The sequence below is a fragment of the Trachurus japonicus genome, chromosome 16, assembly GCF_045865225.1.
Source record: "Trachurus japonicus isolate A0001 chromosome 16, Traja_1.0".
Taxonomy (NCBI): domain Eukaryota; kingdom Metazoa; phylum Chordata; class Actinopteri; order Carangiformes; family Carangidae; genus Trachurus; species Trachurus japonicus.
In genome coordinates this window covers 23,599,438-23,887,795 of record NC_140922.1, presented here as the reverse complement: position 1 = coordinate 23,887,795, position 288,358 = coordinate 23,599,438, and the positions used below count along the sequence as shown (strand labels likewise).

Genomic DNA, 288,358 nt, shown 5'->3' with positions numbered 1-288,358 from the left:
GACACAGGCAAGCTAGTGTAAACAGGAATCACATTTTCTACTCTGTTTCCAAATTTCCAGGAAATCCAGTAAAAGTATCTGTAGCATTAAAATGCAGATTTATTGCAAAACAGACACTAGCAAATAAAACATGGCCAGAAACAATTATAATTCGTTATCCATGCAACTTTCACCTTTTTCGAAGTTTAAGATTTAGCGGAACATCTTCAGCATAAGTTTGAGCGTCAAGATGAGAGGTCAAACCTACGACCTCAGACCTTGGACCAAATCAGAGGGCATGCAGAAACATTGGGGTGGCCAACTGGACACCACACTTTATTTTAATGTCATCATGTAAAATGTGGGACTCTCCTGTTATATGGGACGATCCTGTACTATACAGCACAGGTGACAACCCAAATAAAAAAAAATAAAAAAAACACCTTCTAGGCTTATTCAGTCACTTCCAGCAGGTATTGTAGTGAGCTGTATCACAGGTTAAACAAGGACGAGGTCTTCTGAGGAAATAAAACTGCAGTAATTGCTCTGTAATAGTTTGTTATCATCTGATTACTTTATTCTCCTTTTTATATACTACTGTGACAATGTGCCTCACGTCCTAGTGGCTGTGAAAAGGAGAGATAGCAAACAAAAAGGTATTATGTGAAGGGTTTTTTTTGGAACTACACCACATATCTCTTTGACTGACAGCCAGCAGTATTTTCAAGGCTTTCCTTCCTAGTGAGGCCCGGGCGACAAACTGCACATCACATGCTGGCCAAGATGGCATCCATCGCACAGCCCTGCCACTGATCTCACCGCCATCGGCCGCCAATCAGACTCATCACATAGCTGCCTTCTGCTTGCTGACAGCAGCCAGGGCCAAAAAGTTAACTCTTCCTCCACCAGTGTGGACAAAAAGAAAAAAAAAGAAGAGAATAACTGGCTCTTTCTTTCGTCTCTGTTTCTCTTTGTGTCTGGTCAGATATTATCTGCAGAAAACAGGACTGAACCACAGCAAGCGATCACTCTCTCCAGGATCCACCTCAGCCTTCTCACTGTCACGAGGACAGCGAGGCAGCTGTGTTTTTTCTTTCTCCTTTTTTTTTTTTTTTTCTTTTTTTACAGCTAGACCAGCCTTATCATCTCAGTTTGCATACACAACACTGTGGTAAATTATTGTGTGAATGTGCGTAGTGAACATCTCTAACTTAATTGGGAATATTGAATAGCAGATAATTAGATATTTGATGTGACACGTGGCGTCTAATGGGCTTGATGCAGTGGTCTCATGTTGTTCCCATAGCGAGAAGGATTTTTGATGTGTTGTCAGGCCCCAGTGTAAAAATAACTGAAGTGACAGCAGTGACTTGGTTGTCAGTGTTGTCGAGGCTGGTGCGGATTTTCACAGCCGTGGGTCCTGTGTATGTGTGTGCGTGTATGCCTGTGTGTATGTGTGTTTGTGTTGCATGTGTGTATCTCTGCGCACACTTGTATACGTGTGTATGTGTGTGTCTGTGCACGGCAATGTTGTGGGTGACAGTGCTGATCGCTGTGTGATGACAGCCTATCATTGTCGCTGTGCAAGAGTGAGAGTGGCAGGGGGGCCTTTTTGGCATGTGTTTTCTCCACGCCTTCATCTGTGTCTATGGCACTGCGAGCTTGGCTTAACAAAGGAGAAGCAGGGTGGGGAGGTGGGAGTGGGGTTGGGGAGGTGGGAGGGTGGGTGGGTGGGTATACTGGGTGCCGAATGTCGGAGGCTGGGTGGGGCTAGCTGTGGAGAAAATGTGCTGGTGGCACAGTCACATGGTGTCACCTCCATCTACGGATCAGGAACAGGAAGCAGAATTCACAGACTCCATGGGGCAAAAAGTCACCATGGCAACCGGCTTCAATTTAAACTCTTCTTCTGGTATGTTTGCATATTGCTTCAGTAATAGCACAGCTTACTGATGTTTAACTATCCATCATACTTAAGGTGTTTGAAGGAATAAGTTGCATTACTGCAGGTTAGCCGGGTTCATTTTAGCACAGAGAATCCAGAAAGCAAATCAATCGTATTGAGACCTTCACTGCATATGTTTTGCGCTGGTTAAACCATGTTTCTTGTGGCTAAAATGCCAAGCGCCTGGCATTTTCAACAAGTGCCATGGGGGACCTTCATGTCCTCCTCTAGTCAGAAACTTAATACAGGGAAGGACATTCTTTCTTTTTTCTTTTTTTTTTTTACTTGCCTTTAGTCATTGTTCACTGTGTGTTTTAAGCACCCGGATCACATGAATCTCTGTCTAAACAAAACTCTGGAAGGCAGGTTTGGAAAAGCCTCTTTCTTCTTGGTTTTATTACTGTGCTCCCTTTTTTTGACAAACAAACCAAAAAGGCATAATTTTTCCACTGCAAAAAAAAAAAAAGCCCAGAGAGGATGGCCTTGGCATACTTCTGAACTTCATTTGAAATCATCCATAATAGGCAGACAGTGCACACACATAGTACAGTGCACACACACACACACAATGGGCAGAGTAAAATTATCTTGGTGGCGTGACAAGGAAGTGACAGGCTGTCCATTAAGTCAACACCCAGGGACTGTAGATCCCTACCTTCCCACCACCACCACAGTGATGCATGGCCATTAACAAGGCTGTCTGCCCATCTGTACTCTCTACAGTCACCAAAGCATGTATGCATCTGCAGGCTCTGACCAGTAAATCATTTTCATACTAATAATGAATATAATGTGTTGTAAAAGGATTTTTATGTCTTTACATTTGCTTCTCTCTTACCCCTCATTCTTCTGCTTTCGCTTGTTTTGCTTGTTTTGACTTTTCATTTTTCTGCTCAGTTATTTATACCAGACATACTGTGACAAAACCTGTCATTTACTCTCTTATCAGAGCAGAAGACAAACTTTTTCAGATGCGTCAGAGACAAGCCATGCACTGCATGTTGTAAACTCTGAGGATCGTGAGAAACGTACGCTTCATAAGTGTGGAGGCAGTTAACCTTTAATAAACAGATGGACAACTCCAACTGGCGCTGTGAAATTAACAAGCTCGAAATAACAACGGGACGATTACATGCAAGCTGCCTACAATGGCAGTCTGCTTCATTTTCCATCAATTTAACTTTTTTTTCCTTAAAACTGGGGTTAGAGAATATACAAAATGTATACTCTCTATACAAATACAAATGTCTTCTATTGGGTTAGACTTGATTATCCCACACTAACAGTGTTGAATGTAAAAAGAAAAGGAGCAAAAACTCCAGTCTTAGTTGTTCCGTGTGAATTTAGTAATTCTATCCATAAACTAACGCTCATTTATGGTGAACACACAGCACTGATGCCAAACTGTTATTTATCACTGCAACAAAAAGGCCTCTATTGTTACTCTCCTGTTATCATTGCAGTCCAAGGAACCCTGTCAGCAACCTCTGACTAGAAAAACGTGAACCAGTAATGTTAATGGTGGGTCACAAGGGAGCAGTGATAGAGCTGGGTAAAGCAGGCATACTGCCTCCAAAAAAAGACATTTGCACTTCTTTAAAGAAAGCGAATGAATGTACGATACATGCCCCTTAGGTCTGAATCCTCTGGGAGATGATCAATTTATACAAGTCTTGGAAACAGCATTTAGACTTTAACAGGACACTAAAACTCTCCATTAAAATCTATTAAAAAAGAGCTGTCATTGCAGGTTTTCCAGACTGTTGAAAAAAATCCCTCACACAGTAGTGGAATGATTTCTGCGGCCATACATCTAATTTTAAAATAATATTAATCAGAAAGCGTATTGACCAGTTGTAGTCAAGGGAGAAACCACCATCATCTTGTCTGTCTTCCCCTAAGTTAATGTCTTGTTTTTTGTAATATGGGTCTTTGCACTAAATGGATATTGTAACGGCTTTTGTATTCAGCACAAACAAACTTCTATCTTGCTTGCACTACTTTTACACACACACACACACACACACACACACACACCCACACACACACACACACACACACACACACACACACAAAACCAACAACTGTAGCTTTGTAGTAGATGTCCGGTTTTAGCCTAAACCCGAGAGCTAATTTTCAAAATTCCTTAAACTCTGATGGAACAATGTACCAATTGACAATTTGAATGTCACTACTTTTGAATCATCATTAATCATATATTACTCATAAATATTTCACTGTGAACAGCTGCTTTTCCCAGAGGATGGATACACTTCAAATTAAAAAACTCTTTTGAACTTTGTTGTGTTGTTCTGTCTGACCTAATAAGATTATGATTATTTTGTATGTTTTTAAGTTTTTAAGATTAAACATTCACCGCAGAGCATTCCCCATCATGAATGTTAGACATGCTACATGTTCACTACTTTCTGCATTGGCTGTAAGTAATGTGCTGCAGATCATAATCCCAGAGCCTTGGGGCTGTAGTGCTCAATATACAAAAATGTGTCAATATATGATACTGTAATACTCATGTATGTATTTATAAAGCACATTTATAAACAACAGCGTTGACCAAAGTGCTGTACAACAATAAGCATTAAAAATATAAATGATGATCGATCACTGATCAAGACAGGGAAAAAAACAGTCCTGATTATCTAAATTTGACGATGTTGGATGATATTACATTCACCTATATTGTAGAGTGCTGTGTGTCACATAGATGCTAGATTCTCACTGTGCTCCAGATAAATGTTGATCAGGCTTGTCAGACCATGGCTGTGTGGTTGAGACATAGTTGCGACCTCGTTTGAAGGTCGTGCAGGGAGTGGCGGATCACATCTTTAACAGGGAGACAAGGAGAAACGGGTCCACCCATGAAATGTGTAAAACACAAGTGTTACTGTAATCACACACAACCTGCAACTGACCTATAAGATGTTTGTCCTTTACATTTCTTGATTAACATCATCAAAACCTAACCTAAAGTAATCTAACGATCTAAACTTGGCAACATTTTAAATTAGTTAACCTCAACGGTGATCACGGTTGTTTACATACCTTGTGTTGTCATACTTTGATGGCCAAAAAAAAGAAATTCAGCCATTAGACTCTGGAAAGTGACAGGACATGATGTAAAGATGTAGAACAAGACACAATAACCTCACAGTGGTTCAAGGCCTTCAGAACATAACAACACATTACAATTCTTACAGCACCTCTCATTGTTTCAGTTTTTACCCTTGCCGTTACTCCTAGATCCCCAGATAGCCCTTAGGGTTCATGGCAACACACTGAGCTGAACTGAAATTAATATTTCCCATCAAGCACCAGCATCAGTACAGTAATATCAGTGGACAGGTGACCTACAGGCCTATAGGACCTCTGGATCCTCAGTTCATGCCTGCCCTGGATTGGGCCTGTCCAGAAAAAGGCCCCGAGGGCCCATACTGTACCTCGCAGTCATGTCTAATCTGGTTACCACGGCAACGGCAGGGATTAGGAGTGTGATGAGGGAGGGGCTCCTCTAACGAGACTGGTCATATGCATAATTCATGTAAACGAGCCAGGGAAAAGGGGGGGGCAGGAGTAGTTGATGGTTGATGAGTGCGCCTGGAAGACATCAGAAAATTCACAATTCACAAATAACACTAAAAACGAACCATAACTGAACTGATATAAAAATGTTAATGGATATCTTCTGATTTGTAAAACACAACCACACACACACTTCCCAGATTCTCAGTAGACCTGGACTGAAGACCTTACAACCCAACCAACTGAATAATGTGTTTGTGTCTTCAAAGGACACACACATATTCAATCCCATGTACATGTTCATCCTCAAATGCGTAATTATGCTTCAAAACGGTCATATGTGGTGTCACTGCAGCTGAAGCCTGGAAAACAAGCACATGCAGGGGAATGACAGAGGGTCAGTCCAACACTGTTAGTCATTTTTACTCATGAGCAGATGTCTTAAGGGACAAGATTGTGGCTGTGATGTCACTGTGACTCAACATGCATATCACCAAAGCCTGAATGAGCATGTGTGTGTGTGATTGTGTGTGTGTGTGTGAGAGAGAGAGAGAGTCTGGGTGTCTGCATTAGTGAATCTGAATGCACTTGTTTATGTATATGTTGCTTCTCAGTGGACATGACAAATGTGTCGCCCCTCCAGTGTGCGCTACACCAACATGCCGCCTTCCACCGCCCTTCGAAAGCACACACACACACACACCCTGCCACCTCTTCGCCCTCACCCCCCCACACACACACCCCCACCTGCATAATAACCCCCCTCCCTCTGTCTTCCCTGCCAGAGCGCCCATGTCCAAACCAAACACAACAGATCAACAACTCGGCATGCAGATCGTGTCACGGGATAAATTATGCGCAGCGTGTCAGCTTCATACGTGGGCTCTCGGCTGGCTGTCCGTGACATGTGTCAGGGTGCCCCAGCATTTCCGACGCACGACGCTAATGACGTGACGCCGGGTTAGCCTCCCATACACCCCACCCCACCTTCTCCCCCCCTCCTGCCCTCAACCACCCCAACCCTTTCTACCCCTTCACCCACTCCTCTACAACCCCCACCCATGAGGCGACGATGAGACAGTGTGTCACCTCCAGAAGGGCGGAAGCATAAAAAAGAAAAAGAAAAAGAAATCAGGTTGTATGGGGATAGAGATGGACAACAGTGTCTGGTCCAGTATGAGAATGGTTTGGGGCTTTAAGGAGGTTGAGGGGTGGAATTTTCTAAAATGATAAATTATCACTCGATAGATTTTACATCTGCCCATTTGTATGCTGAAAAACAGTTGGAAAATGAAAAAAAAATCTTTTGATTTGAATACCAATCAGGAATTATCAGATGATAATAATTAATAGCGTAAATAATGGAAGTTCTACCATGACATTTTTTATCAATACATGTTTTTTAGAGGTTTACAGCACTGAAGCAAATGCAAAAGGCCAGTATCAGCACTGTATCAGTCTATATCGGTCCAAACCAGCTACATACGCAATATGACATGGAAGACCTTTTTAGAGAAATTTACCGGTCTCCCCTTCCCCCTCCCCTCAAAGCTCTACCTTCTCTTCCAGCTCAAGATGGTGCATTTTTTATTTAAGCCCCCTTCTTTTTTTTTGTTTTTAGTCTTTGTATGCAAATCCTGTCTGACTTGTCTGAATTATGTGTGTCTGTCCGCGAGCCTCTGTGATTCGGAGTGACTGAGGACTGCACACACGGTGATTGCATCCACTGGGCCTACTCTGAGCCTTGCATAAGTAATTGAGATGTCAGTATGTGTTCTCATATTCCCACAACAAAACTGTAGGAAAACATGCACTGTTGAAGGTCATTTGAATAATTCCTTAATGGAAGGGAGGCCTTGTTTTTCGGGATGCATGAAAAAGCAAATGTCAATGATCAAAATCAAGCAGCATCATATCTCATGGAGGCAGCACTGATTCCTGGAGCACTTCACCCTCTATCTCCCTCTCTTTCTCTCTGAAAAGATAGATAAGGGATAAGTGTCTTTGTGCATATCAAACACAACACAAGCCACTATTTCTCAAGGGTCTTTTTGAAACACAAATTGGTTTTGAGATATTCTCTAAGTTGACCTCTTTGATTTGAAATAGGAAATGACAGGGACATGGTAGTTCTCATATTCAAAAAAAACCCCTGAGAGGTCAATGCCTAAATCATACATATACACACTGGATAATGGGAAATACGTCATTAATCTTTCATATATGAATTATTATTGTGGCTATCGACATGTCCCCAGGTGATCAGGCAAATAGAGATAGATTAGCTGCTACACAGAGAAGGGGTTCAGAGGAAAACATGGAGCAGATACAACGCGTTTGCGTATTTGCGATTAAGAATTCAAATACATATCACATGGAAAGGTGCATAGTTTGTATTGTATGTCTTAATGAAAGTCAAAGACACTAAGAAAAAGATACACAATATAAAAGAAAAAGGGGTGAAAAAAGTGTAAGAAGAGAATGAATAGGTATTGTATCTTGTTTTGTAAAACCACATCCCTCATCCTCCAAGATGGAGGAAACATTTCATCCCCTGTATGCTTTTGTGTTTTGTCCGGGCATGTGATGGATGAAGGGCCTGGCGACACACACCTGCACTTCTCATCCACCGCCACCACATCGTAAGTAAAGGCTTGGCAGACTCAGATGATCTCCTGCATCCGTTAGCCTGCTGCTGTCAAACACCGTCATTCTCCACAGACAACTCTGTCACATCAACACTCCCACCGCAAAATAAACCCACCTTGATGAAAGACTGCTGCGTGTCCATCACAAAAACACAAATACACTGGGGCTGACACTGACGGGAGCGCTGCACTCTGTCACAGTGACATGAGTGTCACACTGCAGCGCCTGGAATAACGTGCTGTAAGTCTAATAAGTATTAAAAGAAAATTAATCTTGTGCAGCGTTTTAGCTTTGTCATTCTTCCTGCTTTAGCTCCTGGCTACCTGTACATCTGATCCTGTGTATTGCAGCAGGGCAGCTGAATAACTGTACTCCTTGATCTCTTATGGTATTTGAAAAAAAAGTTGAGTGAGGGTGGGGGGGGTCAAGTTGTTGATTATTTTATCAGTCGTTCTTTAACGTTCTCACTCCACCACAGAATTGTCATACATGTAAATTCACAAGTTTTGCTCGAGGCACTTTCTAGTAGAAGCCTATGGATAAACTGTGTACAAAATAACATTTAAGCATTTGACAAAATTAACATGATTAGAAATGAAGCATTAAAACTAGTAATTTTTTCAATCTTGTTGATTGATTTAGATACCAAACATGTTTTGCTTTGATAACAACATAAATAATACATTAAAAAGCCTACTTGTTTTGATAACACTGTCTCAAAAAGAAATAGCATAATTTGACGTGTTGCAGTTGGTGTAAGAAGAGTGAACTTAAATTAATGTTTGTAGAGATCTGAGGGCACAAACAGAACCTGCTCTGGTATCATATTGAACCCTGTTTGGTTCATGTGTGGTATGGAAGGAATCATCACAGATGCACAGTTTTACAGTATGAAGCTGAGCAATATAATTGAATCAAGTCCCCAAAGTGACTTAAAGCAACATAAAAATAGACTTAGGCAGGTATCTCCTACAAAACATGAGCACTGATAACTTCTTCCTGAGTGCAATTTCTACAATGAAGCGTTTTATCAGGATCCAAACAGATTTCTGCGACTTTGGTTTCTGATCCAGCACAAAGGCTCTCAGTCGTCGTGGCTTTGTTTGTTGATTCTCTGTCAGACATTGTTTGTTTGTTTTGAGGTATTTCGGAGGGGTATTAAACCATACGTTGGAGTTGTGCGCAAAGTTGTAGGGTTTATAGGCGGCAGATGCTACGCCGGGATCCTCAGCAGGAGCTTTGTCTTTGTTTCGTGGCTGACAATGATCTTTGTGCCGTTATCATATACAAACCAGGAAAAAAAAATTAACACATGAAGAAAAGAGAAGGAAACCACACGTGTGAGTGCGTGTGTTTCCACTGAGCATACATACAATTGAGATAAAAACACACCTTGGATCAGAAGAGGTGAACCTCTGATAAGAGATCAAACATTACGAGCACACTGGGATCAACATGCACTTTCTTAATTTAACTTCACTTGTCTGTGGCTCCTTAGCACAGTGAGAGGCCTTCCTATCATTGTTTCTAGCAGGCAACACAAATATATGTACAGTGCTTGATGTAATGTACAGAATCAGAGTGTAGTGTAGAGTACAAGCTGCCGTGCAAACACCTCTATATCCCTGCTCTATCTAGGCAGAGGCAGACGCAAGTTATGGAGGTTAATACTCCCTCCCCGTGTTCCCACCAGCCCAGGTAATTTTGTTATTCCATTTGTGCCCTCTGTCTACACCCACCCCTGTCTGCTGTACATAATGGTCCCAGCCCTGAGAGGAAGCAGGCATTTACTTATACAAAACCTTGAGGAAATCCCTACCAATCCTCAGGGCTCACGTTCAGCAGCGCCCAAAACACAAAGGCTATGCAAATCTGCCCAGCCTGCGTTTATCTATCCTCGGTTTCCGTTTGCACCACGGGAACCAGTATTGTGCCGTGCGTGGCGATTATCGCATGTAATTTACATAGAATACGCACAGGAAACAGTGCACTGATCTCTAACAAAGCAGGAAAGAGTCTCTATCGGCTCAGCAGCTATCTGACGGCACAGCAAAATTACAGGTTTAGCTGTGGGGTATTAAACCTACAAGGTGTTTTTTATTTCCGGTGTGCAGGGAACACTATCTCCTCCAAATGTTGCTTGTTTATCTGCCTTGTTTGTTTTATAACCCAACTCTAGCAGCCCCTTTTCCGAGGAAGCTGCATCTTCAGCTGGGCTAATCTGCCCTCTGCCTGTGTTTCCTTTGTCACTGAATCCATGTATCAACACAGCGAGGTGCAGCCAGATCGAGGAGGTGTGTAATTGCACAAAGACACTCATGATAATGTAGCTGGGGAGAGTGAGTGTGTGTGACTGACTCAGCCAACACGAGACATGTTGTGAGTGTGAGGAATGGAAGTCATAACACTGCAGCATGGCTTCATCCATACAAAGGCTGGGTCTGTAAGTACTCAATCAGAAACTTGAGACATCAGGGCGAGATGAGAGATCAAATTCCTGATGCAGACGCTCTACCTGCGGGGGCTGCCCGAGGAATAAAATCCCACAAACTTGTTGCTTACCTTTGACTAGGAGGAGGGAGGGTAAGGGGTCATCTTGAGGTCACTTTAGATAATGAATAACATTCAGCTCTTGCTCTGGCTGAGTGCTAAGACAGTGGTACATGAAACGAAACCAGACCGAATATAAGAAAATACACACAAAACAGGAAAAAGCTGCCACCACGGTGCAAGAGAAGCGGCCGGACTCTGATGAGTAAGACGGTGTTTGATTTGTCAAAAAAGGTGCAGAAATTCTCTGTCATGCACTGCAAGCAACTATGCAAACATTTATTTAGAGGAGATGGAAACAAAGTCAATGGAGTGGAAAGGGAAATGGTTTTCTACAGCAGACTGCATCAATTTTGACTGAGCTTATACAATAATGTGCTGGCTATGGAAATCAAAGCCAACAAACTTGTGACACATAGACGAAGTGAAGTGACACTTCTTCCTGCCAGGATTTTCTTTTTCTTTCTTTTTTTTTTTTTTTTTTAAATCTGAACAAACCTGCTCAAATAAGTAGGAATGTTACAGATATGACACTTAATGCACACTTAAAGCCACCAATTAACAAACAGACTCTGAAAAATCAAACATAAGTTATAATTCAGTTTTGATTATAGCCTCCGTGTTAGCAAGTTCTGCCCTTTAATTACAGTAAAGAAATCAATGTCATGTTTAAATACATAGCGCAAAGATGTGCAGTGTATTTTCTTGTTAGCAGTATTAACAGCTGATCAGAGAAAAAGACAGCTTGCTGCATCATGTATCATCTGAATAGCTGTGTTAATTATTGGGTGGTTGAGTGTGGCCGGTCAGGAGGCTATATCAAGCTGAACAGACACCCATCTGATTTTGTTCCAACAGGCAAAAGTACACTGCCATCATTAATATAACACTGATTCTTTCAGAACAGGCCCTCCGAAGGCCAGTCACAAGCCTAGCATGGGTTTCTCACAGTACAATAGGCACCCTTACAGGCTTATCATCTCCGTCATCTTCATCATTATAATAATCATCGGTGGTATGATGTGGCTCAGTCATCAGTTATGAGTATGACACCAGTGACTTTTCTTTTTCTGCAAACATTTTTGCAAACATAAAAGCAGGCCTGTTAGCAAAATATGTTCAAATAGTGAGATTAATGAATTTTAAATCTGACCTCCGCAACGATAAGTGTGACTAAAGAAATAAAGAAAACCTAGGATTTGATATGAATGTGACCGGCTTTAAGTTTTATACACACTGAGTTTGGCGAACCGCCATGACAAATGAACACACAACCACAAATATATGACTGTTAACAACTGCTTTGGGGTTTATTTTACAATTGATAAAGAAATGAAACAAACTAATCGGTGCTAAAAAGTTTTTTTTTTGTTTTTTTTTACAATATTGTCGATAAAACATTGAAATGTATAGTCATTGTGCATCGCTTATTTATTTTCCACACCATTTCATGCATCAAATTGGATGCAAGTATAATTAAAATCATTTCTGTAAACCAAGCCAAAGAAGCTAAATTTGTATTTTCTTTAAAAAAGGACATTTTGTAGCTCTACAGCATATATCTATATACACCATCTGTTTTTATTTCTTTTTTTAATCATTTTTGTATATAAAATGACAATATAAAAGTTAGAGAATGCACACACCTTAAGATACAAAGAATGTTGAGCCGTTTCAAATGGTAAGATATGTCTTATGGAGTACTGACATTTCACTGGTAATCATTTACATGTAACAGACTTTTCTCTTTACAGTTGAATAAAGCGACACAATTTAGAAAGAGAAAGTTGTAACAAACCATACAACTGGAAAATTGCTATAAGGTGATACTTCACAACAAGGAAAAGTTTTTTGAGCAAACTTGCATACTGACGGCCATTCATTTTCACTGATTGACTCGTACCCAAAAGCAGCATTTCAGTTTTTCCAAATGTTCACATGATCTTTTTTCTAGTACACTGACAGATTTATGAGCAGGCCATTCATCATCAAAAACATTGCAGTGACAGGAACCCAAAAAACAAGAGGAGGGAGGGGGGGAAGAAATGATAATTCTTGATCTTTTTAAAAATCAATCTGATTTTGACAAATGCAAGATATTTCAAAACATGTTCTCTTTACAAATTCAAAAAAAATCAGCTGTCTAAGGTGCTACTTCAGTCTTTCAGGGTATTCTTTCATTCTTTTGGTGTATACATTTAATTTTCACCTTCTTCATATCAAGTATTATACAGTTTTCTCTTCCACCAATTCTCTCCACTCACCACTTTTACCATTGAAGCAGTAGTTGTATTTTTGCCATGAAAAGATTAAAATCTTGTGTTTAACCTTGATTCACTAAAATACATGCACAGATCAGACAAATAGCATATAAATATATTACAAAATAAGTGTAAAAAAGCTTGGCAAAACAAAAACAAAATCAACATGAAAAGACATGGTCCAGTCAGGCAGTTATCACAACAAAAAACTATAAGACTGATTTTTTTTCTGGCGGCTCAGTTCGGCCCAGTGCAGTAACTGTGAACAATGTCATTTTAGTGCAATGAAATTCTAGTCAGTTCCACAGCTGTCAGTCTTTACCCTCAGCTCGAGACCCTACTTACACCTTCTCCATCTTGTCTAGCTTCTCCAGTTTCTCCAGAGCAGTGACAAAGACCAGGTGGTCCTCTGGAGACTTGCCGTGGGTCTTGCTGAGGTGCAGTTTGACTGCGTGTTTGCTGACGAATGTCCGATTGCAAAGTCTGCACTGGTACACAGAGCCTGTGTCGTCCTCTTGCGTGGTCAAGGCTGACAGGGGGCTGCCGAATGTCATTTTGTCTGTGATCACCTTTGAGGCAGCCTGCTGCTCCCGTAGGTGCTCAGCTGACAGTTTGGACAGGTCCTTCAAGCTGAAGCCCAGGTGAGACTCCAGGTGGCCGATGTAGGCGGAGGCAGTCCTGAACTGGGAGGCACAGTCACCACAGAGGAACACAGGCTGGCATGAGTCCATGTTCTTGAGAAACTTGGTGCCCCCAGTCCGTCTTAGCTGGTACTTGACATTTGCCAGCCAGTGGGATATGGTGGTCATGGAGAGGCCTGTGAACTTACAGATGTGGACCCTTTCCTGAGGGCCCAGGTCAGTCATGGCGTAGCGGCCCTCTGGAGTCTCCCTCAGGCTGGAGGCAAACTGTGCCTGGAGGATGAGGAGGTGCTGGGGATTCCAGTTGGACTGCCTCCCTTTCCTCTTCTGCACCGGGGAGAGGTCCTCGAGGGCGTCCTCAAACGCGCTGCCGTCGGCATCCGACTTCTCTGAAATGGAGGAGGGAGTTGAGGATTTGGGCGTCAGTCTGCCAGTGAGGTTCTTTACCATATCCGAAATGTCCATCAGAGCGTTCTCTCTCAGCGGAGAGGAGACTGAGTCTGTGAGGGAAATGAGGGGTTTGTTACCATTTACACTGCTGTTGGTCAGGAGGGCACTGCTGCCGTTGTTATTGTTATTGTTGCTGTTAGTGGAGGCTTTATTTTTACTCAGGTCTATGGGCTGGTCGTTGCTTTCGTACAACTGATAGTGGTTGACGGGCTCAGCTGGCTTGCCCTGAGGAGTTGGGTTGAAAGCTGGCTTATCCATCATGCTGTTGCTGATTTTGTAAAGCATAGACAGGGGGTCTGCAGCTGGGCTTACTGGTTTTGAGGCCTTACCCAGGTGTGTGTTCATGATTGACTGAAGTGCGCTCAGAGGGTTGATGAAAGGAATTTCTGGTGAGTGATCAGTGATGATGCCAAGGCTGTTGCCGTTAGTTACAGGGGACTGACAGGCCTCAGAGCCGTTCTTTGAATGGTTGTTGTGGCCATCTACTAGGCTCTCTTTGGGCTCCTTCTTGCAGATGAGCTCTGAATCTACACTGCCTGGGCTGCTACTTCTCACACCCGACAGCTTCGAGAGGTCATTCGGAGATGCTAATTGCTCTCTCTGCTCTCTCAGTGCAGGGGAGGGAGATTTTACTAACGACGGGGGCCGGCATCGTTCCAGGCTCACCATCTTCTCCTCCTTTTCTTTCTTCACAGTGGCAGCTTTCCCTGTCACCTTCTCCACGAGCTCCTCCATGGCAGTGACATTGCTCCTGAGGGGGGTAGGGGAGGACGGACTCCGAGGCGAGTGGATGATCGAGTTGGGGTCGCCCATCAGGCCTCGTAGCCCACTGTTAAAGAGGGGCTGCATCTGGACACTCTGGACAGTTGGGGGCAGAACAGTAGTGGAGCTTTTCATGGCACCCTGCAGCTGGTAGGCAGCATGAATGCTAGGGTAGCCGCCCCACGTGGGTGTGCCTGTCTGGGCCTTGCTGATGGCACTGGATACCGTGTTCTCAAGAGATTTAAGAATATCTAAACCCCCTTTGGGTGCCTCCTCAAGATCTTCCTCTCTAAGATATTTATATGATGTGGCATCAGTCTCAGATTTTTCACCTGAGTCGTCTTTCTCCTCTTTAATTTTTTTCTCCACTAACTCACCACCATCAACCTTTTCATCCTCACATCCCTCCCTCTTGTCCTCTGAGCCCGAGGAGAGCGCAGGAGAGACAGGCTGGGACTTAACAATACTGGGGACGGGGAGTCTGGTGGTGGTCGGTGGCAGTGGGATTGACTGGATCTTCTCCTCCACCACTGGATCAAAGACCAGCTGTTTGCCCTTCTTGGAGGCAGAATTTGTGACCTTCAAAAAGTGACCTGTAACCATCATGTGGGCGGTCAGCTGTTGCAGTGTATCATGAGAGCTCCCACACTCCATGCATTTGAGGATCTGGGCTTTACGAGCCTCAAACTGCCATGTGTAGCTGGCACCGTTCTGGTAGCCATAGCGGTTGTTTGGTGTAACATAGGGGTTAGGTATGGATTTTGGGTCTTTGCCAACATCCCCGAGAGATACACCGCCACTACCAGCATGGACAGAGTCTGGGGAGCAAGGGGAGACTATAGCATCTTGGATCGCTCGTTTTTTAGCTGAAGAGGGCAGCAGTTTAGTGGCCAAGGCTGGCACCGGTTCTTTGAGAGGCACTTTCTGGTAATGCTTGGTCTTGATCATGTGAACGCTGAGATCTTGCAGAGACTCGAACGAGTGGCCACAGTACATGCACTTCAGCACCTTCTGGGCGTCCTCTTTCCCCTCCATCTCCATCAGGGAGCGCTTGCGTGGTTTGGACCAGCGCTTCCCCTGATCCTCCTCTTTGTCCTTGTTGTCATCTCGATAATGGCCCGTCTCGTTCATGTGGACCGTCAGACCCACCAGTGTGTCGTAGGCGGCGCTGCAGTCTTTGCAGCGAAACTTGCTTGCACCAGTGAAAACAGAGCCGTACAGCTTGTTGTTCTGCCGGTAGAGCTGCACTGTGCTGAAGAGGCTGGGCTCTGGTAAGAGGTGGTATGGGGTCTGCTGAAGAGTCTTGGCAAGTGCTGCCTGGTGCCAGTCATAGGCTACACCACCACCATTGCTAGCCACAGCACTGCTGCTCCCACCACTGCTGGTAGCGCTATGGTTGCCAGCAGAGCTCACTGCTGTGCCATTAGTATTGCCACTCGCGCTGCCTGTGTGGTTGACAGTGGTGCTGGAGCTCCTGCTATTATGGTGACTGCTAGCCATGTTGACCCCACTGCTCTTGTTTATGGTTGGAGTTGTGGAGGCAGCGGCAGTAGAGGCGGGCTCCGGAGTAGTGAGGGCACTGTTGACACTGCCTGCCGCAGCAGGCTTCGATTTCATGATGTCCATTGTGATGCTGGACCAAGAGGCATCTGAGATGAGGTTTGCATAGACGGCTTTCATCTGCGCCAGGCTATCCTGGAAAGAGAGGCCGTTGTTGGGACGGAAGGGCAAAGCTGCGCCGTCCCTCTCCTGACCATCCGTGGAGGAAGTGCTCTTGAAGTCCGTAAGTCGGTCGCTAGCATCACTGAGTGGAGACCCATATCCGGCATCGGGGTTGGTGCCGTTGCTGAGTGGTGAGTCTCTGTAGCTCGGTGGCTGGCCTCCATCCACATCTTCCTCTTCCTCGTTGCACAGGAACTCATTGTCCTGGCCGTCTAATGAGAGGCCATCATCCTGCAGGTGCTCTTCCTCATCGTGAGGGGCTGCCTTAAGCTCATCCTCGGGCATGTACGCTGGAGCAAAGAGAGAAAGAGGAAGAGAAAGAAGATGAGAAAAATGGGGGAGACAAGAAGAGAGAAAAAGAGGTCAGCTCAGTGAAATTAAAGATTTACAGCACACTAACAGGACCACTGTCAAAATAACATGGAATGAATACTCAATGATAGGAGATGTAAGCTTTTATTCTCATCCAGTGAGTGTGTGTGTGTGTGTGTGTGTGTGTGTGTGTGTGTGTGTGTGTGTGTGTGTGTCTGGATGCATGCATGCATGAGTTTGTGTGTATTTTACACACATGTGGCTCTGAAAGCCAGTGGTGAAAAAAGCCTCCAAGGGAAAAATAAATCACTGAGCTTCTGACAGTTGTCCTTTTCCTTCCCAACTCCCTATTCCTCCACACATGCCTCATGTTCCCCAGGAAATGACTGGCTGTTTGGCCTTGTTAGCCAGCTGCATGCTTACATGTTAGACTCCCCCTTTATCTTTCTTTCTTTCTTTTTTCATTCTTCCCCAAGCTTTATTGCCTCTCACTCATCCAGTCCATGAAGTTCAACTCCTCACATGCTCAGGTTATGTAACTGATCAGGGAAGGAAAGAAACAAAACGCTAATCTGGAGATATCACAGCTTTTCCTAACCCACTCTGATGAGCGGAAGGTAATTTTCATTTGAGTTAATACGCAGGAACTGGTAAAAAACAATGATACTTGGATTGAGAATACCACAGTGATTGTTGAGGGAGGGAGTCTTGGGCAGACAGTTATGCATTTGCAAACCTGCTACCGCTCTGTGATCCAAAATGGCATACACAATGCTTAACCAGAAGACAGAAGAAAGCGAACACATGATCAAAGATCGAGGTGTGGGGAGAGGCAACCAGAGAAGGCTGAGATGTAACAGGTTTACTAGTAAAATATATAAAAGGTATATAAGATAGAAGGCTAGATCATGTGTGTATGTGTGTGTGTGTGTGTGTGTGTGTGTGTGTGTGTGTGGGGATGCTAGGGAGGACACAGCAAGCATCAGTAAATGGGAGAGACAAGAGGTTGTTAGGGGGAGAACAAGTGAATGAAAAGAAAATGTGAGGGAGAGAGAAAAAGTGAGCAGGAGGTGGTGGGTTTGGTGGGCGGGGGAGAGGGGCTGTAAGAGAAAAGGGAGAAAGGCGAGGGAGAGGGAGTGAGAGAGAGAGGGAGACAGGGAGACAGGAAAGACGGCCCCCTAGCTTCTTCCTTTATCTCCTTCCTGCATGGTGAGATGTGTGTCCTAGATGCCAGTATCAGTCTCTCCTGATGAAACAGATGTGCTGTCAGCTTCAAACGGCACGCTAACCTGTCATATCATAATCTAAGTGGACATAATACCTGATATATATACACTGGCACCATTTACTGCTGCCTGAGAGGAGATGGGTGGAGGAGGTGGGGGAGGTGAGCAGCTGCACCACGGACTGTGACTGTGTGATGATGTGCATGCGTGTGCCTCAGTAAGTGCCTGCTTGCGAATGCGTGTTTGCTCGCGTGCCCACCTTACCCTGAGCCTATGTGTGTACTTTACGCACTCTGCTCAGCTCATACATGTTTGCTCTTACAGTGCAAAGCTGAACCCACCGACCATAATATTGCCTATAAGTCTGAGTTCGCTGTGTGCTACTGATACACCCTTCTCCAAATGAGCAACATACTCCCCTAACGCCTGACAGGATTTCAGTGAAATGAGAGCACTACAGGAGAACCTGGCTGCGCTTCAATCCCACTGACAGACTGAGACCGAGACAGTTTCTAAAACTCCTGAAAATCCCTAACACAGCAGATTAGCATTATGTGCTGTACTCTCTACAACACATCTGCAGAGTGTCTTCTGTTACAGTGCCTTCCCCTTCGCTAACCCGCTTCCAGAACAGGAGGCTATCAATACATATCAGCCATTTAATATACAAAGCATCCTGTAGACCGGCTATCCATTTTTCACAAGCCCACACGAACAGTGCAAACATACAGTAGGAATTACCTATGTGAGTCACTCATACAGGCTGCAGCCAAAAAATAGCTAAACCCCAATAGTTGGCAGTGCTTAATACACACACACACACATACACACACACACACACACACACACACACACACACACACACACAGACAGCAGGAATGAGAAGCACCAGATCAGAAATATCCCTGGGTGAGTGACAAAACACAGACTGCAGCAGGGAGGGGCTTCCAACGATGAGCAGGTCGCCAGGGAACCCTTTGACGATCCCTGTCAATCAATGCCTGTCCTGCCATGTTGTCATGGAAACAACAAAGAGGGAGATATCAAAAGCACACAGACAAAAGACTGGCAGAGACAGACATCTGTAAAAATCACAGGCAGCAAGTGGACGGTTTCGCAAGCCATAACTGTACAGTATTAATAATGAAATGTGGCTAACATTAGTCGGAAATAAATGAGCTCTCCATCTGTTTTGAGAGGCTGCATCTATTCTGACAGGATGCTAAAATCTGGAGCACCAGAAAGGGAAAATATTAAGAGCTGCATATCAACACTATCTGTTTAATCACTGCAAACTTGAAGATGTGTGATTCTGACTGGCGACCAGATTAAGCTCCCTCTCTCGCCCCGGACGCACATATGCAGAGCAACACCAGCAGCAAGGGGAAGGCTCAGGAAGGGGTAGGGCTGGCGTGCCGTCCCTGGCGGTTTGGTTTGCCGAGTGGGTGATGGCTGTGAGCAGGGCCATCTGCACGGGCGCCAAAGCGCCTGTCACTTTTGCTCGGGGACGTGCCGCCATCAAGGAGACAGGCGGCAGCGGCCAGGATAGCACTGCAGACTCACTGTCAGAAGCAGCAGCGATCAAGCCCCGCACCAGCCACGCCAGATCACCGACTACACACAGCAAGGACGCAAGGAGTTGCATCCCAGTCAGTGTACGGCTGATCTCCCAATACCTGCACATATGGCTGATACTCCATTAATATAAAACAGGAAATATAAAACACGTGGAGTACTAAAAAGGGGTTTGTAGCAGCCCTTTGAATGTTATCAAGGGCCTTTTCAAAAATTCACAACGCAAATTGAATTACCACACACCTATGGTGCTATAAAGCAGGTGCTATCAAAGGTTTACGTGACTTTAAGAAAAGCCAAACCTGTGTATGTGTTTTGTTGTTATCTATTTCATGTATTATCAACGTCAAATATTCCTGATTAAATGAGTTCCTGGACGATGACTAAAATAAAGTACCAACGAAGAAGCACCCTTGCCTCATATATGTACCTAATGTATAAAGATGAAAGAACGGCAGGTTTTGCATTTGCACTCTGTGATCAGGCTTGCACATTTTAACTCGGGTTCTCTGAGACCACACCAGAGCAGAGTGTGTGCAGTCCTGTTGTGCCGAACAGACAGGCAGTTTGATATGATATTTTTCTGATGAAAAGACTGTGGTGAACGCCCAGTATCCTGCCTCAGCACAACACTGGGCCTCACGACGGGACAACATGATTGACCTAAGTACAGATCATCTCTAAAACATTCTCACTCACACTCGGCTTGACGCTGTGTGTGAGTTGATTTTTGTAAATGAGACCAAATGAAATACAACCAGTGGACACGTCAGTGTTTTGGCATGGAGTGAAGCAGAAACATATCACTCCTTTTCAAAACTTTGCTATCTTTCTTTGCCCTACCCATTTTTTTTTGCCTTCTCCCTTTTCTTTGCTGAGAGTCTGCTGGTTGTTAAATCAATAAAACTCTCTGTCAGGCTCACGGAGCCTCACCATTTGGCCGCTGTCAAAGCCAAACAAACCAGATAAGAAAGGCAGAAAGGCGATGAAATGAGAGAGAGAGGAAAAAGAAGGGGATGAAACCAGTCAGCCTCCCCTCACCAACACCTCCACCACCAGCCCCGTTTCTCCAACACCCCTCCCTCTATTTATTTACACACATTTCTTTATTTATTTGATGTGAGTTTGGGAAGAGGGGGCAATCACGGCAGTCATTTGCGGCACTAATGTCCAATCACAGGCCCCTTCACTCATGTGATTTAGGCAGTGCAGGAGTGGGTTCACGGCAGAGAATGGTGGTGGGGGGGGCAGAGGCCGTTTAGGCCGGCCCCTAATAGGAAACTGGCAGTCTTATTCCTTCCCCAGATTCTGTTTGTCACCCTGCTCTCCATTACGTGCCTCTCAACCCTGATGGCTTTGGACAGGAGCTGATCAAAAAGCCATCGCTTGACCTACACGCTGTGGCAGAACGAGACTCGCGCCCTACACAGGGAGAGGGGGAGAGAGGGAGATGAGATAGAAGAGGAGGGGGAGGAGGGTTGGAGGGGGGTATGTCAGTGAACGTGTAGAGAGGAGACAGAGTGCGGCGGTGAAGAGGGAGGATGGAGGAGGGGGGAGGAGGAGGTGGGGGTGATAGCTCTCGGACCGGGACAAGAGGGCTGTAAATAAAATGACATTATTATTTCCTCTGTCCCGTCATGTAGAAAAGCCAATTATGGTAATGCTGCTGCCGGCGTGTCAGAGGGAATGCTGGGATGTGCTTCCCGTGAAGCGGCTAACATGAGAGCAATGCCCTGATCAGGAACACAGGCCTCAGTTTGACAAGAGACTGTACAGATAGGGAGAAGAAGAGGGAGGGGAGGAGAAACAAGAGGGAGAAAGAGATATGAAGCTAACAACAAAGCTGTATATGGGCCTTTTTTTCTTAACGGATAAATATTAAGCTATCTGCAGGGGAAGAGATTTTTCAAAAACTCAACCCATTACAGCTGACAAAACAAGGTTTTGGGTTCCAGGGTCTGACAGGGAGGAAGTTTGTTTTCACCAGTTACTTGATATTATCCTGATCGTATTTCATTCTCACTGCTATATAGTCGTGTATTTAAAACATTTAAGTATTAGAAATCACTTTTCTTTTTGCTATTTAATGAAAAATCTACAAAAATCCATAAGTAGGTGTGTTGCGCATGAATCTAATGAAGTGCACCTCCCTGATATGAAAATGATTGAGAAGCCAAAGAGAAGCTATCAACCTGAAAAGTTCAGGAGTTCATGAATTATACTCTGTCACACCTCAAAATTTGACGAGATGAATTATGCAAAGACGGCGGTGAAAGAGCCGGATATTGAGGGTGAAGGCGATCATTTACTTTAGAAGCTAATTCGTTCTCATCTCATCTCAGGCTTCTCCCGGTATTCCGTTCTTAAAATTCCTCCTGCGCTTGATAGGGGGGCTCTCCTTAAAATAATTCCTCAGCTACCTTTCTCCTTTCACTCCCCTCCATCACCCCCTCTTTCTTTTTTTCTCTCACTCCTCCTCCACCTCCTCCTCTCTCCAGCCCTGCTCACATGCCCACATGGGCCCCTCCCAAGCGGAATAATGGGAGCATATGGCCTAGGCAGCACCTACAGGGCCTTAAATAACTGCTGCAGCATTCCAGCTCGCTGTACCAATTTATCTCTCACCCCCCTCTCCTCCCCATTTCAAAACACTTCTAGCCTGAGTTGAGCTCAGCAGACAGCGGCGGATGGGACATGTTGTTCTTCAGACACATAGCTACATAATGGACTGACGTAGAAACTGGTGTGAATGTGAATAAGTGCTGTGCAAACAGGATTAGTGTTGAAATTCTGTATTATTGGCAGATATTCAGTGAGTCAACCAGCAGCCTTCCTGGTGATCGTTGGCGCTGGTGGCTCCGTGCAAACACTTTAAGTCAAGCTGAATTATAGTAGGCCAGTAGCATTATGTAAAGTCACCGTGCAGATCTTCTAGCAGAGCACTTTGTTAGTGTGTTTTGTTTTGCTAGCAGCAGGGCATGAGAACAGCAATGCTGGATTATCTGTCAGTCTGTCCCTCTAACTCCTCGTCTTCCCTTACCAAACCGGTTCAGGTTCAGTGTGTATGTCAGTTTATGCTGTTTTAGCATCATTTTGGAGAAAAAAAAACAAACTTATCACCTTCTTGCACTTACTACAAGTTACTAGCATCAGCTAAAAGTCTAAATGTGCACACTATAGATTGATGTGGGAGATTCGTCTGACTAGATTATTGTTCTGTAAAGCAAAGTGGGGTCAGAGGTCAGACAGGTAGGCATTGCTAAGCTGGAACAGGTCATGCTCTCGTGTAAATATGTCAATATGTCCCACAGACATCCTTCTGTCTGACCTCTAGAGACTGATACATGGATTGATGGGATGTGTATACGTGTATATGATCGTGCATGGGCAAGTGTAAGATCCAAGGGGCAGTTGGCCAGGTTTGAATTTGTGTGTGTGCGTGTGTGTGTGTTGTACGTGCATGTATAAGTGAGAGTGAGTGCGAAAGGTGCTGCTGTTTTATTTATAGAGCAAGCGCTTTTTATACCCAACTCAAAGATCAGTTCAGAGAAGCAGCTTGTGGGCCACAGCCAAGATCACTCTCCATTACTGTGCATGCACAAAACCTAAACACACGCACACACACACACTTACAAACACACACACGCCCCCTCTCTCTCTCTCTCTCTCTCTCTCTCTCTCCCACTTATATGCAAGCTAGAGCTGTAAGCACTATCGTCTCTGCTTTTTACACATGCATGCAGTAACAACACAGGGAGACATTTACAGTAAAACCAGCCGTGTGTTAGTTGATGAAGGGGTGGAAGGTGTAGGGGATGGGAAGGGGTGGGTGGGGAGGGGGGTGAACCCACACTGACTGACTGAGTGTTCTTCATGGAGTACAGCAGGCTTTAACATGCTGGGGGATCAATACGGTGAACCAGCGCCAATCGATTGCAATTCATCTGGCTTTTTTTTTTTTTTTTTAAATTTCATTCTCACCCACTCACACTGCGCACTGAGCTGCTGCTGCTGTCCTGCGAGGCAATACATAAATAAACATACACACATATGCATACACATGAACACATAAACACAATAACATGCACAAGCACACACACACACCTGAATGGCTGAAACGATTGCACCCTCCATGCAAACGCGGGTTCAATAAACCCGTATGGAATTTATTTATTTTTATTGAGCATATCAGCCCATCCTGGTCTTCTCTGCATAACAAGGCCTGTATAATTAAACCATAAATTTCAGTGCGCTCCTTTAATTACCACAGACAATGTCAGGAGGCAGCAGAGTAAACAAATGGCTTTGAAGTGAGCAAGAAAAAAAAAAGTACTTCAACACAGCAATGGAGAAGCTGTTCATTTTGGTGGGGATGTTGTTGCACTTGAAAAGGATGAAATGTTCAAAAGAGTGTACGTGCATGGGGAGTACAGTATGTTTTTTCTTCCCCCTACCGCCTTTTTCTGCGAATGCTTTTTAGGGATGCAGCTTTGCTGTAGAGTCAAGAGAGGAATAATCAGTCTAAGTGTATCACTGCGAGCATGACGGTGTGCAAATATGTATATTTGGATGAGCATGGCACGCCTGCGACAACTAGACAACTAATAAAGTGTGTTGGGAAGTGTGTGTGTGTGTGTGTGTGTGTGTGTGTGTATGTTTGTGTGTCTAAGCATTTGTTTTTTCTAGAACACACACACACACACACCCACAGTGCAGAAGATGTGCTTGCCTATAATTTATTGGGGTCCTTGTCCCTCTTGACCATGACTGCAGATGTCTACTAAACACTGTCTTACAGTGTATATGTATATGTGAGCTCGAGTCTGTGTGTATTGTGTGTACGCAAATGTGTGTGTGTGTGCTTTAGGTCAATGTCAATACACAGACCTGCTTCCCAGCAGCTTAGCTAATTACACAAGAGCCCTGAAGGCCACTTAGAACAGGTTAGCTAATTAACAAACAGGCTGATTGCAGATTAATTGAGAGGTGTTCCTAATCTTCACCCCTAAATGCAATGACAAATGCTAACGGGTGCTAATTAGGCCGGTATGAAGAGCTGAGAGTGGAGGTTGTATTTACAGTTACCGCGGCTCCTATTGACGTGTGGCTTATATCCAGCTGCCTTTTACAGATCTGCCAACAGGTTAAGTAAATAAAACTTCAGTGAAACTACTGCGATGGAAAAATAGGAGGAGGACAGCTTCATCAGCAGCCTGTTTACACTGTTCACAGTCTTAACAGTCTGGGTATGCATTTTTTCTCCCATATTTCTGGTTTGTCTGTGAATTGTGAATTTCATATATTTTACAATCATTAGCAGTTACTACTAGTGTTATTTAAGTTGTCATAATTCTTTACACAACTTTTCATGTTGCAGATGATTGCATGTATACCATAATTACGATCGTAGTGTCCTCTCATTTTGCCATTAGATCACAGTGGCAGTTAGAAATATTCAGTAATGATAATCACCAGCTCTTTCTTTGAAAACTCCCTCTCATATGTTCACTGAACGAAGTGTTAAGGCTATAATGGTTGCAGTTGACCTTTCAATCCGTGTGCATGTGTTTGTGTGTGTGTGTGTGTGCCTGTGGGGGGTGGGCGCATTCACGTCTGCTAGAACATGAATGCCGTGCTTAGATCATGAAACCTGAAACGGCGTCAACACAATGGGGCTACGGTGGATTACAACGACAAAATGAAGAGAAATAGGCCCCTCAGCAGGGATCTGAACCAGCACCCATCTGTGGAACCATCACCTGCCAATAGAAAGTAGCCCCCCCCCCACCCCCCCTCCCTGCACAGTACACACACCCCTTCACCGCCCCTCACATACACACATACTCAATCTTGCAATTTTCACAGCCACTAAAACTACTCCCCAAGGCCCAACTTCTTCCAACTTCCATCTGCCAGGATAAATTTATCATACAGCTCCCCTGTCTATCACACACACACACACACACACACACACACACACCTGTGCCTTTTAAGCTGTCCGCCCCTTCCAAACACACACCAACTCAAAGTCCGCCTGGCCTCTTTCAACCTCTGACCCCACCCTCACCTAAGCTCCCCCACGCCCCCCCTTCCCCTTAATCCTTTCCTCCATCTATCGACTCTTTTGCTTCATTCTTTCTTCTACAACACCTGCGCTTTTAAATCCCCACATCAGGATGGACCACTTCACCTGAACACACACACACTTTGCCAATAAATACATGCAAGCACCCTCACCCAAATCCCAGGAAACACACACACACACATACACAAGTATGTACAAACACACACAAACAGACACACACTCACATGCACTGTCTCTGACAAGACAACAACCAGCACCAGCTGCTTCCATCTCCTAGCAACGGCCAGCCTGATAGATGACCCAACTATGGATAATTACCGTAAATCACCACAGCTCACACACTCAAGGAGAGAGAGGGGCGAGAGAGTTTGAGAAACACTGAGAAAGACAGAGAGAGAGAGAGACTAGGGACTGAAAGGGATCAGAAATAGAGGGCTGGGACTGGTCATGTGTGCACTAATGCACCTTGATGAGCTCAAATTCATCTGGCTTTTAAAGCACACACACACATACACACACGCACATTGAGTGTGAGCGTACAAATGAATGCTGTCATACATCAATAAAAATACACACACTTATAGCCTACATTTATATACTCGAAATTCATACACTGAAAACGTAAAATAAGTCTGAGTATCCATGAAAACATAAAAATACACATCTGCATATACACATATAAATGTGCTTGCATCTTAGTCGTGCATAAAACACACCCGACTCGCACATACACATTGGCAGTATTGTCGCTGTAACCTGAAACCACAGGCCCCGCCTCCCTACAGAGGCGCTTGTCTGTCACAGATTCACCTCTTTTACACAGAGGCGCCAATCAAAGGCCAGGCGGTGCTGCAGGGTGGGTCTAAATACTACTTTGTCGAGTATGGGAAATGTTGTTCTACTGACAAAAATGTGTGTATTTTTGTAGCTGCTGTTTATGCTGTCTCACAAAATACTATTGATTTTTGGTCCATGTAATAAATCATGAATGTTTAATAATAACCTGCACCTGAAAGTTCCCCGAGGTTATCTTCTGTTTATTTTACTCATATCTAATGACTTTTCCATGATCTTTTAGCTTTCCATTGACTATGATAAAACACATTTACATAAAGCCAACCCGACTGGCATGCCATGTACTCTAAATTTAGCAACATGACAAACTACCTCCAGAAGTTTTAATAATTGCTCTCTGAACAAAGTTTACTCCAAATTATCAACAGATCTTCGATATGCACACGCAGCTGCTCCATTTACTTCCCCTTCATTTTCTGCTCTCCCAGACATGCAATCTGTCCCCCTCTTTCCCTTCTTTCTTCCCTTGCTCTACCTCCCTCTTCCCTCACTCCCCTCCCTGTGCGAGTCCTGGCTGCTGCAGACATTTGATCTGGCTGCCTTGTGATAGATTGACAGGTAATGAGGAGGTTGAAGGGGCGTTGGAGACAGGAGCAGGTGTTCACCACAGTCTTTTTGGCCAGCGCTAAGCTGCCATGTCCTTCACTGCTGCAAAAGCACCACTCCGCTTCCTCCCTCTCCCTCACTCATTCTTTCCCTACTTCTTTCCTCCCTTCTTTCCACCATCCCCCCTTTCTCTTCCTAAGAGTAGAGGACTATGCAATCCATCACGCGGTGACACAGTCGGACATGGACTGTCTTTATATGGGGAAAAACGCATGGGCCGTGGAAATAAATAGAGAAACGAACATCAAGTCCCATGCTGGCAGCAGTAAACTAGGCCTCGGACTGATCAGTCAAACTGTGTCGAGGAGAGGATGAGACTGATTTGGAGCATCCTGTGCAGAGCAGGCCGATAAGGGCTTTTACGATGCTGATACTGGCACCGATATGACTTTTACCACGCTAAAAAAGATTTCACTATTATGTTTTCCCCCTCAAGAAGTAATCTTGTGAGGTTAGAAAAAAGCCTGTGCTGCAGCATTTCAGCTATCATGCAATTCTGAATGTCTCTTGAAAGCCAATCTAATAATATTATTTTAGATTTAGTAGCTCTACAAGCCAGAGAGTGCAGGTTTCACTGCAGGATTTACACACTTGAGGTGGCGAGTAAATCCTCCCACACCTCACTGAGGTGCATTTTCTGGTCAGCCACCTGAAATAAAAAAAAACATTACTAACGCACTCATTTTCACCTGCTGTAGTAAGGCAGAAATTCTGCCTACATCATATCAGAGGTGGACAGCCTTGTTTGGCTCAAATCCAGCAAGAAGCCGATCTCAGGAAACACACAGTGTACAGTGTACTGGTCTGACATTACACCTATCTGAGTCACTCTACACTTTGACCTGTTACAATCCTGCTGACAAAGCGAAGCATCACTGTGCATCATACCTCACAAAGTAAGGAGGAGGAAAGAGCAGAGAGGTGGAGGATGAGTGGGAAGACAGAGCAGGAATCTGAGGGAAAGGAAGAGTATAAGGACAAGCTGAATCAAAGATGGCTGCCACTGAATAGGAGTGTTTTTAAATGTGCAGTAAAAGATTGTCTGCTTTTGCTCAAATAGTTGCTTCGCTAGTTAGTGGGCCTCGTTCTTGCTACAATCCACAAATAAACTGTCGAGCAAACCACAAAACACATCAATCAACAAAAAGCCACAAGGGAAGTTCATTTGCTTCTTTGGGGGGAGAATTTGGTGCAGGAAAGGTCTTTGTTCTGTGACTGAACTTGTCCTTGACCTGTAAATCATGGCAGGTTTAAGCCGAAATGAGCACAGCTTGCTGCAGTTAGGTTGGATCATGTTTCAATCCAAACTAATTTTCAGTGTACTGTGAAACTTCCTCTGTCCAGCTTCTGTGCGACTTGACGAAGCCACGTCTGACGCTTCGAAGCCACCTGAAATTCGGTAAGGGTGGAGTGTGTATTGTTGTCATAGGAGCCAACGGACAGGGACCGTGGGGGGAAAACACAAGGCCTGGGCCTATAAATCCAGCTCTCCAGTTTACTACCCAACATTAAAGGACATGTCACCCTCCTAAATCACAGGGCTGAGAGGAGACAGCAGGGCTAAAACTGGGAGCATTTGCATGTTCCCTCAAACATTCCTGAGAGGTGAACAAACCACTCGACCACCTTCCTCTAGTTATATCAACATCACAGTTCAAACAATTTGAGATTACGCACAACATGACGGATGCCGTCAGCTTGCTGTCATGACCGACCTCTGCAAAGCGAGGGATACATAGGGAAACTTGCAAGTTGCGTTATCTGGGATTTGTTTTTTTTTCTATTTTTTTTTATCAGGATTCTTACAAATTGGACTTAAACACATAAATCCAGCACCTGGTCAGACATCTGACCGACTGTCTTACTTATTCATAGCTACAAAAACAGCTTCACCTGGACAAGTTGTACAGACAGTTTAATTATTCAAAATAACACCAGATAAGAGTGTGTAGAATTAAAGAGGAAGCTACCAAGCTTAAAATTAGCCTTTCCCAATTGTCACCCTACTCAAAGAGAACCTGTTTTCTGAAAAAAAGAGGAGAAAAAAAAACGTCACTGACGCGCAATCACATTCAAACACACTCGCCTGTCAGTTTATAACTCTCCTACTCTCACACACACACACACACACACACACACACAGAATGACACACACGCACAGACCAAACGTCGTCCAATACACAAATAGACACCCACACATACACACTTTTTAAGCCCTCGCCTGGCATCAGCTGTCACACAACCTGTCTCGGAGAACTAAGCAGAGACAGACGCTGTCAACTTAGAGTGCCTCAAATGCCCACATCCAGCCAGGCAGAGGAGAAATCAAGCCTGTCTCCCAGTATAATTTGCACTAATCCTTCATGGGAGATAGTAAAGTCTATGGCATATCTGCCTAATAGCATCAGTCACCGGCAGGTTCTAATCTCATATTTAGACCCATTTCCATCACGGACTGACGACAAAAGCACCAGCACAAAGTGTGATTACCTTCTTATTTTTTACATTTCTGCATGACTTGACTCCTGATAATGATGGTGGTGGTGGTGGAGGTGGGTGCGGGAGATGTGGGGAGCTTTAAAAACACGGGAAGCAAAAACTTTTAGGATCTTTCCTCGGTGGAGGAAGAAGAAAGTCATTTCAGACGGCGACAGAAGACAGGTGGACAGAGAAAAAGTAAAGGAGTGAAGTACGTGGTGAACTGTATCAGGAGAGAAAGAGTGGAGGTAAAGAGAGTGAAAACCTTTCAGTCAAGAGCCGGCACACACTCTCGCACATTTACATTTACATATCCTCATGCACACCTTACACACTCACACACACACACACACACACACACACACTGACACACACACACACACACACACTCCTTTTCAAACCGTTTACAACCTGTGGTGTTTGTCCTGCTCTGCTGGCTGCTTTACCACGTGCATTTGAATGCCGACTGGAGTGCATCCCTCTCTTTCAGACAGCGCCATAAAAGACGACACACACAATGAGGGCTCTTTTCAGCCGAGTGGGGCTGCCTGGGGGTAGGGAAGCACCTCCAAAACCGCCACAGCACTTCAACTCTCGGGGCACAATGAGGTGCTAAGCCTTGATGAATAATAAGAGATTATTCATAAAGATGACAAACAGAACAGAAACAAACTATACAGAGTGTTGGGGATGAAAACTCCTTCAGATGCAGCCTTCCTTCTACGGACTGTGTCTTGTCTGTGTGTGAGTGTGTGTCTCCAAGAGTGACCTGGCGAAAGGAGGGAGACAAAAAGAAGGGGAGGTAGCACAAGGATCCTAATGAAGCCGTAAATCAGAGTCCGATGAGAACAGACTCTGAAGGAGGATCACATCACTGGAGATCAATGTAGACAGCTACACACACACACACACACACACACACACACACACATACACGCACACACTGATGAGAATAAAGATGAGAAACAGCCAGGCGCCAACACAAGCCAGAATTCCCAAGTGAAGCGGACTTATGACGGGTACATGCAAGAACATGAGCATAAACACACACGTTCATTCGCACGCACACAAAGTGCCACACACTCTCATCTACAATCTATTAAACTTGCTCCACGCTGCCCCCCCCAGAACCCACCCATGGGCTCAGGAGTCCCACCTCCTTGTTCAATCCCGCTCGTCTGAATAATATCAGCCGTGATGAATGGCGCCATAACTCTGATATCCACAATCAATCTCTGCTTTAAAGACACATCCATCTTCTGTAATGCTGAGAGTGGGAGGGGGAGGGGGAGGAGGGGGAGGTGGGGTGCTTGCCTGACCTCCTATAGTTGGATGGGTAAGGTGGAGGGGCGGGGTGGAGTGGGGCCCAACACTGGTTCTAAGGTGGCGTTAGATGAAAGAAAGGGAGTGGAGGTGGTCGGGGGCGAGCGGGGGTGGGGTGGGGGGTTGCACTGAGTGATGTCTGTCAGCTCACATCTGGCTGCAAAAATAAATGAGGCTTATGAAGACAAATGAAATGGGCCTGTCGTCCTACTCCTTCTTCCCCCGATAGACACACACATACACACACATATAAAACAGACAGGCAAAATGCACAGAGAGGAAAGTGAGGAGGCGAAAAGACAAAGAAGAGAAAGGAAGATAGAAAAATGACTGAAGAGATAAAGGGCAGTTATAAAGGTGTAATCATGTTAAAATGAGTTTTTCTGCACCACACAGGTCTGTTTCTCAGTCTTGACATCCATGTAAACACAAGCGTTGACTACACACGTCAACATGTGTGTCAGTATGAGTAGAGTCATCCATAGGTGCCAAAATATACTTCAGAAATGTTTAAACATAGCTGTTTTACAAAGCTATAGTTGAACTTGCAATCAATCAGTTTAAAGGGAAAATGAATGTATTTTAAAAAAGGCCACTATAACAACAGCCCTGAACTCATACCTATGTCTTTGCGCACAGACGAGGTGGGGGGGGCAAGAAAGTGTTTGGCGGAGGACTTGGAGAGGGGGGGTTTAGAGAGTGAACTATCCATGACCTGTTAGAAAGGTCACCCCTCAGTGACACCGCCACTGAATATTCTTCTTAATGATGTACCACGTCTTTTAACCCCCGCAGACAAAGCAAGGAAACATTACACTGTCAGAAGGACTCCCCCACTTCTTCTTCTTTTCTTCCTTTCTTCTTTCTTTTTTTTATACCTCACTCACTCTCCCTCTCCCTTTCTGTCTGCTCACCACCTCGTGCTGCCCCGACTTGGATTTTTAATTATTAACCAGAGAATTTCACCCAGAGTTTTTTTTTTTTTTCTCAGCTGCTCTTCAGGCTGTCTGATCTGCAAGGGCCAGGTTGGAATCTGCAGCGGCCGCTAGGTGTTAAAACGTACTCTCTTTAGTCAGGTCTTAGAAAGCAAGTGGGTAGAGTTTTTACAGAAGACACATGCTTGCAAGATGCATCGGAATTGTTTTATACAATTTGTACAAAAAAATCACTTTAGAATTGTGACATTGCCATTAATTTGATGTTAGTTTTATTTGATCGTTGCTCATGAATTGGAAACAAAACCATGACAAGTCCCACAAAATAAGACGTTGTACAAACATGGGCCCACACAGGTAAAGAGGCAGATCACAAGGTTAAAACTCCACCTCTCTAGACGTCTAATCTGGCGGCGGTGGAGGGAGGGAGAAGGGCACCCAGGTGAGATAGTTTATTGATTCTGGAAGTGGCTGGGATGGAGTTAACCCTAGCAGGGGCTGATGATGGGGGTGGATGAGGGGTTGGGGATGAAAGGTGAGCCGATGATGGATGAGAGGAAGCTGGAAATGGAGTGCACGCGGTGAGCTAAGACGTGAACACAAAAAGTTGTAGATAGGCATGCCATGACTGGACTGACACAGCTTGCTATTGTAACTGACACGTCGGTTACAACAGGCGTTCCTATGTACAAGCTGTTCTGCAATGTAATGCTTTCTTAAACGGGCCCCGAGCGTTCGGTGCCGTGACCCCACAGACCTCCGACTGGGGCCCGACCAGCCGCGAAAGCTGTAATCTCTCCGTCAAACAACTCTTCAGTAGCAGGTATAGGGGGAGAGAGAGAGAGAGAGAGTGTGTGTGTGTGTGTGTGTGTGTGTGCATGCATATAAATGTTTCCAGACCACTAGGAAATAAAAATGACAGCAAAGTAAGTAAAGCACAATATGGGAGGAGTGCTAACAGCTATGCTCTCATGAGGCTGCAATAACAATCAGAAAAAATAAAGGCCGTCGTTAACCAGATCAGGAACAGACGCCCCGGAGGCGCATGACACACACGCACCGAAATGTCGATCCCCTAATCCAAGTGGAAAGGTAAAGTTGCTGCATCAAACAAAGTATTATTAATATCAGCGTCGGGTGATAATTTCGTGAATGACTGTGTAATAATGCTCTGTGTAGGTTGCTGAACTGTTAGCTTGCAGGGAACTCTTGGTTTTGATGTGATTTATTCTTTCAGATTTTCTTCAAAGTTGGACTGACTTTGGCTTTAAGGTACAGCAACTGCCTGTACTCACTGGCGTAACCTTGCATACACAAACACACACTTGTACACACACACAGACACACACACACACGGCAGCTGTGTGTGAGTACAGGGAAGACAGAAAACATTACAGGGCCCTTTTTTTGGCACCAGGCAAAGTGAGTGGGGAGGGTGGAGGTGGTCGGGGAGGGAGCGGAGGGGGAGAGAGGAGAGAAAACGAGGAGGAGAGTGAACGGCGGGGGCGGGCTGGAGGAGTAGAGATGAGTGAGGGAGGGAGGGAGGGAGGGAGGGAGGGAGGGAGGGAGGGAAGGAGGGAAGGAAGGAGGGAGGGTTGAGCGTTGGAATGAACTCTCTCAGGCTTTGTGGTGCACGTTTCCCAAGGCCCCCGCCTGGCCCCTTTGATAAATGACACATGTCATTCTGTCAGCTTGTGACACTGCAGCTGGGAGGCCCTGTGATGTATGGCTCTGCTGAAAAAGGAAATCAACTTTTTTCCCCTTCTCTCTCTCTCCCTCCTGTTTCTGTCTCCCTCTCTCTTCCCTTCTTTCTCCCTCCCTCCTTCCCTCGACCCAGGCTGAGTGCATGGCCTTTTTATATGAGGATTTAGGTTTCCTCTGGTCCAGTAAGCGCCCCCCCACCACCACCACCACTCCACCACCCCTCCCTTACAGCGATAGACAGGCATGCATCCAGCCAGGTTGCGGCTGGTTTGTTCTCCCACACACACACACTCATGGTGACGTAGCTATTATGATCGTGTACAAAGCCGTAACCCGAGGAAAAGGGGGCAACGCCACATCGGAGGTGGATCCAGGATTTATGGCTTTGAGCCGAGGAAGTAAACAAAGTATGCACTTTTTAGTAGGCAAGGGGGGGCAGGTGGAGAAAAGGGGGGGGACAAGATTCCGGTTGGGCAGGATGGCTGGTGTCTCCCACTGGGTCATCTGTCATCCATGTGTCTGACTGGAGGACGAGCACACACAGCTCTGGAAACATTGCGCATACGCACACACTCCCACAGGAACTGGGATGAACTAAGAAAAGTATGCCACACACACACACACACACACACATACACGCAGTTACGCGGGCACATACAGTACAGTACAGATGTAGGCAGATAAATATTCACACTCGAAAAGAGATTTCAGAGCAAATATCCACACTATCAATCTTCAAACGGTGAAAAAAAAAGGAAAACAAAGACGCGATGAGATTTTATTTCACAGGGCAAATGAGTCTAGCCAATGAGCTGCTCCCATGAGGCCTGCCCTAGCCCTCCCTTCCTGGCAGATTAGCCTATCACGGCATCCCATTGACCCCTCCACTCCATGCGCCGCCCACGCAATGGGTGAGCCAGCATAAAGAAGACCAATCTCTTTCTTTCCCTTTTTTTCCCTCTTGCATACACACTTTCTTAGTGTCTCTCTCTCTAATCATATCCTGGTTCCTTCTCTTTCTCACCCAACCCCCCCCCCCCTCCCTCCCTCCCTCCCTGTCCCTCGCTCTTCTCTCTCTCTCTCTCTTTCTTTTTACACCCCTCCTCCCTCTCGTTTCTCTCTCTCAACGGCTGACCTGTTATCAGCGCTCTGGAGATTTAACGGCCAAAAAAAAAAAAAAAAACAGCCGAGCGTGAGTCAGGCATGACGGAGGGACGTTTCCCAGTGTCGCCTCTCAATCTTCATGAGATCTCACACACACACAGAATTCAACCACAGTCGACAGGACAAACACAAGCCATCTGAAATAAAGCAAATGTCCAAATATCATCACTCAGTCCGGTCAGGTAAAAATCCTGAGTTGATGGATGTGTTGGTATGACATTACAGGAATGAGGAACAGGATTCAGGCCATTCAGCAGGACTGCATACACACTAATGAGTAAGAGTTCACTATGTGTTGCTATGGGGACCAGGGCTACTTTGACTAAAGGAGAGCAAAAGAGCAAGAGACACAGAAAGAAGAGAAAAAAAGAAAACAGCATGAAAAGGGAGGAAGAAACTGATGAGAATCCAAGAGACACAGGAGAAAAGAAAGAGGAAGGTTAGACATATTAATAAATCAGTTTGCCAATATTTGCTATTTATTAAAGGCTGACCCGTACCATAGGTCTAATGCGAGGGATATATTTCAACATCGTGTTTATTGTGAAATCTAACACTACACTGTTGTCTAAGGGAAGCTCTTTTAACCACATTTAATAGTAACGCCACATTTCGATTGGATTAAACAACAAGGCGAATATTTTTAGCGTTATTATTATTGTCAGAGCTATTATTATTGGCTTATTGGCTTAGAGCATTTTAGTATCATGTAATTCTGGTTGAAACACAAAATGTTTGGAATTTTTGGTGGCATGAAAATTGTCAAATTAACACCATGCAGCATTATAAATATCAGCTATCTGCACCTTCCAGCACCAGAAACATTGACATTCACTGTAAAAGGCTCATATCTGTTTGAACTGAAGCGAGAAAGAGAGAGAAACTGAGGCGGAGAGAGAGAAAGAGAAGAAACAAAAACATGTAGAGGAGCGCAGCTATCGGCCGGACTGCGGCCACCTGGGGGTCACGAACTGCCGACGACCCCGTCAGATGTGCACTCTGGCTGGCGTGGGGTGTGTGTGTGTATGAGTGTGCATGAGTGGGGGGAGACATCATTAGGGCTGAGTGATGAGTAGTGGCCATGTCTGACGACTGCAGGGTAAAGCTCCACTGCAGGACCGACACTGCATTTATAAATGCCAGGAGGCCTTCACAATGCCGTCAACAGCACCAGTGCAACAACTGTGTGCATCTGTGTATGTGTGTGTGTGTGGTTAGAGGAAGAGGGGGGCTAAACCACCACTGGTATGAGCCCCCCTGTTAACAAGCTGTCTCTGTGACCCATGGGTTATTGCTATACACATGTAGACAACAAACACATTGAAAACACACAGAGCGGTGGCCGCTGCAAGAAGAAAATTCCTGCGAGTAATGTCCATCTCCATGAATAGAGTAGTCACTGTAGCCATTTTGTTTTTGTTTAGTCTCCTTTTTGCCCAAAGTTTGGTTTGAGTGGTTTGATTTTTTTTTTTCTTTTAATCACAGTTGGAGGAGAGGAAGAAAGAGGCACGAGGAAATGAAGGAGGTGATATGACAAGAGGGCCAGTGTGTAGAGGCAGGATCCTGGGAGTGTGTTGTTAGTGTGTGTATGTGTGTGTGTGTGTGTGTGTGTGTAAGAAGGCAGCAGTGTTGGACTCCAAGGTCAGCCGATAAACACCACATTCACAAGTCAGGAGGGGAGGTAGGTGGAGAACCTGCAACCTCCCCAGTTTCCCCCCAGACTCCTCCGATTCTAGCAGAGGCCCTCGCTTCAATTAATCACCGGGATTGTTACACCATGGTAATACCAAAAACAATCTCCATGATCACACGCACAAACAAAATTTCAAATTGCTATCATCCATCTCACCTGCCCCTGTTAAGAGGGGGATGTGGGGTGAAAAGTGGGGGTGGGGGTGGTAGTGGGGACGGGTGAGCCACTCGCCGGCCTCGTTCTCTCTCTTCCTTCTAAAGGCCTGGCCAGTGAGATGATGGTGAAAAATTAACGGCAGGCAGCCAAACAAGCGAAGGCACCGGGGCTAGGGGATCAATGCGCGGCATCCGCGGCAGGAGCAGCTATGTAAAACACTTGCCTTAAGTCAGCCGCATCCGGTTAATATTTAATCCCCCCATCCATCTCCACAAAGAGCGTTTCCCTTTTAGCTTTAGCTGCCGTTTACTTTGATTACACACAACCGTTTGGGATGGAGGGGCAAAGCAGGAATGATAAGAGAGCATGGTGGGTGATTTGCATGGGGATGGAAAATATTCTCAGGTTTGATAATCGCTCAGAGCAGTATAGTGCCAGTGTGAGACAGAAGAGATGGGGTAGGCCTGAAGAAAGAATGAAATAAAAAAAAATGAGAAAGAGGGGGAGAGAGAGAGAGAGAGAGAGAGAGGTTTGGTTTGTGATGAGGAGAAAAAAAAAGAAAAAGAGGAGATGATGCAGGATGAAGCTCCGAAAAACAAACCGAATTTCACTGCAAGGGGTTGCCTTATTTAAAACAAGAGATATGCAAATAAAGCAGGAGTAGCGAAATAACACTGATATTATCTTCCCCGGTTATTTTCTGTGGCAAATGATTTCTAGGGAGGAAATCCAAAACTGTAACTCCCAAGTGAACATGCAAATCCATCTGTGTATTCCTGGGGAGCCTTCTGCGCTCACTCTCATGTTGCTTTTTCTCGTTGCTGTTTTTGCTTCCTCCTTCTTACCGACTGAAGCTTCTCATGTTTATTCTGCGCTGCCACCGAAAACTGCATTTATTACAGAAGCCAAGTAATAACTACACAGTGTCAACAGTGTGGCACATGAGCATATAATAACTTTAAAATTCATACGACACACGTGCATGTGAGGCTAAACTATAAGGTGTATAATTAGAAATAGAGGTATGCAAGGCGGCAAGCACGTCTTTATTGCTCACACGCACGCGCGCACACACGCTGTCAACACTTTGGCCAAACAGTCTCATATACATAATGTTTTCTATTACAGTGTAACAATTAAAGGGAAATTAAAGTGCATGCCACTGCAGTGATTTAAACCCCTAAAAATTGGGAAAATATGGCAAATGGAGAACACACACACCGCATAAATTCCCCACTTTTGTAAAGCCAGAAGCCCGACGACGGTCGACCCAAAAAGCCAGCGGGTTTACTGGAAGAGAGACTTTGAGAGATGCAATGGCAACTGTTCATTTTCTCACTCATTGACCTCCTCACTTTACAATGTGGAATAAAATGGGCCCTGTATTAAGCCAACGGGGCGAGTGAGGGAGGATGAAGGGAACCAACATCTAGATTAGTCTGCAGCTACTGCTTTGGAGAAAGCAAACACACCACGACCACGCACTGTGTATGGATGCATCCAACAACACACACACAGATCGTAGTTGTAATTAAGGGGCTTTTTCCACCTGTAGCACACAACACAACACAACACACTGCAGCCTGATGTAAGTCTGTGCACCAGAGTCATGGCGGGGTCTCGTAAATCAACAGTTTTAGATGCTGATGTCACTGCATCTTTCGGGTGATGTTCGGTAACCTGAGAGCAGAGTTGGCCCCTGGTAGTTTGTACTGCAATAAAATGGACAAAACTGGACATGCCGCCCCTCCACACCACCCACGAAACGTCCACCTACAGACACATCCCCATGATCACTAATACGCTGAGCTATTGATCAGCAGGTGTCTGCCGCTGGCTGCAGTTTCAAAGGGGGGAAGAGAAGCAGGACTGCAGGGCCTGTGACAACACTGACAAGGGTAAAGTGTTATTTCTCTCACACGCCGACAGCTGGACAAGGGGGTGTGGGAGGTGGGATTGGGGCGAGGTGGGGAGGGGGGGGTTGTAGAGACGCAGGGGACGTGTGTGTGAGTCGGGAGGGGCATTCGGCCGGCCGGGCAGTAATTCTTAATTGACACCTGTCAGGATAATGGCGGCAGTCACAGCTGTTGCGGGAGAATTTGTCCATCGTCCCGTTCATCTGTCAGCTCTAATACCCGTCCTAAAAGCTGCCCCCCTCCCACACTGATTCCAGCCCACCAACCCCTCCCCTTTCTATCCATCCGCCCCCATAGACACGCACCCACTATAGCAACCTCCTTCTTTGATGCTGGTGTTGGGGCTAAACACTGGCGCCCACTGCCATCATCTTCCCATCTCTCTCGATTCTATTCAGTTATTGGAATGACAGTACAAATAACGCCAAAACAGACCTATTTCATTACATCGCTGAACACATTCAAACCGTGTTGAAATGACTCGGTATTTCTTGAAAAAATAGCTTCAAAAAAATATCAAGAATGCACAGTTAAACTCTTTCATTGCTTCCCTCATTTGTTTCCCTTTCAGCTTTTCATTTCTCCGACGATCTCTACCTAACTTTGTCTGATGAGGTACAACCAACAGGCGACAAAAAAAGGGAGCGCAGTTTAAAAAACATTTTTTGTCATCCCCGTTTTTCATTCACTCCACCCCATCCCCCTCCCCTCCCCTATCACCAGCACTTCTGTCTTTTTTCTCTTTGCTTTTGAGTGGCAAAAAAATGAGTATTTATCCAGAAGAGAGGGGGATGTGAGATGAGAAACATGCTGGTGAGGGGAAAAAAGCAAGAAATAAAAGGAGAGGGAGTGCCGAGAAACGAGAGAGAAGAGATGAGAGGTATGTGGAAGAGACGAAGAGAGAGAGAGAGAGAGAGGTGGAGAGGCATAGAAGAAGAAGAAGTGATGGAGGAGAGGGAGGAGTGTGCAGGGGTTGGGTGTCCCTGGATAGGGCTTTTGCTCTTCTGTAGTGGGCCCATCTCGTTTGTCTTGTTTGTTTGTTGGCATCAAAGAGCTGCCTCTCACTCCCCCTGCTAACTGATGTAATGAGTGGGTAAGCTACATGTTTTTTTTTTTCTTTCTCCAGCGCCAAGGAATTCAAATACTTATTAGACAAAATATTCTGTAATTGCTCATCTTTTATTGATAGAAGTAACATGTTAAATTTGGCTCTAGCAGACTTTCCCATACCCTCTCGAGGAGGCACGGCGCTGATCAAGAGAGCAAATTTACCCTCGGCAAATGTAATACTTTACTTAAGAAAATTTGAGATGTCAATTTTTGGCCTTAAATTTTGCACGACTACTTCTCTTGAACGCTTCCCCTCTTATCTTCCTCATGTCTCAAATTACGTGCCAGGGAAAAAAAAAAAACTGAAAACACAACATATCAACAAATTTTCATTAATGAGCTCTTAAGCCTTACATCCCCACTGTGGAGCCTTAACAAAATGTAATTACTCAGCACAACACAAATATTACATAGTAATTAAGCACACTTAACACAGGGCCGATAACAGCAAAAGCACGCTGTTTATCAAAGCTTTGAGTCCAATCTGAATTTCACGAAAGTTAAAAAAAAAACGAGTTTGTTATGCTGCTGCAACATTGAAAAATGAGAACAAAAATTCTTTATTTGGGGGGAAATTGTTTTTCTATGGCAGTCAGGAGTAAGACTGCTTGTCAGCCCAGTCCCAGAGGGCTGCTTTCTATCTGTTTCAGACTTGATTTTCTCAGACTTAGATTTTTTTCTTTTTTGGATCCCATGACTTGCTGCTGTTTTTATGTGCTGCAAGGCAGGCAACAAAGCACATCTGGCTGCTTTAATGATATGATTTCCCATCATACTAAGCCACCTCCATTATGACCTCCCACAGAGACATGCTGGCTGCACTTAAGCATTAGGTGTAGGTGTGTGTGTGTGTGTATGTGTGTGTCTGTCTGTCTGTCAGTCTGACTGTCTGTGTTTATGGTTGACAATGTGTGTGTGTGTGTTTAAAGTGCAGTGAGGGCAACACACAGCTAGTGATGGTAGCAGTGTGCCCTCAGGGCAGCTTTTGTTGAGAATGCCCCGGAAAGAATCAGAGAGAAAGAACGAGAAAGAGACAAGGACGGGCATTAATGCTGTGGTGTGAAATATATCCTTATCTGCTGGAACAGGGAAAGCTTCACACATGCTGCTTAAACCTTACTAATACCTTCCATTTGATTATAGTTATTCACCGATAATCAATACTAGAATGCAAACGTTTCATGCTGATCTTCGAGAGCGTTTTGTTGATGAGAATGTAACGAATGTTTTTGTGCACTATGCTTATGCAAATGAATGACATTTTGCAAGGGTAATAAACGTAACTAATGCATGTACTGTAACTAGGGAAACTAATACCACACACACACACAGATGCATACACACACACAGGAGCACTTGTGGTGACTCGGAGCATTAGAAGAGCAAGCTGAGCATGACTGACCTTTGACTGGCTCAAATCCCGGATGTAAATTTAACTATTACTTTCAGAGGGTGGCGCAGGAGCAAAAGTGCCGATCGACAGGGTTGATCGATGCCACCTGCTAACGACACCGCCGCTCCAATTAGCGTAACCTCTGGCTAAGTCCAAACACATATACACACACTTGCCAAAGAGAATGGCAAGGAAGCATACAACACAACTGAAGGGAGGAGGGGTGCAGAGGGGGTAAAACAGGCTGCTGTGGATCAATATGTGTTCCTGCTCTGTCTGATATCCCCCCTTTTGATTGGGAATAGTGACCAGATATGACAGTCAAGAGAGTAAGAAATATGTGGCACCGGAGCTGCTGTTGGAGGTTGTTTTCATGCTCCTGCCGGGGGACGGAGAAGGGATCTGAAAGCAGGCCCTGCTAAAGAGGATGACTAACATGGCGTGGTTACCGGTACACTCGTTCAAGTTATTCATTCCAGGAAAACTAACACCGGTCAGCGTTAAGCTACAAGCACACACACACACACACACACACACACACACACACACACATACATACGCTCACACTCTTCACCTCTGTCTTTCTCCCCCTCTTTCTTTCTAACACACACACACAGAGACAGACAAACAGACACGCACACTTTTTTCATCAAATTCTAACATAAACTTCTCATTTCTCAGAAGCTGTGGAGCCTTTAAGCCATCGGAAGTTATAATCCGCTCCAACTTTCAGGCCAAAGACACTAGTTCCTTTGCTTGAAAATCAACTTTTTCATCAAAACAAGACTAGCTCTAATTCTCAGGAAGCAGGGTGTTATTCAAATCCGTGTACAAAAACAAATAAAAACATGAACTAAAACACACACCTAGTGGCCGCACACTGCTGTGTTCGTCAGGACGTTGGTGCAGACAGAGGAGTGGAGGGGGGGGGACATAAATCTCAGCATGCTGATTATTTCGAGGGGAGAATATCACATAACAGTATCGCCAAGTAAGAGCACAAAGGTCGCTGTGTAATCTTAGCTACCCCGGGCATGCAAAATCATTAATCCCTGGGCACTGTGATTCTCCTGCTCGGAATAAACTGGAGGCCTTCAGCGAGGCGGCTAACAGCTCTGAGTTGGGAGGACGTTCAGCCAAAGTGCATGGAGACCGTGTTATGATGTGGCTGTGATTTAGGAGCAGAACGGTAACACATGCAAAAGTGTAAAAACTTCAACAGAACGTCTAGGTTTTAAAAATGGTTCCTGGGATTACTTTGGAGTGCTGATATATCAAGCGGTTAGAGCGAGGCCTGAGCAGTGTCATTAATATAAAAATAAATAAATCTCTTCAAACAGTTCAAAAAAAAAAAAAAAAAATCTCCACCCTCACATTCCAGCTGAAAACATGAGGGGGGAAACTTACTTGCACTCGCTACTTTGACTCGAAAATTGAGCAGTAAAGGAAAAAAAACAAAGGAAGGACATGATGGCAAATAAGAAGAGAGCAGAGGTAAAGGTTACGATGTGCTGTAGCTGGTCCGGCTTGCTTATTACAAGGTTATAAGAGTGGTGGTGGTGATGGTGGGGTGGAGGGGAGGGGGGGGGGGGGGCTTACCGAGGTCATTAACTGGCATTGTCTCCTGACGTGATTAGTCAGGTAGCAAAGTCCATTTGTCACCTGCACAGGCAAATTGAGTTGGTGCTGCACTAGGGGCTATGGGGACTGTATAATATCAACTTGATTACATCAAGGCAGCTGCGGACTTGACACCTTACTGAATTTGTCAGCATTAATCGTTAGGGCCTGTCACAAATCCATCAGCTCCACAGATAATTAGGGCTCTCTCTAATGAAGCCAACGGGAAGCAACCTTACCCCCACCCTAGACGCACACACAGACACACAGACACACAGACACACACACACACACACACACACACACACACACACAGTCTTTCTTTATAATTAACTATCGTGCTCCACAAAAATAACAGTGAGTATCTTATCTGCCCTTCTTCCTCGTCTTCCTCCTGTAAGACTATCTAAGCCCTTCCTCGGATGAAAGACGGCGTCACTCCATTCTGCCTGTTAATGGTAGCTGCCTTCCCTCCTGTCCTCATCACCTTTAAATGGAGTCGTTTTATGATGAGCTGAGGCTACAAGTGTAATAACACACACAGGAGCATAAATCTGTGCACAAAGAAAAATATACTGTAGATACATATTCACACACACACATGCCGATGCAGGGTGTGTTTTTTCAAAGTTTCGTTTCATCTTGGCTTTTGAATTCCTACATGTGAATTTCCATTAAGTGTAATTAGCGCTGCATTTGTTGGGGAAACTATGGGAAATAGTATCTCAAATGTTGGCTATTTTACACACACAAACACACACACACACACACACCTTCAAAATAAATAATACTGAGGAAATGTATGCAAAGTTTTGTTTGAAAAATGAAACAATATTTTGAAATGAATTTTGTCGGCGTAGGAAGTGTAATGTACTTTTTAAAAAAACTCAAATGAATGAAAAAAAAACTATGTAATTTTAAATTTTTTACCCTAGACTAAAATTCAGTGCATATCCTTAAAAAGTATAAATGAAGAACATAAGGAAAAGAAACTGTAAAATTTCCACAACTGACTGTTTAACTCAAAGAATTAGGACAATTAGGTCTTTCACTATTTCTGGTGTTGTGGGATAATTGTATGCAGGATTTGGCCTTAAAAGACAAAAATAAAACATAGCATAACTAATAATATTCTCCTAAAAGAGATACAAGGTGAGAAATGAAAGGAAGCCATGCAGTCCAGACAGATCTGCTGCTGTTTTAATTGTCTGACTTCTGATTTCTCTTCTGATTTCCCTGCTCCGTCCCACCATGAGCAATTTCCTCTCTGAGCAGCAACACAGAGAGGAAGCTACAGGTCAGTACCAGCTCCCAGTGGAGCATCAGGCTACCCTCAGTGTGTGTGATTGTATACGAGTATGTGTTCGCGTGTGTTCTTGTGTGTTATTTGTTGCTGTTGGGAATGTAGAGTGGAGGGCGTTATCTCTTCATGTTCATGGAAGAATGGAAAACATCCCATCTGCCAAGCTGCGATTGACCATTACAACCCATGATGCGCATGGCACTCAGCGGACAGTGTGATGGATCAATTGTATATTATGTGTGTGTGTGTGAGAGAGAGAGAGAGAGACAGAGAGAAAGAGAGAGAGAGAGAGAGAGAGAGAGAGAGAAAGTGTGTGTGGTGAGAGAGGGGAGGGGAGGGGTCACAGCGATGTCATGTTTTCATGGCTCCATCTACATGCAGAAACCTAACAGGAGTCACTCTGCTGACCTCTTCCAGAGGGACATTTCATCAAAGCTTTAGCCGTAACACACACACACACACACACACTCAGAAGTACTGTGAAGCTCGATATCTAAAATCTGAATCCTTGTGGGCCAGGAAATCATGTGAGAACTGCTTTTCTAGAAAGCCAAGTGAGAGGGAGCGAAGAAGTCAACGATGAGCACCGGTTGAATGTTCCCCATCCTACACTCCTTCTCATCCTCCTCCTCATCCTCATCACCACCACCACCACCACCATCATCACCAGCTCCCTGCTTAAAATGATAAAACCTGCTGAGTTCAAAGTCTTCGTCGGCTGGCCCTCCTGTTCGACCCGCTTTGCACCTCATATTTCAAAATCTCTTTAAAATTCTGTAACTGTCTTTTGTTCACTCCAGTTGTTAATGCCTAACTTCAAAGGCTCGGCCTCATTAGCACAGAGGTAGAAACCCCTGTCACTCATTTACATTTGTTTAAAGGCTGCAGGGAGACGAGAGGAAAAAGGGGGAGTCCAAATCCAAACCACTAGAAGTCAACCTTGTCGGTCCTCTGCCAACACCTGGTTTTATCAGTTGGTCACATTGCAAATATTATACTCCCCTCCAGCAGTGGATATTGATTTCTTTACTGGACTGATTCTTACAGTGAATGTGGGTTGAATTTGGATGGGAACGCGTAAAAAAAAAAATCAACATTTATCACAGAGGAGAAAAAAGGCAGGAAGGGACTCAAACATCTGATTAAAAAAAGAGTTTTTTTTTATATGTGGTCTCTTCAACACACACACACACACACTCCTTTCATGTGCTGTTAGTAGATTCGCAGAAAATAAAATGAGATGATTCTACACCATAATACACAACTTTATTTGCTCTCCAGTGCCTGGCTGAGACAACAGGAGGGTTGTGTGTTTGAGTGGTTAAACCTACCAGAGGCATGCCTGTCTTCATGGAGGGATTTATTGATGTTTATCAGGGATGAATAGATCAAAGACTGCCACATGACAGGCGATCAATCACGCATCAAATCAAGGATGGCAATCCTCTAATAAAATAGAAAGAAGGGAAAAAACCGGCTCTCACCAGTTTTCTCCCCCTTCTTTCCCAGTCAATTATTCATCATTACTCACTCTTGAACCTCAAAAGCTCCCTTTTATCCCCCATAACATACCATTTAGTTTATCTCACCATTCTTAAGAGAACTTTCCTGGCAAAGGAGGATTTAAAAGAAATTATTTAAAAAAGTGGCATTGCGCAGATTTGTGCGTCATATGCGCAATTAGAGACGTTTTAAAACACAAAGTGTGGGTCTGGAGGTGAGTTACGCGCTGTGTTAATATAGTAACACAACAAATTTAAGCAGAGAAGTAAAATAAATGTCAGCATGCAGCACAACTAAAGAATGTGGTGTGGAGGAAGATATTATTTCATATGGCACATGTGAATAAAAACTAGTTGGCTACTGGGATGTGAAATGGTCGTAATGAAGGGGCGGGTTATACCTGCTGATCGCCGCGGCTCTTGCTGCTTTCTCCTCGGCATAGTGACCGTCACGTTCCACGGTGCTTCTCATGCAGGAATTACAAACAAATCAAGTCTATCAGTTTTGAAAAATCATCCCGTTTTTCGGGGCAGGGGTAGGTGGGGAGGTGGTTGATCTCGGGCAGAAAATGTCAAGTCTTCTTTTCAAACTGGCTGCTCTTTTGGGGGCTTAATAGCTGGATCGGCTTCAGAGAGAACACGCTGAAAAATTACGAAGGGATTCGGCCAGCTCCTGACACCGTCATGTCCATCAAAGATCATCTTCCTTCATCTCGCTTATGGCAGGGTTAAAAAAAATAAAAAATAAAAAAAATAAGCAGCGAGCGAACACCTTGAAACCCAAGTTTTCAGTTCACTCCCCCTGGAAAAACCCCCCTAATCTCCGGTGCTGTTTGGAGGGGGACGATAGTTTGCTGCGTCTTTTACGCACACCAAAACTAAAAAATAAATAAACTCTGCCAGTAACCAAACAAATAAGTCCCGTGTGATCGCAGCGCACAGCTCTGAGAAGTAATGTATCCTTGTGTTTCCTCCTCTGCTGCCTCAGACCTGAAAGAGAGAAAGGGGAGAGGGGAAAATAGATAGACAGGCATTAGATGGGTTAATGTCAGTCCCGTCACCACCACGCCACCTCAGCCCGGATCCAGCCTCACCAGTCCGGCGGAGACTTTTTCCTCCCTCCCCTCCTTCCCTCCTTCTCTCCCATTGAAAAAAAAACATAAATGGGACGAGCAGGCGTTCTCTCGTACTTACGTTTTAAGACTCGTGGAAATGATTTCCACCGCTCATCTCATCGCATCTTGGACAGAGTCGGGTTTTTTTTTTTTTTTTTTTTTTGGAGGGGTGGTTGATGCGGTGGAGAGGATATCACTTGAGAGGGAACACAAACAAGACGCAGGCGCATCCAAGCTTCGCCAACAACAGATCAGATCGACATGGACTAAAATATTTGTCTCTTGAAAACAGCAAAGAGGGAGGAAAACTCCAGGGACTGATCCGAGGTCTCCCAAAAAAGAAAAAATGGAAACGCGGTGGATCCAGAAGCTGTTTCAGACAGTCTCAACTGATAGACAGACGCATCGAGTGGCTTTTCCTGCTACATTTTTACTCCTCCCCTCTCCACAAGCGTCACCCCTGACAGAGGAGCCTACCTGTCAATCTTTTTAATTGTCTTGTTTTTCCCCCCTCTCTCTCTCCCTCTCTCTCTCTCCTTCTCCCTTTGCTTGAAAAAAAAAACCAAACCTCCGACAAAGGGAAAGATTGTTTCGGAACTTATCGGGGCATGAACTAAAACCAAACTTAGACGAACATGTATTGCAAACCACAACAAGTATCTCTCACGAGGTTTTACACAACTTGCATGTCATCTTCGGCACACAATAGCGAGGCAGTGACAGAGCAGAGAGCACGAGTTCGGGCTCTGACTCCCACTGGGGGTGGGACGAGGGTTCAGCAGCGAGGGTCCGGTGTGTTGTACCGATAGCGGAACATTTTCAACAAACCAGATGCTTCCAGAAAACGACAGTCAAGATGACAGCGGAGGAGAGAGAGACACACACATACACACACTGCCACACGAAAACGTGCAAAGGCGGACTGCGATGCAAACAACACACTTTCACAGATAGCTAAGACTCTCTCACTCACACACACGCGCACGCACGCACGCACGCACACATTGTGGTTACAGGTGTACAAGCAGAGCATGGAGCTCACGCGGCTATGGAGCGCTCTGCTCTGCAAATAAACCACGCGAATTAAACGGAAGCGCATTTACGCAACCCGCGACATGATTGTGTTTTGTGTTTGTAGACGCTTGAAAGGTTCAGCGGGGGCTGATGTTGTTTTCGTGGGAGGAAGAGAGGGAAAAGAAGGGCTGAGGATGTGTTAGGAGATGGGGATTGATTTGTTTCACCTTACTAGGAAGTGAGTGTTGTGTCCGGGAAGGGGAGGGACTCCGACGACAAGTCTGGGGCGCTGCTGTGCTACTTACAAGGCTGCAGCGGTGCAAACGTTTTTAATCCCAAATACTCGATTCCGTGCGTGCGGATTTTTTTTTTGCGTAAGTATCCGAGAGCCACGCAGCAGAGAACAGCGGGCTTTATTTTTGTTTACAAGCTCGTCTGGCCCCGGTTCTACCCGGCCCGGCCTGGCCTGCTGCACGCTGTGCATGTGTTGCCTGTGCAGAGGGAGAGCCTATAGCGCAGGCTAACGGCAGCGGGGCTTTACTACTACTGCCACTGCCGCTGACGCACGTCAAGTTGTCCGTGAACTTTGTCACATTTCGTGGCCATGTCCAGCCTCCTGCTAGCGAGGAGCGGCAGCAGAGCGGTGTCGGTGGTCGGTCGGGGGCGCAGGGGCACCGACGCACTTTCAGGAGTTCATCCGGTCGCGCGGCGCTTCATCATAGACATGTCCTACTCGGCGCACTTCATGGATTTTAAAGGATCCTCCATACCGAGCACTATGAAAAAGCTGGTCGTAACCCAGCTTAGTCCTAATTTCAGAGAGGCGGTTTCTGTGCAAACCGCTGCGGTTCCGACACCCGGGGACGCGGACTTGCTCGTCAGGAATCGGTAAGTTGTTGTTTTTGAAACGTGGACACAGAAAGAGAGAGAGAGAGATAGAGAGAGCGAGAGAGTGTGTGTCAAGGTTTTGTGTGTGTGTGTGTGTGAGCGCGCGGTCAGAATAGCAATAGATGACCCACAGCGTGATCTGGGTCTATTTGTGGCTCGTTATTTCATGTCGATCTATCACTATATTGTTGAGAAGTTGTAAAAAGGGCTGCGCTTACCTCGATCTACCCTTGTCCAGCACCTGCGATCATCATCATCATCATCACAAGATGGCAAAATACGTGAGGAATAAGCGCTGTACTGTAATTCCAAGTTCCGCCCTCTCTGCATTTGTCTATCAATCCATCTCGGAATCTCTCTCTCTCTCTCTCCCTCTCCCTCACCCTCTCTCTCTCCCTCTCTCTCTCTCTGTCCTCCTGTCTCTCTCTCTACGTCACAAACCTGCAAACAGAAAGTCATGGGGGGGCTCAGACTGGCATCAAGAGATGGAGAAGGAGATGCAGTGTTACATGGCGCGGGAATTGCAGCATCATTTCTCTCATTTACAGCAGCAGAGCACAGCAGTGTATTCACGCGTGGAGTAAACCCACCTGAAGTCAACACACACACATTTTTGACGCTTCACACAGTCTAAAAGACCATGATGGAAATTCATAAAAAGCACAGAATTCAATATTTTGTAATTCATAGTGGAAAAGGTGTATTATTATTTCTTATAACTGACTGTATGCCTGATCTAATATTGCATGAGAGGCTAAATTATCCTCACTCAAATGCACCTCAGGGTTTATAGTGTTATCCAATAAACTGTAGTTTTCCATCAGGGGGAGTGTAAAACATAGAAGGCTGTGGCAGTGACTTATTGCCTTGTAAGATAGTAATCAGTTGCTTGTGAACTAAGACCTTTGACCGTTGTGTGAGCTTGTGTTGTTACATGTGTGTGCGTGTGTGAGGTATCACAGTCATCTGAGATCTGAGTGGATGTTTTAACTAACAGGGACAATAAATATGTGTGTTGGTTGAATTGTGGTGCAAACTGAGAAGCACTCTTCAATCTTGATGGATAAATATGAAAGTGTTAAATGAGAAAACCAAGAGTGAGAAATTGATAATTGAAAAAAAGGATGTTAAATGCAATGGGAGCAGCAGATTAACTCACAACAAAGAAAGGAGACTGTTGTCTTTATTATTTTTTTGTTTTGTTTTGTTTTAGGAAAGAGTTGATGTTTTTAATGTACAGGGAAATGTTAAAGAACAAGATCCCTGAGTGGACGTTTGATCCATGTGTCCACTTTTGACTCCAGCATACATTCATGTAGACAGATACGTGACTTGGTGCATTAAAGACAGGTGGTGTCAGATCGTATGATGTATATTCTCTTTTTATTATTTTTCATATTAGACAAAACAATAAATTGGTATATATGTGACTCTCACTTTTTTAAACTGTAGTACTTATCATCACATTCTTATCGATAACATATATTATGTCACTGTAACAAGTAGTGGGTTTTAAAGTTTGCCATTATTCACATTGAAAAACATTCTGGTGAGTGTATCAGTTTCAAAGTTTTTTACAATATTATGTTTGAGCAGATTGTGACTTTGCTGGTGCAGATATCTTATTTTAATATGTTTAAACATAAAGAGTTGAGTATTCTTGGGTATGTACTGTGAAACAGTTGTACCTTTGATGATAACTTAGTCTTTCTCTGTGAGGGAGCTGATTCCATAGATGTAAAGTGCTCAAATCAAGGTATTTTGTTGTATCATCGGGACCCATCTATAAACCACAGAAGCATTATCTACGAGCTCAGCGTACATGTGTGACATGCACAGTAATGAGGCACAGCGTGCGTGCTGCTCTAAAAGACAGTAAATGATTTATTTATACATTCCTTTCTCACATATTTGTTTCCAACATGTTACCGAAGTAAGATGAAAACAGCCGTCTTCATGTTGAGGCAAGAAGCAACTATCTAAGATTTTTTTAAAAGTGCATTTTGTTGTGGGTGTCTCTGAAGACAATGAATCATGACATCATGCAATGTGTTTTGTGATACAAGCCTTTCCCTGTCAGAGCAGGACTGTTCTCTTCAAGAGAAAAGGGAATCATTGCCAAAACAAACCAGGGTGTTTATGCCCTGTGCAGACGTGTCTCGAGAAGGAAGCTGAAGTCTTGACCTTCAGACAGGAACTCAAGAAAGATGTGCTTACACTAATGACCGAACTAAAGCTCTTGTATGCCATTGTGAATGTTTTCTATACATTTTCATCATAGCTTCATCATGCAACAGTTTCATTTTTGTTCTTTTAATCTACAACTATTGTTCTTTTCTGTTTGTTTCCAGTTTTGTGGGAATCAACGCCTCTGATATTAATTACTCTGCGGGCCGTTACGACCCCTCGCTGAAGCCTCCCTTCGATGTTGGTTTTGAGGGCATTGGTGAGGTTGTCGGCCTCGGCCTTAGCGCCAGCTCCCGTTTCACCGTCGGGGACACCGTGGCCTATTTCAGCAGTGGTGCGTTTGCCGAGTACACGGTGGTGCCGGCCAAAGAGAGTGTTCCCGTCCCCGTGGTGAAGCCAGAGTTCCTCACCCTGCTGGTCAGCGGTGCCACGGCCTACATCGCCTTGAAACGTCTGGGCGACCTGGCCAAAGGTGAGACGGTCCTTGTCACGGCGGCCGCTGGAGGGACTGGACAGTTTGCAGTGCAGTTTGCCAAACAGGCCGGTTGCCACGTCATCGGGACCTGTTCGTCCAACGAGAAGGCCGGCTTCCTTAAATCCCTCGGCTGTGACAGGCCCATCAACTACACCACAGAAGACCTGGCCAAGACTCTCAGGAAAGAGTACCCGCAAGGCATAGACGTGGTGTATGAGTCAGTTGGAGGCAACGTTTTAGAGCTGGCAGTGAACAGTTTGGCCAATAAGGGCCGGCTGATAGTGATTGGCTTCATCTCCGGGTACCAGTCTGCATCAGGGATCCCACCCTTTAGAGGAGGAACTCTACCGGTCAAGCTGCTTCAGAAGTCGGCCAGCATGCGTGGTTTCTTCCTGCCCCACTTCTTCAGTGACTACAAAGAGGCCCTGGGTAGCATGATGCAGATGTTTGCCAAAGGGAAGCTAGTGTGTGAGGTGGATTGTGGGGATGTGGCAGAGGGGGGGAGGTTTGTAGGTTTGGATTCAGTCTTCCGGGCGGTGGACTACATGTATGCCGGGAAAAACCTGGGGAAAGTGGTGGTGGAGGTGGCACCACCCTCTGTTGGTACTAATAGTAAGCTGTGATGTCACAGATTGTTGATGCACTAATGAAAAACGGAAAATGATTGTTAAGTTTAAAATGAAAAACTGTGCCATTATAGCTTTAATAATTTTCAAGAGAGATAAGCTTCTTTATTTTTGTAAGATGATTGATGTGACATTAAAGAGAAAGCTACATAATGCTTTCATGAATAAATAGAATTAGCAGCCTTATTATCTTACTTTGGAGACTGTGCAATAACATATGTCAGGATTCAGTCATTCCTATTTTGCAAGAGTGAATTTGATGTAAATCAGAATGTGAAAAACCTAATATCTATGCATTGATTGCACTAATATTCAGATAAAAGCTCAGAAACATTGACCTTTATCATTTTATCTAGAGAAACTCTTTGCAGCATTGCCGAGTCTTGTGTGCCCACCCTCATGTACAAGTCCACCTCTGAAATAATTTTAGACCTGCTGCCATAATGTGCTTGCTTTTAGCACTCTCCGGCACTTTATCTACCATAAATGTTTTATGATAGACCTCATTGTTTTTCTAATAGGGGCTTACACTGGTATGTGCCTGTCAAAAGTGAATGCTGCTCCAGGTGTGCTTGGTATTTCATTGCCTGTTTGTGGCTGACAAAAACTGCATTCACACAATCAATCTTTTCATTCACATACCCTGAAGCTGCACATAATAAAAAAAAATTAGTCCAGCTAACCAGCAGTTGGACTAGAAAATGCCATTACTTTCCCTCGCTGTGTGTAAAAAAAAAAATCACTCATAGTGAATGCATTGTGGAATGCCCTTTGACATTTTTTTTCGATTTCCATTTCTTGTATTTAATTTAGTTTTCGAACTGTGGAACAAATCCGTGCAACATACCTTTAGGAAGTTTAGTCACATGGGAGAGGATTTGTACATTTACCACAAAGACTATTGTTATCAGACAGAAGATGGGACCTTGAAGATAAGTGATTGAAATAGGTGAAAAGTTTAAGTAAGCCCATTCCCTAAAAAAGTAAGAACAGACATGATATATTGAAGCAGTCCATGGTGTATTAATGTAGTGAATGTTGGCTAAAACAAACACCTGTTCCTACCTGGCAGGGAGGGATGTAGTCTTCATGCACTGTGAACATGTTATTTCCTCATCCAGGTGGCCACTCAAAATATAACCCAGTGTGAAATACGTTACAGGTGTGACCCCAGCATGCAAAGCTGCTACCTTCACCAGACGGTGCAGGAAATCAGAAACACACCGGGCCAAGGCCATTTTGAATAATCCACAGTGGAGGAAGTCAGAGCAGCACTCAAAGTCTTCAACATAGACAGTGGCCATTTTTCATCTTTTTTTCAGAGTTTTAATATCTTTTAATAACACAATTTCCTTTGTTAATCATCCAAGATAAGATAAGATAAAACTTTATTGTCCATTAAATTTGCATAAAGTGGAAATTTATCTTTGCCAAGTAGAAGTTGTGATTATTGGCCACAAAATATGGAAATTTAAACAGCTTTTTTCAGTTAATACTGACAGAAATATCTCTGGATGTTCAGTTTGTTCCCGGCTGCCCATCTATTTTAGTTACTTTTCCCTCTAATTTATTAAATATGTACATTATGCAATAATTATTTTAATCAATTTTACTAACATTTGTCCATGCAATTGAACGTTCCTGGCTGTAGATGCCAATTTGCAGTTGAAGCAGGTTTGTTTGAAAGCTAAAATTGAAGCATAGATTCAGTAGTTGAAGAAGTATTCACATCATAAACTTGGGTACAGCAATGTGAAAGTACTACATTACAAGTAAAAGCATTCCACAAAAAATCCTAAGGATTGAAGTATCAGCAACAGAAAGTAGTGCAAGTTAAACTAGCTGTTTGGTCCCAGTGGCTGATGTATTCATACTAATTAGATCCTTAAATGATTAATACTGATGCATCAATGTGTACGCAGCATGTCACAGTTGTAGCTGCTGGACGTGGAGGTAGTTGTAACTTACTTTTTATACAGTTTTATCTGAGGAGTCATCAGATGATTTATGGGACAGGAAGGAAGAAAAGACAGTTCTGATTCACAGATATATTTTAAGTTTTGGGACTTTTCACTAATTGTTAGCTTTTGGTGAGACATTGGATGACTACACACTGATTTATGTAAGATGTCAGAAGTTTAAAATGTAAGAAACCACTGGTTTAATTTAGTATTGTGTTGTTGTCAATGATAGTTGTACTAGCCTATCTGTTGAGCACAAACATAATCTTAATTCAAACATGGGAAATAAATGTAGTGCAGTAGAAAGCACAATATCTCTCTCTGTTATACTGTGGAGTGGAAGTATAAAGTAGCCTGAAGTGCCACGAAATAGTCCTTAACAGTGGCGTCATTAGGCCTATTTTAGGGGGGCTGAAGCCCCCCTAAAATATTCTTAAGCCCCCCCAAATAATTTGGTGTTCTTTTATTATGTGACTTTTTTTATATATGTGACATATATTCTCCTTTTAAGAACCCCAGCTGTCACCGCATTTGTCTCGTTATTTCTGATTTGTTTAATTTAATTAGTTTGTTGAGTGTGTGACCACCCCCTTCCCAGCTGTCAGTTGGTTGCGCCCATGTAGCGGCGGCTTGTTTGAAGCTCCGCTCCGAGCTCCGAGCCTCCGACGACGGGCTGCAGGAGCTCTGAGGTCAACAGAGGGAGAGAGTCAGTCCACCAATAGCTAAAAGAGGACCAGCAGGCATCAGACAGTAAGCTATACATCTCTAAATAGCAGTGTTGTCAAAATGACCGCGATAAAATTTGAATTCATGTGAAATATTAATCGCGTTGTAAACGGATCAGTTTTGAAGCTAGAGTGAAGATACAGATATTATATGAAACCAGGAGACGCTAGGCTTCTGTTGGTACCAACCATGGCATGATAGCTTGTCAGAAAACGGGCTAAATAATGCTCCAAAGTTCGGCTAGATTCTGGAGGGGAAAACTTTTAAACGGGGATCCTGAACACTCCTGTCATCATGTGTGTGTTCCTCTCTCTCTCTCTCTCTCTCTCTCTCTCTCTCTGTCTGTCTCATGCGCCGTGTGTGTGTGTGTGTGTGTGTGTGTGTGTGTGTGTGTGTGTGTGTGTGTGTGTGTGTGTGTGTGTGTGTGTGTGTGCTGTGTATGTGTGTAATGTGTTACTGTAACATTCATCTGGTACTTTATAGCTTGGCTGTGTTAAGGAAAATAACATTTAGCAGTAAAAACAGATTATTTAATGGATCAATTTAAAATACTAATGATATCTGGTGACACTGCAGGCAGCTCAGACAGACAGGGAGAGAAATGCTGTAGGGAGAGGCCAGACTGAGACATGCCCTGAAGATGCAGAAGATCAGGTAAGACACAGGAATATATAAAAACAGCATGATAACAATATAGGCTAGGTAATATATATATTTTTAAACCTAGTCCAAATAAAACTACTAATAAAAGCAGAATATTCAAATTAAAATGATTCTCAGGGTCAGTCATTTAAACCACCCCCCAATGTCTATTTCAGCTCAGAAAAAAAAAAAATCTGAAATTTCTTGTGGAGGTCCTGGTTGTGTAGAAGATGAAGGGGTTTCTAGGGTGAAATGTGCACTCTTTACCATAAATATCTGCTCCAGTTGGAGTCGCACTTCATTTCTGTTGTCTGGTCTTATTTGAAAATGTGAGGAGGTCTGGGTGAAATCAAAATGAGCCAAAAACAGCTGTATTTGGATGGAGTGTATAACCATTATGACACAGGCTACTAGTGAAATATAATTAGTTTTCCAGTCCACCTGGACATATCCATGATAGTCAAACACCTGAAAAATTACTCAGGTTCACTTTTTTTAGCATCTACTTTTACACAGTAAAATTCAAAAGTAGTTGAATTCTTAGATTCAACTAGCCCATGATTCAATACTCTAAATGTACTCTAAATTCTAAATATTGTGTTTTTTCTGGGCCATTGTAAAAGTTCGTGCTTGCGCACTACATTTGCTCACATCCTGTGCATCTACTGGGGGCTAAGCCCCCCCTGTCTTTAAAACCTAGTGACGCCCCTGGTCCTTAAGTACAGTACTTGAGTAAACATTCTTGGGTACTTTGCTCCACTGCAGAGATATGACCAATTTGCAACGTACTGAGTTTATAACAAAACAAACATGGATCGTAAAATTATTGCATTAACCTCTGTTAACACAATTGTTTGCTCAGGTGTTAAAGATGCAAAAGCAAGCTCTTACATGCCAGCCAAAAGGTGAGAGAGGTGGCGATGCACCTTGATGTTTAGATGAATTTAGCATGCTTGAGTGCTGTGTGCATCCATGTTTCACGGCGAGGACGAGGCCAGGTTTAGCATCTCTTCAATTAACAGGAGAGGCCTCGTCTTGGTGTCCTCCAGGGCCTACCTGTACTTCCACTGATTAGTGAGCAGTCACAGCCCCAATTAGAGAACACAGGAACCTGGAGAGACAACACTCTTTATTTAATTGGATTGTGTTGCAGACGGAAGCTGCTAACTGGCAACGAATTGAAGCAACCTGGAACTGTGGAGCATAAACAAGACATTAAAGGTAGAGAAGGACTTCTCGAGAAACCTGCACAGATTTTTTGTGTAACGGTAAAACTGACGAATTATTCCTTAATTTTGGGAAGCGTCACTCTAATTTTAGTCAATAATTACTGTAGTACTGCTCCTGAGAGAGGGTAATTAACACCACTTAAATTTAAGTAGTTATGTCTATGTGGAAGTGATGGAGGGTAAGCTAAGTTTATCCTGTTTAACCTGATGTAAACATGGATGATTCGAACACTACGGATAGATTATAACAGGCGCTATCAAAGCAGTTGCATTAAAAAGGGAATTTCACGTGGAAAAAAGGTGAATGTGCTGATTTTTGTCTTCAGAGAAGCCACAGATTTTTTTGTAAATGAAAAGTTGAACAAAGAAAAATTTAAACATACTTTTGTTCAATTCAACACAATCAGGAGTTGTGCTCCTGCAGCCTTGGTCTAGTATTCTGGTGGCTAAAGTTAGCTAATGTTAGCAAGCCAAAGATAAGTACTACTGTCTAACTTTGCATAGACGTTGCATGGTCTGTTTGCTTACCTTATGACTGATGCAGTTTTCCTACTGTTTTATTCATTTAGCTTAATTTACCTTCATACTGTAATTGTCACTCATGGCCACAGTGGCCTCTTCTCAGCAAATGCTCCATTCATTTTGTTTAAAACAAGATTCTATAAAATTCTGAATTCTTCTTTTCACCCTTACATGGCTGATAAAAGAAATCACAACTTTTTTTGTGGTAATCCATCTCAAATTTCAATTCAAGACAACAGCACAGTGCTGGTTTCCATTGTTGCACCTCGACATTCAGGTTAGTGAAATTCTCAAAGGTGTCTCTCTCTTTTTCTTTCACTAAACCCTCTTTTTTTCCACAGTTTCCCAGTGCTGGAACATGTGGCACATAACAAAGACATCACCCTCATAGTGTGGGATGGTAGTCTACCTCCAGGCGCCTGAGGGACACTGGCTGGCTGCTTGGTGCTGCCAGAATCCAGACAGTCCAGTTTCTTTCTCTGCAAGTCAGTCAGACCCCCTCAACTCCCCAACTCCCCGAGCCCCCGTCACTCCTACCTCCGCCTAATTACCAAACCTAAAACCCCACTCAACTAATTAGCCACAGCAGACCCAGGAACTGTGAGTAAAGGTAAAGAGATGGCTTCATTCAGGAGTGTGTGTGTGTGTGTGTGTGTATGTGTGTGTGTTAAATAGAGAGAGAGTGAAAGAAAGAGACAAGAAGAAAGGGGAATGGAATATTCAAGCCTCCTTTAGCAAGAACATTTCTACAGCCAATTAAAGTCATTTATTAAACTCTTTGCGAAACTTGAGTTGTGCATGACAGAATGATAGGGGAATGTGTTTGTTTGTGGCTGTGCATGTGTTTCTCAATACGTCGATGTGCTTGGGGGGTTGTCTGCGCGCACATACCCACCCTTGCGCACACACACATGCACGCACGCACAAACGTCGACATCTGTCTCAGTATGGCTGGCAATCTGTCGGTTTTTCTGTCTATCAGCGGCGCAAGAGCTCAGTGGGACATAAATTACAATATGCAGCAGCACCACTTGTGTAAGTCTCAATGAAGGGGTGGAATAACTTTCTTAATCAAGTTCCCCTGATTAATTGTAATAAAAGTGTCATCTGTAAATGTGTCCTCCTGATTGAGTAATTCGGGGCCGGAGACAGTAAGCACATCCCTGGTGATTGGGGGGTTGGACAGAGTGGGGGTGGTGGTGGGTGGGTTGAGGGGAGGAGGAAGGTGTGTGGAGGACATACTGAGACACAAATAGCTCCTGGGCACACTGGCAGCCTTCGCACAACTGACAGTTATGAAATACAATTATCAGTTGATCTGCTTAAGAATTCATCAGCGGCTTCACCGGCCAGTAAAGATGTTCATAGAGAGAGAGAGAGGAGGAGGGAGGGAGAGAGAAAGAGAGGGAGGGAGGGTTACACAAAAGGAGAGAGGGCCTCAGTGAATAAATGAGATTTTTATTTTGTCCAGCAGATTGTTCACATTATGTTCTCACTATTGTGAGAGGATTATCTTTTCTGTTTTCCTTTGTTCCAATCACCTGTTTTGTTTCACATTATCCAACCAGTCTCTGTCCCAAATGGTTGACCTTTATAATCCGGTAACTGTGCTGAAGGTTTAGTAAGATCCATGTCCAACAAAGTCACTAACAAACCAACAAAGGTTTAGGTTAAAACTGGGGAAAATCTGTCTGAAAATTGAAATGTTTTTAGACGTTGAGGACCTTTGTAGCTCATGGGCTTTGAATATAAAGCAGTGTCTTCTTGTGGCCACTTCTCTGAGCTAGTTCCACCAAAGAGGGATGTGTCATATCTCAAATGAAATGCCTGGAAAGGTGAAATAATCTTCTATTTAAAATGATTCAAACAAGTCCATCAAAAAAATTCAGAATAATTGAAAGTAAATTGAGCAAGAACACAGAAAACCATGATACTGTATATGATCGGATGAATCCTCTGGGGAAAATGTAGCTCCATGTAAATAAGTTTTTTGTTTTGTCCCAAGAGTTTTGGCAGCAGAGTGTCAGCCCTTGTGTTGAAACCACTTGTCCAGGTTACATACTGTACAACAACATGTTTCAACAGTATTTGCATCTTGTTTACTTCAGTTTGAGACAGGCCGTTGCTACAAATGTGAAGTATCACTGAAATTCTGTTGCAACATTGGTAACATGTACCCCAGACTGTGACAAACCTCCACTGTTGAGTCGAATGTATCCTGACTTTAAACTGTAGGTATCTTTAAATCTGTAAATCAACATATTTATACATCCAGGCATTTAGATCCAACTGTGTCCATCTACAGTATCTTTACAATATTTGACCAACTCTAACTACTTCAGCTCAATATCTGCTTCAAATATCATATTATCAGCTTTTATTTACCATAATACATAATAATAAAACTTTATTCTAGCTTGATGTTCTATCTGAAAAACGTCCTGAATAAAAGATCAAAACAAGCAGTAAAATGTCTATTTGACAGATAAAATCACATTCAGCTGCATTCATCATCTCTTTCTACCTACATTAACCCTTTAGGGCACCTTCTGTGGCCCTGGAGGGGAGTGAGGGTCCCTCACTGTGTCTGTTCAGATGTAGATATATATTCAGGTGAAAGGCAAGGGCACTATTCACCACCTCAGGATTAATGACAACATCATTGCCATCGCCATGCTGACCAGCCCCATATTTCCATTGACTGGATAAAAAGGAGAGGGAAGACGAAGGTGGGAGTAGGTGGGGGGCAGGGGGGTGTGGGGGGGGGTATGAGTATCCTGTCGGGGGGATGACGGACAGGTCCTCAGTCCAGCTCCCCTAGGTCCCCCGCCCGTCCTCATCCTTTACTGGCCTGAGCTGGCTAGCGAGGCATCGTCTCTGCGGCCAAGGACACAGGGGTGTCAGCAATGCGTCTGGGTAACATCGTTCATCAGGCCGCATCGGTAATGGGTAGCTCTCTGTGACAGTGGTCATCAGGACACAAAAGCAAAAGGGCCCATAAACATCACATGACAGATGGCTGGGAGGACAGCTTCAGACAGGGAGGGAGGGATGGAGAGCAAGAGATAAAGTGAGATAGAGAGAGAGGGAGAAGGACAGAGGTAGAAAAGAGATCTCAGGCTGGATTGTTAAGTCTAAGGAAAAGTCTCCAGAGCAGGATGGTTTATGAATGAATGTTCAATATAAGCCGCAAAGCAAAAAAAAAAAAAAAAAAAAAACTGAAATCACTGGTTAAATAACTGAAGTCCAACATAAAGGTCTAATATGAGCGGAGTCAGTGCAGAATAGTCTGAGTGAATCAGATGTTCAAGCTGAATATTTTCCTTTCACAGTACAAAACACATCAGTTTAGGCCTCCTCCTTTATACGTCCTGATGAAAATATGTAGAAAATTTATGTGAACACTCAATTTTCAAAACTCATATTTTCCCACTTCCCCTGGTTTGTTTACCTTCATGACTTTGGCCCTTTCGCATAGTTAAAAAACCTTAAAAGCTCCTGCACGGTGTATGCAGTGTAAGAAAAGGGTTAAACGGAAGGTCCAAAATGAAAGAGGTGTTTGCTTAAAAGCCTAACATAAAGAGAGAAAAAAAAGTTGTGCTTGAAAAGAAAGGATAGAGACATCTTCAGAGATACAAGCCTGAAGCACTGATATGTCAGAAGATTTCATCAAAAGGATGTTTGGCACAACTCCGACTTTGAAGAGTTTGACAGTTAAGCACGCCGCGTCAGAAGAGTTGGCCTGAGGAGGATGATGTTTTTAAATAAATTATGGTCTAAGCAGTCTGAGGGTGGGTGAAAGTTACGGAATAATTACGGAGGTGATAGCAATGACAGAATGCGAGAAACAGGTTGTGTGAAAATGAGGTGAGGTGAGGGTGTCGAGGGCTGTCACAGAAGTGACTGCAGAACCTGTTGTAGGTCCCTGTAGAGTGGAAGACAATTGTTGTGTTAGCAACACCTTTGTCACCTCGGGATGTATATTTTGTCTTCGCGTGTTTACAGGGGAACAGGTCCCAAATGTGAGCTATCGTCTTCAAAACACAGGGAAAATGTGGCTCCCTGCCCTCCATCGTGACGCCGCAGGCAGCGCTGCGTCTTTCTTTGTTTTGTGGAAACAGCCTTGCCCGTCCATTAATCGTCATCCATCCATCCTGTGCACCTGTATATAAAAGGGAAATTAGAATATCCATCACTCGAGCGCAACGTCAGCATGATTGATGGGTCAGTCACAGGATCCCCTCCGTTTCCTACCCAAGTCTGTGTTTCAGGAGTGAGAAGTGAACATTATCTAGCGCCATGATCAGATTTAGTCTGCACATTTCCATCTAGGGGAGCATTTTGAGTGGATGATACACAATCCCTGCGAGAAGGCAGCCAGCAGAAGGTTTATGGAAATCTAATATCACAAGGCTTTTTGGTTTGTTAGACTTGTTATTCGTGGAGTGGGCTGGTGACACTTTTGATGTAACAGTATAAGACAATGTAACGAGGCAGAATCTCATTTTGTTGAAGTGTTTCTGTCAAACTATGGTCTGAAGGATGATGGGGGAAATCTGTGCAAACAGGTTTTGAGTGGGGTGTGCTAAGACTCAAATACCAACTGTTCTCAGAGAAAAGCCTTTGGTAAATAACAGGAATCGTCCTCTGAGAAAGCAATATATGAATGCCAGGGAGCACGTGGATGCACATTTGCCTTTTATGTTAAGCAGACGGTATTTACTAAATAAAACGAATAGAGTCAGTGGAAGCAGGAAATGAGAATTACATTGAGACTCATATACTAAACAACAGTCTAAACACTGTCAGCGCTGTCATTCTGAAAATATCGGTGTTTAAAAACCCATATCGGTCAAGTTTACATCTCTCCTTCTCTGTCTATCTCTCTCCCTGTATGTGTGTGTGTGTTTGTCTGTGTGTGTGTATGTGTGTGTGCTTTGACGACGTGGAGACAGGAGCCCTAACGCTGCAGGATGGAGAAAGGTGAACAGGAAACAGAAGGTGCCCATGGAGGAGGTATATGACATCTGTCAGGATCCAGGGTGGGTGGGGGATTCAATGCCCCCCCTCTGCCGGCCGAGGGTCACCCATCGCACCACAGTCGCTGAAGTTGTCACGACACCATGACACTTCCTTGGCAATGGTGGCCGAGAGCCGGACAGCTCGGACGTTCAAGACACACATATTTTTGAGTAAATTTGTCTGAGGGGAGTGGGGGGCATTTTGTATGTGCTGTTTGTTCCTTCTCTGTACAGAGATGTCAGCGTCCTGCACATTGTTTTTTTTGTTTTTTTTCTCCCTTCCCCTCTCTCTTCAGGGTCCTGAATGGAGGAAGGTCAGCTGACATGGCAAGGTCGACAAACAAACAAACAAACAGAAGGAATTAAAATAGAGAAAAACAGGACAGATGAAAACGTGGCGGCGTGTTTTTTTATCTCTGCGAGGTTGACGGCGTGTAGCAGCCATTACTCTCCATTGTGTCCTCTGCCCCCCATTGGCTGCGACAACACCGCCTGGCAGGGCTGCCAGTGTCACGTCATCTCATACTTCTGCTTAACTACATGGACGACAAGGGCCACTTCACACCAGGATCCCCAGTGTCTCACCGCTCAGGTAACTGTGTTTGCTCAGGGCGGCAAAGGTCGTTCACACTTGATTTGATAAAAACCCTTTTTCCTCAGCCAGCATGAATTAGATCTTGCAGTTTATAAAAAAAATCATCTCATCATATTTAGAGTGAGAAAGAGTCAAAGTAAAAATCCCCCCCAGAAAAACTATTTTGATTTCACAACAGCCTTGGTCAAGACCTCTGATTTAATGCCACATCACTCTTTCATGAAGTGGCAATCCAGTCAGATTGTGAGGCTAATTGGAGCATCCCATGTTCTTTATAAACTAATGACATCTAAAGACCTTTACCCTTAATTTATGACACACTTTAAACAGAATAAAAACCACACTCAGCAGTGTTTCATTACCTCAGAAGGAAATAACTCATACAAATTGAGAAATTACACAACTAATGTCCAGTTCAGATTTTCCATGGTAAAAATACTTCTTTATTTACCACAGTATTATTATTAGGGAAAACTTTTTCTCTCCAGTATGCCTATACTGTTGCACTGGGCCTGGTAATAATAAAAGTAATAAGATGATACCTCTCTGTATTTGCTACTAATAATAACTACGTTTTATTAAAAAATGCAACATTCAGACTCAGAAATGTTTGTGGTCAGACTCAGACATGAAAATAAAACTCAGTATTAATCAATATTTTGTTGATTGAATTGATTCCCCCCACTTAAAAATAAACAATAATAATAGCACTGATTTATGATTGTACTTCATCCTTAATAGCCAGCAGAGCCCTGTGTGTCATGACTTTGAATACATTTGGCTCATGCTGCTGCAGGTGAAGCCCGGGCCTCACCCACAGATCTGTATGCAGAGTGTGCCTTTAAAAAAGCATGTTTCTTTTGTTTATTCTTTGCATTGTCTTTTCCTTTCTGTGCAGAGTTTTGACATTGGAGATGACAGGTGTCTGTGGGGTGGAGGAGAAGGAGGAGGAGGAGAAGGAGGGTGAGGAGGAGGAGGAGGAGATGCTGGTAAGAAAACAATCTTTTACTGCCTGTGGGTGAAGGCAGATTCCTCTAGGCAAGGCGGCCTTCAGCGTTTAGCTGGGGGCGCAGTATCAAAATCACAGCCACTGCTGTACCCCTAAGGCGCTAATCTCAACCAGTTACCATCAAGTGCTGCTTCTTCTTTATATAATCCTTCATTCCCCCCCTTCCCTCAGTTCTCTCCATCTCCGCCATTCCTCTGCTGTTCCAGACCCAATCCACAGAGGTGAGAGGATAAATGACAGTTTGAGAAGGTGCAAGGGAAGCCAGGCATCTTGAATCCAGCATTGTGTCTTTGCTTACCAGGCTTAATATCAATTCTAACTGCACAGCTTTCGCAAAATGCTTTGCTGGAATTGTAATATCATAATTAGCCGAGCTTCTGTGCTTATCTGTACCAAACTAGGCATCTCACCAGATGCTGAGGAGACCTCTGCCGTCACTCAGTCAGCTCAACGGAAAAGGGTTGTTGTTTGATCATTGCATGACTGCTAATTTAATAAGTGTTAACTATGGAGCAGCCGAGCGAAGGAAAGAGGAGAAAATGAGAGAAAATGTAGGAGTAAAAAGCATTAAGATTAACTGATGACATGTTCAACTGTGCGCATAATATGAGGCTTAGTTAAGTACGCACATGCTGTTTGTCAATTATTTAAAACCCCAGGAAATTAAGTCCAGGTAATCTCATAAGGTGTAAATAACATTCTTTTTCATGGCAGCTTAATTGAATTCATTTGACACTATTTAGAAATAACAGAATTAGATTTGCTCTCACATGCAACCAAAGACTGTTGAGAGGCGCTCTTTGTGAAGGTGAGTAGAAAGAGGAATTAAACTTTGTTAATTCAAACAGATCTGAAGGGATCAGATGTGAGAACGTGAAAACAGACAGATTTCTTGCACCTTCTTCCTGAACTATTCTCAGGTCTGTAGCCTGATGCTCATGTGATTCGAAGTTACACAGAGCTCATTCTCCTGTTGCACTCATTTGAATAAAGCCACATGCAAAAATGTCAGAGTAACACGACAAAGATTTTTACATAAATTGATGTTGTCAGCTATATCAGGATATAAGCTGAAATAAGGGCTTTAAATATTTCTTATTTCAAAGCTTTAGAATGGTGTGAATATTTCTGTACATTATTTATAATAATATAAATTCACTATTGCTGGTTATTAAGCATCAATGTATCAGCTAAGTATCAGCAAATGTGCAGCCATTGTAGACCGGAGCAAAGACGTTTGACAGCGGGTTGCAAAGACCAGGCCAGCCACGCAGACACAGAGACAGTGGCCTCAGGCATTTCTGATTTGGCCTTACTAGTGGGATGGTTTGATACTATTTACACACATACACCCACACACACACATCCACACACACAACGCCGGTATATGTCTGTCTTGTCTTGTGAGTGAGCGGGGCCAGAGATGGAGGTGGGGGAGACAGATTGGAGGGACGGAGGAGAAGAGGGGAAATGGAGGGATTAGATGAAACCTTTCAGTGCGTGTCATCATCCCTGACATTCTGTAGGGCTTGACCTTAACAGAGCAGCATCGTGTCAGAGACAGGGTCTCATCACCACCAGGGAGCTCACACGCAAACACAGACAACCCTTCTGAGATCGCTTCAGCTCGGACATCAACACCCAACATACATCCTGATAGAAATACACACTTGCAGACACACACACACACACACACACACACACACACACACACACACACACACACACACACACACACACACACACAGTGGAGAGATTTACAGATAACTGGGCTGATAGTTAAACTGAGGTATCAAGAGGCCAACTGTCATCTTCCTCTGTCATGGGCATGATGTAGTTTGGATGAGACGACATAGTAATTATGCAGTAATAATATTTATTAACAGATTGTAAGCAATGAGGTTTACACTGTTGTTGTTTAGTTTTGGTCCACTTGGTTTTGAGATAAGCTGAGTAAACATGAAGATAGAGGGGAATCGTATTCTGCTGACTGACAAGTTATGCATCTTTGTACGATTATAGGAACTATTCATCTAGACAGCAAATAGCCTCATATTGTAAATTATTATATTTTATAAATTATAATATTTATTATTGAGGCAGATGGTCGCCCACCCTGAACCCAGTTCTGCCAGAGGTTTCTTCCTGTTACATAAACTAAGATCTTGACCTTTCCTTTCAGATATTTTATGTTATGATTTGGTGCTATACAAATATTGAATTGATATTAAAAAGTTTGATGTAGATATGTTTCTTCTGACAGATAGGTTGAGGGCCCGTGTGATTTGAAATTGTAGGCTATAGATAGAACATCAGGCCTTCTTTACTCCTTCAATATTCCCACCTTTCTCAATGTCATGTAGTCGTTCACCTGAAGTGTAAAGTGTTATAGGAAAAATCAGTGAAGTACCTCTTTTAAGAGGAAATTGTTCAGGTTTCATTAATGGACTGATTACAGGTCAGACAAATTCTTGGTTGTATAAATATATACTGTGTTATACAAAGACCTGAGCACTGCAGCAGTAACTTTTAGCTAAGTTTAAAGGTCCACCCGACCTGAAGGCTTCTACTGGACAACATCAAAACTATTTTGACATTTTAAAGAAAGATTAAGTAAGTAAAGTTTCTTCCTCTTACAAAACTGAATTAATTAATATCCAAATACATCACTACTCAATTAAATAAATATAGGGGTTTTGCTGTTACAGTCTTACTTGGTCTGGTATAAAGGCCAGACAGTCACTAAACCTTCATAGTCAAGTTCAAAAACGCAAAAAAGAAGAAGAAAGAAGTGTAGCAGTTGTAGTAAAGTATTTAGCATTTTCCCATTATTGTCCTTTGTGGGAGCAGTGGCCACTGTTCCATAACCTCACTTTAATGCAAGGTGTTAATAATGGCCTATAAAACAGGCATTGGTCATATATATACAGTGTTTTTACACATGCAAAGACTGAAACGAACAAATGCTACAATTCCACACGTCCTCACTTGACAGAAATTTACTTAATGCCGGCCTATAAAACATAAAGCATATCACAAGCCCCATCTTTCTATCCTGCCCACCTATAAAGAGTGTGTCGTAACCATGCCTTGTGCAGGTACTAGACTTTATCTCCCTACACCTCCTCATTGGTCGCCCTCCATACTGAGGACAGATTTAGAGTTGGCCATAGGGCTGCTATTATAAAAATATGGTTGACCTTTGAGGACTAGGGATGGGTTAGAGCAGGAGTCTTCCTCCCCAATGCTGTTTGAACAGCCTGTTCCTCTCAGTCTTATTAACATATGCCAGTCTCCCTAAATGTTCTCAGTCACTTTATTAAAAAATTTAAGTACAACAGTATAATTTTTTATTATGCCTATAAAGGACACGCTAGCTCACATTAATTCTTTCATGAACAGTGAACTTTTGGAGTCATCCACAATAGGTTACATAATTAATTTCAGCTTTCTGTTAACCCACTGCTATATATCCTAAAGTCCTGCTCTATCTATCTATCTATCTATCTATCTATCTATCTATCTATCTATCTATCTATCTATCTATCTATCTATCTATCTATCTATCTATCTATCTATCTATCTATCTATCTATCTATCTATCTATCTATAGTTTATTTTATCATCTATTGTCTATTCTATTGTATTGTTTTCGGAGGTGTTTCTGTGGTCGCACATGTTTCCTTTATTTGTGCCTTAAGCAAGTTCACAAATATTTTGGTGATATTTCTCCCTAATTCAATACATCACGAGTCACACAAATAGCTGGATGTCAGTGAGAGCGCTGCTAGGAGTTTGCAGAAGCGGTGCAGTGGTAGTAGTGTGTTTCTGACCCCATCATGCTATGTGTTCTAATGATGCTCAGGCCTCCATCAAAGTATGGACCCCCCGTGGCTCCTGGGGGCCCCTGGGCTCAGGCACAGTTGCTCTGGTTTGGTTTTTTCCCCTCACTGCTTGAGGCTGGGCACAGTAATGAGAAACAGAATTTAAAGAAAAGCAAAACAAAACAAGAAAAAACCCCTCCATCGTAGACTGACATCCAGTCTGTGTTCAGTCAGCTTGCTCCTTTTCTCCTCCTCTGTATCAAAAACAAAGATTGTGTTAATGGAGCAGTTCAAACACACTGGGCTTTTGTTCAATGCAACATTTTTCTCTTCCCTCCCCTGCACACACACACACACACAAGCACACACACACAGGCAGGATTAGTGTACAGTGTGCGCACATATGGATTGATATGTTACAGCTTGCTGGACCAATGCAAGACAGAGGGAAAAAGTATTGATTTTTTGCCAATATGGCTGCGTGTTGATCCTGGGGCCACATTCATTTTCATCACTCAGATACAGGGGGGGGGGAAGCAAAGAAGTGTCACACTTGTTTTGCCAGTCTCCATGGCAACAGGGATCATCCTAGTCAGAGGAGGTCAGGCCGCTGGTGAGGGGCGAATCTAGGTTCACTGAAATCAACATTACATGAAATGCCCTTCACCCTTCATTCTCTGTCTCTCCCTGTGTCTGCCCATCACCTCTGCTGTCTCTCTCATGCTGCCCTTTCTCCTCTTCCACATCCGCATCATCACTTCTTTTACCTTTACAACTATTTTCTACCGCGGTCCAGTTCACATTCCCACGTCGGCAAAGGAAAAAAAACGTATACTCTTGAATGAGGCACTGAACCCCCAGGTGCCCCAGTGGCACCAGCCAGCAGCCATCAGGAAAGCACTGCTGACTTTCCCTGCATGACTGAAGTCGAAACACATCACTCATTTCTCTCATGTCGCTCCACTCTCCTCTCAGTGTGCAGCAGCTCTCTGACCAGGCTGCATCCTTCATCCCTCATTCTTCCTGATAGATTAGAGTTTATTACTGCGATCCCAGATTTGTTGTCACTGTGTATTTAGGTGGTAATATGTTTTCTGGCTCCTCATCCAATTTGCTGGGGGCTGATGGGTGGCTGATTTCGGGGATGAAAGAAGCGTAGTTGCCAGCTGACTGAGGCCAACCGGCTCTTCTCAGGTGATAATTGGCTGCTGATGCAACATCCAACCCCCCATAATTAATCTCCACTGTTGTGTGTGTTCATGTGCATCGCAAACAACTTGAATATACCCCCTTATGCGTGATGATGTAATGCATAGCATTTAAAGTACAAAGTACAGAGGGATACTAATGGGGTTAAGACTTAGAAAAGTTAAAAGAAAGTAATAATACTGCACTTTGATGATGCGTGATTCTGGAAAATAATGAGCTCAGTGAAATGTCACAAGCAAAGTGGATGTTACATCCTCATAATGGTCTTAACTTGAAGTTCATTATTCCTTAAAAATCAGTAATACGTCAGTCAGTCTATGGCTTACAGAAATGTCACTTGTTTGATTAGATGCTGTAAAGATTATCAATACTTCCCTTGTATTCCTTGTTATCTGTGGCAGCAGTTCACAACCTTTTTTGTCTTAAAACAACAAGTGAAACAAGTCTCCTTGATTCCCCTCGCTATACTGTATGTTGAATACAGCTATACGTTCTGAGTTAAAAGTCAAGAGTAGAATCCATTCTTTTAAAAAAAGTATTTAATTTTTCTAGAGAAATATTTTTCAACTTCTCCAAAGCCCCAGGTCAGAAGCCATTGGTCTATGGGTGTACCCTCAGCTGAAATAATTGTATTACACTGATTTATTTAGTCTCCATGTAATTGTAGTTTTAATGAATAGTCTTTGTCTACTGTAATTGGTCATGTCTAACCAACCAGCTGACTGAAAAAAAAGAGAATTGTGTTTCTTACTGTAACTGGCATAAAAAGTACATCTGTCAAATATTGTCCACATGTCGAGGGATGATATTTTGGTGACATACCTGTATACAAATCCCTCCATACTGAGGCATCAGCCTATGGGATCCTTATGAAGAACTTAAAACCATATAATTAGTTCCTGTAAGGAAATGAATAGAAAAGCCTGTATTATCCAACAAAGTTCATTAGAATTTTTTTTTTTTTTTGGAAAACAATATAACAGTATAACTTTTCACACAATACACATGAGGTAGTTAGTTAGACTGCAGCGGATGATAAGCTGTGAAAATAGCCTGACAGAGTACAAGGCAGAGATAAGGGCCAGATAGAATGAGTATCTATCTTACTGTGTTAATTAAAGACAATCAGTCCCTAAAGACATCCAAGTCTTTAAATGAACACAGGATAGTGAGTCTTGCACCTCAGAGGACAAGAATGAAGAACAGAGAAACGTAAACATAGAGGCAGAAGCAGTTTTCACTCAACTGTCAAGCACACTTCCTACTTTTAATATGTCACCAAAAATAAGTTAACTATGTGTATTTTCCACAGAGCCAAACTTAATGTATATGACACTCATTAAATGCAGAATAGCATATACAAAAATACATCCAGGAGTGAGAGTCTTCAGAACTGATGAGCATTTGCCAATTTATCATCATTCTGAGCTGATGCTGATCATATTTCAAGTTGTTTGAGGAAGAGCTACAAAGAAATATGTGTGGCGAATCTACAGTATAAAAACATTAAATGGTCTGAAACTGCTTCTCAAGATGGAAAAATACTCAGGGACCATTTTAAAGAAATTGCTAGGACTTTTTATATAATATTACAAAGAGAAACCTATTTGAAAAGTGCCTTGAAAAATAACAAAATTAGAAATTTTTGAAAAAAAATTGATTGATTTGACCTTCTGACCTCTTCAGTGGAGTCATGTGTTGAAGTGTAGCATTAGTTACTTAAAACAGTATCACAGTTGAATTAATAGACATTGCAGATTCCCCAAGCCATGTCAGTATCAATAATGAGGTTTTGTATTGAATACTCAGCCAACCCCAGAACAGGACTGTACATGAGCAAACCAGGACATTTGCTAAAATTAATGGCATTAACTAGTTTGGTTACATATTCAGCATTGTTAGCATGTATCATATTGGTATTATAATCATAAATTTCATTCTTGGTGAAGGTTGTCAGTTCATCATCATTGTCTTTGATGAATCACATAACCAAAGCCCTGTCCGGGTGTTGTTGCACCCCCCCACCACCACCACCAATGATCCCGGTGGCGGGCAACAGCAGGAAGCTGGGTTTCCTCGCCAGGCTTTGTTCTCTGTGACTCCCCTACGGTAGCTTTCATTTGACTCCCAGTGTGAGTTCCGTGTTAATTAGGTAAATGAATACGTGTGTACAGACGGGGCTGCCCCGCGCTAATAGCGACACCAGCACAATCGCAACAAAAGGGCCCCACCAGCTAAGGCTAAGTTTGTGATTAAAGGAAAGGCCTCTATGGCGAGGTGTAACAAAACGGCATACAGCGAGCTTTGAAGCTTATTTATGGCGCTTTATCTAATCCCTACCACCCGTGGCTATGGAGGAGATATGGATGTATTATTCATGATAATGTATGGTGGTGACTTATGCAGATTCACAACAAAGGCAAACTTTCTTTTTGTGCCTCTAAACGGCCAATTATTTTTTTTTCTCTTAGACTGATGCGAAACAGATCAAATGATGAAAAAAAAGAACCTGTGTTTCTGACGTTTGGTGGACCCGTTTACTCTATATTCCTGTCTGTCTTTTGCGAGTCTGAGCCCTCAAGCTACAGGCTTCCTTGGCAGAACTTCTGACTACCAATCACAGTTTTATTCTTCCCACCTAGGGGATGCCAGAGATCCTGCCTAGACCTAGTGGTAAAATTTGAACTCACTCCAAATCCACATCATGACCACACAGGTCAGAAAATAAAAAAGGGCTCTCTAAAGGAATAAATCTTCCCTGAAAACATCTGAAAATAATTGACAGTGTACCTTGTTCTTGTATTGTTTGTTGTTTTTGTCCCTTTGGTTTGTTACACACTGGTTTTACAGTGTGACACTGAAAATATGCTGTGGATAGGTGAATGTGTGGTTCACAAAGCCATGGGTCACTAACTCTAGACAACTTTGACCAAAACATGATCCCTGCAGATGTGATGTAAAAACTCTAGTTTTGTGGTGCAGCGCAAGATGGCGCAGGGTGGCGCAGCCTGCACAGTGCAAGTTTCGTGCAGCGCAACACAGTGCACGGTCAGTTTGGCGGTTCGGTAGACCAAGGTGTGCCGAGATGGGTGTGGCGGCGCACAGCATCTCTTATCTCAGAAAATTCAAAAGAAAAGAGAAAAAGAGAGAGACGCTCACCGACAAGGTCCGGCCACAGAGCTTGGCGACGTGTCCTTTACGCACAGCTGCTTCTGATTTCATGAAGGAGAGGTGCCCATTTGATTGGTGAAAATCTGGGTCGGCTGTGTTAAACCCTTCTCCCCTCCCTCTTTCCCACTTGCACCGGTAGGAGGGATGGGAGGAGTACCTGCGCCGGGGTGCGCCATGCACGAAACTTGCAAAGTGCGCCTGGACACACCCTGTTGCACCTGCGCTGCACCTAAACTGCGTCTGGTCTGCGAAACTAGAGCCCATGTTGGTGTGAGGAGTGTCTGTTGAATGGCCATTCATGTGAAACTTGACCCATTCATATGAGACTTGATCCCATGTGAATAGGTGCTTGATCAAGTTTGATCAGATGACACAGCTCTAGTCAACCATCTCCAGGGTGATGAGCAGGAACATGGTCCATTTTTATAAGGATTTATTGCATGTCAGAAATGCCATTGTCTTCTTTGATGCATTGCCACTGAGGGTATTCTAATCAGGTACAGACTGTAAATACCTTATCTGGGTGTTTTGTTCTGGATCATAACATCAAATAAAAACACCTTGCTGAACATATCTCTAAGAAACAACATCAGAGTGTTTATTTTATGGAATTTCTGCTGACATTTCAAGGTTTAGCCGATACGATTTTTTCCGATTCACCTGCTTTGTTTAATATGACATTAGTCAGCTGAGTGCACCAAGCCTTTCAAACCAAGGATAAAAGACCCAACCGGAGAATCCTGCATCTTTTCCTTAAATGTTCATTTTCAACTCCTAATCACAGGGTAGGGGTGGGATTTCCTCTCAATGGATAAGTCAATGCCAAACAACCACACCAGAGTTACGTGTGCAAAATAAAAGACTGTCATTAATTCAAAAGCAGTTAATAATGGATGAGGGAAGACATCACTGAAAGCTATTTACGGTTTGAGGAGGCAGACATATGAATAGATGACCCTTCCCTCTCTCGCACTGACAGTCGAGGGTTACTTTACAAAACTGTTGGCAGCAGAAGATCTTCCTGTAACAGACAGACAGAGCTGCTGTCACTCAACACTGAGCTGTCACCCTCTGCTGAGATACCAGGCCGTGTGTGTATGTGTATGTGTGTGTGCGTGTGTGTGTCAGTGTGACAGGTCTGAATTAATAAGAAGTATGTGTCAAGGGGGGAGAGAGACGTTGAGGAGTAAGGAGGGCAAAGATGGCGGCTGAGTGTTGGCGACTACAGCATGTGTGTGTGTGGAAATGGCACTTAAAAGGATAATTTCATTGTTTCCTGCCTGGTTATTTCAGGTGAAGTCAGAATCAGATGAATCTTTAAAGTCACAATCCTTGACAGTTTCTTATTAAAACATCTCCTGTGACTCTCCTGTTCCTGGTACCTACTAGTAAAGCGCTTTATAAAAGCTTTTTATATTTGCTCTCATAAAAAGTTAGTGTCGGTGAGAGTTTCTGTTGGACAAAACGTGCAGTGTACAGGAAGTCATGCCATTTATGTTTCTGTTTAGCGTGGACTATAAAGAAAAACACCAGCCATAACACACAAGTGAGACCAGAAGGAGTCGCCACTCATTCTGGCAGATCTTTGGTGGTGTTCGCAGCTGAATGCTAACATAATTGTGCAAACATGCTCAGAATAGGTGCGTTCCCATTTACCTGCTTAATGTGCAATTCGAAACTGCAAACTAGTAATGGAAATGTGTATTTAAAAAAATGTATACACTCAGATGAGGTATCGGAGGTACAGTACCACCTTAATTTAAAGTGTTAAAGCAGGAGTAAGCGATCCGATCGTTTTGGCTAACTTCTTGTCAGCCGATGGATTTAGCAGTCCCCGCCCTCGTCCCTACGTCACCACATGCACACGCATCCCTTGGCTGCACACACAGAGAGGACCGCCCCTTTATGCCGTTCTCTCTCCTCATTGGATAAAGGTTGTAGGATACAAGGAAAGTTTTCTCGTTGGCTTACAGCAGAGCAGAGTGACTGACAGACCCATGTTTCAGACCAAACACTCTATAAGTGATTGCTGTCGGAAGATATAACTATTTAAGACTTATATTAAAACAAATATTCCGCTTACTTCTGCTTTAACTGTGAGTGAATTGTAAGAACTCACACACTAAAATCATTAAATGAATTTACCATGTACTGAAGTGAACTACTGTACATCTATACATAATGGCTGTATTATCCAATCAAATTCCCTTTTCACCCTTCGCTTGTCTGAGTTTTTGAATACATGCCAGGAAAGTTTAATTAAACATATAAAACAATGAATAAATGTTAAAAACAAATTGTCTTTTGACTTGTCTACTCGTTATCCTTGCTTCCAGAAACCAGAGTATGACAACATGTTGCTAAAATCTCTTACATATGATCACTGGGGACTGTACTCTGTCATGATTTGTCAGTGTGTTATTTATTAGCGGTGCCTTTCTGGATAATGTACAATAGGCTTGGCATGGACGGATTAGAAGACAATGGGCCCCTGGGCAAGAACCACAGACTGACAAAAGACACGAAAAACTATTACAAATGATGCAGCTGCATCGCTTGTAGTCATTTAGTATCCCTTTGTAGTCCATTTGTTTCTCTTTATGAGTCTTTCAATCATTTTTTATTAAAGCTTGTATGTTTTTATAGACAGTATATATATTCATATCACCATTTTGGTGGTACCACAATATTTGGGGATTATATTTTCTAAGCCTGCTGCAAATGACTGTCAAAGATTTTTTTTTTGTCACCATAATTTTTAAAATTGGCAGAATATTTATTTAATTAAACTACATTTGAAAATGAGCCCAGTCACAGCTCATCTGATTCACAAGATTTGTTGCTAAATAAGTGATGCTGGCTGTTAAAGACATGTTTTGCGTGTATGTAGAATGTAATGGGGAACAAAAGGAAGTGGTTTGTGTTACCCAATCTGGAATAATGGTTGAAAAGAAGATACTTAGGTGTGATGGACAGTGAGATTATTAATGGGCTAGAGGAAAACTGGTTTGTATTCGTTAAAGGCCTTTATCCAATCTGTGCTCTGTTGTGAAATATTGGACAAGTTCACCTTTTTGGGCCTCACACAATCACTTAAAGCAGATATCAGTGGAATGTTTTTGTTAATATAAGTCCTAAATAGTCCTATTTTCCGTCAGCAATCACTTACATGAAGTATTTCAGCCTAAACACGAGTCTCTCCGTCACTCTGCTCTGCTGTAACCCGAGGAGAAAATTTTCCTTGTGGGATACAAGTGTTATCCAATGAGGGGAGAGAACGGCATGAAGGGCTGTGTGTGCAGCCAAGGGATGCGCGTGAATGTGGTGACGTAGCACGAGGACCAATTGATGCCTGACAAGGGCGGGGGCTGCTAACTCATGGTGCGTTCAAGGAAACTCGTACTTTGTGTTTTTCCTTCCTGTGAAGTCATACCAGTTCGATCTGGTACGAGTTCACGGGTCGGAAGTTACGAGTGGCCGTTATAGGGAACTTTCACAGACAACAGGACGGTAAAAACACGAGCTACGGGTTACCTGGAACGCTACCAAGTCGTAGTTGTGACTTGAAGCTGTAACTTACGGTTTCAAAAGCCTGCCTTGAACACAGCATTAGCCGAAACGGCCGTGCCGCTGTTATCTGCTTTAATAAAACAATGTGAAAGTTTTTCGGGGGAAAATCTCTCCCTCATGAAACTGATAAGATTCACAGACATACGAAATGTGATGAGAGCCAGCTAGACATTGGTTCATTGTAAACAGTCACGCCAAAAAGTTTGGGAACAATTTCTAGCAGCGACTTGTATATCATAAGATTATCATTCTACAGCTTTTGGCTGGACCACAGCAACAAGGGCAAATTTCTGTGACTGGATGAGTGATACAGTTGAGTGATCATATTTTCACCACTGGACAGCCACACATGACTGAGTTGAAGTTTTCCCATTGGCTGTTGCTCAATCAAAATTAAGTCGCACAACAAAGTCAGTGATGCCTTTCCCAGTGTCTACTCCTTAGTTAGTATATTGAGACAGATAGGACAGACTATTCTAATGTTGTCATTTTGTCATGCTTATAAAATCAGGATATTAACTCTTAGGAGCAGCAGCTCAGACATGACTGGTAGTTAACAGTCTTACTGGACCATGTTTCAGTCAACCATGTGTCCTCTTCTAAGTTGTCGGAAAACTTGTGTGGTTGTTCCTTTTTTAATCTTGTATATGGTTTTTGCACCATGGGAGATCGGCTCAATAAATCATGATAAAAAGGACTTTTCCAACTACACCACTGACCTTGCTTTCTCACACTTTAAAACTTAAACATCATTAAAGAACACCATGACAGTGCAATTGAGTGAAAAATAGTGGAACGAAAACATGAACAAGCGCAGACTACAAATAGAACTATTAGAACATCTAACTAAAATTGAGGAGTCAGTCTGTATTTTGTTTTTCTTAAAGGGATACTTCACCCAAAATCGATAATTCACAAATTTTCTACTCACCGTCATGCCAAGGAAGGGTTTGGAGAACTTTCTGAGTTATCAAAGCACGTTGGGAGTTCCAGGGGGTTCCGGCTGGCAACGGATTTTCATATAATGGTGGCGGATAGAGTTCACTTTTGAATCGTCCAAAACATACACTATGAAACATCCAAATACCTCCATACTGCTCGTCTGTACTGACCCAAGTGTCCTGAAGCCGCAACATAAAAAAGTTGTTCAGAAAAAAATAATTTCATCCCTGTTTTTAGCCTCATTGTAGTAGTAGCTTCCAGTGGCTGCACAAGATTTACTGCAAGATGTTCTTCCGTGTTTACATCATACATCCAGTGGTTTACAGTGACGAACGAACATCTCGCAGCGAATCTTGCGCATGGGCACAAACATCAACAGAGCCACTGGGAGCTACTACTACAACAAGGCTAAAAACAGAGATCAAATTAATTTTTCCGAACAACTTTTTCATGTCGTGGCTTCAGGACACTTGGGTCAGTACGGACGAGCAGTATGGAGGTATTTGGATGTTTCATAGTGTGTGTTTTGGATGATTCAAAAGTGAGCACAATCTGGCCGGACCCCTGGAACTCCAAAAGCGTTTTGTTAACTCTGAAGGTTCTTCAACCCCTTCTTTGGCATGACTGTGAGTAGAAAATTGGCGAGTTATCGATTTTGGGTGAAGTATCCCTTTAACAACACTTTGATGAAGAGGAACTGTCTCTAACCCTGATGAGTTGGATTTATACAGCAATTATGATGAAGATGAAGCTGTGTATGAGTTGTTGACACTGACAGTGAAGTCAGACACGATGATGCAGATGTCAGCGATGACCTTTTGCAGTACGATGCAGCAGGAGAGCACGTTAAAGATGACGACAGAGATAAGGATAACAAGAGGTTTGAATGGGGATTGGTATGAGTTCCCAGAGAGTGAAGTTGAAAGTGATGTGGATTGTGATTACAATGAGTGACGTGTATATAATAGCAAATTAGAAGTCAATGGGCCCCTGGGCAAGGACCACAGACTGACAGTCGCAGCTTATCTGATTTGTTGCTAAATGTGATTAGAGGCAGGCGTGGACAGAATCAAGGTACAGCAGAACAGAGTGCGCTTTGCGTTTTGCAATTTGTGTCTTTGACCCTAGTGGGGTTGTAAGTCCTCTTGCCCTTTTTATTGCATTTACTGCCACTTTCCCTGATTTCCCTTGAATGTCTCATCTTACCTATTATCACTACTTTGTGCAGAGGGCACAGGTGGAAGCAGTATTTGTTGCAAATTTCGAAAGAATGTGGTAAAAGCTGCATGGCAGATTTCAGAAAGCACATGCATACACACACAACTATCATAAGATGGTGTGAAATAACAATAATGTCTCTTTTAAGGTATGATGAAAATTGTTGTAGTGAACCCAAAGCCACGTCACAGTGTTACCGTATATCATGCATGCAAATGTGAAAAAAGGAGCTGAAAGATCAAACCAGATTAATTAAATATTGTTTGATTTGAAAGGCTTCATTAAGATATATATTCCTTCAAAGTGTTGTGCCCAGCAGTCACATAAACAGACACAAAAACACAAACCACTCTCAAATGATACTGGTTGTATATCTGTCACCACCTCCAGTAGGATGGATTTGATTGTAATTTGTAGTGTTTGCAGTATTAAAGGGAAACTCCAGTAGTAGTAGAATTGCACTTCCATAACTCATAAGAGACACGCTGGGCATGCTAACAAAAATGCTGAATCCTGCAACTCCCATAATGCACCTCGGGAGCATTTTTAATGTGTCTTTATTTCTTTTTTTTTTTACATCCATAAAGATAACCCAAAAATAAACCGAAAACATAAATTATACAAACAAAAACTCACTTTGAAGCAGAGCATTTACCATGAACACTAAAAAATCTGCACCACTATCAGCACAAACAGCACAAAACTTTGCTGTTGATAAATGATTGGCAGTATCGCTTTGGTGTCACTGTATTCTTTCTTAAATGGCGTCAAATATGGTGCCTTTCATTTGAAAGGATGTGTTGCTCCACATAAAGAAAAAGATGCATGCGGGTGACTCAGATGGGTAAACCTCAGTTATGTGTGTGCCTGTGCATCACTCCTTGTGTGTGTGTGTGTGTGTGTGTGTGTGCGTGCCAGTTTCCCCTCCTGACTGAAGGAGAAAAACAGCCAGGGAGAGTCTATCAGCGTGGCACCCTGCTCCAGAACATTCTTGATGAAGCAAAGGTTGTCTTCATTAGGTGCATTAATATTCATGACGAATGGTAATTTTGACACAGAAAAGGTCTCAGTAACCTTTTCTCGTGCATTTTTTCACTTCTCAAGGAAATTACAGTCCGGCAATGACTTAATTAATGCTTGGTTTCCTCGCCCAGTCGTTTGAGAGCCTGTCACTTTGAGGTTGGGGTATCTGTCTCACACCGACAGCGATTGAGAAAGAGAGATAGAAATAGAGAGTGAGAGAGAGGAAAGTAGGATTCCAGAAAGATAGGGAGGGACAGGATCAGTTGTTTCTACACAGGCTTATTTACCATTAAATCCTCCGCTCTGTTTTCCTCTATATGCTCCACCCCTCTCTCCTCTCTCTCTTTCTCTCTCCTTTCCTTCCCCTCTCTCTCTCTTTCCTCTATACCATCATCCACCCCCTCTGTTTCTCCTCCTCCCTCATTCGCTGTGTTGTGGTGTGTTGGTATATGGAAGATGTCACCCTCAAGGCCCTGCAGGCCTCACATTTCAGGAGGGAGATCATGAGATGTGACAGGATGTGACTTTTCACTTTCCTCTCTTTATCATCTCAGGGATCGTTCTGCAACATGGGTTCAATGCTGCTGAACAGCCAGACACTGCAGTCCTCCATGCATTCGCAGTCCGGGGGCTATAGCAGGAATAAAAACAATCACTGTCACATAGTAATGTCCATGAAGAGTGCATCTGTTTTATGTGTCTTCCTCCAGAATAACACAGCTTTTGAGTTACTGCTGTATATGTATTGATGCTTTTTTTTCTCTGTCATATGGAATCAAGTGCTTTCTAAGAAGAAATAATCAGGTTCATAAAATTCAGATTCAGTATTTCAGAATGTTTTCATCTTTTTTATGTCATATTTTTCCAGTTGTGAGTTTGAACATTAGTTGGCAGTCTCTTACATCAATAAACTTTATTACATTTTAACCCTTTAGAAGCACATTTTTATGTGACTGTGATCAATCACTGCATTATCCATGGGTGGTAACAGCACTGGCCGCCACCAACAAGATCAAAACACACAACACCCTGCAATCTTAAACTCTCAATCCTTCCCATTTCCTCCAAGACAGTAAAATATTTGAACATAAGGCAGCATTTCCTTTATCATGTCCCATAAAAATAGTAATTTGCCGGAGCCCCTTGTAGCACAATATGGTAGGCAGTGTGTTTTCCTGATAATGTAGAGATGACAGATAGGTTCATACTGGGAGGTTTCACTTCACTCTGGATACCAGTGTAATAAATTGCAGAAGGGAAGAAGGAGGAGAGGGAAAGATGGAGCGCAAGGAGAGAGAGATAGGGCAACAGATAGAGACTCCGTCGACATCTCTCTTCTCCGGCCAGTAGAAGGCTGCACTGTGGGCAGTGATTATACGCTATGAAAATGTAGGATTAATTAGGCCGGCAAGGGAAGGCAACCCTGTCTCATTACTGGCACACTATCCCCCCTCAAAGATATCACCACTAACATGGCCATCGCACTAATGCCAGCAGACAAAGTCCTCTCTTCTCTGCCCATCGCCCTTATTATCTTATTTAAGGCCACTTAAGGAGGGCCCCAAAGGTGGGCGACACCGTAGATTCTCTTCACCATACGCTGCCTTAATCAGAGCCTCTCCTTTGCTCTCACCTAGAGTTGTATAGAAAAAAAAACCCATGTGTGTGTGAGAAGAGAGTTTCTTTTTCAGTTTAGCTCTACGTGTGTGATTGGGTGGAGCAGGGACTATGGTGGCACAGTTTCCACTTTGTCACAGGAATAATTAGTCTATGGAGACTTTGCCCTCACTGTGTTGATCCTCTGTTCTTCTCGCTTTATCCATTTTCATAGATAGCGTGTCACACGGCCGGAACCTTCCCCTCCCCATAACATCTATGATTCTCCATCACACACTGTTCATCTTCCAGGTCTTTATCTTTCTTATTCGTCAAATATATCACATCACTGAAGGGCAATTTTCAACACAGTCATGCAGACAATGTGAAACTTTACTGGGATCATTTCTTCTTTTCTTTTCATTTTTTTTTTACTGCAATTTCAAACGATCATTAAGGTGATAATCTGTAAAATCTTTTTTCCCTCTTTTTCTTCTTCTTCTGTGGTGGCCAGCCGTCGCAGCTTTGTGTTTTTTATTTTTTTTTATTTTGCTTTTGCACTAACCCTTGCAGAGATCAGTCATTGTGGTGATTTTTTTTCAAGCAAGAATAGCAAAAATGCATCATATTCATGTCTTCTTCTTCCTCTTACTTTTAATATTATTATCGCTGTCATTATTAATATTTTCTTGTTATCACCAAGCAGTTTTTAGAAAGACCCACTGTGTGAAACTTGCTCGTCAAGTAGAAAGATAGTGATATATAACGGTAACGATTGTTCTATAAAAACAAATGTTCCTTTGTTCTGCTCTGTGTAAATGAGAGCAATTCATTCTGAGAGTAAATTATCATCAGCTGAACGCGAGCCAACCTAAATATGTGTATTTTTGTTTCAGAAAGATGTTGAGGGTTCAAGGTTAGAGAACAAGATGATTTGGATTGACGCCACTTGTGTGTGATGCTTAAAAACGATGACCTTGTTGCCCTCTGTACCATACGGGCCTCGCTGCCTATTGCAGCATGTTGTGGAGCCTACATCACGAAACCTAATTAGATTGTTGAGTCAATCAGCATCCCACAGGTACATAACATGGCTGTAGAGAACAACAAACCTGTCTAATTGCCCTGAACATGATTACACCTCTCACCAGGACTGAGTGCTTCAAATACGCTTGTTTTGGTTTTTGATTGCAAAGTCGTTACATGTGCTAATTGTGGCATGCAAACCTGTTGGAGCGAGCATCAACCTTGAGATGGATGTCTAAGTTCATAAGCATTTGGAGCAATAAATGACATTCTTCCCACTCCACACACACTGAGCTCTATGCCTTGGAAATAAAACAGCTTCTGTGCATGCGTGTTCTGCTGTTTATATCCACTGTGAGAGTCTCACCTCCTCCGAGCCAGACTTAGCCGAACATAATTACCCAGGGCGCTCTGCGATAACGCCTACTGTCACTCCTCATTTACAAGGCCTGCTGGAACTCCACTCAATTAAGTAATAAAACATGTTCTCTACTATTACCCTCTATCACATGAACATTTCAATAGTGCACATCCATAATTGACGCGAGCTGCTCTGCCTTTAAATTGGCAAGAGAGTTGTGTGAGGAGGAGAGGAACATCATTTAGTCAAAGTGTTGATGTGTTGGTTCAGGACTGTTAAACTGAATTTCTGAAGTTTACATCTTTGCCTCAGTTAAAGCTGGCCTGTGGAGTTTATACATATAAAACAATGTCCGTTACATTGCAGCCACTGCCAAACGACTTATTAGGATGATCATTGAACGCATCTCCACCACACAACAGTCCCTGGTTTACCCAGGAGCGCAATTGCCTCTGAGGAGCGACTTTCCCGCGCTGTCGCACAGGGAATTACGCATGCAACGCAACACGTTCGGATTTGACGTAGGGTTTAGAGCGCTGGTAAACAGAAGAGAAGAAGAACATGTTATCTTATTTTTGTCTAGTCTGATATGCAGCCGGTGGAAGCACTGACACTGCAGCCACCGGAGCGGAGGAGACCCGACGGCGGATTCGTCCCGCCCCCCGACACGCACCGCACCGTAACTGGAGAGATCCGCCCGGTGAGCGTTCAGAGTCGACCACCGTACCCCCCCTCTCGCTGACCTCCGCGGTCCTGGACCGCACAGGTACCAGGAGACCCAGACCCCCTGTCATGTCGGTCCTCCACCCTCTCTGATCCGCCGCAAGTTGCCAGAGCCCCGCGGAGCCGAGTCTCTCCCTCCTCTCCCACACTGCAGCACCTGTCCTGGGCTACAGCTTGGCTCGCTCCAACGTCCTTTACTTTTGAAGTAGCTATAACTAATAATAATGCAACGTATTGCCTAACTATACACGCGTATGAGTGATCAGAACAGTAAATTGTTTACGCTACTTTTAAAAGGAGTAAAGTCATTTAAAACGAGGAGCGAGCCGAGCCGAGCCGACACGGTGCAGCCCAGGACAGGTGCTGAAGTGCGGATGAGAGGAGGACAGAGCGGGCAGGAGCAACCAGCCCAGAGGCGTCTCGTCAGTCCTCGGCCGTCTTTAATGTCCCGAGACACCCCTTTCAATCCGTTTAAGGTTATTTGTTTGTGTTTAGGGAGGCTATATTTGCTTAGAATATTTTTTGGCAACCAGAAAAGCAATGTTTGACCCGGCGTGGCGGCGCCATCACACTCGCTCGCAAAAAAAAAAGACAAGAAAAAAGGAAAGAAAAAACGCACTTACACACATTTTGGAGGAGGGAAACGCGTCACAGCATCATTTTTATTAAATCATAGTTTTCTCTAAATTAAGACAGTGTGCGGGACTATTTTTCACCCAGCCCCCCCCCAAAATGTAGGCCTATGTATAAAAATATGAAAATAAATTGCGTGTAGGCCTAGATATCGTTTAGGGATTTTTTTTTTTTTTTTTACTAAACGTTTACAGTTTCATTCCGTGTAAACGTTTACACATGTATAAGGTCACACCCCTAAATAAATGCCAAAGCTGAATGACCACAACTTTTTTTTCTCTTCCTACTTCGCCAGTCACCTGGTTGCCTGGTTACCTGCACTTACCGTTCGGGGAGGGAAGGGGGGGTTCAACGTCATCGAACGGCGCAGGCTGACTGTTGCAGTAGCCTACTCGAAAAAAAACACGGCTGATGGCTCGTAATGAGCAAAGCTCCACAGGGCAGCTTTAAAGAGAGAGAGAGATAATCAGATTCACCTCCGTTACACGACTATAGGTCCATTATCAGTTTCATTTAATAAGTGATAAATGTTCATTTTATCTCCCTAACTTCAAAACAAATTGATCCATAAAATCACACACATGTGTTATTCTGAACACCTTGTACCAGGTCTTTATCTTTTGATGAAGAGGAGATCAGTGCCAAGGGAAACACACATCTTAAAAATTAAAGAGATGAAGATGGGAAACTGATTTAAATATCTATAAAACTCTTTTAAATTTGTATTTTGTTCACAGTATTTAGACACATGTGCAGCACATACGTGTTTTTTTTATGTTAAAAGGCCACCCATGAGTTTTCTGAGCTACACAGCGGTATATATGATAAACAAAAGCATGGAAACTGAGTAACATTACAGGGATGAAAATGTCCTCGCAGTATTTCTCACCATGTTGTTGTGGTAATGTGCCTCCTCTGGAGTGTCAGCTAAGTGTGATGTCTGTTTTTACTGTACCAAGAAAGATGAAAAGAAAAAAAAAAGGTGCGTTGGAAGCAGGGATTTGTGGTCTGATGCAAATATTGCTGGGTCCCCAAATGGCGACAAGGACCCCTGGCCTGTTGTGACCTGACTACGGGAAGAGAAATGTAGTCTGATGCAAATGTTGGGCTGGCCTGCAGTCAGAGCCCTGCAGTCGACCCTGAGGCAGTTAGCTAACTCCCAAACTGCCCCACGTACAGCACTGTAGATGTATTGTAGTTGCACTGTAGCTGTACTGTAGCTGCTGCGCTCACTGTTTTTCCACTAGGTGCTCTCAAGGGCCCCCCCCTCCTCCACACACCCGCCTTCAGTGATGTCGGAGGCCACCTCTACAGGCAGCTGCCACACCTATGCTGAGGCAAGAGGCTTCTCTATGAACTGGGGTAACATTTCACATGTGTTGCCATTAAACACCCAAAGGACCCTAGCTGTGTATGTTCAGTGTGGAGGAAGGAAGTCAGCACAGGGCTTGTAAAGAAATGCATATCAGTATTTCATTTCTATCATGTGAGGGAAAATATATTATGCTGGTCACTATTATTAAAGTTTATCAGCCTCATATGATTAAAATGATGTCATCAATTCAGTCTCATGGTTTCAAAGTCACATGGCTGCAACCAGGTATCCAATACAGAAAGTTACACATCCCATAGTTGCTATCTGGTCCACTTGCTTTTATAGGACAAACTCCTGTGATCAGGCCACACAATATGGTATTAAGTGTCACAGATGAGCTGTAGCCTTTTTTTCTGTTCTAACTCGGGGCACAGTATTGAATCCACAATATACAATAACTGCTTTTGTGCACACAGGGTGGGTGTTCCTGTTTTACTCACTCTTCAAGGATCAACCTACAGTTTAGCCATATTGCAGCTCTACAAATGTCCGCATACATGTGTTGCTAATAGAGCACATATGAAAGGAGACGGGAGATGGGTATGCTCATTTTCATAAAGACCACAAAAGCTGTTGAAGGTCTAGTCCCTGAGACTAATAAGATCAGGATCAAAACAGCAGCTTCACAGGCTCATACATAGTCCCCACTTGACCTTTAAGCCAACTATGTAGGATGCATGTAGGAGGTGAGTTACAGTATGAAAATGAGCATGTGTGCAGGTGTGTCTGCATCTGTGTTTGTATCTGTCTCTGTGTAGTTGGAATATATTTGGCTCCACAGACTCTAAAACCTTAACGTCTTTTTCTGTTAAAAAAAACACACACACAAAAAACAACAAAGGAGAATATGTGGTGCAGCAAAGTTTATTTGTGCATCCTCTCAAAAAGGAAAATACTAGCAACGATTGAGTTTAGAGTTGTTAGCATGTCAAAGTTCACCAGAGTTCTTCACCTCTGCAAATCCCGTTTCCATTAAAATGAATAAATGATAAACGAACTGCTTTGACTGAGCCTGTGCATATGCATGAAAATGTGTAATACATGCATCCCTGTTTCATCCATGTCTCTTGTCACTGCCTGTCTCTATTGTCTTGTATCAACCCAATGAATGAGTGCCAGTAGATTTTTTGTGTACGTGTGTGTGTGTGTGTGTGTGTGTGTGTTATGGGATCTACCCACTGATTACTGAGGGCGAGTCTCAGCCTTTGGGAGAGTGGTGAAGGACTGGATAAGCTCTCAGTGATGTCAGTGGCGTTTAACGTGGAGGGAAAAGCCTCTGCAGTGTCGCTCACTGAGCCGGACTCTGACTGCTGCGTGTTTGTGTTGGACATCAGAGCGTGACACTTGATGCTGAACAGACCCGCGACGTAGGCCAACACAGCGCAACGAGAACTGGCGGAAGAACCTGGGGCATGGTGGGTAACGAGATCCAGTGAGACCAGGGGGCTGGATCATGGCAACCTGCCATGCTTCGTGCATGTGAAGTCAGAGTTCGAGGTCATTATTCCACTTTCTCCACCCCACAATATTTACTTTTTTAACAATATTTTAATACCAGTTTTGTTTTGTCCAGCGTTAGTAAGTAACATGAGAGATGAGAGAAACACAAGGCTGTATCTCAGCTTCCTCTTTGGTGTTAAATTCAGGACAATGTCCATTTCCACAGTGTTAATCCCATCAGAACAACAATATAACCACATCACACTCAGCACTCTGCAACCTAAGTTTCTCTTGAGTCTTTGAGTCAGTGTTAAGTTATTGTCAATAATCAGTTTCTCCAAAGACGTTTTCACATTAAAAGCCTCCTAGAAGGGTTAGGGGTTTGGAGGTGTGAAACAACATAGCGGCAATACAGCAATTGAATTTAATCAGAGTTTTTACAGTATTGCTGTGCCCTTTATTTGTTAATGCTAATGTGGTTCAGTATAATTTGATATTGACTTTTACATGAGAATTTAAGCTAAATCAAACCACGGGAGATTTTAGAAATCCAATAATTGTATGACTTAGATTATTCTTAAGGAAAGAATTCTAGTGTGCCATAAAATACAGCTTTCAAACAAAATGGAAATAAGTTCAACATGTTTATTTATAGCCACTAAACGACATAAAGACAATGAAATTGCTTGTGGCTCTGACGATGACAAGCCACTAATGACAGTACGTATTAACAAAACCCCACAGGTTCTTGACACGTTAAAGCTGGGTTACAGAACACACACACACAGAAACTCATACTATACACAACACAAAGACACTCACACACTCATCAGCTCAGGAGAGGCGAGGGGAGATGCTAAGGTGGTGGCACAGGGAACAAGGCGGGAGAGAAAGTGAAGATCTGGGGTCTTGGCAGGAATCAGCATGGCATGACAAGGCTCTCATTAAATCTCATGTCAGCTCATAAACTAATGGAGGCATTAGCATAGCTTATAGTAGGAATATGAGTCATTGGAGATGATATATAATTTAGAGAATCTGCGACTCAGCCCTAAAAACGGTGATTCCAGTTTACACAGCCCCTGTTGATGAGAGCCCTCAGCAGATGTAGGAATATACTGGCATTCATTTGTGTGCTGTGCATTAACACAGCATCTCTCTCTCTCACACACACACACACACACACATGCAAACACGTACACATACTTGCATCAGGAGGCTAATTACTGTAGCTCATGCGTTACTGATACCATCTCTTATTTTTCTCCCCTTCCATGTCTAATGGTTGTGACAGTAAATGAAGAATGCCTGGGGGGGCATTTTCATTGTGACACATTTAAGAGAAACGAAAACACGTGACTGGAGTGTGTTCATGTGTGCGTGCAGCTTCGCGTGCCTCTTTACAATTCTTCAAAGTGCTGTCACTAAACACAAACACTCAACACGCACACACACCAGCTTGATAAGATCTGTTCAGAAATCTCCATCAAAGAATCACCATTAATTGTCATCTGTCACAGCTGAAGCGGCACAAGGGCAGCTCGGTTGCATTTCGATCAAGACGGGGTATAGAAAAGCGGCTGATAGGCTGTGACGGCTCCAGGGTGCGCCTGGCGTCTCGGGGGCATCTCTCTGCCCAGAATCAAGCCTTCATTGTGGGGGAAGGAGCTCTCAGGGCCCCCTTCTAATCTGACGCCCATTCTCCTCTCTGTCTCACCTGCAGGTGGGAGCTCACACTGCTAAAGGCCTCCTCACAATCAGCGCCCTCTCTCTTTCTACCCCCCCCACCCCTCTTCTGTTCCGTCTCCCCCCTGCCTCTTCCTTCTAATCCCCCATCCATCCATCTATCGCTCTCTTCTCGCAGGTGCTTTCCTCCATGTTTTACAGACTTGTTCCCAATTAGCAGCTTTCATTTTTTTGGGGGGGGGTGGGGGAGAAATTTGCTCTGATGTTCTTTTGGCAAAATTCTCTTTCATACCTTTCATTTTGTCTTCTTTGGATTTGTTTCACATCGCTTCTCTTCACTCCACTTCTTCTTTTTTCTATCCTTTCTTCTCTCCTCGCCCTCCTTCCGCTCCCTCTCCTCCCTCCCTTTCTGCTATACCTATCTATCTATAGTCCGGCAGATGCTGTCCCATTTGTACTCTCCCCCATGACATTCCTACGGGGGATTGCTTAAGGATTCAGGAGCCTCAGTGCTCATGGATCACACTGACACTTGGTCAGCATCAGCAGATTATGAACTATAGGCGCCTGACACCCCGCCATTGTTCCTCCATCTAAATATGAACAATAAGGCCCATCCGACGCCCACGCTGACAGCTTATTCGCTCTTATCACTCCTGTGGAGTCGCCCGGCATGATCTGGGCGCCTCCCCCTTCCTCCTCCCCACATGTACACGCTGCACCACCATCCCACCCCCCCTCCCGACACTCCTCCTCCTCCTCCTCTCCAGCCCCCCACACTTCAGCCCCTTCTTAGCGTAGCCACAAGGGCAGGGGTGGAAGGACTGGAGGGAGATAGAGAGGGGAAGGAAGGAAGGGGCAGAGGGCAGATAGGAAAGCTTGCTGAAAGACTCAGATGATTGTTAAATGATCATGGGAGGCTTTTGGTGCCTCAGTTTGAGTAGGCCTTTATCTGGTAAAACTAGGGTTGTAGTGTTTTGTTCAGGGACACTTTGGATCCAAGTCCAGTCAGACCAAACAGTCCCAAAATTTGACTGCTTTGGATCAGCAGCGCAGTTCTATTCAATCACGCTATTCACATTAAAGCAGCTTGGACAAGCTGTCGAGGCATCCCGGTGATTCAGTCTAGTAATGCAGTTATAATTGCGATGCCCTCGTTTTTTTTCTAATTACATGTCACTGTCAACTGTCAGATAGTCAAACACTGGTTGAACTGATACAGAAAAGGTATTTTTATACTGACGCCGGTTGCTTCTGTGGACAGCTCCGAACAATAGCTCAACTTTCATTTGGAGCTACATGACACACAACACAACTGTATCACTGACATCAAAATCAATGATGGAAGACGAAAATGTTCAAATGCAGCTTCTTCTTTTTTTCAACTTCTTTTCAACATCCATTGCTGACAACTGTACATGGAACCTGGGGAACTGGGCTCGTGGGAATGAAATATGGATGACGTTAAAGGTTAGTCAGCTGAAACACCTGGTTAAGGCTGAGGGAAGATTGTAGTTACAGGTAGTAAAAATGTGAGCTCCATCTCCTGAGAAGTGAAACACTGTACTTCCTCATCCGCCAATGCAACATCCACACTTCTACCTGCCACCTTGTTTTAGGGCATGAAACTGGAGGTAAATGGAGATGTGCAGAATTGTTCAATATGGGGAAAAGTTACAATGATACTTGGAAGATTTACTGATGTCAACTGAATACCCTCTCCCTAACCACAACCTATTAGCCTTTAGATAACATAAAACGTGATACAGTAGGCCTTCTTAGGACCCAGTGTTGGGAAACATAAGTGTGGATATTATATTCCATCTCTGCCAGTAGATCCCTTTAAATCCTACACATTTGTCCTTTAACTAAGCATCCTGTTCCTCTAACTGTGACACTACCCTGCCACTGATCTGCACATCTCTGTCACTGTCACAACTTCACAACCTCGACCAGCTTTTTAATGAGACTGGCCGAGTTTCCTGTTGACAGCACACCTTCTACATAAAGAACAGAAAGAAAGAGAGAGAGAGAGAGGAAGATGGGTGGGTGAAGAAGAGGAAAAGAGCAGTATGAAGAGGAGGTGGTGGAGAGCAGTGGAGAGTGGCGAGGCTTTCTGAGCGGAGCAGGAATTAACAGGGCCCCAGGGACGGCCAGATCAGAGCCAAGGTCCCCAGAGAGCACTTACCACAGGGGCCCCTTACGCTTGTTACAGCAAGGCAGGGGCCACTAGGGGACTCCCAGGGCTACACTTCACAAATGCGAGGCTCAATTCACCATGCAAGATGGTTAAAAGGCAGACGGTCAGGGTGGCTGGAAAGGAAGCACACCGCAATTATGTCCTGCTTTGAAATACCCCGCTATGAGAGAACCAGAGAAATTATAACAAGCTCAGATATGTTTAAGATCAATTTGGGAATAAATCCTTGTAAATGACGTATTCCTCTTCTCTGAGAACATTACACTTAAAGGCTAACTCCCATGTAGGGTTTTTCAGAAGGCTGAAATGCCAACCAGATCACTGGGGATGAGGGAATTAACCAATAATATGAGTCCTGTTGAATGACACAGACACCACCCATTGGCAGCACCATAAATTTGTGACTGCACTTCTCCAGTGGCACAGTCAGGACTAGTATCACATCTAATCCAATATCAGTGACACTAAAACTCAGTTCAGCAAATGAGATCACCAAGAGTTGAGGCCTCACTTCCTTGTTATACATTATGAGACTGAAGTAGGAAAAAAAAGAAAAAAGTGTACATGACAGGGGGAAGGACTAAGAGGAAAGGCTGCTGTGAAATAACACTTTTCTCGCGCTCACAGATATTTGACATTCTCATTTTAGTCACGTCACTTTTTACTTAAGATGCAAACACACATGGGTCCATTTATAAACACTTCATACAGTGACAATAGTCCAACTGGAATGGAATGTAAGTAATAAATGAAAACAGAGTGAGTTGTGTTGCAACAGCAACAGTCTGTGGGATCTCTCCTCATCGAAAAGGAAAAAAAAAATCTGACACATCTGCCCTAAGAATGTTTATACGTCTTTCCTCAGTCAGATGATGTCGGACAGTTAGTAAAAAGTAAGAAAATGTGCAGCTCAGAGTTTCCAGTAGTGTCAATATGTTGTTAGTTGAAACGACAAGATGGGGCCTCATTGTGTTGAATTAGTAAAGGATAGCAACAGATTTGTTTCCATCCAACTGACAAACTCGTTTTCAACTGTGTTTTTTGAAATGCTGCAAATGGGACCACATTTATATTGGGTTTCCACTAGTCGTGTTGTGGTCAATCAGTCAGCTCTGTGAATGTCAAAAAAGGCACATCCACAAGGAGAATATCTGTCAGGGATGGATTTACACTCACCAGGCTGCTGTCAGCAAATGTAAGCCATTTTTGGTATCACAATTAGCTACAATAAGTAGTCTATCTATCTATCTGTTGGTTTTAGTCATGCTAATGTCTAGGGATAACAAAGTCAGTCAATCTCTCCAACACACTGGTTTGAACTGAAAGGTGTTGATGGACAAAAGATTGTAAAAGCACATACCATCACATTGAAATTTGTGGTAATTTATTAATGATTTATGATAGCATTAATCATCCCTTAATATTTAACCAGTAAAAAATTCAGTTGAGCTTTGATTATAATCAAAGACTTGCTAAACCTTTGTTTACCCCTCGGCTAATGTTAGGACGTTAGTTTAAGATGCTAAACTTTATACCTGCTAAATGTAATGTTACAGTTTTAGCACTAACTTATTTTCTTTGCTTCATTCTGCTGCATTCTCTCCAGGTAGCCTATCTTTCCTGCTGGCGTTAGTCGTTGTTGTTGGCTTTGTTTCTCTTGACTGTATCCTGTAAGTGTTTACTGCTGGAGTGACCCAATTTTTTGTCAAGTGGAACATTAAAGTTTCACCTTATCATGAAATATTTTCAAAATCAAGAAAACCTATCATACCTTTTTTTTTCTCCCTCTCTTCATCTGTCATGCTGTTTGTTTTGCTAAAATGAATATACCAACAGAATTAACCCCTATATGGCAGTGCTGACATGAAGCAGATGGCTGCAGCAGCTATGTAGAAAGGTGTTATCGCAGGCTGACAGTGAAGATCTGCTATTTAAACAGAGTGGCGTGTTGGCGCATGGTAGCGTGCCGACTTCTCTCAGTCTATACACGTGAATCAGACTCTGCGAAGGCCACTGGTACAAAATTGAGGCTGTCAAATTGTTTAATTCAAAAGGGTAGATTTAAGGCTTAACATTTTCTTACCCTCAAGAGGTGTATATAATTTTAAATATTGTAAATCTAAATGGAGGAGAAGCTAAACTGGAACTGTTTTGAGAGCATTTCAGCTCAATCCTACTTCAGATTTCTCTTCCATGATGCGCATGGTGTTGAAAAAGTGATGCTCTGGTAAGGGCAGAGGGAATAGGCCTCCCACTGATCCAATCTTTGCCTCATCATTTACTTTTCCTTTCTGCAGGAGATACTTGTCTACATGTCTTTCATTTCCACTTTTCTATGTTTTGAAGTGCTACTCCTCGGTGTTGTGTACCTAGTTAAAAAGCACTTACAGTTGTTTCTGGTTCAAGGTTGAAACATTGCCATCTCATAGTCGTGAGCTAATCAGATCCCCTTTCAATCACTGCTTCTCCTTAATGAAGTGCAGCAGACTGTCAGTGGGACTGCCTGCCTGGTGCTTTTATTCTATTCTTTTTTTTTTTAGGGAAGGGGTAAGCTGTTCTATGGAGGCATGGAGAAGGCTTGCCATTTTGGAGGGGGTGTGTGTATATGTGGGATAGAGTGGGCTGTCAATTTCTGTCAGGCGCTGAGGTGTGTGTGGCAGTGAGTCTATGGCAGGGAGACTGGGGGGTGGGCGCTAGGCAGGGATTAACATGATCAAAGACACAAATGCAGAGCCACATAGGAAAAGTAAGAGAAGGGGAGCGGAGCCATGCAGGGCTCCCTTCATACCCCCTTTCCCTCCCTCGTCTCCTCACCCTTTTTTTTCCCATAATAACTCCCATGGAAGAGATGAACCGTAACTGAACCACGGCTTCCCCTGCTCTCCAACCTCTGCCTCAAACAACTATCGATTTACAGCAAAAAAAAAAAAGAGACAAAAACAAACATTGGATTCTGACAGTACATGCAACTGTACGCGGACTATCGATGTAAGCATGGATGTATGTACACACCAGCATTCGAGGTTCCAGCGAGCAGGGAGCATGCACAGGGAGACAGACAGGAAATAAACAAACAAGTCGGGTTTAATAGAATTGTACCTGGAGCCCTGAGGACACGCACACACACACAAGCAGAGCGTATCAGGCAGCATGCTAATACTGCCAAAGGGAAGCCAAAACTAATAGCGGAGACATTAAGAAAATGATCCCCAGGCTGATATGTTTTCTATAGATGGCGACTAAACAGAATTGCCATATTTATCATACTCAGGGAAACAGAGAGAGAGAGAAAGAGACCCCCATCTACACTCCTGTCCCTCTCTGTTGTCCCCGGGAGAGTGATGAGAGTTGCCCCCGGGAGAAGGTGCAAGTTACTGTTTCTACGTGCAAGGGTGTGCATGTGAGTGTGCATTTATTTGTGTATTTCTTCCATCATACCGAGGAGTCCCTGCGCCTCGCTGCTACACAGCCGTGTGCGAGGGTTAGAAATATTCAGATCTGTACAGTAGCATTTCAATGATGTCAAAAAATACAAATTAATACAAAATAATTCCCTGCCTTCAAAGTAAAACCATTTACCACCGACTGTTCCACCTGCAGGATGATAACAGATTCACTATGAGGAACTTTCACAGAGGTTAATATGACCATGCAGTTTGCTATGCGATAAAAACCAAGTCCAATTGATGGCAAATGAAAATATACTGTCTCAATTGACTGGGTGTTAGCAAAATTGTACTTTAACCTGAAATCACTACCAACCGTGAGCCAGTGGAAATAAATTACAACACAAGACGTAACATTTTAAGCTGATATTGCAGATTATTTCTGTAGATACAAAGCTATATCAACAATCTTTGTCAGTCTTGGGCAGGTCACGTGAGGTAAAACCAACACAGCAAAGTTGCCAGAACAACAAAAACAATGAGCTAAAAAGATGCCTCCACAAAGCCAAGAGAAACCGCAGAGCTCATTGTGAATTTATCCCTTGGATATATACTGTTATACTGATGCTATGCTACAGTATAAGGCTGCTAATGAGGATCTAAGTAAAACTAAATACAGAATATAATATATGTTTTGTTTAAGTAAAGTGTGATAAGTATGATTATATCAAACATACTTAGTGGAGTGTTTTTTAGTTGTTTAAAATATTCCTGGGTAGTTTGTTTTATAAATCACATTTTATAAGATAGTCAGAATTTGTATGTAAACTCTGCATCTTCGAGGTAAACAGCAGTACATTAAAGAACCTCAAAATCATATGCACTACTACATGAGTAGTCGCCTCCCTCCACTGCACCCAGCTGTCAGGAGCATGACAGTACCAAGAAACTGTTCCAGTGTAAAGAAGAAACACGTTTCTCCCAGTAGCTACATTTTAAACAGTTTCTAAGTGCTTTTATGTGTTACTTCCACCTTCACTCCCACTTCTTTACCCTCATGTCTCCATCCATGTCTTCCCCCTCCCTCCCCCCTCTGCCCTTTTCTGGCTCTCCAATTAAGCTTCAGCGGCAGGTTTCCATCAGCCGTCTGGTCGTCTGCAGCAGGACTCCTCGGAGCAGAGGCCTGTCAGGAAATGAACTCATCACTGGGTGACAGCTGCTAATTTCTCCCTCTTCCATGTCACACGAGTGGCCTGCTGCAGTTAATAATGAGCCATCCAGCCCTGATTAGGGAGATACACAAGGAGGGTGGGGATGCACACAGTAGAGTACACAATCACTCAGACAGACATGTAGAATAATGTACAAGCAGGGGCGCAGACACACATTCCCACTCAGCACTGAAAAAAAAAAGAAATAAGAAGACACAAACACTGTGAGCTAACACCATGCAGACACAGGTCAGGAATCAAAGTTAATGCTGACATCACACTTGTTGACATGATTGTTCGTGGCAGATGGACTGGTTTTAGTATTTCTGAAAAGTTTGATCTGCTGGGATTTTCATAGTCTCTTTACTCTTTGGTGCAAAAGACACAAAGCATCAAATCTGTGGATGAAAACATTTGGTGGATGAGAGAGGTCAAAGTGGGTAGACTGGTTGGAGTTGAGGCGATGGTAACTCAGATAACCGCTCTTCACAGCTATGGCACAGTCTCGAGATCCAAAACCTGTAAAACACCTTAGAATTTAGTACAACAGGAGATTGGCAGAAAAACTCTAATATGTGATGAAGCATATTCACTTGCACATTAAAATTTTTACTGTAAATGATATCATCAATTGATATTTCAAATATATCTGGGGTAAAAATGTGCAGGAACATACAACTAGTAGAACACGAAAATTGAATAAATATCACATTACATTTGGCATTTGTTCCTCCAATCTTCCCTTATATTTTCATACATTTTCAGGCTCAAATAATAAATACTCAAATAAAAGTCACTCTTAATATTTCCAAATAACAAAACAAAACAACAACCTATTGATCACAAGTTGCCTGTAAAGGGGTCTCATGCCAAAAAGGCTGGAAAACACTTACACTTACTCTTTTGTTGTTCATCATAAAATGCAAATAAATTCAGATTACATGGAGTGTTTTAAATATTTAACCCATCCCACCACCAACACACACGCTGTCTGTATTTTGATATGCATTATGCATTTATTTGCATTTTTTCTACCACTCAGTGGGTGTTAACAAACTTTGGTTCCTGCTCAAAGGCACATATGGATGCTCACACAGAGAACGTGACCTCTGTTAAATGTGCCTATCTTTTGCTGAATGGGAAAAAAAAACCCTGTATGAAAAGATTGTGTGAGTTTATAAATGCAACATGAGGCTGGGAGCAGGAGACAAAGACAGGCTGAAAGGCAGACAGGTGTTATGTGAAATTACAGGCTCCCTTCTCTCTGTGTGGTTGTGGATTTCACTGCTCTTTCACTTCTCTCTGGCCTCACCTCTCTCAACATCCATCTGTAATCCTCTCATTTTTCCTGCCCACTCCTCCACTACTTTCTCTCTCAGCCCACCTTCTCGCTCTGCGTGCGCAGCGCTGTGTGTGTGTGTGTGTGTGTTAAAGGGATGATCTTTTGATGCCCTCGGTGTGTACGAGTGCTTTCTCTCTCTACTTTCAGCGGTTGGCCATTGTGTTTGCAGCCGTCATACTGCTCTCCCACTCACTCCATCAGAAACCAGGCCCGTGTAGGGGCCTAAATGAATATTGATTCTCCCTCCAGTGCTGAATACTGCTGGGGAAAAAAGGATGAGCGTGTAGTACACAATGAACGGAATGGGACTGATGGTGGGGAGAAGAGAGGATGACGATTAGGATGATGGTGATCATGATGACGATAATGATAATGGTGATGATAATGACTCTGTTAGTGATCAGAAAGCATGATGGGAGCCATCAGCTGATGCATGTATGTGCATGTTGCTTGTATGACGGCGCTGTTCAGTACATGTAACCGCTGTATTGATGCTGAAATGTGTGTTCGACATGACAATTAACAGCAAATACATGTATATATAAAAAAAACTAAAACAGTTGTTAAAAAATTAGGCTCAACCTTTATTGACACAAATGAAACAGAATTAATGTTTTACAGGTTTTTTGAAAAGATAAGGGTTTGCCAAAAACACATAAAACATCTAGAAGATCTGTTTTCGAACTATGGGTTTGTAACTGATAGTACACTAATCACTACAAAGGGTGGAGGAAAAACACCTAGGAAAATGGAAAAGAATTAATAAACCAAACTGTCATAGGACACATGAGCAAAGTTCAACAAAAAAACAGACAAAACAAAAACAAAACCTAAACCTGTTGTTGTCTCTAGTGAGCAAAATACACATTTTACAGTGAGCCATTTCATTCTCAGAATATTAGATGCATATTTTAAAAAATATTTAAAGAAGAAATATATTCATTTTCTTGCATGGCATTAATGACGTTGTTAATATAATCTTGGTGGTTGTGATGATTGCAAGTTACCTCACTTAGCACCAAAACCTCTTTCCTTCACTGTCTGTCTAAATAAATGATGTTTAACCTGAGTTTGGCATAGCCCAAGAGAAGACAAGAGAAGCAAAACCAGAGTCAAACAATGCAAAACAAGCTGGGAATAAGAGGAGAGGAAGACTCTAAGAAACTGATTTCCTGGCAAACATTTGGCCTAATGCAGCTTTAACAGAATTAAACAGGGAAATCTGAAATGAAAGGACAGATCTCTACTTCTCTCTTCTACCCTTCCAGGACTATATTATGAGGGGATCCGTCCAGATAAACCACCATTTCTTCTGCCTGCTGCTCTGCCTGCTGCACCTCTCCGTCACCTGCCCCCGCCTCTCCATACACGCCTTCCTCCACCTGCAAGGTGCAGTTGTCCAGTTCTGTCACGATGTAGTGAGTGCCTTCATCGTTGACGATGACCTGGGTCAGACCTTCCTTCATCATCTGTGACGCCGCGAGCTGCAGCACCTCCTGCATCCCCTCCTGCATCCCCTCCTGCCCGCTCTCCTGGATGACCTGCACCTCCTCCTCCTGCTCCTGTTTCACCTCTGCCTGCACTTCACTCTGCACGGCTTCAGCCATCTCGGGGCTCAGGACCTCGTGAATGACGGCTGCCTCTCCTTGCATTTCCTCCTGGTGGCCCATTTCGCTGACGGCACTGAGCAGAGCGTCCAGAGCCGTGGACGACTCTGAAACAATGCGATTTTTTCCTGCGGTTGTGACTGTCACCCCTCCTCTAGCCACGGCCTGCAGGTTCTCCCTGGCCTCCCCTGACTCAAGAACCACAAACTGGGTGCTGCCTCCGGCCAGGTGGGCCCCCGCGGATGCCACTTCCCTGCCTGAGGCTATGACTTGTCCGTCCTCGGTGATGTGCAGCACCTCGGCCACCTGGCCGGCCATGGCCAATGTTTGCAGGGTGGCAGCAGCCGACTCCTCCAGGGCCTGGTCGATGGCTACCTCCCCGCCGCCATAGCCCTGGATGATGATGACCTGCTGGACTTGCTCATCGTGTCCATCCGATGAGCCCTTCCTGTGCAGATCTGGAGATCCCAAAATCTCTGCCTCCACAAATGCAGCCCCTTGGCCCTTCAGGCGACACTCAAAAGACTTGGACACAATACCTGAGGAAGAGTGAGAGAGACATATTCCACATTAGATGTCAGAGTTTTGATATTTTTCAGGTACTGGAATTAAATTCTTAGACTGCTGAAACAGAGTTAAAATAAGAGACGGAAAGGAGTCAAAACACAGAGTTTAAAAGGAAAATAATTTGGTAGGAAGATGATGAAGATCTAAGATCTTTACAGACAACCCCCACTGTTCGACACCCTTTGGACTGCAGATGAATTACGAAAAATTAAACCATGGTGGTGTGAAATAAAGAAAAAATGTGAGAAAGTAAAAATCATTCATTTTCTTATCTTGAAAAAATGAAGTTTTGTGAGTGGGAATGTTAAAAATGTTAAAAGCAGCTGACAGTGATAGGTATTTTTTGTATGGGAGCTTTTTAAAACATAGTGATGATGGAAGAACAGTGGTTGACAAATCTGACAGTCTAAATTAATCACAATCTTATTCAAAGTTTGGGCATCTTGAATATTGTTTTCATTTAAGACTCTCTGCAAACATTCCCCTCTGTACATATTCTTTTGTGTTCGTCTCAGGTTTTTAATTTTGTTTGCTTTTTATTGATTCCTTTTCCCAAAAAATACTGTGATTCACAATCTATGATATAGTCCAGTTCAGTTCAGACCCGTTGTGTCACTACCTAGTAATAGTAGACAATAGGCATAGTATACTGACAAGCCAATTAAGACACATACAAAGACACACATAGCTGTCCATTTCTCTTATTGTTCTCAGTAAACACACAACTATTAAAACTTACTATGTTTAGGCATCAAACACCGTAAGAAAAAAAAAAGCTATATGGAGGACTAAGCTGACATAAATGGCGATGAAACACTGCACATATTTGTGTCACTTAATGCATGAAAGGAGACAGAATATGGAGATATTAGGCTGGCGGAAGAGTGTGGTGAGATACGCCTGGTGCTAATTGAGCCACACTGTGCCCTCTCAGATCACAGGTTGCCATGGCGTTTCCAAGGTGATAGGAACAGTGTTAGAAATGCCATTGTTTAAACAGCGCCTGGCTTAGACACTCGTAGGCTAATCTATGCAGAAAAATGAGATTTTTACACAGGGAAGAAGAGACTGTTCACGCCTGAGCTGCCAGGCACAGAGGAACTTATTGAACAAAAAAACTGAAAACACACATGTATTGTTGTCACTGAAGGAGGATATTGATCCTAATTTGCAATGTTTTAGTCTCACTTGACGATGTGTACTTGAAGGTTTGCATGTTATAAAATCCATTTGGCTCATTAAACTCATTAAAATTCCTACAAAACCACAACCCAACCACAACTTCAGGAAATATAACACATTTTTTTTTGCTTGGTTCCTGAAAAGTTGACATTTTGGAAGCACAAGGTTTAGTCCCAAGGGTGTAATGCCAAGAGCACACAGATCCCACAGTACATACAGGAACAAACTCATCAATCACTGATATTCCCGTCTCCTTCTGACATTTAATGTCCCGCGTTCACAAAGTTGACAATGTGATCAGAAAGTCATAGTTGTGCAGCAAGCAAACAAACTGTGACCCAGCTGTGCCCCGTCCTCAAACCGACACGGAGATGTGTTAGCTTCAAGTTCCACTCTCACTGGACAGGTAGGCAGTGAGCAATAGTCCTCTGGTGACAGCGAGCCTCTTAATCCTGCACCGATACAATCTCAGAATGGACTATTGGTACATTTTACAAGTCTGTACATCAGCCGCTGAAGGAAAACAGTGTGAAGACTTTATTTAGGACCGAGTCGAAAAAAAAGAGCAAACTGTTAAATCCTGGACAGATAGAAATAGCTGATGCCAGTGTCACCAGTAACAGCCTCTAAAGCAACGCATGCATCCACTTACACATCTTGTTTGTGTAGACGAATGCATGTCCTGAGTATTTTACACAGACAGAGAGAAAATAGGAAAAGTTAGCTGTTTCTGTTGTTCAGTCGAAAATGTACATAACAAATTATAATCACAGAACAAAAACTGTGAGGCAGGCTGAGGACAAAGCTGCTCTTGTTGTTCCTTTCAGCTGAGTTTTTAGTTACTCCAAACTCTTGGTGTAAATGAGAACAGAGCGTTGTAAAGGTTTTTTTCTTTTTGACAATACATTGTGAACAATTATGCTCCACTATTTGGCATATGAAGTGCACAACACCCTGATTCTGACCATGGATATAATATAATACATCTGTGACTCTGACCCACGGAGAAAGACTTCCTCCACTGCCTCCACTATGTCTACCTGTCTCTTCTCCACAGTATGAGTCTCTGTTCACCTGTATACTTCAACTGCATCCCCCTCTCGTGTGCGATAACAACACGCATTTGTGTAAAGGCAAACGAACAAGAAAATCACAGTGATGCTGCAGTACGCAGGCAACAAGTAGCTCTAGTAAATATCAGTACAGAGTCTTCTATCTGTATCCAAAGTGACAAGTGCAGTAGTTAGTGTGTGGAGGGAGTCAGCACTGCTGAAGACAGCCAGAGGAAGTTGGCATTTTTAGCAGCAGAGGTTACCCATTTACACAGAGCTACAGGGCCCGTGCTAACTGCCTACGCCGAAATGCTGTGAGCTGAGAGCTTTTCTGCAGAAGACAATAACTCATTGGCTGTGCACTTTCTGCTGCATTACAACGAAGCCTGTTTATGTGTGCGTGCATGTGTGTTTTTTTTAATAGTGAAATGTCATATCAGAGTGTGAACTCCTGACCATGTGTGTACATCCAGTTTGGTAAAACTCAGTTTTGCCGGGGCAAATTTAATACATTTATATTTGTATGTATGAGAGTCTCTGAATTCGCATGTTGTACGTATCTATTATTATGTGGGAGGAATGTTACAATCAGGCTTAGCTGGTGTGTGTCTCAACATTTCGTGCTACTATATGTATTTGTATGTATATTCTAGTCCCTGCTTAGGTGTGTGTACAGTGCTGTGGGGGTGGTAAGGCTATGCGTTGCTTGTGTGTGTCACATTAGCCATGGGGTGCTGTCGGCGGGGCCCAGCGGCGGCCCGCTGAGGTTTATGGAGTGTCACTCAGTCGCCGCAGCCGTGAATCAAGTTAATGTTGCAGATCCCATCTCTTCAGTTGTCCTGCGCTCCCGGTGGAAGAACAACATTTGAACAGCGTGATTTGGCCCCGGCAAGAGGCTGATGCCTGTTTAATATGTGTTTTGAGTGTTCTGACTGACTGATTCCTTTAACAGGAAGTAGAGAGAGAGGATGAGGGAGAGGCAGAGAGGGAGGGAGAGATGAAGGCTGCTTTATTGGCTGTGATCTGAAACAAGATGGAGGCTCCCTGAGAGGAATAAAACAACAGGAGGAGGAAAAGGATGCAGAAATGAACGGTGATGTCATTTTGACTCCCATCTGACAGGAAGGGCTTGGGGAAAAGTCTTGCTATAGAAACTGAATCAGTGACTTAAACAAACTTCCACAGAGCTCTTAGTCTGTGAGGGGAGAATTTTACTTTTTACAGGGACTAATGTTAGAATATGTAGAGAAAAAAACGGTCATCACTGTGTGGGGAGGTAACAGTGATGGAGTGAATCTATTTAACAAATTGAAAAAAAAAAAAAACTCCTCCTGAATGAAAGACCAGTGAAATTAAACTAAGCCTCGTTTTGCTGGTGGCTGCTCTGAAACCTCTTTGTGAACCCTTAGGTGGTCCCTGGACTGCAGTTTGATAGCCGCTCTTGTGGGGCGACTCTGTGCCTCACACCGGTGGGTGTGTTAGTGTTCAGGTCAGCGCGGAAGCCTCCCTGCTCAGTGTACGGTACAGATGCAATTATCGATCAGCGGATCAATGGGCTGCCCAGTGGCGGGGGCCCGGGGCCTCTAAGTGGCATTACTTCAGCTCGGAGAGGCCGCCAGGGGAGCGGTCAGACAGCACTTACCAGCAGTTAGAGAAATTAACCTTAACACCGAGACACCGGCACACACACAATCAATTACATTCGCTGTAACACAGGTCAGCTCGCTATGAATGTAAGCTCACTTGCACACGCACATGTAATCAGGCCCGCACACACACCGAGATGTGAGCTCTGTTATACTTGCGGGGACTCAGCGCTGGTTTTATTCATTCTTTAATCCCTGAACCTAAATGTAGCCCTTGTGTTAATCTAAATGTACAGCACAATAAAGCCTAATTGGTCCTCATAAGGTTAGCACTAGAAAAAAGACACACATACACACACACTCGGAAAGACAAAAGAAATCAACTTGAACCGATACGACAGCAAGCAAAGTCAATTATACTGTATCAAACCATAACACAAGAAAGGAGAAAAAACATGCTCACCAAATCAATTACAAGGTCAATGGCAGGACCATGAAAAAGCCAGAGCCCCTGATCAATTCTTAACTACAGCACAAAACCCTTTACAATCCTTTTACCAGCCGATTACCTTCAATTATAGATATGAAGCCGCTGCCTTAAAAAGAGCATGATGGAGACCCCTAAACCTGACACACATATGGCTGTTATTTGTGGGGGGATTTTTACAGACAAGGTGGTGTGTGTGTGTGTGTGTGTCAGTGGTGCAGTCTTCTGAAGGTGACACTGTTAAGTAGATAAAGTGTCAGTTCTGGGTGTATCGAGGTCACCGGGGAAGGCCTGCATAAAGAGAGTGTTGTGCTTGTGTGTGTGTACTGTATATTTGTAGGTATTTATTTGTGTCCACATTTTAATGTACTATATGAACCTATGTGCGATGTATTTCATTAAAAAGATGCTATAAATAAAGTTTTATTGTTATATTAATTGTGCATAATACCTCTGTCTTTGCATTTGTGCATTTTGCTCTTGAAATGGTGTGTGTGACTTTTTGTATATGTGTATAGCAGTAATTATCAGGTCTGTGTGTATCGGTTTATGGGCAGATGTTCATTTTCTTTACATATATCATAAAGACCCTGAAGGGCATTCATGTACATGTGACTGTGAGGACAGTGCCTGGATTTATACAGTTACATGTGTTGAATTTCGAATTGAATACATTATTTAAAAAAAACAAGACAATCAGCCATATGTGTATGTGTTTATTCACTTTTATGTGTGTGTGTGTGTGTGTGTTTTTGAGGATCTTCTGTGGTCGGGCTGTGTACATGATGACCTTACCTGCCTCCCTCTCCTCCCCTGTGAGGCCTCAGGCAAAGCTGCATGTGTTTCCTATGCGTGTATGTGTGTGTCCGCGTCCGCGCGAGAGTGTGCACACAAACTAGCAGGTCAGCTGGGGTCTGGCTGGTGATGGCTCTACTTTGTCTGGTAGGGACAGCCGCTACTGTCACCTTTACAAACGCCATGAATCAACGCCAGGGAGGACAGGCTGGCCGACCAAAAAACAACCAATTATACAGCAGCCAGATTGACACCGGGTGGACAGGGCAGCCAGAGAGATGGAGACACACTGAACACACCCCAAGGACGAATAAACAGAAGAGAATGAGGGCACAGACTGACAGAGGGCCTTCTGGGCTGTTACACCGATACGGCGCCTCTGAAGGCCAATATTAATTCATCAGGAACTTTAACTAAAACTTCAAGTGAATATCTTTAACATAACAATGCTATTACATAAATGAAGGTCTCTGATTTTATTCCCCGGTATCAGTTTATATAACACAATGGAGAGTTTTGCATAAATCTTCTGGTACACAGGAAGTTATGCATGTTGTGTTTTTGGCAGTAAATTGTCTATAGTTGCTTTACATTCATTGTTTGGATCTCCTTCTGACTGGGTGAAGAGTTTAGACATGTTTTTCTGGACCAGGCTGCACTAAAAACACAGTAAAAAGTAGAAATCCACCATAAAATACATTAAAATGTATCAATCATTTTGTAGACAGTGCTGCAATCTACTTGTTCCATAAATAACTGAACTCATAGTTATTTTAGTCATGTATTCAGTAGTAAAATGTCAGTCCAGCTGCACAAACGCAAAGAGTGCTCTCAGTAATGGAAGATTCAACGCAGGGAACAGACATACGGTATGTGGATTTTCCTCTGAAATACAGGCATATACACTGGGACAATATTACATTTGAGGATGAGCAGGGAACCGAAAAATAATAACATAAAATGATATAATTTTTTAAAACAGGAAAGGAATAAGAAAGTGATGATCACTCAGGGTGAATATTATAACAACCAAAGCCCTGGACAATGAAATATAGTGTTCCATGGGCCCATGGGCTGAAGTGCAAGCGGGGCGCACACACACACACACACACACACACACACACACACACACTGGTCAGGAGGAGCACAGGTCAGTGTCCTGCTCTCAGCTCTTTTTCTGCTGACAGAGGATGACCAAGTGCAACAATAATCTGGTCCACACTAACTCTTTCTACCTCATGTCCCCCAGGTCTGTGCCCCCAGAGAGTGAGAGAGAGATGAGGGAGGGAGGGAAGGAAGGAACAGGGGGGCAGAGATGAAAGGTGAAGAAAAAGAAACAATATCATTGGGGAACCATCTCAGCTACACCTTTATGTTTCATCCTTCTCTTTCTCCTGGCCATCATTGTTTTTACAGTCTGGTAAAAAAAAAAAAAAATCATTCCAGTGTCAGTTGGACCGTGTGAAATAAGCGAACAATGAAAACACAAACATCTTCTGATGCTGCCCAGATTTGAAAATGTTGGATGCATTCACACTACTTCACAAGGAAATAGTCAAAATAAACTCAATATTTTCTTTTAAAATGCCGTATGCATGTTATTTTAATTTCATGACACTATAAACATACATCTGGTTTTCTGACTTTTTTCATGAGAGAAGAAAGGGATGGGGCAGAAAACACAGAATTTAGACATCAAATGAAAAGTTAGATTATAAGGGAGTGATAAGTAAAGTAACACTGGTAGAAATGTGCAGGGAACTCAACATATTCCAGTAAGTCACAACTATATTTAGACCGGCGACATGTGCCAGACTTGACAAAGCCCATTGCCGTGCTGAGGCTGGCTACTTCTTGAGAGGACCAGATGGAGGGGACTCTGGAATGAAGAAGGCCAAGTTCAGACGGCCCGGTTAGCCAGTACAGTGAGTACAAGATGTTAGGGGCTTTTGTAAGGAAGTCCCTCTGCAAGATCAATGCGTCATCCACCACAACACACAGGTTGCTGGGAATGTATCTGGTTTTGCTGTAAAAAAGAGCAAACGTGTGGGAGGCTGCTACAGCTGCACAAAGTGAGGCCCGATCAACCTCAGCAGGGCTGCCAGCGAGAGGGCGTCTGATGCTGAAAGGCCTGAAACACCTGATGCCTGCAGGTTACATCACTGTTTTTGTGCCCTAGAAAGGCATGAGGAGATCCATCATTTCAACTTAGAAAAAAAAAGAAAAAAACCTGACTAACCAGATATGACTAATGTGCTACTTTTTTTTTGTTTGAGTGCGGCTTATTTCCCTGATGCCGTGGTAAATCACAGCAGCTATTTGCACTCCTCAGATGAAGGTCAGAAATGATGGCAGTGTGATGGCCAGATCCAAGAAAAAAAAAAAGAGTGAATAGAGAGAAGAGGCATGCGAGAGCCTCATCCAAGAATCCAAGGGGGGGAGGTTGACATATGAAACAATAACAAAGATCACAACACTCATCCTCTCTTCTCTCCCATATTCCCACTCCTTACGTTCCCTTCCCTCACTCTCCCCATTAGGACTTCTTTCTATCTCTCTGGCCTTTTTTTCTCTCCATCCTCTTCCTTCTCTCTCCTCTTTCTCTCAAAATCTCTGGAGGTGGACCTTTGATTGCTTCTTTAATTAGCCACGTCAGACGGCTCCGTGGATTTACAGGGGATGTCGAACTTCTGCAGATAATTACATGCCTTTTCCCTTTCTCTCTATTGCTACATCCCTCCCTCCATCCATCCCTCCATCCTCCTTTCACTGCGTCCTACCCATCTATCCCTCTCACTCACTCTCCCATGATTTAATGATTAATTATGGATGTGAGTTTGAGAATAAAAGCTTTTTTTCGCTAATCAAAATGAAATTTCCCCCATTTCTCATAATTACAGTGTGAAGATGATGTTGCTGATGTCTTTTTGTTGCCAAGGCCTGCCAAGGCCAGTGATCTGAGGTCCGTCAAGGCGGATGAAATGAATACTTGCAACATAATAGCTTGCTTCAGAATTTCTAAAAACTGGGTGGAGAAATGAAGAGAGTGGACTGGATTGGGTTGAGGGAGAAAGAGAATAAACAAAGAATGCAGACAAAGACACAGAAGCAGAACGCTATGAAAGATGTCAGTTCAGAGGCCTGAAAGGGAAACAAAGAGAGGCCTAAAATGTCGAGCTTGACTACTCTCATCATGAATGGGAATGTTTTCTTCTTCCAAAGCTGGCGTTTAACTTCAAAACTATTTTTGAACTCTTGATAGCATTCAGAGATGCAACTAATAAATATTTTCCTTATTGATTAATCTGCCGGGCTCTCTCTCAATTACTTCACCAGCTGTTTGGTTTGTTGATACAGATCGTCAGTGAAATCAAAACGTCTGTCCTGTCCTGATGGTGTCACTAGTTAGAGCACACTTCTGTCTTTACAGTTATTAATGGATCATCTAAAGATGAAATGATAATGAAAATAATCGTCTGAGCTTAATGTAGGCCACCCCGTGCAATATTAACATAACAGACTCAAAACTGTGTCCCCTTAAAATAGTTGTATTATTTTCAAGTGGAACTTTAAGTATTTGACATATGTATAATTCAAAACAAACAGGGGAAATACTATATTGAAAACACAGGCCTCAAAGTGCAGCCTCAGTGAAACCACAGTGAGTACAACTGAGACAGTGCAACAAAAGTAAAGCTTACACTTTACAATTTAACACTTGAGGCCGATCGTATGAACAGGGTTGGAGAAAAACAGTTGAACGTCACAGCTTCTACAGTTTTGGCCCGGGTTGTGTTTAATGCAACATGGCCACACATGGTGAAAACAGCGAGAGAGAGGTTACAAGAGCATCAGTAGGAAAGCGAACATAAGCTGCAACACAGCTGCAGTAGCGGTGTGGGAGAACCACAGTACTAAAAACACAGGCACACAGTGTCCATCCTCAGAAAATAATAACAAACACAATTCAGTATTAATGACAGATGACGAAGCAGATGTGTGAATGCTTTTGACTTGGCTCGAGGATTATGTGTTGACACTGACGTCTCAGTGACTGATCAGAACGCTGCATAGAAAGTAAACCTCTACAGACGGCGCACGAGAGGAAAAGCATCGCTCGCAAAATGGCACAAAACAGCAAGATTAAACTTTGCCAAAGAACATGAAAAGAGGCCTGATGAATATTGGCAGCACAATTTCTTGGTCAGATGAAACCAAAATAAATTTGTCTGGATCAGATGGGGTCCAGCATGTTTGGTGTGGGCCTGGCCAGGACCACCACAGTGACTGGACAGCTCCAACTGTTAAACATGGAGGTGGGAGCGTGCTGATAGAGGGGGTGGGGGGTAGCAGTGCGTGTACAGAGTGTACGGGAGATGACATTTATAGATGGAACTATGAATGTAGATTTAAGTGAATGAAAATGGGACTCCTAGTCTCTGAAAGCTTTAGAGGAGACACGACAATAATCCTGAACACACTGTAAAAATCACACTGGAGTTTGTAAAGAGGAAAAAAAAGTGTTATAACCTTGATACGTGCATCACCTGACTACAATCCACTACAAGTTTTAGTGTATTTCAAAGCAGACAATACAGCAACAAAACCCCTCCAGCAAAGAGCAGCTGAAAGGAATCATCTGTGATGAATGGCAGAACGTTGAAATAAAACTTGAGATACAAAATGTTAATAAAATAGAAGAACCACACTCACTATTGTTGCACTGGGTTCTTTGATACGGCCTTTTCATTGTCAGTTTTCTAACAGAGCTGGCTTCATCCTTCTTTGACTTCGGCTAAACATTTGTGAAGATTTGTTATTATTATTTCAGTGATACTGAACACAGGTCCTTGGTTTTGTTGCATACTGTGTATATGCATAGATAAACAGAGCTATCCCTCTACCTATTAAGCTATTTGGCTCCAATTCCTCTTCTGCTCCAAAGTTGATGGCAACAAAACATTGCTGGCAATATGACAAGCAAATCAGTGTTTCACTTCCATAAAGTGGTGAGAGCAGAGCAGAGCAGAGCAGAGCAGAGCAGAGCAGAGCGAAGGTCAAGGTGCGTCTAGCTCCACAAACACTGCCTTATGTGAAACACAAACTTATGCCATCGGCCTCAGAGCACATATTAAAGTGAGTAGTGCTAAGAGGAGCAATTTCTTACAGCACAGGAATGCTTTGCTGAAAACTAGAAGCGATCTCAGGTTTGTGTTTGTTTGTTTGGTTTGTGATCACCAGCAGGAATAACAGTTTACCCAACTTTATATTTACTACAACACCACTGATGCCAACCAAATCAAAGGCTGGCCATCTATAGTGTAGCCATATAGATATGTAGGTATGACAAGTCTCTATTGTTCCCTGTTGAGTGACTCACACGTACATAACGCACACTCACAGGCACACAGGTCTGTTTAGCTTAGTCTCCGATCCTCTCTGCCATATTTACTGGGTATTTACCTAACAGAGGCATGCAGGAGATATTTATCGTCCTGATGGCTCTATATATAGGGCTGAGGAGCTCAGCGAGAGGAGAGCCAGGCGCGGTGGGAGGTTGCTTCTCTAATCTCCATCTCCAGGCTGACAGGCCTGAGAAGGCCCTAATGAATGGCTCTTTTCATCTGCACGCCTGTGTGTATGTGACAGTATAAATATTTAGCAATATTGGAGTCAGCTCGTGATTTTACACAGATGGAGTGATTGATGGCTCAGCCCCCTGACGCATGCCAAAGACCATCCTGGAGATGTTATATAAACCACCACAGCCTCTCTCTCCTTCCATCATCATCTCCATCTCACTCTCTCTCTATCGTTCACACTGCCTCCTCTGCTCTCCGCCTCCTTCCCAGCTTGTCTTCTCACTGTCGATCCGCCCTCTGTGGCTCTGCCAATTTGCTTCACTGTTGAATTTCTATTATACAGTGTGGTGTCTCTGCGGCTGTAAGACAGGCTAAATCAGAGAAAAACAACCTGACAGGGAGGAAACTCTGAGGAGATTGGCATCGACATGTTACAGTCCAAACCCAGTATAGTGTTTTAGACCATTAACTGCAACAAATTTTCATAAAATTACATTCTGAGAGTAATCTTATATCCTTATTACTTTGATCTCATTCATTTCCTCTTTGATTTGTCTCGTTTGAATTCATGTTTGCCTGTTTTGTAATTGATTTGTTTTCTTGATCACTGAGTGTTTCTTTTGCAAGTTCTTTTCTAAACTCTGTAAAGTGCTTCGTAAACTTCCTAACTTTTTTTTTACTTTCCTAACTTTTTACCCCAGTGATTATTATTCATGTTCATGAGCACTGTTCCCATGTTGCTGATTATTAAGGACAATAAATCAAATGTCAAAGTGAACCTGCGAGTGAAGCCCCCCAACTCAGACAGGAGCGCATACATACACTATATATGCATACGCACACAGACACATTCAGAAACACATACGCTCAATGCTGTCATCTGTGTCAGAGACAAACCAGACCAGAGCCACTCACTGTCTGTGCAACACATACACAGATACACACACACACACACACACACACACACACACACACACACACACACACACACACACACACACACACACACACACACACACACACACACTATGCTGCCAATATGCTGCTGGAGCTCTCTATGAAGAAATGCTGTGTGTGTGTGAGTGAAAGAGAACGTGTGTATGTGGAGTTTGCTTTAGCTACACTTGTTAGGACTGACTCATGACAGATTTTGACTAGTTTTGCAAAAACATTTCGGGTGTTTGTGGACATTCTGGTTGGTCATCAGTGACTTTAGGATTAACTGTTAAAATATAGGCTCTGACTAGATTAGTGGTCATGGTGGGGTTACCGCCGGTTACACATGTAGTGATTTCTTTTGATTAAGTGTAAACCTCAAGGAAATGAATGTATAAGCATTGCATCTGAGTGTGTGTGTGTGTGTATGTGTGTACAATGCATAGCCGCTGCATAGCCAATTAAACTAAAATACAATAACAGAATCCCTGAACAAATATATGAGGACTTTAAGGGGGGATGTTGAAGATGTATTAACCTTGTAATTGCCTGTGTAAAATATGCTCCCCTGGTAATGAAATTTCCTGCTTTAATTTGAAAAAATTGGGGAAATATCTCCCCTTTTTTGCCATGTGTTTTCTCATTTAATTGCATTTAAGACTTCAATCTCAAACACCCCCACCGCTTTTATGGGGGGAAGGACCAGCGCTGGACCGCCACATCTATTAATCTAACTGTCCTTTATCGGAATTAGCATTCAAATGTGATCGGTTCCATTGCGCCTTTGCCACCACTTGTAATTCCAACAAAATCCACTCCTATGCAATAACTACAGTGCCCTTCAAGACCACTACCACCTCCCCCTCGCTTTGAGAGGTATTGATTTTTATTTGTTCTGTAATGAGAACAATTAGTCTTTTTCCTGGCCTCCTTCATCTATCACCTCCAAGTTCCCGTGGCTCTGCCACCCAGTCGGCCTCTGTCTTTAAACCCAGCTGGGGGTCTGTTCGCTGGGCAGAGGACTCTGCTGTACCCCTCTGCATGAAAAATACAACTCAAAGGAGATAACAGGGGACATTTAACTCTTTCTACCTCGCAGAGGCTAAAAAAGTATTTAATCTGATCTACTGTACTCTGTGTGTCTCAGCTTCTGATTGGTATGGGCTTCTAGAGGATGATCCTGATATATATATATTTTTTTTTTTTAAAAGCTGACAACATGAGTGTTTTCCTTTTTTTCTTTTCAAAATGACCTTGTTCTCACCAGATTTGAAATGTAGTTTTCCCCTAATTTTATTTTCTTGACACTTAGACGCAGTTTGGATTAAAGCATTAGCATGAAATCTAAAATAACAACAATAATAAAAATATCTTATTAGAATAAATCAATTATTAATCAGTGTCACAGTAATGCATAAATAAACTGTATCCTATCTATCATACTGGGTGCCTCATTTGCATCTTTAGCCCATCTACCAGCCTGACTCTAATTGATATGGTTGGAAGAAATTACCACAGTCTTAATCCAGTGTGGCTGGTGTTAACATGTATCATAAAATGTGAAAACACAATAAAACACTCACATCCCTCCATTACGGACGCTTTAATTTCCGTGGTGTCAGGCGAGTGGCAGCCAGGACTGACTGACTGGCGGCGATCAGGAAGCTTTAGCATCTATAAACCAGCTGATTGACAGGGTGATTTGTGACTGACCGACTGGATAAGTGGCTAGCTGCTTTCTCCGTGTAGCAGCTTGTGCCTGTACACGGGCATGTGCATATACATATGTGTGTATATGTATGTGTGTGTGTGTGTGTGTGACGTCAGGTTCTATTTCAGCCATGGCCGGTGAGGAATGAAGCATCTGAAAGAGTCCATTTCTCTTGCTGCGCTGCCTGAGCCTTACTTACCCTAATGATGTATAATAGCCTGCAACTACACTTAACCTGAGCATTACTGTGGCAAAGACTGAGTGGAAGTGGTTCACGCACACACACACACACACACACACACACACACATAAAGGTCTAGTTTTTCTGAGGACGCTGTTTACCAAAGGCTGTGAGGGCAGGAAACGACCTGGCACGTTGCAAAATGAAAGACTCACAAATCGCACTCCATCAAATCAAATCAAACCCTGAGATGTGTATTAACATCGACAGCTGTATCCTCGTTTTCTCTCTGATCCCTCACTCACACTTTGCTCTGCTGCTGACTCATTCTGTTGCTATAAGCTAAATGATACAAGCAGTTAGCATGCTGCATCTGTTGTCTCTTAATTAAACTCATTTTCCTGGATGCCTCTGTATGTTCATACACGCAATATGGAATCTGGCACTTTAACCCCTTTCACATTCATTAGCGCAGATGAGAACAAGCTCATCACTTACACGTGTACTTCATAAGTGACTGAATGAATGTATTGTGCGTGTGTGTGTGTGTGTGCGTGCGTGCAAGACAGGTCGGAGACAGTGGAGAGACAGTAAATGACAGAGTCACGTGAGGCGGCTACTGTATGAAACCTCAGATCTAATCAATAGGAGTGAGGAGGACGCCAGGCGCCAGCCAGAGGGTCACCACTCATCACTCAGGTCAGTGGCGAACACACACACGCGTGCACGCACACACACACGCATACACGGGAAGGGCATTGCGCGGGGCACATTACTAGACAGGACTATGAGGCAGTAGAGGATGGGTCAGAGAGAGGTTGAAGCACATAGCAACAGAGGGGGGAGCTGGATCGATGAGAGAGATTGAAGGAGCTCCGTAATACCGGAGGAGTCACGGATGTCCAGGATACAGCTAAGCAGGGCTAGAAGACGGGTCAGGAGGGTTAAAACAGCCTCGCACCACAGGGAGGAGGCATCGACAGGCCATAAAAGAGGCGAGGGAGCGGCAGAACTGACTGATTTTGATGCTCATCGCGGTTGAGTACGATTGCGGTCACCACGTCGTATCATTAGCGTTTCGAAGAGAAACAGAGGAGACGAATCTGATCAAAAATGACCAGGTTGTAGCTGGAGATTAACAGGTTCACTAATATGACAAACATAGCAGGCTTTTAGCAATGTTTGCAGCAGGAGACAGCCTGCTAAGCTGCGGGAGCTCCGCTGAAAGTGGGGCAGCAGAGGAGCGCACCACTGTGTGGATTTTTGGATGTGTGGGCACGTTGCGTGTGCTGTGTGGCTCTGCAGTGGAGAGACACAGACGAGAGAGATGGACTCGGCCTAGTGGCATTTAGCCCTGTTCTATAATGACACTGAGAGCTGGGAAGGAGACGCAAGCACTGTTATTGAATTATTGAAGGTGCATGGCGAGGTATAAATCTGCCATGGAGATGCCATACTGTTGTAACACGCGCGCGCACAGTCGCGCGGTCGCACACATACACGGAGGCCACCGACACACAGTGAGGCTGGCGTGACAACTGCAGGCTTTGACTTGCTGACCTTGAGGTTGTTAAAACAAGCTCTCCGTCAGCTTTTCTGCAAAATATGTTTACCTCGTGAGAGGGGAAGAGAGAGAGAGAGAGAGACAGAGGATGGGCAAGAGAGTGAGAGAGTTAAAGTGTTTGTGTGCCGTGCTGACATCGCTGGAATAAACACAGAGACTCCATCAATTCTTTCGAATTGTGAGACAAAATAAAAAAAAGGAAGACGCTGTGGAGGGAGGCATAAAGTAACTACCAACCTGTACTAGCTGGGCTCCGGCCAGCTTTTACTACACAGCAGCATCATGACTGAGAGAAGAGATTAAGTTCTCGAGACCGCAAACACACATTGGGATCCTGTGAAACCACAGCGCACGTACAGATTAAAAGAGAACGGTTGTATATACAGTATGTACCTGTAGTGAATGCAGCCCGGAGACCGTACATCAACCACCAATTACTGATGTTTATCTCTTAAATAAAAAGAGACAGAGTATTGCTACATGCATGAAGACATCACTATATGTGATAATTCCCTTTTCTTCCTTCCAGCGGAAAGATTTTCACCACACGCACCAACACATTTTTATTTCCATTATTATTTCTGTATCTCTGTACAGATAGCGAGGTAGTGTTTCTTAGCTCAGCCTGCCTCCCACCTCGAGGAGAAGAAACACAAGCTTGTGGTTGTAATATACTGTATGTGCGCAAGAAGGGACTGTGTGATTACAGAATATGGGGAAAATGCTTTAATGTACTTTTGTTTGTTTTCATTTAACTCTGCTCATGTACGCATATTTGCGCATGTATGTCCATGTATGTGCGCGGATAAGTGGGCACGTGTGTCCTGCCTGTGTTCTGTAGCCGAGGGGGGCACCTCTTCTTATTAACATCATCAGTCTGCATCATTACTAGGCTGCCTGGGTTGGGCAGCAGGTGCTATGAGAGTGCCAGGGTTACAAACGACCACAGGATCACTCGTAGAACACACACAAACACACACACATACGCATACACGCAGACACAACACACACAGACACAGACGCTGAACCCCCGTTTCAAATCCCCAAAAGGGATGTGGGGTGTCTGTGTCTATCTGTTATCCAGTGGGTTAGCGCTCGGTGTCTGGCCAGGTTTTCACTGGGGGGGACGGACTCCATCCATTCTCCTGACAACAGGCCGGCGATACACAGCAGAGGCTGAGAGAAACTCAGCTCAGAGCAGGGGAGGGTCCACAAGTCAAAAAAAAAAATGCAGTACACAGCCTGTGTGTAAGACAGTGTGCAACTAACTGGAACATGCACAAAACACAGTACTAAAGAAAGAAAACATGTGATGCTCAGGTGCAGGTGCAAGTAAACACAGGGGTTAGATGGATATGCAGGGCTTCTATTGGCCTTTTAACAAAAATGGGACACTCAGGTTGTCGAGGAGCTTTTGAAAGGGGCTGATCCTCACTCTAGTTTTGTTATGGAGATGGTTTTGATTGAATTTGTCCAGGTTCTGAAGCATCCATCTCTGACACTTCTGGTTCAACCCCAGAGGAATGTGTTTTTGTTGCACTGCTCAGTGTGTTAAAAATTCAAGAGCAACACATCTTTCTGGAGCCAGTGTCCTTGTTACATTTGTCTGTTTACATTTGCATATCTCTGTCTGCAAAGTATGCTCCTTTCTTGGACCTTGATGATATACTAGTGACTACTTGTGAAGCTACATGGTTAACTACTGTAACTACTGTAACAGTAAGAGACATGATGCTAATCACTCCCCTGTGGCAGGGTTGTACATTCTTTATCTGAATAAAGAGCTTTATTGATGAGAGGGGAGAAAAGAAAGAAAGAAAAACTACAAAAACAAACATTATCAGTTAGAGAGCTCATGAGTTTGCTTGCTAGTTCACATGGTTCATAAGTTCACATGGTTTATTCAAAAGAGACGTTTGTGCTGCCAACTCCTGTCTGCACACCACCCTCCTTTTCAGATCAAGTGGATAATGCAACAATATTCTGTCTGTTAAGATTTATATTGTATTTTTAAAAATGATTTTTGCAATGCTGTGAGGGTCACAGATAAAGTTCTGTTCACCTCCGTCATATTGGAGTGGAAGTAAAATCTAAGAGATACAGTATCTCAAAAGCTGGACAGAGAAAAACAAAAGTATCTGTGTTGCTGGATCCCACTAACAGATAGTGAAATTATATGATTTTGTTTTGGTGATTTGCTTGGAACAACCCTTTAACCTGAAGTGACTGTAATGCATTTTAATCAATAACACATGGGTATGAATAACTCTTAGTTCTTTCAGTGCATTTTAACAGATAGAAATGAATCTACTGCCAGGTTTGTTTCAATAGACAAACATAATACACACACAGGAGGCTGAGCGCACACAAAGGTATGCAGGTATAAACACACACAACACAACTATGGACATCCCATAAATGTGAGCATGGTCAATAGGTGGAGTTTGCATATTGACAGATGGATATCTCCACCAGTGAAGTTAATGCTGATAGAATACCCTGTGTTATTATGGCGTGTAACCAGAGAATGGTAATAAAAGCTATATGAATGGCGACCGGCCTGTTTCCCAGGCGCCTCTATGGCACCACCCATGACACCAAAGATGTGTCAAAGGCAACAGACACTCAATACAGTGCTACGTTGCTCTACCGTACCTACTGCTATGGATTATGTAGCCAGCCTGTGTTCATTTAAGATGTACACATTGATCTGGCATTGACAAACCATTTCATATTAGCCAGGGTTTGCTCTTTACGGCATCAAGGGCAATCAGATGCACTGTAGTGCATCGGGCTAAATTTAACTTCCTATCAATCCACATGTGATACACTCAAAGTCATCCAGCCCCAGTCACTCACCAGAGGGTCACTTTCAAATACTGTAAACCTCAACATCTAAATTTATGAGAAAAAATGTTTTTATTCATTTTTAATGGAATTAAAGTTAGTCTAGCTCAGATTAACCCACTCAAGTGGCAAGATCCGTTTTGTTGATTGCACAATATGCATCCCTGAACCAACCAGTTAAAACTGAATCACAGAGACAGGTATGCCCCTGTATAAATCAGCATTACAACAATATTGATTTGACTGCAATTCAATGAAAAAAAAAACTGAGTGGGGTGGGGGGACTGGGGTGCAAAACAAAATGATAAATAAATAAGAGATTCACAACAGGACAAAAAATTGTATTTGGTTTTCTAATATCGAAGCTGCGGCAGAAATTAATGTCGCTGGTTAGTTAGTGCTGTTAATTGGGCGTGCAAAATTAAAATGTTAACGTCACTGCTAGCTGGGAAGGCAGAGAAGGCCCCTCCGGCTGTATTTGACCTAATAGAGCGTGTTTCTTCCCCTTCCTTCTCTCTCTGCTTCAAGTGTCTCCAAAACTAATAAAAAAAACCCTCACAAATCCCCCCATGAAGCCCTCCATATGAACTGTCACATTAATAACACTGCACTCGTATTCAAATTTTCTGTCGAAAAGCTAAAGAAAGATTGAATGCCCTGCCGTCGCGCGGCCAAAGATTGAAGACGTGTCTCATTGACATTGTTAAAAGTTTATGAAAATATATGAATTCTCAAACGTGGCGGGCCGCCGTGCAGCTCCACTCCCAACACTTCTGTTAGAGACCGCGGCTTTTAATCAAAATGATTGAATACCACAAGTTTGGATTCAGGGATTCTAATAGAGGACGGATAAAGTGTCACGGTCCAGAACTAGAAAAACCACACGGGATCACACATGCATGCATAAAAACCTTTCTACATTTTTTTTTCTCTTTTCTTTCCTTTTTTCTGAACCACATTCCTCTTTGGTAGGTATCTTGTTTTCCTCCGTTTCTGAGTGCTTGTGTAAATGGCACATGTGTCCACTGGAGTGTACAGTTTGTGACTGTTTGTCTTTTGGCTCCTTCCCTTTGCTGATATGAACTCGCATGCACACATATAGTCACACTTACAAAGTGTGCTGAACACACATGCAAAGTGATGCACATTGACAGCTGTTGGCAGTGTCACATGCAAAGACTTACTCAGTGACAGAAGGCCATGGCTTTATGTGTGAGTGTGTGTGTGTGTGTGTGTGTGTGTGTGTGTGTGTGTGTGTGTGTGTGTGTGTGTGAGAGTGTGTGAGTGTGTGTGTGGTGTTGGCAGAAGAGGGCTGAGGTAGGAATACTCTCCAAAGGCCAGGAGCACTGCAGAACAGAAAAGGCAACTCCACTAGGGATAACAAATGCCATCTCACTGGACCACACACTACATATCATCGCTAACAATGTCGGAGTTAAAGCAAGAAGAGCCTTGTCTGAACTTAACCACCATACTTTCCTGAATTTATATCGGCTGACCTTATTCTCACAGTGGTAATTTGGACTTTCCCTGAGGTAGGTATACTTAGAAGAGTAGCATAACAGCAAATACACACTCACATATACACATACATACATGCACACGGTTCAAGTGTTGCCAGGAGAACATTGTGGGAGGTGACTCGTGTACATGTTTATGTGAACATGTTTGGTATGAGGAGATGCAGACGACAGCAGAGGCAAAGTGGTTCTATTGGGACAGAAGTGAGTGAGGAGTGAGTTGAAAAAGTGCAGAAGTGGACGGACAGTGAGTTTGGAGAGAAGACAGAGTACAACCTGGTTGATTTGCTTAAGAAAAATGACAGAGACAAGATAGCATGTTTGTTCTTTTAAAGAAGCTCGGTGAGCGGAGCAGTCAGGGCAAGGAGAGTTTCAGAAAGACAGCACGTCAATGACAAAGAATGAAGACAGTTTTCTCAGGGGGAAGAGTAATACAATATGAGGGAAAAACTTAGACTCATCAAAACAGTAAGAACCTGGGTCGGATGACGGGTACAAAAGCTTTTAGCATTTATTTTAATGTCCTTTAGTGACTGATGGATGGGCTTCGCAACATAGTGAATCCCCTAGGGCTTAGATGAGAGATTAGAAATCAAATTTTGTATTCTTTCCAGTAACTGACACCTGACTAAAGAGTAAAACCAGTCGTAATAAAAGCTATTCAAGTCAGGTTTGTTATCATTCTGATCAAGTCCACTTTCCTGTAATACAAAAAGCACTGGTGAAAAAGCTTAATCCCCTCCAAATAAATGTATCAGTTTACAGATCTGCTGTGATTTTACATTGAAAAGCGACTCTTACAGGCAAATATTTGTGTTGGTGTTCTGTTTAATCCAAATAAGTTTGAAAATATTCAAACAGAAAGCCGCTGTTTTCATATTCAGTGTCATGTCTGGAAATAAATATTTCCATGTTATTCAGCCTACATGCATATGTGCTCGACTTCGCGTTGCAGAGTGAGTGCACGGTGCACCAGGGGCAGAAACATGGAAACAGAGTTTAGCAGCTCCTCTCACTCCCTAAATCGAGCTCTCTCACTATGACAGTCCAGGGAAACTCATAATGAGGCCGACTCATCTTGGACATAAGCTGAGTTGAGGTGAGCGCTCACATTCCCAAACATGCTGCCAAGAGCAAATGATGTTGCCTTCCAGTTTCCTGTGCACGAGGATACATCTTTTCATCTGGACTCACAATAATCCGGTCATTAGCGCTGACAGAACGTGCTTACATAAACTGCTGTAGTTTACTATGTACATCTACAATTGCTTGTTTTTCCAACATCATGAACTGCAACAAACTCGTTTTACAAACCAGTGATAATGCTGTTCACACCATGTATGTAGAGTACTGTACATATGGCTGCAAGAAGGAGAGGGAAGTTTACATTTTGTTTCTCAAAGATAAACCATCAGTTATGGAGAACTGGAGTTACAAGAGTGATGTGCACAAGAGTATATAACTCTGTTTGCTCAATAGCGTCATGCTGGTTGCACAACTCTAAACAACATAACCACTCAGTGGAGTAAAGATTCACAGAAAACTTCTGCTCATTTAGATTTGGCTTAAAGTTTTCTTTCATATGAAACAGAGAAAGAAAACTTTCAACATCAACAGATGAGATTATGAGGAGGTCTGTGTAAACTGGCTCCATAAGATTCAGAGACAAAAGATCACAGTTGCACAGCTGCTACTTCAGTCCAGGTCAACAGCACAGTGAGTAAGATGCTCGTTCCTGATATTGTGCATTGCTGGTTGGCTTGCCAGTGACTCTCCCTTGCTGGACCTTTCCTCCAAATGCAGAGCATGGCAAGTCACCAAAATACAGAAGAGATGCAAGAAAATGAACCAGATAAAAAGATGAAAAAAGAAAAGAAAAAGAACACCGCACCTCAGGAAAAATGCAGCTTTGTGTCATGTGTTTGTATAAAAATAGAGCCCCTTATTCATAGGATGTGAATACTCTGCCAACCCACCGGTGGCGAAGAGGGGAGAAAAAAAAAAAGAGTAAACCCACCAATAACTGTCATGGTGTAGTTTAAGTCCATCTATGATGAGTGAGGTACAGCTGTAAATCCCACCAGTGACAGGTGGAGTAGAGACTGAGGCCCACCCAGTGAATGATGGGGCGGGTTACAGTCAAATCCATCTACATCAAAGCTCCAGGCCTCGTCTTCCTCCCTCCTTGGCTCACTAAAGAGGCTCAGGAGTCACAGCTATCACTCTCTTTCTCAACCCCCCCACCACCACCACCACTCCCCCTTTGCCTTGATTCGGTCTTTCATTATCTCCACCGCAAGAAGGGAAAGAAATGGGTGGGGAGAAAAAAAAACAGAGAGAAGAAGAGGAGAGTGGAGAGGTCTGAAGAGGTTTTCAAATCCAGTGAAGCCTGTCACATTACAAAAACATGTCGCTTTAAACTAAATGTGAAATATCAGTAATTGAAGCCATAAATCCACTGTTGTGTTTCCCCTCACCTCCTCCTCCCTCCCTCTTTTCCTCTCTCACTCTCTAGCCATCCCTCCCCTTGCTCTCCTCCTTTTTTTTTTTTTCTGAGGGTGCTTTTGATGAGCGGTAAATTGGAAATTATTTTGTGTTGTAATGCCGCTGTGAAACGTCTTCCCATTACCATGCGTCACTCAGCACTGACAGTGAAATTACTCAACTGTCAATCTGGCTATCAAAAGAGGTTGGTGGGGGTTGTTCACGGAGGTGGATGGTTGCAGGAGAAAAGAAGAAGGGGGGTGTGGTGGTGGTGTGTGTGTGTGTGTATGGAGGTGGGGAGGAGGTGTGGGGGCATTATACAAGGAGTTGGAGAATGATCAATAAAGATAGGATGATAGAAGGAGGAGGGAGGGAGGGAGGGAGGGGGCAGAAAGAATGAGGAGCGGGGGTGAGGTGAGTGTTCGGTCCGTCATAATACTGATTGAACAAATCAAAACTATTGTGGAATTTAGCTGTCACTATTACCCTCCTTCTGAGTGTTCCTATTACCATATGTGTGTGTGCTTGCCGTGGGTGCCATTACTGGTACAAGCACCATCTTGTGAGGGCAGCGGCAAATTAACCATAATTGCAGATAAGGGACAATAAGAGGGAGAAATGTATAGAATCAAGAAAATGGAATAATTCCTTTGTATGGCAATAATTTACAGTCTGAGCAAGGCTCCAGAAACTAGCTCAGACTCTCTCCTGCTGAGTCCCAACGAATATGTGTGTGTCTCCTAGAGGGCACAGCTGTGTTTTTGTTCGAGTGTGTAACCACATTTCTCGTGATACAGCCGGGAAATAACAAGCTAGATAAAGCATTACCTCTAGCTGGTGATCATTATAAAGAAAATATCCACCAATATACACAAAACATGTTTTTTTTTTTTTTCCAGTTGTCTGCCTTTTGATTCTTGTTAGAAAAACTCTTTATTCAGTTAGATTACTCACTTACAATTATCTTGTGAAGATTCATAACAATCTAATGACAGATAAACTGTTGCTGGAAATAAAAAAAAAGAGGGGCAAATTGCCACTGGAAGCTCCGGCCTCACCCACACCCGTTCATGTTATACAATAGTTCCTGAATGTACCACTATTATTATTGCTGCAGTGTGTGTGTTGCTGTGATGTGTGTCTGTAATGACTGGTGTTTTCAGAGGTTCTGCAGTATATAGGGAGAAAGAGAGAGAGAGAGAGAGAGCGGGCGATAGAGGGAGAGAGGAGAGTGAGAACTCCTTTATTGCTCAATGCTAAATTAATTGCACCAATTATTCACGGAGAGAGTTGTCTAGTGGCGGCCTTCGGGGGGCGAGGCCCTGACCGCTCTCCCTCATTTTTAATTGGCTGTCCTGTTGAATAATTGATTGGAGCAAATGTGAAATGGATGGGAAGGTCCAAGTGTCTTTCATCACAACGGGCCGGCCGCACTGACAGCCGGCCACAAACAAACTCTGCTGCTGTACGCAATAAACAAACCTGCACGCAGCTGAATTCAGCCCGGCTACTGCGGCGGGGTTAGAATAGCAGATATGACTCCTGTACAGGACACTGGCCCCTGAAACCCCCCAACAAGATGCACAGCACCGGTAAAACTGACACGGGCAGGACAGAACTCAAGCAGGGAGGTTATGGGAGTGAGCGGAGAAGCTATTTGTATCACAGAGTAATCGGTGAGCTGAGGTAACCTGTGCTGAAATAATCTGAATTGGCAACTGAACGGTGAACTATATTTAATGTGAGTGACTCAGGCTCCTGTGGAAAGGGGATTTCAGGGCAACTACTCACTACTACAACTAATGCCCCAGTCATGAAACACATAGTATATCAATAAACATATAAAATGATTCTCTAATATAGTATATATTATTATATTCTTTGATTTATATTAACTTTAAACATATAGTATCACTTTAACTGACATACTACTGTATAACAAACGCAAGCCAAAAGCTTTATCAGCCTGTGTTTAATTAGAACATACTGATGATGCTCTTCCCTCAGCTAAATGTACAGAAATTAAGAAACAATAGGGTTCATGGGAAATGCAGTCCTTACGCCAGCAGTGAATTGGGTTAGAACAACAAATCCATACATGATTTTCTTTTACATCATGAATCAACATGAATGCCTACGGTAATATATTTAATAAATGATAAATACATATATAGCATTTACCCAAATTTTTATTGTGCACCCATGTAACATACGCATTTTTAGATGTGTGTCTCCCACACCCACACGGACATGCACACACACACCTACACAAAAAAACACATACACACAAACCCCTCGGTAATCAAAGGCTATTAACTCCTGGTGCTTTCGCAACAAAACAGATGTAAGATTCATGAGTCCCTGCCTGTGACTGTTGTCTTTGCCACAGGCTAGTAAAGAAACAATTAGTGCAGAGCTGGCCTCACTGTCCGCCACAATCAATAGTCCCTGATGGTCTTCTAAGCCTATTGACCGAGGCCTGTTCCTCTCCCTGACCCTCCCATCTGTAGCAGCCGACAGCAGCTTCAATCCACCTATCTGGACCTTGGGAGAGGGTTACCAGGTTAAACAAGGCCCGCTCCATGCAAACAAGCATTTATTAATACTGTCTGCCTCTGTCTGCATTTGTATTCAGTGTGTGCAGTGGAGGGTTAACCTCTGTAACAGGTTATCAGCTATTTAGCTTGACACTAGAATTACTGTCTGACGGTTGTATACCTCCACCAGCCAGTCAAATTGCAGTCTGCATCCATGTCTGTCCAGGCTCAAATACTGTGCTATAATACAGTATGTAGACAAGAAGAAGAATAATTCAATAAGATGTAATAAGTGTATTTGGGATTTGTAACATAGGGATACTCTGTACATAAAATTGATTTGACTTTATTAAGCTGTGTTGTTCTTGTTCTGCTAGATGTTCAATGTATTAGTGTGTTCCTCGCAAGGAATAAAGGATAATCAATTTCCTTGTATGTCTTCACGATAGACTGACAGAACACAAAGCTGTGGCCATGACAGTAGATGACCTTTCTAGTATAAATGTTTCTCAATCTCCTACAATTTCCAAACCACAGCTACCTCATGCACTTCTTCAACCTGGCAGCACAGAAGTACTTTACAATAACCACAGTGTAACGGTGGGCACCAGCGATTATTGCTTCTTATTCAGGAAATAAAATATTGTTATGATTAGTAAAAAGGATTCTTGAGTTATGGCCAAAATGTGTTTTGTGAGGTCACACTGACCTTGACCTTTGTCTCTTGATGGAGAGATGGTTCATCCACCTCAAAAACATAATTTCTATGTCCACAGCTGCTGCAGGCACGGAGGCGAGCTGAAATTTAACACTGAACATCATCACGTTAAGTAAATTAAGTAAGGGCTAGATTTTTGAAGGCCTCCTAAAAGTTCTTAAATACTTTTGTTCATCAGAGTGTTTGCATTGCAGTTTTTCTCTTGTTACAGGCAGCAGCAGCAGCTGGGATGCATTGTATGATTGTCAGTGTAGTAGGTGTACAGAGACACTACCACTTACTAACTTACTGCAAACTAATCTGCTCTTCACTATGCAAACTTTTTGTTGAACTTTTCAAATAATTATAAAATTTAGTTCGAAAAACTGTTGTGAAAAGAAGAAAAGAAAAAAAAACATTTCGGGCCTATGTTAACCTTTGAAGACGGTGTGTGTATGTGTGTGGCTTATGCCAGTTGACTTACACACACCATCTTGTACCAATCACCTCACTTAACAGCTCCCTCAGTGGCACCGAAGCAATCTGCTGATGTTACAGTAATTGTCTGAGTTTGTGTTTGTGTCCTGACAAAAACCCTCCCCCTTCCTTTGCATGTAACAACATCTGGACCGGTCCTCCTCACCGCTCCCCGGCCTGCTGTGACGAGCCTCTCCTCCACGCTGCCTACTGAGGAGGAGGAGTGGGCACGGGGAGAAAAGCAGTGAAGGGGAGGGAAAGGGTCGAGGCAGGGGAAGCGGAGCAGCTGTATGGATGAAGGAGGGTGGGCAACGGTGAACAGGTGTCACTCCCACTGACGAGCTGGCTCCGTGCCTTCCACCCTGACCGCCTGCCCCACCCACACACCCACGCAGGGTAGTAAGGGGGTAGCGGCGGTTATAGGAGAGCATCCATCCCTCACCCATCCCTCACCCCACGCCTACCTTCCTCCTCCTCCTCAGATGGCACCTAAGCCTCAGCTCAATCTGGCTGCTGGGCCTCACAGATTGACGTACAAATGTGCACACAGTCGCTCATTAGCACACACAAATGCCTGTACATATTCATAAGTGCGTGAACAAAGCTTGTGAATGTATGCAAACTAACACACAAACACCTATGCTCTGCTAAAGTACACTCATTCTTACACTGTGCTCTTTTGGGATAAAGCTGTGTAACCTTTTGTGTGAGACAAAATTGAAGAATTGCTTTTGGATAGATTTGATGTATTACTTTGCTAGTAAACTAACTAAGTGCTGATTTGCATCATGGCAAAATGCAAAAATATTTATCATCTTAAGTAAACAAGCAATGTCTGAAATGAATAATTATTTTGATTACATCCTAACCAACTAATTATTTTGTCTATTAATGTCAGTAACCAGTAAAAAAAAAAAAAATCCATTACAAGCTTACGAGTCCAAGGTGACATCTTGAAATTGTTTGTTCAGTCAACTGTCCAGAAATAAAAAGGCATTCCTTTACTAAAGCAGCAAATTCTCATTTAATCTATGACCATCTTAAACCACTTTCAGTCTCAATCACTTTGTAGTTACTGTTTTATGTGTTTATTTTACAGCTTTAATTTGTGTTATTCAGGGTTGCAGTTTTAATAGAACAGATGATCATATTGTAATTTCTCTAAGCTTTTCTATACTGCACATCAGTTCTTGTACTTGTAAAGTTTGTCTTATTAAAACTGTTGTCAAACTCTTTTAAACGACTTATCACTTCAATATCAAGGAATAAGACGAGCCCGTGATCAAAATGGGTACTAACGATTAACGCAGTTTTATATGAGGAGGCACTGACACAAACATTTCCCCCAGACTAAGATCAAGACAAGCAGCAAGGCCACTCCCAGAAGCCCATGTGTTCTTCATGAGGAGTGACTGCAAATCAATCGACCACTCAATCAATCAATCAGTCAATCAACTGCTCAATATACAAATGTCTGAAGCCATATTTATCTATTTGCTGTATCTGTCCACCTCAGTATCTGTCCATCCATCCATCTGTGTCCAATCATCACAGGCCTTACAGACTTCATAACCCTCATCCCTTTACGCTGGTGGTGTTACAGGACAGTGTGGTGGGAGGGAGGTGCAGGTGTGTGTATAAAACACCCTCCCCACCTCTCTGCCCTCATCCCTCCTCCACTTCCCTCCCTCCGTTGCCGTGGTGAGGAGGGCAGTAATTACTCTGGTGTCAGCGTTGCTGGGTGCGACTCCTCCCCCGGCAAGGGGCGGCGGGCATCCATAACCCATCGTCCTGCCACGGGGTAAACGCCGGGCCATCCATCACGCACCCACTTGACAAATACCTTCCATAATAGAAGTTTATTTTTATGGGAGGCTGAATCAAGGACTTTCCCATGCATACAAAAACGTGTCAGAATTATTTATGGCTTGTGCTGAGACGCACAATATGTCATATCAAAGTCCCATCCTGCTTGCCGGCGCTGCTGGAAGCTGCCGGCGCTTGGCCTGTCGATATCTCCGCTCGCTATCAATAATGTGGAACACCGCCACGATAAGCCTCAGGATTCGGAGGTCATACTCGACACACACAAACGCACACGCATGCACGTCGCTGACACACACAAGTGCTCAGGCATCACATGCATACATAGACAGGGACGCACAAAAAAAAACTCACATGGTGACACACGTAGACGTGTATTCAAAATGCATTTCAGCATACACGCTCCTTCATACACACACACAGGTGGGAAGAAAAGGCAAAACACACAGTTGAGAGGAGAACGTCAATTCATACATGTGCCTGTAATCCCACATGAAATGTTCTTAGCAATGAAAACAAACATGTTTTTACACTCACACATGGTAAAACATAAAACAAGAGAAATACCGATCCCTGCATGAATCCTGTGAGTTTTTCCTATAACGGTTTATTTTCTTTACCTTCAGTTCCTCCCCCAAGAATAAAACAATTACCCAAACAAAGATGTTCACAAGGCTGAACTTGACCCGCTGTGTGGCGAGCGGGACCGCAGATCGCTGTCCGTCAGTCAAAATCACAACCAAGGGTCAGAGGAAAACAAAACGGTTAGGAGACGAGGGAGCGCGGCTGCCACAATGTCTTTGTGTGAGGGTGTAAAATGTGTACATGCACGTACGTCTGTGTGCGACGGAGTAATCTCCAACACTATGACAAAAAAGAAAAAGAAAAAAGAAAAGCATAACAACTTAAAGGAAATCCCTACGCTGCAGCCTGCAAATCTGAGAGCTGTCAGTCAGCGTGAGTGGCAACCCCTTTCGCCCAGAGAAACGGCAACAAATTGGGTTTCCTGATAAGGCCCAGCATCACCAGCACAACGTCTGACCAAAAAAAGAAAAAAAAAAGAAAAGAAAAGATAGAAAGGAAAGGAAAAAATGAGCTGCTTTTCCGTAGGCCACTTGAGTGCTGTCAATCAAGATGACTGGCAGGCTCACGTGTCGCCAGTGGAGAGAGCAATGGAGGAAAAAATAGATTAATGTACAGAAGAAGGAGCAGTGGGAAAGGGAGAGAGGGAGGAGAAGAGAGCGACAGCATTAAGCCTGGCTGAGAGAAAATGAATAAATATGATAAATATGATAATTGAAATGATGAGATTTTGGTACTTGGTATTGGATTCCGCTATGTGCCCAAAAGGATTAGTCCTTCATTCACTGTCATTTTCAGCCTGTTTGTCTCCATACACACACACACCCACACACACACACACACACACACATATAAGAACACTGAGCACCCACGCATGCAGACAAATACAAAATACATACATTTAACAAGCAGATCTAATTCTACCATGTGGGTTGTTGTATGTGTAAAACTCAGAGGCAGCAGGAGGTGATAAACCGAAAAGTAGCCGTCTGCAAACCCACTGGCAAAGTAAAAAAAAAAAAAAAGAAAAAACAACGTTGGTAGCAGCGGGAGAACTTTGTCCTGTGAAGACAGAAGATGTATGGCTCAGGGGAGATAGTAGCAACGGTAAATGATTACCTTTTTACAAACTGGGCCTTTGTAATAAAATGCGTAGGGGGGAGTATTATCAATTCAGCCGCCTGGTGAAGATAGCATTTCTGAAGCCACGGCGAGGCTGATCACTATCTAGAGAGGAGCCTGAATCTGTATTCCTCACCGCGAGTCCAGGAGGAAGAGGGGTCTGAGACCTGTTCCTGTGTGTGTGTGTATGTGTGTGTGTGTGTGTTTCACTGAGAGAGACATCCGTTAAGGCCTCTTGTGCCTGCAGGCCCAGCCGTGACAGAACCAAGATCTATTTTCTTACACCCACAAACACAACGACATGTAAGAGTGCATGCACACATACACAAACACACATCAAATTTCTCATATGAGCAAACATACACACTTAGTCCTTGGGGCAAAGAACTATAAGATTGGAGATGAAGTTCTGTGTGAAACTGTGTGTGTATGCATCTTTATACAGTATGTCTGCGTGCCAGCCTGAGATTCTCTGTTAGATGTCTGATACTGGAGAAAGACACTGACAGATGACATGTACACACACTCCAAAAAAACACACACACACATACACCCCATCCCTCAAACAGCACACTTGTCTGATAGCAGTCAAACAGAGAGTAGAGACAACACAGAGGAGACAACAGACAGACCGGCAAACAGATAGAGAGACAGATAGCATGGCAGAGCTCAGCTGCTGGCCCACAGTCACATCACTCACTCTCAACACACACAAACACACACTAAAATGGTAAAAGATCATAACAAACACACACAGCACCACAAGAAAGAGACTGATGCGGTGAAAGAAGTGTAAGGGGGTTAAAAAAAATGGGCTGACAGAGAAATCATATCATCACAGCCCGGGGTGTTACCGCAGTGCACACCGTTGAATTGTGGGATATTTATATGAAACAAGGTGACCAATGATGTGACACTCCTGTGTTCCCCAGATGTGTGTGCAACCAAGTCTGTTTGAGAACACAACATGCAATATTGCACTCCTGTAAACCCACATGTATCAGAGGCCACTACATGTAATAGGGTTGAAATGAATGAAAGGATGAAGACTGACCAGATTTAATTATTTAATTTAGTGCTTTGTTTGTCCTTTGACCCCTAATGTGTGAACTCTTCAAACTGTGACTGCTCAGTATACGATAGTTCTGTGCCTCTGATGGTCATGAAATAACCATGACAACACATTTAAAACAAAGAGCTTACATTAGTTTTTCATGAAGACATGGGTGATTTAAAAACATCAACAAAAACAGGAAGGAAGGGTTTTGAAAATTGTGACTTTTATATTTTCTTATGTATTAATTAAAGGTCATTGCTACAACTTTTTCATCAAAAGGATACATTTTTCAAAAATAATGCATCCACAGAATGTCTAGATATAGATAGAAATTACGCTATATGGTCCAAAACCACTTAACACTGGTAAATAAATGTATAAAGTAAATTCAACAAGTCGTCCAGCTGATCAGTCAACCCATGAACACTTTGAAGACCTATAGCAGCTTCCCAACTCTGATTCAATACAGAGCCTCATTCTGATCTTCATCTAATCAAATATACGGCACAAAGCACAAAAGTTTTTTCTCTTCTCTCCATCCTCCTGATTCTCTTTTTCCTTTTTTTTCACAGGTGTCAGAGGAGATTTCATGGCCTGTGCGTATGTGTGAATTTGCCACACCCCTTTTGAGTGCTAATTTACCCTTTTAGGTTTAATCTCCCCATGAGTGGCTTTCCTCGCCCTTTAATTAGGCTATGGGGAGTCGACACTAACACTAAACACGCACACTTAGACTTAGACACATGCACGGATACTATTTCTTGGTACCACACACACACACACACACACACACACACATATATATACGGTATATATACACACACACATACACACACTCGATATCTGCAGAAACACAGTCTCAGATTTGAGACACGCTTTGCGAAGACACTCCTCATCAGCCCTCTGTGGGCCTCTTTCACACTCTGGCTCCCCTCAACTGCACCAGTCACCAAGACAGGACAGAGAAAAAAAGGGGGAGAGAATAAGAAAAGGAAAAAAAAGTGAGATATTTTGTAGTTGTGAGAGGACAGAACGAGGTGCTGGTGGTGAAGGCATTCATCTCTGAACTTTTTTCCATTTCAAATCTATTTGTCAAGTTAAAGCTGCATTAAGCCACATCAGATTTTGGCAGACCCAAGTGGCAGTGGGAGATAGATGTTTGAATTTTTTAAAGACTTTCACTGCCCATAAATTTTCTAACAAGATTGCGGTGACATGTGCACTCATTGAACCCAAATAACGTGGTGAAAAAAAGTCTTTGCAGCAGATTAGGCCTGGCATTCTCTTATGATAATGAGATGCTTGAATTTCACTCATTAGTTTCATCGCTAAGTTTGTGATTTAGGCAGAAGGCAGAAGTGTTTTTAGATAAAACTCTGCAACCTCAAAGTGGTCTATAAAATCTTTCTTTAAATATGCAAATTGCAAGATTTGTTGTAGTACAACATGGACGCCAGAGGAGTTTTCACAATAAAACATAAAACACAATAAAACGAACCCACTAAGCTTTATCAATCAGTCTCATTGTGAACCCACAGCCAGTTTTGACAGTGAATAATTTTCCCTCCTGGCTGTGACATTAAAAGAGGTAAAACTGTCTGATGTTACTGTACTGACCCTAATTCCTTGGCATACACAGCATTACTAAACTTGAAACCTATTTGTGACATGATGCATAGAGTAGAGTTCACAGATTTAATGTTTCACTGACAAATTTACATTTAAATCCAGGCCATAATAATCTGATTTGCTCTAACTGAGCAGTCAAGGCCAACTAAATGTCTTCAATAATCTGAACTGAATATTGGACCGACAGAGGAACATTCACTCTAATTATTATATCAGACATCTTTATAAAATAAAATCAGCTCCACTCATCTGTCCCTGGAAATGTCCTCCTATCAAAGTAGAAAATAAAAAAAAAGTTAAGTTTAAGATTTTCTAATCATAAACTGAATATGTAAAAATATTAAATCACTTATTCTCTTACATCTGCTACCTTTGTTCTCCTTTTATTCTCCTTTTTCATTCCTTTCTTATCAACACATTTTCACTCCTGTCCCTCTTCCTCCTCACCTGCTATCTCCACATCACATCCTATCTTCTCTCCTTCATTCTTTTCCTCACTTTCTCTTTCACTCCTTTCTTCTCTCTTCCTCACTCCAGACTTCCTCTCCCGTCTTCTCTCACTATTTCTCCGCTCTGCTCCTCTCGGTTCTTCATCACATTTTTCTACTCACTCTTTCTCTTAACATCTGCTTTTCACTCCTTTCTCACCCCTCTCAGCTCTCCACCACTTCCTATGTCCTCCCTCCTGTCCACCAGTTTTCTCCTGTCCTTTCCTCTTTGCTCTTTCACTCATTTTCCTTCCCGGCTCGGCCAATGCAATGGTGTGTGCATGCTGAAAATGAAACCATCATGTGTTCTGCATCAAGCTGCAAGTTGTCGGCAGCTGACAAATATTTCCCAAGTAGCTAAAATAACTCCACTGATTTGCTGGTCTAGTCAGACAGGCTGCGAGGAAATGGCACCAAGTTGAAGATATATTGTAAACTTTATAAAAGATTAACAGCTTTTGGCAAAACAACACGGGCTGGGGCGGCCCCCCCATACCAGCGTTAATTTAACACTGAATCTCCTGTATTCCACTTTTCCCCTCTTTTTCTTCCTTTTCTACAAACAGAGCACAGATTTCCACAAACAAAACTGTGGGCCAAAGAGGGAAATACAATAACAGCACTGGTGATAGTGGCTTGTTATGTTGGAAATAAGAGGGCACTTAATTGGGGTCTGATAGTCTAATAGGCAGCCCCTCTGATTACCAACTCTGCACATTGGCTTAAATTAGCCCACTGATGAGCAGCCAGGGGATTCAATTATGCTCGGGGAGAAATAAGGGGCTCTAATAGGCCACTGTATCAGGAAACATGGGACTGGGCTGGGCTAAAGCGCTAGTAATTGGTTGTTTAGTTGGGAAAGTTGAGCCTGTTGGTAATTAGAGATGCTGAGACGTTAAGAGAGCCACCAAACAGACGACACATGGAGGCTAGAGAGGCAAAGGAGGAAGACAAGGGTCCTTGGCACAGTAAAAAGGAGCAAAGGTCATGGTGGAGATCTCAGAACAGCACTTCAGCCAATGCGGATGTAGATCAGGGAAAACATGTTGGTTCTAGAAGTGGTGTTGACTCAGTAAAGGTCAAGATGGGGCAGGCTGGGCTAAAGCTAAAACATCAGCAGTCTGGCCTTGTCTCACAACCTGTGTGCTTTATAATTTCTGCTTCTTTTTCTTATCTTTTCACTTCTTATCTCTCCTCCCTTCCTTCTTTCCTCCCTTTTTTTCCTTTTGGGCAAGTTAGCTGTAGGCTGTGGCTGAATGTGTACCGTGCGTATGAATGGAGGGAGAAGGAGGACTGAATTATGGATGAGGCTGTATGGGAGCCAGCGGCTTGTCTGGTCCCATATTCACTGTCCCATACAAGAGGGGCAGCCCTGCCCATGAGCATCCCCATCACACGTCACTCACATGGGCTGTGTCTCGCTCTATATATATCTATATGTATGGCTCTGCCTATTGTCTGTATGTCCATGTGAGAGCACACACCGTTTCCTTGCAATGGAGATTTTCTAATTAGCAAATTTGCTTAATTTCACATAAAGGTTTGCTCTGCTTGCAAAACAGAACATTTAACTCTCTGTGCACCAAATGATCAGAATGTCACTGTAATGAAAACCTATGCAAACTGTACAATTTCATCTTTTGTGTCCTGCTGTTCACAATGTGCAACAGATAGGCTGTGGCCTACATAAGCCATCTGCAACTTTTTTTTAGAAAAGTGCAACATAAGCATACTCCTAACATACTGTAACTGTGCCATCGCAACACAAGGGAGCATAAAGCAAGAATCACTGACACTGACAGAACTTGTCCTGAGGCTCAGACAGAGGCAGAAGTCGACACACTACACTCCCAGTCATCATTTACTGTGTGGAAAAAAAACTGTCTGTAAAGGCATAAAGGTAGCACAAAGACGGTGTAGACATCCCTTGACATTCAAAGCAAACCGGGAACCTACAGCGTCTCTGTCTCCTCACTGATTGGACGGGACTTGTCAGTTAAGGCTCTGAATGGCCACTACACGGCTGAGGGGAGACTCTCAGATTGGAGCTGGGAGGAAAGGAAAAGAAAGGAATGGAAGATGAGGATGAAACAAAAGCCCGTTTGTTGTGGCTGATGTGTGATAAATGCAGCCAGTTGGGGGAGTTTTCACGCTCATTGGAGCAGGTCATTATGCAGGAATTGCTGCTTGCTCGGCCCAGACCAGCCCCTGTATTGGTTTACTGAGACGCAAACTGACGATGTGCGTTTTCCCCCCTAAACCGCTTCGCTAACCCCCCAAACACACTCTCTCTCACACACACACACACACACACACGGCCCTTGTTGCATGTCTCATGGGGCACCCTGGCATCAAACAGCTGCTTCTCAACTGTAATATTTCAAGCAAGACCACATGTGGAGTTTGTGGACGTTAAGGAAATAGGAATTAATCACAGAACAACCACATTAAGGGACACAAAAGAAAGACATTTTACAATGGGATGAAGAAGTCAGTCCTCAAAGTGAGCCATTCAGGACCCGATGAAGCTGAAAGGTGTTCCTCCATAAGGAATTTCTCCAATTAACACCCCAACAGTGGCTTTTGCTAACCTTCAAGTTTAGACATGCAGGCTTGTTGAGGTTTCTTTGTGCAACTGAGTAAATTGGCACAATAGCAACACAAAGCAGGCACAGTAATACAAAATGACATAGTCAACAACAAAAGGTAATATCCACTCATGTCTTGGGTCACATTAACCAGACCTTTCACTAGATTCACACCTGAAGAGCATAAAAGGTGCGTATGTTTTCTGTTTTTGTAAATGTAACTTTTCATCATAGTTTGATCCTTTCTCATGTGTTTAAAGTACTCTATCCTTTTTTTGGCCTCCCATTAAGGACTAAAAACTCTCATTGTTGATTCTGCAGGATGCAACTCAATAATTAGATTTATGCTGTGACAGCATCGGCACAATGAGCCCCACTGTTCATCTGATTTTACATTGTACTGAACAGAATGACTTTTTTCATTACTGCCCATCATGTGAAAGCAACATAAGGACGGTGACACAAAGACGCAGGTTCATCACTAACGCTGACGACTTGATGTCCTATAGGTGTTTTTCAAAGAACTGTGATGCTTTTTTTTCACATATTTTCCCACATAAAAACATGTCACATATAACACATTGTTATTAGAAACAGATGTTGATTTTAACGCCGGTGTCTGTGGCTTTTTTCACAACGTCGACACGGTGTCATATGCGCTGGGATACCAGGACGCATTTGCATGACATACACACCTGTCCTCCACAATCCAACACGCTGCTCTAACACAATACGCAAGTAAAACTCAGGAGAGTAATGTTTCATTACATGACGAACAGACGGTGAAAGTGAGGGAGGGAAGCCGCCGAGGCACACAGATGCATAACTTAAGTAAAAGCCATCGAAATCCATATTTGTTTACAGATTTGTTTAATAAGGAAAAATATATGCAAACAAATGAATTTGCCTGTGGTTGTAACTGTGTATTAAGATCATCACTTACAAGGCCAGGTCTCCTCTAGCCCTCCTTAGTAGCCATCCATCATGCATTATTAAGGAAAATAGAATCTGCATAAAGCAGCAACAATGCCTTGAAGAAGTTTATTTATTTATTTGTTTTATCTTTTTAGGCGCTAAGCAGCACATCCAAGTACTTGGTCGCTGTTAGCTAATTACAAAGCATTTGATCTCTATGCCCCCAGGATGTGCAATTATAACCTTGGTTGAAAATTAGGGAAATATTTCACAATTAAAAATAGTGAAATGAAGATGCTCTGACAAAGCTAATGGCAACATCCCACCTGTGTGTGTGTGTTTTGGTACTGAACAGGACAGGAGGCTGATTTAACAAAGCCACTGCCCTGCAACTACCGCTGACCTCGCTGGAGGGAGACGGCAAAGAAAGAAGGAAACTATACCATCTCCCCACGCTGCAACAGTCACAGCGTACCAGCAGCATTTTAACTAGAGGGAAACTTCTAGTAGAGGGATAATTTAGCAAAGTCGCAGCACTGTGAGGAACCTGTAGCTCTACGTAGCTCTGCTGCAGTGCTATCTGCGCTGAGATCACACAGATGCCGCCACTTCTTTCTGGCATATCTCTGTGCAGATCGCACAAGGAAGACAATTGTCATTACCATTTTATTAAAATGTGTCCTATCAGCAACATTTTCCCCTCACATATCTAACCTCCCTTTCTTTTTTCCTTTCTTTTTTTCCCCCCTCAAATTCTAATCATCATTCCCCTCCATCACTTGCTGGGTCTAATTCCCTCTCTTCCTTCGTTTGCAAAGGACCTCTGCTTTCATCCTTGAGAAGGGCTTTAATTCGAAGTGCGACGCTGAATAAAGAAGGGAAGACGGAGAGAGGGGGAAAAGAGGGAGAGAGAGTGATATGGAAAGACAGAGCAGCAGCGGAGACGTTCGGGTGTCAATCAATACAACGCGAGGAGCTGCAAGGGCCCATGACTAGGGTGCGTTTGATCTGTGTCTTTCAAAGGGGGAACAGCGGGAAGGGCCATCACAGACGATTTGCCTCTCCCTGCTGGCCCTGGTGCCACTCTGACAGAGAGCAATCACAAGCAGGTTAATTCAACATCTACCTTCTTAATCTTTTTTTCCCCTGTCTCTTTCTTTTGGTCTCGTTCTGTCTACTTAGATGAAACACTGCTCTTTCTGCTACCACCACCACCACCACCACCACCACCTCCCTTTTCCCTCTTTTGAAAGAGGAAGAAATCACAAGTGTACTTTCAATGGCTTTTCAAACCACCTATACTTTGACTGCTTTGGCTTTAAAGAGGCGAAGAGTTGCTTGATTATCTGCATTTCTTGTAATGGTTCATTTATATTTGTGTTGCTATCACACGGCAACAATTCAAGCCAAATGTAACGTGTCAGAGAAAGTTAGGTGGGATCGTTGTATTTTCTCTGGAAACTGATGCTGTGAAACATTTGTCCTCCGGGGAGAGAAACACCATAAGTTGTATTTTTGGATCGTTTTTTTCCCTGTCATTTTTTGGGTTCATATCTGTGTCAAGATGACATATTGAAAATATGCTGCTTAACTCAGCTGAAGGTTATGTTTTCTCCTGATGACTGAGAGACAACGTGTGTTACAGTCAAGACCTGACCTTCTACTGCACAATTCAAAACTGAACCCACAACGTATGCTGCTGGGTGGAAGGCCACAACATTGGTCACGCCACGGAAATCTCCCTCTTGCCTCTGTTATGTTTTAGTGTGGCCTAATAGATCAAACAGAGAAACAAAATGAATCTGTGCAACCGTCTTCTTCACCAAAGGTCAACCATACATAAGGACAAACAAAGGTGAGGGAAATTCTAGGGTGAAAGGGTAAGAGGAGGCGTGAAGTTGTGCTTTGGTTAAAGGTGAGAGAGTACGGAGAATATGAAAAAGGGGGGTGTTTAGAGAAGTTGAAGGTAAAAAGGTTGTGCAGGGAGGTTAAGAGGTGGAGGCAAAGGAGATCAAGGATAAAAGTAGGTCCTTGAATTTGAAGAAAAGAAATTAAATGAAGAATAAGCCTGTTTCAGACAATCAACAAATGTTAAATTTCCAGAGTCAGCACAAAGGCACAACTTTGATTCATTCAGTTTCAATGGGAAATAAACCACAGTTCCACCAGGATGTAGCCATTTTCCAGTAATGTCCCTGCCTGGCCTCTCTCCTATGGTGCTCCTCTCCAAGTCTACTGCTTTTATGTAAGGTCAGAGGGATAACAGGATAAAGGCTGTCCTCTCTGCTCCTCTGAAGGACAAGCACTCCACCGATTGGATTTGGTGGCCTTCAAGGACAAAGGAAGAACACTGGGATACAAAGGAAGCAATAGAGGAGGAACAAGATTTCATCTGTCTCTGTGTCCTGAGTGATTGGCAGGGATGGCTAGACCAGCAATCTTTGAGTGGTGCCTCTTTGTGGCTTGGTGCCCTCCATCAGCACTGAATGGCAGGACTTGATCCAGCGACAAAAACACACTCGAGAAATCTGGATGTTTTGACCTCTGTGGGATAATGGAGCGGGAGCAGGGCTGCAGAGGAAGCTACTTGGCTTCATTCAGCAGTTCATCCAAGATTATAGACTGTAAGTGTTTGTGCACACAATAACATGAAGATTAGAGGGGCAAGTTGGTGAACTGGTGATGGTATGGACAGTTGGGCTGTTGGAGCTGCAGAAATAGTGCATGGAGAACATGATGTGTCACCGGCTACCACTGGGGTGCAAGGGGTCACTCAAGTGGGTCGTGGGCAACAGTTTAAGGGCTTCTGCAACTATGTGAGGCTTTAATCTGTTTTTCTTTTCTTTTCTTCTTTTTTTCTCTTTTATTTTCTTGTTATGGTCACTGTTGATTTTGATATGTACCACACCGGAGGTAATTTTGTTTTCTTTGTTTTGTTTTGTTGTATTTGCGTGTGCATGTTTTTCTTTTTCTGTTCCTCTTAGTGTAAATCCTTCTATTGGTCTTCCATCGTTCTTCTATGTATTTCTCATGTATCTTTTTTATTACGTATTACAACAACCTGCCTGGGGACTACAGATGGAAACTAGCCATGGCTATAATCTGGCATATTTAATGTCCATTTATATGTGTTGTCCCTAATCTAAATAGATAAAATAAAAAAGTAATGTTGTATGTCATGGTCCTCCATAAAGATGGAAAAGCAGAATTGAAAGAAACAAAACAACTATTTCTCAACTTAGCAGGTACTCCTCACAATAAGATGGTTGGAGTGCCCCTTTAACCCTCAGCGACTCCAATTGGACAGTGTAATAGTATGAGGAAGCTGAGTGTGTACGACTGTCAATCAACCTCCAACAATCTTTTAACATTCTAGTGTTCAGGTTGACTTTAAGGCTCTTTTGTGGAACAGTGTGTACAAGCCTTATTTCTGACAAAAGGTTTTCATTTGGAACAGGAATTGTGTTGAATTATATAAATGCTGAGACAGTGACTGACACAGAGATAAGGCACATGCAAAGATAAGTCCAAGCACTCAGCACACTCCTGTGTAATCTGGAGATAGGGCTTATTTGTCAAAACACTTTGTTTTCTATTTTCTTACAAAGCCCTCTTAAGAGCACATTACCTGCATGCAGGTAGGCGAGGTCTGGGTTCTCGATATCAGGGTGACTCTCCTTCAGGTGGTTTCTGAACTCCATGGGAGAGTTGGTGGCGTAGGTACATTTGGGACAGTTGTACATTTTCACGCCCTCGTGTTTTCCCGTATGGAGAATGTGCTTCCGGATATTCTCAGCACAGTTAGATCTGAGGGAGACAAACAAAGATAAAAAGCCTCATTCGTTTTTAGAATAAATAAAAAAAAGGCAAAGATGAAGAGATGAGAGTCATGAGGAAGAAAACACAAGATAAACGCTTGGCAATGTTCCCGAGAAAAGTTTTGCTGTACTAACAGTCTATTTTGTTGCGATGTTGACACACACACACACACACACACACACACACACACACACACACACACACACACACACACACACACACACACACACACACACACGAAAACTCAAGTTGGGCTTTGGAGCTGAGGGAGCAGCCGTGTTTGGACAGACTCTCAAAGCATTCATTGCCTAAATACGTCTCTGTGAAACAGGCCCACAACTAGCAGATGACTAAAAACCGCTTTCACACAAACAATATTTACATCTTGCAAATACTTTGATATTCTGTCATGCTCTTACATATCTCTTAGATATTTTCTTTCCTCACAGTTGTTCAGCTTGGTGTGTAATGGCGCTGGGAGCAGTGGGTGACGACTGCCGAGAGACTGCAAGTGGATCTAGAGGCTTAGTGAATGCATTAAAGATATATCTGGAGACATCCGTTATGCAGTCTGTATCTTTTGCAATTGTATGAAAGGTATACGGATAGCGGTGGATTTTGTGTGTGTGTGCGTGTGTGTGTAAATTTGTGGGGCGTAGGGCTGCTCAGATAGGACAGGCCGAGCATTGAGCTACTGCAGGGTGTACGATGTAATGATGTCAGCTCAGAGAGTCACACACAACCCTCTGCTGATTAATGATGCTGTCTGACCTGCTCCCAGGCTCTATCTAAACCTGCCCACGGACACACACAAACACACACTCACACACATGTGTTAGCGAAGCCCTGAATGGGCCAAGAAACAAACAAACAAACAATCATGCACATACATACGTGGACATGAACACACCTCAGTTTGAGCCCCAAAACATTTTTTATCAATCTGATATGAAAACATAGCTGCGGATATACGGACGAAAATCCATAAACACTTAACACATGTACGCACGCATGTATGCACGTAACCACACACATATTGCATCATGCAAGCATGCATGTGCAGTGTAGAACACAGTTTCACACACACACACACACACACACACACACATAAACACACCATCATGTGTTGATGGATGGGGCACTCGCGCTCAGTTTGGACCTGACATTCTCGGACAGTATAATACGCAATTACTCTGCCTTATCACCTTGGCCGGGACAATAAAGCCTCACAGTGCCATAGCTCACACCAGCCAAGGAGAGAATTTGTTTTCACTTTTGCAGAGACACCTCTCTCCATCATGGGGCCACAGTACAGCCTGGCTCCACTGGGGCCTAAACAGAGTGGGCCCTCACTGGTTTTCTGTTCATGCTGTATGAAATACATAAGCACCAGCCAGGGGTGAACAATGGGGGCTCTTCACGACACTGAGGACTACAGCAGGCTGTTAGCGCGACAAAAGAATAAATAACCTTTCATAAAACCTGCGTCCCCACCGCAACTTACAAATAAAATAATACAACAGGGTCACTGACTGATATAATTCAGCCTGATTATTTAAGTTGTTCCCACTTCAGAGGATGTCATGTTTTTGGATTTCTGGTTTTGCTTGAAAACGAGCAGAAGAAGAGGTTGGTGTTCGGTGTTAGCAGTGATAGTCACAGAGGGTGAGCAGGTGAATAAAAAAGCGGACCAGCTGCAAACCTCTAAAGAAAAACAAATGTGAGGTAAAGATTTCAAAATCACAGTGAAGTCCTGAACATGACTAAGCGTCTGACTGATTGGGGATGCATATTATGTTAAAACCTTTAATATTTACACATACTGTCAACTACTTATCCAGCAAATTGAAAGACATCACTTTGTCATCGACAGTCACTGGCAAAAACAATCATCGGTTCACAGGCAAATCATGGCTACATCTGTTGACTGTTCCTCTGCCACATCTGTTGACAGACGTAAAAATTCAAATTGTCACACGCTCATGAATTAACGCAAATCATGCTGTTAAAAAAATGCATTTAATGCTAAAAGTGAAAGTGAATTCTTATTCGAAAGCAGGAGCATGAAAAGATAAAAAATTTGAAGCGGAGCTAAAAGGTTCTAAAGAGAGCGCGGGTGGATTCCTAGGGGGGCCATGCTATCTCTCAGATATGGTAATGGCATAATTGTCATATTAAAACAACACAACGTGCGTTTAGGAGTCAGCAGGTGTCACAGTTAGTGAAAGCCCACACCAGTCCTCCTACTATACACTGTATTAATTAGTCCAACACTGTTTCAACTTCCTCCCCCATCCATGCACTCACCATGGGAATCAGCCATACTGATGCTCAATGGATACATCACCCTTCCCCTGCCTCTTTCTGTCTCTCCCCCCTTTATTTTAGCCATTTCCATATTCCTCCTCCCAACGAGTGTATGGTAATGGGAGAGGTGTAATTGAGAGGCGCTTCGTTAGGGGAGATTTAAATGTGTTTCTTTGTGTGTGTGTGTGTGTGGGGTAAGAGTTGTGAGTGTTGGGTGTATTTGGATCACTGGTGCTATTTGGATCTTATTCTGCCAAGGAGGCCCAGTTATCATCATTAATGCCTCCCCCTCCTCCCTCATTTCTCCCTTCACTTTACAAGGTCGCAAACCTTCCTGGCACTGACAGTAAGAATGTCATCCTCAAAGCCGCCATTGCTTCAAACTGGAACAGTATTTTAACAGGTAGATTGAAACATGAATGCTGCAGCATTCAATAAACAATAATAACCCCAGGGGGATGGTATCATGGCAGGAGTCAGAGGTTACATATCAATTAGACTGTTTAAGATGCCACTGTGACTTTAATGAGAAAGAAAAGCCTGCTCATTGTGAACAATACAAATGATTCCTTAAACAGTGGAGTAAGAAGTTTTGCGGCTTGCATAAATAGCAAAGAATAGTAAAACAGACACCATTAATTGACAGCCCAGGACTCTGCGTGCAATATCATTAAAACATTTTTACCACCATCCCCAACTATAATTATCCTCCTCTATTATCTATCGCTGTCTGAATAGGAGATGAGTGGCATTTGATAGATCATTCACTCCCTGCTCATTTACATGCATTTGAGGAGCAGTCTTGATGGAGATAACGTCGTATCAAGTGGGTACCCTAGATGTCATCCATAACATTTAATATGGATATTTTAATAGCATATATCAGATGTATCCACTTTAAACAGACATAAACATGCTCTATAACTAAGACCTGTCAGTCATGTAAACCAGTTCAGTTGTCTCAGACCTAAATATTTCTTTACAGCTGCATCTATTTATTTTACAAGCCGACATTGAAAAGGTCAAACGTGCACAGCTCATATTGTCTTGCTCGGTCGTCTTGGGCTTTAAACATGCATTCATAGTGTAAAAACCTGGGGCGAACGCGTGGCCCCTCACGGCTGTCTGAGGCCCCCACATTCAATTCCTCACATTAGTAAGCCAGCAGGGTGTTTTCCTCAAACGCCCTCCTCCTCCTCCACCCACCTTGCTCCTCTACCCTCCCCTTTAGACCTCTATGAACCCCCGGGGCCACTGAAATGTTAATTGGGCTTCTAATTTACTGTTTCATTTGCCACTTTCTGTAATGATCATTAAGTATCACCACAGGAACAATGGGGCCAAGAACATTTGGCTCATTACATGTACAGTATCTTCCTGATACTGGAGTTAGTCCAGCGTATAGTGGGGAGGTATAGGATCAAGATTTGCCCTCAAGGAAAAAAGAAATCTGGAAATTCTTATAATTAACCATTTTCCCATACATTATCAATAGTTAAAACCTTTGACCCTATAAAACTATGATTAATGATACGTTTAGACAAATCTAAGCAAGATGGTATTAGACTCATCCTACAGTCTCGCCTTTCTGTCATGGGCTTCACTCATAGCAAGAGTGGAATTCTGGGAAAACCAGCAACCAGCAGTCTAGCAGGGCTGGGACTGTTCTGGGGATGTACATAGTGTAGGCACAGATGTACTTTGAGGGAAATTATATTTTCAGCTTGCTGTCGTCCCAGTGGCAGTGCTAACATGCTGTTTACCATGTTTACCATCTTAGTTTTAAATTCTAACATCGTAACTTTTTTTTTTAAATAAGCAAAGACTGATGGGGATGTAATTTGTTTTTGGAAGTATGCGGTTGCACCAAAAAATCTGTTTTAAATTTGCGTTTTTGATTAGCTCTATGAAGCTCTATGAACATCAGGGGATCATCAAAGTTCAGTTTTGAGGGAGCTGCAGATGTCTAACAAATTCATGGCAAGCCATCAAAAGTTACCAAGAAACTACAAATGTCAACCTCAGGCTGGCACTGAAGGAAAATTTGGATGATCATCAAAGTCATTAGAATTCATCCTCTGGGAACCAATAATGTCTGTATATAATCTCACAGTCATCCGTTCAGCACTTGTTGAGAGATTTCAGTTGAATTCACAGAGGACATACTGAAACAAAAGGTACAGCCTTTACACACAGTCAAATGACATGTAATTATTTGAGCACAAAAACCTTAAAGTAAAATATATATAGTATATGTATCATTAATGGAGACGTGAGATACTTTACAACTTTAGGTAAAAGGGGAGATAATCCTGTGATTGCAAAATAATGTCTTGACTACAATTATTACTTCTCGGCATTTCATCTTTTTTAAAGTGGACTGCACACAAAAGACAGATGAAATGAGCGGAGCGCTTCACTGCAGCGGAGCAGGTGTAGCAAGCTGCCGAAATGACTTTGTCACAGAGGGGAAAGAACGAATGAAGAGTACATCTAAAAGGAATGATGGGTTTGAGATCATTCTCTTTCACACTCCCCTGCCACAACCTGACGAGGAAGAACAGGATGAGCGAAAGAGGGAAAGACAGACAGAGAGAGAGAGAGAGAAGAGGGAAAGAGAGAGGGAGGGAGACAAGGGGAGGAAAGAAAGAGAGAGAGATGGAGATGTGCAACGCCAGCCAAAACTTTTTCAATTTCACCGACAATTTCCTGTGTAATTACTGATGTGGTATGATGGTGTTTTAATGACAGGGACCTGCCAGTGACAGTGATATTGTGTATGTGTATGTGTGTGTCTGTGTCTGTGCGTCTGTGTGTGTGTGTGTCTATGTCTGTGCGTCTGTGTGTGTGTGTGTGTGTGTGTGTGTGTGTGTGTGTGTGTGTGTGTGTGTGTGTGTGTGTGTGTGTGTGTGTTGGGGGGGATCTGGCTGGGCCTGTTGATGATGGCAGAGTGATGAGATGGAGCCGTGCTGTGGAGATTAGACCTGTCTGCCCCTCCACCTCTCCCACCCACCCTTCTCTCTCTCTCACACACACAGACAGACACACACACACACACACACACACACACACACACACAAACACACACAAACACGCTCACACACACACACACACACACACACACACACACACACACACACACACACACACACAAAGCCTCTACCATTAATGCCACCCCCCCACCCCTCTAGACAACCCTACAATGCCACCTGCTATCCCACCATCAGACACCCACACACACACTTTTATATACCCCCCACCGCCCCATCCTACCCCCACCTATCAACCCCCTGATCATCAGTGCCACAGTGGCGGCCATCAGCGCCACCAACCGTGGGCGGATCAATGAGCCGGTACCTGTAGTCGCACCAGGGGCAGCGGTACGGTTTCTCCCCCGTGTGAACACGTTTGTGCCGCGATAGGTGGGACTGCGTGGTGGAGGCGAAGTTGCAGAGCTTGCATTTGAAGGGCCTTTCTCCTGTCGGGTGGAGGGATGGAAAAGACAGGAGACGGAGAACGGTGATGAGACTGATGTGTTCGCAAGATCAAACACATACAAACACGTAAACAGACAAATCCAGGCAGAGGGCTTCTACTACCATTATTTAGCTACTATGTGACATCATCGAGCCAACTCTATACATCCAAACTCAGGCCATCTTCAGTTGGTCAGAATACGAAGTTGTTGATAATAACAATAAAAATTGCAAACATGTAGTTGAAGCATAAGAAATGATTATGAACTGCATGTGTAGTTTAAAGTGAAGGACTTAAAGCTGTTAATGTGTCAGTTGAAAACATTGGTGTTGAACTGAAACCAAAACAACAAAACTCGGTGGAATAATTTATCTATGAGTTAACAAGGTATGAGTTACTGAAAACTTGACACAAATGGATATCATATAAACTTAGAGGTTAACTGCTGTAGGAGCAGGTTGGAAAAACTGTAGAGATATTTGCTCTTTCTGGAAGCTTTGTATTTTTAATTGTTCTAATTACAAATAGTGTGAGTGAGGAATGGATATTCCCTTACAGCTACAACCACTTAGCCACTGAGTTCTGTGCATAACAGAGGAAATATCTTCATATACTAAACAAGAGCACAAATATTTCTTAGGGGGAAAAAAATGTCATTAGCGGTGGCCTTTAAAAAATCAGTATCAACTAAACTCTGACAACAACCTGTCAGTCAGGCTGATCCCTTCATATGCAGCTGCATGGCAGCGGATTTGAATATACAACTAAATCAGTGGAATTGACACATGTCAACACAGGAGAGGAGGACAGAAATTGGAGGTTTCAGGGGGGAAATGGCAGGGGAACTGAGGAGCAAACAAAATGAATTATGAAAACCTAGATGAATATTTATAACAGGATTCTTGATCCTTGGGCGCCTGCCAGACAACGGTTAAGAACAGTATTTGTTTCACTATCCCAATTTCTAAAAAAGCACTCGTTATTGACAGCCTATCTGAAAAATGCAATTTCCCTAAGCAACAGAATGACATGGTGAAATGATAACTGAAATTAAAAATCTCAGATTCAGTCAGCCATACATGCCTATCACTGACAGCAGCATGTCACACTGATGTGCCTGCGTGTGTGTGTGTCTGTCTGTTGAGTGAAAGACGGCAAACATTTGCTAAAAGTAGAAAAAAAATATTGTGGCAGTGCAGATCTTCAAGTGTCAGTCATCAGTGAGTTTGTGGTATTATTTATGACATGTCTGTGGATTCTCAGTCATCGGGGTCATGGTATCTCTCAGAGCCTTAAGGCCACTATGTTTGACCCACCAGCCATCATGTGAGTTGTTGGTGTCACCTGAGCCTTATTTTCCACTCTTTTGTATACTGAAACATATTATTTTGGGTGTAGCCGAACGGGCTGATGAATGGTGTTGTTGTAGACTCTGTCAAACCATCTGTGCACCCCAACCAAAATGTTGACATTGCTGTGCTTTGTCCTTTGGATGTAGATGAACGACTGGATCCAGGCCAGAGGAGTTCCCTCTTCTGTGTTGTGCCATGCATTTGTTGTCTGAGTTGCAGAGGGATTCTGTGTTTGTTAAAGATCCTCTTGAGTTTTTCAGATATTCAATCAATGTAAAAATGACTCAATTGTTCCATTTATTGTTGTCTTCTCAGTCTGTTCTATATCTTTTTGTGGTTTTGACCTAACTAGCCAGGAAGAACTGAGTAAGTCTTTCAGATAAGAGGTGAGACATCTTCATGAACCTCAAGCAAGTCCAGTTGCTTTGGTAAAGCTTTTAGAGATTACCTTATGGATGTGAGTTCAGGATGTGTGTGTTGCTTACCTGTATGTTGGCGTCTGTGTTTGGTGAGGGCATGTCTTGTGCCTCCCGCAAAACCACACAGGTCACACAGGTAAGATTTCTCTCCTGCAGAGACAGATTTAGAGAGGTGAGACAAGGAGGAGAAAATGTTACTGTCGTCTAGGAAGGAGCAAAACATAAAATACATCAGGGAGAGGCAGCAATTTACACACATCACAAAAATATACAGTACTCTCTCTAATCCAGACTTCTTTCGAAAGACAAAACCAATCACGTAGCAGTCTAATTCTAGTTCATTACACCCTGGATCGTATTTATTTTATGAAGAAACAAAAGCAAGAAAAAAATCATAAAGATTTTCAGCAAACTCTAGATAAAACCAAACCACCCTGTAAAAGGAAATAAAGTACATAGTATCACTGTTACCACAAGGGCCTCAGTCACGACTTTTTCTGTTGCTGATCCTGATCTGAGTTCTGTAATTTTATGAATCTGCTCGAAATACATTTGATCTGATAACTACATTTATATAAATGTTGATTAAATATGTCTCATATACTGTTTCTTCACAACCTCCCTGATCCAAATACTCAAGGTCTGGGCTGAAATATATTAAGTGTGGCTTAAAGTATTTATATGATATGAATAAAAAGAAGAATCCGCTGGAGAGTAGACATATCACTCGTTTGAATTTGTTGGCACTACACACTCAGGATTTTCCCACACAAATGATCTTTGACAAGTGCAGATACACAAAGCTGACAGACAACTTTCACATTGCTGTTTCTTTGAATCAGTTTAACATTAATTAGCTGCGGCTCATATGGCAATGTTTGTCATTTTAACCGGTGAGAAGTCATCATCACTGGCTAAGAGTGAGACATCACAAACTGAATGTTCTCTACATAATGAAAACAAAACAGGAAATGTAACAGATTTGCTGGCAAGAGAGTGTAACCAACCTCTCTGCAGACAGAGGCACTCACACTGGTGTGCACATAGCAAATGTTTTTACAAGTTGTAAAACCCAAAACTATCTTTCATTAGAACGACATGCACATGTCACATGCTGAAGGATATTTACAGTATTTAAAAAGTCAAATTTAAAAAGCTTTAGTTAGTTTAACTCTATGAAATCAAGACAACCATGAAAAATAAGGGTATTTCTAACTGTTCAAACCTTAAAAAGACATAAAACTTTAATATCGAGGGGTATTAAATCCAATCCAGCTTAATAAACCCAATTAAACTGAAATACAACATGTTTATATTTTTAATATGTATTTAATGTGTTCTTTATTAACCGACATGTGGATGTGCACTTGGAATATGCTTAGTTTGACACATTGCAAATGCAAGTGATGTCTTTTATAATAAAATAAAATGCTAGTAAAAGCTAGTTTCATTCACGAAGCTACACAGTTCCTGACATTTGCCTTGTTTCTGTTGTTTTTCTTCTGTTTGCCTCAGCTAAACATAGCTCTGCGTAATTAATCTGTTTCTAATACTTTTTTTTAATTTTAAAGCTGCATCGACATTAATCAAAAACAAATACAACTGAGCAGTGAAATTGCAACCTCAAATATCATGTGGTGTGGTAATAAGTGAAGGGTTATTGAGGAAGATGTATAAATGCTTTCAGAGGAAAAGTCTGGCGGAAGAAGGAACGAGAGATTTTTTTTCTTAACTCGAAACAACTGCCGAGGGGCCTTTGAGCAAAAATCTTAGAGCTCAAATAAGGACAAAGAGGAAGAAAAATATTGAGCTAATGGATGAGGAGAAATGTGTGAAGAAGGAGAAAGGCAGAAAGCGAGAAAAGAAAAGACAGACTGAACAGATGAGCAGCGGGTCTAGTTGGCTAACAGATGAGCCAAGCAGAAGTCACAGATCACTAGTGTATATCCATCAGAGCTCTCACAGCTAACTAATTCCTCCAATCAGATGGATCCGTGTAAATATGTCAAATGGGGGACGGGAAATTGCCAGTGTGGTTTATTGACTGTGATAAAATCTGAAAAGCACCGCTGAACATAATTACATACTTGTCAGAGCCATAAAAATTAGCTTTATTATCAATGGGATGGTTTTGTACAACTTCATTTAGGGGCGATGCCTTCCAGATGGGGAGTGTGGAGAGCTTTTTTACACTCCTCCTCTCTTCCCTGCATCTGGCTCCGTCATTAACAGCATGATGGTCTCTCTCTCTCTCTCTCTTTCTCTCTCTCCGCCATTGCACACAGGCAGTCACACACTCCTGCACACACACATGCACAACGGCATTTGTGATAAGACTCACTCGGGGAAATGCATGTGCATGCACACACAAACACATTTATCATATGGACACAGATGTGCATGCAAATCTACACACACACACACACACACACACACACACACACACACACACACACAAAGGTTCAGATACCCAGACAGACAAATCAAACTGCATGTGGTGTGCTAAATGTGCATGTTATGTACCAGCACATGTATGGAAACACTGTAGGTGTCACATGCAGTATGTCTAACATACAGACGCAAGCTGCATGCATGATCTTCATCACTATAATATTCATCTAAATGCTGATATTAAACTGCATCTCTCACCACACACTGATAACACATTTGGGTGACTCTTCCAGCTGGGCCTCAGCGGTGCTCTGCTGCTCTTTTGCACAGATAGCAGCTTTCACCGAGTCCGCAGAGACAAAGCAGCCTCAAGTTCCCTCTGTTACACTCATTTAAAGCCACTCAACTGTGAGAAGAGTTTTAATGCAGTGCCACTTAAAAGAGAGAACAACAGCCTTAAAAAGGTGCAGTTGTGAACCAATTCATACAGGTCCCTTTTTCCAGTCCCCATGTGGATGGCCTTTAACGGAACAACGTTTTCATATTAATTAATGTCCGTTCTACTACTTTATGAAATCACAATTCTGCACATGCTGTGCTAAAGACATGATATCTGATGTTCCTGGAAAAGAGAAAGCACACCATAATCTGACGGTCTGAAGTCTACAGAAGGAAAAATAGTTTATATTTCTGGTCTGACAGTACTGCCATTGTGTAGATTATGTAAAAACACAGTGAATTCTGGGAAACAGCAAAGAAACAAAAACAATGGCTATTTTAAAAACGTGGTTTCAAATCTGAAGTGTTTCATCAATCAAAGTTGATCCAACTTTTTTTGCTTAACAGCCTCTACTTGAAAAACTTACAGCTGTCATTATACAAAAATAAATCATCCAAAATATCCAGGACAGATAATCTTGTGTTCATGTATCTGCCAATTGCACATAGAAAGAAACGAGCTCTGACGCAAAAAACAAAGAAAAAGTCTTTCATCCTGTATCTGTAAATTCTAGATGAGTTACTAAGCATCTGGTCAGACCTTTTCTCCTCTTAAGAAAAAAAAAACAGTGTTGGTCCATCCTCCTCTCCCCTCCTGCCTCCCTTCCCTCTCTCATTACGCCCAACGCTACAAGACCCCACCACAGAAAAATCCATAGCTATCGATCCCTACGCCCAGCCGCGGTCGCCACAATTATTCTTGAGGAGGAAACGCAAGCGATAAATTACATATGTGCTTTTCATCTGCTGTTCTGTGGCGGTGAGCCCTCTGAGGACCGGGGTGGGGACGGCGAGGTGCGGGGCAGTTACAAGAGTGACATGCTGCTGTCAACACCAGAGGATCTGGCCGGCTAAAGCAGCACAGACCACCCCCCCCCCCCCCCATCCTCTACACAATCTTAAGCTGACAACATTCATCTCTGATTCACCTTAACCTCTACCTTTTATATGTACATAAATAAAACTTAACCTTTACCTTAAACTTTTTTCTAACATAGCAGTAACCTTAACACCTCATAATCATCTTTTTACTCCTGCCTGAACTCAACCTTGCCTCCAAACTCTCAGCTCAAACATCAACTCTCAGCTGTTTGACTGCAGATGCGAAGGCCAGACAAACAGGTCAAAAACATCATCTTAAAAGCATACACAACCCAGTGAAGCTATAAAGACTACCACTAGACACAAAAATATCCCTCAAAACCCCATTTGCTGCTAATGTGTCACTGTGGCACTGAGAGCGGTTAAACTTTTTGGCCATTTGAATATTAGCTCATTGCTCCTTTTTCTTTGCTCCCATGATACACCTCCACCCGTTACTGGAATTAAATATGCCTTATTGCGAAACAATAAAAGAACTTTGAAGTCAAAATATACAACCTTTTCTTTGCATGTGTGTGAATATATATATTTATATATATATATGTATATGTGTGTGTGTGTTTTAAATAACCCCGGAGGAGTCTGCATGCAGCTATAATTGCCTCCCTCATTAGTTATGTTTTAGCAGGAGCGGATGGGAGGGCAATTAATTTTACCGCTTAATTTTTGACACAGAATCCGCTGCTGTATTGATGTGCTCGCCATTTTGGGTCTCATTTTTCAGGGAAATTAATTGACAAAGTGCGAAGATTTATCAGCATATCGCCAGATTAAGCGACAAACTGAAGCAATGAGGAAATCAATTGTGGCCCTGTCGCTGTGTTCAACCCCCCCTCCCCTCTCCCCACAACGCCCAAGAGCCTGGGAAAGCTGGGTGGGTCAGATGCAGTGCACTTATTTATTTATTTGAGTCGCTCATTCATCAGCCGTTACAAATGACCCTGGCGGCTGACGACCACTGAATCCCCCACCCCCCGCCCGCCCGCCCCTCCTCCCCCTTCCTCAGACACGACTGGTGTGTGAGGAGAAAGTGATTAACATAAAAAACACACAAATCAGAGAGGAACAATGAATCCGGTTAGAGGCAGGAGAAGGAGAGTGGAGGTGTTAACTTTTTTTTCTTTTTTTGGGGAGGGGGACTGTGCCTGTCACAATGAGGGACTCAGTCCACAAGATGATGAAATCAGATACTTTCTTCTAAGAGCTCCCTGGCCCCATGTAGTAGGAATTCAAAGAGAATGTGTTTATTGTTAACTTTGTCTTCATCAAGTCTTCATTGATGAACTGACAATTTATGATGTCCTGGCCTCCCATACTTGTTATGCACATTGGTATAAGCAATAAATGACAAAAATCTCTTGAAAAAGTAACAAAAAAAAGACAAAGATAGACAAATTCTAGCTTAATTTGTTAGCTATTTAAAGATGAATTATGCTACATTTGTACCTAAATTAAACAGCTTTGGAGTAATTGTGATGATTTAATAAATGGCTTAACTTGTTACGAGGGAGAATGGAGGCTCTCTGCCTTCACGTGCGAGCCTCTCTGGGCTGAAAACCAACCTTCAAGACCAGGGTCACCGGATTCAACTACACAAATATACACGTCTTAACATTGTATATGATATATAACGTTATATATACCACTCAATTGATTGATTTCGGCATTGTTGTAACCAAATGCACATGGCCAGGAGGAGGGTTAGCAAAACAACAGAAACCGGACTTGCATAGTTCCCCTTTAAACTATTCATTTGAAAGGACAATAACGATCCCTTGCACATTTTACCACAAACTGACCTTTTAATACTTCTTGAAATGCTTTAAAAAATGGTGGAAAAGTTGTGAAGTCCATTCGCTAAAGAACTGTACAATTGAGTTTTGTACTATAAGTACTATAATGGACTATGCAGAATGTACTGTGTAGTATGGTTCTTTAAATTGTAATTCATCTCAGCACTTCCACCACTGCAGAAATGTGTACCTACTGGGTATACACAACCTAACAAGCTACAAGACGGAGGCTAATGTGGCAAACAAAACACTAGTCTTCACTATGGTTGATAATTCATGTATATATGATATATGAATAAAGAAACTAGCACTGTCAGAATAGAAATAGTTACTATTTGTCACCCAGCATTATTGTATTAGTAAATCTAGATTAGTATAAATAATATGATGAGGAAACATACAATCAGCACTGTTTGGCTGCTTATCTTACATATAGTTGGATGTGCATGGCAGAAGTTAGATGGATACTCAAATACACAAAAAATAGACATCACCAGTCACCCCAACTCCTTATACAGAGTATCACTCTTACTCACTCTGCTCCCATATCACTCCCTTTAAATATGTAGAGGAAGTCAAAGCTTGACAATGTTTGGGTCAAGGTCTAGGCCACATGTTGAAACTCCATAATACCACACTTCATCTACATGTTACTGCATTTTTCCTATTATCTACTTAGTACATTTTTTTTCTCTGATTGTGGTTTTCAAACCTCTTCACACGTTGTCTCAGTGCTGAGCCTACGCTGAATCTCTATCATGTTGTTTCAGCATTAGATCATGACATCAACTGCTGTTGCAAGGGATTAGAAATGCTATTTCAAGGGATTATAAACCAATTATACACACTTGACAAAAAGTAAATCAGTCAAAACTTGTCATTGTGATGAAGTTCTTGAGTTTTTCCTCACCAAGAGACTTTGAATTTTTACAGTTCCAGCTAATGAGCTAGATATGTGTATCATTACACACAGCTCCAGTACAAATTCCCCAGTTAGTCATCGTCCTGTAACCCTTCACGCAACCCCCCCAACCCCACTCCACCACCACCACCGACTCTCATCTCTTCCATTACTGACTGCTCTGTTCCCAGGATACATTGGTTAAAGTTTTAAATCTCCTACTTATTTGTTAGTATTGCATCTTAAAGCCATGAAGGAGCCGATTTACAACCTTTAAACAGATCACACACATGGAGATAATATTTCAGTGTGTCAGGTTGGCTGCTGGAATGTGATTGCAATGATTGTATAGCTGTAGCTAACAGTCTAGCCCTGCACCAATTACAACTAGCAAAGGAATGCCAGAGGTCAGAGCAGAGCAAATTGTGTTAGCTTTTTTGGGTCTTACTAATCAAGTCAGGTCTTGTCGCTCATGAAAATGAGGTTGTTTCAGGTTCAATCTTAATTCTCCCATTTTCATATGTTCATACTTGGTCACCCTTTGCTCTTTCAAGCTCTTTTATTCAATCACTTTCCTTTCCATCTTAATCACTTCACTCACTCTCTTCAAGCCAGTCTTTTCCCCTGCCAAACTCACAAAGACACACATGCCACTACCACTACCACCACCACCACCACCACTAACACACCACACCACCCTGTGCCTCTCCAGGTGACAGTTAGGTGACAGTGTGACGCCAGCCGCCTGATGGGGAATGATGAGGGCTGGAAACAAATGAAAATAAAACGTCTAATTATGTCAGAGGTGCCTTGACGTTACATCACTGTTAAAACACATTTAAAATAACATTCACCAAGTCTTACACTCACACACGCACACACATACACAGAGACGCACACACACACAGCAGGCACCCGTGACGGATGGAGGGCTCTCCTGCAAGCGCTCAGTCAGGCTGTCAGGCCACTGGCTGCTGCTGCTTCTGTCATTGACTTAAAAGGGCATCAAGGAGCTGTGTGTGGGACATTACTGAGGCCGAGGGGAAACTGCTGGGCTGCAGCATAAAGACACTTTCAAAGAGGCTGACTTGGGCTCCTATCGAGGGGCTATTATTCAAGACAGTATCCTCCCACCGCCCACCGCACCATCTGTCTATCCAAAGTTTTTAGAAAGTAAAAAAAAAAAAAAAAAAAACAGGACTGAGAACAGTCCTACAGTGTACTCTACTGTACTTGGAGAAATGAAAAGAGAAGGAAGGTATCAGGCAGAAAAAGCATTGCATATAAGAACACATAATGAAAATATCCATTTTCTTGTTTCATGATGCTGTAAACCAGCTTCTTTGTAATTAAACCAATGTTGCAGTGAGAAAGAAAGACATTTTGTTGCAAGACTATGTATGTATATTCAAAATTTAAATTTTTTTAAAGGTTGAAATGAGAATATAAACTCAGTTTTACTCAGTTTTGACAACTACTGTAAGAATCATCTTTTTTTAAAACTATTTGGGAATCTACACATTCTCTTTTTTGATAAAAGGTGGGAAGTAAATTATATAAATGGACAGACTTCACACCAGATAACATTCACATTTACTTGAATTTCTACCATTTTGCATCATAAAAGAACACACAGAGACCGGACAGGTTCGGATGGGAGGAAAAAAAAAAGCACTCTTGTGGATGAGATGGATTTGACAAACACACACTTAGAGACCAGATGGATTTGGGAGAAAATACATGTGACAATGAGTTTTGGAATACACATATATGAGTTGGGGAACACACACTACCTCGATACCCACACTCAGCAACACTACAAGTGTGAAGGTTGGCAGAAAACAAAAACAAACATGAAATTCAAACATTGTTTTGGTGTTTTCCCTCTCCTTTTGACTATTCACTGTCTCTATTCAAATGTAACTGGCTGATGTAACATCATATAATAGCGATGGTCCTATTGGGATCGGGAGGTAAGAGTTTAACCAACATGCAACAAGAGAGTCTGCGAAAACTGCCAAGAACTGGTTCTCGACTTTCTCTGGATGTTGTAAATCAGTACAGATGGACAAGTCATGGCTATTATCGGCCAAAAACGTGTGTATATTTATTCCAAACAAAGCTGTGAAGATTCATAATTAATGTGAGATTTTCACAGTTAACACATAAACTTCATTTTGTTGAATAGTTTGGAGCAATAGAGGAATGAAAAAGTACATTCTGTCTGATCCAAGTGTAGTGTTTTTGATAAATAACCCTTTGTCCCCGACTCATAGAAACACTGATCGTCTGGAAAGAAAAAGCAAATATTATGAATTTTGCACTTTTTTACAGCAAGTCGATGTAGTTGATGTAGGTGTAGAGCAGTAAAGGTTCGTTGTGAATGTGTGTTGGACTTCAGTGTCTCACCAGTGTGCGTCCTGTAGTGGTCCTTCATAGCTGACAGGTTGAGGAAGGCGTAGTGGCAGGATGGCCAGACACACTTATATGGTTTCTCCCCACTGTGTAGTTTCATGTGGTTGTTCAGGGCCCATTTTTCACTGAAGGAGCGTTCACACAAGTCACATTCAAACTTCCTGCAGGAGAAGAAGAGAAGCAGAGAGGAATGAGGAGGAGGAGGAGGAGGAGGAGGGGAAAAACGAAGAGTTATTTACTGATCCCAAAGCTGACATAAAATGCTAGAAAATCTACTCTGTGAGAAAGGAAATGGAGGTTGCTGGGTACTCGCACTCACACCCACGGAGCACGGGGCTGGATGATTGCACGCTGTACATCTACGCCCCCACTCACTCACACACACACACACACACACACACACACACACACACACACACACACACACACACACACACACACACACACACACACACACACACACACACACACACACACACACACACACACACACACACACACACACAGAATGCAGTTGGCTGCTGGTGTGTCATGTCTGTATAAGCAGGCATTGATTTTTCTGTCCTGGCCTGCCACCTCCACCATTTATTCTCTGCTTTGCACCAGGGCCCAGAGGACTAGAGAAATTCTGTTACAGTCCACACACACATACACACACACACATACACACCCCGCAGGGCCAGTGGGGAGAATAGAGTTCACCTGTCCAGCGTCCCTGACCACTTAGCCAGGGCTAAATGAACAGTTAGCAACATTTTACCTCCCGCTTCTCTCTTAAGGTTCCTGCACCAGAGCTTCCCTCCATCTTAACTTCTCTACAAACAAGTCTCTTGTATTTTTTTATTCACATCATTAGTATCAGTGCTCACTGTGTTTCAGATAGTCAGTATCAATCTAATAAATGCAAAAGCGTCTTGTGTGGTGTGTATTTTTTTTTTTTTCGTCTGGTGCCAAATGCCTCTTTTTAGAATCAGAGCAAAAAATGTGAATATGCATGCCGCTCTTCCTTTACGCTGGACATCTGTCTATTCTTCATGCCGACGCCTACGACGCAACAAAAGCTGTGTCTTTTTTTTTAAATCTATGTGTAGGATGTTTGCACCTATATTCATCTGCTGTATTATTAGGCTTCAAGAGACACACACAAGTAAAAACAATAGAAAAAGCCGGCGCTTGAATTAATCTTTACCCCCGTGCTATAATTTAGGCACAGAATGACTAATGTGCGAGTCATAAACAAATGAAGTCGGGTTTTGGGGAGCATTCGTCTTGCAGCGAGGGCCATGTTATTTTAGGGAGGGCGGCTGTCTTTAAGTCCTGATTGTGTCGCTTAATCCCCGTGGTATCTGTTTCATAGCGAGCAGCATGACACTCACCTGAACAAATAATGACTCCAAGCAGCATGTAGCATGTGTCTGAATCAATAATTCAAACTCATACATCTTCCTTACTGGAAGGTGGGGGGCAGGAGTGGGGGGGGCAAAAGAGAATGAGGGAAAGGGGGGGAATTAAACATGGGGAGGTGGAGAGTGGGAGAGATGGAGAGGAAAATATGTCCTGGCTTCCATATCAATCTATATGTTGCATAAAGATAAATCTAAATGTGATATGGATGTCGTCCCCAACTAGTTGAAGAGGACATTTTAAGCTCACTTACCAGGAGGGATGGAGCAGCTTTAAAATGGCGCCTTTATCACCTGGCTCTAAGCTGAAATGCATATTTAAACATCCCTGTTTTCCTCTCCTTCTTATCAACTGACTTGGCAGAGACTTTATTTGACCAGCAGATGTAAGTCTGCATCTGTATTTCCTTCCCTTTCCTTCCTCCCTGCGGTATTTATAGAACAGCTTGTCGCCCATGCCACCGTGGGAGAGGTAAATAAGATGAGTGAAGAGATGCTATCTTTTATTGTAAGCATTATGCACAACACTCCTGCTTTATGAGCTAAACGGGCCATTGTTTATCACGGGGCGTAATCGCAGAGCCAGGCAGGCAGGCAGGCCTTGACGTGGGCACACGGCATGCTGGGATGGAGGAAAAACGAGAGAGAAAGGGAAGGCAGGAGGAGAGGAGAGAAGATGGAGGAGTCAGGGCTGGCAGAGTTGACTATCAGTGGGGGTTTTGTAAGGATGAGAGGAGGGTTTGCGTCTGTTTTTATGGGATCAGATGGAGCACTTTGATCTTGTCCCCGCATGTCAGATCCCGTCACGATCCACCGTCCCGCCCATACATATGCATACTGCCTCTAAACAGCCAGGCACCATGCAAAACACACCAAAGGTAGGAGGCAGAGGGAAGGGAGAGAGAGAGAGATAAAGACGGAGAGGGACTGAGTTAATGTGCTCGCGTACTGTGCGTGTGTGTGTGAAGGAGGGAGGAAGGGAAAGATGGAGAGACAGAAGTAAGAGAGACAGGGAGGTCTGCCAATTTAAATTTGAGGACTTTTTATTATGCTTCGGAGAACTGAATTTAAAACCAACAAAACAACCAAAATAAATCCAGAAAACGCTGCCAAAGTAACCAATTTAAGATTCAACATAGCCGGAGAAAGTTCTGCAATTCTTAACCGAGAATTTAGGTTTTCAAAGTATACAGTCTGTCTATGGCTCTGCTTCTGACTGTGTGTAAGAAAGAAAGCTAAGGAACCTACAGATGTGGACCACAGTCCTGACAGAAAAACCAGTCTGTTCCTAATTAATCTATTGTGATAATGAGGGCCGGTGAATTAGAAATGCAGAGTTTATATAGTGAGAATAATTATGTATGCATCTATATATCCTTATTTATAAGTGCAAAATAGAAATTAGCCTCCACACTGGAATCCAGACATTCACAATGCCTTGCCCTAAACCAGGTCTCCATCACTCTTCCTCTTCTCAATACTCACACGACAGAAATTAGATTTACTGCATAAATAACAAAATGAGCAGTGAATGACATCATATAGTAGTTATCTGGGCTTGAAAACCATTTTAAGAAGTCAGTTGTTTCTCGATAAAAGCCAAGCAGGAGGATTCACAGATTTTAATATAATTGTAAACTGAACATATTTGAATTCTGGCCCAAGACGTTTCAAGTACTTATTCAAGGCTCTGATAAGTGTGATGCGTGTTTCTCATATAACAATTGGTACATGATTACTAATGACAACAATCATTAATATGTATCCCTAATTTCCCCTGTGTATTTCCCTGACAGAGACACCTGTGTTGGGTCAAAACATTGCTAATAAAACTTCAGGCTGTGGGAACCTTTTCGAATGGATTCAAGCGAGGAGCTCATACGCCTACAGTTGTGATACTTAAAACAGGGCTCTGTTCAAGGTGTTTCAAACATAATGAAATAATGTAAAATTGTGTAACCATATAAATATAAACATTCAAATGCAAGGAAGGATTATTCAGAAATTACATTTCTAATCCTGCATTGACTGCTCCTTCACTTTGTCACATTCCTGTCAAGCTCTGATCAGCTAGAGGCCACAGCAGGAATAAACATCTGTAACCGTGAGCAACTTCTACTTCTAGTCAATTATCTCTCTGCTTTTCTTCCTCGTGCATCTCTCCATCTCCATCTCATACTCATCCTCCCTCTCTTTTTTCCTTCTGATCACGAAGCAGAGCGACATGATTGACATCCCGTGCAGATTTATTCAAAGACCCAGGTGGGCCTCTTGCCTGTACATCCAAAGAGCTGCATGCTGCAGTGTCTATACTGTCACTCATTACCATATCTATACCTTGGTGTGATCCTGTCATCAGTTCGGGTATACAGGGCTTCTGTCAGAACATCACAGTCCACGCTGGCCTGAATTGTGATAGAAATCCCTCATGAGGAGTTACTGTCCCTCAAACAGGAGGTTGGAAAGAAAGACCTGACTCATTACCACACACTCACTGTCACCCCCAAGTGGTGAGGTGCTGCCTGCTGAGGGGGACCTTAGAGAGTGTGTGTTTAGTGTAAACTGTAATCATTGGCTTCGGTTAAAAACTAAACAACAGTGTGTTAAAAATAGGTCAGTTTGTATGATTAAGAGCAAAAATCCACACTTCACTGCAGCAGACAAAAAAAAAGATGTTTATGATGCTCACTGACGTTGTCATAGCTTAAGGCCGAACCGACCCCACCGCTCCTCCTGACTGCAACTTTTGGTTTTATGCAGTGCAGCATCATACTAATCAATGGGCATGTAAACAAAGAGCATTTTTAATTGACTGAATTACTTGTGTTTGCCTTTTTTGGACAGCTAAAAATCCTCCGTCTCTTTCTCTCTCTCTCTTTTTTTTTCTTGTGGTGCTGGCCGGTTGGTGTGAGAGGAAATAATCCGCCGATGCTCTCACGCTGCAACACAAAGACAGAAAGAGAGAGAGGCCGACTCTCGCCTCAAGCCAAACTGACACAAACAGACAACTTCAAAGTGAAGACTGTTGTTTATTTGGCGAAGGGAAAAGGGGGGTAGAGGCGAGGGAGGAGGGGGGGAGAGAAAATTTATCTGATATGCAACTGTCAGGAGAGCATTTTCACATGCAAAATAGCGAGTGAGTGAGAGAGATTACCTAGAGGGAGGAACATGACAGCATTCACTAGGGTCAGGATGGATCATCATCTTCAGCCCCCTCCTCCTCCCTCGTCTCTCTCTTTCTCCCTCCATCGCTCTATCTTTATCTCTCTCGCTCTCTGTTTTCCCTCCCTCCTTCCTTCCGTTTTCCCCTCCTCTGCCTTCCCCTCTCATCCTGTTTTCAGACTCCATCACTCTGCACTTCGACAACCCGGCAGCTTAAATCCAGACTAAATTAGCTGAATGAAGATTAAATCATTTGGCCCTGAGCTCTCCAAGATATTGGGAGGAAGACTGAGTAAGCCTTAAATGGTGTCTGACTGGGTTCGGACCTATGTATGTGTCTGAGGAGAGGCTCTTCCTTCAATGGCAGTCAATTGAAACATGATTAGAGGGGGGTGTTGGGTAAAAAATGGGGAAAAGATTAAATTTCTGGGACAACTGTTTCCTAAGTAAGGGATCTGGCTTCGTTAGTTTTCGTTTGCGTGCACAACGTTGACCGACGACAGGCTTGTTCCAAGGCTAAGATATCGAACTGGGCAACATCATCGCTCACACTGCTTAGGAGAAATGCTTTGGAGAGCGCTGTAGTCATTGTGGTCTGCGGGTACTTAAATCAGTTTCCTGGATGGTGCTAGTTTAACATTCAAATGAACAAAGACAATGATCTGTGGCCTGATGCAGCAGATGCAACAAAAGTACAAACTCCGGAGGAATCTCACAGGAAAAAGTCCAAGAATTATCCCAGCAGAAGGGCATTTTAAAGTGAAATATCTATCGAGCCATATCACACTGAGACCTGCAGGAGTGTACAGCCAGCATGTCACACAAAACAACAACTAAAACCTCCATGAAGAGGCCACATGTGTCTGCAGAGTATTGTAGATGAAGCTCCTCTGAGAGGACTGCTGCTGCATATGACTGCAATATAAACAACTGCACACAACAGAGATGCTGCTGCTGATTTATGTTTACCTTCAATCCCGGGAGAAAGAGGAGGAGGAGGAGGAGGAGGAGAAGGAGGAGGAGGAGGAGGAGGAGGAGGAGGAGGAGGAGGAGGAGAGAGAGAGAGAGAGAGAGAGAGAGAGAGAGAAAAGATAATGAAATAAATAATAAAAGACCAGGCCCATCAGATAAGCTCCTGTTTATCCTGCTGTAGGGCAAATACAAATTGTCAATTTAATGAACACGGTGGACGTGATGAAAGCGGGGTGAAGGAGCCTCCTGCCTGACAAACAATCAGGAAATGTTATCTTAATATTGTTGCGCAGTTATTCAGCCCATAACTTAGGGGGTGGGGAGAGGCCACGAGGAGAAGGAGGTGGCATGGAGGGGAGAGGGGAGTGAAGGGGGAGCAGGGAGGCACAAAGGCCATGTCCCTCTGTGGTGGCCCTGTTATTGCCTGTTTTTATTATGAGCCATAGCTCAATAGTCCCAAACACACAAACCTAAATGTGAGTCTGTACGCACAATACAAAGACACACCCCTGAGCTTGCACAACCTTAAATTACAAGAGGTCATTCTTTTTTCTTTTTCTTTTTCTTTTTCTGTGTGCAAAAGAATGAAACAACATGACTCTGGACAAAACACCCCGACACCAAACGATCTCTTTTCTCTGTGTGTCTTTTCTCAGTGTGTGAGTGTTGTGATGTCTTGTTTCAAAACTTAATTTAAAAGCGCAATAGGTTTTGCAGATTTCAGACTATTAATGAAAATGTTTCAACTGAAACACTGCAAATCAAGAGCTCCAAAAAGCTTCTTGCTCAAATTAGCAGCTGCTGAAATGTACTGGAAATCTGATTTGTGTGACAGGGTTTGGTCAAAGGCCCTTTCTCAACCCCCCTCCCATCCTTTAACCGGCACTTTAAAAAGTGTCCAGATGCTTCACAACTCAAAGTGTTTTTTTTTTTTTTTTTTGCAAGTCTTGAATTTAAAGCATCGCAACCTGAGCAGCCACCAAAATTAACTATTATCTCCATATTTATATATTGCCGGCACTAAATTGCGTCGGGAAGAATTACTATCAATATGAATATCTGCAACAATAACTCAGCCGCAGTGCTGAGGACAGGATGCTCTTTATCAGGCTTCTGATAGGCCTTAAATACAGCACAAGGCAGCCATATCAGAGCTTTTTCTCTCTAATATCAGGCCGCATTAGCACCTCGTAAATCAAATTACACTCCTAGAATTTCATTAGGCTCACCTGCCAGCGCTGCTGTGCTGCAGAAATATTTATGTTTTTATGCTGCAATTGTGCGCTCTCAGGTACACAAAAGGGAATGAAGGAAGGGGGGGTTGCGAGGGAGAAAAAATGGGTGATAAACCTAATTATCTTTTAAGAATACAGAGAAAATGTGTCATAAATTGTGGCGATCCTGAGGAGAGCCGGCGTTTCAGAAGCCTGTGGGGCTGAGAGTTGGGGGACAAGTCTGCTCCGCTGTTTACCATCTTTAACCGGGGCTAGACTCCCGCAATCCAATTAGCAGCTTCCCCAAATTCGCTCTAAACAGAAATCAAACAGGATGATGTATGACGCCGATCAGTGGGCCCTCAACAACAAGTTAATCCGATAAAGCGAAAAAAGCAAGACTGCTAATAGTGCAAATACTTGTTCAAACTGGATCCAAACGTTATGATAGGAGTCTGTCTTTGTTATTTAATTACCTCAAAAGAACTTCACATTTCCATTTGTTTATTTGCTCTCGTTGTTTGTTAGATTATATTATCTGCATCATAAGCATCTCCGGTAGTGATTGCTGAATGTGAGCTGAGGCTTGGGGATGGGGCGCCGGGGTGGAGTGGGGTGTGTGTGTGGAGGGGGGGGATGAAGGAGGGGGGGGTTAGACCGTGGGAAGGAGAACGCCAACATTCCCGTTCTGTTTAGCTCCCCATCTGGAGCGGCTGGGGTCTGGATGGTGGGGTGTCTGGATATGGATTTTGATTAGACACAAAGGGAAATGACTGAGCCAGTGACCGTAACGACAGCCACTTAATAAAAGGTACAGTCTATACATCAAAGAGCATCTAGCTGTAAATCATTCGGCCCTGTAATGACGTGCATCCCCGTCCCATTACCAAGCCCCTAACAGGCCACTCATATTTACTCTCTGGGTCCCAATATCATTTTAGAATAATGAGCTATGTCCCTTATCTAATTAACAGGGGCCTAGGTTCATTTGTTTTTTCTCCTCTCTCCCTCACTGAATTTAGGAAGCTGACATATTGGTTTAACTCACAAATATTTAGGTAATTTGTTCTGTGGTATTACCGGTAAAATCATAACACAGATAAGGCGGTTATGGCTATTGTTGTATGTTGCGTGTAATTGCTGTATGTTACAACTGGAGGCTGGTTATCCCGGTTTGTGTGTGCGCGTGTGTGGGTATATTTGTGTGTATGTGTGTGTGTGTGTGTGTGTGTGTGTGTGTGTGTGTGTGTGCTCCACTGGGCAGAAGTAAAAGGCCGGGTCCATTCTCTCTCTTATTACTGAAATTGTAATTCAATGATCACCTTAGATCACACACGTGCCATAAATCAGATAGGCTTGACAGAGGATGAAAAATTGTATTAATAATGTGAAACTTATTATACAGTCCCAAATGCTCCCTTGATAAATGACATTGTTTGGGCCTGACAATGATTGCATTTAAAACATTATTTCTGTTTTGTGCTGGTGTGTGTGTGCGCATGTGTTTGTGTGTGTGTGCGCACTGCTGGACACACAGCAGCAGTGGTGGTTTTGCAGGGTGGGGAAGACAAGAGGTGGGGTCCCTGAGCTTCATAAAATATTCAAGATGTTTCCCACCCTTCTCTCTGGAGTCAGTGGGCAGGCGATGGCTGTGGCAGTAAGGGTTTAAAATCTGTGTGTGTGTGTCTGCGTGTGTGTGTGCTGCCGGCACAAGTGAAATGGTCGGTGGCTCACCGCAGCATAAACACCCAAACTCCCAGACCACAGAACGGATTCATGCACATCTTCAAATCATAAAGCAGAGTATACGAGCACTGTTATTACAGCACATATAGTCAGATATTAGCAAATGTGAAAAACTGCAGAAAGGAGGATAATCATTTACCAACAAGTCAACTATTGCTTTTTTTTTTTTTTTTTTTTTTTGAAAAACTGATTTGGAAGAGAGTTTATTCTTCTTCATAACTCAATTTATACCCGAATACTTGTATAAGAAAAAAATGCACGTCTAGACTTGGTTTGAGCCGGAGCCAGCAGAGACATGAAAACTCTTGAAGAAGAAAGTATGGAAAAAGCTTGAGAATACGAATACCATATCTGCAATACTTTACTGTGTCATATCTGAACGAGCTGGACCAGGCGAGGATTGAAACCAGTCCAAACTGCATCCAGTAACTGGACGGAGACATACCTTCAAATATGAGCGTTGTGGAGTTAGAAAAGCAGTGAAGAGATAAAAAAAGGATCTGGCACAGGCCCTATTTCTTGTCACAAGGACAAACACATTAAGTTGTAGCACAGCATTTTGCTAATGCTTTCTTATTCTCAACACCCATCTTTATGGATTAAGTGCTTTTGCCTAGTGCATAAACTGTAATGAGGGAAGTTATGTTCGTGGGTGAGATTGAGCCAGCAACCCCAACCTGTCTGCCAGTGCTGTTGTAAACAGGAAAATGTTGATTTCAAATATGCACCAATATACACCCCATCTCCGTGTGTTCAAGTCACAATGACAAAATAGATACTTAGCATTTAGTTAGAACATAAAAACCTTCAGCATACTCAGACTTAATAAAACAGCTCAGAAACTTGATCCAACTTTTTCCAGAAGTGTCAGGCAAAAGCAGAAAAACATTAAAAATGCTAATGTTGCAATATTTTAGGCAGACATAGGTGGCATAAAAAAAGACTACAACTACCCGCAACTCATATCGGCCCCTGAAAACCTGGTATCACGCAGCACTGGGTTCAAGGAAAGTCTAATTAAGTTGGAGGATAGTTTCAGATCCCAGTGCAGGGACGCAGAGACCCAGACTGGACTTTCCCTGTAGACTTGGCTTTCCCTGGCTGGCCCTGTCCACGTCCTCTATTTTACTGAATGTGCGACACAACCCCCCCCCCCCCCGCTAGTGATCTTATTACCCCCAACCCTCCGCCCCCGCTCCGCTCTCCCTTCTCTTCTCCACCTCCTCATCCCTGCAAATGACCATGATGGGAGGCCATTCATCTCACTCCTTCGGCCACCACAATGAAATAAATCAAGAATTTTTCCCCCAAATATAACAATATTTGTATTTGGGGTGGGGCAGACGTAATTGATGACTGCAGCCGTGCTAATTAAAAACGGCGGAGGTTTCATTAATCTTGGTCATTGGGTGGGGTAGGGGGGGGGGTGCGGGGTGGGGGCTGCTATACCGCACTGGCTGGACAGAGGGGACAGGGCCGCCTCCATCGTCCTCATTGCTCAGGTGATTTGGGCCATTGTCGAGTATATTAGCACAAGGAGATTAATGTGAAATAGCCATTAATAATCACAACAAAAGTCTTTAGTCTACAAAAGTCTGTCTCTGTGTGTCTGGCCTTCTACCACGACAGAGGCAAACAAGACGATATAGTGAACAACCACACGTGTTTACTGCCATGTCCTGGCTGGAGGAGTTAATTGCTTTTCTGACTTTGTTCTGTAGAAACTCTTTTTTTTCTCCCTTTTAAATCCCCTGACACACCACCGACACACACACAGTCATACACTGCTTTTGAGAATTAATTACTAGTCCTAACTTTCACCGCTTTGCTTGTGTTTGTGTCGTCAAAACTATCCAGTCACAGAGTGTCGCCCATTCTTCAGACAAAAAACAAAACACGATCATCAGAGTTAATGTGTGTTCAAATACGTCATGATAAACATAAAGATCTAGTTATTTTTAAATTTATAAATGTATTTTGTAAGCTTTTAGAAAATTCACAGCATACTGCCTGGTGTTTGCTTCGATCTGAATGTTACAGAACACTAAGATAGATTTAGATAATGCATTAAAAAACATTATAAAAAATGTTTACATAGTACATTGTCAGTCATCTTGCTCTTAAGTACAACAAGGATTGATGACAAGAGAAGTGGTTATGCAATACAAAGTTAAATAATACTGCACAAGCATTTTTTTAATTTCTCACAACTACATTTTGGAGCTGAAGCAAGATGATTAAAATTAATTTCCCCAACTCTGCCCTGACCAGCAGTGTAGAAAACAAATACTCAACATGATCCAACAAATAAGTCACATCTGAGCATCGGCATAACAGAGCAGACTGGAACAGAAACTGGGGTTGATAAAACAGAATCATATTGTTACTGCTGTGCCATTACAACGCAGACAATTTGCTAAGTACCACCTATGAACGGCACAGATGGATTTCATCATCACTCTGTAATGGCTTCTACATGTTAATTCACAACTTTAGCTTCTCCGCCACGACTCCGCCACAGAATAATGGCTAGCCTGCATCTGGTAGAGGCAGTGTAGGGCAGTGTATGAAGCATGGAGGGAAAAACGGAGAGAGAGAGAGACAAAGAAAAAGAGTCGAAATTAAACAGAGAGAGAGAGAGAAAGAGAGAGGGAGCGAGAGGGAGAGATGGGTGGGTGGGGTGGAAGCAGTAGCATATGGTGCCACGCTGCCATAAACAAGCTTTATGAAAAGACTGGGGACGTTTATTTAATCATGGAATACCTGAGGAATCGCAACGAGACGCACACTTTGTCCCATTATTGTTAGCCCATAAATTTAACTGCTTTACCAGAACGACGAGAAACCCGATACAGCCGCCGCCGCCGCCGCCGCCGACAACGTGGGGAAGCAGGTGAATTTATGTATGTGTGTGTTTGTGAAGCGCAGTGTCGCAGCTACAGTACAAAAAAAAAAAAAGTGTGTGTGTTGGATGGAGCGGGGGTGGGGGTGGGGGTGGGGTCACAGATGAATAGCCATAACTGCTACAGGCTGGTATCTGTGTAACTGCAAAACACAGAGAACTACAGTATATACACTGTGGAAAGTATCTGGTAGGGAACACGCAGATTACAGATGTGTCCTCTGTTTATTTGGAGTCCACTGTATTTCTCTGTTCCTCTACCTTCATCCCTCTAGCAGTCTCTCAGCATGCATAAACATTTATATTTCCACCTGTCATCAGCCTCGTTCTCTGGAAAGCTCCATCCCCACAACCAGTTTAAAGAATTAAAAACTTTTATTAGCGCTTTAACCTCCCGGGTCAGACAGAAAGCCTATCAGAAAATAACAAGGTGGGTCTAAAGGCCCCCTGAGGAAATGCATTTCCCATTTTTACTGAACTGTAACAGCAGTGGACATCTAAATAAAGCTCTGCTCCCGCACTGGTGTCAGTACAAAATCACATATGCTCACACAATCACCCAACACAACTGTGCATAGTACACCCTGCCTTGTACATTGTACATAGACATGGATAAGTGAAGACATGAGCACAAATAAGGCCACACACACGGAGCTGCACATGGGACTATACACAACACACAAATACACATACATCTACTTTGAAGTTCACAAATACACTACAAAGAGCTTGCTCTTGCACACAAAAGGACACACACACGCAAAAAAAAAAAAAAAAATCAACTGCATGTGCAATTGTGTGTCTGCATGCACCCTTCGACACACACACACACACACACACACACAGCTCTGGGTCAGGGGGACAGCGGTAGCTCAGAGCCAGCTGTGACCTGCCGGTCCAGGTGCTCAGGAAAACCGCTGTTAACGGCCACGATTGATGATCTAATCAAACTGTCACCACGGCGATCCGCTGCAGGGGGAGGGGAGGCTGGGGTGGCGTGGCGTGGTAGTGTGCGTAGGGAGGAGGGGGGGAGGCGGGTGAGTCTGAGGGAGTGGGGTGAGAGCAGGTGGGTGTGTGTGTGTGTGTGTGTGGGGGGGTGGTATCCAGGAGGCCGTGTGCATGCTTACCGTTAGTCCAAATTGAGAGTGACAGTCTCAATAGTGAAAAGGCCTCTTTTTTTCCCCTCTAAGTAATGGAGGAAACAACTCCAGCGGTCTTCCGGAGGATGTCACATAATCAAGGGAGCCCCACCAACACCCCCCACCCTCCTCCCCTTCCATAACGTCTCAGCTCAACTGGAGTGTGGGGGGGCCGGAGACTCTGGATGTCAGCGGATGATGCGGTACAGTGCTGGGCCGACGGCCCCACACAGAGCTGATTATGATGAGTTCTGCATTGTTGGGCACTAAACACACACACATCTACACAAAGCGCTTGTAGAACTGAAGACTGGGCCTAATGGACACCCAGTTTTATAACATTTAGTCCCATGGGTTCATGAGGGGACACTGTTTTTGTTGACATGGTGATAAACAAGTGGTGAGGGTGGAATCTAAGAATGAATCCAGTGAATCCACTGTTCCTCGTTTTGCCTAAAGGATGCCGACAACTTGCTCAAGAAGACTGTCCGCTGCATGTGCTCCAGACCCCACTCTGAGAACCAATGTGGGCGTGGCTCGTACAGTACGCCTTCTGACATGCAGGCGCATCAAATACCAGAGGATGTGCCTAACGCCAGCTGCAGGTCTGTTTAATTTATGTAATAAACCACAGGATGAAGTAGCTTTTATCGTTGGGGTCTGGACGACCTGCAGGTTTCATTGAAGGGACACTGGAGGCCTCCATTAAAATGAGGACTAATTCAATATCACAGTTATTGGACCAATAATTATCCCTAAATTACAAAAAGAGTTATGAATATCTATCAATATCTCTCTGGCCATCTAGAAGCAAACTTTTTCACCTTTACGATCCCAAGACTATAGATACCATCCTATTGTATTTATTTCATTAGAGACAGTATTATAACCTTAACAGTATAAACGCTATAGGGAAAGCTTTTCTAATTATTAGAATATGTAAAACAGTCAGTAGAAGTGGGGGCTTTTGATTAGTGCATGGGTATTTAACACCTGATGTGATGACAGGTACGTGCATGAGCATTACATTACATTAATCTGTGAATTACAATAAATAAATATAGATATTATATTAGTTCTTTAACAACAGCTCCCAACCCAACTAATGTCGTACAGAGCGGTGCTGTTTGTTGCAGAGGAAAAATATTTGAAGACTGGCAGCAATAGATTAAATCTAAGATAATGTAAGTTAAGCACAAATGACAATCCCTCTTGAAAACATAGCTCTGCAGCCTATTAGCATCGCTGTGCAGCTGCATGGGGAAATATGATAATATTTCTCTCGTCCACATACAAATAAAATGAATTAAGTTGCTATATTTAGCTAGAAAAGAGAAAAGTTCAGGAAGTTGTCCAACTTAATAGTGGCCTTGTTGATTGCTGCCTGTTCTGTGTGTGTGTTAATCACCTTCCCCAGGATATATCCACGACTGCCGCTTGCCAGTCCAGCTCGCATTAATTTAATCGCTGCTCAGCTAATTCATTGATTAATTGGTTCATTAGTGATGCCTGGCAACATCCATTTCTGCCATGACAGTCTGATGTTTCAATAGAGAAGAAAAACAGGCTGGCAGCAGCCCAGTTTTTCCACAGTCCCACTGTGCATAATGTCCGACCACTGTCAACAGTTAGCCACACAATTGTGTCACTGTATAACTGCCTGGTTTTGTGCCACAGGATGTGAAATGAATATGAAGGTGAACTGTGCACGTTCTCCGTTCTTGTCTGGTTGAGTAATGTCACTTGGGCTTCAGCGGTGGGTGACATCATTCTTAGGGAAAGAAAAACTTCAAAAGCAGGAGGGACTGTTGGAGCTGCGCTGGCGGGATGAGGTAGACGCTGTTATGAGAAGACGAACTACTGCTGCAGATTTATTCCACGAGTCAAGGTCGTGTTCCCCTGACATGACGGGTGGTTTCCAACTCTGGGACGAGCTGTCGACTGCTAACTAACATTATTATTAGTAATAGGAGCCAATAGGACCCTGCTGCACCCTGCAACAATGAGCTGGGTGTTAAAGTGACCAATAACAATGCACGGCCTGGACGGGAATACTAATGTGACATCACTGGCCAGGTGAGATGACCATAAAGCAGCAGAGACGTATGTGACCTCTGACTTCTCTACTCTGAGACACAGGGCCCAGATTTATAATTGGCATTTTGTCACAGTTGTTGCTCCCAAGCAGTGGTAAGTCCTGTGATTTAACTAATGATGAGCAAGGGTGGAGATTTTAACATTAAAGTGTGTCAGCGTCTCAGAGAAACCAACATGCTACACTCACACACCCCCCACTCTCACCCACTCACAAACACACACACTCCCACAACTCTGCACCATACGCCCATGACAAGTGCATAAAAATCGTTCCCAAGCGATAGCACAGGCCAACCCATAAAAACTTAATGCACCTAATTTTCCAGTAATCAAACTTTTATAGACTGCGATGGCTTTTAAACTAACAAATTTTAATTATCGCTTAATTTTAACAGCAATATTAACGCGATCCCTCATTCTGTGAGTGTTCATTCGCCATGAAATATTGAACAGGGTAAACAGTGAGGCGCTGTCCGCTGGCTCCTGTTCAAACAAGCAAGCCAGCAAACACAAAGGTGAGCTAGGGGTCGCTGAGGCCTTTGCCAGTACCACACCAGGACTACGTGGGCTGCACGGACCTCTGGGAAATGTAGCTTCAACGAGTGCAAGCACATACAAAAAAATCAGTCTGCTGATGTTGCACTAAAGACTACCACAGAGCACTGATGGTGTGTGTTGGTCAGTGGTTATAATGTAATGCTGCTTCAGTACCAAACAGACAGTTTCTTTTATGTTGTTGCAGTAAGTTAGATTTGATTTGTTTTTTTTGTTTGTTTTCTTATTTGAGCGTGGTGGAAAGGGGAGGGGGGGTAATCCTCGGCTACTTTCAAGTTAATACTTTCCTGCCGCCTGTTTCATACTTCTCTGCGCTACTAATCACATTCCTCCTTACAGTACCAGCAGCACGGGATGTTATTGACTGCTGCCCTTGGGTGGCTGGGAACGAGGCCTTACCACCCAACACCAAGCTACAGAGACAAAGTGCTGACACAGGCAGATAAGGGAGGGAAGAAAGAGAAAGATTAAAGAGCAGATTCATTATCAATAATTAAGGGAAAGGATTTATTCTAATGAATTAGGGGTTGTCTTTATCTGCTCTTTATCTCCTTATCACGCTGCTAACTCTCTCTTTTTCTCACTCACACACACACACGGAGACTGCGCACACACACTGGCTCGTGGTTTTTGTGTGACTTGACCCCTGCCTGCTCCTTGTGGTCCATACTGCCACCATGCTGGCTCCAGGCAGGGCTCTTCCGCCCCCGCTCCTCCCGTCCAGCCTGGATGGTCCCGGCCCTCGGTGCCGGGGCAATATGGCCACGCTGCACGGCATGCTGGGACAAAGGCTGCAAGCCCAGAGCCCGGCGCTGCAGAGCCAGATGCCCGCTCAGCCGAGCTCAGCCCCTGGCGGTGACGTGAGCGACCACGGTAAAAACGTGTAAATCATTTTCTGTTGTGTAGGAATAAACACGGTGCAATATCGAAGCTTAGATTTCACCAGTTTGCTGATGTATTAGGGCATATTAAAAAAAAAAAGAAATCCAATTTCTGATGTCACTGTCGCTCATTTCTGATTTGGTGCATCTTATTTTGTAATCTTGGCAACTCCTCAAACAAATGAACAAATGTAATGAAATAGATAAAACAGTTACATAAACTGCATTGACAGTTTCAATCTGAAGCGAGCATCCTCTTTCAAAAAGCGTTCATACTCTCGACTCTTCCGACCACAGTCATGTAAGAACTAATGCTCTGAATATCCCTGTCTTCATTTTGTGAGTCATCACACCTGCGCGGCATGCATCATGCTCGCTATTTCTGGATCTGTGCTCATGCCTTTTCACCTGGTTCTCTGTTTTCTTCGGAGGGGTTTTAGCACCCGCTTACTTGGCTCAGACATACAGTAATGCTGTAGAAAACACGCGCGCACACACAGACACACACAGTAACTGCACTTGAGCAAAACTGTAGCAGATTTTAGCAATTAGACATCCACAACACTGAAAACATTCTCCCCAGCTGCTCGCATCGTGCTTCTTTTTTTACCCCCTACTTAAACAAATATATCTTTCTTCAGGGTTGTCAGCACTCCTGTTTCAAGAGTGATGAGTGTATTAGTTCAAGGAGTTTATTATTACAAGCGTGAAAATGGCAGGCGTTTTAACAATTACCTATAAAAACAGGTATGTGAGACAGGTCAGTTGTCTTTTGGCGCCCTGTTTTTAAAAAACTAATTACAAGCAATTGAGGCAAGGTCGCTGCTGTCAATCACGCTCTCAAGCCCCTCCCTTGTTACCGATGTGTTGGTTTAGGTGACTGCGTGGAACACACACGCACGCACGGTCAAACACATGCACACACAAAAGGTTACAAAGGTAAACTACAACAAAAACGAAAAATGAACCAACTGACTTTTTTCTCAGATGATAGAGAAGAAGAAATAACGAGAATAATTTGTTCATAACCTTGACACCGCACATGCTCGCACACACAAGAAGTCGGTTTGCAGTCGTATAAGAGAGTGTTTGGACTGTTACTCAAAAGCAGCGATACGCTATTTATTCCATGTCCCTCCTCGGGGGCACTTGTTCTTTGCTGCTGCTAGTTAATGTCACACTTTCAAAAGTGATGGTTGTATCCTCTCTTTGTTTTATAATCAAGATAACTCCCTTGTTCTCCTGAGAATGTGCAGTTTTGATGTGCAACAATCAATCAACATCAATAAAATCAAACTAGAGGGAATACTTCTGCAGATTCTGGGGACTTTACAACCATTTTTTTTCCCCCCACCAGGTTGGCTCAGACCCTGCATCCATTAACGGAATAAGGGAGATTATGTATTCAGGAGGAAATGCACTGAGGAACAGGGATAATTCAACAAAAGTAACAACTTCTTATTATCATTCTGAGCTCTAATGAAATTGAAATCACTAAAAGCCATTACAAGAGCCGGGTTTGTGTAAACTTGCGAGGACATGTGGTCCTCGTAAGTACACAGCTATAACAAAGCACACACATGCAGGCAGACAAAAGGACAAAAAGCCCTCATCTCCGCTCAGTGCCTGCAGTGAGGAGTGGTGGTGTGACTGAGACGAAGACCCAGTTGTGTCACTTTACAACAGTTCATATCTCTCTCTCTCCCTCTTTCTCCCCTTCTCTCTTTCTTTTTCTCTCTCACCCAGAATCTGTCAGATAGTTGGAGTCTGTCATCTCACCCATCCTCCCCTCCGATTACTCTTCCTCCTCTTTCCTGCTGGGGTTAGAACGACACACCAGGCTAATATTAGCCTTTTATTTAAAGTCAGAGCTGACCAGTGTCGACTGTCACTGCCCGCTACACTCATTAGTGGGAAGAGATTGAAACGAGATGCTGTGATTGGCCACCGGGAAGGTATAGATAAATATTTTATTAGATTATGTGTTTCTAGCATGGCCTTCCTGTGTTTTTGTGGGTTCCCTTCAACACTAAAAAACACGCATGGTAAACTCAAAGTAGACTGCATATGACAAGAAGATTTGCAGGTTTGTGACCAAAGGGAAGCACTGCATCTGGCTTCAATAACAACTGTGTGTGTGTAGGCTGGCCAGCAGAATTTTTTTTCGCACAGCTATGTTTACTGTATATTGTCAGGTTTCGCTTCATGTTCATACCACTTTTTTATTTTTTATTCTTAAGGAAAAATCAGGAACGGTTCAACCGAGGCTCTCAGGACTCAGCACTAGGTAGTGCAATAAAACTGCCCACTGCTCTTACATTTCGGAGAGGTCAAATGGGGGCAGATTTTGTCAAGTTTAAGCCACTCAGCTAAAGTAGAATGGTGGTACCTAAAGGATTAGTCCGTCAGCCTTTTAAAACCCCATAGTGGTGGGATTTTATCCTCTCCACAGACACCCACCCAAAATAACTTGGCATTTGAGGCCTAAGATGGATTTGGCTAAATGGGGCCTGGAGTTACCTGTGGCTAGTCAGGTTTCTTCCTCCTCCTGCTCCTCCTCCTCCTCTTTTCCTTTGACTAACAGATCTCCCCAGCGTTCTAAAAATACCAGGTGAACAGGGCCGTAGAGATGGTGATGAAACTGCCTCTCTGACACTGTCCCACTGCAATCCATCTCTCCACCGCCTGCCAGCCAGCATATGTTTGCAATTGGCTCCCCCCAGCCTCCCCCATCGCCTCTCAACCCACCCCCACTGGTCCCCAGTTGCTGGTTCAGATACCCCCCCCTCCACACACACACTCTCTCACACACACACACACACACACACACACACACACACACACACACTTTCCCTCTCACTCGTTTTCCCTCAGCTACCTTCCAAAGTCTCCAGGTCTGGGCTTTCAAAACCAGTGCAGTTATCAATCACCGAGCCGGCACTGTCTCGTCACACCAAACCTCTCTAAGACACACACTTCCTTTCTTTTTCCATTTCTTCCTTCTTTCTTTCATCTTCTTTTCATCTTTCTTCATTCTTCCTTCTTTCTTTCATCTACTCATCTCTTTGTCATCCCACCGTTCTCTCTCCCTCTCTCCTTCTCCTTCTCCTCCTTCCCTCTTCCGTCCTCTGCTCCGTCTCTTACACTTGCCCAAATTTGTTCCACTTAATAAGCCCTCCCCACTGACCTTGTGCTAATTAAGCTGCACTGTGTTGGAAATATGATGGTTAATTAATGATGAGATAAATTCTGTCTGCAGGACTGTCAGAAAAATGATGACACCGTGTTTTACAGGTTTAAATAGAACAAACCTTGTGGCCGTCCTCCCTGAGTGTGCACGCAGGAGTGCGCGTGTGCTTGTGCGTGTGTGCATATATGCGTCTGTGTAGGCATGTGTTTAAATGTGCATGACTGAGTGGAAGAAAAAGAAAGACACAAAACAAGGGGTGAAAGAATGATCTTGTGAATGTTCACTCACACACACACACAACTGTATGCAAGTGTTCCAGGGTGTATATTAGCATGCAGTGACTTAACACGCAGTTATTCTACTGTGTGTGTGCGTGTCCATGTGTCTGTGTGATGTAATGATGCTGTGTGGCATAATGCTTTATGCTTCAGCAGAGTGACTGGCGTTGTTTTTGGCAAAAACACACATTGAGCTAAACACTATCATGTAACACAGAGACGTTACAGCTCCATTCATGCCCAGTGTCCTTATGTGTGAATGTGTGTGTGTCTCCTCCATGACCTTGGCTGTGTTGCCACGCTCTGTTAAAAAAGCCATGAGCACAAAGAGTCTTTGGGAGTGAGTGTGTTGCTGTTAGTGACAGATTTGAACTTTTGATTAAATGTAAGTGTCGTTTTGGATGGCTTCAAAAACACTGAGCTGTTCAAACTAAAATTGGTGCATTAGGTAACTTTGGCTAAAATAGAACATCTTTTGTATGCAAAACCACTTTTACACAGTGTGGTCAAGGTGGGAATGTTGTGCTTTTACTCCTCCTCGCCGCTTTGTATAGAGAGTTTCAATGTGGGACGTTGGGGCTGAAGAAGCACCTTTTTTCCGGCGGTGGGGGAAGTCGCACAGTCGGATCGATGTTTGTGTAAAGCTGAGAGCTGGCCCGGTGGAGAGAGAAGCGTGCCAACACTGCTGTGTTATATGTCAAGCCCTTGAGTTTATAACACAGGCACACTCTCTAAAATCACATACAGTGTTATGGCAGCTTTGATTGGTTTTGTGGAAACGGGAAAAACCAGGATAATGAGGGGCGATGTATGGGGATCTCTGTATAAAAGGACTGGAGAAGATTCCACTTGTGAGGCGAGATGATATTAAATAATATCAAATATTGCAAAATTTCTTCCAAATGAAGTTTTCATTGATTTTTTTTTTCTTTTTTCAATTTTGCACATTCTGCCTATTGTATCTAATCTCTTAAACCAGAAACCTAAAAATCAATATGATGAAATGTAAAACTGTTAACCCAACTGCCACCGCTTTGTTTATCTAGTTTGTAGATATAGATTGTTAAACCTTTAAACCTTGGTTTCTTGTACAGTAATCAGATAAAACTTATCTTTCTGTAAAATCTGAAACATATGACAAAGCAGTGGAATTAGAGACAGGAAGTATACGCATAGTTTTACGAAGTTAGCAAGGGATCAGTGACACACTAAGGCAGGCACTCGTCTGGTATCTGGTAGTTTGATGACATATGGTTTGATGGAATATTAAAAAAAAAAAACTTACTTTGTTTTTATGGAGCATGAGTAACAAATGTTTTATCCACTGTTAGCAGGAGAAGCATCTGCTCTATGAAAGTGAAAAATAATATCTGACTTGTAGAAGTTGGTACTGGTTTTGTACTGCATCAGTTCAGGCGCAGTGGTAAACTGCAGAGGGTTACTGAATGTAGCTGTGGGCCTACAGTAATGTATGTTGCTTGCGTATCGTACGGCTCTCCGTCAGGTATCCTTGGATAAATAAAGGTTGCAATCACAAAAAATGTGGATGAAACGGAGGCTTGAATCAGTTGAGGATATGAGGATTTGTTTCCATCTAATCCAGATGAACAGCTGACAGTAAGAATTTAGTTGATAATGTCTGCGAGATGGAGAGGCATCTGGTCGGGCTGCTTACTTCCATATCTGAAGCCACTTGTCATATCTAATACCACATGTTGTCAAAAGTATCAATTTGGTTGCGCAGTAATGAAAAAGCGGGTCTGTTTCTATTTTAGAGGCTAGCTTGACAGATTGAGAGGTGTTTAACGTCTCGTTTTGGCTTGTCAGGGTAGGAGGGAGGGGGGGGTGGGTGGGTTTCACAACTTCATCTCCTCATCTTTCTCACACACACACGCATACACATACACATACAAGCACTGACAGCAGGGCTCTGCTTCTGATAGACAGGGCCAAGCGGGAGACATTACACATACACAGAAACACACACTCACATGCATAGAAAAAAAAAATGGTAAAAGAAACATCATTCATCCTTAATTCAAGAGGGAGAGCAGAAAGTAAGATGAGGGAGGCAGCCAGATAAAGTTTGACAGAAAAAAGGGATGTAAGCAAGAGAGCGAGACAGGCAGAATGAGTGAGAGCCATTTAACTCATTAGGGAAAGGGAGGATCTCAAGTTATATTTAACTTGAAATTTAACTAGTGGGGACTTTCTGCTTTAAAAGCTTGCAGACCTCCAACAGGGTTGAAGGAGCCGAATTATCCTCCAAAATCTCGAATTAATTGCCTGCTGTATCTCTCACTTTAGTCTCCTGAAAACAAGCTAAGATACTTGACAGTCAGGATCCAAGTCAGAGCAACAAAACTGAATCTAATTCTCTCTTTGATGTTGTAGAAATGATTCTTTAAGATGTGATTCCTTTCTTTTCTTTAACTGACACACTTTACTGAATACAATAATATGTATTCTACCAAAGTAGAAAAAAAACATTTGAACAGCAGATTATGATGTGCAGAGAATGCACTTGTGTGTCAGACGTACCTCTCTTTGCGCTGTCCGACTCCATGTTTTCCCAGTAGGTGGGTGCTGAGATGTTTCTTCATCACAAAGGCCCATCTACAAAACACAGACAAAAGACACGAGTTAACCAAACAGCACTTTCAAACTTTGCTTCGCTAATCAAACATTATGCTGGGGGGATTGATGGAGGAAGCAGAGAGAGATTGTGACTTATACGGTCTTGTGCAAACGAAAATAACTACAGCATAACAGTTCAGTACATATATGCCAGAAAACCTTCTTAGAATTAAAAGAGAAGATGGATACTGCCAAATGGCCTTTGCAATCATGTGTATTAAAATACATGAAACAGAGCAGCTAAACTAAGGCTTAAGATGGACATAAAGCAGGAGAGATGTGGCGTCTTTTCTTTATTTCTTTATTCCACTGTGCTTCCCTGATAGATGTGTTCCACTACTCTCTGCTGCTCATCCTCCATTTTCTCACACTGTTTTCTTTTCCAACAATTGCATGAGAACACAACCCCATCTTTCCCTCACATTCCTCAACATTCCCCAGAAAAAAAAAAAAAAAAGGGTCTGACATTGAGTTTTCAGAGAAAGCAAATATAAACTGTCATAAACAGGTTCATGGTTGGAATAACTATTGTTCTGTTAATGGATGACAGACCAGCAAAACAGACTCAACCTATATGAAAACTGCCTCGTACCACAAGAGTATGGGAGTTGGGTGTGTTTGTTTAACTGGCACCTTTTTTGGTCAGACAGTAGAGTGAGAATCTGGGCAAAGAGTGCCACATGCTGTACATCAACGTGTCACACAAATATTTGCCAATTTGCAAGGATTTACAGCACATGTATCTATAGTACATGTAGCTGCACGCACACAGTCGAAAAATACCGGGTTGCCATTGCTCAACGGTGACCACAGTGTCCTGACTCTGTCGAGGGCTCTGGGTTTTACCGTGTCTCCTAAACAGCATATGAAAACATAATGAACGGATGACAGGAATAACTACTCTGACATCCAAGCTGCTTCACCAGTGTTTTCATCCCCTGGCCTTTTCATTTAGCACCCATCACTTCCCATTATTGTGCAACTGAGAGACAATGACCACATCTGAGAGTGGAGGATGGAGCTACATGAAAGCGGCTGAGGGAGTTGAACCGACAGTCATGTGGTTGGCACTGTCACCGAACGAACACACACTCGGGTCCTCGTCTGCGTCGCTCCTCCCACATCTTCCTTTCTTTTCACTTTTCCTTCGCTCCGACTGGATCATTATTCTGTTTTCTCTCTGGCCTGAGCCTGTCTGGTGCTTCACTTCTAACTTCAGTGTAGTCAGTGTATCATCAAGCGAGAGCATAATTATTTCACCATTTATGCCGCTTTTGTCAGCTATTGCGCCTCTCTTCTGCCAACCCCCCCACCCCTCACCATCACCACCACCAACGTCTGGACGCACACATACACACACACATGGCTGTCCCCCCCGTCCCGTCATGGCCCCGGAGTCCCGTCCGTCATCGAGGCCCCTGAGGCCGACGCTAACTAACACCACCATATAAATATTCAAACGTTCCACTGTTTTGCCTCGTTATCATCACTCTACATTTTCTGGGTCCTCTCTAACTCAATCCATCCACCCGTCCAGAATGTTGCCTCAGAGTTAAACTGGGAGCGAGCAAATGACTAAATCTTGTATACTCCAATCAGGGAGAATGGCAAGATCAAAAATGCTGAGCTTCTCTGGCCCACTGGAAGCGCCTCTGACTGACGGCATCATCTATAAATAAACAAACAGCATAATTAAGATATTTCTGAGAGGGTGGGGGTTAAAAGAATGAATCAATATATTTGAGGGGAAAAGCAGGGCCTTGGAACACTTCACGCGTGCTTGTTTTAGTCGTCGTGTTTAGACTCGGAGAAAAAAAAGAGCTTGCAAACATTTCTGTTAATTATGTATTACAGCTGTCCTTCATAAACCTAATTACAGAGTGCTGAAAGGCAACAGGGGCAATTTGCATATGTGCATGAAAGACAAGACATATGCAAAATATGATTTTAATTAGCATTCTTTGATAGCAAGGGGTACAAATCAAACTGGCATGTTGTGAGATTCTCATCTCGTCTATTTTTTTTTTTTTTACTGGATTATTCTCAAAGTGGCACGAGTGCAGGATGGGTAAAGCCCTGTGGAGGCACCTGGCATAGGCTGCAAGCGTACACACACATACACGCACATAAATGGGTGTTAATATTCACACAGAAATGCACAATAACAACTTGCACAGCCCCGAGTAATCGCACACAAATGGAAGAACATGCACACACCCACTACACACACAAATGTTGATCCTAACACATTTACAATTAGCTATTCGCCATGTGATTATCAAATACACACAAACCACAGATAATATGAAGATATAATGCAGCAGCATTCACACACACACACACACACACACACACACACACACACAAACTGATACAAAGTCAGACAAATGACAATCCTTACTCACGAAAACAGACATCCACAAGTGCCCCATCTCTCATGCATGCACACACACACACATTAACCAACACACAGAGAGATCGCATATCTAAATGTTAAAGGGGCAAATCCATTTGTTTAAGGCAGTGTGTAATCAGCCCCCTGCCCTTGGTGTGTGTGGATCCTCTGCCATACAGGTCAAGGCCTCAGCTTGTCGTCCTGCTGCCTTGGGCTGCATCATCAGCCCCAACCATCAGCCTTGATGGTTATTGTAACAAAGGGATACTTTAACATGCCATTCATCCATATCAATTCACTTCCCCCCCATGAATTGAACTAATAAGGCTGTGCCTCTGCCCTCCAGGGAGGCTCATAATATCCATTGCAGATATGAAAAAAAGAAAAAGAAAAAGAACGACAGAGGCTCTGGTGTTTCACGTTCGACTTTCCCTTCAGACTAATCGGCGCGCCACAGCTCGTTAGGTCCGTGACGTGCCGGAGCTTTACCGATAAGCAGGGGAGACACGGCTCAATTACCCACAGTTACAATCTTTCTCTCTCTCTTCCCTCCCGCCGCCTGACGATGAAGAGATAACACGTCAATATTTGATACAAACAACTTCATTTGCCTAATGGTGTTCCTGGATAGGCCCATCTACAGGTCCGGAAGGGATGGGAGATCTAAGAAAAGGCCTGGAGCAACACTCGGCTTAGATGTGCCACAGCCCACCACCCCCTAAAAAAAAATCACGCACACCCCGTTCCCGAAAGCTGAGCAACAACAAGGCAGCCAGGTCAGACCTGACACACTTTTTCTTAAGTTACTTTCAGCTGGTTTCTTCGGGTTTTGACCCGAGTCGACCTTGAAAGATAAAAGAGGACAAATGTTCTGTAGTCTTTGGCTCGATCCTGACAACTCTGAACTTAAAAAAAAAAAAAAAAAAAGCCGTACCAGATGGCATGAGGCACAACATGGGAACTGCCAAAAGAAACAAAAGATTAGAGTCGATGGACACAATAACACATCAGTAACTATGTGACTGCTCATTTTCTGTCTGTCATTTCACTTCTTAATGTTTAATGCAGTGTTTCAAAACATGTTGCCAAACAAATCTCCACTAGAGTAATGAGGCGCATTACCAAAACCAAAAATATTTTCCCCAAGACATCACAATGAACAATCAGACAAAAAGCAGGTGGACACTTTTCAGCTCTAACAGCTGTGTTGTCCTGGCCATGGTGGTGTAGAAGACAAAAGTTAGGGACCAAATGGCTCAGTTTCCTATCATTTTTCCTTTGAAACCAATTGAACATCTAGTTCGGGGCCTGCTGTGTGCCGCCAGAATGTGAACACATCATAGGAAAAGCTATGAGGTGAAAAATGAAGCTAAAGTGGAACAAACTTCTGTATTGTAATTGGTTAAAAGGTAACTGAAAAGCCATTACCAGAGAGCCACCAGATGCAGGAGGCACTCAACCCTCACCAGGCAAAGCTGCAGAAACCTGGGGAAGAAGAGGGGTTCCGTGGGGGAAAGATGAAAAGGGAGGTGGGGATGGGCTCTGAAGTTATGGGACCATGCTTCAGCTCTTTTTGAGAAGGCACACACACACACACACATACACATACACACACGGACACTTTCTGCAGTGGTCCACTGGGCCCCAAAGAAATGAGTGTGTGCGGGTTCATCCAGCCTCCTGTGCCAGTCCTAATGATGGCCTCCACCTGCTGCTTTAATGTCACAGCTGGATCGCCCTCCATCCCTCACTGACTCTGACTGCCATCAGCAGCAGGTAGCTCCCCTCTGCGCACTCCTCCCTCCTTCTCCTCTGCCATCCCTGCTCCCTTCATCTCCTTTCACTTCCATCTTCGCTTCCTCCAACCACTCGTCGTCTCAACAATACCTCTTTCCCATCCGTCTCCCTGCTACGATTTTTTTTTCTCTACCCACTTCCTGCCATACGTCCCTGCACTTTTTCTGCCTGTTTTTTTTTTTTTCCCTTCTCAATTCTTTCCCAACTTTCTATCCTCATTCCCTTCATCCACGGTGGAGTGGAAGAAACCTACTCTCATGTAGGGTTCAGTCAGTGACCAAAGAAGCAGAGCAGCACTTGTGCCAAATGGTGGTCTTAATTTAGAAACACTTGTGGTGCCATTGTTATCAGTCAGTCACACGTTCTCATTTAGGTTTTTTTTTTCTTTTTTTTTTACTTTCTAAGATGCATCACAGCTAATCTGACAATTATCCATTGCCACACATACATTAGCACATCCAAAGACTGAGGAGACTGCACCCACATGCTATATTTACCATGTAAGGGTGGGGGTGGATCCATAACATTAAAAAGAACACTTCACAATGCCACAACTAATTCACTCTTCTAAATAAACACAATGCGTTTCCTTGTTTATTTTTTTATAAACCCATCCTGGAGAAGCGGAAGAACCTGGAGGTAAGTTGACATGTCTAATCTGAGACGCTTTGACAGGCAGGTGAACTGACAGAAGAACAGAAACCAACACTTGGCTGACAGCAACCCCGGAGCGCAGAGACAGCTGCCGACATGTCAGATAGACAGATAAACAGACAGGAACAAGAAGTCGAAAGATAAGACATTTTATTGACAGACGGAGTGACTGCCTTCCCGACAGAGAGACAGACAGGCAGAAATCAAGAATAAGGACAGAGGAAGGAGGGCTTCTGCTGAGTTTAATGGATGTTCTACAAGCGGGTCTGTAGCAGTAGATGGGGTGAACTAAATGTGGTGTCAAATTTGCAGATGTGGAGATAGATGGTGATGGAAAGACAGAGAACGAAAAAAGCCACAGGAGAGAAAGAAGGGAAATAAAAGAATATGAAAAATCATGATGGAGTATCTAGATAAGCTGGAGTGAACGTGAACTAGGGAGAGAATCAGGAGGCAAATAGAGTTTGTGCTGGTGTCGCTTTGTTTGACGGAAGCAAGAGGCGACTTGGCATCAATATTGCCTGGGCTTCTAAGAGATCGGCTTATGGAAACATCCCATAATGTAACAGATATTGGGGAGGAAAATAAATAAATAAAACATCAGGATTGATTTTATTTTTATATGCCCGTGCCAGAGCAAAGCAAGCACTTGATCTATTCTAAGATGATCTTGATAAAAATAAAAGGGAGGCAAAGTGTTTCTCTGACGACTGATCAACGTCAAGCCTCTCAGTGAAACCGACACCTCTCACTTATGATGCCACTGCCTGAGCGCGCGCACCTCTGTGTGCACATTCGTGTGCGCGTGTGTGTCCTCCAGTCTTAGAGGAGGTACATAAAAAGCTCACTTTGCCTCTCCAAAGGGGTTTTTGGATCATCTGCTGAGGCAGGTGATGGGGCTTGACGGATTGATTGAGGCGAAGTTCTCATCGACAGTGGCAGCGCCCCATAGAGTTCCCAGCTCCAGTGCACACTGTTCCATTAAAGGATCATTTAGAGGGAGAGAGCAAGTTCCACCTGCACTTATGCAGAGCACACCCTAATGTGAGATGAAACAGACATTTTCAAGCTACGGGAAGGGAGGGAGGAAGGAGGAAAAAAAAAATTATAATAATGAAAAATAAAAATTCAGTCCCTTCCCAACAGCGCATTTCCATCTTCAAGAGAACGGCGATTGATGAAGTAATCTATTATTGATATCATCATCGTTATGCGCCGATGGCAGTTTCAGTGTTACGGAGCCCCCAGCTCTGAGCGTCATAGCACTGTTTGCATATTATGCTACTCAGCTTCATTATATTTTCTAATTAACTGCTTTAATTTGGGATTTAAATCCTAAGTGAGGCGAGAAACTTAAAAATGCTGAACAAGAAAGAATAATACTGTATTTGGTGTCAAGATGAAAGGAGAGGTGTATAAAGAACAAGGTACAGACAGTTACACAAGTGGCTATAGCACTTTTCAAAATAGACTCGTAAGAGCTGGCATAATGTGTGGAATCAGCACAAACCCGATTCACTTTTATGGATTAAGAAAAAGAGAGAGAGAGAGGATATAGTATCCACAATGAAGACAGAACATGTCCTCAGAAACATTTTAAATGAAATACATAACATACTAAAATATCGCTGTATTACACGGGGGTGAAAAAGTCTCATTTTACACAACAAAACAAAATGAATCAAAAATGCCGCTTGTTAAAGGCTGTTAGCTTCTCTTGCTAATGCATCTCTCTCTCTCTTCTTCCTTCCTTCCTCTCCTTCCTCTCTGCAGTGCAGTTAAAGATATGAAAAATATATGTGCTTTTTCCCCCCCTCTCCTTTCCACTGCACCGTGTTAAATCATTAAAGAGAAGTCCTGCTCATTATCTCTCTAAACAAAACTTCTCTTAAACCAAATAAATCACCGTTGCACGGCGCAGCTAACAGCCGTGAAGGGATAAATTACAAAGCGCCTCACTGGCAGCGCTGGTATTTTAAAAAGCTTGCTGCACAATTTCTATGATGTGCAGTAATTTGTAATGCAGGTTTCCTTATGTTTATAAGGTCTCTTCAGGTGTGTGTTGTGTATGCTGGGAAAGGAGGTGAAGGGTGGGGAGGGAAATATAAAAAGGAGCCTATTTGTGGTTTTTATACTTTCAATATTGCCCCTAAACCTAACACTAAGCAAAATTATAGTATATCCCCGAGTGTATCTTTATAAAGATTACCTAGCAAAGACAGAAAAAACACAATCAATAGAGTTTGATTGACAATTATCTTGAGATTATATGTTTGGATTACAAGTTACAACATAACACATTAGCATTAATAACATAACATTTGATAATTTATGGTTGAAAACTATTTCTGCTAGAATATCTATCTTGGAAGAGGAAGATGTTTGAAAAAGCAGCTAAATAACATCTTTCACATGATGCCACTTAAGGACAAAGAGAGCTGATAGGCTTTGTTTTAGAGGCACTTTAGAGCAAAAAGTATTGTTTGCTGAGAGATGTGAAGTGAACTCCTGACTAACTATCTCCTAATGATGGAAAAAACAGGAATAGAGTCAGACAGGTGCTGATGTTAGAATGAAGTTTATCATCAGCAAGTCAAACTGATATATAGGTGCAACTGTGAGCGTTGTTTTCATGATGACTGACCACTGCCACCAAGACTAGAGCTTCATTATAAACACACCAGGACCTCATCTCCTGTTAAAGAGCCTAATTGGGGGGAAAGACACCAGACACCCTCCTCACTTCCATCCCCACCTCTGCACTCCCTGTGCTCCTTTAGGGACCAGGAACCCCCACCGCACCCCTCCACCTGACTCCTCTCTGGCCCCGAGTGGGCAGATTAAACTGTGGTTAACAGGGCTGCACTTGGGTCCGTTTACAACAGCAAGCCTCCCCTGTGCCTCCAGGGGATAAAGAAAAAAAAACAACAGTATTCTTGATACCACCACGACCCCCCAACAGATAAAAGCCCAAACATGACTAATTCAGTCTGCTTACTGTACAGTCCATCTGCCTGTCCTCTGAGAACAAATTAAATGTATGAAAACTGGGAGGGCAAGCTGGGCAAACGAGTAAAGAAGAGATAAACAGAGAGATATTCAAAAAATTAAGTCAAGAAAAACAGGTACAAAGTAGAAGGTCTGTAATAACATGACGCACACACTACAATGGTTTGGGAAAGATGCATGCCACAAGTAAAATCAAAATCGAACAATTGTCAAAAAAAACCAAAAAACAAAACAGCTTCTTAAAATAAGGCAGAAAAAGCAGATTTTGATAAATCAAAGAATCCCAGGTCACCCTGTCCAAACCTGAGTGGACCAAAGTTGCTAAGAATGAAAGAGAGAGAGAGAGAGGTGAAGAGAGAGTGAAAATCGAAAAGAAACAAACACAGAAGACAGCCTCTAATTTCGACCGTTGTTGTTTTGGTGAGTGGTCTCGCACATTAAAAAGAACTGAAGCAACATGACAAGCGAGAGTTGTATTTCTCTCACTATAGTTTTGCTAAAGCAGATAATCCATAAAACATAAGGCCTCCGTATTGACATTTTTCCTCAGCCAGCTGAGTGAAGGGCGTAGCTGGGATGTCAGGCCTGTCTGTCGGCCAGCTACCACTCTCATTATCCTCGCGCGTCTGTGAAGGGCAGCTAAGGTCACACTCCAGAGGAGCAAAATAAACCGCTGTGGTACTAATGTACTATTCAGCATCATTCCCATCAAAGACCGTCTTATTAGGCTCAAAGAACCATAACTGTTGATGGAAGAGAACGATTCTGAAACAGCGGAAGATCGCACTCAGATGACATCTGTCATCTTCTCTAGTTGACAGAATTGAGAAGTACTTTCCTTCACCCAAGAGTAGGTTTCTGAGGATGTGCACAGAGGTTCAGTGAGATGTCCGACGTTTCAAATCACAAATAAAAACCGACTTTCTGGAGATTGAGTGAGAGTACAGCGTTGGAATTTACACAATGCACCGTTCAAGTGTTATTATAGATGCTGTTGCCTCCTACTCATAGCGAGTGAACTTCTACACCTCTGAGAAAGTATGCGCGCACACACACACACACACACACACACAAAGGATGTCTTTGTTTTGCTATCGCTGCCGTTGTCTTGACACCCACCATCTGCCGCCCCGACAACAGAGAAGAGTGAAGAGAAGAGTTTCTCTCTGGAAACTCGCCCTCCACCTCACAAACCCCCACCACACCTCCCACCCCACCCTCGACAAAAGAAAAAAAACACTTCGAAGGTTTCACTCAAATAAGCGCATGGCCTCCCTCCCACTGCCGGCGCTCTCTGATGTTCCACAGGTTGAATCACCGCTCTATAAACAACCAATTTCTACCTTTTCTAATGCCTTGTTGTGTAAGTCTCCACTGAAACGTCTGAAAAGGTAAACAAACACAAAGGATTTACTGTACGAGCCGTCCATAGATTCTTCTTCTTTCCCCCCCCCAAGAAGGCCTCCACAGTTCTCACTCAGCCATTTAATAAAGCATTGTCTTATTGAAGTGCGAGCGTGTGTGGAGGGAGGCGGGTAAATTGCAAAGGTCCCCCTTAGTCACCATCTACAGTACAGACGTGAGATGTATCGCAGAGAGCAAGCACTCAAAAGTAAATGAATAAATAAATAAATAAGTAAATAAAGTATGCTATGCAGATGAGGGTGACGAAGCCTCCGTCTCGGCCTATTCTGCGATGCACTGGCCATTCATCACCTGCACATGCAAAGCGCCAGCTCTGGTCCTTAGCATATTCGCATATTCTAATGAAGGCTTGCATGCAAATGAGGACGACCTTTTCCTTTTGGCTTTTTCTTTTTTTTCTTTTCTTTTCTTTTTTTTTTTTTTTTTTACAACTTTACATTAAGAAGAGGGGAGTGGAGAGTAGTGGCTGTAATGGCTATTAGAGCGACAGGCTGAGTGTGTGACGTTGTGATCTAAACTCAGGGACGCTGTAATTAGGCTAATCTATTACCAGACGGCAGCTGTCAGAGATCTTTATGGCAAAGGACAGACTTGTCAGGCACTTTATTTATTAAAACTGGCTCTGGATTTTCCAAAGAAATGGTCAGTTAGGCTAACAGAACAATGGACACACACAGAGGCGCGGGCTTAAACATGGATAAAACCAGCACATCTGAACTTCTACATGCTGTGCACCCTGTCATTACCGATGTAGAAGAAGACCAATAACAGCTTCAACCTGAATATCAAATATCAATCTGAGCAACTGAATTCCACTCTTTCACAGATTTTCATTACAAAATACTGCATCGCTGTTGGTCACTATTGGTCTCAGAAAGCCCATATCGGTTGGACTTACGTTCTGGCTGTCAGTCTTTGTAAGCAACTCCCTCTCCCTCTTTGTATCTGTCACCTCTGACCGAACGGAGGGGAGGGGAGGGGAGACCAGCCATCAGCAGCCTCCCATCTCTTGTCCACAAGGCAGGGTCCTGTGCTGTCGGCGGGGAGGCGGGAGAAAGTTATGCCTCCTTACTGTGACTTTGAACTTTCTCAGATGAGGCATAAATATTGAAATATTGAAATGAAAGATGCGGCAGGCGCAGAGGGGATGGGTAGGGAGGGGGAGATGGAGGAGGGGGATGGGGAGGTGGAGAGAGAGAGAAAGAGAGAGCAAGAGAGAGAGAGAGAGGATAGACGGATTGGGGGGGGAGAAGAGACAGGAGGCCCACTGAGAGAAGAGACAAGGCCCTCACCCCTCTGCCAGGCTGCATTCTAGCAGGCCGACAGTTATGGATAGGAAACATTACTGCTGCTGGTAATTAAAGCAAAAACTAATACTGTCTCTTGGATGAGGGGGTTTCATAGTGAGCATCCATTTGTCATTGCTGCACACGCACCAAGGCCAGATTAAATCACACACATATTTAGTCCTGCTGTGCACAGAGGCTTACCATCTATCTATCTATCTATCTATCTATCTATCTATCTATCTATCTATCTATCTATCTATCTATCTATCTATCTATCTATCTATCTATCTATCTATCTATCTATCTATCTATCTATCTATCTATCATCCATCCATCCATCCATCCATCCATCCATCCATCCATCCATCCATCCATCCATCCATCCATCCATCCATCCATCCATCCATCCATCCATCCATCCATCCATCCATGTATGTTTTTAGTATTTCTTTGCAGATGTGACAGGAGGTAAAGAAGAGAAAGTGGGTATCAACAGTGAACCCATCTTCAGTCCAAAGCTACTAGTATCAGCTTTCAAAACACATGTAGGTCAGTTCCTACTAAAAACTCCTCAGTGAGGCAGTAAGTGACTGACTGAGTGACTGACTGCAGAGTGGCAGTGAAAAGGCCACTGGCTAAGGGGGGGGCGGGGGTGCGTGTGGTGGTGGGCAAAGACGAGGAGGGGGAGGAGGAGGAGGGGGATGCCATGTCACCAGACGGAGGGGATCGGTGACACTGAGCGTGTCACAGGGTGACGGCTGCACTCTGCTAGGACCAGCGGCCCCTCCAGCGCTGTCAGAGGAACCAGCAGCTCCAGATACTGACACTAGCAGCCATACTGACAGGCCAAACATGACTCGTCTCCACTCTCGCCACAGACGAGGCCTGACGGCACACAGAGACACTGAGAGAAGGAGGGATGGAGGAATTAGGATGGTGAGGAGGGGGCAGAGGGGCGGGGGGGGCAAAAAGAGCAAATAAATACAAACTGAATGTGTCTGCTGAAGTGGACACACAGTAAACACAGCACTGTGTGGGCCAGGGGGAAAATTCAGCAGAAGAATTGATCACTAAGGAGGCACACAGTGTCATACTGTAGGTAGAGAGACACAACCAAGGCAGTCCCCAAACAGGGACTGCAGCTCTCTGAGCTGATAGGAGGAGGTATGTGAGCCTGGTTTTAACAAGTCAATAGTCTCAATAGCTTCATTTTAAACCAACAGTGACATATATTCACGGAAATCCTTTTTTTTTTCATTTATTTTATGATTGCAAAGCAACTTTTTTTCAAGAAGAAACTTGTACATTTGCAAAATGTTTGTTTCTCAATTCTATTTTGAAAGGAAGAAACAAATAAAGAAGAAGAAGATGTGGGCAATGGATCTATGAAGAAATCCAGAGACACACAAGGGGTGGTCAAAATAGTATTTGGATTAATTTACTGTGCCAGGAAACAATTTAACAGCTGCCACGGTAATAGCGAGACGATCCTGTAAATGTTAGGAAACACTGTTTTCTGTCTCCTGTAACCTCCTTCATATGCGTCAGAGGAGGTTACACTGCTTTATTTTACACACCAAAGCAGACCATGTAAGTTACACCTGACATTACAGGCTGAAACTGCCCAGGTAAGATTACATCAGAATCTCAGGAGAATGTTGTCTTATCCTTATTCCGTAGTTGACCCCATGATGTTTTCCAATGAGAGGAGTTGTTAGGAAGGAAAAGCAATTTTAGGTTGTTTGGATCCAGCAAGAGGCACACACAGCACTGGGGGAAGGTAGAAGGAAGAAGGGATGACAATGATAAGATATAGATGGAAATATGGTGATTTGAGAGGAAAAACACAAAGGGGGGGAGGGGGGGATAATGCCAAAAGGGGAGAGGGCAGAAAACAGAAAGGAAAGAGAAAAGAGGGAGGAGATGTAGAGGACTGGGAGAGAGAGAGTGCAGCAGCGAGACTGATCGCTGTTGATCTTCACGATAAGCGCTCCCGACAACTTGTGACCAAAGTGGCGCTTCGACACTAATCGGCCGTGAAGGCTGACCTGCAGCGAGGCAGCGCAGTTCAGATCGTATAGGGCCGGCACTGCAGCTCAGACGAGATGGACCCGGACAGGAGACATCCAGGCATCAAAACTCCCTGAGAAATTGCGACATGGCTTCAGCGCACTGTGAGAAGAACATAAGAGGAGGGAAAAAAAGGCAAGCAGTGATACTCGGTGCTCTTGGCAGTCGAGGCAGACTTATCTGGCTTAAGATGAAAAGAGAAGGACAGAGGCAAAGGAGAGTGGAGCGAGGGAGTGAAGGGAAGTGTCTGGGGGAGGGAGTCGGATGGAAAAAATATGAGCAGAGTAAAAAAAAAAAAAGAAAGATCAATTTTATTGACAATTATCTGTGAGCTGGGCTGAGCTGAATTGGAGACTAACCTTGAACTCTGTGTGTTCAACCTCTGTGAGACATAAAGGGTGTGTGTGTATGTGTGCAAACGGTACCAACAGGTCTGGATATTCTCAAGAGCAAAGACTGAGCAGGTCAAAAGGCATAAAAAATTAGCTGGGGATGAAGTAAACACATAGTATACTCTATGTGTTACATGTACACAGTTTTAACACACCATGCACATCTTTCTCTGGTCTTTTCAAAGGCTGTGTTTGTCGAAGAAGTCCCATGTCTGTAACAGTGCAGTGGAGCTCCCTAACTAAATACCTTGTTTTCTTTGACAAGTACTACAGTATTACACACCATTAAAGTCAGTTAATAAATCATTTTCTTTTATGAAGTTTTGTCTGTTTTTTTAGTAGTTTTGAACCAAACAAGCAAATCGTGGACTTCACACAATAGGTTTTCATTTCATAATTTCCTTCAATAGTATAATTCATCAAAAAATAAACTGAAGATTAATCAAAAAACGCTTAAGTTAGGAAGTTAGAAACAGCTAAATTAGCTACTTAGCTGACAAACACCTTCTTACTGATCTCCATTCACTGTAGAGTGAATTACTCTAATGTATTTCTAATATGCACACAGTAGTAAGACAATATCAAACAATATGAACTCAAAAAACACAAGCTTAACTGTTTCCACGGCTGGAAATTCTTTCCAAGTACCTTATTACGGACTCTATTTGTATAACTTTTTTGGTCCTCTGCAATACGCTGTCAATAATGTGTTAATGATCTAGTAAAGGACAGCCTAAATAGTTGTGTATAGTTCAAGAAAAACTCATTTGAGCTGTCAACCAGTCAGTCAGGGCTTTAATTCAGAGTCCATTCCATATGTTCTGACACATACGGCCTTCCGCAGACATATTATACATTCTTAGATAAATATTTTCACATGCACTCAAAGCGGGTTGTCCTCTGTTGCCAAGGTGCTGCTGCCACGACAGTCATGGGAAGGAAACATGAGGCTATATTTTAATAAGCTGGGAAGACGTTGTTTATCCAGTCGTTAATGATTACTGGCTCCCACTTAAGGCGCCACATGCAAAAATGTGTCCATTGTGTAAAAATACATGGGATCTAATCATATCTGGCACCATAAATCATCTGTGGCTGTGTCCCTTTAGGACAATTTACAGCAAGTAAACACAAGCTAGGTGAAGAGTGGGGGTAGTGGAGACATAGACGGAGCGTATATCCACATTTGTGTCAGTATTTCATACCAGCAGTAAGCGTAAGTAAGTGTGTGCATGTATCCAAAGAGGACAATATAATTCCGCCTGTATTTTATATAAGTAGTCATGTCACACATTCCACAAATGTTGATGTGACATCAAGAGTGTTTTCGCATTGATTGATGAATGTGTCATAGATGGGAAACAAATCTAACACGTGCATCCTCAGAGTCTCAGAGGCCAAAACTAAATGTGGCTCTACGCCTCTTCTGTGTCTTGATAATATGCCAATAGGTTTAATAATGGCAGCCAAGTTCAGCCCAACCACCAGGACACAAGTGAGGCTGTCAGTCTGAGTATTCTTCACCTTCTCGCACGCACACACACACACACACACACGCACACACACACACACACACACACACACGGTTTGCTTAAATCGGAGACAGAGACAGGGATTCTAGAAATATTCCCTTATTGATCTGTTGTGGGAAGATGCTATCTCTTTACATGAGGAGCAGACCACTGGAGCCATTACACACACATACACACACACACAACACACAGACACACACAAGCATGCATGTATGGACACACACGCACACACGAATAGTATTACTACAAACATGTGACAAGAGGAGTGTATGTTATCATCTACAAAAACACAAACATGCAAGCTGCATTTGCACATTCACAAACCAAACCCACCCGCAAACCACACACACACACACACTTAACACATGTCCGCAGAAATAAAACTTACCAAGTACAAATACAGCAGTCTCTAGGCACAAATACCATTCCACGCAATTACGGACCGGCCAAAGCACTGTTTACTTATTTATTGATGAAGTTAATTGCTCGTTAAAATTGCACATGAATTGTTTTTGCACAAACTGCATAAACATTTCATGTTCTGTCTTAAAACAGGAAAGTTTGGGAGGAAAAGAAGAACAAAAAAAGCACACACACTCCTCTCTTCACTTAACACATGTACACATCTTGAATTCTTCACCATAACAAATTGCTCATATTTATTCTGCAATGCTGAAAAATTAGTTATTTTAGAAAGGACTGGGAGAGTAGTTTTTGAAAAAAAGAAGAAAAAAAGAAAACAGCACACCAAAAGGACTGTCTGGGAGACATGCAGCACTGTGCACGCTATTAGTTCTGACTGCTCGAGCTTCCCATTCCTGTACTTACAGTATACCGCAAATAGGACCATCACTTTTCATTACCTGCTGTTTCCAGCAGAGCTTCACTCTATCATTGCCACGGCATGCTAATGTAAAGCAGGCTACTGTCATGTAAATTAAACTGTTTGTTTTGTTTGCCTTCCCTCCTTCGGCTGATTGTCAGAGCGACTTGCCAGGAGCAGCAGGTGTGTTTGTTTGTTTGTGTAGGAGTGCACCGGTGTGCAGGGTTTGCTGTTTGTGTGCCGCCGCCACCGTCGCCGTGGCTGCTGCTGCTGCTGCTTTATGCACACAGGCTCCGGCTGCACAGCAACAAGTGAGCTCGGGAGTCTACGTGTGTGTTTGTGTGTGTATGTGTGTGTGCGTGCAAGTTATGGAATCTGAAACACAGATATGACACACCGCACACACAAACCTCCCAGTCAACCAGATGTGCTCCTGACCCTGAGCTCAGCCACTGAAATGCAAAGTCGGATGCCTACTTGGCGCTCTTCCCCCCGGCGCAGGTACAACCAACTGTCACAAACAATGGGGGAATATGCATACCGTGGGCTAGGGTTTGCTACAACATGCTCTCAATGTAAATCATATTTCACATGTTTCCAAGAGACAAGCCAGTCAGCCACCAAGTCAGCCACCCAGCCAGTCACCCAGTCAGCCAGCCAGCACAGCGCTCTGCTGTTTCTGCATTGCTACTCTGCCACTGGGTAATTGACAGTGCATGTAAAAAGAAAAAAAAAAAAAAAAAAAAGAAAAAGAGAGAAAAAAACCTGTTTACAGCGCTGTCTTAAAATATGGATACTTGTCCCCTCTTCATTTGTTGACATAGTGAAACATCAAATGCCTCTAAAGAGAAATAAGAAGCCTTCATGATTTCCTCATAATGAGACAGATGACAATGACTCCCATCTCTAATTGGACAGACGTGTTTTTATTTTGTTTTTTTTGAGCGTCGACTGACATGTGTTAACTAGATAAACAATTCTTCAACATCTGCAAGAAGAGGAGGAAGCTACAGTTTTCCTCGCAAAACAGAACAAGCCGGCAGCTTTGAAACACTGTCTGCTTACCCACAAGGGGGGTATGTTAACTGAAGAGATTTTTTTTTTTTTTTTACACCTAGTTGGTTCACAGGAGTTATTTTAAAGCATGGGTGGATTTCTAAGTTTGTTTAGTTGAGTAAGTGTAAAGCAGTTGGACAAAGACCTTGTTGAGACGGTGGTTTCTCACTCAGATTTTACACAAACTCTTCTCTTGGACTGGAATTGCGATTCAACCACAACAGGCATCGTGCATTATGGGTAAAACCTACTATGCGCTATTTTAAAAAATGGGTAGATTATGGATTCTACTCAGAGTAAAATTTAATTTACGGCCAGAAAAACAGATACACCTACAACAAATGAATATAATCTTGAAACAATGTCAATTTTCAGGGTTATCAAGTTCCTAAGAAGATTTTCAGTTCTTTAATATGAAGCTACAAACTGTTAATTGTTTTTTTTAAATTATACAACACTATAAAATAAATAATGTAAGTACAATATTATCTATTTATACATAAACTGTGAGATCATTTTTAAGAATTATATTTAAAACTCACCATGGTATTTCATTATACTTGTCATTTTTGATAGAGGTCAATTAAATGTTTTTTTGCATAACATATTTAATCCATGTCATTTTTAATTTCACAAATTCACATTTGATGACACTGGAGATGTCAGCAGTCAGCACACCCTCTCCTTTCAGACAACCACACACCTCCTGCTCACCTCCAACACGCTCAACAACTGCTTACAGAATTTCGCCACTTAGATCCTGTTAGCTGGACGTGTCTGAATACTTCAGTGTGTCACAACTGTGAAGCACAAAAGACAGACAATGTTTGTCTCATGTTGTTGTTGTTAGAGCCGTCATGAGCTCGACGCTTACAGTATCTGGCTGCCAGCCAAATGAATCCGAGGACGCGGATGTCTGAAAGGTGAGAGTGTGATGAAAACTGAAAAGTGACATTTTGACCTCCTGTAGTCACTGGGAGACACTGGCACTTGTTCCAGACTGAGAAAATGACATTTTTAAAATGAAAATCATCTGATGAAATAATGAAGAAACGTGCGCCAATATCTGAGTCGTTTGACCACACACTCAGTCAGACCTGTTCAGACCTGGCATTAACATGTGTCTCACACAGTCCAATCATAAGTGGACAGCTCCAAGTACGTCAGTTCACTCCTGGTATTAGAATGTGTCTCCCCAAGTCTTCAGTGATCACTGGTGATCGGATCTCACTTCTTCCCTTCATGTGCAAATAAACACGTATGTGTTGTTGTCTTTCGGCCAATCCAACTGTGAGGAACAGGTCCATTGTGTTTGTGGAAGAGAGATGAGAAAGAAGAAAGAGAGAGAGAGAGAAAGACATGCATGGAGAGATTGAGCAAATCGATGTGCTGCATCCAGCTCTATGATGAAATAAGGTTTTAGTCATTTGAAATACTAAAATATTTCCAGTTCATTACGAAGCTGTGTTGGGACTAAATACATTGTGGCAGAGGAAGTCAGTAGAGTAGGCAGTCCTTCATTGTGGCCAGGATGCTGCTAAATGAACGTGGCCAAACGTGGCAAAAATCACATCCCGTTGTGGTCCGAGTGATCGGATCTCAAATGTGTCCTCAATGTGTCTTGGTTCACAACTGCACTTAGCTGTCCACCTGTGATCAGATCAGCCGAGACGGATGTTAGTGCCAGGTCTGAACGAGGCCTCAGGCACATCAACCCAGTTGCTAAAAATGTGAACGCACGGTAACAGTAATCTCATTTACACAATGCAATTTAATCCATGTAAATCCAAACAGCTGCTGAAGAGCTCTCACAGGTCTTAAGCACATTCAACAGTTGGTTTTATACCTCTTCGAAATGGAGTATCTGAAAACAATCAAAAGATTCAAGTGTTTAGACGTAAATCCATGGAAAAACTGTCTTCCATTTCTCCTTCAAGTAATGGTAACTCATGGTCACACACACAGACACAGAGAGCAGTCACAGGCTCTGCCAGCTATGTCCACCAACAACAGGCCCTGTCTGTCACAGAGCATTATACGTCATGCCTTATCCTGGTGTTTGGCTTTCTTAGTCCCCAAAACAAAACAACAGCATGCTATAGCAACGTCAATGCGATCCCGTGACAGATCTGAAGTAACACAAACGCGGCAGAACTTAAAGTAAATTAGCCCTGCGTGATGAGTCGACCACGTCCGTCACTGTGAATCGCTCAGCTCTCCTCTAAAGCAAAGCAGATGCCATCAGCGCAGGCACTGAGAAAAGGACACTTTCATACCATGATGATAAAAACAACAGAGAGCTTTTCATATGAACAGAAAAGTATGTTTGGGCTCATGATTTTAAGATGAGCGATCCAAATAGTTGTCTAGTGGATTACATACTGACAGCAGCTGTGAGACTGAAATGACCTTTCTGCATGTAATGTCATGTAATGCAACTCTGATGACCCGCCCCACGTGTGCTGTCGACTGCAGGATGCATCTATCGCACTGATGCTACTTTTAAATCCCATCTGAAAAAAGCTAAAATAATTCTGAATGTATAATACAATTTTTATTGAATCTGGAGATTGTTTGACTTATGATGACAAGTGACTAAGGTCATACCTTACCCACCCTTCTCTGCGTTACTGAATATAACTCACCGTGATGTGAATTCTCTCTGTTTGTGCAACAGTCACACTTCAACAGTCACTTGCACAGAAAAAAATAAATAACACAGCTAAAAAAAAATATTCCAATTGTGACTTTGTGAAATCATTCTATAACACAACTCTTCCTGCAGCCCGTGCATGTGCAGGCGGAGACAAAATTTCACTGATAGTCATGTCTAGAGAGAGGGAGAGAGAGAGAAAGAAGAGAATAAACATTGAAAATCATGGCTGCGGGCGCACTTGTGCTGAGAAACAAAGAATTGATTTCTCCACTAGCACACCAGCACCCTGTTTTGTGTATGTAAACAGGTTATCCTGGTTTTGAAGAACCTGATATACAGCTAGAGTATTCTAATAAAAAAAAAGGAAACTGTGGCAAGTGAGCAGCTCATGCTGTTTCCTGAACCCGTCTCATAGCGCCTGAGATGGTGAGACATTGTGCGCCTACATCTGCAGGCGCACCATCTGAAAACCGGATACTTTTATGTATACAGAGATATGAATAACCGGGTTTTTCATCTTCCATGTAAACGTCGAATCCTGAATATGATCAAAAAACAGGATAAGGCGCAGAACCGGGAGACTAATGCATATGAAAGAGTCTCCATGAGAACAGGGCAGCGTGAGGGGTTCAGAAAGAAAAGAAAAACATGACGAGTAATGTGTCGTGTCAATCACGTTGGCTTGAATTCGCTCCAGAACAAAATACTTTGTAAGCGGACAGCCTGTGTTTTCACAGCGCCTGCACTCCAAGTTTTCTTCTGGGGATGTTAGTTATTGTTTCGCAGAGGACCTCCACCCAGACAGGGAGAGAAATAGAAAAGAAATAGAAAATTAATAAATAAATAACATGTCGTGTCAAGAAGGCTGCTACTAATAACTGTGTCACTTCTGCTGCAGGGCTAATGGTGAAATAATAAAAAAGAGGGGGATTCAAGTTGCTAACAAAATACTGTGGGAGACAGAGTAGAAAAGGTAGAGGGGAAAAAAAGAGAAGCAGACATCTAAAAAGAGAAAAAGAGATTTCTAAAAACTGTGTGTGTGGGCATGCTGGTAGTGTTGGTTTTAGCTTGGTAACACATCCCTAGGGCTACTGGTTCCTGCTGGTGTTAACCAGAGCCTGTGTCTGAGGGTAACTGGCAGCGTTTGATCTGGAAGTTTCCACTGACCCAGGGCTCCTTCTGTCGCTCTGCCCGGTTTATGCTAATGCCTGGCTGGGTCTCCCTCACCATGGGCCGGCCTTAATGACTCTCAGGATGGAGGGGAGCAGCCAAAACAAGTCTCCTTGGTGGGTATCTTGTTAAATTAAAGACACGGGGCCACTCAGGGAATGCTTTTGCCAGCCTCTGAACTACCGAAGGACTGCAGCAGGAAAGTCAAGAAAAACAACTTCACTGAATAAACAACAGCGGGAACTCGACTCGAGGTGGGTTATCTGATACAAACAGGCAAATGAATATGCAAAAACAATGGTGTCAATATCACTAAACCAACATATGTTTATTAGTCTGCAAAGCATGGAAATAAGCAGACTGTACAAGCTATAGTTGTTTTCTTTTGCGTGCGTGTGTGTGTATATATTTTTTTGATAAAACAGGAAGCATGTTAATGTGAATTTAAGGTTTGTGTTTGATAGGTCAGTAACAATAAAAGCTACTGTATGTGTGGGCAGGTGTGAGTGCAGCTGAGTAGGTCGGTCAAGGATGTCCAATCTCTACTGGCATGGAGGTAGGCGGAAAACAAAGTAGGGTGGGAGTGTGTACAATCATCTGTCTTCTCACACACAGCGCACAGACCCAAACACACACACGCACACGCGCTGACAGACACACCAACACCGCACTCCGAAAACTACTCACACACAGTGCGAGACTCTTTGCCGTCCTCTTCCTCCTTCCTCCATCTCTCTTATTCTAATCTCAAGCTAATCTTTTCTCATTCTTACCTCCCCAAACCGACTCATATTTCACCGCCCGTATCTTTACATTTTCTATTATCCACTACTGAAAAATGTGACCAATGGAGGCACTGTTTTGAAATAAAATATGAATCATCTTAGATAAAGATATGGTGCGGTTATTATTTATTTATTATATGTGTTTTATTTTTTTTTATTCCCTGTTAGCCATCGCTGGCCTGTGTTCGCTGTGTTTACCCTCCTCTTCCTGCTGTGTGTGAAATAAGTTACTCTTCCCCAACTTGCTGACATTTCTGTCAGCGGTGCAACTAATTTTTCTCCATTTTTCCAGCTAAAATGAGGTTTCTTATTAAAAAAGAAAAAAAAAAGGAAGAAGAAGCAAGGTCTGCTGACCAGCTACTGGTGTCTGATCAGATTGGGACACCCAGAATGTAATACAGTGCACACATACACACACACACACACACACACACACACACACACACACACACACACACAAGCACAGCCCTTGTATCTACAACTCTGCCAGATATATATAATAGAGAGAGAAATAGGAAATATGAAGCCTTCAGCCACAGCGCAGCAGTGTTACATATGAGGGGAGATCCCATCGGTCCGGCTCTGTATTTAGTATTTCTCGTGAGTAATCTTTTGTCATTTTATCACAAGAAATGAAATAATGGGGCAATCCTCTAATGAAAAATGAGGCCGTTGCTGCGGCACAGGAGAGACCGAGAGACAAAGAGGAGAGAAAATGGTTGTGAATTTAAGGCTTTCAAGGATAGCAAACGCGTCTGTCCTGCATGGAGGAACTGCCAGGTGGATCTCTCTAATTAGGCTAAATTAAATATGAAACCAGCACTTGTGAGAAAAGCTGAGATGACCCTGTTTTTCAGGTTTGAAAGAAAATCTAGCAGCTAAAGTAAAATAATATTTAGCAGTCCTGGCTGAGCTTAGAAACACCTTTAAAAATCAAACAAGATTTAAGATTTAGATTTTGAGTTTTTTTTGTCACTTTCATAATCCACTTACATACAAAATAGGGATTAACATTTTTTTTAACAGATGGTGCAAAAAACATACTCCTTTTTTAATTTACAATGGTAAGCATCATCCATACCTTTTACACAAATAAAACCAGCAACACCAGTGTAGAAATACTTTTTTTTTTACATCATTAATTTTTTGTGTTGTCGTAAGCAGCAGGTTAAGTACTTCAGTCTAAAACCTATTTGGTAGTTCAACGCTTAACAATATACTACTTATCAATTAATATTTAAAATCTCATTCATTTATAGTGAAAATACAACGTTTGCCTCATAAATGAAAATATTATCTCTAAAATGTCAAAGTAAATGTTATTAGTTACTTTCCAATCATGAAAATCCATGTCATAATTATTTGCAGCTGTTATATAATCACTCACGCTCCTGCACTACGGCGACTTTGACATGGGTGAATGGAAGTATAGATTGTGAAGTTGTCTTGGTTCTGTGCGTGTGTGTCAATGAGCATATTTCTCAAAACCCACAGCGGTTTTTGAACAACTGGACTCTGTTAGTTCTACATGTTTGATCATTTCTGGTCTTGAAGTGGTATTTTTTATATCAAAGTCCTGTCATTGATTAACACTGGCTTCCTTTGCTTCCTGCAAATGGATTACATCAATCAGCTGCCAGGGCAGGGGAGATCAAATGCTGACACATAACTCTATCCAGTGCAATGGGCCAAGGAAGCGGAGGTTGGATGAGGTACAAAAAGTGACCAAACGAGGGGAAAGATAAACAGCACAAAAATGAGAGATTGCAGATATTGACAGACTGACAGAAAAATAATCAGATGAAATAATCAAATAAAGAAAATTAAAAAAAAAAACAGAAACCTACACTGACTTGTATAAACATTTAACTACACAACATTTCTGCACCTTTAAAAACTATCATTTCAAGCTTCATTGGGATTAAGTTATTTATCCGTTTGCAGAGCAGCAATAGAAAGAGGTTGTTTCCGCTCTCACCGACACACACACACACACACACACACACACACACACACACACACACCAAGTCTGTTCAATTCTTCCATCTCCTTCAGTTGTGCGTGTGTGTATCTGTGTATGTGCCCACGCATGTCTGCATGTGTACTGTTAAAAGTGTGTGTGACAGACAGTCTCTCCTTCCATGCATCTGTGTTTAATTAAAGGCAGACTTTCAGCATCTAAAGCCACCGCCGCAGCCTGCACACACACACACACAGACACACAGACACACGCATGTATACAGCGACTGAGCAAGCAAGGGAGGGAGGCTGGCCCTAATGTGCATAATTAACTTAACCCCCATCACTTGACTTTAAAAGGGCTGTTTGGAGGACTGAGCCAGGCAAATGGAGGCTGGGAGAGTGGTCCTTTATGTCTAAAATATTCATTACTGCATTTCAGAGTATTTTCAAGCATCCTCTGATTTTTGTTTTCTCGTTCGGGAGGACAGATTGTTGCTAAGCACCTCTGAGATGACAGGAGAGGCCAGTGGGAAATGGGACGAGTCACCATTTGAAATGACACACACAGAGTCACAAACACACACACAGACACACACACAGGACAAGTCTGGAAGTATCTCATGTGGTTACACTCTGCTACTTCTGACTGTAACTATAGACGAAGCGAGAGTCTTTGCATGTGAAACACGGTGTAAACCGGCCAAGAGAGGCTGTCATGACTCCAGCCGAAGAGGAGTTGAGAGGAGAAAGGAGGACGGGAACAGGAGTGACTGGCCAAGAAAATCTCTCGCCCTCCGGCTTGGTCCTTTTCTTCCTCCTCCTCCTCCTCTTGTTCCTCCTTGTCCTGCTGTGCCAGTACTGACTGCTACCAGCCACACACTTCACCTCCCATCAGGGTCAGGGCGGCAGCAAAAAGGTCAGCTTGCCGACAGCTGATTGGCCCGGATGGCTCCAGTCGGCGGCCGGTAGCCAATGGGCATCCTGACGCACCTGATGTGACACACACCGCTCCGAGCGTCCTGCACAACAGGCCAGAGAGGACGGGCAGAGTGAAAACAACAAAACAAGCGAGCGCGACTAACAAAGAGAAACGAGAACAGACTGTCCAGTCCCACAGCAATGCATGAACCAAAAAAATGAAAAGTTTATTAATTGGCTTTTTAATATTCAAAGCTGGAAAATGAATACATAAAGATCTACAAAATAAATCCGAGAGATCAGCAGCCTCATTCCAGAGGGATCAATAAGAGTCGTGCTCAGTGAGGACTGAATTAAACCCAGCAGCTGCAGCAGCTGGACCCACTCCTGAGGTCACCTGCAGGCCACCAGCATCAATGGTCGCTAATGAAGTATCAAACTGACTACACATGGACCACAGAGCTGTAGATATATACATACTGAACTGGCTGAAACTGTCCACCACAATGAAGAATACATATATATATACCCACCCAATATCAAGCAGCCTGGTGAAGTAACCCAGGAAAGTCTTTAACTCCGTATCATGAAAAGCATGACAAGTCAATTGAGGAAATTAGAATGGATATATTCATATTTCTGTGTATTAAGCAGTGGGAAATGCATATTCATAATAGGCTGGTTGCTAATTATCCAGTAATAGGGGAGCGTGCCAGTGTGTATGTGTGTGCGCATGTGGTTATTTAATGGGTAATTAGCTGAGATAAGAAACTAATAAGCACTGTACCTCAAACACTGGCTCCTATTACAGTGAGTCTACAAATGTATCTGGAAAAAAAAATCATGTGGATGGAGAAAACAAGATGCCGGAGTTAGTCAAAAACCACACACACACGCGCACGCATACGTAGACACACGCACACACACATAGACTGAGTAGAGCTATATAAAGTGCAAAGGGCCAAACTGCAGGGCCGTCTGTGTCTAAGTGTGTGTGTGTGTGTGTGTGTGTGTGTGCCTGGCGGCGGAGCTGTTCATGTGGCTCACACTGGAACAGATCAAAGGAGACGCATCATTTTTGGGCATGTGTGCACCAGCTAACCCCCGCCTCCCCCCCGCCGCCGCAACCACCACCCGCCCCTCCCCTCCTCTCCTCATCCACATCCACATCCACCGCCCCTCCATAATAGAACACAATAAGAACCAGCAGATCCGTCGTCAGCGGCTGATGTGGATGGACAAGAGCAGGAAATGGATTTGGAAACCTCCTCCAGCGCTCTGTCACATTTCCTTGCACTCTGTTGCTGACAAACAAGACGCATCACCGTTCTGTTTGACCACCCCCCCCCCCTTTGCAGTCTTCTCCCCCTCTTCTGCCTCTCACACAACTATTTGACTTATGCAGGAAATGTGGCTAGAGTTAACTGCTGCTGTTGTTGTTGTTGTTGTTGTTGTTGTTGTGCCCTTGAGCACACACATGCCAACCTGAACAAGTTAATGTCCGGCTGAGTAAATGCTCTGGTTTGTTTGGGAGTACTGGGTGGGCTGGTGGGGTAGCTCTGTGTGTGTGTGTGGTTGTACAGTATGTGTGTGAGTGTGTAAGCTGGGCATGGACTGTCAGTCACATAGTGAGAGCTGGACTTAGTTTTACATGATTCAATTATCTGCTAAACTCCCATTTTCTGGTCGGATGTCAATTAAGTTCTTACACGATTAATCAATTGGTCAATCAACAGAAAATTGAAAAGCAAATATTTTGATCATTCATGAATTGTTGGAGTTTTTCCTCAGTCGATGTGAGGGTCTGAGGGCAGAGGATGTTGTTATGATGCCATGTTTTTATTGTACGGTGTATTGAGGCCATGTACCATGGTGATTTTGCACTTTAAATAATAAATTGATTGATTGATTGATTGATTGAATGTGGTCAGTTTTGGACCGGACCATTAATATTACGTTGTCAAACGTGAGGATTTTTAAGCTCTTTATTTGTTTCATATGATTATATATTGAACATTCAATTTTTTAACTCGTTAACTTCCTCATCTGGCCACCAATATCCACCGCAACCCAAGTTAGAAATAAGAATAGCCGACATCATTTTTTTCTGGCGGTCCATTCTTTTTAAATCCACCACTGTAACACTGCACAGCAGCCCAGTAAACTCCTCCCATCCCGTACACACACCAGCATCCCCACACTACCACTCTGCCACTGTAAGGCAGTGCTAATATTTGCCCGGCTCACTTCTAATACACATCAGCATCAGGAGTGTGTTTTCACTGTGCTGTCGCAAGCCAGAGAAAATATTTGCTTCCCTCGATGCTCCCCCACCTCCTCTGAAAGGCCCTCCTACTCCTCCTCCTCCTTCTCCTCTTCCACCACCAACAACCAACCTCCCCCCCAACTTTCTCCACACACACACACACAGGCCAACAGCCTCCCCCTTGATAGATAAATGGCAAGTGGATTTGCTTAGCAAATTGTTGTGCCGCCTAAAACGACAAGACTTGTGTGGTAAAGATACATGTAAATAGTTGACGGGCAGAAAATGATTTTCCATGATAGCCGCCATTAGGCTGGTGCTCTCCGGTGTGTATGTGTGTGTATGTGTGTGTGGGGGGGGGTGTTATTGGAAGGGAAACCCTACACGGCAGCACAGACACTCTCTAACCAGCATGATGAGGTAGATGGTCCACCAAGGCTTCACACATGTAGACGCTCACACACACACACACACACACACACACACACACACAGACATGTGCTTTAACACTTCACAAATGGGGTGTTTTGCTTCTCATTTTTCCTCTGGCTTGTGAAACATCATGACATTGTGGAGCCAGCCCCATTAAGGTAGGGCTTTAAAGCAAACATTACAGTGTCATCACACCACTTCAGACCTCCCCACTCACAGAATATCAAAGCCAGAAGAGCCGTCAAAAGCCTATATTAATCAATTTCAAACTGAACAGAAAATTGTTTCCTACTCTCCACCCTAACGGCTCTGATTTAGGGCAATCTCGAACCCTCTGGAAAAAGAATTCACCTCCAAAACTCTGGAGTGTGAAAAGAGAGGAGACGGGAGGAGGAGGAGAAGAAGGGAAAGAAAGAAGAAAAGAAAAAAGTCAGGGTCTAATTAGGAGTAATTACAGCCTTTTCATTTCCAACATGATGAAATAATTTGATTCTTTTTAAAGACGGGGGTCTGGTTTGCCTCAGCGCAGACAAAGCGCCCCTACGTCGAGAGTTGAGAGCTGTAGCAGGACAATGGCGGTCCTTCTGAGAGCTGAGCGTCACACCGGCCCATAAATCATGCCAAAGGTAGGTTTCAGACACAGCTATTTGACTGTGCCTGGCTGATGGCCGCCATACAGGGGTGACCCACATTAGCGAGATGAAATAAATATGGGCAATGGCAGCGTTGAGATGGAGGGGAAGTGACATGTTAGAAGGAGAAAGGGGACATACGTCACCACAAAACACTTTGGCTTGAACAGACGTCCATAGCGCATCGATAAAGGCCCATGTTGTTCCAATTCACTCTGTGAGGATGAAGTAAGAATCCATCTCGGAGCAACTACTTCTACGTCTAAAGGATGGAAATAATCAAATACTCTTTGGTGAACAGAAAAGAAAAAGGTCTAAAAAAGATGTGTTTGAAAGTGACAATGAAGATGGAGCAAGAAGGAAAATGTTTCATCAGCACTATGAGACAAGTATGGAGGGCGCAGTTAGAGAAGAGAAGAGAGGAAAGAGAAGGAGAGAAAAGAGGATGCTGGGGCATAATTACAAGTAAAACGCAGAGAAATTAGCATAGAGAATAAGGGCTTCTAGTTTGTCTCTCTTTTAGGCATCCTCCCAGAGGTTCTCCCATTGGAAGAGCTAAGGTAAGAAACAGCTCCGGATAACTTCGGCTCCTTTTCATCTTACTAAGGACACAGCACATTTAGGGCTTTCACAGCTTAAAAGGCCTCCTTAATCAACACCAACTCTTTCATGTGTTCAGCAATACAGAGAAGAGATTCCTGTTTCCATAGGCTAACAAGAAGAGTATTGAGACTGTCTCGAAACTGAAAGGTCGGAGTAGAAGAGAGAGAAGAGATTCCTACTTAAATAGAACTTTACAATATGTGTGAATTTATCAATCTAGTTTTGAGCAAGGCTAAAAGAAAAAAAAAGTATATTCCTGTGAGCTGTACAGGATTTTACTCAACAGCTTCAAACGTGTGAGCAGGTACAATGTATAATGATTAAACATACTACAAGACCCTCACTAGTGAGCTTTCAGCTGTACATAACCCACAGCTGCCATTGCACAACATGTTAGTGTGTATTTCAGTATCTTCTAACTTATACAGCCCGATGTCCCCAGACACTTGTTCCTACTCATGGGAAATATTTGAAAAAATGTCATAAATATATAATTATTTTCTTCGACAAAGCTAAAACAGTTGGACACTGTGTGTAGTTTGCAAAAATCTACAAACAGAAGTAAACTGTGAACTCTCAGAGGACTGCTCTCAGATTTAATGCTCTAGTGATTTCCAGCAGTACATGGTTCAACAACAGTTTCTGGACAAAAACTGAGGTCTATGGAAGAGAGGAATGAGCCGCATCAGGCTTCAGCAGCACAGGCAATACGTTGTTAGTAGGAGCGAGGCACTGTTGCGTTTTGGGCTTCTTTTTTCTTTTTCTTTTTTTTTTTACAGCGTTTGTTGACGATAAGGAAAAGATAGCATATCACCAAACGTCCTTTGAACTGAAAGACAAAGAGACAGGCCAGCTGACAGGAGCCGGTGCAGGCTGACTGAGCCCAGACAGAGAGGCCAAGTGAGGAAGTTGAACACCAGCATCCCTGCTCAGCATCAGCAGCCTGCCTACAGCCAGCTTGGAGCAATCTCCTCCAACTCTACCTGCCAATCAATGGACCTCGACCGGTCCCCCGGGAGTAGTCGGGGGGCCAGAGGGTGGCCCTACCGTCTCCCCTGAGGCCTGTCCCAACCAAGGTAAATAGCAAAGGAGACGTAAAAGCTGATACAGTTAATAGTTCCCTGTCTGTTCCTGTTTTAAAAAGAAAGTGAGTAGTCTCTCTCAACATACAGGCGGTGGATGAAGTGGAAAATGTAACTTCTGTAGAAATCAAGGACCTTCTTTTGAATTCACATGAGCTCCAGCAAGAGAGAGAATGTTTCTGGTGTTTTAAGAATAATATTTATCTTTATCTTCTGGGGCTTTATGAATATGTTGGACCACTGCTTTGGATATTTTAGATTGTAATCTTCGTAAAGAAACATCTTGTTAAATGTCATCTGTCACAATAGGTACGTTTCAACCTGCAGCAGCAGCCTCCTCCTTCCTAATGCCAGTTGCCCACGTTCATCATCCACTGCCACGGCTTTTTCCAGAATGTTTCTCTTGTTGCAATAAATATTTTACAGTTTGTGGAGAGATGCACAGATGGGAAACTCTGTAACCAAATGTTAAGACTGTTTGACCTCTAGTTGCCTCATTCTCTGCAGGTTCTAGTCAAAACCTGAAATCACTGTAAAGAACTCTCTGTTCTGTGAAAAGTGATTTTGCCTACAAGATGATGTTTGACTTTTGTCAGGGCAATATACCCCTGTCTGCACAGCTTCACATTTATCTGTGTGTATGAGTGTGCGCGTATGTCCGTGTGTATCTGTGTCCGATTCCAAGAGAACCGGAAAATAAAAGCAACAGAGATGATGGAGGTCAGAGGCCCCTTTCATGCTTACAATCATAGCAGAGGCCCCATTGGGCGTGTAAAGCTGAGCTGAGCATCTGTCTGTCTCTTCTTCCCTTTCCAAACACCACACACACACACACACACACAGACAAGCTGAGATATAGACGTAACTACGCGGGCAGGCCTCCCGTCCACCTGGCCGTTTGATGATGCCTCACTCGCTCATGACAACGCATCGATTTTACTTCTAGCCGCTGTGTAAGCCGTCCGCCTGGAGGAATCCATTAGGGCCAAACAGTTCTCATCCTCCCATTGAGTGACAGCCATGACAGCCCCCCACCCCCAATTGCCTCATTGCAGACTGACAGCCCTGCACTCAAACGGGCCTTTTTCACAGCAGCTCTAATAGTTTAAAACGCTTACCATTACCAGGCGCAGACACGTGGGGGCCAGATAGTGGCCAGGCAGGGAGGCGTGGGTCTCGGTGGTAAGGTGTTTTGGCAGACCGGCCTCCGGCTGCAGCCACATCGCCCCCTCCCCCTCGTCCTTACATGCTTCCATCCGATGCATCCAGTCCCTATCATTTTCTAACAGCAGCTGTCTGGAGAAGCTCTCATGAGGGGAAATCCTTGATCCTCCGATCAACCTGCCCTGCATCTTCAGTAGAAAACCCACTGACATAAATACTACTATTTAGACCTTCCACCGGTGAGAGGTAAACCACTGACAGCTGTAACAGTGAGACCCTTATTCACCGTTTCTGACCGTGACCCTGAGGATCAGCTTACACCTTTGGTAAATTGTGCTTCCCAAGGCTACTACACAAGATATGAATACTTTCTATGTGCGCAACAAGCTGGCAGTTGTGCTTTCCATAGAGTTTGAAGTGTAGAGTATAATTTGTGAATGTGCGTGTGATTGGGGCGAGTGTGTATTATGTATTATGTATGAGTGTGTTTGTGAGCGGGGGCTGAGGTGGCCATTTTGCCACATTTAGAAGCCGCAGCCAGGTCTCCAGGGTTAAGGCCGCGTCAACTGGCTGATTGCGTGCGACGCTATAACACAGATATTGGTTACTCGTGTGTTTTTCTTATCCTGGTGTGTACATGTTTGATGTTTCAGCACGGGGATAGTACGGGTGGATGTGTGTACACTGTGTGGGCAGCCATCGTATTTTTAAATTCAAAGGGAATCCCTCATAAGCAGGGAAACACGAGGCAACACTACTATAATTCAGCCTCAAACTCACAAAGTAAGCCACCAAAATACTGACACAGACAGTATGTAGCCTATATAATGATATAAGGTCTGTTAAGAACTTAACGTGACTTTTTTTTTTTTTTACTTTACCCGAACTACTCTAATATTCACTGTATCTTGTACCCTGAATGCTGTATTCACACTCCCAACACGTGAAAGTAGCACTCACCCACTTGAGTGTGTTTTAACCTGAGCTGTGTGGCGTCCAGCTTTACCACAGGCTTCCTATAGCGCGTGTTCTCCATCTCAACCGCCACTCAGGAAGAAAAAGCATGACCTCACATAAAAATGACCCCGGGAGGAAATTCAAGTGTCAGACACACACAGAAATATGCCTGAAAAGAGGGTAAAAAAGGAGGGGGAACACTGAACAAGTACCCTGTGATTAATTAGCTAATAATTAAGTCACAGGGTAATATGCATTTTTCAATTAATTAAACCTTGCCTTGCGCCATAAATCAAGCGAAACTGTCATTGTTTCACAAATTAAATATATACATTTTCAAGCAATAATACTGTTGATTGCGTAACTGCAGGGCTCATCAGGGAGGGAAGGCATGACATGTGTGTGGCAGATATCGACTCAGTCCAATGCCCCAAAACCTTTGACGGGCCCACGAGTTAAAGGCAGCCAACACGCCCGAGGCCTCCACCAGTCAGACTCCACATCACACACCTTCCACGTTCTGCACGGGGCATCGCCGGTGTATCTGCGCAGCATCAGAATCTAACGGAAAATTTATGTATTACATACCGAGTAGTTACTTTAGCACCTTCTTAGTATAAAAAGGAATTTATTTGTTTCATACAGATCCAGTTTATCATGAAACAGCAGTCCATCATGTATCCAGTAGGCCCGTTCAAGCAAAGTGACATAATATCTCTGTTCGCTTTCATTGCTCACAAAGGAAATTCATTACCTCACATTTACAAATGCACAAGCCAATAGATGCAATCATTATCCAAAATATATTGTTTGTCACCGATGGCAAATGATGGTATATTTTTCTTCCCAATGGTTCAGACGTTAATTTGCTGAAACATGATGTTGTAAAATGACAAAAACAAAGACACACACTCCTGCTCTCTCTCACACTCACACACACACACATACACACACATACATAAATTCCAAATGCCGTATGACACTGAGACATATAATGAACAATATGAACCACTGCCATCATTATCCTACACAATGTATTTGTTATCACTGCTCCCATAATGAAGTGTCTGTTTGATGGTTGGGTACAAAGTCCCATTGCTCAATTGCTTTTCATAAAATGGCATCAATATATCCATGTGGACACACACACAAGGAGACATGGAAACCCACAGTTCAGACGCAATTAATCAGAAATAATAATAAAAAAAAATGCCTGTGTGTGCAGAGCCGACCACTGCTTGGCCACATTTGTTTCAGCTCTAAAGCTATTACCTTGTCCTTTTTAGTCTTATTTGATGTAAAAAATATTTTATTTGTGTTTTAATTATTACTACCTATGTAAATGCAGAAGAATTCAAACACGTGAATGTCGCTACAATATAGAATTATTCATTCACATTATAAAAAAACTTAGGCTACATTAGTGGATTGCAGTAATTTCATTGAGCCACCATCCTAAATTCAGGTGGGGTCTACAAGTTGCAGCTTGATCTTTTCACTCTCTTTTTATACGTGTCTAAGTTTTTTTGAGGGAACTTGGTCTTGTCATATCCATTTTGCCCTTGGCTAGCATACTAATATGGCCTTGGGTTGGAATAAATTACTGCTCAGATTAGCAGGAAGGATGAAGAGGAGGTTTTATTTTTAGAAATTAGAATATTTGTTACATTATTAAAAGGGGGAACATCCTTTGATTCCTCTCATGTCTTCTCTTTTTTTTTTCTTTACCCCCGTTCTTCCTTACTGAGATAGTCCCCAAACTGCCTACCTGTGTAAAAACAGAAGTCTTCAGTGGACGTGAACATGGCTTAGGGACATGAAAGCAGCATGTCTCTCCCCTCCCGTAGCCCGACGTTGTGCTCGGCACGCCACACAAACTCGGAATTTACTGCCACAGCATATTTCTCCCAACCCTGCCTGCACCCCCACCATCCTGCCTTCTTCATTATTCAATCAAATCTTTTGTTGAGGGGATTAACCTATGTGTTATTAATAGAGGATCGACGACTACATGCAAATATAAAGCGCAATAAGCAAAGACACTAAGTGGCGGTGAGCGCTACATTCGTTTGGATTTAATAAGCAGATCATCTCGGATTCAGGTGTGTTTGCGCTGACCAATGCCGTCAGCTGTGGCAGTAACAATAAACTGAGAAAGTTATTCCCTCATCCTGTCCCATGGGTGCATGTGGTTGACCTATCAAGAGAGGGAGAGAAAAAAAAAACTTCACCTCGCTAATGTTGTTTTCTCAAATGATTTTATGACAAGGGAGCAACAAGGCTGAAACAGCATTAGTCCACTGTGTCTGGATCCATTTAGCTAAAAATTGACCACATACTGATTTTATTTTAATCACAACAGACCGTTTTAATTATTGCAGTAATTAGTAAAATATATGTGCCTTCACCTCATATTGATCTATATTGTCTGTACAGTTAGTGATGCAGAGGTCTGAGTATTGACTAACACCCCCGACACCACCCAACCTCTAACCACACACACACACACACACACACACACCATCCCTTTAACGACCCCCCCGCAGCCCCTCTCCTAACCCCTCGAGGCCTTTGATATCTCTCTCTCTCTCTAACACTGCTTCTCTCATCTGCCTCCGGGTGATTCGGAGGGGTTGGTAGGGGGTCAGGGGGTGTGTGTGCATATGTGAGTGTGTGTGTATGTGTGTATGTGTGTGTGTGTTGGGTGGGCTGTTTAGGCTGATGGGCCCTGAAGAGGACAGATGACCAGCAGAGCAGAAGAAACTGCAGAGCTGAATAACTCTTCCATCCCTCCGTCACGTCAGGAGGAATTCAGTGCCGCGCGAGACACCCGGCCTAAGTGTTGTGACGCCTAATTACCACCAGCAGCAGCAGCAGCAGCAGCAGCGCCCGGCGGCACCCACGGCAGAGCTGCTCCTTCGGACGGACGGCCCTTTGTAGTTTCACACGCAGAAGGAAGAAGAGAAAGGGAGAGAGAGAGAGAGAGAGGGAGGGAGGGAGAGAGCAAGAGAGAGAGAGACGCCCATGTGACGCCAGCGGGCTGAATGTGTGCTCATGTTGAGAGGTGGGCTAAAAAGAATGTGAGGTCTGTTTGAAGTTTGGAAGTTTTTGCCTTTTTTTTTTTTGGCCTCTCATAGGAGTGACTCCTCTGACTCATCAAAACAACTCTTCCTTTCCCTCTTTTCCTTCCTTTGTTTTTAACAGTTCTTTTTATTCTCTTCCCTCCACTGAACGTGACACTTTGTCCTACTTCTCCCCAGACAAGGCACCTTTAACAGCGCCTCTGAGAGCTCGGCTGGGCTCTCTTCCCTGTGTGGGGAACACTGGCTCATGTGCTGCTGTGTGGGTGGTGTACAGTCTGTGTATCCCTTGGTTTGATTTTTTTTTCCTTCTTCTTCTAGAGTCGCAGGTTTGACATAGTAATCCACAGATTTGTGGAAATATTTACACCTTATGAATTCCTCTAAAATCTTACAAATTGTTTAGTTTAAAATGTATTTATTTTTGTCAAAATTCCTAAAAACATGGTCTTTTTGTGTTGTATGTGCATGCATTGCATTGCAGCGCATCGTCTGTACAGTATGTGGTCCGTGCGTGGTAAAGTGTAAATGGTCAGTGTGCATCATGGCCAAGTGACGTGTTTTCTTGCTTTGAGGAACATTCTAGCAGAACCAGTCCTTCGCCATTAGCTGTACAGCAAACACGATTTCACGGCATCCATTGAGTCCTTCACCAAGAATTTGTGTTGAGTCGTTCATGTAGGCTTGAACGCAAGGAACAGCGGGGCCATCACACTTTGGTCCATCTCATTTAGAGCTGGCATGCTTAACACAGACTCTCTCTCTCTCTCTTTCCCTCACACACACACACACACACACACACACTCGTCCAGTGGGGAGGGGATGCGGGAGCAGAGCGGGTGTTCCCTGGCACACTAATCGGCATGACAGAAATAAAATAAAGAGAGTTGGACTCCGTCAAAACATGTATGGCCCCTTAAACAGAGAGCTAATAAAAGAGCTAAAGCTGCTTGTCCTTTCAGCTGAGTCTGCCTGATCACACACCAACAGTCACATTATCTTAATTCAGGGGATTCTTTTAAGTGTCTCCTTAAACAACGGAGGGAACGCTGCTCGGGAAAGACAAATGAGTTTACCAGTTTTAGCAGGGGTAAGTGCCTAAATCCAGCGCCAATCGATCCCTATCTGGGTTATTACGAGGCTGTGAGCTGCCACTGGAGCTCTGCTGGTCGAAAAGGCTTAAAATATTACGGGCTAAAAGAGAGAGGGGAGCTGCGTTTGAAGCGAGCCACCTCGTCCTCTGCGCTGGTCAATACCTGCAGGCGCCACAGGAAGGGCATTCACACATGCAAACACTCACGAGTGACAGTCCCAGCCACCCCGCGTTGCACACACACACACACACACACACACACACACATATACATATTGGTAAAGGGATGCCTTCAAAACCAACAGATCGCCCCTCTGACTCCACAGGGAAAATTGATTTTTCTCTCTCTTGTCTTTTTTTTTTCCTGGGGAGGTGCTGGGCAGGTTTTTAACCTAACACTCTAACCTGAGTGTTAATGCACAAAGAGACATCATGTCCATTGATCCAGTGGTGCCGCCAGAGCGTCTTTAAATGTCTGAGGGGGGAAAACAACACGGTTGGAGGGGAGGGGGGTTATGCTAACCTGGTGGGATCACAGCCTTCATGTGGAAGCCTCGTGGAAAATGATTTACAATTTACTATCTATTTATCTCTGTTTGCTGCTGCAGTCATCATTATCACTTGATGGGGAAAAAAAGGAAAATTCTGCAATATAATGGAGTCGTTTTAATTGTACTACATCCAGTATGGGAGTCAAACTTCACACACAACAGCTGCTGTTAGATGAAGCCTTTCAGACAACACAGAGTAATTCAGATTCAGCAGAAAGTTTGGCAAAATATACAGCACCTGCAACAGTGGGAAGGAGTAGGACAAAGAAAAGTACTCCAACCCTCCGGTGTAGCACATCCTGTCTGCTAATTATTGTTACAAAGAAAAAAATAAAATAAAATAATAAGGATTAATAATACATTAAAGACAACCAGAAGAAAAAAAAATCCCAGCCATAAAACATATGTATTTTTAATATGAATCTCACTGAATCAATACCCTCAATTAGCAACAGCAAGCAAATTGCCAGGCGAGGCGTAATTACTCAAAGGTCAGTAGGTATTATTCACAGTCACTTTAGTTTACCACATTAGAACAAGACAGGACGTCGGGCTAAAATTATAAATTCCATTCCCATATCTGTCCTCTTCTGATTTAGATGGATGAAGAATAATTAACTCCTAATTATTCAGATCACTTAAGGCACTTTCTGGATCCACAAAAGAGATGCAGTCGTGTCTGTCAGCCCACTTCAGCTGCTATCATTTAGAACGATCCAACAACTTGACCAATGACAACGGGAAAAAAAAAAAAATAAGGACGTCTCTGGCTGCCTGTCTGTGCCCCCCCCCCCTCTCCACAAACCCCCTCCAGCTCCACCCGTTTCTACCTCAGAGGGTCTTAAGGAAGCACACTTCCTTTAAATTCACCCATATGCAAATTTTAAGATGTGATTTGCATTTTAAAGTATTTAACTCCCCATATTTATTGGGCTCTGAGGCCTTGCTGATCATTGATTTATGTGCTTCCGGCAATCATATTTCCATATTTTGTGTGGTTTTTAACGACAGTAATAATTCAAATATGCAAAAAGTTGTTCTTTGAACGATATCTTTAATTATATCCTCAAAGCATCATTCCTTTTCGCTGCCTTTTTTTCCAGAGCTGAGATTGTCTTTGAATAAAAAAGGCTGAAGAATCATAAATTAGAGTGCGCGATGAGACATTGACGGGCAAAACTCCAGCCAGTTTACCTTGTGCACAGGGAGACGTCTTCGCATGTTTTGCCTATCTCCAAAGCAACAAACAGGCTCAGGGTGCTCTGCTGTACAGGGACCCGTGTGACCTTGTCCCCAAAGCCCTTTATTAATGCTGACATTCTTTCACCACAAATCCCCTCTCAGATTGTGAAATTCATCTCTTATACTCAACCAAAAACAAAAAAAACACATGCATAAAGAGAAAAAAACAAGGAGACCTTCCCCCTCTGTTTTGCCGCTAACACAGAAAGTTTCTCTGTCACCTCTCCTTATTAGAGTTGTCAGAGTCGCCGCATGCTCTTATGAAAGCCGTCACCCTCCACATGATTAAAAGTGGCGGGTTCCCACCACCGTTTGGCCTATCAGCATCACCGAGCAGCCGTCAAATGTGTCTGCAGTCCTCCTTGCCCATATTCCCTTTGTCACCTCGGCACGGCGTGGAAACTTTTTAGAATAATTGCTCAGCCATACACAAGCATGGGTGACTAATATATTAGATTAGTGGTGTTTGGTTGCAAAGGGGGAAAGGGGGTGTTTCATTATCTTGTTCACTTGGTAGGCTGCATACTGTGAGAGTCAATATGAAAATAGGAGAGATTAATTTAGCAGGAGAGCCTGCACATTAGACCCCTGACCGTAATGAGCTGCACAATAGCCTACTACATAGGAAATTATAGTATCATCATGCTGCGTGTCAGAGTCCTGCAATATCACTATCTGCAGACTCCAAAGCACATTTCACTTGATAGCATCATATAGATAAAAAGCTCTATATGTGTTAAAATATCTCAGTATATTAAATATATGAGAAACATAATTATACATTATTCTTTTGCATATTTTGGTAACCACGTGTCACCTCATCGTCCCTGTCCCTGTTTGCGAACGCTAGTCTGCACATTCTCTTTTTTTTCTCCCTCTCTCTTTCTCTTGCTCTCTCTCTCACACACACACACACACACACACACACACACACACTTGCACACCACCTCACAACACACGTAAAAAAGAAAAGAACGACCACAAGTGCAACGAACAGGAACACGAAAATCCCGCATCCTGCCTCCTATTAAAATGAATAGCCAATTACAATGCAAAAAAATTAACATGGCACAGAGAAATAATTATTTTCTTAATTACACTTAAACATTAAAGTGGTAAATAATTAAAAAAAATATTATTTGTATATTGCGGCGGCATCATAATTATTGGTCATGGTAATTACTGTCATTACTGTAATAATTTTTCAATTTTCTTCATAATTTGTATCATCAAAATACGTGGAGTGTGGGCGACGGGTTTACAGCGTTGTAGTTTTCAGTGTAGGGATATGTAGAGAGGTTGAGTTCAGTACAAGCCAAACACATTAACACAGAGGCCCTTGGAGGATGCATTTCACCCCAATGTTTAACTATCACTGCTGAGTCTTGCACCGAGTGCACGCAACATATGTTACAACCGCCCCCCCCCCGCCCCCCCCCCACACACACACACACACACACACCCCACCCCCTGAGACTCCCTGGCACACCACCCTCCACTCCGCAATTAAGCTTTAAGCCTCACTTCAGATTTCTGCACTATGCCTCTAAAACTGATCACTGCGGATCAGTGTTATTAAATTAAATTGATTTAATGTGATGTTTGTGACATATGTATGGGCACGGACACACACACACACACACACACACACACTCCAAACTCACTTACAAGTAGCGCCCACACTCCGCAGTAGATTTCTGCTTGCTTTTATCTCGGAGTTGGTCTAAAAGAGATTACGGAGGGTGAATGTTAAAGAACTAAATTGATTATGTGACATTTGAATATGTATTTAATATAAACATGGAACTGCATATCCACATTTACACACACATACACACTCCGTTACAGGGAACACAGACTTACACGAGTGTAGCGCCAAAACGGCAGTCGAAAGCGGTCAATGAGGAGGCTGGGAGCTGATCAATTTACAAAAGCAAATAAAAAAAAAAAGAGTTGTACAATAAAATCACTGCAGTGTATCACAAAACTGTATAAACTCCTCTAACATCCGAGTTCTGAGTCGCACTAGTGAGAGAAATGTTTTTGTTTTCTGTTTTTTTTTTTTTTTTTAGGGGGGAGGAAATCAGGATAAAGCAAATCAATTAGACTCTGCTGAAAATCCCTCATCTGGTGTAGCAGAGCAGTGAAACAGTGTAAAACTATTCTCTCTCCCTCTCCAGAAAGGTTATCGCATTGTATCTTCTTGCCTTTACCTGCTCCTATTCACTGTGAACATGCACTGATTTGAATAAGCACCGCTCCAGAGGCTCTCTTATCAGATCCCAGACGGGTGTGCCAACACAGCAGTATCAGGTACACACCATCTCTCTTTGCCCCCACCCCAAAATAAAAGAGGAAAAAAAAAAAGGTTAGAGGAAAAGAAAGAAAGAAAAAAGAAGAAGAAGAGGAGAATGTTGCTTCATCTGGAATGTGTTGCCTGATAACACGATCTGGCTGTAATCACATCCAGGCTTGATATGCAAAAGTGACCAAAAGAGGAAAGCAGTTAATCCCTCTCTGGAAATGATTGTCTCCTGAATTCCTTTTTCATTTTCTGTTTTACATTTATTTTTAATACCCTGAAAATATAAGAGTTCCACAACTGCTGACCAACAGACTCATCAATACATTTCACGTGTAAAAATGCAACAATATAATAATGTAGTGAATTTTTAAGTGAGATATTATTAAAAAAAAATCATTAAGTGGCGTGATAAAAACAAATTGTAGATCCACTAATGTGCAACAATTACCCACCGAAGGCATGATATTTTAAAGATTTCACTTTCATTAATAGCTTGCATCGGGACTTTCTTTTCTCACTATACACAGCCACAGGAATACAATTCCCTGAAGATGCACTGGTTTCCAGTTTCATGCCGCTGTTTGCTTTTGCTCTGTTAGGGGGGAAAACAGCAGCTCGGGAAGGCATCAGTCAGCGAGGTTAGCGAGCATGGTAGCAACATGACCTCAGAAAATGTATCGTCCTCGGGTAGGTTAAACACACACAAACACGCACTGAGGCCATGCTCATTTCCCCGGTCCTCTTAACAGGCTAACCTGCTCTCTTCATTAGGGTGCTGTGGGGACTTATCACTGTGTAGTCTTTGTCCTTGCTGTAATTGCCCTCTCGGCATGTCAGCCCCCACCCACCCACTCACCCACTCTCCACCACCACCACCACCATCATCACGGCAGCCCAACACCCAGCCAGCCAGCCAGCCAGCCAGCCAGCCAGCCAGCCCAGCATCAGCCCCCTTGTGACAGGCCTGGTGAGACGGCGGTGCGGGGAGTCTCTCCTGAGACCTGCTGATCGGCCCCTGAGGTCCACCGGTATAGAGAGGCTTGTCCTAGTTAAAGCAGCACCGGCAGGGACACCCCTCTGAACGCTACGTCTGCCCTGCCACAAGCCCAGCCTCCAACTCCGCTCATTTACTGCTGCACTAACACCCACTGTGTAGTTTCTACAAAGAGACAGAGAGAAAAATATTCTCCAAACAAAATTTCAACTTTTTTAAAAGTAGGACTTTGGCGAGAACTGGACACTCAGGCACATCAAAAATGAGGCATCTCTGTCTGTAGCCATCTGCACATTTAACTGATTGTACAATTTACTTGTACATGCAAAACAAATCAGCTCAATCTATATTAAAGTTTTGCTTCATTATCCGACTTCCACCGGCTCTGACACTGCCACCAACATGCACAATTTATACCCAACACTTACTTATTGTTGTAAAACGACAAATATCAATTGATATAAATGTTAAATGAGTCAAAGATTTGAAGAAATCTTCCAACAAAACAGACAGAATCTTAATTGCGTTTCATCCATGCAAGAGATCCACATGTACCACACACCAGGAAGTCCCACAATGCAAGTGATATCTGTGACTGTGGGTTTCTAGCAAGTTGAATGGCGCCATCTAATGTTCAGAGGGAAGACTGCAAGTCATGGACACCGGCGTCTGTTTCTTTGAGCTCCAAGCTGAACCCGAAAGGAAAAAAAAAAACATTTTTTAGGATCTGTTTGAAGCTTACGTAGCCTGCAAAAGTCAAAGTGATCAGATTTTTGCTGGGGGTGGTGGGGGGAGTTTGGTTGGCAGCAGGCAGGCTTTGAAATGACCATAAAAGTGGGAAGAGCGAACCCTCTTAATTTGAAATTTAACCATAATGGACACAGAGCTATCAGTGCTGCAGTATAATCCTGACCTCTGTTTGTTTTGCTGAATATACAGAATAAATGAATAAATGCTTCCTCTTTACATGGTGGGTTCCTCCTCATCACGCTCAACGGGTTTTTTTTTCCCCCTGCCGGCCGGGTAATCGATGTGTCAGCGTTTTCACGGCCGGCTGCAGGGGTTCAGACCCAGGCCGCAGTCTGGAGCGGCGCGGTGGCGCGGGGGGTTAACGTTAGTGCAGTCGTTGGAGGGGAGCAAACGACAATGCGGATGACAATGGGGTCTTCTTCTTCCCTGGCCACATGTCCACTCCACTTTCCTGCAGGCCTGACACTTGTGGATACTGGATGGGAAGGCGAGCACCTCCCCCCGAACCATCCTCCCCCACATCTTACTCTTTATCCTTCTTTTAAAAAATTAACCCCCTCTGCCCCCGTCAGGCGCTTCGACACCATTTGGTTACAACTGCGCTGATGAAGAGATTTTAGTGGCAGCCACAAAGCCAGCTCCTAACCTCCATCACCACTAAACCCAGCATCAGCTGCTGGGGCCGCAGAGGATGCGGGGAAACAAACAGTGAGATATAAAAGAGATCTGACATGCAGTATAACGTTTTAATAACTTTGTTGCACCACATCTGAAATGCAAACACATTAAAGTGGGCACAGTGCCCCTCTCATTAAATACACAGCCGTGCAAACATTATCTACACCCCCCCCCTCCCACACAAACACACACAAACTCACACATACGGACACACAAAGACCTCATTGCCTTTCTGCATCCCTGCATCCATCCAACGGATGCCACCAACAAGCCTTGGGAGTTTTTCTACACGGTTGTTTTATGGGTCCCACGGGGCTCGGAGACAGTGAGATGTGGCTATAGCACACAGAGGATCCCAGTCAAGGACACAGGCAGCATCACTCACTCCGCCATTATTTGCTCATATTTAAAGCTGGGGGAGGCGCAGGGGCCACCTGAGGGACTGTGGCTACACATGCAGAGGAGGGCGGGGTGATTTCAGAGTCCGACGGGTGTGCTGAGCGACTCAGAAGTAAAAGAGACGCGACTCAGGCAAAGGAGAGAGAGAGGGAGTGACGGAGGGCTTTATATGTCAGCCCTGTGATACCAGCGTTTTTATGGCCGAATATTTTTCCTCTTGTCAGAGCTGGATAAGGAATCACCATAAGGTTGGGGAGCATGAATATTGCCCTTGAGGGCCCACTGTGGCTGCTCCTGTTTATGGTTGACTTGCAATCAGCCACCGATTCAGGACCCGCAACCCCTCATCCATCTACGTCAGCAATTAATCAATTAAACGGGCGGCGGGGAGGAGAGAGATCGGCTAGGTGTGTTAATACAATAGCCTGTTAAGGTTGATGTAATTTCATCACTAATGTCACCCATTCATCACGGCTTATTATCGGTTTCACATAGACAATGGTCAATATCACTTCATAAATCTGAGAATCATGAGGATCTCGTGATATTAAGCCTGAAGGATGTTCTGAGATGATGGACTGCAGAGACATGAGGGCCAAAGTTAATGTGAGAGATTATAAAACAGGACAGGAGTACAGACATGACTATGTAATCACTGTGCAGATCTGCATCCAAAATGAATAGCTTGTTTATGAAGATCGCAGCTGACAAACACCATCTGAGAACAGTCCTGCCCTTCGATACGGTTTGTTTCATAATGTACAAGTCGCCACATAACCATCTATTCTAGGACTGTCAGGCACGGAGGCTACAAAACTTCAGTCTGCATTCTGTTTCTGATTAATTTCCATGGCTTTGGAAGAAAAAGAAAAAAAAAGACAATAAAATTAACCCGCACAACAGAATCCTGCTGGGCCCCCAGACCCCACACAGAGAACCGCAAACAGGATCTTAGACATATCCTGCCTGATTAATCCACAATGTCATATGTGCAGTGTTTTATCACAGAGGACAGTGTGTGGCTCTGTACAAAAGTGTGTAAATGGATGGGTTTTGTGTAGGCGGAGGCCCTGTCCGCGAATGTGCCTGGTATGAGCATGTGTGGGCCAGACTACATGTGATACACAAAGTGAGAGCGGTATTTGGCGTACCGATGGATACGAGGGCTTGGATCACCAACAATGTTTTTTGGACTTGCGCCACTGACAGCTGACAGTTTGTGCCAGTATTTCATAACTTTAAATGTCACCATTTTCAGGGCCAAAATATCTGAAAAACTTACAACAACTCTGTGTTTCAGCATGAGACTTTTATCCCAGCCTTGGACACAACATTGTAACAAAGGTATACAGTATTATAATGTGTTCTAATCTGTTTGTAACTGGCTTTAAAGACCCCCTCCGATGAAAATCGTTGTTTTTCATGTTCATCCCGAGGGATTTTTCTGATGCTAGAGGAAATATCAGCAGAAAAGTAAGTGCAATATTGCATTTCTGAGTATTTCTGCCTTCAAATTGCTGTGAACCAACGGCAGACACTAACTGGCAGTTTCAGGCAGACTGGGGTTGACGCGTCACAACCCCAGGGTGGGGCACTACTACTCCCGCCCAGCTCTGCACCTGGCTCCTAGCAGTGCCGTCTCCGCCCACCGCTCAGAGGCGCATTGCTAATGAGCTACTGGTGCTCTGCAGAAGGAGAGCCCTGGGAAATGGCACAGGTTTCATGATTTTGGCAAAAAACTTCATTATCACAATTTAAAGACCAGTGAGAATGCTTTTAACATAACTAAAAAGGATGGTTGGAGGGGGTCTTTAATGGTCTTTTCCTCACCCATGGCTCCTGATTCCTCCTCCTGAGGTTCAGGGACTGGAGTTTTTTTGATGTTTCTTCTTTAAAAGTTTCGTCTGGGTTAGACGCTGCTGATGTTGTGAGCTTGTAAGGCTCACTGAGATATCATAAGTTATACCGGCCGATACAAATGCACTGAACTTGACCTGACCACTTATCATAATCATGATCCACAGATAAATGTTTGGAATCTGATCAAATCGTTTCATTAGCCCTAAGGGCTTACCTTAGACAAGCAGCATAGTGTAGATTAATTGTACAATAAATAGAGTATGTAATCAAACAAACTGCATCATATCCATCATGTCGGATGGGACAACACAGACTGGCTGACATCCAGGTTTTAACAGAAGGCCAATACCTGCCCCGCGTATCGGTCTAATCCTACTAACAGCTTCAGTCAGACACAAAGAGCCTCCCTTCTACCCAAGTCAACATTTCCCCAGCACTCCCAGCAGGTGCATCAGCTCAATTATGATGATGGCAATGACTGATTGCATTTTACCTCTCCCCTGTTCCCCCAATAAGTCTGGCCATCACGGAGAGAGGCAGAGAAACGAAGAGGAGAAGGAGAGACAGAGATAGCAGCGTCATCTCCGGCGAGCTACAAGCATCCCAGATGCCAGTCTCCGGGACGGTATCAAACATCTCGGTGGCAGACTCGCCATGAAAATAATCTATACCTACAGGAAGTCAATTAAAAAGTGCCAGGGGAGATTAAGAGCAGCGTGACAGCTTTTCGTCAGGCCACGGGTTTTGTCTGTGAGAACCAGCGTGTTGTTGCGTGTCTGCTGTGTGAGTGAGTGCAAGGTAAAGTGTGTGTGTGTGTGTACGTGTGTTAGTAGTAAAAGACGTTGGGAAGCAAGCAAGCGGCGGTGGCGGCGGTGGTGGAGGGAGGAGACAGTTACCGAACACCCTTAAAAGCTCCTTCATGAATATTAAAAAGGCCCTTGGCAGACGGCGGCTCCGCCACAACTTTGCAAACCAGCGTAATGTGTCTGTTTGCGCTGAGAAAGGACTCAGTCCGGATATCAATTAAATCAAGCGTTGTCAGTCTGATGGTCCTCTCAATGGAGGGACAGCCCATTCCCCTCTACACATCAACTCAGCTTTGTGTCAACCATCCATCTCTCATCCTCTCTCCCGGATGCCATCTTTATCAGCCTCAACTCACTCGCTTACTCTCTCTCTCTCTCTCTCTTTTGCTCTCTCTCTCCCTCTGTCTCTCAAGCAGCCGGTAACTGAACGCAGAAATTACTCTCCCCTCCACCTTTAACTCCCACTAAATCTTTCCCCTTTTCCACTTTGCTGAGCAGGGATATTTTATTCCTCCATCAAATATGCATCCCATTAATTAAGTTAAATTACTCCTGACTGCCAAATATCCCCTGCCCCGATGGGTGTCAACACAGAAATGCATGACTGTGAACCTGCAATGACACGGCCCCAACACTTAAACATGAGTTACAGCCTTTTTCCAGCTCCATCCATGGGCAGATTACCAGACACTTTGGGCTGCTGGAATTAAGCGCCATTCGCCTCCTTCCACTCCACCCAGCTTTTTAATAAGTGCACAATGGATGACACTCGCACTTCTGACAATGAGAGGACTGATATTTTAATTACACCCCTTTTTTCATCTGCCTTCCTCTTCATCTTTTAATTGCTGCTGTTAATCACTCATTAACTTCCCTCCCTTTATTTTTTTTCTCCTACAATATACCTATGACACGATTAGCTCCATAGAACGGACTGTTCAGCAACATTTCTTAAAATACTTCAACTACTTTAAAGGATAAAGTTTGTACTTTCTTTGTAGAGGGCGCCGTTTCAGGGTGGGAGTGGGTTAATGAATGAACACATTTCACTTACGTCGAATGAAGCAAATTTGCCTTTGTTAGCACATAATAATCTTTAGAAGGTAAATTCAATGTATATAAATGCTATCAAGAAAGGTAAAGATCATTAACTCTTCATTGTTGTCTTCAAGGAGCTGCAAGATAAGATTTAATAAAACAAAAAGAGATAATAAGCTAACAGAAGCTGAGGCCGTAAAAACTTTAATGTATTAGGAAGAAAAAAAACTAGCTGAGGTCATACATGATGCAGACAACACTCTGTTAACTTAGAAAGTCCTCAAGAGTAGCACAACTTACAATCACAAGACAATGTGCTGTGTTGGCCCCCTGGCTTAACTTGCCGTGTGGCACCTGGACCTAATGTTTTCTTTTTGTTTGTCTTTGAGTAAAGGGAATCACTTTGATTATTTAATCCCTCCAGACCTCTGTTAGGGGGCCACTAAAGAATATGAAATACTTATTAAAACCTAATAGGACTGATCTGCTGACAGAGGTTACCCACTTTGTCTCTCGTGCTCCGGAGATGCTGAGTGGGGTTCTATTCAAACGCTTCGAGAGCTTCCATTCACCTACACCAGACTGACCGGGTCGAACACACTTTTATCTCCCTCAGGTACTTGTGCTGTGCAAGTTGAAACACAAACTTAATAGCATTCAAAGCCTTTATCTGTGCTGAGTGCCTGTAATCTAAACTCGGCTAATGAAGTCATATTTTGTTGTCATCTCTACAGCTGAGCGAAAATCTACGAAGACACGTCACACGTGAGGAAATAAGATTTGACAATCCAGCTCCAAAACAAGTATAACAAGTGTAAAACTGTACGCTGCTGGATTTATATTGATACATCGATGCTGTCTAGAATTGATTTCTCTCTCTCCTCTCTTTTACCTCTCTTGCCTTTTTCTGTGTGTGCATGTGTGCCTGTGCATGAGTGTGTTTCTATTGCAAAAAACATTAATTTTACAAACATCAGCCCAAGGCTACTAAACACATCCAATCCATTATGTTGTGCTTTATCGTGTTATGGGGGGTAACGGGCTGTAAAGCTGTCTTGGTCATAAAGAGCGATCGCAGAGTGCCGAGTCAAACCAGAACGCCGAGCTCTCCAAGCCGTACGCAGCCCTCGTTATCATCAGAACAGCTCCTTCACATACTTAACCTTTCCAGACCAGCCTTTCTGCATTATTTTCCAAATGACCTTTAGCGTTACTTATTTCATTTCCGATAATGGCACACTAAATTTAGTTAAATGCATCAGAGCAAAATGTGTTTATTTTGGTGAAGACGACCACGGTGACTGACAAGGACCATGTTCCCAGACACAAACTCTAAAGTGTCTGAAGCTGTAAACATTAATGCATCTTCCTGATGGGAATAAATACCCCCGCCCCGTGTCTGATGAGCACACGTAGGTTACATGGATTGAAATGGGAAAGGACGGGCCAAACACATCCACATAGAGAAAAGAATATGTAGAAAATCTATAAACAAGTGGTTGACTTTTTATATTTATAAGTTGACGGGAGGCTATAACCGGGTCATGTTTGATTCACCGCCATTTTAGTCTACAGAGATATTTAAGAGTTAAATAAGAGTTAGAGATATTTATTAGATAAATTCAAATACAAATTGTGATAACTGCTGTAAAAAAGGTAAATAAGATTGGTGTAAGTTAGCCTTGAGGTGCTCATACCAAATGTTTCATCTTCTCTTACTGCGCAATTCAACACATGCATATTTGCAGGCATCCGAAGGTGGAAAAAAAAAAGAAAAACTAATGAAATATGCAAACACAAAAGACGTACTGAAACTGACTTGTTGGGGGAAAATAGTCAGTGTTTACATCTGTTGTGCGTTAATGAATTCATAATTCCATTTCCTGCCAACACATGGTGCGCGCTCTCGGTCACAAACAGCTAAATGATTTAGGACAGTATCAGCTTTCAAAAGGTCTAACTCTCACATAAATATGTAGCTACCCTGGAGCTGTTGTATCACAGACACAATCCCTCAGCCTGCAAGGAGCAGTGTGTTTAACGTCCTTGCTGTATAAGCAGAGGGGGTGGGGTGAAGGGATCTTAGTGAAATCGCTAATGTACGTGATGATTAAGTGTAACTCAAATACCGAGTGTGTTGTTCGTAGGCCTGACAGGCAGTAATTTGGTGTATTATATTCTGCAGTTTTAATTGCACGCCACCAACGTGTCCCTGTGACACGTTATGAAGCGATGATGTACAATTATTTCGGGGCGGCGGGAGATCAGTGGAGTGACATTATAATCATCCTCATAGGGATCCCTCTCTTCATCTGCAACAACCATTAATGTTTAAATGGGAGGAAGGGAGTAAAAAAAAAAAACATAAAAATAGTTCTCAGGGAGTTCTAACCAGAATCTGTTTGAGGATTATAGAGAATCACGTCAGGGGAGAAGGAGAGGGGTGTAGATAGACAATAGAGGGGCTGAGTTAAGTGACGGCTTTCTCTGGATAAGCAGCAAGCTAAGATGCTTCTCCACTGTCACTGCCAGGCCTCACACTACTCATACAGGCCCGGGCATTAAGGCACATTATAGCGGATGAGCCACGCAGGGCGGAACTGATGGGCTATTCTGGGAACAGACCAGACAATCTCACAAGACAGGGGGGACATAAAAACCCTGACATGAGCCAGCCCCATCCTGTTAACAGTCAAATCACACACACAACACCCAACATGAAATCATGACTATATATACTCCCTCCAACACTAAGTCAAGAAAACTGAGACGAGGGAGGGGGAGAGAGAGGGAGAGGGAAAAAACACAATGCAGCCTCCTCCACAGAGAAGACAAACTTTAGCACATCGCAAACTTTCTGTGTTGTGAGAAAGCGACGGTTTTTAAGTTTTGTTCGAATTCCTGAAGTGACACTATATAGGAAACGGGCAGCTTATGACCCATAATCATAAAATGGCAGTTCACAAGAGGACAATCCATGTCCATGATAGTGTTAATGCTTCTTAGGCCCAGGCTGAGATATTAAACCAATGCCTCAAAGCATTTAGACTGTTTATGCATAATTTAACACCTACAACAGCACTGCATGTCCATTGCATCTTTGGGGAGGACGAGAGAGCGGGAGGGTGGAAATGCTGAATCCAGGGCCTTTCTGGTAGATGATGGAGGAGAGGCGGAGGAGGCTCATTAAGTGGCCGAGCCCCACTGTGGACCAAACACGCCAGGAGGAAACACAAGAATCTGCCGTCTCACATGCTGGAGGATTTTTTTTTTTTTTTTACCAATTAAATATGAGAAATCTTATCTTGCAATATAACAGCCAATTTGTGTTCTTCTGCTGTTTTTGCACCTTAAGAGCCCATTTGTAGGCAAATTAAGACAGATCTAAAGGCAAAGATAGGCAGATAGATTGGTGGAAACATGGACAAACAGAGGTCTGGAGGAAGTGAGAGGAACGGTGAGGCGGAGACAGAAAGCCTATAAAGTGTTAGCGATGATGAGCGAGGCTCTGAACAGCACGCTAAGCTTTGATTGGCAGCATGGTCAAGGGTTCCAATCTGTCCTGGCCTTGCATTTGCATTTGTTAATTAAATGCCACAACAATATGATCTTTAACTATCAACAACTCCCACCCCCTCTCCCCGATCCAGAGGAAAGACCAGCGGCGGTGAGCTGAAGCCAAAGTGAGGTGGACAGCTAAGGTGCAGCACATACATTGGCTCAGTGTCAGTGGCGAGGTAATCTTCTGGTCTGAAAGTTTAACGAGGAAAACAAGGCAATCGATGGCGGTGAGGAGCGATTTCTTTTAAGGAAAACCAGAGAAAAAACATACACAATGTGCTGAGCTGGTGCTCTAAAGAAAATGGCAATAAACTAAACCCACAAAACTCCATGCCACATGGAGGGCCCTAGAGTCTACATGCATGAAGCAAACTAATGAAATCCAAATTTTATACAGTAAAGAAGCAGCCCAAACACAGCGCTGAGCTAATTGAAAAGACAAATGGTGATTGCATACAAAAAAATTCAAAAAAACTTTTCTTTTTTTTTTCTTTAAGTGAAATGTTGCCCCGTCATTAGTATCCACAGTGGAAGGCAGAGCTTAATCGCACTATAATCTCACTTTTCTAGGTCACCCGAAACAAAACGGGTAATCACATTATGTATTACACCTGAAACACGACCATCCATTAGTAACATGCTTTAGATTCAGATTAAGGGCACATATCGTCAAACGTGAAAAGTTTGAGGAGGGGAGCGGGTCGTGTGTATGTATGGCTCTGGCTTTAATGAGGGTGTTTCTGGGGGTTTCTTTGTGTTTGCTGCTCTTTAGTCAAGAGGAGGGATGGCCTGGTGATCAGTCAGTACTGAAAGCACACCCAGGGCCGATTTGTCACCAGTGGCTGGCACTGGCAGCACACAGCTCCTCCATCCACATGATTTGTGAAACCATGGTGCTGTATTTATTAGTCCCATTTAAAGGCATATTGGAGATCTGTTCCGTATGTATGTATGTATATTTGTGTGTGTGTGTTTGTGTGTGTGTGCGCACAAGTGTATGTAAAGCTAGGCGCTTGGTCAAAGCCCAACACATTTGCAGCACTTGGGAGAAGAGGGTTTTCAGCTGGAGGGCTTGTGAAACATGAGCCTTTCCTCTCATTAAAGGAGAAGCTGTGTTTAAACCAAAGCTTGTTTGCTCCTGCTGTAATATGTTTGCGAACATCAGCGGGAGCAAATAAACACATTCGCTCTGCTCGGCTTTAGAAGAACAAAATAAGCCTGTGACTGAACTAAATGGAACGGTTTACACAGAATTACACAGAGGGAGAAACTAATAACTCTACATATGTCTTCATCTTAGCAAGTGGGTAGCTGCAAAAGCTCGATGGCACAAAGCTGGAAATCCCACAATTTGCTCTATTCCCCGACTGCATGTTAAACAGCTTAACACGTCCATTTTAACATGGCAAGGCAGTGAGGAGGTCTACCACGGGAATGGAACGAGCCGCACACAACATATGGTCTACATGTAGGGGGGACGAGGTAGTGGGATAATAATTGTGCTCTTGCACTACTGGGTATTTATAGGCTGGTGGTTACGTACATAAACTTCCAATTAAGATTATTTGTACAGCTGAAACTATGAAGAAGGAAAAATAAACTCTATTTTGTTGAGAAGGAGCCTTACATTAGGCGTTTTAAGAAGGGAGAAGGTAAAGGTTAGAGAAAGTTTATTCACACATTAAGGTGAGTCGTTGAATTTGTTTTGGTCTGCAGAGCCTTATTCCCCATTTTCCTGACTGAATAAATATTAGCATGTGTTTAGTGTTTCTACCAGAATATTAAAAGGTGCCAAAAGGACACAGAGATCCTCTAACAACATAATGAAATTCTTTGGATTAACAGCTCGTTTAAGGCGGCGCGAGGGAAGGTTTTTATTCATTAATTTATTTATTTTTACAGATCGAAATCTCCCCACAATTTTAAAAACGAATCAGCCCCAGATTAGCGGCAAAGCCCATCCCGCTTCTCTTGCTGCGGTCAGACGGGGTTAAACTGGCTCCAATCGTAATTAGCTTGAAAACGAATGCTATTCAAAGTTGGCTGTAGGACGAACCCATCGTTCACTGGCTGTCAGTGTCTTCAATTTTAACTCTCCGCTCAAAAAACGGTGCCAGCTGTTCTGAGAGACTGAACCAAATGCCTCCTAAAGCAACTGTTTCCAGCGCTTAGAGAGGCAGCAGGAAATGTCATCATCTAAATGTTAATTAACTGGTCCCTGAACTCAGTCAGGCTGCGACAGTTGTCAGGTGGCTGTTTTTAGGCTTTAAAAAAAAAACACTGTCTAATTCTAACACACTTATTGACTAAGGAGAAACACTAGTTATGTATTAAGGTAGGGATAGTCACAAAGTGTTTTCAGTCACTTTTTAAAGCTCATCCATGTAACTCACCCACAGATGTCACACTTGTACTCTCTCATGCCCAGGTGTCTCTTCACATGGTTCCTGGCGTCTCCCAGCTGAGCCGTCGCAAAGTTGCAGATCTTACACATGAAGGGCTTGGATCCTGCAAAACAAAACACAGAGAGCTTATGTGCTGCAATGATATTGTTTTTGAAAGAAAAAAGTGGCGAGTTTAATACAACATGACTGTGTAACAGCTGGGCAGAAATTTGATTTTACATTACAGATCATTTTTCAATGCCAGCCTTGTAAGTGTGTTATTACTTCTGTGCTAGGACTTCAATCTACTTCGCAGTCTTCAGAATTATAAAAACAGATGCCCTTACTCCCCATAAAAACTACAGTCACACTCCAAGTGCCAGGCGTCTCTTCTTTCACTCTCTATCTATCCTTGTCACTCTCCTTCATCTCTTACCTACTCTTCCTTTGCCTGTGGATGTGTAAATTGGATTCCAAAGGTCAGGGCGAATACGTAAATCAATTCTGTGTGCGCTCGCTACCTCCCGTTCCATCATTAAAGCGCTAATCACTCTGGCGAGCTTCACAGGGAGGTTTCTCCCTAATTATTGTCATTAATAAGTCCAGAGGGCGGGGTAGCGTTTGAAAGAGTGGCAAAGCTTCTGCCTGCCATCCGTCATTTAAGAGCAGAGCTGCGAGGGCTGTGTGATGCACAAACATCTTCTGGCTTAAAACAGGGAACTGGTTCTTTTTTATATGCACACATTAAAAACCACATCTGCACAATTCACCAAGCACAAGCAACTTTAAATTTTATAAAGTCATCCAAACATAAAGCTAAACGATTTTTTTTTTTTTTTTTTTGCTGAATCAAACCTAACCATTTGACAGATTAAAAAGGAAACAATACAAAATCCCTTTTAAAACTATCCCTTGTTCTGGCTGCATGAGCTAAATTCAGACCAGCATCACACAGTGCGACACTCCAATCTAAGTGGCAGCCTGGTATGATACCCACATACGCGTCTTTGAGCAAACTCTCATGCACCCTCTCCCAGTGAATATCCCAAGACGTTGTACAATATTTATTCCAGGGGCAGCCGCTGATTTGATTAAGCATTTTGTGTAGATTACTAATTCGTTCATGCACGGTTCACTTGCTGTGAGCTGGAAGTACGACACATCGAATTTTGAGCCGGTAACGAAGATTGAAAGGCAAGTCTGTGCTAACAAGGCCCATAAACACAGGGGGCGGGTGGGGGTCCACACATGGGCAAACTGCGAAGCCAGCCTCTGCATGTCCCTACAGTATACTACACACACATACACACGCGCTTACACACAAATCACACAGTCATAAAGACACAGACACAAGGCAGATAAACAAATGAAACCCCTATACATAACTGCAAACTTCACACCTAAATGTGCAGACACCTTCACACACAACAAAATCATCAACACCCATATAAAAAAAAGAACAAAAAGTCAGACATACACATTTACACCACACCCACCATCACACCTACACATACCTACATCTAAATTCAGAACCCCAACTCACACCTATGTATGTGCATGCAGACAAGCATTCAATTCACAAGACATAATCACCCATGGACAAACAGAAGGAGAGACAATAATTCTATCTCCTTTTCACTCACACACACACACACACACGCATCCTAAAGTTGAGGTGAGAGAGAGGCGTGTGGGGAGCTGATTTGTCCAGATGGCTGGCTGAGTATGAGACATGGCAGAAAGGAGAGAGATGTAACGTCCCTCAGTTCTCACATCTTATCACATTAATACTCCACCACTCCACTTAAACAGCCTCCGTGAAACCGAAATTGACCATCAATGCAGTGTCATGTTAAATTAATATTGCCATCCACATAGGGGCGATGGTTCCCTCACATCCCAGATGAGACAGGGGATGACTAATTCATTTCCTGAGAGAAGAACCTCATGCAATGTTTCACTACACACACACACACACACACACACACACACACTGATAACTTGAACATGCAATACACTCCTCTGTGAAAGCCTTGGCTTTAACCTTCAGGTTTAGAGTGGAAGAGAATAATACATGAAGTTTATGTAACAAAATGCTCCCTTTGTAATATTTACCTCTACAATCAGCTCAGATACAGTGTTTTACAATTTCCCGCTTTGACTGCAGCCCTACCGCAGTTTGTGCAGCAAGCACTGTCGTAATCTGTCACACTCTGGGTCACAGATGTCCAATCAAAATTTATTGTTATCGCTCGCATTGTTTTCAATTACTATGGCCTGCTAAGAGATCTGTTTTACATTACAGTGAATGGATTAGAATGTGTTTAATGTCGTGCCACACGTCACAGAAATATTAAATATGATTCTTTTCAGGGAGGTTTTAACTGTGCACATTGGCAGCCAGTGAAAAAGATACTCTATGTTACAATGTATTTTTAGAGGGGAGGAGAAGAGGAGAAAAGAGTCTCTTCCTCCTGCAGAGTTTGATGACATCGCTGGAATAGTACCCAGGAAATAAAAAATAAAAAATAAAAAAAAGAATTAAAATCTGGAGCTGGATTACAGAGATACTCCCATGATAAAACAAACTGGAGGATTCACAAAAGACACATTAAAAGAAAGGATGTCAAAATTTAAGCAGCAGGGTTTGAAAAATTCTGGGTTTTAGTTTTTAATGTGCTTGAAGCTCCAAAAACATTGGATCTTTCATTTTCCATAATACAACTTGCAGTGTTATTCAGTAACCCCCTGCCACCTAAATGCTCACCTCTTTGAAAACCACCTTCAATTAAACATTTTTAGTCTCACGCCCAGGTGGAGATGAACCTGACAACATCAACAGGGTCATTTTCTCAAACTTTGAAAGTTTCCTCCACAGCCACAGGAGACGTTATGCAACTGTTTTCAGAGACTGAGTAAGTGCCTGAGTCTTGATGATGAACAAACCGAAATTCATGTGTCTAACTGGTAGAGAAAGGCAACAGATTCGTAGTGGGATGTACTATTAATGAACTATGTATAGTTGAGAATCTACGTACGGTTTTATGTTTTTTCATTCAAAACCTAATACTTTTTTTCCCATTCTTTATCTGTCCCTGCCCTCAAAACAGTCCTGAAAAGGCTCCATTAAAAACAGAACAAAATTCCTGGGAAGGCCTTGTTTGCTGACAAAACCTCTCCAATTCACACTATTCACCCTGAACAAGTAGAGAGGAAAGTCCACAATCCTCATAAACATATTTGCTACATAATGATCCGGACGATATCCATCTTTTCTAATATCAAATATTTTGTTTTCTACCTCCACTTTCACAGTCTGCTGAGCAATGTCTGCTAAGACAGTAGCGGTCGATGGTGTTCGTACAGCTGGTGAAGAGTTATTAGTGGAAGCCCCATCCAGTGATGTTGGCAAGTGAAGTGACAATCGTGTCTCTGCTCAATTTGAGGAGGGATTGCAGGCCAGCGACTGTGGGGTGCTAGAAGAGGGTGAAGGGTGCCAATGGTGGAAACGGCTCTCACGATGTAGTTAAAAGCTGCTGTTCGCAGTTCTGGTCAACACTGTCGTCCCTGCCGTTTACCCTATCTGCCATCCTCTGGAGAGTCTGTCTGAGAGAATTGTCTGGCCAGCGCCATCTTCTGCTCGCCAACAGGCCCTCCTGAGAGATGAGTTGTCCCCTAGTGCCTTCCTGTTGTCCTGTGCCAGCTCATTGAAAGGCCTTCTGAAGCCTGGACATTTCTCTCTTCTGCACACACTGTTTCACCAGTTCCTCCACCGCCTGCATGGTGACCACACTGCAGCAGGAGGCGCTGCCATGGAGGAACAGAAAGTGAATCTAGAGCTGGGCATACTTCAGTCTACTGACTGTTTTCACTGAGACTCAGCTTTCATCGTTTCAATCATTCCACTGCTTTTCTCCTTCTGATCCTTCCCCGTTTTATAGCGGTCAGAGTGATGCTGGTTAGTATAGACATCATGCAGATAAATCAATATCTCATCTCAATCATTAAAAACCCCTTTGGCAACATATTTTCACCCTGAATGCGCTCTTTTTGGCCTCTCTGGATCTGGATCTGATAGCAAACTAGACTTGGGCTTAATATTAAATAAAATAAACATTATTTGTTGATTTGATGCCATCCACTTTGCATTTGACATGCTCATCACAGAAGGTTTAAGTGCCTTTATGCCGTAACAGTGCTTTAAAAAGCTTTTGCACTGGATAAAAGTTCAAATCCTGTGGGAAAATACCAAATAACTTTAACGATATAAGGATCTTACAAGTTTCTATATCAAAGCTCACATTAGTTAAACTGTGCTCATTACCATACACTATGTTCAGAACATGTTGATTATTTTTTTTAAATCCTGACAAAAAGCAGGCTGGGGAATGCTTCCCATTTTACTTTTCAGTTATTTCCATAAACACGCATCACATCCTGTGTGTGAACATGCATGCATGGCATGTGCGTTCATTATGTTGAGGCTCAGTCTGAGGTCAGACAGCTCACTCCAGTGAAAAAGTGACCAATTTACCTCAAAATGCAAATACCCTCATTGGCAAAATGCAAGCATGTGTACGCGTTTCCTTTAAGGGACAAATTGACAAATCTCTGTGCAGCCTCCCACTACCGTCTCCTGATTTCACTGATTAATCAAGTGAATAAAAACTAGGTCTTAATTAAAAGGATGTGGACATGCTCCCAGCCCAGAAACTGGCAGACCCCCACCGTGCTCTTCCACAGCCCCACAAACAAACTCCCAGAATAAACGACCAACGTATAAAAGGTGAATAATTCACTGTAATGAGGGAACTTAGCAATAACAACAACTTGCATATGTTGTCAAAAAATAAAGAGAAATAGGTGCATCCCACAAATAAGAACAGCATAAATGAAAGTGGAGGTGTAATCTTATAAACAAGAACATAACTCAATTGAATAAAAAGAAGTAAACCTAAAAAACACTGTTCATCATTTGAAACCTGAGAACCTGCCCTTGACTTGAAGCCATCTGTTGGGACCTCAGCGTCAGAGCTTTCATTTTCTTAAGTAACGCTAAGGAAGTGACCTCAAAACTCAAGAATTATGACATGGGGTAAAATCATGAATACATATAGACTAACCGTTAATAAGAAGAAAGTGGAAGCTCAACATTAATCATCAGGGATTTTAACCTCCAATTCTTACAGCTTTAAGCAAACTGATCTGAGCAGTAAGCAGTCTGACTTTGGCGCACAAGGTGACTGGCATACATATTACAAAAAAAATATTCAATGAGAATGAAAGTATTCATGTTTTCTTAAAGTTAAATTGTTCCTCTGCTCCTGCAAATAGCTTCATGGTGACATTATGTGGTATAATCAGCATGCTGTTTTTTAAGTAGTTTACCTGCATTCAGGAAGGCCATGGAGGGAATTTCATTCCTGGCTTTTCTGACAGGAGCTATCTGACAAACCTACAAACAGTCACCGAGTCCAAAAGTGGAGACAATCCCTTTTATCTCTCATTCATACACACACAAAGACGCATACACGCGTGTACACATGTGGTAAGCACAGAGCACAGACTTCAATTAAAGTCCCATTAAAGTTTGGGCTGAAAGGGGGATGGACCATAGAAGGCAGCGAAGGGCATTTATTGATGGCACCCTCACATCTCGTTCCTGCATTAAGTTGATTTTAAAAGCAATTAATACACATGGTCAGGGAAAAGTAATGGAGCGCCCTATGTTCTTAACCTGCTGGACATTTCGCAGCCGAAGCCCTGAACAACGCCTCCCTGCTTTGCATTATAAATGACAAGATAAATTTTAATGGATTGAGGATAATCAGCTAGCCATGAAGGCTGACATATACACACATTCACTAGGCATACAAGCTCTCACACACATATGGGTAGTTGACAAACTAAGGTGAAACAGTAATTTTTTTTACAAAGTACAAATTATTAATGACATTAAATGAAATTCTAATGTTCAAAGTATGAATTTTCTTGAACTGTTAGTGTTCAGCAGATATTTTTTCTTTTTTCCACTTTTTCATAAGCTTTTTTCACATGCCCGGACATAAATTGTCCTGCGGTGTGACATCACATTACAGTAAAATTTACAAAAATAATAATAATGTTTTCAAATATAGATTACTTTAATTGAAAGTTTAAGGATCCCTTTCTGCAAACTATCATTGATAATCTACACAGGTAACTTATTCATAGCTATTTTTCAGTTCCATTCTTTAATTGTAGCCTCTTGTATTGCTCACACTAGTGAAACTTTCTTACAAAATGTTAATATTATGATGAAAATGCTGTTTTTTCTTACAGTTAAATTATGCATTGTTTAAAAACAAACACATGAGGATTGGATTAACTAAATCTTCATAAAAGCCTTTTAATTTTATTTTAAGTGGTGTCACACCGCATGACATGATGTCACACCACAGGACAAGATGAGACACTATACGATTATTAGTAGAAATTTATTAGGTGCTACTAGAACAATTACATTCATTTATGTAAATCATCTGACAAAATACAAAAATATAGTTTCAATCTTGGCTCTAACTATATGAATTTTAACACAAAACGTAATATTTGTGAACAAGACATGTTAACATTTTGGAGACATCACATCAGATTCATAACTAAACAAGACACACTGTAATTAATGACAATTATTTTAACTCATAAAGTCTAGGATAGTCAAGACTAAGAATTTTAACAACATTTTAAGCACATTTTCAAAACAACTTATAATTTGAACAGCTTGGACACATTTACTTTCTCCTTCTTTCCCTAAGTATCTCCACACGCCTGACCTCATCCTGGTTCAGCCTTTCACAGTACCTCCTGTCCTTCTCTGCTCATTCCTAAAACAACAAAAAACTGTTCAAAACAATTCTCAGTGACCAATTACTTTTCATACACAACAAACAATGATAAAACAGGGGAACAAAGGGACCGCAGATAAAAAATGAGCTCCAAGCTAATTCAATGCATTAAATGGCAAAATGTATGCTAAATATTGTACATGGTACCTTTACAAAATACAATATAATGATAAAATGTTACAAAACAGCCTACATTTTAAAAACAACAGGCTTTTAACTCATAACACAGTTGACTAAGGTATGTCACACCGCGGGACAATACCGTCACACCACAGGACATTTACACAATTGTGGCCATTTTGAAGCGTTACTACACATTGCTGAGTGTTAGCATCTTGCTAGCTGAATAAATATAGTGTTTCTAACCTTATTAGGTGATTTTTGAAAATAAATGTCTTAATTTTCTCAAAGTAGAGCTGTCACACCGCAGGACTAACAAAAGTGAACACGTTGATCACTTGACACAAAGTATGAAATTTGTTAAATTAATGAGAGATTAGCACTCACCTTTTAATCCTCAAATGACAGTGCAATATCTGAGGCACTTCCTGGTTCCTCTTGACAAAAGAACACCTATAGTTGTCTATAAAAAATGCCTGTTTAAAAACCCAGATTTTTCATGTCACACCGCAGGACAGCATTTTCATTACAAAAATGAACTTACTGTGATATTTAATATAGGAGTCTTGTGCATTTTAAACCTTTCTATTAGTCAAGTAAATATGTATAAATGAATGCCAAAAGGTGTTTATGAACAATTATTTTGATGATTGTATTTATTTTATACATGTTAATTTTTCATATCTAATTTATTACGGTCACACCGCAGGACTTTTTCCATGGTTATCGTAAAATAAAGACAGAATAAAACATATCCTTAATCAAAAAGGAAAACAGTTACATTAAACATCCTATTTTGCATTATTGACATGAGTTATGTGGAGGAAGAATACATTTTAATGGATATTTTTACTTGATTACGGAAAAATCATGCGTCATGTCAACTACCCATATACACAAACATGGACGTACAGACACAAGGGAAATTAAAGGCTTTGAATACGTCTGCATTGATTATTTTAAATTATTAGCCCACCTCTCTTTGGACCTCCAATGCTTTTAGCCTAAGCTTTAACACATTTACAGAGACTTATTGACTATAATTACAACTGAGTCTTGGTAATGGACACATCAATTATGAGTCGCACATGTCTCTGACCAAGCGTTGCTCAGGGAATCCCAATCTGGGGTCCATTAGCGTCTCTCCTGCTGGTCTGAAGCTCAATCAATCTTTACCTTCATCTCTACTGAAACAGCTATTACCTGGCTGCAGTAGATAGTAGCCTTAACATTAGCCTGAGCTGCCAAAGAAGAGGCTGTATCTCCACTCTCAGTGGTTGTACCTAAAAACAGAGACCTAATAGCTGAGCAGCCACACAGAGAGATTGCAGTTTAGTAAAACTTGATTTGTTCAAGTGCTGCTACAATGGCTTGATTAGTATCATCAATAGGTTAAATAAAAACAACCATTGGAAAAGTTGTAAAATCACATTTAGATACTTTTTTTTCCTTCTTTAAAGTCCACTTAAGTTTCTAAAGTGTATTACACTGCATCAAAAATACATCACCTAGTCAAAATAGTGTTTCCCATTAATTACCTCGAGACTATGGTGGCTGGCACCAGTCAAGTGGTCCCACAACAGTTTCAAACTGCACTAAAAATATTATTTACCCCTCTGTGTGTTTCCTATACATTGATTTATTTGTGGTGGCCTACCACAATATCAACACTGACCACAAGATATTGATTCCTTTTTTTATCATTTCATATGGATTAAAAAATACTTAATTGTAGAGCTGTGGGCAGTGCATTGATTCGCTCAGCACCTCCTTGCCCCTCTCTCTCTCTCTCTCTCTCTCATACCACATAGTCAACAGACATCAAACTTGGACTCGGTCATCGGAAGCACTGCTAGAAAACCCACCACATCATTGGGCCAGTGGACTGTCAAAAAAAATACACCGAGTTTGTCTGTTTACCAGCCCCCTGTGTGGCTGTCACTGAGGGTGTGCATGAGAGTTTGCTTTATGCAGGAACTTGGCTCATTCAAGCAATGGAGTTGCCGTTCAAAATATTTGCAGTGGAACACCTTACTGAATATAAGCTATTATTTAACACTGTAATTCATTTAAGAGAGCCGCACCCACCCGCTCCTTAGCTACCACCACAAATATACACTAGCTCTGTGGGAAAAAAATGTGCAAGGAGATAAAATATTAATTGTGTGCTGTCATGTAACATTTTAACAAACTCGTATCAGGCTATAGGGTTATAATGATCCTTATATTATTTGTTTTTATTTAATATCATGTGTAAAAGGATTAAACAGTGCACTGGTGACCATAAACAGTAAGTGTGTGATAGAGGGAGAAAGAAAGCATGTGAGTAAACATAAGCAGGGTACATACCTGTGTGTGTGCGAATGTGTGCCAGGAAGGCCATGGAGTTGCTACTCTTGCACACCTTGCCACAGTATTTACAAACACTGCCCTGGTTCTCCTCCCGCTCGCGGTTGATCTGCTCTGTGTCCTCCAACACGTACTTGTTGACCTCTCTGAGGAGCTCCTCGTGCTTCTCCTTAATGTGAACAAACAGTTCCTGCTCCGTTTCAAAGCGGTCCGTGCATTTCACACACTTGAAGCTTGCTCCCCCTTCGGGCAGCTCCTCCACGCTGTTCTGCTCGTTGCGTAGGTGGGCGGCGCTGGTCAGGTGTTGGTGCAGGTTGCTTTCGGTGTAGAAAGACTTACCGCACACCAAGCAGTGGAAATGCTTCTCCTTGGACGGGTGTTTCATTGAGATGTGGACGTTGAGGCCGCTGATGCCATCGGCCATGAAGCCACAGTCCTCGCAGCGAATGCGAGAGTTGCTTCCTTTGGCTTCCTCTCTCAACTTCACCTCCTTGGGTTTCAGCTTCTTAACGTATGGAGAGCTGGGGGCCGAGAAGCCGGCGGGCACTGGGGAGCCTCCGGTCAAACATATCACAGTAGCCTCCCCTTCCAGAGCCAGGTCGTCCTGCAACGCCTGCTCCTGCTCAGCAAGGGCCTTCATAGATACAATGCAGGCATCAAAGGGAAGGGCTTTGGACATTTGTGTGTCTGTAGGAGAGCTGTTGCTTTTTGCTTCTACAATCATCACATCTGCATCTAAGTGTTGGTCATCTGCCTGTTTACCCCCTTCCTCCAGACTCTCCTCCTGTCCAGACTGGTCAACTGCAACCTGAGGGTCTGCTGGAGCCTGCTGGGGTTCAGACAGCACTGTTACTCCAGTAGTCTGGTCAGCTGGATCTGATCCACCACCGGAGGAAGATGCAATCCTTTCCACTTGCTTCTCATCTGCAACATCAGCGACATGAACCACAACAACATCGACAGGTTCTGTGGCGATGGAGGGTGCCGTGTTCTGACTTTCCATAGCTTGGCTCTCATCAGAGCAAGATTCTGAATCTTTTGTGGGACTAGCTGGTTCATTTTCAGGCTTAGCGTTGTCCCCAGAAAGCTCGGCGACCTCCTTCAGCTTCAGTGAAGATGCTGAGGCTCGTTGTGGCTCACCCTCCAGCAGCTCCAGGTATTTCTGACTTTTCTGTTTGTGCTTCTCCGTGTTCGCGTGGCGCGACATTTCCCTGCTCGTTACAGCGTAGTAGCTACATGCCATGCAGACGTACTCAAAATCTTTGGTGTGCTTCCTCTTAACATGGAGATGGAGGGAAGGGATTGATTGAGCGACAAAATCGCAGTGACTACAAGCATTAACAGAGTCGTATTTACTTTTTTTCTGACTGGGGTCTAACTGTTCTGGCTCTTCAGTGCTGTGTTCTTTTGAGGCTGTGTCGGTTGCTTCCTGCTCTTTGTCTGTGGTCTGTGAGGCCGCAGTTGGTTCCTCCACTTGTGTACTTGGGAGTTCCTGCGGTGAGACACTTGTGTGATTGTTGACTGGGTTTTTATTGGCACACTCTTGTGCACGTCTGACATGTTTCTTGGTGATACAGTGACGATCCATGTCTCCTTTGGTCACACAGCTGTAGTTGCACAGAGTGCAGCTGTACCCATACTCCTTGCTGTGTTTACGGCGAACATGGACACTGAGATTGGTGGCATTGGAGACAACCATACCACAGTATGCACAAGTGGTGGAGGATCCCTGTTTTGGTCTTCCTCTTTTCTTTCTTGGTGGTTCAAGCTCTAAATCTTCCCCCTGCACCAACTCAGCTTCAGCAGCCTCCACTGCATCTTCAGTCTCTCGGTCTCCTTCTGTCAAAGTAGCTTCCCCTTCTCCACCAGCCTGAGCTTTATCAGCCTTGTCATCTATATTTGCACAATTTTCAGCGCTGTCTCTTTTTACGCATTCAACATAGACTTCAAATGGGGAACCTTCTCCACTTTTCTTCACTTTCTGCTGCTGCATGTGGTTATCTGAGGACAGGTGAGAATCCATCCACTCAGGTGTGGCCGAATGAAAGTCACACAGTTTGCAGCGGTACCACTCCTGGTCCAGGTGTTTGAGTCGAGCGTGGCTCTCCAGCAGTGCAGTGGTGCTGACCCTAAAATCACAGTGTTCACACTTCAGCTGGAATCTGCTGTGTAGATGTTTGGGTGCCACTCGTGTCTGAGTAGCCTTCACAGAGCCGCCAGAATCCCCAGCTTCCTCTTCATCATCCATGTTCTCATCAGCAACTACTAAAAAGACAATTCAGAGAAACACTTTAAGTCCCTTCGCAGTTTAATCAAAGATGTCAAAGAGTGAAAGCAGACCTGCATAAACAAAAACAAATTACAAGTTTAATATTCAGTGTTCACACATACTCAAATACTCACATGTGTATGGGGTGTCTTTGGTGTGGTATCTCTGAATATGAACATCCAGAGGAGCCTTGTCTCTGAATTCCTGCCCACAGTAGTTGCAAGAGTGAATCATCTTAGGTTTGGGGGTTCGCTTGCTTACTCTTCTCTCTTGGGTAGGCTCCTCCGCCTGCTGTTTGTCTAACAAAATTTGCTTTTTAGTCAAACTTTTTGCGTTTATTCCATTGTCACTGGCCACTGATTTCATTTCCAAAAGATCAGGCTCCTGGTTTTGTTTAATCTCAGTTCCACTTTCTGTCTCCATGTCTTCCTCCTGCTGGTTTTCAGCTGGACTGATATCACTGATATTTTCGCTTTTAGCAGCTGGCTTTGCAGTTTTATCACTGTACTTTGAATTCTTTCCATGCTTCCGTGCATAGTGGATCTTCAGTGACCTTGGACATTTGGCGGAGAAGCCACAAATGGTGCAGAGGTTATCCCCATCTTCAGGTAAGGAGTCTGCAGGCTGCAGCTTCTCAGTTAGTTCCTCATCTGCTTCATCAGGCTCGGCAGTCCGGCTCGGTGAACTGGGTATTTTACCTTCCTCCATTTCCACATCGTGTGACTGCACCTTCTCACCCATGTCACTTTCAGCGTCCTTTGCTGATACCTGTGATTTATCCATATCATATCCTGCCGCAATTACATCTAACAGTTCAGGTGATTGCTGTCATCAATGGTGGATCAAACTTCCTATGGGAAAAAAAAAAACATAATTTTTATCTGAAACACAATTGAGTGAATGGAAGATTCTATAAACAAGTTAAGTGCATTAGCCACAAATTGAGCAATTAAACACAATCTTCTCATATGTGATCAATCTTTTAGTATCACTCTTTGACCAAACACAAGCAAATGTCGCCATCTAGTGGTTCCAGACACAAACTGTTCCAGCATGAGAGCAGGTGGTCCACTACAGTCACAATTGTCAAATGCAGTCATGTCAATGTTGGTTAAAGATGCATCATTAAAGGCCTGTAAATATGATTAAATAGAGCTGCAGTCATTGCCAGAAGATCACTGCAGTGCAGTTTCACATGAATGGAGGAGGTGGCCGCATGAATGACTATAAACTGAAGGTTGCCCAGTTTCAATACTTACTACAGGTTATTACTAATACTACTACATTTCCTTTTGAATGGCAACGATTGAGTGAAATTTCACAGTTGCTAAAAAATGTTTTCAATTTCAAGCTACTCTAGCCACATATTGTCATCTAAATGTACTTGTTTTTGACATAATCTGTAGGCTTATCTTTTTTTCAAAATGTGACATATGTTATCTTTACTTTCTATTCTATTCTCTACTATTTCCTTTACTGTAATGTGTTTGTTTACTCAACCTTAACCTCTCTTATTCATCATGTAATACGTTGTTTCTGTAAGATACGAGTCCTTTGGGCCATTTTCTGCTATCCATGTTTTTTGTTTGTTTTTTTTTTAGGAAAAATATTAATATTTCAAATCCACTATTGTCTAAATTTTAAATTAGCGAAGATTTAAGTGACACTGTGGACACAAGGGCACAAAATTCACAAGGCCGTATTTGTACTCGCAGGACTACTAAATGGAGAACTACCGATAGAAACGACTTGAGAAGCTCATATCGGTTCAGACAGGCTCTGCTGAGTTCAACCAATGGGTACTTGATGAATAAACTCACTGTGCTCACTACCGCCATCCACTGTGTGTTTTGGTCGAGTACAACGGCTGCAGGATTAACATATGGAGCGACGTACCAAGTTGCAATTTCGAGGATGTGCTAACTACTTGGTCTCTACTATTTAATTTAATGCACGCTTAAATGAAGAGTGGACTACAACGGGAAGTGTCTAGTGTATGTTTCATGTTTATAACAGGGACTTTGGTATCGTGTATGTGTTCTTTAGTAGAGAGCAGAGACCAACCGCTACACGAACAGGAGGCAACACTGTCGGCTGGGATTTCCTATATTGGACAGCACAGACACACACTGTGCCTGGCTTTGGTAAAGCTCCGATACGTAACCACACTGTCAACTTGCCAACTCTATCTGAGTGCATTTCCAGCGGTTTCATACTAACCAACCGCAAAGCGTCAGATGTTAGCTCAAAAGTACAGTTAAGTTAGCCGAACAGGATTTGGACCGCATGTGTGCAACTGCAGCGATAACACTAAACATCCGTTTGACTGCGTAAATCATTAAGTGAAAAGTATTTGCATGCCATTAATGGGTCTTGCAGCGGCGCACAAATTAGGTTAACTTGTTGTTGTGAGTGCTGCTATTGGTTACGGTGGCTAACAAGCTAACTAGCAACATGTTTCCTAAAATGTATTTTTGAGAGACACACAGCGCGGCCAATGAAATCACGAGATCAGCCGCGTCGTCCAATCACAGCAGGGCAGAGGCGGGTCTTAAACCGCTCCAAGGCTTGGAAAACGACGGCAGCACAGAGGCCCAAAAAGGAGGCTAACATCGACCTCTAAAACAGTGGTCTATATTCACAAAACAAAACATGAAAACAACCCAGAGAGCCGCCTATCGTTTCTACAAAAGCATTTGGAGTCATAGTAAGCCAATGTCGTCAATTCTCAAGTGAACTTACCTCTTGTTATACGACTATTTCCACCGTCCGCGCTTTTTGCTGCTAGACACAAATGGCGTACCGTAGCGCGAAGCATGCGTCACACGAGAGGGCGGTTTTCCTGCTCGCGGCTTCTCTTTTTTTTCTACATCAGCTGATTTGGTCAAATGCTGCGTTCCCGATCCGTGGGAAATTTGAATATCTGACGAATGAACAAATATAAAATATGCAGTCTACCCGCACTGAATTATGACATTTGAAGACTCGTTAGAAAACGCCGAGGCTGAAATGTTTATAGGGGCTTGTTGTTGCTGCTTTTGTTGCAGTATAGACGTGATGCATTTAAGGACGTGTTCATGATTTCACGGTGCCACTGAACGAGAGAAGACAAAGAGAGAGAACATCAAGAGAGATAACCACATTAGAAGCACATATTCATTTCAGTGTCGCACATTAGGCTACATTATTAATTTTGTTTTCAATACTCCTATTTCTGCTGTGTTCTAGTGTGTGTCTTTTTAAGTAGCCTATGTTGGACATGCAAGGCACCATGATCTTAAAAACGTTGACATGTAAGACGGACTGGTGAAATTTCTAGAAAGTAGCTAACCCAAAGATTATGAGACTATTCCATCTTTATAATGTGAATGTACAGCCTCATATTTCCCTCATAACCAGATTTTTACCTTTCTGAGAATTGTTTTGAATAGAATAATATAACAAATGATTATATATTTATTTATACCAACATGTGGCTTATTCAGAGGCAGTGTGTATGTATGTGTGTTTTTGTTTGTTTGTTTGTTTTCTCACATGGCCAGCTTGTGATGAATCACCACATCCACTGGCCATCCAGTTAGCTTCATGGAGAGACTGAAGATGGATTAATGCATGGACATTAATTGATTAAGTAGTCTGACAGGTCAGGAGGTGATAAATGATACCTCCCACAATGAATACACAGTTTACTTTTGCTTTAATTTTATTTAATTCATCACAGTCAAAATTATATGACATGGATGGTTGGAAACACATACCCCCCTCCTCCCTCACCCCACATTTTTCATTAGGATTCATCATTCATTTTTCTCCATTAGTTGTCTATTAAAAGACAGAAGGTTGGCTTCAGTGGCACTGCCTCATCTTCTTTTTATCTGTTGTGACTCTTACTGTGAAATTAACTGTATATTCTTAAGATTTAAAGTTTATTTTCAATAAATAAACCAGTCAGAAACCACAGAATAATTAATATTCTCTTTTTAGGTAGACCAGAGACTTTCTTTTATTGCCCTTTGTAAGTATTTGTCTTAATCCATAGTCACAACTGCAGTTATATGGTCTATAGTTGACATCCTGTGGATGATTGTCTTACCCCAAACACCTACATTGGTTGTACAAAAAAGTGATCAAGCCATAACACTGTCCATGTAAAATTGTTCACCGGCAAAAATATTTCATGAATAGGTTAAAGCAATTATCTCTTCACAGTTTGTTTATTGCCTTGGAAACAAACACTTATTATCTGATATGATAATGATGAATTCCAGTGTACAATCAAAATGATGATGACAAAACCAAGTTACACTCTCAAAATTAGTCTGTATTAAGCAGATATGTCATTGTTTCCCAGTTTTCTTGTAATTCCTAAAAAAAAAACCTAAAAAAACTGGCAAGGCAATTTTATTTGTATTTTAACAGGGAAAAAATTGGAGAAATCTCAGGGTGAGCAACAGAGGAGGGATCTCTCACACAGGATGGGCAGACATGCAATAGATGTTGTATACAGACAAGAAAACAGTTTATAACACAGAATATGCAAACACATGGAAATTATTAACAAGAATGAAGGCGGCTTCTGGTGGGCAGGAAAGGCAGGGAGAGCAGGCCAGCTTAATGGGCGTAGTGGATGGCAGACTGGTTTGTGAGAAGGGAGGCCAGGCCAGTTTAACAGCAGGAGGGGGGGGGGGGCAGCGGTTGGTGCACGGGGATGGAGCTCTGGAGAATCTGTGGAAACACAGAGGGAGTGCGAGACTCCAAGGCCAAACTACAAGGTGCAACAGATAATGATAGGACATGGCTCCATATGCCCCAGCAGTCTAAGCCTATAGTAGGCTAGTGTAGCTATAAAATTTATCAGGGCTACCTGAACCAACCCTAACTAAAAGCTCTGCCGTATAGGAAGGCCTCTCTGACCTAAGGAGGGAGCTGGTTCGAAAGTAAAGGAGGCTGGTAGCTGAAGGCTCTACCTCCCAGTCTGTTTTTAGAGATACTTGGAGTCACTAGTCAGTGGGAGTGAAGTCCCACTGGTGTTATAACACTGATGATGGCACTTGTATTCAATTGCCCCTTCACCTTAAACTGAAGCAGCTAATTGGAATTCAACCATCAACTGTCACATTTGCACTGGGTTGTCAGTTGATTAAACCCTCAGCTATGGCAAAGACTCAGCACCTGATATCCATTTTTAATCAAACTTTAACACATTTGCAGCGTACAGTCAAAATTTATCAATAAGGGTGTCAAGTTGTGTTACTGTGCCATAGTTATGTTGTTAGGACAAATGGGAAACTGCAGCAGTGCAGCAAATGCATTTACAGTATATTATATATATATAAACCATTGGAGGTATTTTGTGGTGGCAGTCACATAAAATAAGTGATGAACAACTACCCAAAGTGGCCTAGTTAGTCAGCTTGAAAAAGTTTTGTACTTTAGTCTGCTAAGCCACCATCATATCACTGTGGTACCTGGAATGACTTATTCAAGATAAAAGGGATGAGTTATTATGTAACATTGAGTTTTAGAAGTCCTTAATTTTTAATTTGACGGTGCAACTTTGCTCCACCAGAGGGTGCAATCTGCTTGGTAAACTGTAGCCACTGTTGTTCAGTGTGTGTGTGTGTGTGTGTGTGTGTGTGTGTGTGTGTGTGTGTGTGTGTGTGTGTGTGTGTGTGTGGTGTCATGGCAACCACCCCAGACACATCTCACAAAAGTCAGACTGCTGGAAGACAGGACTCTTTGCCAGAAAGTGATAATGCTGTAATAGTGTTTCAGGGAATAGAGGAAAAGGGAGAAAAATAAAACCTTGCAAACACAATGATTTGATACCAAGTTAGGTTCTTTTTTGTCTGAATTTACAGAGCCAGCCAAAATGAGACTTTAAATAGACTTCTTTTGACACAAGAGAAGCCTTTTGTTGATTTGCATCTCATCATTTTTTTTCCCTATTGTATAACTTGGCTGTCTGCCCTTTACTTTTAAGCCCTTTGTTAATGAGCAGATAAGTCCCAGTCTTGACACCATATTTTATTCTAGTTGTTCTGCCTCTATTATTATTTCCAGTTTAGTGTAGCCAATTCACATTGTATACCACAGTCCCGTGTCACTGTTGGGGGTCCACCATTTGGCCAGGGTTGTAGACTCTGAAATGACTTCCAATAAAGTTGTCTGCTACTTTTTGTTTCACCTTACAACTGAAAGGGGAGCTAGGCCCTGATGTCTGCAGCAGTACTTAAGAGTTTTATCAGGGCCTTAAGCATTATAAATGGCAGCTGTAAGTATAATAGATCTTGGTGGCAGGGGAAATCCAATCACTACCAGCTCACTGCTGCAGCTTGAGCCCATTGCATTTTATTATATGCAAGCTGTGATTGGCTAAGCTTTGCTTTTATGATATTGTCATACCCTATACTGCATTTCTTGTACAAAACGCACTATGCAAATAAAATGCATTGTTGTTCTTGGTATTATTATGAGTAGGCTATTAAGAGTTGTTCTGAAAGTCCAATGGCAAAAAGAGCAACTCTGCACAAAATAGTATTTTAGTATTTCCACACACCCCACCCTTATACGCTACATACATTATGAGAATATCTCCCCGCCCATAAAACATTTTTTCCCCCCTTTGCAATGTGTCTGCCTATGAGGGTTTTCCCTTCATTATTGTACCAGCAGCTGTCTAAGTACATGAGGTCACAGAAGCCCCAGAATGCACCTCACTATGTAAACACACAGCCATATTTAAAAGGTGAGTCTTAGAATGGGGTACAGTGATGTTTGGGTTTAGTGTGATGGTTTCAAGGACACACACAGTGAAAAAGTTTGCCTTTGGTTTAGTCTGAACCCAAATGTAAAAGAAAAAAATAGAGAGGATATCGTTAACCCACAGCCACACAGCCATTTAATATGTAGGCCTAGTTTTTCACCTTCGAAAAAAAGGATTGTTTTGTGGCAGTGAAGCTTTATATGTAAAATTGTTCTGGTTTTATTTGTTGATCTCTGCTTTTAAATCAATATGAGATGTGCCACACTTATTTTCAATTTACTACATTCCCCTCTGCTGCACCTTAATTCCAGCTGTAGCAAACACACCAACAACCAACCTGCATCTTAAACGGATGGCATGTTCAGACGCATTCCTTCAGACTAGCTTCACTAATCCCTGTCAGTCTCATTCTGACATTTCCCTCTGCAGAACTGGGCCAAAACGGGCCTGATACACAGATCAGGTGTCTGCTGGATCTAAATGAAGCTGCTTTTCTATCGAAGCATCTCAGGTTCAAGATGTGGATTAGATTAAAACTGGACAGGAGGGAAGGTGGTATGACATATTACCTAAAGACTACAATGAATCACTTACTACTTCTGCTTCTACAAGGACTTCTTTCACTGCTTAATGCAAAATCATGAAGACAACATGGTAGCAAACAGACATTAAGAAATTAGCAGGGTGACCACATATTAAGGTTGTGCTTTGTGTTCTGTGTTGACTGGGAGTGTCTGTGTTGTAACAGTCTGGTGATGAATTCATAGGGAGCGCTCACTGGTTGTCTGGCACCAAACACAACAACACATCCAGGCCATACAGCTGCGGGACGCTCTTGTTCTCGAGGGTCTCACCCCCTCCAGACAACTCCATCCCTCCCTCTCCAGCCTCTCCATCCTTTCCTAGAAGCATTACCTCACTCCACATTAGGCAGAGCCGGAGGTATCACCTTGGGACTGCATTTGTGTGTATGTTTAAGGCCCTGTATCTATGTGTGTGTGTCTGAGGGAGAGGGAAAGTAAGAGAAAAAGAAACACTTTCTGGGCCATTTTTGTTGAAACGTGCCATTTAATGAACTTTGGGTGGAGCACAGTAAACTTTTTCATTTTCTCTTTCTCTGATTTCAGCTCTCTGGCTACTTGAAAAAGCCACTCAAAATATGAAATCAGATCACTTTTGAGGATCAAGTAGTATTCAGCACAAATTTGACCCCTTTTCTCACTTTAAATATCCATGGTTTGAGATATTTGTCTCAGAAAGCTCTACAACAACACTTTAAAAACTGAAAGACCCCATCCATTCATCATAGAGCAGAGAAGCACCCACTCAGCATTTGTATAACCTACAGTATGAGCCGTCTTTACTCTCCCACTGTCATATAATGTGGTGAAATTTACTGAATAGTCTGAAGTCTATGAATGCGTTTACAGCTAAGGAAAAAGTGGAGGGTGTGTCCCTAGATGCACTTAAATTGTTGTGATTTTGCTGATAGTAACCTAAACGAACAGTATGAGGGAAAAAGGCTGTTAATTATTCTTACAGGAGAGGCTGCTGTTAACCAAACCATAAAATACAGAGAACATAACTCAGCATGTTATGACTGCTGCTGGTCATCTAAACATCCTTGAGACTGAAGCATATGAAAGTGCCTGTGTGTAACTTCAGTCAAACAGCCATGATTTAAATCTCGGTGACTCTCCAGGCCCACCCAAAGAGACTGGAGAAATTAGACTGAGAGTGTCTCACTATATGATTATCATGCACTCCCTTTCTCAGCCTTACCCTGACTAACATTTTCTCTTTGGTCTTTATTTTTGCTTTGTCATCCAACTAATCGTCTTCCAATACATTGGACCTCAAATGACCCCTCCACCTACAGTAACTGCACAAGGCTGATGCCGCACATATTACATATGAAATAAGGGTATGGTACAAAAATGCACATTGCTGTCCATTATATTGTAGTTATCCCATAGGTGTGAATGTGATTGTGAGTGGTTGCTTGTACGCATGTTTCAGCCCTTCATTATCTGGGGACCTGTTCAGGTTGTTTCCAAACGGGTTGAAAAGTGAGTCAATCTCCATAGACTTTACAGCAGAAATCAACATGTTTACCAGAGTGGTTTTGCTCTTTGTAACTAGTTTCCACCCAATTAGCAGGTTAAATTTGTACACTCACTCACTATTAGCAAATGAATCAGTCATAGGATAAGCTTCGAGCAGGACACACAGACATCCTTCAGTGCTAGTAATGCCAATTGGATTCATTCAACTTTAAAATCTCAGGTCCAACTCTTCACCCAATTTTGCTGGCTAAGCCAGGAGTTAGGAAGGATCAAGCGCTGCCAAAATGGTGACAGCAGAGCAGCCCGCTCTGAGCTTCAAAGCTCTCCAGAAACCTGTGGGAGATGGCTCATCTTTATTTACTGCCTAGGATTGTATCCTGACTCTCATCCAGTGTCAGCCAGGATAAAGTAACGCCACAAAGGATAAGCACAAATATGCCACTGATAGATTTAATATACCCTGAAGTATTTCTGGACAACCTCTGCATTATTCCACAAATCATGCTCCACCTAACAGTCAATGGGCCTTCAGACCATAAACAGCATTGCATTACAAACTGCAATGGGCTGTGTCTGTGGAGGCATGTTGCCTCGGTAGCATGAGTGAGATGAAATATGATCCAGGCAAGGGTATAAGAATTTGATATGGATATTGGTACAGACATTATCCAGCGACTCAACAAACATTTAGCAGTTGATAGTAGAGTCCTCCACAACTGTGAGCTGAAAAGTGACAATTACAAGTATACTATATCCCAGTGTTCGTTCATCAGTCAAAACTAAAATTGATCAACACAGAGTTGGTAACTTTTATGTTCTACCATGACAGATGTTTTTTCTGGGTTACAGACTGCGCCTCTAAAACTTGACCGTTATCCAGAGCTTCTGTCCAAGATGTGATGTCTCTGCCTGCAGCCTTGAATGTTTTCATTTTATTTTGCAGGTTCATGTCATTGCGTCGAGGGGTGTGCATGCACGTGTGTGAGAGGGTGATTATGGTGTCATGACGTCTGCTGGTGTTAGGGCTGAACCCGAGAAAGCGTTTAGACACAGCAACCCCTACAGCGGCCCTTCCCAAACACACACACACACACACACACTAATTCACTTTCCTCACTTAAAAACACATACGAGGGGACTCACACTTCACAAGCTTGTTCATGCACACGTGATTACCAGTAAATGGGTCTTCAGAGTGACTGAGTGTGTTTAGGGGGAGTGCAGACTCTCCACAGCTGATGTTTGGAAAGTTTTCTGACAGCCACATCAAGTTCAAGTTCAGTGACTTACAGTAATATGAATCTATAAGCATTTATGTGTCTGATTTGTTAAAATAAAAAATGCTGACTTTTTGTGTAATGTGTAAATGTGTTGATAATAGCGAATATGAAAAAAAGAAAAAAGCTATTAAGAATTAGTGAAATACGCTGCACTAACCTCCACTACGGATCAATGAAACCAGGACTTCTACTGCTATTTGGCTTAGCATAAAACTGGAACAGACACAGCTTGTCCAGCCTCTAAAAGCAACTAATTAACTTTTTTTTAAAACTATGCTTTAGAGGTGCTTGTAGAGTGAAACTAAGATAATCAGATTTTAGTAGTAGCTGGATTTTCACACTGTCATCTAATTCTTTATACGATCACAAACAAGCAATATTTGTCAAACTATAACTTTAGAGATGTAATAAATAAATTAAAAAAAGACATGTCTTTAGCTCAAAGAAGAATAGCATCGGGGGTCCCAGGGAGAGATTTTGTTAACAGATTTATTTTAAAGTCACATTTTCACATGAGAATCCTGCAAAGTTGTCAATGGGGAATTTACTACTACTTCCTGTATTAGTAAGCTCCTCAGAGGATTATAACTTTTACTTGAAAAACAAACAACAGTGATAGTAATTTATTGTCTTGGATACTTCATACAAATTACATGTGGTTGGTCATGATAATACAGTCAAATTTGTTTGAATGAGAAACCTAAATTTCTTTAATTTACAGAAATGGGTCAGAATTTACAGCCAACAATTGGAGATGTATGTTTTAGTACAATATAGTGTAGTTGTGATACTTGACAGTACATACTGTGCCTTCTCTGGTTTTCTCCTTATGGCATGTAATTTGTCATTCTATAAACTGACCACCACTCCTCCTCTGGCAGAGAATGTCTTTCAGCATTACTTATCAGCCTTTGATTTGTTAACATATGTGATCGATTGTGAAATTGCATCATGGGAATCCGTGTAAAACTATGTGCCTGTTTGAAGTGCTGATCTTTGAGTTGGTTTCTCCCACAAAGGGAGATTTCATGCCAGAATATCTGGTCTGTATTACAGGAGGAGGGAATGGATGGATGCATGGATGGAGAGATAGTTGGTATATATTTAAGTACTGCTCTGTGGCTTGGAGGTTACAGTGGTCCTTACGGATGACATATCAATTCAAAATAAATGTTAAAATCTAACTTTTACTTTCATTTACTGGATCCCTGATGTCTTCTGTGATATTTTCAGAATGATAGACTACATATCTTAGTTTAAAGTGACAATATGATTAATATCCTTAAATTCAAAGACGGTCAGTGCATGAAATAAACATGGTAAACCAATTAAAATACATGCCAAAACATAATTGATCATTTGTTTTGTATGAGCATATACTCATACTCATACCCTCATTGGAGTTGACAGCAAGCTTTAGTTTATCTGTTGAGGGTATGACACACAAACTTCATTCATCTCATTCACCATTTCCCTGGCCGTCTCTCTGGCTTTGAAATTGTTTGTATCTGCTGTGGTTTACAGAGTGTTTAGTCTAGAATGACACCAAAGCTGGCCAGCAGTCCTAAGCTTAAGTGTGTCACAGCCTCAAGGGCCTGCTTTGCCACTGGCCAGCTACACTGAGAATGTGCTCACTGCAATAAAAAAAAAAAGATACGCCAGTGTAGTGCTTACCTTTGTTAGATGTTACCAAGAAAGAAAGAAAATCTTGAAGCAATCTACTTTGAAACGTGGCCACTTGTAACTCACATTGCTTTCAAGGGTAAATATTTTGAACCCAGACCTGTATAAAAAGAAAACTGTGTGATATTCACAAATCTATTCTTTTGATCCCCACTTCAAACCACTGCAAAGGTTTCTCTCAAATGTGCACATAAGTGCTTCCAAAGATCTTGTGCGTATTGCTGTTACAATCTTGGATGCAGTTTTGAGAAGAAGAAAAATATAGTTTCAAGCTTTACAAGAAAATAGTCCAAGTGATAACAAGGGACATTATTTCAGAGAGAAATTTTATGATCAATAAACACCTAAAGGAACAAATTCTGAACATTGCTGTTAACTAACAGGGTAAGACTTGGTAAGGTGAGGGTGAGAGAGAGCAGGGGTGATTTTCCCAAACAGATTTAGTGCCTTGATCTCTTTCAGTCTATTGTTCAGGGGATGGAGGATCAAGCGTTTCAAATGTTACTGAGCTTTTGGGAAAGTCACCTACTTCTCCTACTATTTATAAGAAATGACATATTTCTACATATGCATCCAGTGTATTGTCCATGTTGGTAGATAAAATAAATAGTTGACATGACAGTAACCCAACAAGAATACGAGCTCAGACGACTTTACGTTTGATTTAAGCTGCGCCTTATGTTCCAGATGGCATTCAGGAAGTCTGAGCTCACTGAAGATGAAATAACGTCCATAGGTTTACATGTCCAACTGTGCAACATGAGAATTTCTTTCTTTTTTCAAATGTTACATGCTGGTATGTAAAGTGTCAGCTTGTTTCCTCTCTGTCTTTATCGCCCTCTCCTGCCATAAACTTCTCTTTTCTTGGGCGGATCTTTGTTCTGAGTCTTAAGTTTTTAGTCAATGGATTTAAATGATTATGCAACTGGAAATGATTAAAAGAAAAAGAAAGAAAAAAAAAGATTAACACTACATATTAAAAGTTGCTGTAATTCAAAAGGGAATTAACAGCTCATAGATGAGCTCAGATGAAATGATGGTGGACATGTGAATGTGGACCTGAAAGTCTTTAACTGACTCAACTGCGTCAGAGACATTTAAAGGAGGGGTGGATTGTTTCTAAAGTCACTTTGCTGTTTCTTTATAAAACCTGTCTGAAACTTTTCAAGAGCTGGGATTAAACTTTCATACGTCTGCAGTCACTTTAAATAAAATCAAGGCAATATAAGTCAGCTTTTCTTTATGAAATCTGTCTCTACCTATAAGTTTTATAGAGAACACATTGTCCCGAGAGCTGAACACCGTCACCAAATGCCCGGCGACGGTATAAGCTCTGGTCCAGTTGGACCCACAACCTCTCACACTGTGTTGAAATTGTTATATGCTGTTTTTAAAACTTCTTGACAGTGACAAAAGACAGAACCATTTGATTTGATATGAGGTGGATTGTGATGAATAGCTTGACTTGGACTTGAACCACAATACAAACACTGATAAACCTAATCACCACCAGCTCCACCAGTCCAAGTGGTCCAAGTGAGTTTTGAGCTCTGTGCACATATCACTGTGTGCACTTGATTAGAAAGAGGTCATACCTAGAGTTGTAATTTTTTATTTCAACATTTTGCCAATCAATGTTGCAAAACATCTACAAATCACAGAATAAATACACCAAGATGTTCAGATAGAGTAGATAGCAAAAGCAGCCCCTTGAAGAGCAAGAATCAAGCTGAAACACCTACATAGCCTACAACTACCTTGGGATGACACCAGCTGTGATGCCTGTCAACATGTTGCTGTATCTGCACGTCATGAGCAGTTATTACTGTTTTATTACATCAGTACTCAGCCTTCATTTTGATTTCAACAACACAAATTACATAACTGCATCTTGCACAGTTGTGATGCTATTATGATGACAAAGATCTATCTACAAACTGTTGTCAAAACTGCAACAGTAGATATGCACACACAGACACACACACACACACACACACCTTATAAGGTGAAATCTGCAGTAGATGACCAGTTACTATTATTTGACCCTGTCATTTGTCTGACTTCCTTCTTGCATTTAGATAGAAAACACCAGTCAGGTTTCCGGGGTTGTAGGCTGTAGACAAGCAGGTCCTCTGTGGAGCCATCAGTGTGAACAGACACACAGATCTTCTCTGACAGTCTCTGTCCCGGTGGTTTTAACACAGCAAGATTATCTTTCAGTCCCTGAAACGAGTCCAAAAGGAGCCGGAGTCCACTGAACGTATCTTTGTTCTTTGCTGGCCCTGTTTGGTAGGTGCTTGGGTGGCTGCTTGTCCTGGGAACAGGAAAAACATTTATCTAAGTGACACAGTCATATATCAAAAATAAGTTGTATTTTTTTTTTTTTTTTTTTTTTTACATGTATATGAAATTTCAATGATGAAAGAGTCAAAGACAGTGAGCAGTGCTGGATAACCCTGTGGGCACTTCCACTTCTCTTTCTAAGTGTCATGCCATTGGAGAAATGTATGAGATTTTCCTATGGGGTGTGCTTGGCCATGAGTCAAAGGTGTCCCATTATGTGCTTAATGGACTACATCTCTGAAAAAAAGTGCATGAACTCCAGTTGTTGTGCTGAAAAAAAGAAACTTCCAAGAAAAGACGAAAAAGTCAAAGATTTGTCTGGGTAATGTCATTATAAAATGTGTCATGTTGACCTGAACTGTCAGGTGGCAATTGACGTCTGGCATAGATTAAAATTGAGAGGACAAGTGTTTGCTTGTTCAGAGAAGTAATTTAATCAATTTAGTGCTGGTTGTCAAGTCTGAAAATGTCCACGGATGTGAAGGGATACCGATGTGTTATCATTTTGTATTTTGGATACTGGCACTGTGCATAAGAGTAAATAGTCAGCTTCACAACAGCATACTGAGTTGCTATGCAGTATGTATTCAGTAGGTAGTAGGTTATGTTAACACCAGCCATACAGCGACAAGTCTGCATAAAGAAAAGCGGGATTGATGGATAAGTCAACTAAACACAGGACTTTCAAACGGGCTGCTACATAAGCATACGGTACATGTTATTGTAACCATACCAACGGAAATCTGCTATATCCGATGCCATAAGGGCACTATTTCATGGGATACTGTAATAGGGAAATAGCCTGTACGTTCAGTCCGGTTGGAGGACATTCTGGTGTTCAACCAATGTACACATCCAGCGGACAGAGAGGGCAAATTGTTTTAATGGCCACCACCATTGTGAATAGAAGTCTTTGGGCCCTAGTTTCGTCGACCAGGTGAAGTCTAGCATCAGCGCAGCTTCGCCACGCCAACGGGGTGTGGCCCAGGTCCATTTCGCAAGTTTGCTGGGCCGCGCAGTCAGACTTAGACCAGCGCAGCCCCTCCCCTCGTCCCTCCCACCGGCGCAAACGGTGAAGAGGGAGGAGAGAGGGCGGGAGGGAGACAGGAGGAGGAGAGAAAGGCGTGGAGTGGGTTTGACACAGCCGAGTCAGATCTTCACCAATCAAAGGAGCTCCTCTCCTCACCTTTAACTGCGCGGCGGGTGATGTGCGCTGCAAGTTTGTCATTTTATACTTGGACATGGACGGAGGAGACAGCGACGCCAGAGGCCGAACCTCTCCCAGGAGGAAACAGCTGTTTTGGTCCGGAGGTCCGAGCTCAGAGTGACCAATAATGAGTTTACTAATATACTTAACCAGGTTTGATCTGATACACTGAGAACCCCTACCCAATGTAAGAAACAACTAATACACTAATAAAGAAACTCACATTTATTCAAACCCTATGTAAGCAAGATGACAGGTGTACACTAATCACAACATAAACACAGACCATGTGGATTAAATCAGCGTAAAGGACTCGCGCTCTCTCTCTCCCTCTCTCTCTCTCTCTCCCTCTGTCCTCCTCTCTCTCTCTCTCTCTGTCCGTCTCTTTTTTTCTCTTTTTTTTCTGTGATGAGATGCTGAGTATACTGTAGTAGGCTATATACTGACTATCTGATACCGAGGCTGTTGTGGTGGACTAAGAGAGATGAAGATTTGTGTTTTGTTTTTCATTACGGCTGCGTGATGCGGTCGCTCTCCGCTAATGAATTAATAAGTAAATAAATAAATAAATAAATAAAGCGATCATCACAAGGGCAGAGTGGTATCTCAACACGGCAGCGACATGCAGTCATCCACCCTCAGTCCTGCTTTTGGGACATCCACAGCTGCTTTTCAGTGCCAGTTCGTCCCTGCTGTGTTAATTCAGGTGGAGTTTCCTTTACGCACCGACAGCCTTTGATCTCTGCTTTGATCTGACGTCAGATGTGACGGGACAATCTATATAGATATAACTTCACGTGTTGATTCCATTAGTTGCATTAAATAGTGGTTATTGTGGATATTTATTGCATTGAAATGTGTCTGGAACTGTGGAGATCTGCCTGTGAGGTCTTGGTGACGTGTGTGCACTGCAGGTCAGTCAGCCAAACTTCCACTGCACCTGCTGCGCTTCGCGCTGCGCTGAGACTAGACCTGGTTGGAGGTGGCGAGCTTTCAGCGCAACCTCGGCGGGACATTTTCGGACAAAACTTCCACTGCACCAAGCTGAATCTGTGACGCCTCCCCCTGCTGCGCGGCCACGCCTATCTCAGCGCAGCGCGATCTGCCAATCTTCCAATCTGACTTTGCGCTAGGCTGCGCTGGTCGAAACTTGCATTAGACCGGCTGCGCTACCTTGCGCCACCTGCGCTGCGCCAGCAAACTAGGGCCCTTTGTCTCCATCAACTTCTGAGCTGCTAAATGTTCCACTGTAGTGGCGAATTTCCTTTCTCTGCCACTTGGTACTGAATAGTTCAACTAAAAGACACTTCAATGTGACATCTCTGAGCCACCATACCATTCTCAGACTTACATTGGCAAGATATAAATAAGCTTTGACCACATGGGGTCATAAGTGAAGATATAATTGAATGAGGCCAAATCAGAGAGCTGATGTGGTTCATTTATTTCATGTACATACTGTAATTTATAACAAATGTCTTCAGTTTAAATCCAGCTCATAGCTGTGATGCTTGTGTTAATTAGCTTAAAGCTAATTTATGTCATCAAGATAATCAGCTTCTGAAAGAGAAATGTAATAAAGATTATATTTTAGTCATGACAAGTTTACATCATTAAGGCAAAGTTCTTCACAGAGGCATGGACACCATTTTAAAAGGGGTGCTGTTGAATAAAGTAATGTTTTTAAGCCAGACTTGTGGCATCAACCCTAATTATTTCTCTCTGTTTCAGATTTTTTTTGTATCTTTTTCATTTTTCACACAAAGGTTTTCACTACTCTCTCTCTAGCCCTAATGTGCTGGGAGGGGATCAGTTAGGAAAACGTCTTTTCTGATGTCACACACATGCTGTTGGAGTTACAGCTGATGATCATTTTAATCTTCTAAGAAACACAGAAAAGCATTCACACTAACAGACAACCACACACACACACGCACACAAGGTTGACGTCCACTTTCAGTCCTTCAGGAACCAGGAAGTCCCCTTGTTGTTCATGAAACATCTGGAGCACAGAATCCCTGAATCCCGAGTTCCCCTGGCAACACTAAATCAACAGCCAGCCCACTGCCTGCTCCGAGTGTGTGTATGTGTATGTGAGAGACACAGACAGAGACAGAGAGGGTGGGAAAAGCAGTGCAGCGAAGAGACACGTTGCATCTTTGTTAATATGTGTAATTTAGTCTGGTTGCATGTATGAGTCTGTTTGCTTCCCCTCAAACTGTCGCAAGAAAAAATCATCCTGCACTTTATGGGTCAAATTTTGTGATTAATCATCATATTTTATCCACATCCTATAAGACACCGCCTCAACAATTTTTGCAAGCTACGAAACTTCACATTCGGGGTGTCATGTTCTCTACTTGAATGCACTTTACTGTTTGATTTTTAAAGGCAGTGATCAAATCACGAGGATGCTTGTTGTGTTTCCAGTCAGTTGCTGCCAAAGGAGCTTATAGGGAGCGAACATGATTTTCCAAGAGTCTCGTGTGCGCAGTAACAGGCCAAATTACGCATTTCTGACCTTGGGAAAATGGAAGCACAGAGCCTGAGGTCGTCTGACCCCAGGCTTCCCCTCTTAACCTCCCTACGAGCCAAAGAGTTTTATTTCTTTACTCCCCCCAGAGTGAAAGATAAACAGTTATTTCCCTAATTCTTCCCAATTTGTTATTATGGCAGTTTGGATGAGGTCATCAGCTGGTTTCCAATTGGAAGTGCTGTGTCCAAAAAAGATGTTAAAAAGCTATTTTTTATCTTCAGTATTTATTCTCATCTGTAACTGTGAAGTGTCATTGACCTCTTGTCCCTCATTCACTCAGTGTTGTGTTTCTGACTCACTTCCCTTCTTCCTTTCCAAAAGGGAGTCAAAATGATATGAACCACACCAGTGAGACATCTGAGTCCCAGGATCGTCGTGAACCATTGGACATCAAACCATGAGCCACTAGTGAAACTGCTCCACAATCTGATCGATATGATCTCTGTCTGAGTCACTGTTTCATCTGACCTCATCTAAGGACTTTTAATTACCCAGAGTTCTGCACTGAGAACAAAGAGAGGGTGTATAATTGTATGGGAGTGTTTGCATGTGAGCATTTGAGTGTGTTTGACGTACTACAATACATGCTGTGTTGACCTTTAGCATCTTTAATTCTAAACTCCTAAAATGTGGTCTTTAAATGTTATCTATACTGGAGGCAAAGCCGTTGTCTTCCATCTTACTGTATGTGATCACTCGAAATATGTGGCCAAGCTTTTTAATTCCTATGACATAATGTAATCACTCCCTGATTGTTGATAAAGTTTATGTTTTGTGTCTCTGAGCAACATGTCTTTTTCTCCAGAAGAAGATCTTGATTGATCTGAACAAACTTCATGAAAAGGTCCAAATATTGTATAATTTATACACATGAAAAGTTATTTCAGATGAAGTCCCAATGGATAAAGACTAAATAATGTATAGAGAAAGAGAGTATGAGAGAACTTTGATGGATTTGGCTGTGGCGCAGTTAGAGCAGTTACGTCCTCCTCTCAAAATCAGGGGCCAAATTCCCACAAAGCTTTTCTTGGCCGACAAATGCAACTTAACAGCCACTCATCATCAAGAGCCACACTTATTTTGATGTCCTTCCCTCATAAAAGCACAGGCTATTGCATTCACGCAAGAGCTGCAATGGTTGAGATGTTGCTTGCAAATCTGGCTCATGATATCACATCTTTTTTTTTTCTTTTTTTTCTTAGGTAGAATTTATTCATCAAGCCTTTGAGGGACTTGGTTGCAAGGCAGAAGACGTAGAGTTTAGGCTCCCAGAAAGGTGTCGAAATGAGAATCAAATATGAACTAGCAAGCAGAGGCAAAGAAAAGAGCCACGTGCAAACTGAACTGCAGCGCAAGTGAGTACTTGACTGGCACATCATCCAAACACAGAGCTAACTTAAGTAAACCATGCAGGGAATGAATACTGTATATTTGCAGCTGGGTGACAAATTAAAGCTGAAACTGACATAAAGTGTGTTAGTAAGGTGTTGGGCCACCACATACTCCATTCATTTTTCAGATGTCTCCTTTAATTTGTCACCCACTGGTAGGCTATATACAGCATCAGCTGGCCAAACCAATTACACACACACACATGGGCTGGACACGATAAAGTAACTAGATCAACTACAAATAAACACTAGACAGAAATTTAGAACAACAGCACTGCTGGTGTGTTGTCAGCAACCTTTAGATCAAGAGTCACATATTTTACAGACAAAGCTAATCAGATAGACACTTTTGGGGCCCTAGTTTGCTGGCGCAGCGCAGGTGGCGCAAGGTAGCGCAGCCGGTCTAATGCAAGTTTCGACCAGCGCAGCCTAGCGCAAAGTCAGATTGGAAGATTGGCAGATCGCGCTGCGCTGAGATAGGCGTGGCCGCGCAGCAGGGGGAGGCGTCACAGATCCAGCTTGGTGCAGTGCAAGTTTTGTGCGAAAATGTCCCGCCGAGGTTGCGCTGAAAGCTCGCCACCTCCAACCAGGTCTACTCTCAGCGCAGGGCGAAGCGCAGCAGGTGCAGTGCAAGTTTGGCTGACTGACCTGCAGTGCACACACGTCACCAAGACCTCACAGGCAGATCTCCACAGTTCCAGACACATTTCAATGCAATAAATATCCACAATAACCCCTATTTAATGCAACTAACGGAATCAACACGTGGATTTATATCTATATAGATTGTCCCGTCACATCTGACGTCAGATCAAAGCAGAGATCAAAGGCTGTGGCACGCGCAATGGAAACTCCACCTGAATTAACACAGCAGGGACGAACTGGCACTGAAAAGCAGCTGTGGATGTCCCAAAAGCAGGACTGAGGGTGGATGACTGCATGTCGCTGCCATACCACTCTGCCCTTGTGATGATCGCTTTATTTATTTATTTACTTATTAATTCATTAGCGGAGAGCGACCGCGTCACGCAGCCGTAATGAAAAACAAAACACAAATCTTCATCTCTCTTAGTCCACCACAACAGCCTCGGTATCAGATAGTCAGTATATAGCCTACTATAGTATACTCAGCATCTCTATCACAGGAAAAAAAAGAGAAAAAAAGAGACGGACAGAGAGAGAGAGAGAGAGGAGGACAGAGAGAGAGAGAGAGAGAGAGAGAGAGAGAGAGGGAGGGAGAGAGAGAGCGCGCGTCCTTTACGCTGATTTAATCCACATGGTCTTTGTTTATGTTGTGATTAGTGTACACCTGTCATCTTGCTTACATAGGGTTTGAATAAATATGAGTTTCTTTATTAGTGTATTAGTTGTTTCTTAGATTGGGCAGCCGTTCTCAGTGTATCAGATCAATCCTGGTTAAGTATATTAGTAAACTCATTATTGGTCACTCTGAGCTCGGACCTCCGGACCAAAACAGCTGTTTCCTCCTGGGAGAGGTTCGGCCTCTGGCGTCGCTGTCTCCTCCGTCCATGTCCAAGTATAAAATGACAAACTTGCAGCGCGCATCACCCGCCGCGCAGTTAAAGGTGAGGAGAGGAGCTCCTTTGATTGGTGAAGATCTGACTCGGCTGTGTCAAACCCACTCCACGCCTTTCTCTCCTCCTCCTGTCTCCCTCCCGCCCTCTCTCCTCCCTCTTCACCGTTTGCGCCGGTGGGAGGGACGAGGGGAGGGGTTGCGCTGGTCTAAGTCTGACTGCGCGGCCCAGCAAACTTGCGAAATGGACCAGGGCCACACCCCGTTGGCGTGGCGAAGCTGCGCTGCACTTAGACTTCGCTCGGTCGACGAAACTAGGGCCCTTGGTCATCTCTCTCTCTATGAACACTGACAATGGGGAGCTGTCAACCTGTGCATTTGTGTATTCGTGTATATTTTCCCCTGCTGCTGTGTGCAGTGTCATATTTAACATATGTGGAATCAGTGTTCTCATTTAACCCTTGGCAAGAGCATGAATAAGCGTATTTCCTTCAATTGTGATCATATGACAGTTTCGTAAACAAGCCCCTGCTTTTGCATGGGGAATAAAATGAGCTAATTCGGAGGAAATTGGATTAAGTTAGAAGCATGGTAGTCCTTAGAAATTATTGAGAAAGTGCAACCTGCTGTTTTATTGCAGCACTGGTAAAAGAAAGGCTTAGAATGAGTCATTTCATGATACTGAAGTAGGCCTACCAAATGGCCTAAAGTCATGCACCTTTAGAAACAATCTTGTGTAGCTTTCTGATCAGCTACAGATACTGCATCGTGTGAATAAATGCTAGAAGGAATCCAGAAATACAATTTTAACCAAGGGTACATGTTGTAGTCTTAATGCTCACATTCATGTTGACTTTCAAATCAAGTCACGTTGTTGGAGGCTCCCCTGCTTTGAAGTCTACAACAACCACATCTGTAACCAGGAAATGGCCAGCTTCCGTTTAGGCTGAACACATTTCTCTCTTAGATGATCCTTGTGACTTCTATTTGTGTGACTATTAAAACCTGCTGTCGTAACTAACAGAAAAATGACCGAATTTGATTTGTGAGATGAAAAGGTATCTGACCTCAAGAGAAAAGGCTGGTAACAGGGCAGAGGGCTTGGAAGAGAGTGGTACATGCATGTTCTCACGAGAGCCACTGGGGAGGGAAAAGAATGTATCATAGTTTTTTGACCTTACATGTCTCGCTACGAGGTCCATGAACTGTATTCATATGGTGCACGCATATGTTAAAACATATTCAACAGCATTGTAAATCCATCCCCCAAAGGAGACAGCTCAAATCCTCTATAAGCTCTATAGTAGTTTACAAACCTGGAGTATAGCGTCAGTTTGTCTTTGGCCCTGATATGACCTCCTGGATTTGGACTGCCATAAGAACTGTGAAGATACAATCTTTTTAACGATTCTATAATTGAGTGTATCTGCGTGGGACATTTTCTCTCAAGTTCTGGGTAACAGTTTATAGTGTATGATGCACTGATGTTTTGTTGAGGCACAGGTGGGTTTGAGTTTTCATCAATCACTGAGTTTCTGACCCCTCGCGTTGGCCCACAGATTCTCAGCTCAGATCCTCAGAAACCATTCAGTTCCACCTGTCTTTGATTTTGGATGGGAAACAAATGTTTTTATCTGCCTGTTACTATCACAACTATCCTCTGTCAATATGTCCACTTCAATTTAGATTAGTTGATACTGCACTGAAGCTTTAGTGATGTCCCTCACTTTTAGGTCTATCCATTGGCTTTACTGCTTATTTATGCAGGGACGCATGGCAGCAGGAGCCTATCCCAGCTGATATAAGGCAATGGTGACTCTGGACAGGTCCACAGTCCATAACAGGCAAATTAGAGTCAATTGACCTAATGTGCACAAGGAACCAGGGGCAACATGCAAAACAGAACACAGAAACGTCTTCGGGGACTAATTGGTCAATGATGTTGACCAATTAATTGCATTAACAATAAATTGCTAATGATTATATGCTTTAAGCTTTTCTTTCTTACTTGACAATAAAAATCTTTGTAAAACAAAAAACAAACAGAGAGATCACACAACATCTAATCTCATTTTGATTATAATCAAAGTTGATCTATCCCATTAGAGAGTGTTTCAAATTGTCAGACCATGTCATACTTAAGCCCATTTACAGCTGGCACTCAAATGCATTTTGGGTAATTACATGGATGACAACGGAATGTTTGACCACATGAGAGTACAGGTGAAAATGCACCCAAAATGCACTGAGGACAAATTGTGATTTGATCAGCCAAAGACAGTATAAATACATTAAACACAAATGGAGTACAATTTTGGTTATTGGGTTTTATGTTGACTGGAACACAATGCAGACAGACATGAAGACTGGAAATTGGTGGGAAAATAATTATTGGCTGAACCGATGTGGCGTGATCTGGACTGAGTTACTGGTTCTCAATGATCTGGACTGAGTTATTAGTTCTCAATGTGGATACTGGAGACACATTAACACCCGGTGTAAATTTAATTAAGCTTAAATCATTATAGACTAGATATGAGATGCATTTTAATAAGTAAATGGAGCCACTGTTGAAAACAATATGTGATACAAAGTTAAGTGATAATTTAAGTCTCTTGTCCTGACCTCATAATTCCTAACCTGTAGAACTTTTTTTCTTTAGGATTCACTTAAAAAAGAGAGAAAATAGTGCATTTCATCACCACTCCACTTCATGTTTTTCTTATATTCTTTCTGTTGTGCAGCCCAGTCTGTTTTTCAGTCCTCTGAGTCTTGAATGGATTTTTGTCAACTAGAGGAGTTAAAGTTGTGGTTGTGCTCCCTGACTTGCATAAAACAGAGCAGAACTGGTCGTCCTGAATGCTGTCATGAGCGTCTGTTGTCAAGATGTGCGTGCCCAGCGCTGCCTTCATCTCAGGGCTTTCCCAGCACTCTTCATTGTTTGCGCCTATTATGATGGTTTGCTGTTTATCCCGGTGGGGATTTTCAAAAATATAAAGTCTCTCCACCCTCATTACTCATTATTGTCATTGACAGCATCACAAAAATGTTGCATTGGTTAATGGTTTTAACTTGGACCCGTGTTGAACATTATATGCATTTGTAAAGGAAAAACTTACAGTTGCTGCCATACAGTATAATGAATATAATGAATAACATATCATGACACATATGAATAACAGCCTTTTTCTGCTGATGGTTAATGATTCACACATTTCCACTGAGAATCAAGGTCACTTCCTATATCTGCTCCACTACCCTCTCTGCCTGATAACTACTGTTATCATTTTTATCACTATCCAGAACCTGAAGTGGTCATCAGACACATAAGGAGACCCCTCCCTTACAAGAGTCAGTGGTCCTTTAATCAGCTTCCACTGGGAGAGGTCAGATTCACTCCACTTTATTGGATTAGAGTTTGTACAATGGGCTCTGTGGGACTGAAGTGGTGTGTGTAAGACAGATGGCAAATGAGAAACACAAATTGAAATACAGAGATAGAAAAGAAAGAGGACACATGGATCCTGTTAAGGCAGTGTGTGCGTGTGTGTAGATATTCAATAATCTGATAATCACACTCACCCACACAACAACTCATGGTCAATAAGGTCTCTGCCTCCATCTTAGTACTCACTGTGGGGCCAGTTTGGAGTTTCACAATTTTCCCATACAGACAAGGATATGTGGCATTCCTGTACGATTGGTATAGTTGTTGTTTTTTTTCATTCTTCATATGGTTCAGAGATTTTGTATATAAACGTAATTTTGGCTTCTTGTCACCGTCAGTGCACAGACAACTAGGTCACAGTAATAAAAACCATGTAATGATGTCTACAATGGACCATTTAATATAAGATATAATGATTCTAAAATTGTATGTCCATACGAAGATTTGAGCTCACAAATTAGCGAATCAAATTTTGTAGATTTTCTGTAATTTGTATGTTTCATCTAATTTTTGTCTCGAGATGTTTGCTAATTACATTTTTCGGTCATTCTAAAAACACACACACACACACACACACACACACACACACACACACACACACACACAAAACACTGATTTGCAGCACAAGGCACCTTCCTCATGTTCAGTGTGTTTCCATGGAAATGAAACTAAATTGTGCCCATGATGAAATGTAACTTATTCACTGCACTCCCATACAGTAGGTGCATTCAGTTTTTGAGTTTTCTTTATGGATTAGACTCCTACAATATAAACAATTAATGTATAGTCGATTTTCAACAGTAATACACTGCTTTTATGTGATGCATTTTTAGCTAGCAGTCAATTGTGGGCTGTTTCATTTGAAACAACAGCACATCAGCCCTTATAGTGTGTTAATGTTAAAAATGACAGTAAATTAGAGTATTTTTGTAAATGAATGGACACACTTTCAAGGACATGCGCTGCTACATGTCAACAAGAAGTCCTGCTTGCTCTGCATCACTCTGGGTGTGAATCTACAAATAAGATGGCAATAAAAAACTTCATTATCTATTTAAAGTTATTTAAATAATCCTGATGCTCAGCAAGAGGTTGGGCTAGTGTGTTTTAAGATTCCACTTATCAGTGAGGCTAAAATTGATAGACTGATGTTGAAACAGTAAGGTACATGAGACATCGGTATTATTAGCTTTAAGCATCGATTAAACATTGTTATGATACATTCTAATCCCAATGTTATTTTGATTATTTTGTTTGTTGGTATTTTAGAGTGGCAACACTGCAATAAAGGTGAGGAGAACAAAAACAGACAGGGAGGTGATGATCATCTCATCCCGGCCCTGAAGGTTCCTCTCTAAATCTGGCCTGTCTGCACCTACATACCCAGTCTCTTTCTGCATGCAGCTTCCTCACAGAAGTCTTTGAAGAGGTAAAACATGAGCCTCACAGGACTATTGTAAGAGGGACACCAGTCTACTTCACAGAGTATTTTCGAGTGGAACACAGCCTACTTTTCCCCCCTAGATGTTATGCATATTTATAAAATGTTCTTACTGCTGCATATTTTCACGAATTTTAAATATTTTAACATGATAGGTCGCAATCATCCCTCATGTTATTCTTCATGTGGAATGCTTATTTCTTCTAAGCTGACTTATATTCAGCACTAGTGAGTAAGATAGTTGTCTTACTTTATTTAAAACAATAACATGGAGGAGTTCTAACTTGCTCTAACTCTAACTCTAACGTGTTGTTACATTTGGTAAGGGGCAATCTCCGTCATGCAGTACAATCGTTTCATTTATTTATTTACTTTTTGATACTATGCTATTCAATAAACATTTGCATAATGGCATTTCACTGCATTGTTTTTAACCTTGGTTTTGTGACAGTTAAATCTAGCCTATCTATAGAGTTATAGAAGTTGTTTATTAATTATTTTTGCAAAATTATCACAGACATACCACAATGACCACAATATCAGAGCCTACTGATTTTCTGTAAAAGAAACAACAACAAACAAACAAGAGAACAAAAAAATGTCTTTTTATTCAACAGCATGAATACTGTAAAATTACAGTATATGGCATCACTGCTGCTGCCAGCCACAAAAATCAAATAAATACAGATATAAAGTGCATTGATAGTGTAAAACTACATTAAAATGCTTACTGCACGTTTCAGGAAGATTCTTTACATTGTATCACACACACACACACACACACACACACACACACACACACACACACACACACACACACACACACACACACACACACACACACACACACACACAGGGGGGAGAGAGAGAGAGACCCTCGTGAACTTCTTCTCTGTGGAAATCAAGCAACAGCTGGAGTCCTCATTCTCTCACACGCACATACATGCAGTATACTGAGTGCATAGATACACCATACACATACACAAACAGAATGCCCTAATGAATAAACACATGCAAGAAAAAAGTCAGGTAGGTAGTGGCTGGTTGTGAATTTAGCTATAAGTGTGTATTTCACTGTGTGTAGTGGTCACAAAAAACTCTCTACTGTCATAATTGTTCTTATCAGTCATGGAACTTTCCTTGTATGGTCTAGATGCAGTACAGGAGGTCTGCAGCAGTAAAAACAGTTATGAATTTACTGAGCAAAATGTATCAATTGTCAGAATGAAGACCTCAGGATATCTAGAGTGAACTTTACATCAAGTTGTGGTGTGTTTGCCAGACTGTGGGTGGCCAGCCATTTGCCTGTAGGGCAACAGGCGTCTGGACTTTACCAGCATGAACCATTAAAGTTTCACTCAGCAGCTGCATGTTACCAAATAGAGACAGAACACTATCCAGTGCTGTATACAACATCTTCCCATCAAATTTCCACATATTTCTAAAGACCTCTGTGTCAAACTGTAGCACCGGTACTGTGCTGGTTAAACTTAAAATACCTGGTGCTTGCTATGCAAAAAAAGAAAAGGGTTTTACTGTCATCAATGACTGCTTTAATTCTTTGTGAGGCACAAGAACACATGGGAGTTTTTAAAACAATTAGCGCCACTGAATTAGGCTCATTACGTGGTTAGCGGGTTCAGAGGAGAGGAAAAGGAAGGGAAAGATGGGGAAGTATTGAGGCCGGGAGGAGTGAAAAGAAGGAGAAATGTGGAATAGTAAGACGTGGTGTGAGAAAAAACAAGTGAAGAACATGAAACGGAATGAATTATTGAGGAAGAAGAAGCATCATGGTGGCAGGAGAGGTTGAGACTGGAGGAGATGGGCGGAGGTCAACATCCTCTTAAATGATCTAAATGAAAGATGCTTTAATCCTCAAAGCAGGGTGAGGAACTCCACAGAGCAGGGGTGTATGGGATGCATCAAACTGTGAAAATTACCCCACCCTGACATGTCAATTAGCCAAGAGCCTAAAACCCAAGGGTCTGTTAGGATCGCAAAATGACCTCAGATCCATTAAGAAATTAGAAAAAGAAATAAAAGAGGCTAAGGAGCCGAGAACCTGGACAACTGAAAAGCACGAACAAACGTTAAAGAAAACAAGAAACCAGGAAGCAGGGTTGCAGAGGGTCACTTTCTGGTGGCAAGATCAGGCTGAGTCCATATACATCAGTTTTCCATCATGCCTCTGGGAAACTTTTGACTGTGTACTCACCTGATCCTGAACAGTTGACATCCAATCCCCTAAAGAAAAGTACAGCTGTGCAGGATTATCAGAAAATAATGTGTGTGCACCTTTCAATCAAATTAAAGGACACTGGATTCTCTGCTAATAATGTTCATGTATGGTGATGACTTTTACTTTTCATTTTCATGCACACACTTCTGTTATCGAGGTTTTTATTATCAGTAACAAAACCTCCGAACTTTTTTTTATGGATTTAACAAACCTAACCCAATCAGAAAGTAACCTAATCAGGGAATAAACTGAGACATACTGTAATGACTGCAGCCAAGTTTGTGGTCAGTTTGCCTTTCAATTTCATAGCCTCGTGTTTAACGAAACCTCTGGGGCACAAAACAGAGGTCTGCTGTTGCTTTTTTCCCAGGCATCACCTTTCATCTAACTTGAGTCAGAGGGCTTTCTAGTCTCTCTAGCCTAAAATTTTCTATCCCATACATACTCTATAATTTACAGCTATTCTCTCACAAGTGTTGCCCACTGTTTAGATTGTGTGCTCTGAGTTTGATGCAGAAATACCCATGCACTCAATGCAATTTTGAGGATGTATTTCTGAATTTTAAATTCACCTCTTTATACATATCAAGTGACACTCGCTGAAATTCATGTGTTACAGTTGAGCTGTGACTGATCTTGGTATTATAGATGACCTTGGTGCATTGCAGCAGTCAGAAACTGAGCGCGTTTTAAACAAAGACAATATCATATTCATCAAATAAACATGAACCAGTTTTTCTATTCATTTGAATAATTGTCATTTTATTGATTCATCACTGGTACAAGAATCCCTTCAAGGCCTGATGTCCATTTGCTCCTGTGTCTGTCTTATTTGATATACATTCAAGTTTTGCTAATTGTTAACGTAAGCATTAGCAACAGTTTATATACCAGTCTAGAAGCTTTGTGATAATGGAGCAAATTCAGCATTAAAGTAAATGTATTTAAGAGCAGTTTCCAGCATTGCAGAGGAACCCTGTTGTTTTTTGCTTCCATTTCTATCATATCTCTTTCCAACACTGAGTCACTGTGGTGTCCTATGGCCGCCCAGCATTACCACTGCTCAAAAGGCGGTGCATTAGCCAATAAGTTCATGTCTTGAGAAAAGCAATGATGGATGAAGCTCCTGTAAAATAAACAACACACTTATATCTATCACTGTGTAGATTGCCACATTGCTCACCTATAATACTCATATACATTAAACACTGTTGACCAGTTGAACTGTTGTCCTTATACTGTACTAATGGGGATTAAAAGCGGGCATAGCCATATCAGTGACATCAATCACATGTCATAAGATGACTTAATCATTTCTTTCCAGGAAGTCTGTGTTCTCTGATGCAAAATTATAATATAACAAATTTCATGGTCCAGCACATTACACCACTGGGGAGCTGTGATCCTCACAGAACTTTGTGTCAGCCAAGTTGTGTCAAAGTTTAAGAGTCTGTGATGTAATTTTTATTGGGGAAGTAAATTGACATTAACATATTAATTAAAAATCTGTGGCTAGTGCTAGAGTTAGGGTTTTGGGGGCAGGGTCAGGGGTAGGGCTACGTGTAGGCAGGGTAGTCGCAAACCCCTCTAAAAAAGGAGCTCCCAGCTAAGAGGGACAAACAGGGTACGATTCAGTCAGTTGTTGGAGAGAGTTTGACAGTAGGGAGTCATTTAGCTAGCTAGCAACAGCACTAAGCAATGCTGTAATGTACTTGGCAGTGTGAGAGCAGCGATGGCGTCGACTGCTGACGCACCGAGAGAAAAGCCTGGCTGCTTCTACTGTGCTGGTGCTTGACCAACATGTGCTATTCTCCTCTGTGTGCATGAGATTTATTTCACTGAGCTATACAACACAGCAGACACAGAGAGTTTATAAAAGTGTTTGTGTGGATTTTTATGGCACATGAATTATAGCTGGGTCATAAACAGAGGAAAAGCCGGTTTCAATACTTTCAACTGTAGAATATGAAATGACACAATGAAAGGATTTGGTTAAGACATTAAGAAAGACATCGACACAACTAGGCTACCTATGTTGAAAGTGTGCATAGTAAAAACCAAATCAGAAGGTTACACAACTCCAGAATAAACAGATGGATATATTAAGACATGGTTTGCATCAATATTTTCTAATATAAACCCTGGGATCCAAGTTATTCCACTGTAAACAAATATAAATCACTAATCTTTATTCACTCACAGTTATGCTCAAAATGCACCAATACATTTGATCAAGAAGAAGATTAAGGGAATGGACTCATGGAAAACAGACAATTGAAATGTTGGACAGTGATAATTTCCATCTAGCTTCTACTAGAATTTTCCTACCCTAAGCTTAATATTTTCTGACATGTCAGTATTTTTATGACAATATCCTCTAACCTCTTTCAGTTATATCTGGCTAAAGTTGCATGCTTCATGAAAAATGGAAATGGAACCCAAGTTGCTGTCACGTTTAGTGTTATTAAGATATAGTAGGCTACTGGTGTTTTTATACATTTTTGCTCCTATTTGCAAATCCCACAATGACCCACAATGTCTTAATCTTTTCAACATTTTCTAACTCTCCTATCCCATCTGAGCAATTAACGCCTAAGGCCATTAACCCCCACTGAAAACGGTGATCTTTAACAACAGTTTACGAATCTAGTTTTATCAGAAAAATAGCCAAAGATGTTTTACAAAGCATCTGGGCAATGTAGTTTTGTTTTTTTGTTTTTTTTACCAAATCTCACTCAATCGGAAGGAAATAGTGTATTTGTCTGGGACTATTTATTTCATATATAAATATTATATAACTTGTAAGTCAGTTTGGGTAAAAAGCATATCCCAAATGACTAAATGTAATGTAATACACAATTGCTGCTGTAGTGTGTAATGATGTAGGAACATGTTCACTGATGTGTTTTTGGACAACAGTGTCACAGAGGAACAAAGACAGCCTTGTTGGATTAGTTCAGGGTTTGTTTTGGTATTTTCTCATAGTCTGCTGCATCTAATCCTTCAACACTGATGATGGTCAATTTCACTTAATATGAAAAGCAATAGCATTGCAGTGAACACTTGGTAACATCAATGGAAAAACCAGTTTGGTCCCATGTTTTCAGAGGACAGGCTATGGCCCACTGATTGTGTAAAGTTTCCATCCCTGGTGCCAGTGAAGAAATCCAACAGGCAATGAACAAAGAAACGTGTTTGAACAAACAGACAAAGGAAAAGAGTCACAAAATGATTTTACACATGAACAATGATTTAAAGACATATCCTCCTGCCCTGACCCCAAATCTGTGTCTGTGTATCCAGCAAATAAGTTTTCTTTTGTCCTGACAACCGTCCACCCTCTGATACAGGATCTCTGTTCTCTCTTTCATGATTGGTCTGATTCAATGCAGAGCTAACACACACATTGCTGGCCAGCTGGCTACAACAGGTCATCACCACTTCACCGAATCACTGTGATCACTGAGTTCCAAATTACGAGTGTTTGCACATGTTGGGCAGAGTTTTCACTAACGTCCATGAATTTATGTGTGCATGTCCTGTACACACCTCTTTTAACACATATAAACACAACTATTTTTCTTAGGGTGCTAGATCTGGGTCTGTCTTGGACCGGTCATCTGGGAATTCTTGCTAGATTCAGATGGGCTGACTCACCTTTGGCCTAGATAGTTTTTCACAACTCAGTCATCATATGTTGTTTCATTTTAATATTAAAACCGGAAAGGTGTGTCCCTTCTATAGCAGCTCATTCTCTGACAGATTGTTGTTCACCAACAAAATGAAACGTTAGTCTTCACACAACCCATTAATGATTAAAACTTCAAGCCCGAACCTGTTGACCCCTCACCTGAACTAATTTCCCACAAATCCTATACCACCCACTCATCATCAGGGAGACCATGTTGAAATATGGTCTCATGATGAAATATATTTTATTCTTATTTACTTGCATGGAATTCACCGGTGGCAGATGTATTCATATGTTCCTCGTCATCTGTTCCAACTGGTAAGAGTTGCAAAATAAACATGACAAATGACTGAATAGAAAGTGGAGCGCATTAAAAGTGTTCTGGTCTTTGAAAAGAGAGAGCCCATTAATGCTAAGCTAGCAATGGCTTCTTTCCAGTCCACATGGTTAGTTAAAGATGAAGCATTGATCCCGAAACAAGAACCCATTAGTGTTTTGACTTTCAAATGAGCCGCTTCTGCACTACAATCAAAGTAATGAAAAGCAAAATGAAAAGTCCCAACAACAGCAATTTAAAACAATAATTATTTTTATTTGGCACAACACAAAAGTGCTTGATGATAACACTGCCCATGACGAGTTTGGCATGAAAACAACCTCATGGTTCAGTTATTGGTCTCATTAATTAAAACCTCAAACAGAACCTCTCTTTAAAACTGTTTCAAAATGTTGCCAATTTCTCTGTTGTTATTGATTGATAAGGCACCTCACAAATTTAAAATGTGCATAATCTGTAGATTTTGTGCAAATGTTCTAGATATGTTTTTGGAAGAAGCTTTGGCTTTGTTATATGTTGTATAAACTCAACCTGGGAGACATGACTCCATATAGGTTCAACACTTCAAAAATATCTAACATTTAAAAAAAAAGTATTAGCAATTACGTTCTCATGTGGTACATCTCAAAATAATTTCTGAATGTATTTATTGTTTTTGCAGCGTAAACATATGGAACCTTAGGGGCATTACATGTATACCAGAGAACATGTACAGACTCCTATAAACCACAGAATGTTTTTACATAAATATGCTGGTTTTCTATGTACAAAGTACAAAAACACAGGTTCATCATACCTCTTGAAATCAATAACTTATCCCTACAAATTGCATTTTCATTGTTGTTATTGCAGACAAAACCCCCAGCTCATAATTTCACATTGTTTGGTCAGATATACAAGTCATTGTATAACAAATATGTTTTTCCTTTTTTTTTTTATAAAAACATAAATGAAAATAAAGAATCTTTGGCAGCTAAGCAAAAATAGAATAAAAATGTCTATATGTATAAAAACGCATTGAAGTACAAGGTAACAAAATAAGTAAACGGCTACAGCAAAGGGCCAACAAGGCAGAGAGATCCAGCTTTGACTTAATAAGAAACTGAATATAAAAAAGGACACCTTTATATTAATATCACTAATAGATCATAAATTACTTGAGACCTTCAGAATGCATCAGTCTTTGGACGGCATCCTGACGCCTTGATGCAATGCAAAGAGAACCACTGAGGTATTTCATCTTGATTACGGCAAGCATCACACTGGATGACAAGAAAGACATAAAAGTGCATAAGGATTAAACTCATGTCTGCTCCTGGTCAACAGCAAACACGGGACTTGTTTCATTCCATCAAGTGCCCTTATTCACATTCCTGTTATCAGGTAGTACTTTTCCCACATCAGATCCATTTGAGTTTTCTTCTCACATTTACTTCTTCCATTGCTGGTTGTTCAACTCAATGCAAGGAGGAAGTGCAGTCAATACAGTATGTGAAGGAAGGAAGAGAGCAAGGGCATGTGGAAGGCAACAAAGATCTCAAAATCTTTGGATTGGAACGTGTCCTCCGTGTCTACTTGGTGGTTATCATTCAACTTCGTAGAAAGAACAATAATAGTGTTAAAAACCATTTTTGCAAAATACACAATGTCATTCATATTTAAAAAAAAAAAGAAAGAAAAGAAAAGTTGTTGGTTCTGTAAAAAATATAACAGTCACAGCAGCAATGATACATCGTCTCTTCTGGTCACATGTTCGTTGGTCACCTGATCTGGTGGAGATTAGATCTACCAATCCGTGATCAGTTTGAGATTTTTCACTTTGTAAACGTCGAGAAAAATACTGCATTTACGTCATATGGGAATATCAACTGTCCAGGACATGAAGTATCCACACATTTAGTTACAGTATATATTCAGATAAATGTCTAACCTATTTATAAAGTCTTGCACCTTTTCACATTCAGGATACATGTGCCGGAGTGATGCATTTTGATTCATTTGAAACAGTGAATCAAACACTGTAATCACCCATGGGAGCGAATAACTTAACACATGGAGCAATTGTGTACCGACTTAAATGGTTTTCTGTTCTTTTTGTTGAAACAGATGCATCATAAATACATTTACAATGTGTGAAGTCTATGAGGAAGTTTGTATCTATCCCATATGACATTAATGCAACAAAAGAAAGAGAGCAGCTCTTCATTTTAAGGCCCTTTCTGAAGATTTTCACTCATGCGTATTGATCCTGTAGCTCTGCCAACAATTTTCAGCGGAACTCTTTCACGTCCATTTTTTTTTGTGTGTGTTTATAATGGTGAAGTGGTAAACCTCATCTATAGATGAGATCCATACAGACTATCCTGATACATGCAGATTACAACTCCAATCATTATATAATGATGCCCACTGCCTTCCTCAACACCTTTTACAGTTAAAAATGTAAATTTCAGTGTTGTGCAGAAATATATTTGCAGTCTTTTGTCTTCCATTTGTGAGGGGCATACTGGTGTCTAGTTGGGGTTTTCAAACCTTACTTGGAGACACAATGATGCTCTGGAGGAAAAATATTCATATAGGTCAAGTTAAACCCCAATGGGTGGAGCCAGAAATCCACAGTTTCTTTGGTTGGATGTCAAATGAGACTGAAGCCCAGTGAAAATGACAAGGGTAAGAGGTAGCTAATATTACAAAGCATGTTGCGCTCTTGCTGCCACTGCAATGCATGTAATCTTGTCAGTTATGTGGGTTAGCTAGTTAGGCTACGCTAGCTGATCTTCAGATAAATATATTAGGCTTAAAGTATTTTAGGAGAGCTAGCATGCTGGTGTTCTGAGATCATGTCCGCTATGGTCATGAATGAAAGAAAGCAGCTGCTGCCATTTGTCTTTGTGCCATTCAAGTCTGAATAAACTCTGGTTCTTTGCCCATTTTGGTTGAACTCAAAAGATTTTGCCTCCAGAGCCGATCTGCGTCTGAGGAACATTTGCATAACAATAACATTGTGTGAGTGAAAACAACCTAAAAGGAGAGTTCAGTGGTAAACAATGACTGTAAGTCATACGTCCAGCACCATGTCATAGTGTGGTTCCTTCTTCCTCTTCCCACACTTATTGATGAGCACTGTATACAACGTCAAGAGTATGACCCAGTAACTGGCATAGACGACTGCTCCTACGATCAGAACTATTTTCTCTGATTCAGGAAAAGGTTTTCTCGTCTGTAGGACTACTGTGTAGATAATCCCAAAGAAGAGGATGGTGAACCAAACTGATATAGGAATCAGACCAATGAAGTTCACCACTATTGTTTTCCTCCCAGAGGTCCCCCATCCGGATTTGTTGATTGTTGCTATTGCAAACATTTTGGCTGGCAACAGGCTCGACATGTACAGTACAGAATAAAAGGACATGAACACCATGACGATGTTACCTCTGAGGCAACTGGCAAAAGACGACTTGATCAGTGCCACTGCCTGCACGATGAGTAGAAATAGCAGAATATTCCACAGCCTTCCTTGGTAGAACAGTTGGATCGCGGTGGCAATGAGGAAAAATGGGAAGAACCCCGTGATCACAGCCTCATAAGTCATCCATAGATGGTGCTTGTGGAACCACATGGAGTTATATAACCATTCTCTGAAATACGACTTACTCCATCGAGTCTGTTGATTGAGCCACCGCAAGTACGTAATGGGCGTCTCAGTGAGGCACTTTGATCGTGCCGTATATTTGGTGGCATACCCAAGGCTAAGAACTCTGTTTGTGAGATGACGGTCATCCCCAAAACTGCAGTGGGATCCCATGAAGGTTTGATTGTACCAGTCCTCAATGAACTCGTGCAGGAGGGAGTTTCGGTACATTCCCAGAGGCCCACTGATGCACTGCACACAGCCAAAGTAGGACTGACAAGCCCGCTCAATGTTGAAGGCCATCCAGTACCGTACACTGCTCAGGAAGGAGATCCATGACTCATATTTGTTCAGGATCTGGGCAAGAATTGATACACAAAAAAGGTCAGAAGTTTAACATACTGATACAAAACTGTGAAAGGCATCACTTGATAGGATTAAGAACATATTGTTTCGTAACTAACCTGCACATCTCCTCCAACACCTCCCACCATCGGGTCTTCTTCTAGAACCTTTACCATCTCCACCGACGATGCTGGGTCTAGCATGGTGTCAGAGTCACACACCTGAATAAAGCACACAAAATAAAGAGTGTTTTAGGGTCAGAGGTCATCTGTTGCAGTCATTTAAATGCATGCAGCTTAGTATACAGTACACTTCAGATCATTAATTTGTAACAGACTGCTCAGGGACTATGGATGGAAATTTGCTACTAAGCTACAGTAACTCTGGCACATTTACATTGATGGGAAACTCAAATGTTGATTAATGTGCCACTGTCCCAGGGTATAAAATAAACAAATAATAACTTGTCACAAGTTATATTTTCTATTCTACCTTGTGGCGGACACATGGTCTATTCATACTCACAAATGAATGCCAAACAGATTAACACAAAATAAATGCAGTGCTCCACTCCTTTGGCCTGTCTGTGTGAAACAAGTAAAAGATAATGCTTCCAATTTAAATGTACCTGAACGAAATGAATAAATTCAGTAATTAATCCCCTCCAACAAAGATCAGAGAAGCAGCTTTAAACAATCACCCTTTATCTTCCTGATGCTCTTTTTCAGCTTTCTCCTTTTTCTTCTATAAATGGTAATTTTTCTCCCTATCACAGAGAGGTGGCAAAAACAATTGCTGAGCCCATTCCCTATTAACAAGACACATCTGTTAGGGGCAGAGTGTTAATGAAAAGGTACATACTGTCCCTCCTTTCCCTACATGTGGAAGTGTACTGGCATGATTATAGAAGCGTAGCTGTTAAACACAAGGTTTCTGGCAAGCTGTAGCCAGCTGCAGGTGTTGTTACATAGCATCATATCAAAGAGGTTTTATCCTCAAAAGTCCCCATGTAGTAATGCACAGTGATTAAAATCATGCTTAAGCGGTCATGGTGATGAAGTTCTTGTTTAGAAGTTTTTTTTTATAACTTCACCAGCTGAATATTGTAAAACAAATGGGTCAAGATGACCCGTTTGGCTAGATCGATTGATCTATACAGTGTGTATTTGTTAAAGTCTTTGAGCAATAAGGAAATACACTCAAAGTCTAATGCCAAAGGAATTTTTAAATGAGAAAATCTTCTATTTAGTTGATTTATAGGAGCTCTATTTTCTATCACTTTGTGTAAAGGCCACAGAGAACAGTCCAATGCACTTTATAAGAGAAACACTCAATGGTAAACCTACTAAACACAACAGTGACATACATTATCCTAATTAAATATGAAGGTATTAAAGGGAGAAACATGCTTTCAGTTTGTGCCTCATTTGTGTGTTTCTTCTTTTTCACCACTGGAGGTTTATTACGTTATTATAAGGACCTGTTAATTTATTGGACCAATCACAGCCAAATGGTCCTGCAGTAAACCCCTTCTAATGAAAACAGTTTCTCATTCTTGGTGCAGTTTAACATGATAATTTACTGATACAAAGAAAAACAATAGCGTAGGAAAATGCAGTCATTGTCACAATTCAATACTAATGAGTAGATTTCAGGGAAATGAGTCGGGTCAGACTATCCCATGTGACCACTCCACCCTTTTTAAACTGCTTTTACTTTCTAGACACAGTTTGAGGCTAGGCTTTGTGTTTTTGGTGAGCAGGGATTGCTGTAGCTACAAGTGATCATGCTAAATGCTAAAAAGTTGTGTAATAGTAGAACGGGCAGAGAAGAATCAAGTCAGTGAACTGACCCAGTTCAACAATAATAACATTAGATTTGGCTAATGTAAGCCACTGCAACTAAACTCCTGAGTGCAGTGGATTGAGCTATGTTGAACTTTACGTTCTCTTTTTCTTTACAGGTATGATGTTGTTTATTCTTTCAAAAGCTGTGCAGTTTTGCTTTGAAAAATAACTATGCTTTCCATTCAGAACTAAACTACCAATCATGATAAAAACATATTTCCTCAGTTTGTGTTACCACGCCTGGTGATGCTATTAATGTTTGCGCCTGTTTTATATTTTAGCCCACACTACCACACAATGTTAGCATTGACAGTGTTCACCAGCGAAACACTCTTGGGAACTGGCCTTTCCAAGGGACATTATTTAAGTGTCATTAACAAACACAGACATTATTGTTGTCTAACTGTTTTCCGCTCATGGCATCACAGGTCCAGAGAAAGTTAATTGTGTTGTAATTGACTGCGACTTTAAGGTAAATGAGCTCCAGCAGACAAATGTGCACCAAATGTAACCTCTCTCTGACAGTTTTTTGGGCACTGACTCCTGAATACCACTCTTGTACATGATGTAACTCTCAGCTCTGAGAAACAGATCTGTTATTACGCTTAGACATCAGCTACTGCTGCCCTTCTTCATGCTACATGATGCACACAGCCACTGTGCATATAACAGCAACACAAAAGACTCTTTGTGGATCCCATATTTGGTTTGGCAGAGCCCACCTTTCCTTCTCCAGCCACCACTGTCTCCATCTCCACTTCTCTTCCCTTTATATCTCTCTTTATGTTAACCTAGTTTGTGTCTCTCAGTCTTTTTTTGCATTCTCACCTTCCTTTCACTATTCGTTTGATATCAACTGTTTTTGTCTTAACGGTGTTTGTACAGTTACACAAATGCACCACATGTTTAGCCAGTTACTATATAATATTGTCTAGTTTACAGCATTGACGTTCCTTGGTCCTCCATTCATTAACTTCGGTCATTTCTCCATCCATACATCCCTTTCCTAATCTTTCCTAATTTAAAAACCTGGTATTAGTATACATCTCTTATCCATTCTTACCTGTACATAGTCCACACTCCTCCCCAGTGCTTTGAAGGCTGTATACATGACCTCTCTCTTCCCTCCCCACTTCTGCATGATGCACACACACTTGTTGCTCAGCACCAGCCTGGAGACTTGCTGCAGGCTCTCTGCGTAGCTCTCGTCCGTCTCCTCAGGCCCTCTGTGGTGAAAGTTGCTCCGCCACACGTAGGTGGCCGACTTGTCCCATCCCATCACCTCTTTAAAAATCTCCATCATGTACAAGTCATCATCTGAGTTCCCATCGATCACCATGATCACTTTGATCCCCGGGTATGTCAGCCTCTTCACCGACACCAGGCACTTCCTCAGGTAGTGTTCATCCTCCTGGTACGCAGCAATGCACAGCGCCAAGGATTTATTCAGTTTGATCGGCGTCTCTAATGACCGCCGCATGTTTCTATGTTCTAGGAGCGCAAAGAGGCTCTGGATGATGAGGTGGACAACCAAGATAGCTCCATACAGGCCAAAGGATAGGTGGTTGTGGGCTGTCGTGAAGAACTGGTAGCCCATGATGTAGGCTGTGGAGATGCCTACCAGGAGGGACACGCCGAACATGGTGGTCCCAAATATCCGCAGGTAGGTGAGGACTCTTTGATACCTCATCTAGGGACAAAAGAAAAGGGTTAAATTCTGTCATTCTTGTAGACATGTTCATGATTGTCCTCCTGTATTGTAAGCCTGATGCTATGCATTGCAATCAGCAGACGGAAAATACTTCATAGCATGACATAGCATGACACAGCATAACATCCTCCACTCTCATGCTGTGATTCTGAGTAAAAAAAAAATTATGTATGGAGGAAGAAATCAAAAATAATTATATGGCAGTTACACTCATAGCATACCAGCTTAATCAACAACATTGTAAGACATAAAGGTTTTCTGAGATATAAAATAAGGAAAATATTTTTGTTCATGTATTATAGCACACACAAGTTTTATTACAACACTAGGCAACTCAGGTAGAGAAAGCTGTAAAGTTTCTCCTCCTTTTATTACTCCCTCCCTTTTCTCCTCCCCTCCCCTCTGCCCCTCCCCAAAAGCCCTGTCTAAATGTCAGACAGTTGTGAGTAGCCAATTGTTCCAGCTCTGCTTTAGTGTGGGTGGGCGCACATTACAAGATTTCTTGACCTAATTACCAACAAGCTGGCTGCCCCTTGCCAAACATGCAAACTACAAGCTCTAAATGTTTGGGAGAAACAATTTAACATTTTTTCTTGCAGTATTGTAAAAACAAAGTTTATAACATTTGCAAGCAAGTAGGCTACTCTGTGTAAGGAACTCCCATTTAGACCATAAAGGAGCATACTGTGTTTTCAGCGGGGACAGATGAACAAGATCCACTGGTTGTGCGTCTAAACTGTGAGCGACAATCTTTTATGAACGAAGACCCCGCTTCATAAAATCCTCCGGCCTGAAATGTTTGTTTCCAGCCCTCATTAGGTTGCTACCGCCATCTGTTTGGCAGACCAGTGGAGACCCACTCAGCGTGGCTCAGCTCGGCTCAACGGAGAGCGGACCACCCTGTGATGTCATCTGTTTATATCTCCGTGGGAAGAAGAAGACAAGAGCTTCTTAGATTTTCTAATGCTGCACGTGTGCTGACTCCCCACTGCGACTCCCAAAGAAAGTACAATAAAGATTTTTGTAATTGAACAGATTGAAAGATAGAGATGCACAGTGAAGAGAAGTAGGGTATCCCATTGGATGGATTCTTGAAGAACAGGCTTTTAGGCCCTAACATAGAGGAGATATGGAAGGGTGAAGAGAGATTTTTTAACTCTGAAACTGCACTGATGCCATTTGGTGTCTATTCACTGAGCCTAATGCACCATATATTATCACATGCAAACTTACATTTTAGCAAGTTAAGCAAGCGCTATAGCAAAAAGAAGAGCACACAAAGACCAGCAGCATTTGTGATTTGGCAGGAGTTCTTCACACCACACCTACAAGACAGCTGGATGAAGGGAGAGAGGAAGATACAGAGCGAAGGAAAAGTTAAGGCAGTAGAGCAGTACAAGAGAGGGGCAGAGCTGCAGAGGGAGAAAAAAGGTAATGACAGTGGGTGGAAGTAAAAGAGTAGAAAGACAGATATCTAGAAGAAATGCAGTGGAAAAACAAAACAAGAGACAGTGAAGAAGCAGAGAGAAGTATATACACAGAGAGAGAGAGAGAGAGAGAGGCACACAGGCACACAGGCACACAGACACAGACAAACACACACGCCCCTTGGCTCAGACATAATGCCTTGTTCATTTGATCATTGGATGAGAAGGCCACAACTGCAGCAGGCCTCCTCTGGCACGTGGATAGGCTCTTAACGTCAGCCGCTCATTTACAAGACCCCTGATACACACACACGCACACACTCACACCACCACATAAATGCACACAAATGCAAAAACCTATTACTTAGTGCAGAGGGAGAGAGAGCGAGAGAGAGACAGAGAGAGAGCGAGGTGTGCGTGTGTATGTACAAAAACTTCAGACCTCTAGTTTGTGCTTGTAGCTGTATGGTTGTGTATGTGTGTGTGTGTATAAGGTTTTACAACTATATAAGTTTGTGTAGAACAAACTCTTTCACCCCGTCTCCCTACATCAACTCTGAATGACCTCAATGAGTGTAGATGAGCTACTGCATGTACCTGATGTTTGTGAGTGTTGAAATCTTTAGTTTTAAGACAGGAGAAGGATAGTCTACCACCTCAACAGCCTATCAGTATCTTTGGCCTAACTCAGACTGACCCATTCACAGCCGCTGGGAATTTACAGTAGAGTTTCCAGTTCAAGTTTTCAGATTATGAAAGAGAACTGGAAACCACAATAAACACATGAATAACATACATAGGCCACACAATGTTTGTTGCTTTTTGACTGCCTGTTTATTTATGACATGAAATGCTTGTTCTGGTAAGACGTTTGTGGTTAAAGTACAAAACCAAACTGTGAAATTCAATTCAGGTCATGTTCCACTGGCATAAATCCTGATCCAAATGGAGTCAGTTTAGTGAATTTGTTTTAGGATGCTCTGCATGCGCTTCACAGCATCTCATACAACACTTTGGGCGTGTGATCCATCTGACGCAAAAGGTCAGGCTAACAATTAGCTCAGAAAGATTAACTGGAGACAAAAAAACAGTCATGATGGTCATCCAAACTTGGCCCCAGCCCCCGAGAGATAAACCCCCCTAATCAGTCGGAGGTGTCATCGACACATGTGGATGATGTCACTGTGGAGGAGTGTATGTGTGTTGGTATATGACATGTATCCGTGTGAACTGAAGGTGTCATCTACGCATGTGGATGATTTCACCCCAGCTATGTGTTTGTTTTTGTATCTTGGCACATGTGAGTGATGGAACCCCATCAATATCTCCTGTTCTTTATTTTATATGTGTGTGTGTGTGTGTGTGTGTGTGTGTGTGTGTGTGTGTGTGTGTGTGTGTGTGTGTGTGTGTGTGTGCGAGAGAGAGAGAGTGTCTATGTGTGTTCAACCCAATGGTGACCCTGGGCTGGATGCTTTAGTGGCCTCAGTCTGACGTTATTAACAATCTCTAGAGTAAAACTCCCTCCGGCTCAATTGCAGAGATAATATTACAATCATGTTAAGACTTATGAGGATAGGATAGATGGAGGGTTAGCAGGGAAATTAATTGAGATGGAATTAAATGAATGAGTGAATGAATGAGTGAATGAATGAATATCACTACATGATCACTAACATAACAACGTCCTCTCAATAAATGTACATTTGGCTCTTTGTATCATATTACAGTCTCTGCTCTGCTGAGATTTAACAGAATAACAGACGAATAGATGTGTTCCCAAACACTACTGAGCAACTTAACTCAAAGTAACAATGGCTATATTTCCCATTGTTGCCAACTTGCCACATAAATGTGGAGCGTGACATCACTGGAGTCAAGAATCACATATAATCTGTGTGAGTTATGATCTTATAACCCTATTAGATTTAAATAGAACTGCACATACCTTCCATAATGAACAACAGTATGTGGGCCAAACAAATGATGTCCACTGTTTACAGTTAAACATACAAATGCATGCTGTCTGTGTCAATGTGAATGTCTTTAAATCTCTCTGTTTACTACTGTACTTAACATGTGTGTGTATGTGTGTTTGTGCAATATGAAAGCTAAGAAAAAATACACAGTGTGTGTCTGTGAGAAGACAGTGGAATCCCACTCATACGAGAGCAATGTAATCCCTCCCAGTTCTAAGGCCTCTGTGTGTGTTATGTGTGTGTCTATGTGACTTAGCACTTGTGTAATTACTTATTGCTGAGCACCAGCAGTGTAAATCTGAGGCAGAGCCAAAGAGGACAGTTTTCAGAGATAACATAAAAGCTTACATCTTTTATGTTACAGGGTCTCAGCAGTCACTGCGCTGGAAACTGTAACAGCCACAAATCAGCGGCTCTGGCCAGATGAGGGCCATTCACAAATCAAACTTTAATATTGCTCTGAAGAGCGAGTCATCTCACACCAGTGGCTGGGATTCCTCTAGCATGAACACAGCACATGACTCAGAATGCGCTATAATTTAACAAACTGGGGTCAGATTTACAACAGCATCATTAACTCTGTCAATCCACAATGGATACAAGCAGATTAAGACATAATGGTGATATTTACAACCTCCTATAAGCCTGTTAGTGTTGATCCAATGTGGAAATAGTTTATCTTATCATGAAGGCAGTATTAGAAAACCAGATGTGCTGAGGTCACACACCTTTGAAATCTCAAACAAATGATGTCCTGCCAAGAGAAAACGTACACCTGCAAAAATGGAGAGAGATACGGCCGGGAATCTGAGCAAGCAACGCATGCGGTATGTGTGTGTGTGTGTGTGTGTGAGTTGGGCAGGGCTGGAAAAAGCCAACATCTGAAAAAAAAAAGCTTTAAAATGTGGAGATAGCCCTCATGACGGCTGTAGATGCAGGAAAGGCTCAGATGTTCCTAAGCAGATGATGAGGCGGAGGAGAGGGAGTGGCTGGGAAAAACTCGAGACTTGGCCTCTATCTTGGGCGAGACACACAACACTGGACACGATCAAGGCCAAGCTCCTTATTTCCTGCTTCCTTTCCTGCTGCTTTTTAGCATCAAGCCAAAGTCGCTCGTGATTTAAATATTTGAGAAATAGTCAAACCTGCTCCGATAAAGTTAAAAAAAAAAAAAAAGAGTAAGTGTCAATGCAATTCTGTAGTGTAAATGGATGCTGTGCTGTATGAATGAAACTTTACCCTTAAGGAGCTAAGAGGTCATGAGCATCTTCAAAGGCACCACCAGGAAGTGACTAACTTTCGCCACTTCTTCTCTTTCTCCTCCTCTTCCTCCTCCCTCTCATAAACCCCCCATGTGGTCGCAGTGTGCTGTTGTTGTGGGAGCGTTGTCGTTATTAGAAGCAGACAGTAGCACCACCCACTGCACTACACACTGCACAGCTCCTGGTCATGATTGGAATCAGGTGGGAAAGGCCACAAGTGGCAAAGGTACAACACTAAAAGGGAGTTGACTTTTACCTCCGCCCCTCTACTTTTCCTCTCCACCCACAGCTGTCGTCTTCATTTCCGCTTCTGCATGCTATTACAATCAGGTGAGATGAACATCCCAGCAGAGTTTTACCGCAATACCCTCATTGTGTTGGTTGTTGCATCATTTTAGTTTTATGCCTTTCCAAAGAAAAGGTGGAGGATGATGGTGCAGGTCATGGTTTAATGAAAACACCAGAGGTAAACTAGGCTGAGTGGTGTTTTGACTTGTCTTATCCCTTTGACTCATCCCAGTTTTTTTTTTCTGAATGAGTAAACGGAAGTGAAGCAGAAAGAGAAACTTGGACAAGAGGCGGAGGATGACGGTGTTCAGGGAGAAGACAGAGAGAGAATGTAGGTTGGAGGGGAAAATGTTATTGAGTTAGGGATGGGCAGGTACCAAAGAGGCACAGTGGTGGACTTGGCCCAGCTCACTGCCAGCTGAGGCACTGGAGTTACGCCACCGTGGCAGGCTCCAACACTTTCAGCCAAAATACAGCTGCAGCTCAGTTGAGAGCGAATCCCTCTCCAGCATTCCTCTGCTCCAGTATGTGTCTGCTTTTCGAACCAATGCACCACACAGTCACACCAAATGAGATATTTCAGCTTTTCTGAGTCATGGAGAGAAAAAATACATTTGTATTTTTGATTCTCTTGCCTGATTGTTTTGATTTTCATTCAGTCTCTCTGCGACCCATTAACCCAACACGTTCCCTTTCTATCAACAGACTTCTATCAGCAGTGCGCTAAAATAACTGTCTTCCTCCAGTTCTATTCATAGCTCTCTGTATTATCAGGGCTAATTATGGCTAACAGATAACAGAGACTCACCATCAGTCGGAATGGATAGATGATAAGACATTTGAAGGTTTAATGGGAGGAAGATAAGACATGATTCAGTCTGTAAAGTAATAGTATGAGCATCAATAAAAATGAATAAGTCAGGGAGCCAACTAAGTCTGCTATTCAAACACAGTTTACTTTATGCAGCTCCTGGGCTGCTTTACAGTATACTGTAACTCCTGGACCTGTGCATTAGCCCTGGCATCACTCTTCCCTGCGAGACTCTGACTCAGTATGAGGTAGTGGGAATCCAAATTTTCACTTTTACTGGCTGGCTGCAGACCTGCTTCGCTCGCGGCTACTTTACCAAGAGAACGTGAAAAAAAAAAAAAAAACCCTCTGTGGCATTAGATGAGGTAGGTGGTGGTGTTGTGTGTTTGGGAGGGGCTGCGCAGATTCTGAACTCTCCTCTAACTTCAGTAGTTATAACCCACCAGCCCTGAGGCCCAGTGCACCGAGGGACCCTTGCTGTGAGCAGTAACGGCACGTGAGACTTGTTGTGAGCGCTAATGGAGACCAGTCATGGAATGCCTTCCTCTGTTAAGTCTCAAACTGCTCTGTGCGCTGTGTGGAGGAACATCCTGTCGCAGTGATGAGTCTGCAGTAAACTAAGCCTGTGTCATGAAATAAGGAGTGCAACGAAAGTCACTTTTCAACTGGTTTTCTGTCAACAGCTACACAAAACTACAGTCAGAGTTACCTTTCTGTGTTAGGTAGAGATGCATTGCCTTTCTTACTGCACTACTGTACACTCAGCCCGACACACAGGAACTCCCTCGAGGGCTGAGATTAAGCACAGACAGTTTGTTGGTATTAGTCTGTGTATACACAAGCAGAAGGTCCACACATGTTTTGACTGTGCCAAAAAGCGTGGTCTTCATCAGTCATTTGAAATGTACATATTCATTAAAAACTAAAAGACCAATTAGTGTGACAGCTACTGTAAACATCCCCCCAGAGGTACTGTAATAAATCACTGATAGTGGAGAAGATGCTTCATCACTTCATTCAACTGGACATGACAAAGGTTAAACCAGAGAGTATTAAAATACATATTGAATAGATTACCTTCCATGTGTGCCAAAGAAATTCTACTGTGCATCATAGATAAATGTCAGGAATCTGGGTGTGTGGGTTTAAATGAGCCAGCAGAGGGTATCTGTAAACTAAGAGGTCATACAACAGACAGATGGAGGAAGAGAGTGTGCATGGGAGTGAAAAATGTTCATCATTCGTGTTTAGAGTATAATGTGTGCCAGATGCAAATAGCAAGGTTGTTTTATTATGTTGTACAGTAGGTGCGGTGTGTCTAGGTGACACCTGTCAAATGCTTTCAGTTCCACTTTTGATCTATTGACCAAAAATAAGTCTGAAGCAGGACGAATCAGTTCTGAAGTGACTGTGAAGCCTTTTCATCATCCACATGTGCGACCTTCACATTAGACATCAAATTACGCGCTCCTACCAGGAGGCAGGCTGAGCGTGTACATTTACACCCATCCCATTGGCTCACACATCTAAAAGAATGACGTACGCCTAGGGACGTCATCAGCTTAGTTTATTCTCAGGCAATAGCTGTCTGCGCCAAGACTGTGTGAAGTTTTATATGATTAGAGTCGTCATGTGGACAAATGTTTCTCACAGCTGGCACTATTGAGTCGCACATTTAATGTCACGAAATATTAAAAAACCTCCGACATCTCTGTAGGGGAAAAAAAGATGTACTGTACGACCTATCAGAGGTGCCATCCGCGCTTTACGCATGACTTTACGCATAGTGGAGAGATAAACTCTATAGTGACAGTTGACATGCCCCCAACTCAAAGCATCTCTCCCTTTATTGAACTTATTGGACATCATCAGAGATACATCAATGCATTTAATTAGCTTCCAAGGCACTTCCAGGGTCACAGGACAAAACGATCACTGACCGCCTACCTTGAAGCAGCTGCTGTCCTCTGGTTCGTCCTTGAGTAAGGATGCGGTCAACTCCGGCGGCTCTGGCACCGCTCCACGGGGACGAAAAGTTTTGACAAGGTATCAAGGGACACTTGTGGAGCAGCGAGTCTCATGAATCCTCCCAAAAATGATCCTCGATAATATATATTTAAATAACAAGACTAGGAGTCGTGCAGGATCCTCTCAACCGATCGTTCAAAAATCACCTCTGCTTTTTTTCTCTCTCTACTTTTGGACAGTCTGAGTGCGGTCATTCACTATGCACCATATACATCTGAGGTATTCACACACAAACATCATGTCAGTCAACCTTGGCGTCATTCATATAAAAAAGTATAAATAAAAAGTAGACTATGTAAAAATGATAAATATTATTCTCCATCAACTTCTGACAGTTTCATTCATATTTAAAAGTTTCAAAAAGTTACAAAAAGAAGCCATCACCTTTAGCAGCGAAACTCATATTCAGAAGAAAAAAAAATCCAGCAGTGATTCTAATGATCAAATATGATCATTTGTAATATTCTGCTCTGTGTAGGGGCATGTAGGTAAATTGTTTCTAGAGTTTCCCCGAGCATCCAGGTCACACAGCGCAAAGAGAAGTGGCCAAAAGTCTCTGTCGCTGTTTCAGCTGTCTAATTCCTTCCAGACGACTGTGTGTATGTGTGTGGAGCCTCTTTTATGGCTGCTGCGGCTCCCAAACCCCTTTTACCGGGCTACAACAGATTGGCGTGTTGTTTTAATAAGAGGGGAAGGTATTGGGGGGTATAAGGAGGAGGGACGGAGAAGAGAGAGAGAGAGAGAGAGAGAGTGAGAGAGAGAGAGAGAGAGAGGAGGAAGAGGAGGAGGAGGAGGAGGAGGAGGAGGAGGAGGAGGGGGGACTCAGTCATCCAAAGTCATTCAAACTCCTTAGGTAGCGAGAGAGAGAGAGAGAGAGAGAGAGAGAGAGAGAGAGAGAGAGAGAGAGACTTAAGATAGGCTGCCCATGCCCCAGATTCAAACCTGGGAACAGAGCAAAATTACAGCATGTTCCTGAGAGGCATTTAAACCAACAGGTTTGTGTCTTCAATTGTCCCAGTCGGCAGTGTGAAAACTGGCATAGCTGCCTCAAACTCTCGGTGCTGAGCTTTGTGTAAACAGTATTGTTGCCTTACTGCATATGATCAGAGAAAACCATCCGAGGAGAATCACTGTCAGAACAGCTGCGAGCAGAGTGAGAGCCCAGACACAGGCATCTGTATGAGAAGTGCTCAAGTGCACGTGCGTTCTTGGATGTTATGGAATTTCAGTCATTTCATTGATTCACGCGTTGCAGTTCCGCACTTTGACCAGCAGGCAGTGCTGTGCAATGCAGAACAGGGGCTTGGGGGGTCTAAGATGTACAGTAGCTCCTTTGAAAGGAGATTTAAGGGGAATATCCAACCAGAATCTGGACTCATGTTACTCATCTGACCACATGAGTCAGGCACTGGTTGCCATTCCTATCAGGAACTCCTCCACAGTACCTGGAAAAGCGGAAAGTTGGGGAAATAAAAGGCTTTTCTATCGTCACAGAAAAACTTTGAATTATTTCTGATAAAAATGTTCCTTTATAGTTTGAAAAAAAATGTGTGGTCACAAGACTGAAAACAGGGATTTTTTTTGTAGCTCTCACTCGTTTCTGGATCATCTCTTAATGCTGTTACCTCTGTTAGTGTGCACACTCATATAATTGTTGTGCTTACGATTTATGTATTCACAAATTCTTATTGAGTTCAAGTCTAGAAGTGTGACAAATTAAATTTTGTATTTACATTAAACTGAGATGCATGGCATGTAATAGCTAATAGTTGTCACACACAGACACA

At 42.7% G+C, this 288,358-nt stretch overlaps 4 protein-coding genes and 1 long non-coding RNA gene across 7 annotated transcripts; 2 read left to right on the top strand and 3 right to left on the bottom strand.

Annotated features, from left to right (window-relative positions):
- Positions 1-11,948: 11,948 nt before the first annotated feature.
- On the bottom strand, positions 11,949-49,054 carry LOC146972459 (teashirt homolog 1-like). Of its 2 annotated transcripts, none has more exons than XM_085802684.1 (3): positions 48,691-49,054; positions 45,857-46,445; positions 11,949-16,789 (listed from the first exon to the last, which is right to left on the bottom strand). In XM_085802684.1, the coding sequence occupies exons 2-3, from the start codon at positions 45,894-45,896 to the stop codon at positions 13,266-13,268; spliced, it is 3,564 nt and encodes a 1,187-aa protein (XP_085658810.1). In that variant the 5' UTR covers positions 45,897-46,445; positions 48,691-49,054; the 3' UTR covers positions 11,949-13,265. The 2 variants fall into 2 exon arrangements, with proteins under 2 accessions (XP_085658810.1, XP_085658809.1); XM_085802683.1 differs by lacking the exon at positions 48,691-49,054 and adding an exon at positions 46,650-47,716.
- Positions 47,859-53,194, top strand: LOC146972458 (prostaglandin reductase-3-like). The gene is made up of 2 exons (XM_085802690.1): positions 47,859-48,472; positions 50,824-53,194. Exons 1-2 carry the CDS (start codon positions 48,189-48,191, stop codon positions 51,755-51,757), a joined length of 1,218 nt encoding a protein of 405 aa, XP_085658816.1. The 5' UTR covers positions 47,859-48,188; the 3' UTR covers positions 51,758-53,194.
- Positions 53,195-55,806: 2,612 nt separating this feature from the next.
- On the top strand, positions 55,807-63,541 carry LOC146972457 (uncharacterized). 2 transcript variants are annotated; one of them, XR_015037879.1, is made up of 4 exons: positions 55,807-57,450; positions 61,796-62,032; positions 62,158-62,453; positions 63,355-63,541. It is a non-coding gene; the product is annotated as an uncharacterized LOC146972457 (long non-coding RNA). The 2 variants fall into 2 exon arrangements; XR_015037878.1 differs by having other exon boundaries at positions 61,796-62,453.
- A 32,420-nt stretch (positions 63,542-95,961) lies between these two features.
- On the bottom strand, positions 95,962-242,144 carry znf407 (zinc finger protein 407). The gene is made up of 10 exons (XM_085802682.1): positions 242,026-242,144; positions 239,418-240,134; positions 237,015-239,279; positions 227,668-227,782; positions 175,753-175,827; positions 153,667-153,833; positions 144,859-144,942; positions 142,902-143,022; positions 137,047-137,225; positions 95,962-97,547 (listed from the first exon to the last, which is right to left on the bottom strand). Exons 2-10 carry the CDS (start codon positions 240,064-240,066, stop codon positions 96,658-96,660), a joined length of 4,545 nt encoding a protein of 1,514 aa, XP_085658808.1. The 5' UTR covers positions 240,067-240,134; positions 242,026-242,144; the 3' UTR covers positions 95,962-96,657.
- A 29,335-nt stretch (positions 242,145-271,479) lies between these two features.
- has2 (hyaluronan synthase 2) lies at positions 271,480-287,229 on the bottom strand. The gene is made up of 4 exons (XM_085802678.1): positions 286,491-287,229; positions 278,132-278,758; positions 275,341-275,442; positions 271,480-275,233 (listed from the first exon to the last, which is right to left on the bottom strand). Exons 2-4 carry the CDS (start codon positions 278,756-278,758, stop codon positions 274,304-274,306), a joined length of 1,659 nt encoding a protein of 552 aa, XP_085658804.1. The 5' UTR covers positions 286,491-287,229; the 3' UTR covers positions 271,480-274,303.
- Positions 287,230-288,358: the final 1,129 nt, after the last annotated feature.

Bases quoted from the DNA above. Each gene is read 5' to 3' on its own strand.
- LOC146972459 (XM_085802684.1), bottom strand. From the start codon at position 45,896: ATGCCGAGGAGAAAGCAGCAAGAGCCGCGGCGATCAGCAG. The intron at 16,790-45,856 runs GTATAACCCGCC...TCTTTGCTCCAG, and splicing joins AGAGCCGCGGCGATCAGCAG to CGTACATGCCCGAGGATGAG.
- LOC146972458 (XM_085802690.1), top strand. From the start codon at position 48,189: ATGTCCAGCCTCCTGCTAGCGAGGAGCGGCAGCAGAGCGGTGTCGGTG. The intron at 48,473-50,823 runs GTAAGTTGTTGT...GTTTGTTTCCAG, and splicing joins GACTTGCTCGTCAGGAATCG to TTTTGTGGGAATCAACGCCT.
- znf407 (XM_085802682.1), bottom strand. From the start codon at position 240,066: ATGGATAAATCACAGGTATCAGCAAAGGACGCTGAAAGTGACATGGGT. The intron at 227,783-237,014 runs GTATGTACCCTG...TTTGTTTTGCAG, and splicing joins ACACATTCGCACACACACAG to GATCCAAGCCCTTCATGTGT. The intron at 153,834-175,752 runs GTACGTCTGACA...CTTCTCCTGCAG, and splicing joins GTCGGACAGCGCAAAGAGAG to GAAGTTTGAATGTGACTTGT.
- has2 (XM_085802678.1), bottom strand. From the start codon at position 278,758: ATGAGGTATCAAAGAGTCCTCACCTACCTGCGGATATTTGGGACCACC. The intron at 275,443-278,131 runs GTAAGAATGGAT...TGCTTTATTCAG, and splicing joins GGAGTGTGGACTATGTACAG to GTGTGTGACTCTGACACCAT. The intron at 275,234-275,340 runs GTTAGTTACGAA...ATTCTTGCCCAG, and splicing joins GTGTTGGAGGAGATGTGCAG to ATCCTGAACAAATATGAGTC.